Genomic DNA, 256243 nt, shown 5'->3' with positions numbered 1-256243 from the left:
GCTGGTGCAGGAGTACCCACCACCTGCTCATCACACTGCAGCAAGGGGGTCGCCGGGTCACCTTTCCTGTAGTGATGAAGAGCCATAGCCCATTGAGGGGCAGAGACCCCACTCCCCGGAGGGATCCCACTTGCAGGTCCTGTAGCCACAGCGGAGAGGCTGGCAGCTGTGTCTGTTGGCAAACCTGGTCTCCTTCCTCCAGGTGGGTGGGCAAGGGGCTGCAAGCGATCAACTCATAGGTTTCTGTACAAACTCGATCTGCCCTGACCACGTAGGGATGGTGTGTGACTGTGTGTGTGAGCATGTGTGTGCACGTGTGAGTGCATGCGTGTGTGGCTGTCCTGGCCTCCTCGTGCAGGTGCTCGCACGCTCCAGGGCATGTCCTGTGTGGGGGGGCAGGAGCGGGGGTCATTGCTCTCTCTGGGGAAGACCCTCTCACGCTGCTGCCTCTTTAAAAGGAAGTCCCAGTCTCAGGTCTGTGTCCCCAGGAGGCCAAGCAGGGCACAGGTCCCGTCATGATTTTGGAAGGGCACCTCTCTAGGAATAAGCGTGGAACTGGCCTCAGGTACTAGAAGCCATTGCGGCCAGGAGAGGGGGTGGCCTGGGTCGCAGCCTGTCCCCCCACCCCTGTGGTGTCCTCAGTCACTCTCTGACAATAACTGCTTGTGGCCTGAAGGCTGTAGAGCAGCAGCTCCTTCGTGGTGACTCAGGCCATCTCAGACTCTGGGCAGAGCCTTTCCCAGAGCACGGAGCCCTCTGGGGCCCCCAGGGCTGCCCGGTGGATCAGCAAGCCAGCCCCTGCCTTCTTCCCCTGGGCCTCCCCTGGAGGGCCCTGCCCCTGCACTCTTGGAAGGAAGCTCCTCCCTTCCCTGGGCATGGCAGGCAGCACCAGACAGCAAAAATAGAATGAGCCGCAAATGCCACTTGAATTTCCTAGTGGCCACACAAAATAAAGAGATGAAATTAATTTTAATCACATATTTTATTTAACTTGATATATCCAAAGTATTACTCAGTGCAGGAAGTATTACTCTGGGCGGGGTGGGGGGAGAGGAGAGGGTCAGGATGGCCCCTTGTCAGGAGTAGAGCTGAGGAAGAAAACATGACTCATGGCACATGGCAGGGGGTGAGTCCCTGCCCTGTCTGAGGGGGCAGCCATGGCCCTACCCTGGGAGCCCGGTCTGGGGGGCCCCAGGGCTCTGCTATGGGATGAATCCGTCTACTTTCTGGCTCTTCAGAGCCTACCCAGTCCCAGTGGGCTGCTTCCAGGCCAGGCTGAGAGAAGTGTGGTGGCTTCAGGAAGGCCCAGCCCCCCTGAGGCTCTCCTCCCACCCACACAGCTCATTGGGACTCCGGGCACGGAGCTCCCAGGTGGGCGGGAGGCCGGAAGACAGGCAGGATTTCTGTCAGCGCTGCCGGCACAGAGCCTGGAGCTGCCACTGCAGAGCCGCTCTGCCCTCCCCTCTCTACCCGCTCCGCTCCACCGTGGGAGCCCCTCTCCCCGGGGCTCCCCCCAAGTCCAGCACCAATTTGACAAAGGCCCAGGTGCTGCCATTGCAGAGATGGGGAAACCAAGGTGGGAGGAGGGGTGCCAAGGGGACAGCAAGGACTTGTCCTCAGGGAGTCTGCCCTGAGTGTGATCATGCCCGAGGCCTGCAGCTGCCGTCACCCTGTGTTAGTTCTGGGGAGCCTGGGGCCCAGCATGGTGACATGAGCTCCTGAAGCTGCATGAGGAACAAGGCTGAATTCACTCGGCAGTGCCCAGCCCTGCCCAGAAGTCAAGGGGAGACAAAAGGGGAGTGACAGCAGCAAGGGCAGTGGGGACAGGGTTGAGGGCCGCTGCAATGGCCTTCCTGGACAGTGATGACCAGGCTGATGTCAACCAGGGTCAGAATGGCGACAGCCCAGGTTGGGGTTCCCATGAGGAAAGGGAAGATGGCAGGGACAGTGTTCTACCACGGCGGGGATGCTGCAATGCCTTAAGGGTGTGGTTTCTAATCATCGCCTCCCCTCTCTGGACCTCCTGACCTCGATCATGAAACCCCAGGGCCACACACACACATTCGAATGCACAGAGACGCACAGACACACACACACAGGTGCCTCTGAGACCTGTCCATCAAGGATGCTGTAGGTACCACAGCCTAAAGCCTGGTTCCCATAGCAACACCTAGATGGTGGGGAAGGGAGAGGAGTGGAAATGCAAGGAGGCAGTAAATAAAGACCAACAACATCAGAAATGAGCATCGGGGAGAGATAACCACGCAGGGAAGGCCCAGCCCTGCACTGAGGGAGCCCCTGTCCGTTGCTCACTGAAACACACACTGGTCTTCGCTGCTACAGAACGGCACTGCAGGCAGAGGACAGACCCATGCAGGGTGACTGAGTCTGTCATGGGGGTGACCAGGCCTGTGTGTGGGAGATATTAGCTGTTTGTTCCTGGGGCCCAAGTGCCAGCCTGGGGGGCCTTCTCTTGTCCTTGGGGTGGGGAGACTTGCAGGGATGGGAGCAGGGCTGTGATGCGGGCCATTTGTCGGCTGACTCTTTCGCTAAGGCTCACCTGAAGGAGAGCAAGCCCATGGGTGGGCCTCCTGGGGGAGCAGCCCGTGTGCCACCCGCAGACAACGGAACAGGCTGGCCAGGGGAAGGTGTGGCCAGGCTAAGCCACTGGGGAGTGTGTGGGAGTCCCATGTGTGGCCTGCCACGGGGGCAGGGGACGGGAGCGCAGGTGAAGGGCCTTGAAAGCCGGGCTGAGGGGAGCCAAAGGAGGCTTGGGAACAGAGGAACCAACCTCAGGAGGCGGATTTGAGGGGAGGCACTTTGATCTGGGGCCGGGAAACTGGAGTCCTGGGTGGATTCCGGCCTCAGATTCTCAGGCGTGCCACCTGCCCCACCCTGGCTGAAGGGCTTCATTCCACGCCCCCCTCCCCCTTCCATAGGCGCCTGTCTCCAGCAAAGGAAGGACTGAGAAGTCCGGCCTGCAGCGTGGACGCCCACACCCCATCTGTGCTTAATGAGGAAGCCCCGCACAGCCACGGGCTATCCGCACTTGCTAAACAGAGCAAGCCACAGTTAGGGTCTCCTCACAGGCTTCCACAGGCGATGGAGGGGTCTGAGTGGACCACAAGCTCTTGCTTTGTCCAGGGACCAGAGGAGAGCAGCGTTTCTGCTCCCAAGGCCAGGTCTGAGTTCTCACTGACGAGAATTCATTGCGTGGCTGGTTTCAATGCACCTCTTCCTCCAGCCAGGCACTGTTTCGAGGGCTGTGGGAGCACAAGGGGCGCTCAGTCTGGAGCCCCCAGCCACCGTCCCGTGCCCAGTCCCCTCTGGCTGGGAGGTGTCAGAACTTCCTGTAAGGCTCCCTGGTCTTCATTAAGTGGACGGACAGAGACCCCCGGGTGTGAGCAGAGGAAGGTCTTGGGTACCCCTCGTCCCCACTTCCCCTGAGTGTGGAGAGACAGACTGACATTTACTGGCAGAACCAAGCACCAGGGCAAAACAGAGACAAGATAATTACGGGGATAACAGAGGCTAAAAATAACCTCCTTCACACCCAGACTCCTGGCAGGGAAGACGCCAGACAAGCTGGCAGCAGGAGCCGGGAGCCCAGGGCCCTCTGAGGAGGGGAGGCCCCGGGCACACAGGGTGAGGCGGGGTGCAGGGCTGTCATGGGGGTCTCCGTCCTCAGGGAGCAGCAGACAGGTGCAAGACAGGGAGGGGTGGGGAGGGTGCACAGAGGTGACACCAAGCGTGGGGGTGCAGAACGATGTCTGTGGAGGAGAGAGAGACAAGAGCGGGGCTTTGGAGCATGAACAGGAGTTTGGCAGACAGCGACTCTTCCCTGTGGAAGGGGTGGAGGAGGGAGTAGCATGGGCGCCTCAGAGGCAGGCAAGGGTGGTGGCAGAGAGGGCCTCAGGGGCCCCTGGTCTGACCATCTCTCCAGAGCCGTTTGATTACTCCTCGGGCGAGGAGCTCACCCCCTCTTTTGTCTTTGGGAGCAGCCCCTAAGCCAGGCTTCCCTCCCTGGAGCTCCCCGAGCCATGGCTTGGTGTTCTCTGTTTGGGGCTGTGGCCGGAGACAGGACAGCGGCTGAGACCTGATCCTGCCCTTTCCAGCTGAGCCCCCAGCAGCCTCCAGGTTTCCTCCTTCTGGACAGAGTCCCGCTTGGGGCCCAGCCATGGGCATGGGAGGGGATTCAGGGAGGGACACCTGGCGGCCCTGGCCCTTTCTGGGGCTGCGTAGAGGAGGCTGTGCTCAGAGGTCACTACGGTGCAGTCTGTGCCAGAGGTCTAGGACTCCTCCAAGGAGGGCAGTCAGAGGGAGGAGGCGTTCTGGAACAGAGCGAGGTGGACAGAGGTGGGCGGCAGGAAAGCGCTGGTGACAGCCAAGCAGCTGCAGGGGTGTCTGGGAGAGAATGACTGAGGGGGTTTGCTGCTGAGGGATTCTGGAAAGACCGCGCTGGCAGGATGGGGAGGGGCCCAAGGGGGCTGCAGAGAGAGGCAGAGGTAGAGACAGTGGTGGGCGGGCATAGGAGGAGCGGGCCAAGGGGGTGGGGAGAGAGACCTGCAAAAGGGGTGGGCTTTCTCCCCCGCTGCTGCAGTGGGATGGGGGCATGTGGGGGAGCTGGGTGGGTCCCCAGAAAGCTGGCTTGGAACTGGGGCTTTATCCAGTGGCAGTAGAGACACAGAGAGCTGGACCCAGGAGCTGCCTGATCAGCAATTTTATTTTCTCAAGATCTTTTATTTCAGGAAGAGGGCCTTGGGGAAACAAATCAACAAACACAAACCAAACAGGGAAGCAGACCCCGTGGGATGGCCTGCGCGATGGCACCGCAGAGGGGGAAAGAGTGTGGGGTGATGATACGGGAAATGAGCAATTTGAAATTCCAGGGAGAAACAAACATCATATAAGAAAGGAAATACAATGGCAGGCTGCTGCCCTGGAGGGAATTCAGGGCTGTGATAACTAAACACTGAATATTAAATTGACGAAAATGGTGATCTGGCCTCCGGGGAGAGGCAGGGAGAAAGGAGAAAATCCCGCTCCCTAGATGAGGTCGCTGGCACTGCATGAGGCTGGGGAGAGGCCACACAGCAGTGTTTAGGGGGTTATCTCTGGCAGCTGCATAAGAAACAGGGACCCTTGAGCCAGCCTGCCCTGAGGAGAAGGGGTGGGTAGGGAGGGTGGGAGGCCAGGCCTTTCCCAGGCTTCCAGCTGGGACTGCCAGCCATTATGAGACAGGGGTGAGGCTGCAGCTCTGGGAGGACAGTGGGTGCAGAGCGAAGAGCGGGACTGGCCAGCAGGAGTCGGGGGACTTGGTGAGAGCAAACCCTGCCCTGCCATGTGGGTCATGCCTCTGGCAAGGCCGCCCCACTTGGCCACACTGCAGCCCTGCGGTCTGGCTTCAGCCCCAGCCCTCAGGCTATGCCCCTCCTGAGGGGGTGTCCCCAGGTGGCCTGGGCCCAGTGTGAGTTATCCGGTTGTCTGGGTAGGGCTCTGTTTAGGGTGGCTAAGAAAGGGGAGCTTGTTTGGACGGATAGAGCAATGCCCACTTGGGCAGGAGAGGCCAGAGATGACAGGTGGGCCCCAGAGGACGGGGCTAAGGAGCACCAGCTGCCTGATCTGTGCCCACAGGTTCAGCCTGAGGCTTCCAGAAATGCAAAGGAGGCCGTTTGGTTCAGCTGGTGGCTCCCTGCCCGTCTCGGACCTCAGGTTCCCCATCCATAGGAGCTGCCGTTAGCGCTGAGGCGCCCTTAGAGAGCAGTGGTGGCTGAGGGTCAGAGAAGCCTGCACCTGCTGCCTGACCTCCAGGTCCCCCAGAACCAAGGGCTGGGCTGAGCAGCCTGGCCGCCCTCCTGGAGGAAGCAGGCTAATAATCTATGCCACCCCAGCTGCTGCAAGTAGGTTGCAAGCTGGGAACTCCTGCAGCGTGGGAGAGGCCCTCCCTCGGGGGTGCTGGGGGGAGGGGACCAGAAGAGAGAAAGAAGCACAGTGGGGACCGTTCTAATTCAGCTGGGTCAGGGATCAGGGGTCTTTGGGCAGCCAAGGCCAGGGATCAGTGGGGACCGGATCCTGGTATCACACTGGGGGTTAGGATTCAACGTACGAGTTTGGGGGGACACATTCAGGCCATAGTAGCCTCTCCCTCTTGGCTATGTCTCCCCACACACTCCCCACCCTCAGGTCACTTGGCCCTCCCTCTCCCTCTCCCACTCTTTCCCTCCCTCCCCTCTCGCTCGCTCCTCCTCCCTCCTCCACCCTGTAAGGGTGAAATTCGGTAAATCACGACGCAACTAGACTTAGCTCGTTTGCAGTGTGACCCACAGCGTAGCTGGCTATCTAGCCACCTGTGATCAGACTTAGTCTGCAGTTTGATCCATCCTGATATTCAGCTGTTTTCTCTTTGTTTCTCCCCTCACTGATCAACTGAAGAACTCTGTTCTGTTCCCTTTCTCAAGGCTACCCCTGCCCCGTGAATCCATTTAATTAACAAAATCCTAACCTGAAAAGAGCAATTTCTTAATCCTCAGGCACCTGGATCTCGGAATCCAATGTACAAATCCCCGGCAGTTTTCACTGCTGACACATCAAGTCCCAGGCCTCGGTGACCAAGTCCAAGTCCAGAGATAACATTGTCTTCAAACAGACCAGACCCCAGGAAGGGTGTCAGCCTTCAGACCTGCCTGACCAACGCCCCCTTTCCTACATAAGAAAAAGCTAACCCAAAGTTAGGGGCAGCTGTCTCCTCTGAGACTCTGCCCCGGGCCACCCCACCCCCACCCCCCACCCCGCTGGTGTTTCTCTCTTTACTACCCAGCTGCCACTGGCTTCCTAACTTTAATAAAACCTTTTCTTGCTCTCCTGCTTTTCTGAGTTTTGTGAATGCTTTCACCTTCTGTGAACGACCAGGGGTTAATTCTACTCCAGAACACACCTCACTATGAGGGGCTGCCCACTGTCCCTGTGGACTAGTCTGCACATTCCTTGCCCCCCAAAGCCTCTCCTTGGCCACCCCTCCACTGAAAATGTGCACCCCAAGACTCAGCATGCCCTTGGGAGACGGGGTCGGTGGGAGCAGATTCTGGAGTGTGTGCTGTACGCTGGAGGGAGGGGCCGATCTCCAGACCCAAGGACTCACTTGGTGGGGAAGGTCTGGGGGTGGGGAGGGGCAGCCCGGAGCCAAGTCAAGCCCTCCAAGCCCCTCCCGGCCTCCAGAAGCACCAGAGCCCAGGGTAGAAAGGCAGGGGCTCTGCTAGTGCCCAGCACTTCTTGTCCTCCGCTCTCTAAAACGCGCCCTCACTGCCCCTTGTTGGCCCTCTCTACTCCCTCATCCCCGTGCCTGCAGGATTCCCACCCACTCTGACTCCCCCTTCCACTGCTTGGCTCTGGAGGTAGGAGAGAGAGAGACAGAGGTGAAGAGAGAGAGACTGAGAGGCAGAGAAATGGTCATACAGGGTGTCATGCGGGGTCTCAGCTCCCGCTCCCCACATAAGAACGCAGGACATGGTGAGGCCAAAAGGAACACCCATGGAGCCATAGATGGGGGAGTCACACCACTATAGTCTCGCTGGCGGCTGGGTTGGAGACACAGGAAGCAGGAGCCACACGATGCACAACCCGCCGTCTGCTTCTCTGCCTGCCAACCAACCAACCAACCAACCAACCCCTTGCTAACTGCAATCCAAATATCCTGGACACAGCCAGGCTCTCTGGGCACAGCCAGGGTTTCTCAGGGCACCAACAGTCCTTCTGGGCACAGCCAGACTTCCTGGGCTTCAATCTGCCGTGCTAACTGCCACAGCAGTTATATTAGTGGCCAATGGCTCACTGGTTATAGGTGACGGCCAACTAGCCACAGCTGATGGCCATCCAATCACAGTTGATGGCCATTTACTACCCTAGCCAACACCGTCCCACATGAGGCCGAGAGCCTGGAAACTGCTTTCTGGGGCTCTGTCCCCACATTCCACCCCTACAGGCTCTCGCCTCACAATCTACGCGACAAGTATCTTCCGCGAGGGGCCCTGTGCGAGGAGCCTGGAGGTGAATGCAATATCGTGGACACAGCCAGGCTCTCTGGGCACATCCAGGGTTTCTCAAGGCACCACCAGTCTTTCTGGGCACAGCCAGACTTCCTGGGATTCTTAGGGTACCACCAGTCTTCCCAGGCACAGCCAGGGGCTCTCAGGGCACTGCCACTTTCTCTGGGCACAGCCAGACCTCCTGGACACAGCAAGGACTCTCAGGGCCCCACAACTCTTTCTGGGCACAGTCAGTCTTCCTGGGCACAGCCAGGGTATCTCAGGGTACTGCCAGTCTTTCTGGGTACAGCCAGTCTTTCTGGGCACAGCCAGAGTTCCTGGGCACAGCCAGGGTTCTCAGGGCACCGTGCTGGAACAATAGTGGCTCACAGCCAAGTGCTTACATAGTCTCGATACGGCCAGGCAAGACACAGGAAGCAAACATACACCGGTTCCATTGCAAGGTGGTACGTTCCCAAGCAAACAGTCAAGCGGTCCATCAACTCAGGGATGGAAGGCAATTCCCATAGTCCACAGTCATTCGCCAGGACTGTGCACTGGCCACATAATGTGTGCCCTCTCCACAGGGCGAGGGCTCCAAGCCCTCCCCTACCTGGGGGTGAGAGACGACCTTGACCTCACCCGCATCTCCCAAGGAGGACTCAGCAAGCGTTTCTTCCTGGGACTACAAGTCCTGCATCTGGGCTGCCTCAGCAAGCACTTCCCAGCCCACAGGGCCATAACGACCTTCGCTTTCTCCAGCCTATGCTGGTTGGAGAACCGTCCATGTCTTCCCACACCTCCACGGGGGTCCAGCTCTCCGGCAGCTGCTCCTCCTGGTCTTCCTGAGACTGAGTGTTCATGTCCACAAATTGCTCCACCACCCTTCGGGGAGCTTTGTCCGGCACCATACCCTGCTCGCTGCACCATGAGTCATGTGAGGCGACCTGCGGGGTCTCAGCTCCCGCTCCCCACATAAGAACGCAGGACATGGTGAGGCCAAAAAGGAGCACCCACAGAGCCATAGATGGGGGAGTCATACCACTATAGTCTCGCTGGCGGCTGGGTTGGAGACACAGGAAGCAGGAGCCACACGATGCACAACCCGCCGTCTGCTTCTCTGCCAACCAGCCAACCGACCAACCCCTTGCTAACTGCAATCCGAATATCCTGGACACAGCCAGGCTCTCTGGGCACAGCCAGGGTTTCTCACGGCACCACCAGTCCTTCTGAGCACAGCCAGACTTCCTGGGCTTCAATCTGCCGTGCTAACTGCCACGGTAGTTATATTAGTGGTCAATGGCTCACTGGTTACAGCTGACGGCCAACTAGCCACAGCTGCTGGCCATGCAATCACAGTTGATGGCCATTTACTACCCGAGCCAGCACCTTTCCACGTGAGGCCGAGAGCCTGGAAACTGCACTCCTGGCTGTGACCCCACAGAAGCTGACACACAGCTCAGCCCTCCCGCCTCTTTTCTTGGGACACAAAGAGTCAGTCTGCCTCTCGAAGTACTTGAAGTTTTCCAATAGCCTGTTTCACAATCATGCAATTACAGGAGTGACTTCTTCGCAGGAGGAGAAAGCATCTACTGCCGGCAGCTTTTGAAGTAAACGCTAGTACTCTGGGAGCAATTACTGCCTCAGGCATCACCATGGTGTCCCAGCCTCTTGTGCCTTCCATTTCCTCTCCCCATTTGTCATCACTCTCATTACTTAAATGAAATAAAAGGGAAGAACACAGAAGAGGTGTCCCTTTCATCACAGAGGGCTGCACCCAGGGCCTCTCTGAGGAAGATGACAACACTTCCTGTGGCAGGTGGTTCTCTGGGCTCCAGCTCATTTCCTGCCGCCTCTGGTCTCCCCACAGGCTCTCAGGCTGGGCTGCCCTCACACACCCTCACCGCCTGGCCAGGACTCTAGGTAGGTGACGACAGGTGACCATGGTGATTGTGACGGTCCCCTGGCTTGTCAGCCTCGTTAGGGTCCCTCCCCAGACACTCAATCAAACCCTGTCCGGGTGATGCTAAGCTCTTTGGCAGGTGTGATGGAAGCTCACGCTCAGCTGACTCTAATAAGGACGGTAACAGACCCGCGGGGTGGGCCCAGCTCAGTCACCTGAAAGGCCTTCAGAGCAGAGCGAGCCTTTGTCTAGTGGGAGTGGCCTAAGCAGCCCATCCAGGGAGCCGGCTCCTCGTGACCAATTCCTCGCTGTCCGACTGCCACCCATCCCGCTTGTTTAACACTGGCGGGTGCGCGTCCGCTCCAGGCCACCGCTCCCTCCCACGAGGGCGCAGGTGAGGCCAACTACCCACAGGGCATCAGGCAGCCCTCATTTCTGAGTTCTTGAGCACACTCATGGATTGTATTAGTGACGGTTCCCCACTTTGCAGACGAGGAAACTGAGGCTCAGAGAGACCAAGATTCACCAGGGCCCCCTCCCAGCAGGGAACTTGCTTTACCCGGGTCCCCGGGGCTCTAGGGCCTGAGAAGTTCCCCTGGGCCTGCAGTCAGGCTCCTGTGTGGGCTGCGCCCTGGTAGCAGAAGAGTTTCCAGGACCCCCCATCACCCACATCCCCAGCAGTCAGTGGGTGGGAGGCCTTAGGGGGCAGGGCAGGCTCAGAGCCCTCCTAGACCCTCCCATCTCTGCCTGCTCAGACCTAGAAGCTATGAGGGGCTGGCTTCTGTGAGGGGAGCCCCTAAGGTTCTTCTAGCCTGAGGAGCCAGAGCCCTGGCCAGCTGCCCTGTGGGACAGTGGGGCTGTGTCTCCTGGGTGCCCCCCACCCTGAGCTGCCTCCTCCGACAGCTCCACTCCCCCACCCACGCCAGCAGAGAGACAGCAACACACACACTCCAACAAGTTTCAGTGTTTTATTAACAAAATCTTACAAAAGAGTCTGTCTTCAAGGCAGGTGGCAGGGCTGCCCACAGGCTGGCCTGACATTTGAGGCTTGGTCCATGGGGGGCAGGGGACCCAGGACCCCCCTGCAGCCTGTGCCAGCCTGTGAGTATGGGTTATGGCTTATGTGCAAAAATAAAATTTGGGGGGCTGGCAAGGTGTGGGGTGGAGGGACTGGTAGAGTCACCTGCAGACATCAGTCCCCAAGTCTGGGAACCCCCAGTGAACAGGCAGAAAGGGGAATCCCCAAACAGGACCTGCTCTGGCTGCAGATACAAGTGTCAGGCCAGCGCCAGGGGGTTGGTGTTGGAGGACGTGGGGGTCTGGGCCTGGGCAACAGCGGGGCCGGGCAGAGAGCCAGCTTGAGCCCCAGGAGAACAGACTTTGGGATCTCCTGGGGCTGGGCTTGGGGCCACCGGGCAGGGGTGGGAGCCCTTTCCCAGGGCGCTCCAAAAGCTCTGGCAGGAGAGGACGGCCGCACAGTGGGCAGGGGTTCCTGGGCTGGAGCAAGACAGGGCCCAGGGTAGTGGACCCCGATTGCAGCCACAGTGGCCCTGGGGGCGGGCAGGCTGGTGGCCAGCAGGGTGGGCATAGAGGCAGGCCCTGGCCCTCATGCAGGCCTGTCTTCAGCACCAGCTCTCCGCCTGGCCCCTTCTCTCGCTGGCCTCAGACTTCTCCTCCTATGCAGGCAGCTTGGGGAGGAGGGGGGGCCAGCAGTGCCCAGCACAGCAGCAAGGGCTCTCTGGGAGCCTCGAGACCTAAAAGAAAGGATGACACAAGATGGTCAGGGTCAGGGCAGCTGACGGGGGGTGTCTATAGGAAGGACATTGTGGGGGGGACACGGGGCTGCTCTCCCAGGGCTGAGGCTCAGGACCCTGGGGGGCTGCCTCTCAGCTTGCCAGAGGACCAGGGCAGGGACCTGGGACCTGGGGTCCTGGGGAGGCACTCACAGGCCCACAGTGAGGACAGCTGAGGGTCAGGGTCTCGGGTGGGAGGGATGGGGCTCCATTACCTGTTGTCAATCTCCTGGCTCCGTGGACAACGGCTGCTGCCTCAGCCGGTTTGAGGACTCAGGCCCTGTGGGACCTCCGCCTGCCATGGGTGAGTCAGCGAGCTGAGCTCGAGCCTTCTCCAGGCTGGCATGAATCACGGATGCTACCGAGGAAGAGAACACATGGGGTCCGTGTGAAAGCTGGCTCAGCAAACTCCCCCAGCCCTGCCTCCCACCCAGCCCCCTCTCCCTGCCCCTGGGGTCTCTGCTCCTCCCACACCTCTCCAGGACGCTGCCCCCACCCCAGCCCTGCCACCAACTTGCTGGGGTGCCTCTGAGCCCTGGTGGGCTAGCCTGGAACACGGACTTGGCCCTGGGTCCTCCCAGCTCTACGGTGACCCCTAGCGGTAGTGCCATGATGCAGGAATTCACCTGAGAGGCCAGGAGACGGGAATCCAGGTCTGCGGCTGCCACTGCTGCGTTTCAGCTTCAGTTCTCCTCCAGGACAGGGAGACACGCTGTCCGAGGCTGGCCAGCTACCCTGCGTGGCGACTGCCAGGAGAGGGCTGTGGCCCTGAAGCTGAGCTTTTCATGGCACTGGTTCTGCCTTAGCTTCTGCTCTGGGTGTCCTTTGAGCTTAGTGCCCGCTGGTCTGTGCCATCTGGACACTTGGTGTCTGAGTACCCAGAGGGCCCAAGCGCTGAGCAGGATGAGGAAGCCGGGACTCCTGTCATGGCCTGAGAGAGAGTGTGTGTGAGTGTGTGAGTGTGTGCGTGTGTGTGTGTGTGTGTGTGTGTGTGGTTGGGGGTGATGAGTGGCCCAGGCCAGCCCAGGGCCCCAGAAGACAGACGGAGGGAGGGTGACAGGACAGGGTCCTGCAGGGGAGAGGGGCCCCTTTGCTGTTTGGGGGACACTGCCCACAACTGGAGGACGTGTGTCTGTGTGGATCAGGCTGGGAGACTGAGGGGGTGTCCAGCTGCACGAAGAGGACGAGGTTCTCCACCACAGGACTCAGCCCCGCTCGAAAGTCCTGGCTGGCAAAGGCCACGGGGGGGGTGGCAGGAAGGCTGGGGCCCAGATGCCCTCTATTCAGGCTGGGTCAGGTCGCTGGCCACGGAATCGTTGGTGAGGACCGGCGTGAGGGACTCGGCTTCGGCCTCGGCCTCGGCCTCGGCGGAGAGGTGGGAGCTGACCGGCTCGGCCGCCCGCTCCAGGTCGTCCTGGACCTCCATGCCTCTCTGGATGAGCTGCTCCAGGGTCTTGGGCAGCGGGTGGCGCAGGAAGCGCTTGAGCTTGGGCTGCAGGGTGCCCACCACGTACTGGATGACCTCCTCCTCCTCTGCGTCCACGTGCAGTGTCTGGTACAGGTCCCGCTTGCGCCACAGGAACTGGTCCAGCGGCTCGCCCTGCTTCTGCGGCAGGTCCAGCTCGCGCTGGATGGCCTCCCGGGACAGCGTGCCCTCGCTGTACTGCAGGAACTCCTTCTTGAACTCCACCCAGTTCTTCACCGAGCCCTGCTTGTACTCCCACCACTTCTTGGCCGGCCCATTCATGTGGTTCTGGATTTGTGACAGCCAGTACTCCTCAGAACCGCCCACCTGCCGCAGGTACTCCTCCAGGTGGCTAAGGAACTCACGTGGGTCCTCGAAGATCTGCGTGTCCACGCCAGGGCTCGGCTGCCCGTCCTCGCCGGGTGCCCAGGGTGGGTACTGCTGGGACTCCTCCGGCTCCTCTCCGGGCACTTCTCCGGCAGCCGGTGGTGGGGTGATGGCATAGGGGCTGACCGTGTAGTCGTAGCCATCAGCCTCGTTGCGGTAGCCCTCGGGACCCCCAACACCCACGGAGACAGTGTGGCGGGCAGACTCGTTGCCCACCGGGTACTTGCTGCCCATGGCCTCCAGGCGGTCAGCCCACCTCTCCAGCCGGTAGAAGACTTCCCTCCACACATGCATCTCGCGCTTGACCCAGCGCTCCAGGTTGGCAATGGTCTCCTGGCAGCGGCACAAGCAGGCCTTGATGGACTTCTTCCAGCGCTGCGAGTCGCCCGTGGGCACGTAGCCGTCCAGGTTGTTCTCCAGCTTGCCCACCGACCTGTGCAGCCCCTTCAGCTCGCGCTCCACCTGCTTGGACACTTCGGTCAGCAGGTGCCGGTGGGTCCTCCGCACGTGCTCCAGCATCTCGGTCCGGCACTTACCGATCTGCAGGATCACGTTGGGCTTGGCCACCGGGGCGCCCCGTGGTCCCGGGTAGGCGTGGAGGCCGCCGCTCGTCATGTGGTCCAGCTCCATCTGCGCGCAGGTGGCCGCGGGGCTCAGGCGGGAGGCGGCGAGCTGCAAAGTCCTCTTGGGACCGGCTGGCGAGGGCTGCGGGATCTGGCCGTGCGGCGGTGTCGGCGCGAGGGTGGTGGTGGGTCCGGTGGAGCGGCGGAGGCTCGGTCCCACTGGGTCCCGCGCAGCGCAGAGAGAACCGTGCAGGAGCAGCGGCACCAAGCTCTGCAACCAGCAGCCGCGGCGCCGGCTCTTTATGCTGCCAGCGCGCCCGTGGGCGGACCCCTCGCCGAGCCCCGATTCCCATTGGTCTGCGCGCCCACTCTGCGGGCCCGCCTCCGCGCCCACTCGCGCTAGAGCGCAGAGGGAGGACCCACCCCCTGTACACAACGCTGGCCTGGGGTGACTAATCCAGTCGCTCCAACACCCCCCTCCCAGGGCTCATTCAGCCTGCGGGACCGGAGGGACTGCTGGGACCAGCCACCACCCCCCACGACTGCGCAGCGCAGAGGTACAGGTGTGCGCCTGGAAAGGCTGGGGCTGATTTTTATGCTGCCCAGCCCCCCAGGGTAAGGAGGAAGCCCCTCCCTCAGGGACTCAGGGAGGGGCTTCCTCCTTTCATCTCTCTTTCCTTATTGGGGGCGGTGGGGGAGGGGTGCTGGACTCTGCTCTCCTGGGGGCGACCCCATTGTCCTCCGCCCTGACCCTCCCGGTCGAGCTGCAGGATGTTCAGCCTTAGATTAACCCTGATAACCACGCTCGTATCAGCCCCTCCTTCCCTTGAGCTGAAGGTTTGAAGGAGTCTTCACGTGCACGGGCCCAAGCACAGGCTCACGCCCAAGTGTCAACTGTGAGTCCCAGACGTGACCTTGAGCTCCTGCCCACCCCTGTCTGAGGGCCCTGAGTCCTGGACTGGTCCTCCCTTGCTGTGTGTGAAGGACAGACACCCGAGCCTCGGCTCTGCCCGGGCCCTGGCGTTGGTGTGGATGTGTGAGGGCTGTGTGGCAGTGGCTGCACAGAACTGCCCGGTGCCCCACCCCCGGCTTCTACGGTTAGCGCCTCCTGGGAAATCTGGGCGCTGTTCCCTGGGGTGAGGGTGGGGACGAGGAGATGGAGGGGCCCTGTACACCCCGGGCCACTGCGGGAACCTGGTCAGAAGCTTCAAGACTTCTAAGAGGATGGCAGAGGGAGAGAGGAGGAGGGAGGGGGGAGGAAGGAGGCGAAGGAAAGATGGGGGGGAGGGCGGAGGAGAAGGGGTGCTGGCAGCCCTCTGCAGTCAGCAGAAGCAGAGGAAAGCAGAGCACCATATAAGGAGTGGGGCTCCGGAAGCTGAGATTTCCCTCTGCCTCCCTGGCAACAGCAGCGGAGGAGGGACAGCCTTCCCGGGTTACCCCATGACAGACGGGTCCCAGGTCCTCTGATGTTACCTGGGCACAGGTAACACATACCACTGCCCACAGCCAGAGGCCCACAGACACAGGCAATGCCAGCAAAGACACCTCAGGCCCTGCTGTCCATTTCCCTCTCTCTCTCTCTCTCTCTCTCTCTCTCTCTCTCTCTCTCTCACACACACACACACACACTGCACACTCATCCCCCCACCCCTCATACACACTCATGCCCCCCACACTCATCCCCCACATATACACTCATCCCCCCTACACTCATCCCCCCACATGCACACTCATCCCCCACCCCCTCACACACAGCCCCACTGTCTTGTTCACATACTCGAAGGGCACACAGGGTACACAGCTCCGGTGCCCTCAGAAGACCCTTCCCCCTGCTTTCCTGGAGCCCTCCCCCCACCCAGAGCCAGTCTGTCTCCTTTCCTCTCTGAGCCCCTGCTGTAGAGGGGAAAGTCTTTCTGGCAAAAACTCCCCAAAAATCGCTCTCCTGGCATTTCTAATTAAAGGCATGTGGGAGGACACAGAAGGGAGGGTGGAGGGGCCTCACGAAACAGGGAGAGGGAGGCAGGCAGGGAGGTTTCTAGAACAGGAATCCCGGAGCCGCCCAGCCCAGGAGTCCAGAGCTGGAGAGGCTGCAGGCCTGTGCGGGATGTCTGCGGGCGGTGAGTGTGGCCAGGCCAGCGAGTGCAGCTGGTCACCGTGGGCCTGCGTGCAGTCGAGAGCCTGTGTCCATGTCTGAGGTGAGCTCCAGCCTGTGTTTAAGGGTCCTGGTCAGGAAGGGCGCCCGCTAAGCCAGCTGGACAGGGACTGCACTCCCCCGTGTGTGTGCAGTAGGAGTGCCAGAGCCAGCAGCAGAGTGACCAGGAGCCACCCGTCCACCTCCCACAGTTTGCAAAGTCTATGTGGCCGCTGAGGGTAGCACTCGGGCCCAGGTCCCCTGACCAGCTGGTAGCCCAGCCAGGGCATGGCTCTATGGGCCTTGGGCCCACAGTGGCCTCCAGCCCCAACCCCACCCCACCCACGGCATCAGCGGTCTGGCAGGGCTTCCTGGAGGAGGGGGAGCCCAGCCAGGGCCTGGAGAACTGGGGAGAAGTTGACCAGGCCAAGAGCAGCAGGGGGTGGTGGCGCAAGAGGGGCTGGGGGTTAGTGAGCAAAGGCAGGAGGTTGGATGGTGGGGATAACACGTCAACCTTGTGGCGGAGGCTGGCAGAAGCGGGAATCTCAGGGTGGCCCAGCAGGCAGTGCTGAGCTTGACCCAGGCCCCTGGGGTCCCCTTCCACCGTCAGTCCAGCCTGAATCCAGCAGAGGGGGAGATGCTGGGAGCAGGTCCTGCGCAGCCAGACAGGACCTGCACAGAGGCTGTGCTCACAGGACCCGCAGTGACAGGTGACAGGCGGGCAGCCGCCGCTTGCTCAGGGAACACTTAATCGCTGCCCAATTATCGCCCCAGAAGCCCTCAGCAAACCTCCGCACTGGCTCCTGGGGCTCCATTCTTCCACCTCCAGAAAAAGGCCGGCTGCTCCCCCGCCTGGATGGGGGGGGGGGTCTGTCCATCCCCTGCCCGTCTGTGCCCACCCCCCTTCCACAAGCAGGGGTGAAGGCCCGAATGCTGACCTTCACCCCCCAGCCTCACACACAGCAAGACACTGCAGGTGGGGGGGGCAGGTGGGAGGGGAAGGGCCTGGGGGAACCCCCCCATCAGAGCCCAGCCAGTCTGTGGTCTCTAAGGCCTTGTCTGCCTTAGGAGGAGGGGGCTCTCCATGGGGAGGAGGGCAGGCCAGGCACTAGGGTCCAGACAGAACCGCCATTCCAGCCTGTCTGGGTTTCTGACCTTCTGCCCCTCCAGCTCCAAGCTCCCAGACCTCAGGTGCTAACCAGATGATGCTAAAATGCCTCTCTCAAGCTAATCTCCCTCCCAAACCCACAGCCTCAGGGAGCCCCACCCCACCCCAAACTGAGCCTTGCTCCTCTCAGACCTCTGACAGCCCACAGACAGCACCCACCTCCCATGGCTGCTCCGTGACCAAGTGCTTTCTGCACAAGGCTCACACCTACCTCTGGGGACCCCTTAGTGCCGGCTCCTAGCCCCCACAGCCTGGGCCCCAGAGGTACTGGGGGTACTGCTCAGCAAGGCAGGACAGGCCACCTATGCCCAAGCCTCCCTCGTGCTCACCTTCTGGGGCCCAGAGTGTGGACTGGAGGCGGAGAGGGGGGCACGCGCCTCCCCAGCAGGGCCGTGGCCCCAGCCCTGAGGACTCCCACCAGCCTCCTCGGTGCTACCCCCCCCAGTGTCAGCAGGTAGCCCCTCTTAGTGCCTGGCTGTGGGCACCAGCTCCTCCGGGGCAGGGCTCACAGGCCACCTCACGCACACGCACCTGCCTGCCCCAGGGTCTGTTGGGCCTGCTTCTTGGCCCGTCTTTGTGGAGGAAAAGCCAGGGCGCTGGGGTGGGGGTCTGTCTCTCTTGCGCTCACCTGCCCTCTCCTGTAGTCTCGGTGCCCACCCTCCACACGTGCCACTGCCTGTCCTGGCACCCTTAGGGCCATCTCAGGTCACATGGCCTCATCCCATTGCTGCCACCCCTGAGGGAGCTGGGAGAGCGGGACCAGGCCAGCCCTCTGCCCGCAGGGGGCCCACCGCAGGCCCAGCTCCTCGACCAGCTCTTCCTGGTGGAGCCGCTGGTCCCTCCCAGCCTACGGCCTGGAACCCCCGAGGCTGGGGGCTGGTTCTCCTGCCCCCCTCCGGTCCTAGGCCGAGGAGCGCCCCCAACTGGTCCAGCCTCGAGCCTCCTATCAGTGTCACTTCTGGGCCCTGGGAGGCGCACGTGGTGGGGACCCCCGCCTGTGGCTCCGTGCTGCTGCTTCCTTGCTCTGTTCGCCCCCTCTGCCTCCTGAGGCAGCTCCGGGGCTGCGATGTCTGCCCAGGCGGCTGCACAAGCCCCAGACACGTGTCTGAGCAGTCTGAGCCCAGGCGGCCGACAGGACACCTGGGCTTCCCACTGCCTGCCCGGCTGCTGCCTATATCCACCCCAGCCACCATCCCTCCCCACAGTGGAGCTGGGCCAGGTGCACAGGGACACAGGCGAGGCCTGGCGAGGCAGAGGCAGGGATGGGGCGAGGGCATGGGACACAGCGGGTCAGAGCTGAGAAGGGGGCGGGGAAGACCAAGGAGGAAAGAAGGACTGAGGTGGGGAAAGCAGAGGAGCAGAGAGAGACGCCAAGAAAGGGAGCCAAGGGTACAGACTGCCTCCTCGTTTCATTTCTCAAGATGTTCTCACCCCGTTTACACAGAGGTTCTGAGAGGTGGGGGGACCGCTCCAGGCTGCTGAGCTGGCAGGTGTCAGGCGGGGTTCCTCCACGCCTGCCTAATGTGCCTGCTATAGCAGAACAGCCTGGAACAGACCCCCGGGAGGGCGAGCAGGACAGGCAAGGGTCTCAGGAGACCCGTCGTTGCAGGAGGACACACGCCGAGGGTGGGTTGGGAGACCCGAGACAGGAGGTGACAAGAGCAGGGGCTGAGCCCTGGCCTGGGGACCCAGGAGAGGCAGTACCTGAGCTTCAGGAACATTTTATTTCAGATCCTGTGCCCTCCTCCCTCTTCCTCTGCTTCCTTTTCTCTCCGGTTTGGCAGGGTGTATGTGCTGTGTCCTGTCCCCGGAACAGGCAGCCTGTTCTTTCTGGGCCCCAACAGAACAGACCCTCCCCCCTCCTCCCTCCTTCCTGCCTCCTGCCTCAGCACCTCCCGTGCAGCCTCCAAGGAAAGTTTGTATTTTTCCGGTGATCTAGGCACGGCTGTGCCTGAGCCGGCTGCTCCTGTACCCTGCAGGCATGCCCCCCTCACCCCCCAGCTAGGAGGCTGAGCCCAGGAGCCATAGGCCTGAGTAGTGGAGAGTCCATCCTCAAAAGACCTCACCACCCTCAGCCATTACAGAAAGGAAAACTGAGGCCCAGAGAGGCCAGGGGCTTGTCAAAGCCCAAAGCAAAGAAGCCAGAACCAGGGCTGGCGGGGGAGAGAGTGTGGGGACAGCCCTACTGGCTCCTGGAGCAGCACCGCCCCTTCCTGGCCTCAGTTTCCTCAACTGTAAAGTATGCACACCTATCTCTGCCCTGTTCAGCTGTGAGGTGGGTCAGTCATTCACAGTCATTCAACCAACAAACAGTTCCCGAGCCCCACTTGGCGGGCACTGAACAAGGTGGGGTGCAGGGAGGTGCAGATTGCCCCATAAAACGGGCATCACCACGGCCCCAGGTAGGCTCTGGAGAACGCTACACTGCATGTGGCCCTCCCTTCATGTGCAGGCAGCAGCAAATTGGCCTCTCCTCCTCAAGGGCCCCCCCCCCCCACAGCTGACCCAGACCCAAGCTGGGACTCGGAGAAGAGAGGCCACTGCAGCCTCGCAGTGGGGGAGGCTGGTGTGGGGGCGGGAACCCTGGACAGGAGTTGGGGCCAAGAACAGCTCTATACACTGCTGGCCGGGTGATCACCCACTCAGCTTCTTGTTCTAAAATGTGCCCTCGGCTCCGTGGTGCCTCTGGCCAGGTCTGAGTGTCCACAGACCGCCCGACAGGAGTCAGGCACGTGCCTTCTCACCCACTCGAGGTGCCGTGTGACCTCCTGCAAATCACTGAACCCCTCCGGTCCTGCTGTTGTCCTCATGCAAGGCGCAGACTGGACTCAATGGTGGCTAAGGGTCTTCTCAGCTCAGGTGGCTGGGGGCCTCCGGCATGAGAGCATGGTGAGGAATTGGCTGTCGTTCCCTCCACGGGAAATGCCCCATCCACTCGACCACCCACCACCCCGTGTTCAACCGACAAAGGCCTACCCGGTTTTAAAACTTAAGCATGAAACCTTAGCATGGCTTTATGTGCTGTCTAAATCTGACACCAGTGTCACCACCTCCAGGAAGGCTTCCCAGCCTGCCAGCACAGTGTTAACTGAGTCTTCTGTGAGCCTCATCCTCTCGTATGTGCCCCCCTCAGAGCCCCTGAGCAAGGCGTCTTGTGTGCACGTATGTGTGTGCGTGTGTGTATGTGGGTCTCTTCCTGAACTCTGTCCTGCCGAGATGTGCCCTTCCTCACCAACTGTGCCAGGCCCTGAGCTTGCTCTGGGCACACCGAGTGGACAGGAACCACCTGGATCCTGACCCGAGGAGACTCCTTCTGGTCAGAGATGCCCCGACACTCCGAGTGTGCTGGGGCCAGCAACCCAGGGGGACCCTGATGGGCGGGGACAGCTGGAGGGTGAGCAGGGGGAAGCTGGGGGCAGGGGGTCTGGCAGGGGAGAGGGCGGGGCAAGTGTGGGCAGCTGGGTTCCCTCTGTCTCCAGGGGCAGAGCCTGGAGGAGGTGGGGACCGGAAGGAGTTCTGCACACCCAACACTGGGTCTGTGGCCTGGAGCGAGGACAGTGGGGCCATAGGGGCAGGCAGGTGGGGAGCTGCTTCAGACCAGCGTCCCAGCTGGAGAGCCGGGCACCATGGATGGGAGAAGGACAGGTTTGAAGGCTGTTTAGAGGTGAAGAATGAGGGGGCAGCCAGGGTCCCCGTCCGCTCGGCTCAGACGCCCTGGCAATCAGGTGTGGGAGGCGAGTCCCCCTCAGGAGCAGCTGGGAGCACCCTGGGGGTTTGGAGCCAGGTGGCCGCCCCCTCCTCTCTGCTCCACTGGGCCCCCAGCCAGGCCGTGTGCCAGCCCCCGCCACCTCCCTGGATGCCCAGGAACCCCAGATCATGCTGCTGGAACCCCAAGCGTGGCCAGCCCCTCAGCAAGGATGGGGCGTTCGCTGCCAGCTGGTCCTGGCCAGACACCCCCAAAACTGGGGATTCAGGACACCCGTGCCAGGGAGGGGGTGGCATTCATCCGCCCCCAGCACTGGGAATTCAGGACAGCCTGTGCCAGAGAAGGGGTGGCATCCACCCTCCCTTTCCTGCTATTCTCTGTACCTCCGGTTAAATCTCCCCAGCGCAGCAGCGGCTTCCGGAGCCATAAAAGGAGAAAGGCTGAGAATAACTCAGTGTGACGCGCTAGGAGCTTCCCCACGTAGACAGGCTCTGCGCCTATGAGGAACTGCTCTAGAGAGACCCCTGCCCAGCACCCCTGCCGCTGGAATGGTGGCGGCCAGCTTGGCCAGAGGCCCAGGTCCCCCTACCCTGCTGCTGGCCTGCTGTGTGACCTTGGCACAGTGCCACACTCCCTGGGCCTCAGTATCCCTGTCCTCTGCTCCCCTTAGGGCTGGACTTAGAGTGTCTGCCCCTGCATCCTGGCCCCCGGCCCATGACTGCCCTGTGGGCTTGTGTCCTCCCTGGAGGGTCGTCCTTGCCCCTCACCCAGAGGTAAGGGTGCTCTGGGACCCCTCAGGTCCTGGGTGGAGGCTCCAGGGCTCCCTCCACTGCAGCCCCGTCTCCCAGAACCATGGCCACTCCTGCCCTCTGCTGTCCCTCCGGCCTCAGTCCCTGACCAACTGAACAGGAGCCTTGGAGCCCTGGGCGTCACCTGTCGGCCATGTGCCTGCCTCCCTGGTGTGTGTATGTGTGTGCATGTGTGTGGTGTGTGCGTGCGCACGCTCTCTCTCTGTCTCTGGGCCTGATGCCCACTGGCCTAGCCCCTCTGCCCTCCTCCCTACAGACAGTGGTCATTGTTGCCACTGTCCTCTCTGCGCGCCAGGAAACCAATCTGAGCCTAGGGGACAGACCATGGGGCCAAGAGGAGAGGAGGGGGGTCCCGGATATGGCCTCTGGGGCAGTGGTCGAACCCCCAAACCTGGAGGTCAGGGTGAAGGCAGAGGGCCCTGGGAGCTGCCCCTACCCACTCCAGCTCAACCCCACCACACCTACTCCCACAAACATGCCCCCTCTGAGCTAAAAGCAGGACACCCAGCAGGCCCCCAGATCCATCCTGTTGGGGCTGGCTCCCTGTCCTAATGTGCCCTCCCCCTTCATTCTCAGAACCTCCTGGACTAAAGCCTTAGCTGGCTCTCATATCCTGCTCCCTCCACCTCCTCCTGGGGGGACAGCAGAGGACACTGAGCCCCCCTCACCCTCCACGGGGGGCTGTTCCCAGAGACCTCAGGCTGTGCCCAGAGCCCCCTGCATCCCCCTCAGGTGGGGCTTCAGGTCTTGGCTCCCTCAAACCTGGGATACCCCATGACAGAGTCTGGGCAGGGCTTGGGATCCGGGGAGCCCAGGGGAGGTCAGACACCCCTAGACATTGACTGCGGCCCTGGGAAGTCAGGTTCCCACACGTGAGGCAGACGGACTGAGACTGGTGCTGGAAGCAGGCAGATGAGGGGGTCCTGTGTCCCTAGGCCTCCCCCCCAGGCTCCCCTCCCCCGCCCCGGCCAGCCCGGGACCTGTGGGAGCCCACCCAGGCCAGAGACAGATGGCCAAGGTGGGCCCACCGCTAGAGCACAGTCATCAGCTGGGCCACCTGCGGCCCACCACCCCATTCCCATACGCAGGAGTGGCTCAGGGGGGCAGTCCACCCCTGGATGCAGCCTCAGCTGGAGAGCGAGTGCAAGTGGGCCCTCGGTTTACAGACCAGCCACCACGCAATGAGCCACATTCCCTGGACCGAGTGGCTGCTGCACTGTCCTAAATACATATAAAACACCATGTCAGGAGCCCACAAGGATCTCAGTGTCTCCACTGGGGGAGGCAGATCCTGGAGAGCCATTCCAGGCAGGCCTGCGGCTCCCATGTCGCCTGTGGGGGGAGCAGTGGGTCCCTAACCTGTTGCCATCCCCAGCAGGGGGCACTGACAGGAGACCTCCTGCCCACAGTTCAGGCTCCAACCTGAAATCCAAGTGTCCCGCGTGCAAGTTGCCATAATCATTGTCACAACCACTTCCCCACCCCCGTTGTCATAGTTACCACGTCGGTCATCCCCAGCAGCACCACCGCCCTCACCATCCCCACTGTCCCAGGTAGCGTGGGTGCCATAACAGGACACCACAGGCTGGGTGGCTTAAACAGCACACAGTTCTGGAGGCTGGAAGTCTAAGATCGGGGTGCCAGCATGGCTGGGTTCCAGTGAACCCTCTCCTGGTTGCAGACTGCAGACTTCTGGCTATGTCCTCAATGGCAGAGGGGATGAGGGACTCTCTGGGCTCTCTTTTATAAAGACGCTAATCCCATTCATGAGAGCTCCACCCTGTGATCTAAGCACCTCCCAAAGGTCCCACCTCCTAGTACCGTCGCCTTAGAGGTTAGGATTTCAGCCTATGAATATGGGGGAAGGGCTGATACAAACATTCAGACCACAGAAAACCCCATCACCAGCAGCTCTATCTGCTACCACCATTACTGCCACCACCACCACCACCATCATAACCATGACCTCCTCCATTGTCATCATCACTCACACCCTCCCCACCCCCTCCACCCCCATTACTTCTGTCACCACCATCAAAGCCACCACCTCCACTGCCCATGTAAGATCATACCATCACCACTGTTACTATCTACTACCATCTCCACTCCCACCCCCACCATAACCGTACCCTCTCCACCGGCGTCACCAACATCACCTTTACACGCCGCCACGATTCCCGGCATCAACACCTTTGTCATGACCACCGTATCAGCGCCACCACCTTTGTTGTCCACATGACCACCTGACCTGGCCTGCTCTCTGGGAGGCAATGCACTTCACTGATAAAGAGTGAGGGCGGCAGACCTGGGTTCAAGTCCATCGTGTCATTACTGTGACAGGGAGAAGGTTCTGAATCCACTTTCCTAATCAGAGAAAAGGAGTTAATAGTCCACCCCTAGGCCTTTGTTTCCTATAACATGACAACTTTGAATGTGTCTTATTGGCCATCTGACCCTCTGGGGGCAGTGTCTCTCCAGGTGGCCCTGTCTCCTTGCTCAACCCTGTAGAAAGCCTCCAACGTGTATGACAGCCTGGCCTCACGTCTCTGGAAGGTTCCACTTCATTGACATGGTCAGATGCAGCTGGTGAGCAGCTCCTGGACCCCAGGGCTGGGAGTGGGGAAACACCACGTCACCTGGTAGGAGCATGGCTTTTAGCCCTGTCCCTGCAGACAAGCTGGGAAGATATTCCTGTCAGTAAGAGGACAGTTTCTCTTCTTCTGAGAACCAGAGTGGAGGGGTCTGATGAATTTCAAAGTACTTGCTGAAATACCCGCTTTGTGTTCTGACGTCCGACCTTCAGTCTGAACAACGAGAACGCGCCGACAACCGTGGCGCTGGCCGAGAGGAGGTGGCAGGGCAGAGCCGGCAGGCCCTGTGCAGAGAGCTCACTGCATGTTCACTGCCCTCAGCTACGACAGCAATTGCCGTGGGAGGTGGGTTAGACTCGCCCTGGACTGGGGCTCCTATGGAGAAAAGCTTATGGCCCAAGGCTGGCTCGTGACAGCGGCAGGCTAGACAGAAGGCGTGGAGGCACTGGGGGACAATTAGGGGGTACTATGGACCAGCCCTCTCCCTGAGCCACCCCTCCTTCTATCTGCCAAGGGTCAGCTCCAAGTCCCCTGGTAGAGGATACACTCCGACTCCAACAGATGTCCCCCTAGGCACCCCTGGACACCTGTCATGCCAGGAGGTCATTGTCCCTAAGGGCAGAGACCCGGGGCTGAGCCACCTGGAGAACATGGTGAGTCTGCTCCTGGGCAGTGTAGGGCCATGTGCCCCCCACCTTTGTCAGGGTTTAGCAGCAGCTGCCCCCCAGGCTTCTCTGGGGAGCCCAGGACACCTGGCCTGAGCCTCAGTGGTAAGGTCACCCACACCTCCTGGTTGGGCCCACCTTCCAGGATGGGGGAAGGCCAAAGCACACCAGTGGCAAGTGGACAGTGGCCACTCAATGCGACACACTTTGCCTGTGAGCTTCCTAAGGGCACAGAAGTTTTCTCCGCGTCCCTAATCAGAGAATCGGCTCTGCTGGTGAGGCCTGTGCCCCCCACACCATCAGCTGACCACCTGCAGAAGCCCCCATCCCACTGCAGCTGGGGGCCTGCCGTTGGGCCTGAGCGCCTGGGCTCCCGGCCTGACACCAGGCAACTGGGTCCGGCTTCTCCCCTCTGTCCTGGGTCCCATCCCGCCCCCTGCAGCACCAATTACTCAGCTAGTCCTCACCGCAGCTGCAGCGCTGACTCACCTCTCAGGTATTTATCAGGCCTCCTCTTCAGCGGAAAGAGCCTTTGTGTCTCAGAGCAAAGCGCGTCATGGATCTGGCATATCAGAGCCCCTGACGCACCTGCCAACAGCAGGAGGATGCCGGGGTGTGTAGTGGGGAGCGGAAGAGATCGCCCCACGAGCTGCAGGGCCGGGATGGACAGTGCCCAGCACAGGTGGACAGTGGGAGCAGCCTGCAGGTCCGGGATGGACGGCCGGCCTCTCCTCAAGCCTTTTGACAAGATTTTACTGTGGAAACTTGGAACACACACAAGTGGGGAGACTGGGGAAAGGGTCCCCAAAGTTCCCAGCACCTCTCCTTTCCTCCTAGAGCATCTTAGAGCAAGCCCCGCCCCACACATCCTTTTACCTGTAAATACTTTGCTGTTTATCTGTGAAACAAAGCCTTTGGGGGACGGGGGGGGGGGGGGGGGGGGGGGGGGGGGAGCCAGCCCGGTGGCTCAGGCGGTTAGAGCTCCATGCTCCTAACTCCGAAGGCTGCCGGTTCGATTCCCACATGGGCCAGTGGGCTTTGAACCACGAGGTTGCCAGTTCAATTCCTCGAGTCCCACAAGGGATGGTGGGCAGCGCCCCCTGCAACTAAGATTGAACACAGCACCTTGAGCTGAGCTGCGCTGAGCTCCCAGATGGCTCAGTTGGTTGTAGTGCATCCTCTCAACCACAAGGTTGATGGTTCGACTCCCGCAAGGGGTGGTGGGCTGCACCCCCTGCAACTAGCAACGGCAACTGGACCTGGAGCTGAGCTGCACCCTCCACAACTAAGACTGAAAGGACAACTTGACTTGGAAAAAAGTTCTGGAAGTACACACTGTTCCCCAATAAAGTCTTGTTGAAGAAAAAAAAAAAGGCTTTGGGGACACAAACAAACACCGTTGTCACTTCAGTACAGTTTGCACAAAGGTCCTGATGGGACCTAAGGTCCAACCATGTTCAGTTTTTCTCAAGTGACTAAAAATTATCCTTTCACAACTGTTTTTTTCAAGTTAAACGTGAACAATGTCCCACACAGCCTGGGTTGATTCCGGCAGCCCTCTCTTGGTCCCAGGGCCTTGAGGGTAGGCCAAGAAGTCACCAGCAAGTTGCTGTGAGCACACCGGAGTAAACAAGCAGCTGGACTGGGGTGGACACAGCCCGGGACCCCCATGGTAGGGTGGCCAGTGAGGCCTCTGAGGGGACCTCAATAAGTGTGGTGAAAATGACCAGGAGGGACAGTGGGCCCAGAGGAAGGCCCGGCCCGGATGGCTTCCCGAAGCCTGGGGCTACACTCGTATTCCCCCACTGAGCACACAGGTCCCTGGGCCCCCGTCCTTCAAAAGACCAGCAGGGGTCTGACCGCCTGGCCCCTCCCCACTTTTCCAGCCTGATCCCCCCTGTGCACTGGACAAGGGAATCTGGCAAAGCCAGGCCCACAGTAGGTGCTCAGTAAACACTGGCTGATGGGCGGGCTGGGCAAAACCCCCATCCCGACCCTGCCCAGTGCTACCCGCCCTACTGGCCGTCCTCCCGAATTTCTCAGGCAGGGTCAGCCGGGTTCTGGCTGGGCTTCTGAAGGGGAATGAGGAAATGGGACAGCGGGACAGGCCGGGATATTCGCCCCCTTCCAGACCTTCGCCATGAGCTCCAGTGACATCACCCCCTTGGGCTTCCTGCTGGAGCCAGTCTCTTGGGGGCCTCTCCTCTCCTCTGAGGCTCTGCAGTCCTCAGTCCAGAGTCACCAGGTACCAATCATCCAGCTCTTGGGTTTCACGATTTTTTTTTATTGTGGTAAAACACAGAGAACATAAATTTACCACTTTCATCGTTTTGCATGGACAGTTCAGTGGCACTGATTACATTCCCCGTGTCATGCAACCATCACTGAATTCCAGAACTTTTCTTCAAACAGAAGCTCTGTGCCAGGAAGTGGCAACTCCCCAGCCCCTCACCCCCGCCCTCAGGGGCTGGCCCTGGTACCCCAGCGAGGCCCCCAGCATAGCCTTGGGCAGGGCCACAGCCTCCAGGTCACACACCTGTCCCCAAACCTGCAGCACAAAACCCTCAATTCCACACTTGCAGGAGGTCCCCACCTCCTCAGCTCGAACTGGGAATCACCCCAGGCTGCACGATGGCCCACAGACACTAACCGTGACATTCATGAGATGGTCCACCTCGCAGTTATTACCCAGACGGCAAGCTGGAGAAGACAGTTCCAAGCACTGAACATTTTCATTGAGTTTGATACACTGAAAGCCTGTTTTATTGACTTCATTATTTTAGCTGCAGTAAAGTGGGTGGGTTTTTTCCTGAACTTCTGTCCTTTTGTTAATGAACTCAGGTTCAGCTGCTTGCCGCGGATCAAGAGACAAGGGTTGGCAGAAAGAAAAGTAGGATTATTCAAAATGTCGGCATTCCGGGAAGACGATGGACTGCCGTCACAAAGGCCACCTTTCCCGTTCCTAGAATGGTCAGGGGGTTTATAGGTATACAAGAAGAGGCAGAACAAAGGAAAGAGGGAGTTAGTCAAGCGACTCCTTAGAGCTGACGTCCAGGAGAAACGTCCCCTGGGTCCAGTGTGTTCCGCGATGGTTACCTTGAACCTGGTCCTAGGGATGATTCACGTGCCATCTGACGGAAAATTGCAGTCTGGTTGCCGGCGTCCAGATGTCTGAGGGCTGAACCAGTTTCTTTCAAGTCAGGTTCTGCCAGTTGATCAGATTAATGAGGTATGCATGTAGCCTCGAGAAAACAGTTATTAAATCAGGTAGGAGGGAAAAGAGAAAGAAAGAAAAATAAACCAAATTTTTTAAATCTTGAAAAGTACACCATAACCCTTACACTTTGAAAGCAGGGGATGCAACTTCTTTGCACGGCCAGCATCCTGAGTGGCCTGCAGCCCAGCAAGACCCTCTGTGAGTGAGCGGGGCTTTGTGGCAGTGCCCCCACACAGTGAGCATGCTGTGGGGGGGGGGGGGGTCTGGGGATGTGGGAGGAATGTAGGGGTCCCTTTTTAGGGATGAAGTGAGATGAGGCTGACGCCTGGTGATGGGCTGAGTAGTGAGGCCCCCGCCACGGGTCCAGCAGAGTGAGAGCTGGGTCACCAGGGCGAGGCCAGAGGACAGCCCTCAGGAAGGAACCCCAGGAATGTACCCCCATTGCAGGGGACTGGCCATGGCCTCCCAACCCCTGCTCCTCCCTCCAGGAAGTTGCCACCTCCCCTCAACTGGTGCTCTGGCTCCGTTTTGATAACGTGTTTCATTAAATAATGAGGTGCAAACTGAGCTGCGCCCTCCACAACTAGATTGAAGGATAATGTCTTGGAGCTGATGGGCCCTGGAGAAACACACTGGTCCCCAATATTCCCCAATAAAATAAAATAAAATAATAATAATGAGGTGCAAAGAGAGCCAGTGGCCTCATTTTTCAGAACCACAAAAAAGAGATTGATTTACGGGCGTCCTTATTAAAGCAGCTGGCAACAGGCATGGTCCTGAGCTAAGAGAAGCCCCATGCTCTGGGCTTACAAGGGGAAAGGCCCTTTATTAAAATGTATTGCCCCATAAAACAAGAAAGACATTCAAAAGGGAAAGATGGCGTGTGCGTGGTGGTCTGACAGAGAACAGGCAGTGAAGTGGGCAGTGTGGGGGGCTGAGGGCAGCCCCAGGGAACCCCCTCCTCCTACACCTGTCCCGTCTGCTACTTCCCTGGGCCAGGGCCTGCCTCACAAATGACCTGGGCCCCGCTCTAGTGCCGCCTCTCACCAGCCAGGCTTGGGGCAGCAGGCTCACCCCGCACCCCCACCCCCACCCCCGCCCAGGCGCAGAGTCCTGCTGAGACCAGAGCTCCCCAAGGCTACGTGTCTGACAGCTTTGTCACCCCCAGTGTCCTGCCTGAGCCTGGCATCCCCAAAGCCCAGGACCCCTGCTTTGCCCTCTATGGCAGCAGGACCTCTGGCCTCTGGGAGAAGTGCAAGGGCAGCAAGGAAAGTGGCAGCCAGCGATGACCCAGTGGAGAGTGGGGCAGGTCCAGGGTGGAGAAAGGGGTGTGTTCCACCGCAGGGTTCAGGCTGAGACATGGGAGAGTGAGCAGAGCAGGGGAAGGGAAGAGACCGGGCCCAGTGGGAACAGACAGGAGGGGCCTGCTGCCCTGGGAGAAGCCCCCTGGGGAGGCACACACTGGCCAAGCTAGACTCCAGGTCTACCCTCTGCCCGGCACGGCTGGCTGGCTCCATGGTCCATTTCTGCTGACCTCAAGCCCAGGCTCACACAGCAACCATCTGGACAACTGTAAGGCTGTGTGAGGGTTGGGGTGCCCCTCTGTGCTGGCTGATCCTGACCTGGGGGGGCCTGGCGGAGCTCCCCTCTGTGTGTAGGCTGGCCCCTGCTCACAGACCATCATGGGCTCCAGCCCCTCCCCTCCAGTGTCCAGCTGCCCATCCAGGACCTCAGGCCTGGCTCGGGACACATTTGTAAATAACAGACATGAAGGCAAGCAGGGTGATCAACAGGCCACTAAGCCTGTCCCTTCAGAGTCCTATTGATAGAGTAGTAAGTCGATAAACCCGAGGGTGGGGAGCAGTGAGCAAGGTTTGCAGGCCAGCCTGGGGGCCCTGGGGCCATCTGCCGGCTTCTGTGGGCCCCTGGCTCCCACGGTCACAGGTCCCAATGCACTCATTTCACACACTTAGTCCAATACCACAGCACAGGTGCCACACGCCACCCTGGGGTGACAGCCTCCCTTTCGGGTGGGTTGAACCTGGGGGAGTCACCACCCTGTGAGCCACCAAGGTCCTGTCCCTGCCAACCCCACGGCCAGTGTGGGCTGGGGTTGGAGTTGGGGACCTGGGGAGAGGTGGGGAGAGGGAGGAACAGGGAGCCCAGGTTCCCTGAGGGGCCTCAGCAGCCCCTGGTGAGGAAAAGGGTGGTGTGGTCCCTCCAGCTCCATTTCACATCCAGTCCAGGGGGCTCCACCTAAGACTGTTTGGGCAAAAACAATTCTGAGACTCAAGACCCTGACCACTTGAACCTCTCAGAAACTGGACAGTAAGTGGAGCAAAGCACCTAGGGATGGGCGTGAAGAGGACGCAGCAGTCTCTGCGAGGGGCCCGGGGCAGAGGCATTCACCAGGGCCAGACACACAGCTCACAAGACAGCCTCACTGCGCTGCAGGTCTCTGCCAGCACTTGCTCTGAGAATCCTCAGTCCTCCTGAGAGCTCCAGAGGAGAGCCCCCATGGGGAGGAAGGGGAGAGGGAGGCATGCAAGGCGAGTCCTGCTCCCTGAAGCACCCCTTGATCAGCAGCAGGAGTGGCTGGTTCTGGAAGGAGACCCTGAGGATAAACACTGCTCAGTTTGTCCGCTGACGTGCGTTTATTGATCTGCCACAACACGGCAGGACAGGAGCAGGTAGTGAGGGCACGACAAGAGCCCACGGCCTGGGGTCTAGTCTGCCGGGGACCTAGGAGCACCAGCCAGGAACCCCAGTGCCAGGCCCCTCCCTGGCTCCACCCACCTGTCGTCCTGCAGCTCAAGAACAGCTGGGCGGGGGCCCGCAGGCTGACTGTGGGGGCACCTCGACGGGCGGGCATGGCCGTCCATCTCCATGTGGCCACAGCCAATGGCGAGGGCAGCCTTGCTGATTCCACATCTAACTTCCTATTAAACCTCAAGCAGCTGCAACTCAATGGCATGGGGATGCGTGAGTCTGGAAGTGACACAAAATGACACAGAAGTACACGGGTGCACAGGTGTTACCCAGACATGTGAAGGAAACAATGTCACAGCAGCACAGAATCGGCAAGGAAGCTTAAAACGGTCTGTGCTCATTTCCCAATCTTCACACATGCATCCAAAGCAGGACACACGCTCCACGGTGTAGCGCCATGTCAGCAATGGCTGCCACCCTGGTGTTTGAAAGCGGTAAAAATACAAGAGAAACCCAGGGCAAACCGAACACTTGAGTTTCTCGGCTCTCAAGGGAACAGAGGTCCCCCCGGTGGAATAAAGAGCAAACAGATGAAAACTACGCATCCACTCAGCTGCTGTGACATTCATTGACTTCAAGAACAGGATGGAATTCAAAGGCAAAGCAGTGAAAGAAACACAGAAAAATAGCCCGTGTTGTGTACAAAGAGGGTAAGTACTGCCGACCCGGGGCTTTCTGTGACTACAGGTCTGGCCGCAAGTGAGGCAGCGCCACCGGGAAGCTGTGAACCGCCTAAGAGAAGGAAGACTCACCAAGGCTTCACACCCCGCCTTTACCAAACCAACCAGAACAGCCAACTTTCCCCAGCAAGTCGCAACAAGGTGTGAACAGCTGCAGCTGGATATTCAACTATTGCTAGGAATCTAAACAGCTTGTTTTCCTGTTTATGTATGTGCAAACCTAAGACTAATTTCTGAAGGTCTGGTCAAGATTTATCCATGGAAAGGCCGTGAATGTGAAATTCTGAGCAACATGGGATGGTACACGTCTACTGGACTCTGGGCCAAGACGCCAGAAACACCCCCGGGCCCTACGGTCCTCTAGCGGGCGAGGGCAGGCCTGGCCCAACCCTCCTGCTTGCTTTATGGGAAGCAATTCCACACGTCAAGTCAGCATGCAGCCCACATGCTGGGGTCCAAGCCCAAGGCACGGGGTCTGCAGGCAACATGGAGGAACTTTCACAGGCTCGTGCTGCTGAGCAAGGTCACGCCTGAAGTGGGGACAGGCGAGCAGGGTGATGACAGATTGCCTGTAAAGCCACAGCAGGGGGCTTAGCTGACTCAAGGTCATAAACTGAGTCTTGGCCCTTGGTGAACTGCCCTTGGGGACCAGCCCAGCAGACCGAGCCCCGAGGGGCAGGATAGGTGGACCTTGGGACATGCCAGCCTGTCAAATGGTGGCAGGTACTGCCATTTGCCGGCCTAAGGGCCGACTTTTCTCCTCTCGACGGACATCTCTACCCTCGGACACAGCGAGGCTGAGCCAGCCACCAGACCAGAAACTGCCCACGCAGTCCTGGAGTGTAGCCACGGGACACTCAGTTATGTTTTAGGTTTGGTGGGCCCTGCCAGAATATGTCCTCATGTTCGTGCAACACGACCGGTGAGTTACTTGGTTAGCCGGAAGGGGAGGGGCTGGGCGCGCTTCTCAGCACCCACCCTCCTGGAACAGCTCCCCACTGGTGGGTGTAGCCACGCAGCCACGCGGCTCGAGACGCAGTCAGTTCTCACCCGCCAGGGACGAGCAGGGCAGCGGGGAGCCGGCAGAGGCGGCGCACTCCACCGCGAGCTCCTGGGGGGCTTCGAGCTTGACCCCGGCCCTTAGTGCCGGGCACCGCCGCCGCCCCTGCCGCTGCCGCACGAACACCGAGCGCAGCGCGCGCAGCTGCCCCACCTCCGGTGCCGAGAAGCAAGGCTGCGCCTCCGCAAAGCGGACCACGGCGTCAAAGGCCACGGCCGCCTGCTCCCAGGCCACCTCCTCGCCCTCCCCGGCCCCACCACCCTTTTCAGCCTGCTCTGGGTGGCCCGCAGCGGGTCGCCCCCCTCCAGCCTCCTGCCCAGGCCCAGCCCGCTCGGCCGCTGCGCTCCCATTGAGTCTGCTGCTCGGGCGGGACGCTGCCTCTCTCCCGAGCTCCAGGACGTGCGCGAAGGTCTGGTCGTGAGGCTTGGTTCTGAGACGCTCGGGCTCCTCCTCGGAAGAGGAGCCTTCAGCCAGCGCAGCCGCGGGCCACAGCTTCCTCCAGGCCCTGCTGAAGACGTCACCGGGCACCGCGTTCCAGGCACAGGCCACGCTGCAGATGGCGTCGTTCACATTGTAGCGCGGGTGGAAGCCCTGTGGCGTGACAGGGGGGTTGATGAAATTCCTCATGAAGTCTCGCCGGATGCCCTGGTCCATGGGCTGGATTAAGGAGGTGACGCTGGCGGGCAAGAAGATGGTGAAGATGTTCGCGGAAACCAGCTCGGACTCCTGCGGGTGGGCCCGGGAGCTGTCCAGCAGGAGCATAGCTTTGCTGTCCTCCGGCAAGCCCCGGGCTCGGAAGTGCTCTCTCACCGATGGAGCAAAGATATGATGGAACCAGTCAGAGAAAACCGCCCTGTCCGCCCACGCGTTACCTTGGGCTCGGTAGGCCGCCGGCAAGTGCTGGATGCCTCTGGAAGCCCGGGGGCCGCTGCATTTCCCGATCACCAGGGGCTTGATTTTGTGGGAGCCCGTGGCATTGGCACACATGAGGACGGTCAGCCTGTCCCTGTTCTGCCTGCCGCCGCCGGGCACAGCCCCACCCTCGGGGGTGGGACTCGGCAAGCACCGCCAGAAGAGGCCAGTCTCATCGGCGTTGTAAACCTGCTCCGGCGTCAGGCCGTGCTCTGAGGTCAAGCTCCGGAAAAACGCACGGAACTGCTCAGCCGCCTGGTGGTCGGCCATCTGCTTCTCGCTGGACGCGTCCAGCTTCTTAATGCCGTGTCTGGCCTTAAAACGCCACAGCCACCCGCCAGAAAACACGCAGGGCTCGGTGAGCCGCATTTGTTCGTAGAAGTCCTTGGCCTTCTCGATGAGCATGGGGCCCGAGACAGGCACGCCTTCGGCGCGCTTGCCCAGGAACCACTCGTACAGGACGCGGTCCAGGTGCTCGAGCTTGGGCGTGTGCAGCGTGCGCCGGCGTTCCAAGGCCTTGTTGCAGTCGGAGCTGGCGAAGAAGCGCAGCAGCTGGGCCTTGTGGGCTTTGATGTCGTACAGCGTGGACATGCCCACGTTGTACTCCTGCATCAGCGCCTTCCGGCTCTCGCCCCTCTCCAGGCGGGCACAGATGTCCATCTTCTCCTTCAGCGTCAGCACCACCCTCTTGCGCTTCTCCCCTGGGCCCCTCCCGGCAGCCTGCTTGGAGGCCATGTGGGGGGAGGCTTGTCCCTCAGACGGAGGACACACAGCCTTCCTGCCTCCTCTCCCCTTTCCTCCCGTTCCCCTGGCTTGCCCGTTTCTCTCTCCACTCTGCCCACCCCGTTCTGCTGATCCTGCGCCACCACAAGCCACGGTTCCTCCTCTGTTCCTCCCTCCAATTTCAGCCAACTCTTGCCTCAGCTGTCCCTCGTCTTCCAGGCTCCTAGCGCCCTGGCCAGGAGAGAGCTCCTGGACCTCTCCCGAGTCACACCGTCCCCTAGACTTCGCCACACTGTTGAAACCTCTGGCCTTCTCTGCAGGGATGGTGGCAGCTTCTCCCTTCAACCACAGACCAGAGAGCAGAGGCGCCCCGGAGCTGGCTTCCGGTTACCCGAGGTTGTGCTGTCTGAGCCAGGGGTGCCTCTCTCCAGGACTCACAGCGCTGTCTCACACGCATAGTGCTTTAGGAACTGGAAAGCAGAAGGGGAAAGAAAGAAAAATGTCATGGAGCGCGGGCCTAGGCTGCGTGTAGGCTTGTCCTCACCAGTGTACACATTGGGAAGCTGCAGCTGAAACAAGTGGTGTAGAAACTTCCAACACAAGCTGGCCGGTGACTGACCCAGTGTCCAGGGCTGCCTAGCTCTCTGCCCAGCCGCCAGTGTGCTGACACACTGGTTCTGAATTCCAACTTCTACCAAATGACTTCTGAGTCACTGGTGACTTCCAGATGGACAATTCTATCCTTTTATAACAATTTCCCAGAACACCCCACTTCTCCCTGTGCCATCGAGCATACTTGCAGGGTATGGTGGATACACCCTTGCTGGCCCAGGGCAGTCTGTGAGAATCATGGGTCCCACCATACTTCGCCTGGTGACACCACCATCCTCCAACTTCCAAGGATTTAGGAGCTGTGGTCCTGAAAGTGACCACCCCACTGGTCTGCTCAGCCCTGAGATGGCTCTGACAGTCCTGTCTTCTCCCTCGTAGCCAGCTGTCCCCTGCCCTCCATGACTCAGCCTAGAGCCCTCTCACCTCTCACCTGGGAAGGACCGCAGACCACCCAGGTAGCGGCCACAGTGAGCTTACTGTCACCCCTCACCACGTCCCGCAGTGAAAGGCATGTGGTACTCACAAGTGCACTTCTGGCTGTGACTCCCTACCCCACCCCAAACCCTCATCTTGGCTGCTTCTTCCAACTTTGGGCAGTTGGTGAGGCCACAGGACGAGTCATACATAGAGCATAAAAATGTGGCTCTTTGAGACTACAACTCAAGAAAAATGAAGTTTCCTCAAATGTAGCAACAGCCCCAAAGACAAATCCGGGCCTGTCACCAGTCATCTCTGGGCACATCCTTGCACCCTTCCGAGTCAGTCCTGGTCTGCAAAGTGAAGGAAGGTGCTGGTCCTACAGGGATACTATTTACATCCTATTTACTGGGTGTGACAGTGCGATGCCGTAATGTTTGGCCCTACGGGGAGCAGAGGGAAGTAAAGGCCACAATCCACCTTTAGGGAGATGTTTAATATGAAACCAGGAGAAAATGGGAGCCCAGTCACTTGAGAGAGCCTGACTCGAAGCACCACAGGAAGAAGGAAGGGCCGGGACCGCTGGAAAAGGTGTCCTGCAGGCTCAGTGCCAGGAATTCACTCATGACGGATGCTTCCTCACGCGTGACATGCAGGTATGTGCAGGGCGGTACAAGACAGCTGATAACACGGTCATCTGGCTAGCGAGACAAAACCTCCTTTAAAAATGAAAGTTAGATATTACTTCGGAAACAAGTTCTTAAACCACAAGTTACCATGACCCGGCAAGAGAAATCACAGGGTTTCCAGCCTTGCCACTTCAAAGGAAGCAGTGACACGGAGGCCCCTTGGATTCCGATAGATGTAAACATATTATCCTCTTGTGCCCAAGGGACAAAAGAAACGGAGGAGGGCAGAGTTGGGGCCGAAGAGGGCAGAGGGAGGCACTGGTTTCTGCCTATACCCCTCCCTGTCCTCAAAAGAGAGCCGCGGGCTTTAGGGGAGGAGAGGTAGTGCGTAGGGTAAGCAGAGTGTCAGGGAGAAACACGCAAGAAACAAAGCATTCTGGAGACGGAGGAAAAGATGAGGTCTTGAGAGCAGGAAGAACTGAGGGACCCTTTAGCAAGGGACGCAAACATCGGGGAGCGCAACCGGCAGGGAGAGCTCCTGGGAGCTGAGAGCGTTCTGGGGAGTGGGGGGGGGGGCGAGGGGTTGTAGCTACAAACACAAAGCCCCTTCTCCGTGGGGCACAGGGCGAGGAAACCCGGGGGCAGGGAGACGCCAGAGGCTGTTTTGGAAAACGTTTCTATGCCGGGGCCACGTCTGGGGCAGAAGCTCAGCCTGGGGCAAGGGCAAACCAAAACAGAAAAGCAAAAAGCCAAGTCGGGAGACTTCTTCCGGGGGAAGGGAGGGCACCTCGGTGCCTAGCGCCTTCCGCAGGTGGAGCCCGGGGGGTCGAGACCGGGCGCCGCGGCCAGGCTGGGAGCGAGCACTGGGGACGAGGGCGGGGGCTGCAGAGAAGGCTCAGGGCTGGCAGCTCGATCCCCGGTCCCTGAGAAGCGGGGGGCGCGGGGCCCGAGCCGGGGTGGAGGGGTGCGGCTCCCGGGGACGATGCCCGGGCGAGAAGACCAGACCGCACGCAGCCCACCCGCCTCCCAGGCCCGGCCCCCACTCACCTGCGGACGCCGAGCAGCCGCCACCGCCGGAAGTGCAGCCGATCCGCGCCCCTTTACCGTCACCGCCACTTCCGGGACGCTCTAGGCAGCCTGGAGGACTCTCGTCTCGGTGGCTTCGCAGAAGGCGGTAGAGATGCAGGGGAGACAGAAGGGCAGCCGAGGGTGGGCGTCGGTGGCCTCCTGAGCCTCGACTTGTCCGTCTGTAGCAAGGGTGCGGGGGTGACTGGAGTCTCGGGTTTTGTGATGATTGGAACCTGTGCAGAACGAGTTGGGGGCCCTCACAGTCCTGGGCAAGGGGGGGCGTGAGGGCAGACAGGGCTCTGTGACCCCCAGTCCAGGATGGCCTTTGATGTGGAAGTTTCTAATGGGGGTGGGGAAGGCAGCAAATTAGGCCCCTGCCCTTAGCGACAGGAGTAGCTAATGCTAGTTTCTTCCTACCCATCCTCTTACTTAGCTAGAACCTCAACTGTACGTAATTTTGGTGATTTCCATGATGATATCTGGGACTTTTGAGCTGGTGAGACTTGGGTGAGATTTGGACTTGAGTTGATGGTGTAATGAGTTGAGACTTTTGGGGACCTTGGGGTGGGGTGAATATTTTACATGATGGAGCAATGTGTATCTGGGGACCAGAGGCAGACTGGGGGGTTGAATAATGCCCCGCACACCGGCTTTCCTTGTCCTAATCGCTAGGATGGGATTGTAATGGTGGCATTAAATCTATTTTGAGATTTGGACCTCTGGTATAATTCGATTTAACAAGCATAATTTAGTTTGGGACTTTTTGAAATCTTTGTTTTCTTTCCCTCCTCTCCACCACACCTTAAGGACTGTTTACTATACATTTAGTATGCATACCAGTTTCAGTGGTTCTATTTACTTTGGCTTTGCATGCCTGGCAGTGACCTGGAGGGGTTTTGCATCTGTGTGGGATCCATTCTCCTGCCTCCAACTTAGATCTACATAACATATGCAAACGTTGCCATAACCAGCTTTACCGCACCTTCCTCCACCCCCAACTACAGGAAAACATAAAATTTGAGAGCAGACTGGACACAGTAGTTTGTAGTAGTTTCCCTGCAGACTCTACGCAGCCGACCTTTCTTACTTTAATAAATTTCCTTCTGTATTTCTACCTGACTCATGAATTCTTTCACGGCCCGCAAGGAAGCAGACACATTACCCACATCTCCACGTGGCTTCTAACAGTCACCTTAGACAGCATTTCTAAATCTGAACTCTCAATCCTCCTGCCCAGCCTCACTCCATCCGCAACTCCCTATCTCAGGGAGTGACAACTTTCCATTCACTCAGGCCAAAAACTCAGAGTCACCCTTGATGTGCTGTGTCCCTTACACCCCACAGCCAGGCGAGCAGGAGCCCTCCGCAGCCATGCTAATCTCACTCCCAACAACTGCTTTCCCCAGTCCAAGCCACCCTGGCCTCAGTTGCCCCCTCCCTGGTCCTCCTCTGCCCTTATGCCCCTGTATCAGCCATCTGCTGCTGCATGACGATGCACCCCAATACTTTGTGGCTTGGAACCAGCACCACTTGGTTGCACATGGTTCCCTGTATTGAAAATATGGGTGAATTAGACGTGCTTGACTGAGAGGAAAGGGGCAGGAGCATAACGCGCACGTGAAGAGGGCTGCACGGAGCCCAGAAGCCTCCCTTGGTGGGCTCTCCTGGGACAGAGAGGTTGCCCCAGGAAGCCCAGCTCCACCCCTATGACAGTCTGCTGCCACCTGCTGGACACGGGATGACATGCACCCACCGCCAAGATGCATGGGTCTTCCCCCGTGTGGATGGAAAAGAGGCCACATGTTAAACCTGACAAGCTCAGGAGACAAAATAACCACATAGGATGGCGTGAATATAAAAATTCCTAACTAAGGTGGGCCATGGTGGGAAGTCACATCTTTAGTCTGTAGCTTCCTTGACAAAGGTCAATCTCTATCTTAAGTGGGCCTGTCTATTGTCTTTTTGCATCCAAGATAACATGCCCTTGGGATGTCAGTAATCCTTTTTTCTGGGCCAGAACAGGAAAGTATAGGACCCCTCATTATTTTTGTCCCCTGATTACCATCTCTATGTGCTGTAAAAAGTGAACTGTTAACTATCCTGTACCCACCTATGTGAAAGAAGCACCTGTCTCTCCAATTTACTTTCATCCAATCCCAGAGATTTCCTCGCCTTGCTTTCCCCCACCCCCTTAATCTACCACCAGTGGATTTCATGTAACCCTCCTCCTTTGATTCTACATATAAAATAAGCTGCAAACCGCCGTCTTGCGGAGCATTTTCTCAGTCCATTGAGATTCTGCTTCCCGGCAATTGCCATCAGTTTGACTCAAAGAAACTCTTACAAGCTTTCTCTTAGGCTGGAGGTTTTTTCGTCGATGCTGAGATACTCCTGCCGTCACTCTGGGACCCTTGAACATTGCCTCAAGGACTGAGTCCACTCTGGCACAGAGGGAGGGGTCAGAAAGAGGACAAAGAAGAGCGTCCACTAGTGTCCTCTGGGGCCTAGCACTCTTGTCCCTCTGCCTGCAGACCTTCGCCTGGAAGTGGTGCTGGACCCAGAAGAGCCCCTCCCCCAGGCTTTGGAGGCCGCAGACGGGCACACTTCACCAGCCAGCCCCTCGGGGGAGGGTCTTGGAGTGACGAGTCTCAGTAAGGAGGGGTCTCCCAGCTGAGGGAGCTTGTAAAGCCCATGTCCTGCTGGCAGAGAGGGGACCCAGTTCAAGTGTGGGACTGTGTGGCAGCCCCAGGAGTAGTAGTGGTCTATTGTCAAGGACCCCTGTGGGGTGGAATCTGCTCCCAGCAGAGCATGACCCCCCGAGGCCTGGTCCCGCTGCTGGTCCTACCCGGTCCACTTCACATCCTGGTAGGAGCTGGAAGCCAGGGTTATGGAAACAGGCAGGTCTCCAGGGAACCTGACGGTTTGGGCCCATGGGGGTTGGGAAGTAAGTGGAGGGCCAAGAGAAAACGAAAATCTGGAGGCCTGGGAGGGAACCACAGAGCAGAATGAAGGAGGGTTGCTAAGGGTGAGTCTCCTTGAAGCCTCATCTAGTGCCACCTACATCAGATGTGGGTGAGACTCGAGGGCCAGGTCCAATTCTCCCTGAGGCTGGTTCCCTTCCAGCTGTGAGTGAATGTGTGTGCTTCCAGATACAGCAGTGGAACTAGTGTAGGGTGGCGGGTCCCAGCAAGTCCCAAGCCCTGCAGACAGTGTTCCCTAGTTCCTCATGCGTTTGGGTTTCACACGCTCCCCTCCACACCCACTGGGACAGCTAGGGCAAGGCTCCTGCTCTGTGACTGTGCCTGGCCCTGGAGCTGGATGGTCCTGTGGGGGGTCCTATAGCAACATTCTGGGCCTGGGGCTCCTGGGAGCCAGTTGCACCCTCAGTGGGAACAACCCCTCAGTGGGGAAATGTCTCCTGGCTTGTTAAATGACCCCTGGGGTACAAAAGCACCCCCATTTGAGAACTACTGCCTTCGTGTAATCACTTCATATCAAATCAGATCAACAAACATTTACACCTGTCAATATTTGAGGGAGGAATGTTCCAGGCCGGTGCTAGGAACTGGACAGATAAAAAAGGCTCCAGGCAAGAGCACCCATAGTCCCATGGGTGGGAACTAGGTGTGTGTGGCGGGGGCAGACAGGCAGGCAGCCGCACACAGAAACACTGAAGTCACATTTTACTTACTGTGTGAGTCACCTGAGCTTATGGGACTGGCCTGGAGTGGGGTGTTTAGAGAAAGTTCTGGTGAGCAGAGTGGGTGAGAAAGGTGCCCTGGGGGAAGGGCCACACTTCAGCAAGTTTCTGGTCCTCTCTGAGCCCCAGGGTCCCCACCTGCCAAAGGGGAGCCAATCGCCACTGGAAATAGCGCAGCCTGGTAGGTGGCAGGCAGCTGGGCAGGGGAGACCGCAGGTGTTACGAGTCCCAGGGTCTGGGTCTCGGGTCCCCCTGGCCCACACCACCATGGCTTCTTGATCCAGGACTCCAGGTGAGAAGACGGGAGCTGCCCCACACTGAGAGGGATCCATCAGCCCCTTGGCCTCCCGCCCCTGCCCAGGCAGATTGAGCTGGAGCTGATTTCCCCAGCGTTCACCCATCAACATCCTCATCCCTCCAACAGGCCCCAGGGTCCTTTTCCAGGGTTAAATCAAGGAGAAGATGAAGGTCAGAGCAGCTGACCTTCAGGTGGGAGGGGCCTGTTGCCCCCCAGACAAGCACTTGGCTGGCAGGCAGTGGGCGTGGCCTGTACCCACCAGCACAGGCCCAGATGCTCTAAGGAGTCATGGGGAGACTGTTTACAAAAGGGGGACAGGTTGAGAGGACAACGGGGACCACTAAGGCCACCAGGTCAACAGCAGCAGGAAGCCGCTGGCCTCCTGGGCTTAGAGGGACAGAAGAGAGGAAGTAACAGTTTATCACCAGAGGCTGGCCAGAGCCTGTGTGACGCAGCCACTTCACCGCACCCCAGGAGTCAGGGATGACCTGACCACTGGACCTCAGCCTTGTACTCACCAGCCAGTGGGAGCCCTGTGGACCCCAGGACACAAAGCAGGGTGGAGAGTGAGTCTGGGGTCCAGGCAGAGACTGTCCAGCCCAGAGCCAAGCCCCTTCCACCTCCTGCTGCCGAGGCCCCTGGCACTGCACTTCCTCACGCCTTTGTAGCTGAAGTTCCATGTCGTGTGGGTCGTGTAGGGATTGGAAGGTCACGAGGGTTAAGGCCCAGGCCTGGCCTGTGCACACCCGACACTTCACACCTGTGTGCCGTGGCTGTGCCCACGCCCCATCAGCTTCCAGGACACTTCCCAGAACAATCCCAGCCTGTGGCACCCTCTCTGCAGCTCACACCTCGATACACACTGATACATCTGTGACATCTGATGAAGGCCTGTCACCCACCTCGGGGCAGTGAGCCCCAGTGCTGCTCTTGCACAAAGCGCAGCGGGGCTGAGTGAGGGAGGCACCTTTCAACCTTTACTGGAAGACTAAAGGAGTGAATGCATCTCAAGGAACTGGTCTCCCTTCTCCGGCCACACTGCCCGCTCTGACATGGGTGGAGGTCGAGTCTGGGGCCTCATCCTGAGGACAGCTGAGAAATGGCTGAGTGTGCGGAGAGTGGTCCCTGCCCCGAGCAGGCCCTGCCTTCAGGAAGCAGAAAGAAAGGCACAGGGAGTGGGAGGGGACAGCCTGGTGGGGCAGTGGGACTTTGGGATCCGCCCTGCCCAGGCCCTGCTGGCCCCAGGAAACCTAACCATGTTGACAGTGGGCAGTGGAGCCTCCCCCTTTCCAGCTGAAGTGATATAAAGCCGCTCTGAGGTCCCCTCCACCATTGCCTGCCTGTGACCATGAAAGCTGTCCTGTTCATCCTGCTGGCTGCTGGCTTGGCCCTGCAGCCAGGTGAGACCCCAGCCAGCCACAGGGCAGGGCCAGGGGAGCAGGGCTGGGGTGGGAGCACTGGAGGGAGGCCAGAGGGGCAGAAAGAAGAGGAGGGTGGGGGGATAGGGAGAAGGGAGGTCATGTGGAAGGAAGGGAGGCGGCAGCGGAAGGAGGGGCTTTCATCCGGACCATGTGCCCTCCGGGGCAGCTCTTAGTACAGCCCAGATGCAGAAACCACTCACCCGGCCGTTGCCCCGAGCTGTCTCCTGAGACAGGCTGGCCTGGCAGCCTGTTTTCTCCCCTTCACCACTGTGGGGCAGGGCTAAGCTCCTAGAGGGGCAGACAGACAGACGGAAGCACACAGAGACTTCAGGGTAGGTGGGAGGCACAAGGACACAAAGCCTCAAGTGAAGAAACACCACAGAGGGAAGGTGGGAAGACTGAAATAAGGGAGGGAGCTGTCCTGAGAGCACTCGATCCTGCTCCCCAGCCCGTCTGGGCTGCTGCAGACAGCTGGGTCCCATAGGGAGGGTGGGGGCCTAAGCTGCTGCAGGCTGGACTCCAGGCCTGGCTCGTTCTCTCCTGGCCCAGCGTCCCTGGGTGGTAACGGAACCACTCAGAGCCTTAGCTTCTCTACTGGAAAGTGGGGATCATGACAGTGGCCCCGAGGCCGCTGGAGTTTGGCCTGTGTAGTGACGAGCAGCATGGGGCCTGTCTGCACTTGGGGTGCCTTACATCCCAGCTGCATCATCGTTTTGACCAGAGGAGACAACCATCATGACAGCTGGAGACACTACCTCGAGGGATGGAACAGGACCCAGGGGGCCCACCCATGATCTCACAGCACCGGTGGGGGGGAGGGCTGGAAGGGGCTGGGAGGCCGGGCTGGGCTTGCACAGGCTGTTGGGGACAAGGCCGGGAGGGCGTTGATGCCTGGAGGCATGTGCCGTTCTGGGAAGGGCCCGGAGTCCAGCAGGCCACTGCCAGGTGGGGTCAGCCAGGACCCACATGGGGTTTGCTGGCCCCTTCCCTCTAAGGAGCATGGGCATTTTGTCAGAGCTTTAAAATCCTACAGGATGGGCTGGGCACTAAAGGTGGATTCCAGGTGCTGTGACAGGAGGTGGGCAGAGAGGCCATGTGGGTGGATTTGGATTCATGGCCATTCCCTCCTGGTGAGGGGCACCCAGGTGAGGGGCACCCAGGTGAGGGGCATCCAGGTGAGGGGCACCCAGGTGAGGGGCACCCAGGTGAGGGGTGGGACGGGCTCTTGTGCTCCTCCATGTTCCCAGCTCCTGGAGGGCACCTGACAGCACTCTGTCGCTGTCCCTGTCCTGTGGCAGGTGAGAAAATGAGGCTGCTCCTCCCACCACTGGGAGCATAAACCAGGCAGCCTCTGAGCCCCTCCTCCCCGCAGGCACCGGCCTGCAGTGCTACTCCTGCAAGTCCCAGGTGAGCAACGCGGACTGCCAGCATGTGCAGAACTGCACCCTCTCGGAGACCGAGTGCTGGATTGAGCGCATCAGTGAGTGACCCTGCTGTCCCCTCGTCTTCCTGGTCACCCTGCCCAGAGTCCCCTGGGCTGGATGTGGGCCTGCCCTACCCTGTGTGCCATCCCCTTAGACGCCCTGCGGCTTGTGTCCACCAGCAGGAATTCAAAGAACCTGGGCTTGGGTCTCTGCCACTGAACTGCACTGTGCATCCTTCTGTCCACCTGTTCATCTGCCCACCTGTTCATCTGTCCACACATAGACATAGAGCTAGGTGCTCAGCTTCCCATCCACCCATCCCCCCATTCCCCCTCCATTACTCATCCATTCACACACTCCCTTATCCATTGCTTACTCACTAATCCATTTAGCTATTCTTCCCCCCACCCATCCATCCATCCATCCATCCATCCACCCATCCATCCATCACTCATCCATCCATTCCCGCATTTACTCAATCATTCCACAGGTCTGGCTGCCCTGGGCATGGGGACGTGGATGAGACCAGGTCCCTGCCCTCACACTGCTTGCCACCTTGAGGCTGAGCCAGGGTGATGTAGAGTTTTAGTTAGAGGGGGGGATGCGGGCTGGGGCGAGGCCAGGTGGGTGAGTGCCCAGGACCAGCCCCAGCCCGGTGGTCCCCCGTTGCCAGGTGCTATTGGCGTCCTGACCATCATCAGCAAGGGCTGTAGCTCACACTGCAAGGAGGACTCGCAGAACTACTACGTGAGCAGCAAGAACATCACGTGCTGCTCCACTGACCTGTGCAATGCCAACGGGGCCCATGCCCCGCAGCCGGCTGTCGTCACCCTGGGGCTGCTTGCCACTGTCCTCAGCCTGCTGCTCTGGGGACCCAGCCAGCTGTAGGCTCCAGGAGGACCCCGCTGTGGCTCACGCTGGGGCACTCCTCACACACACCGGCCCAGTCAAGGCCCTTCCTGAACCCTGACCATGCCCTCGGTCCTTTCCAGCCCTCCCAGGCTCCCTCCGACTCCTGCCTGCGCCCACTGCCCTGCAGCCTGGGCTCCAGTGATACGGAACTTTCTGAATATGGCTTGTCTGGCTCCTGGGCCTCTGGCTGCTGTTTCCACTGCCCTATATTCCAACCCACCCTTTAACCCTCACTCAGGCACCTCTTCCTCCAGGAAGCCTTGCCTGTCTGTCCCCTCCACAAGCTGAGCCAGGTCCTACCTGTGTTGTCCCCTGTACCCAGCATGAAGGAAGCACTCAGGAGGGTCCCTGCAAAGACTGAGATGAAATGGACCAAGTACAATTGGGGGCAGGGGTGTGAGGTCCCAGGTGCCCCAAGAGATACATACAGCCTAGAGCAGGGCCATCTCCCCACCACCACGTGCAGCCACCCCAGCGCACAGGACACCCGTAATAAAGACTTCTTGGTTTAGTTGCAGAGAGCCTCTGTCCTTGCACGCCCTCAGGTCCGAGCGAGGGTTGGGCTCCAGGGCTGTGTTGGGTTGTCACCTGGGTCCACCTTGGTGGCTGTAGCCACATGGGGTGGAACTCTGGCCTGGGCAGGAGTAAATGTCTGACACCTGGAAGGGAAGACATTGTGGTGGAAGTCAGGACAGCATCCCTGGGGACTCCCAGCTCTCACTGTGTGGCCTTGACCAAGTTGCTCAACCTCTCTGAGCCTCAGGTACTCACCTGTGAGCCCTCATTGCCATGAGGATTGGCCCAGAGACTACACCTAGTAAAGAAGTGCTGGTGGGAGGGGCTGCTACTGTGAGAGAGCCAGCCGCCCTCTCTCCTTGCCCTCCCTTCAGCTTGAGGACATTCCCTCTGTTACTTATATATTTTATTTTGTTGGTTTTAAGTGTTCCACACCTACAGTGAGAAATTCAAACAATACAAAAGGGTCCCCAGTGACCGGCTGGCCTCCCCCAACACCTCACCAAGGTCCATCACACCTCCTGGGGCTCCTTCCGGGGTAACTGTGGGCCCGGGGCCAGCAGGCCATGCACGTGGAATCCGGGGGAATCTCCAGGCGGACACCTTTTCATGCTTCAGAAGCCCCTCTGAAAACAGCCTGTCTCCCTGCGCCCAGGGCGCCAGGGCTGAGGGAGGGCAGCCTGTGCCAGTGTGGGGACCTGCACAGGAGTGCACTTCTGGCCCCTGTCACGTACTGAGTGGTGGGTAAGGCAGGGTGAGAACCCAAGTCCTGGAGCTCCGGGCTGGAGGTGAGGTGGGGTCTGGATGCTGACCAACACATCCAGGCCAGAGGCCCAGGGAGCCCCTCGCAGCCCAGCATCCTCCTTTAGGTGGGTCCGCAGGCGGTTTGCCACCTTCCTCTTGGACACGGGTCCGTGGGTGGCAACACCAGGAAATCAGGAAGCTAGAAAGTTAGACTTCCCCATGCTAGGACCCGACTGACTCCGAGTGTTGACACTCCCCGCCCACGCACCACCCTCTGCATACTCTGGGGCTCACCCAGCCTGCCCGGCTCCCATAGCGAGACTCTGGGTTCCCGCCTCTCCAAGGCTAGCCCCTCTGGGGCCCAGGGCACGTTCAGCATACAGACCTGGCTTGGCCTTTGCTTTCTGGGGGCCCCCAGGCAGAGCTTCAGGCCTATCAGCCAGGATCTGGCACAGGACCTGGGGCCCAAGGCTAGAGCTTGGTTCCTGGAGCTCAGATACTCTAAGCCAGGAAGGTCCCCTGGCAGAGGGAACAGTGTGTGCATGGTGTGTGTGTGTGTGTGTGTGTGTGTGTGTGTGTGTGTGTGTGTGTTGGGGGCAGCCTGGACAGCAGAAGCTGAGAAGGAAGCAGGGGGGTGGAGCACAGGCTGCGAGGCAGGCCCAGGGCCTTGTAAGCTCCCTTCTGGATCCTCATTACCCCCCCTTCGCTGGCCTCTCCAGAACCAGGCCTCCAGCTGCAGGCCCCTCCCCGGGAAGGTGGGACAAGGTGGGTGACTGAGAGGCTGCATTCTCAGAGCAGAGGCCAAGGTGGACAGAGACGGACATGTCCTTCCAGTTCCCATTCCAGATGGCCAAGTCAGAGCCAAGCCGTGACCGCAGAGCATTACAGACAAGTGTGAGCAGTGTGGGAAAGGCCTATCTTAGCGCAGCTGAACCTGCCTGGCCAGGAACTGAGCTCCCTGTCCCTGGAGGTGGGCAAGCAGATCTGGGGACTCAGGAAAACCTAAATCCCACTCTGCCCAGCTGCTGGCCCCAGAACCAAATTCAGAAAAGCAAAGAACTCAGTGTCTGCCTGAGTTCCATGCAGCTGCCCAGCCCCAGCCTGGGACTGTGGAACGGGGCTGCCTGGGAGACTGAGCTCGCCCTTTAAGAAGGTCAAGAACCCTGCTGCCTGAGCCCAGGCCCGGTGTGCACTGGACTAAAGCCCAGATGCCACTGGATGCGTCTCAGAGATGCCCGGACCTCACAGCAAGCACCCAGGAGCTCCTTCACCACCACGGCACCCACTCCCGGACTCCAGCCGGACTAAAGGAGGCCGCCTCCCGGGTCCCTGCAAACGCTGTTGTTTGAGAGCCCTGGGGGCCAGCCGGAAGAGCTGGCCTGGCCTTCTCTGGGCTTTCCCTCCCCAGTCTCGTCGAGAAGAGGGACAGGACATCCGAGTATGTGCGACTGTCCGCTGGGCCGGGCCGAGTCCCAAGTTCAAGGCACCTTTGATCTCCTGCTGAGTCATTGACATTCGCCGCCTACCTCCTCCACCCCACACGTTATTTGCTCCGGTTTCTAAAGGGGCAAAGGCTGGGAATGTTTGGGGGTGAGCTTGAGGTGATCGGGATCTTTGCGGGGTAGGGGTGGGTGTGGGTGGGGAGGAGTAATGAGGCTACAGGCTGGGACTGAAAAGGCGTATTGGGGTCAGCCTGTGACGCGTCCCAGATCTGCCGCATATGCTTTAGGGCTATGGCCCTGCGGAAGTGGAGAGCTCTGCAGGTTCAGGAGCAGAGGAGGGTCGGTTTCCAGTAGAGTCTCCAAGCAGCGCCCCAGGGGACCCGCTGTGTCCATTTCTCTTACAAAGTCCCGCCTGGGACTCCGCTCAGATCAGGGCCTGAATCTCCAGGGCCAGTCCGAGTCTTCAAAGGCCAGGGGAGACGCCAGGGGCTTACGCTCCTAGCGAGGGTGGAGACTGTGGACGACCCCGGGCGCTCCTGCGCCTGCAACGCGGAGTGAGACCGCCAGATGCCGCTGTGGCGCTCCGAGCGCGGTCCTCTGCCCAGCCCGCCAGGGGAAAGCCAAAGCCGCGCCGGCGGCGGGGCGGGACGGACCACTGAGGGAGGAGGGGAACCCGAGGCTGAGAAACGCCTACAGCTCCCGCGGCCGCAGACGCATTACCCCCTCTGCCGGCTTCGGGAGGTGGTTCGCTCCGGCCGTGCTGCGCTCGCGGGTTCCGGGGCTGACCGGCAGCAGCGCAGCGTGCACCGGCTGGTACAGGCGTCACGGGTCTGTCGCAATGCCGGGACTGCTCGTGGCTTTGCTGACCCTGGCGCTCGCCTACTTTGCGCTGCTGGACGGATGGTACCTGGTGCGTGTGCCGTGCGCCATGCTGCGCGCGCGCCTGCTGCAGCCGCGCCTTCTAGACCTGTTAGCCGAGTCGCGCTATGCCGGACGCGTGCTGCCTTCGGATTTGGACCTGCTGCTGCACATGAACAACGCGCGCTACCTGCGCGAGGCTGATGTGGCGCGCGCCGCGCACCTGGCCCGCTGCGGCGTGCTCGGGGCGCTACGCGCACTCGGGGCGCGCGCTGTGCTGGCCGCCTCGTGCGCGCGCTACCGCCGCTCGCTACGCCTGCTCGAGGCCTTCGAAGTGCGCACCCGCCTACTGGGCTGGGACGACCGCGCCTTCTACTTGGAGGCGCGCTTTATCAGCCTGCGCGACGGCTTCGTGTGCGCTCTGCTGCGCTCCAGCCAGCACGTGCTGGGCACCTCACCGGAGCGAGTCGTGCAGCATCTGTGCAAGCGCAGGGTGAGCGCCCTCCCCCCGCCATGGATGCACCCCCGCCGCGGGGTCCCGAGGACTCCTGGTCTTTGCCCCCTCCCCTGGAAAAGGCCCACTCCCTTGCAGTGCTACCGAGTACCGCGTACCATTCCAGACCTTTCCTTTGGGCCCGGGGCCTCCTAAACTGATGACTTCTTGGGAGCTCCTAGGGTCCCCGAATCAACTCTCCATAACTGGACTTTGCATGCTCCCCTCCTGCCGCTTCTTAACCTGGCCCGTCAAGGGTCCATGCCCCACAGGCCACCTTTTCCAGAATAAGGAACCCCAGACCAGGTCTCTCCCAGTAGTCTAAGTCCTGGCACTGCTGTGTGGCCTGGAGTGTGGAGCCACCCTCTCTGGTCCTTGGTTCTGAACATAGTGTATGTGTGTGGGAGGGTGCCAGTAAAAGGAGATTGCTGGGAGTTCTTAAGAACCTGAGACCCCTGTTAACACAGCTTACAGCTGAGAGGCTGGGTCACCATCACCTGGGTTTGCTTTTCTTTTTCCAGTTGAAGAGAGGCCACAGTGCCACCTGGGGCTCAAGGCCCCTCCCAGCATAGCACAGCTGGCTACTGCAGCATGGCAACCAGGCCCTGGGGATGGCCACGGCATTGCTGCCGCAGTGGTTGCCAGGGCGGGTTCCTGAAAACATGCCGGGAGCTTCCATGCCCAAGCCAGGGCCTGTCCCGACCCCTCAATGCCCACAGGCAGGCACTGTCCTCTGTCCATGGACAGGCACCTCCTGAGCAGAGGAGGAACACAGCCTCACTTTAATTGGGAGGAGCCAGCCTTTCCCCGTATCAGAGTTGGGGAAACTGAGGTTCAGAGGTGATGGGAACTGCTTGACGCTGCACGGCAGGCCATAGGCACAGCTCCCTGGTTAAAGGGCCTGGACCTTCCCCCCACCCCTTTAGGGACAGAGATGCTCTGAGTGTCCTTTCATGTGTCAGGAGGCCAAGACTGGGGCAGTGACTGCCATCGAAGTTTAAATCGATGGGCTGAGAGCTGGGAACAGAGGAAGAACAGAGGGGAACCAAGGCAGCTTTGCTGCGAGGGAGGGTCTCTTGGACTGATAGGTCAGGTCCTCGTGAGGGATAAGGGGGTTGACCACACAGCAGGGGAGGGACAGCCCAAGAACACCCAGCCAGACACTGGAGGGCCAGGGGATAGCCGGGAGTTGCCTGGGTTTCTAGCCTGAGCCTCTGGGAGGGAGTCCCAGATGGAGTCTCGGGTTTTGTTTGGGGCGGGCTGAGTCCCACGTGCTGAAAGGCTGGTGTGGGGCAGGGTGGCCTTAGGGGAACAGCTGGGCTGGGAGGAGAGTGCTCCTGGCCTGGACATGCCCTGTGATGGGGGCAGCTCCCTTGTCTTCAGGGAAGGCTGGGGCTCCAGCTCCGATCACCTCTGCCTGGTCTCCTCAATGCCTGGGTGGGTGGGCGTTCACCTGGGGCTTTCCCCTCAACCCTGGGAACTCCCAAAGCCCGTCTGCAAGGCCTCTGACCCCTCAGGCAGAGCCCAGCGTCTCACCTGCCACTTCATCACAAATGGTGGCCCAGCATGCAGGCAGGCGGCTGGTGTGGCTGAGCGGGCAGGGGCGGGAATACCATGGTCAGGCCCAGAGCTGACCTGGGGGCAAGTCCAGAAAGAGAGGGGCTCACCAAGCCTCTGTCCAGTGCTCTCCCAGCAAAGCAGCTCTGATGGCCGCCTCGCTACCCCTGTACCCCCTACTAAGTCTTGACTCCACAGGCCCCTAGCTCCTCTGGGTCCCCCATCACCTGTCACCGCTCTCCAACCAGCTGGCCTCAGAGGGTTTTTACCTGGGTTCTGGGGCTACACGGAGGGCTCAGGGTGGCTCTGTAGGGGAGATAGGCCAGATAAAGGAGGGTGACATCTTGAGAGCTAGGGTGGGGAAGTGTAAACACTGGGCCCAGGAGGGTGGGGGCGCCTGGGGCTGGGGATTGGCCTTCGGACAAGGGAGCAGCAGCCTTGCTGGGTCCCCATGGCAGTGGGGGGCCCGTGGGAGCCTCACCCTCCTCTCCCCACTGCAGGTGGAGCCCCCTGACCTGCCTGAAGACCTGCTGCTCTGGATTGCCTACAACAAGGCCAGCAGCCGGCTGCTCCGGGCTGAGAGTGGGGTCGACGCTGCCAAGAACCAGTGACCACCACTCCCTGCCTGCCAGCCTTGACCTGGGGGCAGTTGCCCACCCAGCCCCTCCTGCCAGGGGGCAGAGAGTGCAGAATGGGCTGACCAGGCGGGGCTCTTTCCCAGCTGGAGTGGCCCTGTGACAACTCAGCCCCCTTCCCCTGCTCGGCCTCCCTCCCCCTTCCCCATTAGTGGTGCCCCTCTGGCCCTCCCTGCCCTGAGCATGGGATGGGCACCCTGATCTATCTGTCCTCAGGGTGGAGATGATGGGAAAAGTGGGGGGCCCACGTGTAGAGTGCTTGGAGAACAGGGACCATCTAGAGCCACCCTGAGCACCAGAGCCTGCAGCTGGAGCTGTGTTGGAAGTGCCAGTGGTGACGCCAGAGCCATCTTTGGGGCAGGGCGGGGGCTTGATTTAGCAAGGAACTGCCAGCATCTCAAGGCAGATTCCTCTGTGCTGGCGAGGGAGGGGCAGACCCTGGGTGGAGTCTGGAAGGTCAGAGGCCAGGCCAACAGAAGGGTGCCTAGGAGGGAGGCCTGGCTGCCTTCGGCCTCCCTGGGGTTGGGACGGCCTGCAGCCAAAACTCATGGCTGGAGCGTGTGTGTAGATCAGATGGCACAGGGTTTCTATGGAGGTGGTGAGCTTCCCGTGGCTAGGGGTGTCCTAGGCAGGACTTGATGCCAAGGAGGGAGTGGGATTCTGCCGGGGTGCTCTCTGCACCCCACCATCGCCTCTGCATCCCTCAGTGCCCATAGGGCTATGCTGTGTGACCGTGGGTGGGATCCTGCCCCCTCTGACCCTCCCGCTGGGCTGTCTGCCTGACATCCTGTCTTGCTGCAGAGTTTTTGCTTCCTGCTCTGAGGGGCTTCCTCTCTAGATGGGTTGGGGCTGGGCAGAGGTCTTCTTGGCTTTGCTCCAGTGGCCTGTCCTGGCAGCTGCTCTCAGGGCTGCCTGATGGAGTCACTGGCCGCATTCGCCCGCTCCAGCCTAATCCCTCTCCTTCGAGCTGGGGAAAGGGAGGCCTGCAGAGCCAGGCTCTGGCCCAGAGCCACTGAGCAAGGAGGCCCCAGCCTGGGCTCTGCACAATGGCTTCAGCTCCCTGGCTAGCAGGGGACACTGGGGTCAGAGCCTTGATTATGTGACTGCTGCCACGCATGTGTGTGGCCACTTGCTTGTGCCCCTGTACCTGCCCCACCGGCCCACAGGGCAGGCCAGAGCAGCTGGAGCCCGGAACTGCCTCCTTGCCGCCCTTCCAGGAAGCCAGCCACCAGCTGGCCAGGAGCACAGCAACGCCCGACTCCACGCTGCCGTCTGCCTTAAGCCACAATGGGAAAGCTGTAGTGTTGCTGTTTTATTTAAAGAAAGCCCAAGATTAAAGGGTCTTAAATGTGAGTGTGCGTGGGGAAGACCTCATTTTGAAGCCCTGGCCCCCAGGGAAGCAGCAGACACTCACGGGAGTGTGTTCTGGCATGGGGGGCAGTCCAGACTTGAGCTCCTGTGAACTTAGGGACCAGGATGGCAGGGCAGGACTTGTCCCCATTCCACAGAACGTGGGTTGCCCCAACCCCCTTCCAGCTCCTGGCCCGTTCCTCATCCCCAGCTCTTGAGCCTTGCCGTCCTGTCCATAGATGCCTGGCCCAGGTTTCCAGTTCATTCCCAGGGTCGAGTCCGTGATCCTCAGGAGTGCTTGGGAGGTCACCCCCAGTCTGGGCTTCCAGACTCCTGGTGGGGTTGGGGGAGTTGGGATCAAGGATAGGGGCTGTTCTGCAGGCCCCTTGAAGAAGGCAGGGAGGTGGGACCCCCCGGACATAAAGCAAGTGAGTGATGGGGTGTGGGCCATGCTGTGACCACCTGCCCCGGAGGGCCCAGCTCTGCAGGCTTGGGAAAGAGCAGGCGGTTGGAAACAGTTGGGTTTGCAACAGGTATTCAGCAATGGAGAAGTGGGGCTGGAGGGGCGGCGTGGCCTGGCCAAGGTTGAGTGGCACGTCCGTGGTTTGCAGCCTGAGGGCAGAAGTGACCTGGCCTTGTGGGCTGAGGCAACTTGTATGGGACTGCGGGAAGGTTGCAAGGAAACAAAAGGAGCTTTTTGTGTGCAAAGGGCGAGAGTGGTGACTGCAGATCAGTTGGGCCCCATGTGGCGGTGTGGCCATGGCAGCAGGGGAGGCCCTTCAGAGGCTTGGTCCACGAAGGTGCCCAGGACCCGCGGGAGCCAGGGAACATCGGGCGGGAGCTTGATCAAAGGAGCGGGTCCTGGCTTCCCCAACCTCCTGCATCCTGTGTGGCTGGCAGTGCTCACGAGCCACTCTGACCACTTCCTTTCATGTCTAAACCAGGCAGAGGATCGTGTACCCAAGGGCAGCTGTGGAACCTAGCAAGGGGGTCACAGTGGAGGTAGACATGGAGCGGTGGTGACGTGGGTGGGCGTGCCAAGACAGGCTGGTCTGGGTGCAAGGATGGGAAACATGGTACTGTGAGGGGGCGCTGCCCAGTAGGGCCGCTGCCCATGTCAGGAGCGGAAGACCTCAGAGGCCATGGTTGGCAGGCAGGGTGCCCCATGTGGGAGCAGTGGCCGGGAGGGGGCACAGCCTTCCCTGTGTGTGTCTGTGGAGGCTCGAAGGCCTAGTGACCCCACATTGCCAGGTGAGGAGTGTGATGGGTGACTGGGGACAGCGTCCACCCCCTTGCCCAAAGCTCAGTCACAGCCTCAGACAGGATAATCAAAGGCGGCACTTGAATTCTCAGTCACCTGCCCTTGATCTGTCCTCTCCAGGCGGATGGTGGCCGTGCTATGCTGTCAGTGTGCTGGACACATGGGTGTACTCGGGCTGGTGGTGGAGGTCACTGGGCTGTGAAGGTTCGGCCCTGCTTGGGAGTTGGCTCAGGGCCACAGAACCCTTCAGACTGCAGGTCTTGCCCATAGGTTGCTGGGGCCTCCTAGGCCACCAGTCTCCTCCCACTGGGGGGGGTGTCAGTGGTGCCCGGCCATGAGTCCCTCGCCCCAGGAGAGACCTGCTTCAGGTCCTGGTGGCTGCCCCTCGTCAAGGAGCAGGAAATCCATGGAGGGGGTGATAACTGACAGGAAGGGGGCTCTCTGGACTCAGGGGCTGTGGGCTGCGGGTCCCTGCTCTGTAGAAGGCTACCCAGCCCTGGTTCACCATGGCTGGAAATGTGGGGTGCCCCTCCCAGGATCCAGAAAGCAAACTCTCCCAGGGGCCCAGCGAAGTTGCCAGAACAGGGCGTGGCAGAGGGCTGGTCTCAGAGTGGACAAAGGCCCTTGCCAAGGAATCTGGTCAAGCTGGGGCCTGTCTCCTGCCCTCCCGGAGGGCTGGTTCTCCTGCTGTGTTTCTAGTTCCGTATAGGACCATGTACATATGTGCACATGTGTGCCTAGTCAACCCAGACACAGGCCCAGGCAGCCCCCTGGGGACAAGGGGCGGGTTGGACAGGTGACTGGGGAAACGGTCTGGAGGGTTTGGTGCTGGCCCAAGTCCAAGGTGGAGTGAAGGTCCCCTCTGCACTGGAGCTTGGGTTTCCCTGGGCACTTGGAGCAGGGCCCACGTGGACTTCAGCCTGGAGAAGGCAGGTAGTGGACGCTCACGGACGTCCCGTCAGCCTCTCAGCACCTTCTGCCACATGACACAAGGGGACTATATCACCACAAGCATGACCACAGGGTAAGGCCTAGGGGCCAGGTGACAGCGGGGGTACTTCATGGTGCCAGCCCAGATCCTGGGTCACCCCTGGCCTGTCCGGACTGCCCTTCTGCCTGGCCTGGCACGTCCCCCTCTACCTAACGAGTCTCTGCCATTCAAGGCCCTGTCCTAATGTCCCCTCCCCTGAGAAGCCACCCATGACCTGGCCCTGGTAGGGGGGTGCTCCCTCTGCACATGGGGTCCCACTTCTTGCCCCGCCCGTCAGGTCTCCAGCCTCTGAGGGCCGGAATGCAGAGTGTTTCCTGGTCTGTGTGGGTGTCCCAGGCCCAGTGACCTCACCACAGGGAGACGGTGGGAGACAGATGGGGACAGTGATAGGCGTGAGGAGAGACAGCTGCACAGGGCCCAGGAGACTGGACAGAAGGGGAGGGGGAGGGGGTGACAGGGGACACAGGCCTATGGTGACAGCACCAGAGACGCAAGTAGAGGCCCCTTCCACCCCGGTGGACAGGTGCGAGCCCAGAAAGGAGACCAGGAGGCCTGGTGCAAGTGGGCCAGCTTCTTCAAGGGCATTCGGGGCTGGAGGGGGCTGCATGGGGTGGGGTGGGGGGTTCTAGAGTTGGAGGCTCAGGAGGGAGGTGAGGGCGAGGGTGAGGGCCAGGCCGTGGAGGCTGCCCAGGGTGGGTGCCCCATCCACATTGCATAGATCAGTGTCACAGCAGAACACGGGCCACGTCTGGCCAAAGCTGTCCACATCCCAGGGCACGCACTCGCTGGTACAGGACATGGTCACTGTGGCGTCCCCTAGGAAGGAATACACTGTGGTCATGGGGCACCAGCGTCAGGCTGGCCAGGTGGTCCTGGCCTCACGCATGGCGCAGGACCCACTGTGGGGTCCCATGCCAGTCTCAGTCCCCCCACAATTCAGCCCCTCCTTTCCTTCCACCAACATTGGTTGAGTGCCTACTGTGCACCAGGGCCAGTGGTGACCTGTACAGGGATTCCTCACCGGGGCCCGAGCTGACCAGTGGAGACGGGGCCGGAGGCAGCGCTAGTGCTGGCCCTGGGCCTCAGCCCACCCAGCGCCCACTGACCTGTCTCCAGGGTGTGGACTGTGGCCTTGCACATGGTTTCAGTGGCATTGCAGGTGGTGATGGTGACACAGCTGGACAGGCTGCTGGTCTCATGACAGGTAAAGCACTGCAGGGCCACCACTGGGTGAGAAGAGTGGTAAGGGGCGAGTCAGGCAGGCCCTGCCACTTCCGAGCCCTCTGTCCTGGAGGCCCAGGTTTCAGTGGGACACTGCCACCCAGGGCACAGCTGCCCACTGGCCGAAAGCGTGAAAGTCCTGAAGCAGAGTGTGCCCGCGGGAGACGGGCTCCTGAGCCAGGGACAAAGCAGCTTTGGAAGTGCTGGGGAGGCACTTGATGTGGCAGGTTACCCCCTCGGTGTTCTCATTAACAAAGTGCAGGACAGAAGGGCTGGCTGTGCTGGGGCTTCCAGTTTAGGCAAGTGGGGTGAGGTGGGTGCAGGGCCAGGCTGGGCCTGGTGTGCCTGCAGGGGCCTGCCTAACAAAGGCAGGGAGAAGACAGTGTCCAGTGGAACCCAGGCAGGTCAGGGTGCAGGCCAGCAGGGGTGGGCCCCACCCCACATGGAGCCCAGGTGTGTCCAACTGGCCCAGGCACCCCACTCACACAGTGAGGCCTCAGGCTCCTCTGTCCCAACTGGGTGTCTGTCTCTCAGGCTATCCTCAGTTTCCCTTTCTGGGAAATGGGCAGAACCATCTGGCTGAGACCACTCCACCCAGCTCCTTCTCTGGTTGGGTGTGGGGCCTCTGAGAGGCTGGGAGGTCTCCCCCGGTTTCCTCAGACCTTTGTTCCCTTCCATATGTCTTGGTTTGTTTCCCTCTTGTCCACCCACGGTCACCCCAGCCCCTGGCACTTCCCTGGTCCGCCCAAAGCACCTCCTGAGACCTGCCCCACACCCTGCCCTGCACCATGGCCCCAACCAAGAAGCAGGATTCTTGCCCTGAGCTGAAAACACTCCCCACAACCCCCAGGGAAGGGCAGTTCCCCAGCTGGCACCCAGGGTTCTTTGCTGGTGACCCCTTTCCACCCAGACAGTCTCAGGCCTGGGGGTCAGCCCCCTCACACCACACCCCTTCCCTCACCATCTCAGGCGAGGGCGCCTCTGTTCTTGTGCCCCTTCCGTCCTGTCCCACCCACTCTCCTCCCTCTCCCCACACCAGGGAGACCACCATCGCCTCCTCCACTCCCTGTCCCCCCATCCCTTGCTGCTCACCGAGCTCACTGCAGGAAGCCAGCAGCAGTGCCAGCAGTGCCAGCCCTGTCCTCTGCATGGTCCAGTCCCCACACTTGCACCGCCACTCCACTCTGCACTTGTCCTTGGCCTGGCAAGCAGGGGCAGCAAACATCCAGCTCAGCCACCCAACTGACAGGTCAGCCAGCAGATTAGCGGGGTTGGGTTTTCACAGGACGGTGCACCCCCCCACCCCTGCCCCTCCCTCCTCCACCTGGACAACGCATTCCTTTGTGGGTACTTCTCCACCGGGCCCTGCTCCCTTCCTCAGTCTTCCACAACCGCAGGCTGGGGGCCCTCCCCTCCCCTTGTGACTTCTCTCTGAGGATTTGGGATTCCTCATTCCGTCTGTAAGTTCCCCTGGGACCCTTCACCTTCTCCCTTCTCCCCTCCATCTGGAACTGCCCGTGCCTGGCAGGCCCCCCAGGCATCCTGGGAGAGAGTGGCAGTGGGTGGGGTGCCTCCCGCCTCCTGCCTCCCTCAGGCACTCTCCTGCCTTGGGTCTCCACTTCTGTCTCCAGGACCGACTCTTGGTCTAGTGGCTCTGGTTTCAAGTTCTCCCAGGGTGCCAGGGCCCTACCTCCCAGCTCCTTTGAGGTGGTCACAGGGGTGGGGGCATGGTTTGTAGTTATGGAGACAGATTGCTGCCTGGACATCTAGCCACAGGACGCTCAGAGGCTTAAGAAAACAAAGAGGGGAAAAGTGCTGGGTCAACAGAAAGGTCTTGGATAGAGAGCTGGGTCAACAGAAGGGTGGGGAGGGAGCGGGGTCGCCTTGGGGACGTTAATCCCGGTGTTCACCTCCATCTCTAATGGGGCCAATGGGGCTGCCCCTCAGGCAGGGCTCACCTGGTCTCCCTGCAGGTCTGGAAATGGACGGGAAGGCCCTTGGCCAAAGCTCAGACAGGAGAGAGGTGAATGTGAGTCTGATGATTGAAGCCTGGCTCCAGCCACTGCCTCCGTACCCCCCCCCCAGCTCCCCTCCCCCCCCCCCCCACACACACACACGCTGTGCAGGTGCTTCAGCCTCCCAGGATGTACCTGCCAGTCACCCTGTCACCCCTCCTCCAAGCCCCACAGCAGCTGCCAGAGCAAACCCTAGGTGGGGCTGTAGATGGAGCCCTGGGGCCTCTCACGGGCGAGCAAAGCCTTGGTCTTGCTTGGCTGTGCCCAGACTCACTCGGGACCCCACTGCACCCACCCGACTCCAAATCCTCCCAGATTCTGCTGCTGTTCTTCCTGCTGCCACAGACGCCCCTCCCTCCATGGCTGAAGTTCTGTCTGCAAACCCCCTTCCCCAGGCTTTCCTGGGGGACCAGGGATCAACTCATTTGAGACCTGGTCTTCGCTCAAGACTGAGGGCCTGTGTCTGCTGAGCACTGGGTGGGGCTCAGGGTGGCTCTGGGCACCTAGTGTCCCCTCAGGCCCCAGCCTGTCAGTATCGAGGGCTCTTCCTTTCCTCGCTGCAGCCCTGGAGGTGCCAGCAGGGACAGCACGGTGGATGTGGGCCCAGCAGCTCCCAGCTGCTGGCTCACTGAGAGAGGTCGCCTGGAGGGCTGGGGGAGCCAAGGCAACGGCGGCCTGTCGTCTGGTTTCACACTTCGCCACACCGCCAGGCTGCAATCGGGCATTGAAGCAAGTGAGCTAACTGGCTCAGACACCCACCACACACACCTTACATTCCTCCACAGGTCTAGCCAATAACTTTGCCTTGGGCCAGCACAACCCAATCCATCCTGTCCTCAGACGCAGAGGCCCTGCCCATACTTTCTGTCTGGAGCACACACCTGGAGCCCAGGCATTCGCTCCTCTTAGAATTTCTGCCTGAGCCCCCGAGAGACCCAGGCTGAACTTTTCTGCTAGTTGCAGCTGTCTGCTAAGGGTGGGAGAAATGAGGCCCAGCCTGGGTCTGGGTTGGCTCTGTCGAGGGTGCCTCAGTGATGACAGGCCTCCACCCTCCCCTCGGTTCCTCCAGGAACCTCCAGGGTCAGGGCTCAGCGTGTGACCAGGGTCAGGGCTCAGCGTGTGACCAGGGTCAGGGCTCAGTGTGTGACCAGGGTCAGGGCTCAGTGTGTGACCAGGATCAGGGCTCAGCCAATGTTCACCTGCTCAGCATGGCCTCCACTGCCTGCCTGTGCGTGGTGTCCGGGCAGTCTCTACAGAGCCCCAAGAAGCTTAGGCTCCTGTTCACTCCCTCTGGGGGTATCTGGCAGAGCAGACCAATGGATCTTAAGCCAATGTTTCTAGCTGTGAAGAAGGTGCACAGTGTGAAGGCCTCCCAAGGCAGCCGCTGAACCCATTTCTTCCATATCCTTCCAAAAGGCTCCCAGTTCGGCTGTGCCCTAACGGATCAGCACCTGTGTACTAGATACTGATGCTAGCAGGTACTTGGGCTGCGCACAGTCAGTGCAGAAATCATGCTGCAGTGAGCGTCTTCTGTACACAGTCTGCACACCCTTCACCACAACCACTGGGAATCATGCTGGGAGGGACGGCGCTCGGTCGATGTAGACCCGTGCCATCTCCTCCACATGTCACAGGTCTTCTAGTCCCCTATCTCCATCACAGCCGCTCCACTCTTTCAGATTTCCAGTTGTTTGGAATAAAAGTTCCTTAGAGGAACATGAGTTTGAAGTGGTGGCAGCTTCTCATTGGCTGCAGGGGGTGGGGAGGCTGAGAGGAAATCTTCCCTCTTCCTGCTGGACCATGCAAGCTGCAATGAGGGCATATGCATGAGAGCTCTGCCTTCATGGCTCCCCGACTCCATTTTGAATAAGTTTTCCTTTATTCATTTTCACATTTTCCCCTTTTGATCAAGGTGTTTCCTCAAAAGCACGAGGCTTTCCCGTATTTAGTGGCTTTGTCCCGTGGTGCCCTGAAGGACCTTCTTGGCAGTCATGTCCCATATCAGAGGGAGCGTGCATAGTGACGAAACCACTGAAGGCCGTATGTGAGTAACCAGGAAGGTACAAAAGGGAACTCGCAGGCATTTCCCAAAGTTCCTGTCGTGTTGCGGTTACAAGCATTGGAGAACATCTCGAAGTCTTGGGTCAGCATCATGCTATTGGGTGCGTCGTTTCTAGAGAGGTTTGACAGACAACAGGTAGAGACTTGAAAAACAATTATACAAAACAAAATGAGCAGCAGAACAAATCCAGTTTGTGTAATGGTCCGAACCCAGGAGCCCAAACCTGAAGGTAACCAGCTAAATAGATTAAACGACCAGGGGTCAGTTACATTCTCTGAACATTCTAGGAGGGTCTACTGTGCAAAGGTCGTGCATATGGGATTTGTGCTGTTTCTATGAGACACATATTATATAGTTAAGGGTGAGAATGAGGTGCTGCAGCACAGTCTTGTATTGAAAAGCATCTGGGAGATAATTGTCACTGCCGGATGTGGGGACATTTAAGAAAAACCTGGGTATGGGGGACTTGGTGTGCAGGAGCCGTAGTCTGTAAGTAACATCCAGGGGAGACCAGGTGAAATTAGCAGTAGCATTAGGAACGAGTGAAAACTCGGTTACGGTGAGGATGAGGGGGTTACTGCTGTCACGGACAGGTTGAGGTGTCTGATGACAAATCCAACAGTCAGAGAGGGGTTGGGAAATGTGGACAAGGGCATTGTACTTCCAGGAAGAGAGGGAGAAGAGAAAGAACAAGCAAGGGAAAGAGGGTGTCCAGGCCTGTTCCTGCCCGCTTGGGAAAGCTGTGTGCCTCAGGTGTCATCTGCTTCAAGCCCTGAAACCTTGAATTCTAGGTCATCGCTTGGTGTGCAAGCTCTTTGGGTTTTGGAGCTTTGTTAGGTGTGAACGTGAATCCAAGAATGGATTTCTTGGAACCTGGCAGCACAGGGGCTGTGAATAGCACTTGATAAGACCTTTCCAACGAGGCTGAAGAGTCTTTTGGGAGGTGTCTTTTTCCAATAAACAAAATCCCCTGGTGGCAGCGTGTGATGTTTGCAGTTTTAGTCACCGGTGCACTGTGAAAAGGTTGCTCTACTAAAGTGTGGTTATTTTTAAGGGATGCAGTTAGACCTTTAAAATACTGTCAAAAAAGGTGAAAAGCTAGATTCATGGGGCTCCTAGTAATTATCTCAAAGGGCGAGAGTTTATGAATTCAAAAGGGGTGTAACGGAGACTGAGAAGGACCTACAGCAATACTCTGACCACGGTATTTGGAGGGTTTCCGCAAATTTTGCCAATTGGGTTTTGATGATGCCATTTGGCACTGCAAGGCCGGCAGCTAGGGGTGTTTCTGAAGTTGGGGATGGTGAGCAGAAAGGCCTTTGGTATTGAAAGGGGCCCCATGACGGGTGAGAGCCCTGAAGGGCACACCTGAGAGCCGATATAAATACGGTGGCAGCGACCCACCAGCCATGCCATCCTGCCCCAGGGGGGAGAGCACGTGGCTATTCACAGGGAGTCCGCCCACCAGCCCAGGGACCCCTCTCTCTGCTCGGGCTGCTCCAGTGGCCTTTGTCCACCCCTCTGTCTGGTGAGCTCCTTAAGGCTGGGGGCACAGCCCCTACTCCCAGGTGGAGAGATGGAGCGGGCTCAGGAGCCGGAAAGCTGGAGTGGAGGGGTGGGTTCTTGGGGTCCCATCTCTCTCATCCAGCCCCACCAGCCTTCCCCAGGGACTCCCCTCAAAGGGAGCCACTGGGTGAGGTGGTGGGTCTGCCTGTCTCCCATGGAACCAACCGTTCCCAGTGCACCTCAGGAATCCCCATTCACTCCCCTCCCACGGGTTGTCCCCTTGCCCTGTGCAGGGGTTGGCTCTGAGGTCAAGACTGGATGAGCCAGGGTGGAAAGGCGTCTAGGACCAACAGAGCCACCAGGACCAGCCAAACCAGACCGGAAAGGTGGGGCTGAGATCAGGCCAGGCTGGCTGGTGGGCAGACACAGAGAGAAGGGCAGACACACTAGTTCAATGAGATACTGAGGGGACCGCTCTGAGGTGACAGTGTGAGCAATGGTGGGAGCTATGGCCTTGGGTGGGGTCCCCTGCTGGTCAGGGTCAAGGTTAGGGCTTCCGGTCAGCCTTAACTCCTGGCAGGGCCATGGCCCTAGGAAGTATCCAGACCTCGGGAAGTGAGATAAAAGGGAAGGGGCACTGTCCACCTATCTGTCCATCCATCCATCCATCCATCTGGGGCCCCCTGTGTGCCAGGCCCCAGACTGGGCACTTGCACCCACAGCCTTGTTAATTCTCACAAGTCCCCGGCTTGGTGCGAACTGTCATTCCCTTCTATCGTCAAGACAACTGAGGCTCAGAGATGTGAGTGGTGAGCTGCAGGCCACCCCGAGTTGTAGGATCCAACAAAACCCGCTCAAGGGGGAGCGTGAAAAAGGAAGGGGCCTTTGCATTTCTTTTCACCTTTCTCAGAGTTTTAGAATTATGAATAAAATACGTGTTCGTCACGACAAATCAGAGGAGATGAAACAGCAGTTGCTTGGACGTGCTTTGCGTCTGGCTGCAGACGCCAGCCTGAGGGGCTCCAGGTCAATGCCGGCAGTGCCGGCTTCTTCCCAGTTGCATCCCAAGGTGAATATCTAGTACACCTGTGCACGGGAGGTGCCGTGGCATGGTCAGCCAGCCACCCCGGGACATTCAGGCTGCTTCCTGACTTGAGATGCCACAGAGAGCTGCAGGGAAGAGAGCCCAAGCACCTGTGTCTATGGGGGAATCTCATTTCTGTTGGAGAGATCCCGAAAGTGGGAACGCCCACTGCCTGGCCAGCAGCCCTGGACCCACGGTCCTGACACAGGTGGGGTACACCCAGGCTGCCTGGCGCCCTCTGCCCTCCTCTCTCTGCCACTCCACCCCACGGCCCGGCACCCAGACACAGGTGGGACACCCTGACTCTGGTCCTTGTGGCTTCTCAAACCTCTGGTTCCAATTATTTCCTTCTAAGCTTTCCTGACCCTAAGCTCTTATAATGATTTAACACACCAAGATTCTCTTAAGTTTATAAATCCACCTCCCTGGCTTCCCCCTCCCAGGCTTGGGGTGCAGAGCCTCCTGGCTGGTGGGAGAAGAGACTGTACAGTAAGGCAGGAGTGTGGGGGGCGGGCGAGGAGGCCAGCCAGCCTGAGAGCAACTACGTCACCTCTCTGTGCCTCAGTTTCCTCACCGGCATGATAATGGTGCCTACCTTGCTTTTATCGTGGAGTTTAGAGCCACAACCACACAGAAACAGGACAGACATGAGTGACCATCTTCATCGAGGCAGTGGGTACAAGTTGGCTTGTTTGTTTTCCGCGGGTTCCCCTTATTGTGCAGTACCACACACTTCCACTAGAGGGCCTGGCCCAGCATCCGTTGACCGCCTTTTGTGCTTCCTGCTGGGTTCCAAGGGCAGCCCAGTCAGGCAGAATCCTGTCTGTGGGGATGGGGTGAGCAGCATGGTCCCCAGGGCTGGGGGCAGTGTTGACAGTAGTAGGATGGGACTAGGTCAGGGTGGAAGACAGATGCAGGAGACAGGTGTAAGAAGCTCCCACACACTGTAGCATGCTCAGCTCCCAGTGCTCTGTGACCCCAGTTCCAACAGCAGCCAGACAGGGTTCTACTCCATCACCCATTGGGATGAGAGGGAGGGAGGACCTGGTCCTGGGGCTCCTCCCAGCCCTGGCCAAGGATGCCACCTGACCCAGGACAAAAAACTCACACAAGCAGGGTAACAATGGTTTCCCAGGCCTCTCCCACTGGGTCAGGAGGTCAGGGACTGCTGGGGACGGAGGCCCACATCTGCTCCCGCTGCTCTCCCTCGTAGCCGGCATCCTGAGGCCTGTGCTGGCCTGGCAGCCAGCTTGGGGGTGGGGGTGATTGGCCACTTACCTGAGGCTGACTGCTTCTGACGTGGGGTCTGGCTTCCTCTCAGCCTCCCTAGGGTGGAGCTCACACCTGATTGGGCCCCAAGGGGAGGAGACAGCCAGGTTCTGGCCAGCAGTCTGGGCTGGGCACTCCACCTGCCACTCTTTGGGGCTCCCAGGTTCCTGCCTCCGGGCCCAGGGTGAGGCCAGTCCCTGCAGAGCCTCTGGGGGATCCAACCCAGGCCTGCCTGAGGACCCCTAGCACGGGCTCCCCCAGGACGTCCTGCTTCTTGAGCTCCTCTGGTCTCTGAAGTGAAGCTCTTAAGATGGAATTTCCAGCACAGGCTCCCAATGAGAGCCACAATTTGGGGCCAAGGGATACCCCGCCCCTCGCCAAGGGCGTTGCCACTGAAGCTGAGGGCACTGGTCAGATGAGGAGGCCTGAGGTCTTGTGTGACCAGGGCACAATGTTGCACGACCTGTCTGGCCTCCCTGGAAGGATGGCCTGGGCTCCCTGGGCCACCAGGATGACCAGTGATGAGCAGACCTATGCTTCCCAAACCTGGCCACGGATGGGGCTCACCTGGGGTGGGGGCCCTTTCAATAATGCAGATTTTTGGGTCCCTGGGGGTCCCAACACCTAGCTAGGTTGGGGTACCTGGCGGCCACTCCCCAAGATGTGGTGGAGCACTTCAGCCTGGGACAGAGCTCTCGCCTTCCCCTCCCGCAGAGTCAGAAGCCCGTGGGCCCCTCGGGCTGGCCAATGACCTTCTGGGCAAAGGCTGGCTCACCATGAGATTCTTCCACCGGAATCCTGCCGCCAGCGGCCTGGACAGTGGTCATCCCTCTTGAGAGGGCAGAGGGAATCCGGGCAGCAGCTGGCAGGAGCGCGAGCCTCCCGCCCTCCTCCCCTCCTTTCCAGCCCCGCCCCCTCAGCCCAGTTCCGCCCCCAAGAGCGCAGCTCCGCCCCGGGACTAGCCTCCCCTCCCCCAGGCTGTATGACGGGTGGGTGCATCCTCTCCAGCGCCTCAACACCAGGCCTCAGGTGGCTCACCGCCCTGCCCAAAATAGCCCTGGGGTTAGCTCTCAGGCCTGACCAAATATAGCTCAGCCGGCCTGACTGCCTGCCTGCCTGGCCCCACTGGCAGCACCAGCCAAGTGCCTGCCGGGGGAGTGGGGAAAGTCAAGAGTTTGGCTGAACAAGAAGGGGCAGACCCCTCCCTGGATGTGGACACTGCTTCTGAGGCTGGAGAGGCCTCAGGGGCCTCCTCAGGCGGAGCCACCTAACACTCCCCTGCCAGTGTTAGGGAACTCAAGGGGGGATCACACTTGGGGTGTTCTATTCAAGAACTAGCTGAGCCGTGGTAGTCCTTAGGTAGTTTTATTTCCTTGACAAACAATGGAGACGGGATTCCCAAAGCTCCCATCTCCCTGAAGGGAGGCTTAGCCATTGCTTATATACACTATTTGGTTAATTACATGTTATTTTTTTCTTTTGCAGTTGGCTAAACTTATCTGGTTATGGCTTAGATCAAGTTCATCCAGTTACAACTGTGTCTGCAAAGTACTGCATTTCAGCATTTAGCAACAGCATTTAGTAGAAACCACTCAGACCTGAGACCCCTGTCCTGTCTAACACCAAGGCCGCCTGGCACTGCTCCCTAGGACAGCTGGGACAAAGGCCTTCCTCACATGGCCCTCATCCCACACCCTCTCCAGGGCTGGCAGGAAGGCGGGGCATGTCTCCCTGCAAATCAGTGTTCCGTGGCTGACTTAGGACCCCCTAAGTGTCACACTTTGCTGGATGTCCCATCCTGGGACAGGAGGACCAAACTCTTCCACCAAGGCCAGACCTCTTGGGGAGGCCCAGTCCCACAGGGGCCTTTTGAAATGCGAAGGTCCTGTCCTGGGGGAAAAGGTGGTTGGGGGAGGTCAAGCATCCTCTCACAGATAGTTCTGGGTGTGGCTGAGAGTCCCAGGGAGGGCACAGGAGTGGGGAGTGCAGGGTGAAAGGGTAGGGCTGTGCCTCTCAGAGCTGTGTCCTCCAGTGGGGCTGGGGAGGAAGTCCAGGGTTTCAGAGCAGACCCCAGAGGGTGGCCAGGAGTATGAGGGCCAGGGTCAGGGTCCCTGGGGCGGCGAGGCCAGCACCATTACAGAGGTCGTACTGGCAGCAGACGGTGGTGGACGCGTGCTTGGAGTAGCCATCGTACACGGTCTCGAAGCAGCTGGGCACACAGGATTTGCTCACCTTCATCTTGACTGGGGTGTAGTCTGCAGAGGATGGGAGGCTGGCTGGGACCCTGAGAGGGGCCGGGACCCCAGGTTGGCCCAACCCCAGCATGCAAGGCCATTAGGGCAAGTTCCCCCTCAGCTGGGAGGACTCCCAAAAAGGATCCTGGAGCCCTCACCCCTCAGTCTCCCCAGGAAGGGCTGTGGGGACATCCCACTGACTCACAAGTGCGTGTGGTCATGCAGTAGGTGACCATGGCTGGGCAGCGCATGGGGTTGAAGCAGTTCTCGCCATTGTAGGAGCACACGTGGCAGTCCAGAGCCTGGGCTGGGGTTCAGGGGTGGGGTGGAAGGGGCCTGGGGGTCACCGGACAGGGAGAGGCCCCTCCACCAGCCTGCCAGGCCCCGTCCCATCACCTTCCCCGGGGGCAGAACAGCTAGGAGAGGTGGTCAGCAGGATGCTGGCCTCCCTGCCCACTTGCAGCCTGCCTGCCCCCAAACATCGGTCTTTTCATCCGCCATCCTCCGCCCATCTTACCCAGAGGTAGGCCCACCAGAGCCACCAGGAGCAGGGCGAGCAGGGGCGCCATGGCTGGAGGCGAGGAAAGAGTGGAAGTGGGGAGGTGGGCAGCAGCTGGTCCTTGACTCAGCTCAGGCTGGGGCTGGAGCAGGGCACAGAGGGGGTCAGACAACCCCTGGCTCTCCCGGAGCTCCTGGTCTACTGGTGGCACTGCAGCCCTGCACAGAGGGGCACAAGAAGGGGCAGTCCTGAAGGGCCCACAGGGGGCCTGGGCTGGAGTGCCAGGGAGCAGAGGAGCCACCCCACTCAGCCTGGGCATCAGGGAAGATTTCCTGGAGGAGGGGGTCATGAGATGAGATGAGAAAGGGGCAGGGGTGGGCCACTGCAACTAAAGAGACCAGTACCTGCAAAAACAGACGACCTGTGCAGACTGAAGCAGGCAGTGCAAAAGGGGTGGACATGGTCAAGAGGTGGCTGGGGAGGGGGGAGGGGCCGTGAATGCTAGGCCCAAACCCACACTACCCAGGGGCTGATTCATGCAGGGGCCCTATGGGAGCTTGGCACACAGCCCCCTCCTCACCCAGGTCCCTGGCTATGGGGTGACTGGCCCGGGCAGAACGTGCCCCATGAGTGGGTTTCTCCTCACTGCTCCCTATTCTCCTTTACTCCTGGAGTGTCCTTGCATATGTCCCCCACTTCCTGCTACTTTCAAGGCCCAGCCAGGGACCCTTCTTCCAGAAAGACCTCCAGAGCCCTCCCTGGGCTCTCAGGTCTAAGTCAGGGCCACTGCCGGACCTCCTAGCAGTGGTGAGATACCTCCAGTCTGTGGGGAATGCGCTTAGAATGCATTCCAGGGGGCACTTGGCAAGATGAACCGGATGGAAATACCCACCTCCGGGAAGGGGCTGGGGGGATCTGGACTACGACTCCCCTCTCCCCCACGGGGATATTCGGGCTCCAGGTCCCGGGCCCAGAGGACTAAATCAGACTCCCCCTTCCTGAAAACAACTCCATTTTCAAGACCCATTTCCTGGGCGTCAGCTCTGGGATGCCGAAGGCCTGAATAAGGCCAGGCTAGCGTTACAGCGCTTCCCCCCACTCCCGGAGACCCCCGCCTCAAAGACTGAGGGTCCTAGCTGAGTGGGTGTCCAGTGACCTTTACCACACTGAGCCCCCGCTGGGCCCGTAACTCACCCGCAGCCATTCTCTGGCCCCTGTCTGGGGCTGGACAACGCGCCGCTCCCTGTGTCCCGCAAAGATCGCACCGCAGCGCTGCGGCGGAGAAGCTCCCGGGGCCAGTGAGCTCACTGCAGTCCCCGCCCGATCCCGCCCCCGCTTCGGCATTCGCCCCAGTCCCGTCTTCGGCCACGCCCCACCATCCGCAGCCCCGCCTCCAGCTCCACCGGCTCCACCGCCCTGGCCAGCCTGCGGGCTCCTCTGTCTCGAGGGGGCGAGGACCCCATCCCTGGCGTCAGGACGCTGCGACAGTGCGGACAGCCAGCTACGCCCAGACACATAAATGGTCCCACAGTGACACTCGATCGTCAGATGCACGTGCACTGCCCCAACATCACTGGCCATCTCCATGGGGTCTGGCAGTGGTCAGTGTGGCTAACTCTTCGGTACGCCCACTCCTTTCCCGTGTTCTATCAGCCGTACTCCGCCCAGTCTCCCACGCCGCGTTCCTTAGTCGGCCCATATTCAGCCTGGTCCCTACCTGGTGCTGCCGTACCTGTTCTCTGACCTCTGCAAATTACTTAGCATCTCTAGGCCTTAGTGGCCACACCTGGTGCCAGCTGACAGCGTAAAAGCAAGCTTTGAAAGGATCCATTGTTTCATGGACCTCTCGCACCGTAATAATATCAATATTAAATAGTTGTTTTTTATATAACTTTCCTAACATTTAGCTTTTGTTACGTTTAAGATTTCTCATGGGCCCTAAAATTTTCATTTTTTTAAATGCCAGAAATAACATTTCTTTTACTGTAAGGTTTTTTTTTTCTTTAAAAGAGATGAGCCATTTGGGAGGCCCTTAGGCACTAAGCCCCCAGAGCACAGTGAGCAACGTCCCAGCACAGACTAGGATGGTTGGTCACCCTCTTTGTCAAATAGTCACCGAGCTAGACGCCCCATGTGCCAGTGTTGACACAGTAGGGAATGAAACTGACACGTTCCCAATTATTGTTGCCCTCATTTAAGCTCACACTGTTGGGCATAAAAGAAACACATAAGCCAAAAACAGAGCATGTCGTGGGCTTCAGCATCAAGCCATGTTGAATCAGCGGAAGCTGGATTTACCACTCTGCCTTAAACAACTACAAAATGGGGCCCAAGCCCCCAAAACAATGTTTTTCAGACATGGTGCACCAGGCAGCATGGGGCAGTGATCCTGGAGGAAAGGGAAGCAAATAAAGGAGCTGCAGGCCACAGAGGAGCAGGACAGGGGAACCCAAACGCAGGCTCTCTGATTGCGGAGCCGGTGTAGAGCTATATTTCACAGGGCAGAACAGAGAGAAGAGAGCTGCCTGGAATGAGAACTGGGGAGGTCAGCCAGGGGGTTCCCAAGTCTTCAGCTGAGTGCCCATCGGGCACGCAGTGGAGGAACCTTCCCAGAGATATGCAAGGAGAAGGCAGAACAGTTCCCAGAACTCACACAGGGTTGGCAGGAGTTCACCTGTGTGAGGGGGGAGGAGAAACTTTGAAATGCTGGGCCTTTGGGCAGGGTGCTCAGAAGGAAATTGCCTCAGTCATGTGGCCAACTCAGCCCTGGATTAAAGGCCACACCTGGTCCCTCTAACACAGCTTAAAATCAAGCCTTGAAAGGGGCCAGTCATCTCCAAGTAACTTAATTGCATCCTACGACCACCTAGGGTCACCTATAAAGAACACTGCACCCAACAGAAGAACACATTCTTTTCACGTACACACAGAACGTTTGCCGAGATAGACTATATTCTGGGCCTTAAAACAAATCTCAGTACATTTACAAGGATTGAAAGCATACAAATTATTTTCTTGAACTACACTGAAATTAAATTAGAAACCAAGAACAGAAAAATATCCATAAGATCCCCAAATATTTAGAAAGCTGAACAACACACTTCTAAATAACTTCTGGGTCAAAGGAGAAATTTAAAAGGAAATTAGGAAGTACTTCATCACGCGGGGCGGCCTGCGGGGTCTCAGCTCCCGCTCCCCACCTAAGAACGCAGGATAAGGTGAGGCCAAAAAGGAACACCCACGGAGCCATAAGTAGGGGAGTCATATCACTATATTCTCGCTGGTGACATCAGCCTCTCTGCAATCCACTCTTGCTAGGTCAGCCACTGTGGGGGCGGAGCCCCAGAGAGTAGTTTCCAGGCTCTCGGCCTCACATAGACAGGTGCTGGCTCAGGTAGTAAATGGCCAACTGTGATTGCATGGCCATCAGCTGTGGCTAGTTGGCCGTCAGCTGTAACCAGTGAGCCATTGGCCACAATATAACTGCTGTGGCTACAGAGGGAAGAGAAGGAGAGAAGAAGGATGGGGCTAGCAAGAAGATGGCGGCTGGGCTGGCAAGCGTGGATGGCGGTTTGCGGACAGTGTGTATCCAGCCTCCAGTGAGAGTATAGTGCCGCCAGAGAGAATAAAGTGGTATGACTCCCCTACCTATGGCTCCGTGGGTGTTCCTTTTTGGCCTCACCATATCCTGCGTTCTTGTATGGGGAGCGGGAGCAGAGACCCCGCAGGCCTCCCCGCACGACAAATGGCGCAGCGAGCAGGGTCTCCCGCACGACACATGGCGTAGTCGGCAGGATATGGTGCCGGTCAAAGCTCTCCGAAGGACGGTGGAGCAGTTTGTGTGTGTGAACACCCAGTCTGAGGAAGACCAGGAGGAGCAGCTGCCGGAGAGCTGGACCCCCGTGGAGGGGTGGGAGGACGTGGACGGTTCTCCCACCAGCACAGGAAAAGCCATGCAGCTGCTGCAGAGATGGAGCCCCGTGGAGAGGTGGAAAGATGTGGACGGTTCCCCAACCAGCACAGGCCGGAGAAAGCAAAGGTCGTCGCAGCCCTGTGGGCCGGGGAAGTTCCTGCTCAGGCAGCCCGGATGCAGGACTTACAGTCCCAGGAGGTAACGCTTGCTGAGTCCTCCGTGGGAGATGAGGGTGAGGTCACGGTCGTCCCTCACTCCCAGGACAGCCCTGGCGAATGACTATGGACTATGGGGAATTGCCTTCCATCCCTAATTTAATGGACCGCTTGACTGTTTGTTTGGGAACTGTTGTTAGTGGAACTGGGGGATATTTGCTTTTGTCTTGACTGGCCGCCATTGAGAATATGTAAGCACCTTGATTGTGAGTCGCTGTTGTTCCAGCAGGGTACCCTGAGAGGCACAGAGAGAGTGGCAGTGCGCTGAGAGGTCTGGCTGAGCCCTGAAGATACCCTGGCTGTGCCCAGGAAGTCGGGCTGTTCCCAGAGAGAGTAGTAGAGCCCTGAAGGTACCCTGGCTGTGCCCAGGAAGTCGGGCTGTTCCCAGAGAGAGTGGCAGTGCGCTGAGAGGTCTGGCTGAGCCCTGAAGGTACCCTGGCTGTGCCCAGGAAGTCGGGCTGTTCCCAGAGAGAGTAGTAGTGCCCTGAGAGCCCTGGCTGTGTCCAGGAAGTGTGGCTGTGCCCAGAGAAAGTGGCAGTGCCCTGAGAAATCCTAGCTGTGCCCGGGGAAACTAGTGGTACCCTAAGAAGTCCAGGAAGTCTGGCTGTGCCCAGGAGTACTGGTGGTGCCCTGAGAAACCCTGGCTGTGTCCGGGAAGACAGGTGGTACCCTAAGAAGTCCAGGAAGTCTGGCTGTGCCCAGGAGTACTGGTGGTGCCCTGAGAAACCCTGGCTGTGTCCGGGAAGACAGGTGGTACCCTAAGAAGTCCAGGAAGTCTGGCAGTGCCCAGGAGTACTGGTGGTGCCCTGAGAAACCCTGGCTGTGTCCGGGAAGACAGGTGGTACCCTAAGAAGTCCAGGAAGTCTGGCTGTGCCCAGGAGTACTGGTGGTGCCCTGAGAAACCCTGGCTGTGTCCGGGAAGACAGGTGGTACCCTAAGAAGTCCAGGAAGTCTGGCCGTGCCCAGGAGTACTGGTGGTGCCCTGAGAAACCCTGGCTGTGCCCAGAGAGCCTGGCTGTGTCCAGGATATTGCATTCACCCCCAGGCTCCTCGCACAGGTCCCCTCGCGGAAGACGCTTGTCGCGTAGATTGTGAGGCGAGAGCCTGTAGGGGTGGAGTGTGGGGGCGGAGCCCCAGAGAGTAGTTTCCAGGCTCTCGGCCTCACATAGACAGGTGCTGGCTCAGGTAGTAAATGGCCAACTGTGATTGCATGGCCATCAGCTGTGGCTAGTTGGCCGTCAGCTGTAACCAGTGAGCCATTGGCCACAATATAACTGCTGTGGCTACAGAGGGAAGAGAAGGAGAGAAGAAGGATGGGGCTAGCAAGAAGATGGCGGCTGGGCTGGCAAGCGTGGATGGCGGTTTGCGGACAGTGTGTATCCAGCCTCCAGTGAGAGTATAGTGCCGCCAGAGAGAATAAAGTGGTATGACTCCCCTACCTATGGCTCCGTGGGTGTTCCTTTTTGGCCTCACCATATCCTGCGTTCTTGTATGGGGAGCGGGAGCAGAGACCCCGCAGGCCTCCCCGCACGACAAATGGCGCAGCGAGCAGGGTCTCCCGCATGTCAGCCACCATCTTCTTGCTAGCCCCCTTTTTTTCTGCTAGCGTAGCCATGACAGTTATATTAGTGGCCAATGGCTCACTGGTTACAGCTGACCGCCAACTAGCCACAGCTGATGGCCATCCAGTCACAGTTGATGGCCATTTACTACCTGAGCCAGCACCTTTCCACGTGAGGCCGAGAGCCTGGAAACTGCACTCCTGGCTCTGTCCCCACACACTTCCAATTGAATGAAAAGGAAAATACAACGTATCAGTGAGTGGATGCAGCAAAAGCCTATTTTAAAAGGTAAGTTTTAGCACTAATGCTTGTATTAGGGGGAAAAAGTTCTTGTTGACCTTAAAAATAAAACGGTCAATTATATTACCAGCAGAAATGGGTTTATTCGGGAAAAACAAAGAACTGCAGCTGGGGACAAGTAAGCTATAGCAAAAGCCATCAGCAAGCTCAACCAATGACGGAGAGGAACGGTGTTATATGGAGAAAAAGGAGGAAGTCGAGAAGGGTTGTTTTTAACAAGTCCATTGGGGAAACACAAGAATTCATGGTTTGTCATTGGCTGAGCTGCTGGGGTGTTCACTTCCTTGTAGGGGATGCAATCTACATGCTTTCCTGTTGCACCTGTAACTGATGATGCTTCCCAGCTGCCATTTCCTGCATTTGTATAATTGCCAATTCTTCCTGTAACTGACAGGCGTGTACTGTGTGCGAGTTCCCTGTTCTGGTGCCCGGACTACATTCTAGCGAGGTTTCCTTTTATTAATTTTCAGTCTCAAAACAATCACCTAAGCTTCCACCTTCGGAAACTGGAACCAAATAACAGCAACAACAACAAAGCAAATCAAACCCAAAGTGAAAATAATAAAAATAAGAGCAAAATATCAATGAAATAAAAAAGAAAAACAATTGAGAAGATCAATCAAGCCGAAAGCTGATTCTTTGAGAATATAAGAGTTTTCAACCCCTCGCCAGACGGACCAGAAAGGAAAGAGAAGAGACAAATCGCCAGCATCAGGAAGGAGAAAGATGACACTACGACAGGTCATAATGACGTTAAAAGGATAATAAGGAAACATTATGAACAACATTATGCCAATAAATACTATAACAGATGAAATGGGCAAATTCCTTCAAAGACACAAGCTAGCAATGTTCACTCAAGAAAAAAATATATAACCTGATTATCCCTCTGTCTTTTGAAGAATTTGAGTTGTAGTAAAAATCTCCCCACAAAGAAAGCTCCAGTGAATTCTACAAAGCACTTAAAGAAAGAATATCACCAGTTTTATACAACAACCGCATCCAGAAAATAAGGAATGGGCCCACTGAGCTAGGAGGCCAGCATCACCCTGATGCCTAAACCAGACACGGACACTACAAGCAAAACAGACTACACGGTGTCCCTCAAGAACACAGGTGTAAACGTTATAAACAAAATGACCCTGTTGGCCAGCCTCTCCATCCAGTCACAGGGCCAGGGTAGCCCATCCCTGTCCCCAGCCTGTTGCCTGAGGTGGCACCCGGTTAGGGTCAGCGTTGGTGTCAGGTTGGGTCTAGGATAGTTGAAGGCGTGGGCTCTGGGTAAGGAAAGCGATTCCCCCTCGGCAGGCTCCTCCCAACGCCTCACTCTCTAGTGGCCACCAGGGGGCGGGCGGGCCCCAAGACCCGCCCCTTGGACTGTTCCCGTTGCAGAGGGAAAACCAGGTAGGATCTTGAAGCCCCTGGGAGCGTCAAGGGGAAAGCCCTGAAGCCCTGAAGAGAGTGCCAGGGCCACCAACCTCAGCCACAGGTGACACTGAGGGGTGCTGGCTTCCAGGTGGGTGTCAAAGGCACACGAGGCTCTGGGAGAGTAGTAGTGTGCTCAAGGTCACTGGGAAAGAAAGACAAGGCGGGACCCAGGGGACTCTGGGCAGGTGGGCTTGGATGTAGAGGGGTGGGGGACGCCCTGGCAGGGAGCAGGGTTCCGTGGTGGCCCCATCCAGGAGAGGCAGATGTATTGGTGATGGCCTCGCCATCAGGGCTCGACCACAAACACCCAGAGCCCCAGGTTCCCCCACCAGGAACTGGGGTGAGTGACTCATCTCATCAAATATGGGAATTAAGAAGTGTGTGCCTAGCCCAGGGTCAGGAAATGATACTGACTCCTCCTCACCAGCTGATACCTCTCCACTGTCTGCTGGGGTGGGGGGCAGCACAGGGGTTTCTGAGGGCAGGCCTGCAAGGGTGCCAGCCCCGCTGGGAGTCAGGGCTCTGTGCTGCCCATGTGAGGCCTGAGAGTGTGGTGGCTGCCCAGGAAGTGGGGCCAGCCCCTCTGAACCCTCTGGCCCTCTGAGGGGGAAAGTCCTCTTACGGCCCATCTGCTGGATGCTCGGTACAATGACTCAAATTGCTCAGATCCAGGGAGCGGGCCCAGAACCAGACCCTCGGAGGCTGTGCTCTTTCTTGGCACTCAGCCCAAATGGACACACACACACACACACACACACACACACACACACACACTCCCCTCTCTCCACCTGGGGGAGGGTGGCCAAGGGGGCTGCTGGGCTCACCTGCAGTGGTTGACTCAAGGTAGCTGGACTTACGTTGGCCAGGACTGGGCAGTCAGTTCTGCACAGCTCCGAGGCTCAGCTGAGCCTGGAGGGTCCCAAGCCGGCCTTTCTGGAGGCTTCTGGACAGAGGCATGGAGGGTGTGCTAGGGAAGAGGGGCAGCCTTTCCTCCCTGACTGCTCCTTGGGGGAGGGGCCTGGTCTTCCCAGGTCAGGAGGCCTCTGCCCTATGCTCCTACAGGAGCGTCAGAGGAGGTACCTGTGGAGGGTCCTGTCCCCTCCGAAGGTAAGGCGTGATGGTGGCATTTCAGGCATCACACATCCTGCCATGACTGGCCCCAGGTGACAAGCCCTATGTGACCGGATGACCTCTGCCCTGCCCCCTCCACTCCTGGAAGAACAGACACAACCACACTGGTTTTCAATCATTTATTCCTATGTGGAGTTTCGAGTAGAAAAATAAACAGAAACCAAACAAAATGAATACAAAGTCAGGAGTCAGAATGTCTTCTGTCCCCTGCCCTTGGGTTGCTCAGGGAGCTGCGTCCTCTCGTCTTCAGGGAGGGATGGCTCTTTATGCCCACAAGACCTGGCCCCAGTTCTTCTGAGGAAGTTGCCAGCCCAGGGCCTCTGAACCCCCACTGTGGCTAGGGAGGGGATGTGGAATTCCCCAGGGCAGGGAGAGGAAGGGCTGGGGGCATGGGAGTCCCTGGGAAAGGAATGGGGGCCTTGCTCTGGGAGGGGGGTCACAGGCTGGGAGCCAAGAAGAAGGTGAGGAGTCCCAGGGCCAGCGCCAGGCTCAGGGCAGTGCTAGTGAGGAGGGGCCGGGCAGGCGCACTGCTGCTCAGCCTGTCATTGCACAGGTCACCCTGGCAGCACAGGGTGACCTCTGTGCCACTGCTGACCTGGCCAGGCTGGCTGTACGTGGGCTTGCACGATTCCACACACTCCTTCTTCACCAGGTTCCCTGACAGGGTCTCCACTGGGGAGATGGGCATGGTCAGGCTGGGCGGCCACCTCTGAACCCCACACCCCATCCAGCTAGCATCCACAGCACCCCAAGTCCCAGCTCCCAGCTGCTATTGCCACCATGTCCCAACTGTCTCCAACATGAGTCCGCCCAACCTCCCTGGGCGTGGTCTCGCAACCCTTGGGGCGCCTGGGCAGAGCACTCACCCGTCAGCATGGTCCTGCAGAAGCGCGAGCTGGCAGAACACCTCTGAGGCTCCTTACAATTGCTGGTGCTGGTGCACACGTGACACTGGAGAGCCTGGGCTGCGGGTGAGGGTGTCAGAGGCCTCAGCCAGCCCTGGGGAGGCCTCTCAGGGACACGGGGAGACAGCTCAAAAAGACCCCTCCTGGCAGACTGGACTGGCCATCTGCCACCCCTGCCTTAGGCCATTCCCCTCTGAGGTCCTCCAGGTTTGCCAGGGCTCCTGTCCTACACACAGCTTCAGCAAATGGGAGGTGACAGTCCCTGTCTTCTGGGGCCCTGGACCCCGCCTAGAGGAGGTATCCTGTGCTAAGCGCGTCTAGAGGAACAGTGACAGGCATCCGAGAGCTCTGAGACTCGCTAGGTCCCCCATCCCAGGGACTGTCCCCAGATGGGCAGATGTGGGTTCTGAGGGCTTCAGGGCCCTGGAGACTATCGCTTGGCCAAGCTGAGCCTGTGGGAGGAAGGGCTGTCCTGGCGGGGCCTGGGGACCGGGAAGGGCAGGGGTCGGATGACCCAGGCATTTGTTTCCCGGGGCAGGCATCTCAGGACAGCTGCCAACATCATTCCCTCTCAGAACGCCCATTCCATGGGCCGATCTAGGATTCTCTGATTCTCAAACATTGTAAGTCTGATTCCGCTACGTTAAGATGTGGGGTTCACTTTGTTTGAAATTCTGAGTCTAGCACCCCACAATTTCAGGATTCTCTGAGTCTCAGGGTCCACAACTCTAGGCTTCCAGTGTCTGGCCCACAGGCCAAAGCTGCCCACCCCCGCCCCAGTCCTCACCTGGCCCAGCAGCCACTGCCAGGACGACGAGGAGCAGCAGAACAGTCTTCATCTCGGGCGTCTCTGGGAGCAGTGGGGGCCCCTCCTCTCCAGAGGCCTTATAGCTGGGACACATGCTGATGGGAGGGGCGGAGTGGGCAGCCAGCCAGGCAGAGGCATTGCAGAAGGACCAGCCCCACCCTGGCTGGCCCACACCCACCCGCCCCTGCCAGCTGGAGAGCCTCTGCCCCTGGCCGCCTCCCCCAGGGCAGGGGTCTGCCCTCCCTCTCTCAGAGCTGGCCCTGCAGCTCACTGCGGGGGCTCCCTCTCTCCAGCCCTCTCTCCACCCCTGCATCACCCACTCCCTTCCTTGTATTCCCCACCTTCAGGTATAGGGTCTATGTGGGTGCCTGTAGGTACCCAGGGCTGTGCCCAGGGGCTGGAGGCAGGAGCAGGTACTGGCCCTGCCTTCTTGGGCTCTGGGCTTGTGATCACTGTGTCAGCAGAGGCCTGGAAAAGGACCCCCGGGAGGACAAGTGTCCTGCTGAGATGTCAGGACATAGGTTCTGAGGGGCAGGGTGGGCAGCAGGAGCAAGACACAGCTGCTGGATATGCCTGCAGAGAGCTGAGCCTGGACCAGGCGTAGGATGTGGGCCAGTGGGACCCTGGCACACGGGGACGAGGCAGGGGCGGGCAGGGCGGGGGGAGAGGGGGGAGGTGTGGAGGCAAAGACTCAACCCCTCGTTGCAGGGGACACTGTGGGACCCTCCTGTCTCCACAACCTTGCCTCCCACCCTTCAGGACCCCTCCCACCCAGTGCTCCCCACACTGTGCTCCTGCCCAGCCCTGGCCTGGAGGGGCAGCTGCCTCCCTCTGCTTTGGCACCATGCAGACCTGTGCAGGGCCCAGCCTCCCAGTGCGCTGGCTCCAGCGCTCACAGGAGAAACTCGGGCTCCCCCTCCCTCACCCCCCTCCCTGCCTCTCCTTGGGTTTCTCCTGTCTTGTGTGGCAGGAGCTGGGGTGGGGGGGCCTCCCAGAGGCCTCATTTTGTCTCTGCCTTGGTGGCCATGCTGATGGAGAGTGGGGCTGGGGCACAGACAGAGGGCAGCCCTGGGCCTGCCCCAGCGCCATCCCTGTTGATGGACACCCGTCAACAAGGACAAGGGGCAGGCCTGCTGCAGGGAGGGGGTGTCGGTGGCCTAAGGCTCTTGCGAACACTATGGGCTCAGGCCTGCGGGGCGGGGCTCCAGGTGCCTGGCCCTTCCTGGCTCATGGCCCTGGGTGAGCCAGCTACTGGGCCACATTGTGTGAAGTCACGGCCACCTGACATGTGGGGGTCCGTGGCTGGTGCTCTGACGCTCTGTGCTGTCATCCCTGAAGCGGCTACTGGAGGCGGGACCTGCGGAAGGTGCAGGGGTGGTGCCTTCCGGGACCTCAGGGGAGTGGGCTGTGCAGGCAAGAGCCCTGGGCAGGCCGCCTGTATGCTGCTGGCCCAGGCTCCCACGGGCTTGTTAGGGGCAGCTGGGGTCTCGTTGACAAGGCAGGTAATGTGGAGGTCCCCATGTCCTCACCCAGACAGAGAAAGTCACCCCAGGTTCTGAGGCCTCTCTGCATGCATCACATAGCCCTTCTCAGGCAGGAGGGAGGAGGGTGCCCAGAGGTTTTGGGAAGCAGGGCAAGAGCTCAGTGACTGGGTGGTGAGTGGCCTGGGTGGGTGACGCACCTGGGGAGGAGTGACTCACTCGGGCCAGGGGCATGGAAGCTGCTGGAAAAACAGGTTTGGGGATTGGAGCTCCTGCGGATCCTGGTGGAGCTGCAAGGTCCAGGGATGTCAGGCAGGGGCAGGGGTCTGGGAGTGCGGTCACAGGGCAGCAGCCAGACGCCAGAGCAGAGGTGGCAGCTGGGTTCTGGTTCCATGGGAGAAAGCATTTGTCCCTGGCAGGGCTGCCCACGAGGACACCATCCTAGGAAGCCATCCTGGGGGTCTCCTGGCAGAAACATCAAGAACAGCCCCAGACACAGTTTCCCTGTGGGAGGGAGTGGGTGATTATAATGGCAGGAGCTCTCGGAGAACTGGGAGACTTGGGACCGTGCCACCAGAGAGGGCTTCCTGCAGGCGGTGAGCTGGCTGTGGTCTTGGAGGCAGGATTCAGGATTCAGGGGAGAAAGGAGCTGTCACGGCCCCTTAAGTTGGCCTCTTTCCAACACCCTTTTACTGCTGGCATCCGTCTGGTCATGTGGGAGTAGACCACAACTTGGCGGTTCTTTCCCTCACCACTGGCCTCTCTTCCCTCCCCCGATTGAGAAAGTTACTGCTCCCCAGAACCCAAGCCCTCTCACCTGGCCCCTGGAGCCAGCCCTGTGCCTCGACCTGACTATTCCAGCAGAATGCTGACTCCGGGAATGACACCCAGCAGAGGCCTTGGAGGGGCCCGGGGCCCAGAGTACTCCCATCCCCACCCCTCAGCGCTGATGCCCCCTGGACTCAGCTGGCTAGGAATCCCAGGGGCAGGGGGCAAGCCCAGACCTCTGCCAGCAGAAGCTGTCCTGTCGGTCCTGTCCTGCCCGCTGCCGTCCTGCTAGCTCCCCTGGCCTTGGTCTTGGCGTGCCTCCAGATTGTTGGGGCCTGAGGTCCCACAAAGCCAGTGTGGCCCAGAGAGGAAAGCTCCCGGCTCAGCGTAGCACAACAGCCACCTTGGCCTCTGAAAGTGCAGCCCCAGCCTTCCAGGAGCACCCCCAAGCCTCAGACCTGGGGACAAGGCTTCCTCAGTCAGCTTCAGGTTGCTGCCTGGTCCAGCGCTGCCCGGCCGCACCCAGGGGCACCCAATGCCTCCCTCTGCCTTGCAGCACCCCTTTCACTCCCTCATTCATTCATTCATTCATTCATTCATCCGACAGGGTTTTAGAAGGACCCACCATCAGCCAGGCACTGAGGGTGTAACAGAGACAGAGCGAAGGGACAGGGTCCCCAGACGATCTGAGGAGACGGGGAACCAAGAAGGGAAGCTCCGTAGTGTACGCCTGGGTGGCCAAGGCACCAGGGGAGCTCTTGAAGCGCGGCGCACAGAAGGGCGTCAGAGCCTGGGCCCCAGGCCCAGCGTGTCCTGGGACATGTGGCCCTCCTTCACTGGCTCCCTCCCTTCTTTCCCAGAGTAGGCAAAGTGACTGCCCCGTGAGTCAGGCAGCAGAGTGATGCGGTGTCTCCCTGGGGCCTGCTCTGTCCCTTTCAGTCACACACTTACACACACAGATGACGCAGAGAGGGCAGGGCCTTGCCCAGGGTCACCCAGCCATCGGTGGGAGCCAGAGCTGGGCCTGCCCCACGGCTGGGGCTCTTCCCCCACACCCAGGCTTCCCTCCTGGTTGGGGAGTCACCTTTACACACAGGGCCATGCGCCTAGACAGGGTCTCTCTCACCTGCTTCCCAAGGCTTCACATATCCCCCCCCCCCCCCCCCCCCCCGTCCTAGATCGACCTCTGGCACCCTGGCCACCAGCAGTTCTTCTCCAGAGACACCCTCCCCCCATTGCCGGCTGTGTTTCTGGGTGCAGTTAATGGGCTGAGTCGGGCTGGGGATCAAGGCCAGCTCTGCCCGTCTGGGCTCGCCCCTCATCCAGGCAGGGCCTCTCTCCTGCTCTGCTAGAGTACAAATCCACGCAGCCCTTCTCTGCCTCGGGCACAGCCTGTCTGAGGAATGGCTGGGCTGGAGCCCTAGGTTCCTGGGGGCCAAGAGAGACGAACCAGTTTTCGGGCCTGGCAGGCGACGCCCTGAGAAAGGCCCCACGGGATCCCTGCCCACAGCAGCAATGGGACACTCTCCACGGAGCCCAGCATGGGCCCTGGTTGTCAGCTTCTCTGGCTGTGTCCCCGACAAGAGCTGGGGGCTGGAGGATGAGGAAGAAACATTCAGGGGTGCGCTGCGTCCTTCTGTCTTTCTGTGAAGTGGGGGACAGAGCCTACAGAAGGGCTTGCACACAGCCACAGGGACAGTGAGGAGCTCGGGGGCCCCAGCCTGCATGCTCTCAGCAGTATGGGCCACGGAACGTGGCACCTAGGATTGCAGAACCCAAAGGACCTGAGGAGCAAGCAGCCTGGAGGGGTTTCTGCTCCCCGTGTTAGGCCAAGCTCCCAAGGTGTTGGCGAAAGACAGGATGTTGTGAGCATGCCCTGACTCCCCCTGCTGTCCCACACCTCACCGCACCTCCTGTTGCAGCCTGGCGCTGAGGCTGTGAATATTTGAGCTCCACGACGGTGTGGGTGTAGGTTCCAGGACAGTGAACACGGGCCCTCCTCACTCCTCTGCCCTCATTTGCTCCAACACATATCCCTCATCCACCCATCTAGCCATCAACCATCCATCATCCGTCTACCCATCTATCCATTATTCATTCACCCACCCACTCATGTATTCACCCATCCATTTATCCATGCATTCATCCATTTTCCTCCCATCCACCCATCCAATCTTCCCTGTACCCGTCAATTTACCCATCTGTCTGTCCATCCAGCCTACTACTTATCCACTCACACCACTTGTGTGTCCTCAGGAGTTATGATGATGTGTCTGTCTTGTCTTGCCTCTTCCCTTTCTCATTTACACCTGCTTCTGCCAGAGAACGCAGTCATTCTCAGACACCATGGAGTGAAACCCGGTAGGAGCTCTGACGGCCTTACGTCTGCAGATGGTTGGCAGGCAGCTCTGGGACTTACAACACCCAATGTACAGACCTGCTCCTTTTACTTAAAATGATAAGATTACTGGGGGTGGAACCTGAGAGGACACCATGGGTGCTGACCTGTAAGAGGGAAGTCAATATCTTATGTATACCAGGTGCTCTGGCGGTCTGTCTGTCCCTCTTTGGCACTGGTACCTCTTACACAGAGAAGTGTAAATCCTTTCCTTGACAACTCCCCTCCCCATCACTTTGTGCCCCATCCTTTGGGAACAGGAAATGGCCCTTTGTTGGGTGCTGTCACTCTTTAAGCCCCATCCAAACACTGCCAGGATAACCTGGGATTTTTCAAAAGAAGTTTTGGAAACAGCTGATGAAATTCTAGCATGGGGACCATTGTCCTCCCAAGTATGTGTGAGACCCAGATTTCAGATGTGGACATCTACCCAAACCCTGCCTTTTACAGATGTGGGAACAGAGCCCCAGGAAGCAGTTTCCAGGCTCTCGGCCTCACATAGAAAGGTGCTGGCTCAGGTAGTAAATGGCCATCAACTGTGATTGGATGGCATCAGCTGTGGCTAGTTGGCCGTCAGCTGTAACCAGTGAGCCATTGGCCACTAATATAACTGCTGTGGCTACGCTAGCAGAAAATGGGGGCTAGCAAGATGGTGGCTGAGCGAGCAAGCGGCGCAGTGAGGGTTGCGAACAGTGTGGCTCCTGCTTCCTGTGTCTCCAACCCGGCCGCCAGCGAGAATATAGAGGTATGACTCCCCTACCTATGGCTCCGTGGGTGTTCCTTTTCGGCCTCACCATGTCCTGCATTCTTATGTGGGGAGCGGGAGCAGAGACCCCGCAGGCCACCCCACGTGACAACAGATGAGTTTTCTGATGTTTATCCAGTCGCAGACGTGGGAGCCAGCAGGGTTGTGTCACGTTGCCTGGGAGCTGAGCGGGCTCCGTTTTTGCATGTCGTTGCAGGCTGCCCTGGGTGTAAGGACAGGCTCCCAGGGCAGGGAGTTACTTCATCACTATAATCCCGGGACTTAGGGCATCACGGGTTTTTGTCATGTCAACCCTGGAGTGTTATGCAAGAAAAACGGCGGCTCCTCGAGGAGCCCAGAGCTGTGTCCAGGACAGAGGAGCCAGCCCTGGCTTCCAACCCCAGGCACACAAAGCTGGGTTGTTGTGAAGAGAAGGGAGAAGACCTCCCAATGGGCTGTCACAGCATCTCAGCCCAAGCTCTCTGAGCTCCAGCCCACCCAGGCCTCCCTCAGGCACGTCAGGAGTAACAGGTCGCAGCTTGAGCCCTTGGTGCAGCTCCACACCACGCCCCTCCCAAATCGCCCTAAACTGGCAGCAGTAGCCCTGGGCCTGTTCGGGCGAAGCCAGCCTCCCTGTCCTGCCTCTGGGAGCCCTGCTCGGCTGACTGGCTGGCTACCTGCTCCCACTGCAGTCCCTCCAGCCCCTGCAAGCCCCGACCTTTGGGCTTGCTCTCCGGCTGCCTTCCTATGGCCGGAAGGCGCCACAGACTCCCGTCTGAGGCCGGCGTCCCCTCCATCATCCCACCCGTCTCTATAGCCCTGTCAGGAGCTGCAGGCCCACATTTCTCTGTGGGTTTGCTGACTTTGTCCCCCAGTCTGTTCTGTCACTGGTGTCCCAGCGCCCATACGATCCTGGTATACAGTAGGCGCCCTCTGAGTGTCTGCTGATCTAATGAGTTTGGAGAAGCCGTGGGGGTGGGTGAGAGTAGAGAGAACTCAGACGTTGGAGCAGACCACTCTGCCGACCCAGGAGGAAATCCAGAAAGCTCTTCATGCTTCACTTTCCTCGTCTGTTGTGAGGGAAACTTACTGTCTTCATATGGAAACAGTCTCTCGTCCCACCCACCCTGACTTCTGAGCACATTAATTTACCCTGAGGAGGAGGCTATGGGATGTCATGTGGCATCCCAGGTGTTTTCCGCTGGGACTTATAGAGGTGGGGTCTGCCCCAGAGCGAAGGAGGCAACAGAGGAAATTTCCACCCTCCTTGAGAAAAGAAACCCCAAACTTCCAAGGCTGGGTGGGGAGGCCCAACACCGAGCCCCGGCTTTTCTCCTGGGATGGCTGCCCCACACAGCCCACGCCAGTCTCCTCACAGCTCCCCAGAGCCCGCACGCCTGGCCATGCAGGGAGATCGCCAGATGCTGGGAGGGGCCCCGAGGGAGCCCTGACATCTTGTTTTATGGCAGGGTCCCCCCCTTGTCCATCAGAAGGCCCAAGTGAACACATGGTGGGCAGAACCCTCCCCTGGCCTGAGACCTCTGCTTCCCTTGGGCTCAGGAGTGCTTTGCTCCCAACAGGGTGGCCTGTCACAGGCACAGGGGACCAACAGAGGCTGGCCATGCAGGCACTGGGCAGACAGCGGCCCTTTGAGGCCAAAGAGGTGGCTGCTGGGAATAGGAAGGGCCTGAATCCCTTAAGGGCATGGGTGGGAACACCTGGGGACACTGCTGCCAGGAGACGGGGCTTTGGGAGGGATGGAGCCTGGGGGGAGGGGGGAGGAGAGGCTGGGCATTCTGTGCCCAGAACTGAGGTGCAGGCCTGACTGGGAAGGCTCCCAGCCACCATGACGCTTCTCTCCTGGTTCCTGAGCTGTGGCAGCCAGGCTTTGCTAGCCAGGCGAGAGGCACACCTCACTCTCCTGTCCTGGAAAAATTCCAGGAGAGTCGGGGCCTCTGGCCCTGGAGGAAGCTCAGAGCCCTCAGCGCCTGGCTGTGCCCTGACTGCAGGTGTAGGACAGCAGGAGCATGGGGTGCACTGGGGGACTGAACACCTATGCTGGGGGGCACCAAAGCTGAGAGGGCTCCCCAGAGAACCCACACGAGCCGCCGCCCAACTTGGGATTTCCTGAAAGTGTGTTTCTGCCGCCCTGGCCATGGGGTTGGCATACAGGCTGGCTTCTTACATGATAAGGAAATGAGCCTCTTCCCCCCGAGCCTGTGCATCAAGGATTCTACCACCCGTCTCTAAAGTGGCCCCTGGCTGCCTCTGAGGCGCAGGGGCTCCGCCCAGGACCAGTGACAAGAATCCCCCCACAAATTCAACATCTCAGAGAATGAGGACAGAGCAGGACTTGCAGCTTTATTTTCCTCTCCTGAGACCCAGAGGTGCCTCTGAGGGTGTAGGGCGGCCCCCCTTGCCTAGTGAGAATGGGTCCCAATGCCCGACACCGATCCCCTCGTGACCTGACCCAGCCCCCAGCGGGCAGCCAGGGGACCACTGGAAAGGCCTGCCTTCACATGGCAGGGCTGGTGAGGTTGGTGGCGCCCACTGGTTAGCACACGGAGCCCCTGAGGGAGACCCTGGGAGGCGGGTCCTCAGCTGGCTCTCCTCAGGGCACCTGGCCCCAGGACTCCCCAATGGGCTTGTGAAGAAAGAATGCACCAGATGAAATGTGAGTGAATGAGAGAGTAAGTAGGTGGATGGGTGGATGATGGATGGATGGATGGATGGATGGATGGATGGATGGATGGTTGAGCACAGGAGTGGAGAAGAAGGTCGAGAAATCCAACACCAAACCTCTGATCTGCCTCCCCCTGCACGAGCAGCTCTGGACACAGGAGCTGAGGGACCTGGTGTCATGGAACACACAGGCTCCTTTGGGTCAGAGAGGGAGAAACCCCCAGCAGAGGCCCCTGAAATGGGGCGAGGGATGCTGTGGAGAACCGAGGTGCTCTTCCCACTCCTGGATGGCCAGGGGACCCCAAGACCCCCGCAGAGAGCTGAGGGCCCCTCAGAAGTGTGAGCCTGGGGGAGGTGTGCCCCAGGGCTCCCCATGTGGACAGGTTCCCTGGGGTGGGGAGAGCATCCCTCCCTGGCATAGGAGCCTGAGGGGGTTGCTGGGTGTGGCCTGGGGGAAGCAGGGAAGAGTGACAGGAGAGATGGGGGCTCTTCCTGCCAGGGTGGGGTAGGCCGGAAGCCGCACAGGCTAGAGACAGACCCCGTGCAGCGGAGTCCAGGCTGAGAGGAGCCGGGGAGCCCTGGGCTGGCCAGTGGTGGGCGGGCTCACCAGGCTGCCCAGAGCAGCACCCACAGCAGGCTGGCCAAGGTGCTGACCCACAGGGCCCCACGGCCACCCACCAGGCCCACGGCTGCACTGCGGTTGCACTGGCTGCCCTGGCAACAGGAGACGGAGAGGGCGCGGCCGTCAGAGGACACGGTGCTGTTGGGGCAGGTCGGGGCGCAGGACTTCATCACCAGGATGCCGCCAGGGTTGGCTGCGGAGAGAGGGGTGAGGGCCCATGGGGGTGTGCTCTGCGCAGCACCCACCCCGCCAGGCCCGGGCGTGGAGACTGCAGCCCGCAGCCCGTTGGCACAGCACACACCACCGCTTCCAGGGCCCCTGGGAGTTGGACGTGGGTGTCCCAAAGAGCCTTGAACTGTGCGAGTGTGTGTGTGTGTGTGTGTGTGTGTGTGTGTGTGCGCGCGCGCGCGCGCGCAGAAGGGGGTCCTTCCTTGGTGCCTGTAGGCCTGGGGAGTGCTGTGTCCATCCTCAGACCAGCTCCTCTGTGACTTGTATGGCCAGGGTGTGACTCAGGGGACGTCTTTGGCAGCTGGCTCAGAAGCCAGATGTGGGGCTGGAGGGGCCTATGCCCAGGTAAACACGGATAATGAGAGAGCCAAGCTCTGCGGCTGTTTGGGGTTAAATGAGAGCGGTGTGGCATGAATGTAAGTTTTCAGTCGTGGCCAGTCAGTCAGTCAGTAGCAGTGCCAAGGGTTGCGTGACATTGTCTTTCCCGTGGCGGCAAAGCAGAAAGACAGAGACACCAGCTCCCGACAAATGGGAGCTGCATGTGGACGGCAGAGGCCAGGGGCCCCATGTGAGGGTCCTCGAGCAAAGGCTGATGGGCTGGCCGGGGTTGGCAGCAGTCCCCACCCCCTCAGGAAGCCAACCCACCGACAGACCATCCTCCCCAAGCCTGGGGCGGCGCCAGGCAAGACACCACAATGTGGTATTTCTTTTCCTCTCCCCACAGTCCTGAATTTTCCAACGGTCCCTGTGTTTCTGCAAATAGAATGTAACAGGCAGCCTTGACTAAGTTTCTCGGTGTTTCTGAGTTACTGTTGACGAGGCATGGGCAGGCATTGCCACACGTCACCACCAGCACCTGGTGACATTTAGCCAGCCTGGCCACCTCCCTGCTGGGTGGGCTCTGAGCTCTAGGTCCCTGGCCTGAGAAATGCAGGACTGGATGGGAAGGTAGACTAGGGGCTGGGCCTGGGGCTCCGTGGTGTGTAGCAGTGGCCCCTGCTGTTTATCTCACCTGCGTCACAGGTGAGAGCTGGTTGGCTCTGCTGGGAGGCCTGCAGCAGGGGATATTCCCAGACCCCTTCTCACTGGAGCCACAGAAGCCCAGGCCCAGGGTGGCTGTGAGCCTGAGACCAGAGGCAGCACAGCCCTGTCCCCACCCATCGCCCTGGATTGGCTGTGGAAAGTCAGTAGGCACTTACACCTCCGAGCTCAGGGAGGAACAGAAGCTCAGAGAGGCCTCGCCAACTGCCAGAGGCACTTCGGGTGGTGCAGGGAGTGACCGCCCTGCCACCGCCCAGGCCCGACTCACTGTCCAGAGGGCTCTGGTCCCCACACTTGCTGCTCTAGGACCTCTCCTGCCTCCCCCTAGGCCCGCCAGCTCCCTCTCCACTTGGGCAGGGCCTCTGCTCACTGCTCCTTCCAGGTAGCACCCCCTCCCCCCTGGCTGTCAGCCTGGATGCCCCATTACCACAGGGTCGGGCTTGTCTGACTGTCAGCACGTCCACCGGACCAGGAGGGTGGGATGGCCCCACACCCCAGAATGCACTCAGGGTGTGCTGCCTGGCTGAACAGGTAGATGGACAGACAGATGCAGCAGATGGTCGGAGAGGGGCAGGGGAGGTGGGATGAGGCCTGAGGAGTCTGAGGGATGGGTGTCTGTCCTGCCCAGGCTGTAAGAACTGAGGCGTCAGGGGCCTGTGGGGGTCCCCGGCATGCTGGGGACCACCAGAGAGAAGCAGTGCCCTCCCATCTGCCCTCCGTTGCCTTCTGGCCACCTCTCCCAGTACAGCCTCAAGGCCAAGAACCCTGAAGTCCCCTCTGGTACCAGCGTCAGAGTTGGCACGCTCAGTAGGTGCTTGGGCCATCAAGCAGGTGACTGAAAGGGAAGAGCCATTCCTGGCTGTGGCTTCTGCATCCAGGGCCCGGCCAGAAGTGGGGGCTACCACTAGCCCCTAAGAAAGTGACAAGCTTGTGTCTCTGAGCAGGTCTTTCTCCACCCAACAGGGAGGGACCTGGAGGCGTTTGAGGGGTGCACACTGCTCCCTCACAGAGTCCCTGGGCTGAGAAGAGGGTGAGGGCCAGCGGGGTCGTGGGGAGACAGACCCCAGCATAGTTCCTGGCTTTGCCATGCACCCGTGGGGGTCCTGGGCTGGACACTGTGCTACGCGTCATGGGGTGGGGGACTCGGGGAGGGGGCCTCTGAGTCCCAGCTGGAACAACCTTGATCATCATTAGGGTTGGATTTATGGGGCACGTTGGCCCAGAGGATGGCCTGGGCCCCCCGTGGGACTGCCCTCTGCAGAGCCCCTGCTTTGTGCTAGGAGCCTGGGGATGCCGCCGGGCTCCTCAGACATGACCCAACAGTGGCAGCAACCTGCCAGGGGAGAGGTCTCATTTCCTCACAGAAATGGACACTGCTGCCTGCCCAGGTGCCTGTCCCTCACCCTGTCACGCCTCCTTCTCCGTCACCCTATAGCAGCTCGTAGCCCCCCCGCCTTCATTTCAGGGTCCCAGCCTCCCCTTCCTGCTTCCAGCTCCCCAGGGTTACATCCTGGCCCAGTTCACACCTCCACGCCATGACTCCTAGGGCCCCACCTGCACCCAGACCCTGCCTGTCCCTGTCACCCGCGGGCCGTATTCCACATGGATTCGCTCTAAGTTAAGCTGGAAAGTCCATTTTGTAGCCTTGAGTTGCTGGCAGGGCTCTGACCCTCACATCAACCCATGACTATTAGAAGTGGGACGGGTTCATTCCTGCCACCTACAGCCCTGCGGCTAGGCTGCACTACAGGAATCCGGCTGGAGGGTGGTGATGTCCCCAAGGGTCTGGCCTGCGGTGCTGTGGGGGCACAGGCGGGCTTCTGGGGCAGCTAGGGGGGCGTGGGGTACTCACTGGCCCGCGTGATCACACAGTACTTGTCCGTCAGGGCGCACTCCACCAGAGACTCACAGTTCTCGTGGCCGCAGCACACATGGCAGTGCAGGGCCCAGGCTGGGGGGAAGGAAGCACAGGCCCATCAGTCTGGGCTGGGGTCCAGGCCTGGCCTGGGGCTGGGCTGAGCGCTGCCCGCCTGCCGCATGGCCACAGCCGTCCTGGCCCCTCTGAGCCTTCTCTTCCTCCTGCCCTAACCTCCTGAGGTGTTCCTGGTCCCCTCGGATGGGCCGAGAGACTTGGTGTGGTGACTGTGCCAATCTGTCAGAGGAGTGAGGGTGTAGGTGGGGCATGGGTGTCTGCAGACTGCCCCCAGGGCAGAGGACATGGGCAGCATGGTGCCCTACAAGGAGAGTCTGCCTCAGAGGTGATCTGTGTCCTACTTCTCACTGTCCCTGTCCCTCTCCGAGGGCAGTGTCCTCACCTATGAGATGGGATGTGCTGCAGCCCAAGGCAGTTCGGTCTTGCCAGAGAAAGAGATGATGTAATGCCCAAAGCCACCGGCTCCTGCCCCACCCCCTTCACTAGGGCCCGCAGGCCTGGGACTCCTGCCTGGGACCAGAATGGCCGTGGATCTGAGGATTTTGCACATAGTAGGTGCTAGGGGCTGTTTAGTTAACAGTTTAGTTAACAGGAAGGAATGGCCCTGCCCTTCACTGCCTGGGGCTGCTGGTGACCCCGCCCCAGACCCATCAGGGCAAAAGGCCCCGGCCCTGACCAGTCCCTGCGCCTGTGTGAGCAGCCCCAATGACAAGGTCATGAGAACAAGCCTCCTGGCCTGGAGACCCCAAAGGCCGCCCAGGGGTGGCAAACCGAGGCACAGTGTGTAACCCCGATTAAGATGGAGGGGGAGTGTATAACACTTTGTGGAACACTTGACTGAGAGGGCAGGGGCCATCTGGGAAGGCTTCCTGGAGTGGGTGGCCCTGGAGCTGGACCTGGACAGATGGATAGATTTCTGTTTGTCACCTGGGAAAGGACCCTCCGGCAGAAGGGGCAGCATGGCGGTGGCCTAGCCAGCTGGGACCAGGCTATGACAACCCAGGAGCTGTGGGGTCTGGGGGGGTACCTGGAGGGGGTTTCTTGCAAGGGATACCCTTAGGACAAGGCACACCTACTTTGACCTTGGAGCCCGCCCGTGCCTGTGCAATGGGGTGATGGCACTTTCTCCACATGGGCCCACGGATGTCAGAGCCCTCTTCCCTGCGTGGAGAGTGGGGGACGCTGTGGCTGAAACACGAGCAAGCAGGAGGTTAAGCTCAGCCTCACCCCCTGAGCTCAGAGGCCATGCTTCCCAGGTCAGGGTTCTGGATTCCCCAAGAAGAATAGGCCTCTTTGTCAGGGGGTGCAATTCATCCTGGGTGCTGGTGGGGGCAGGAGACGCTCCTACGTTCCTCTGAACAACAACCGGACACTGCCTCAGTTTCCCTCACGGGGGTCGGGAGAGTCCCTATGTCCTTGGGCTGTGCTGAGAATTAATGGGTTAATCTCGTTAGGTTGCTGGAGCAGTGACCCTTCCAGCAAGTGCTGTCCAGGTATCAGCCTCCCAGGAAAGCTAAGCCTGCCCCCACCTCTCCTACACCTTCGACTGGGACACAGGGGCGGGACCTCCAGGGGCCTCCCCAGCACCTTCTGCCTCTCCAGCCCCTCATCTCTGCAGGGCTTTCTTCGGATACATGACCTTGTCCTCTGCCCCGCCCAAGGCCAGCCTTCTGCCCTTGTCCAAACATCCCCTCCATCTGTATTTCCGGCCTCCCCAAGCTGAGACTGATCGCCAAAGTGTCTCCTTCCACCTACAGGTCCCCTCCCAGTCCCCACTCCACCCCTAGAGGCTTCCCCACACAGCTGGAGGCTTACCTCACGCACCCCACTCTCAGGGGGGGCCATGGGGCTAATTAACCCTGGGTGGTTATTACAGCCTGATAATCACAGGCTGTGTCACTCCCTCCCCGGGCCCCATTTCCGGTGGCCTCAAAAGCCACAGGTGCTTTTCTTGTTCCAAGTCATCAGGTAGGGGCAGAGCTGGGGCTGGAAGGGGGCAAACAATTTCTTTCTCTGGTTTTACCACCTTCCAGGACAACAGGACCACTGGGACCCTCGTAGGAACCCAGGTCCACTGCCCAGCCCAGAGCTCTGCAGCCTCGTCCTCTCACTGGGTCTTTCACCCCTACAAGAGCCAGATGTACCAGAAACTGGGCCCAAAGGGACACCGCGGTCTCTAGTTCTGGTTAGACAGGGAACAGCCACAAGGGCCTCCCCTCACTCCCCTCACAGCCCCCAATCCAGGCGGATGCCGCAGACCCCTCAGACCCCATCCAGCCCCGCCTGGCACCTGTCTGCCCCATCTCTTCCACCCAGGTCAGCGACCCTTACCCAGGTCAGTGCAGAAAGTGGCCAGAAGCAGAAACACCAGAAGTGGCCTCATCGTGGGGCGTCCGCTACAGGGACTGGGGCGCTGCTGTGCTGGTGCATTTATACAGCAGGCTGGCCAGGTCAAACCTAGTAATTTAGCTGGAGACGAGCTTGGGAAAGGGGCCTGCCTGACTCAGGGCCCAGGCTTCCCTTTGTCCTGCCCCCGGGGCACCCAGGGGACTCTCCAAAGGCCACTGCCTTTCTCTCCATCCTAGACCTTGGCCTCCTTTTCCCTTGTCCCATGAGGCCCCAGGTGGGGCTGGGAGAAAAAGAGACATAGGTACAGTAGGCTGTGGGGGACAGCCCACTCTAGAGGCTTGGGGGACACAGCCCTGACCTAGGGTCTAGTTTGGAGGACCCAGCCTGCCCACAGCTCTTTCAAGCAGGCACAGCCGTCTCCTCTGGGCCATGGCAAGCAGGGAGGCCCCGAAGCCAATTAATGGGGAAGCTGAAGCCCTATAGACTGAAAACGTCTGCATCCCCGCTGTGTACACAGGTCACCTAGGGCTCAGGTAAATGCTGGTTGTGACTCAGAGGCCTGGGTGGGACCTGAGACTCTTGGTCTAACAAGCTCCTGGGGGTGCTGGTCTGCAGGGCCAAGCGAGAATCACGGTGCCCAGCACCCAGTGGGCACTCTATCACTGCCATCCGGCCTCCAGGCCAGGCTCTGGGAACTGCAGGTGACAAGGGTGCCCTGGGGGGGACACAAGAAGTGGGCTGCTGCTGGTTTCTGTTTTGGGGTCTGGCTGGGGTTCCAGAGGCTGAGAGGTTGGAGCTCACACCTGATGTCTCTGCTCCAACCCCTCCCAGGCCACAGGCCTCTCTCTACTGGTGGCCCTAGTCCCCTCCCCAGTGACCACAGCTACCTTTCTAGAAGTACCTCTGATGTGTCACAATCTCCTGAGAGCCCCAAAGGAGCCCACTCTGTTAACTCCGCCCCCCTGGCCTCCTGTTCCCTCCAGCCTCCCCACCACCCTCAGTCTCCATGGCAGACTCCGCACACCCAGGCCCTGCCCAGGCCTGGCCTTGTGCCCGGGATACTCTTCCCTCCTTTCCCTCCCTGGCGGCATCATCTTTGACTGGAACACTCTTAGACCCCTGCCCAGGCCTGCGCCCTTCGCAAGGTCCCTAAGACCGTCTCCTCCTCCCACCCGAGGAGGTGGGCTGAGATACTGGGTACCAATCGGTACGGCTAAGGGTGGCCTCACTGAGGCCAGACCAGCTTCTCGCTCTCCCCACACCCCGAGCACCCAGGTGACCGTCCCAGGCCTCTGAGGGAGTGTGCAGCAAACAGGCTGGGAGGGGAAGAGAGAGCCCTGGGCTCTGAGTGTCCCCTGCCCCAAGTGACGAGCAATCTGTCTGTGTTCAGGCCTTGCTGATCCCTACTCAGTGCCAGGCTTGGGCCGTCGGTGCTGGGGCTCAGGGATGAAAGGCTGTGTGTGGGGTATGGGGACCCACATTTACAGAGAGTAGTCAGGTGACAGCCATGGGTCCTGTGCACAGCCACCAGCCTCTGCCTGCAAACTGCATGGGTGAGCTGCATTTTGAAGTAGGGGTGGTGGAGGGGACTGTTGAAAGCAGCGGAGGAGCTGTTGGAAAGGAGTAGCTGGGTGATGTGGTCCTCAAACTCTCTCATTGGCTGGATCTTTCCTGGCAGGTCCGGCTTTCGCAAATTGGGGTCTGTGTTCTTGAGGGTCTGTGAGAGCTTTTTTTCCTCTAACAGGACAATCTGAGAAATGACCCTCAGGAATCTCAAAGAGCCTTTTAGGAGCAAAGATTCCGCAACCCCAGGGGGCAAGGGCCCTGGGGAGGGGCCTACCAATTTGGGAGCTCCCTCAGGAGGGGAGGAGCAGGAGAGCAGGGGCTGCCCCGGGTGGGTGGTGATGGCAGAGGAATGCGACCCAAGCGCCAGCTGCCCAGGGGCTGGGGGAGGGGTAGAACTGCCCCTCGTAATAAGGCATCTGCTACTCACTGTTTTACAAGCTGAGTGCTTTCCAATTAAGGCCCAGACTCACCCCAGGCCACAGTTAACTGTGGCCCCCGCAGCCTGGCTCTGGATTCCACATCCCAGAGTGGCTGAGAGGGAGACACGGGAGCTCCCCGTCCCGCAGGGGTGCTGGCAGGTGAGGGAACTGGGGCAGCAGTGAAGCCCAGTGCAGGATACACAGCATGGACCCTGTCGGCCTAGAGGGGCGCAATCCTGCCCTCCAGTAAGAGACCTTGACCGTAGTTAGGAACCCCAAGACTGCCACATGATCCAGAGCCCAAGTTCTGCTTTTACCTTCCCCTCCCTTGACCCCCCTTTCCCTGACTGCTCCTTTCCCTCCTTCCCTCCTGAACTCATGCCTCTTGCTGTCATGCTGGGGCTGGAAAAGGGGTGCTCCTGTACCTACATATACCACAGAGGACTCTGTGCCCTGACCCTGATTACCCTGACCCTGGTCACAGGCTGAGCCCTGATCCTGGTCACAGGCTGAGCCCTGACCCTGGTCACAGGCTGAGCCCTGATCCTGGTCACAGGCTGAGCCCTGACCCTGGTCACAGGCTGAGCCCTGATCCTGGTCACAGGCTGAGCCCTGATCCTGGTCACAGGCTGAGCCCTGACCCTGGTCACAGGCTGAGCCCTGCCCCTGGTCACAGGCTGAGCCCTGACCCTGGTCACAGGCTGAGCCCAAGCCCTGGCCATAGGAGACTGTTCTAGTCTTCAGTCCTATGAGAAGACTGTGGGGGAGGCGAAGAAAGCTGTTTGCTCAGGGGGTCTGTCAGAACTTTTTTTCCTCTAATAGGACAATCTGAGACACCTCACGGGGCTTAGCCAGCAGCTGGAGAGATCAGGCTGGTGGGACTCTTCAGGTGTCATGAGCAGAAAGTTTGGCGTTCTGAGAGGTTCTGGCCCGTTGCCCTAGGCCGCGCTTGCTCCCCTTTCTCACTCAGAGCCTGGCCCCTGCCCCCGGCATGCTCCCTTCCATTTCCTGTAGCAAGGAGAACACCAGCTTCTCTACACCCATCCAAGTCTCAGGGCACAAGGAGCTGCCGCTGGGCATGTCCACTGGCCCCTCCTGGGGCCTCCGTGACTCCTTCAAGAGGAGGAGCTGGGGCGGAGGAGGAGGAGGAGGAGCATTGGGATAATTTTCTGAGTCCTGGGTGGCTGGTTGCTCTAACTCCGACCTGTCTAGGCAGTAAGGAGCCAGGAAGCATGGACGCCCGTGTTCCTGAGCGTGGGCAGCTGGTATTTCCCGGGACCTAGGAGGTGGCAAACTGGATAAACCAGAGTGTCCCAGCTGTCAGCATCTTGTAAGGTGCACCTGGGACAGCTCAGCCTGCTCTCTCCTGCAGGTCGGGGCTGAGCGTGGACAGGGCCCAGCAGCCAGCTCCGCAGAGCGGCGGTACAGGAGGTGGGCCGGGACAGGCGAACAGGAGCTCACCAGCCAGAGCAGCGGCCCAGGTGAACAGGGCAGCCATCTTAAGGAACGTCTGCATAGGAGCGGCTCCCTCTCTGACAATGGCACCCCTGAGTTCTGTTTCAGCAACATGTCATGGAAATTGTGGCACACACTGGGCAGATCCTAGCCATGGAAATTTCATACTCCATTGTCTTAACACAATGCCAAGGAACTGCCAGTCACCTGCACAGCAGCTGCCCTCCAGGGCCTGCTCCCTCTAGCACCCCCTGCTGGCAAAGCAGACATGCTGGAAGCTGGGCAGAGGGAGGGCGAGCCCTGAGCCCGTAACTCCACCAGCAGCACCTTCTCTGGCAGCAGAGGGATGCACCCCTCAGGGCTCCTTCAAGCTGTGGGGAGCAGTGTGCCCTGATACCCGGCCAGCATCTCACAAAGGCCCTGCAGCCTGGGAGTGTCTCCCTCCCCTCCCTGCACTGTGCAGAGGCTCGGGGGCCCTGCTCCCTCCTGGTACCCTTCCTGGCATCTCCCCAATACCTCTTGCACGTGGAATCCTATCTGGGCACTGGTGTGAATTCACTCAAAGCCCTTCACACTTTGAGAGCCGCCCCCACCTTCAGCCCCCACCCATTCTGCCCTTTGCTGCTTCTCCTGCCACATTCCCACATCACACACACGTGCACACACACACGTTCCCACTCACATCCACTAATTCATGCTGACACACTCACATAGGCACATGTCTCACACTCACACACCCAGTGCACAATCCTGAATGCACCAGGCTTGATCCAGCCCTCTGGCTTCTGTCAAGACGTCACTCAGCAGGGCCGCTGTCTCCTGGCCTCTTGTCTGAGTATTTCTCCTTCATAAGGCCCAAGAGTGAAGGATCCGGGGAGCATTTGGTGTTTCCCACAAGACTGACAGCAGCACGGGAAGGTGGGAAGGAGGACAGCCCATGTGGGGTGCAGGTATCCTGTGGACGGGGGGTGGGGGCAGTGGCAGCGCTGTGCCAGGAAGGCTCCAGCTCTGTGGCCCACAGACCAGTTGACCCAGCTTGGTTGTATGGCCTTGTCCTTCCACAGCCTTAATCTCTGTCAGTAAGATGGGGTAACTGACAAAGATGGGGTAACCCCTCCCCAGGGCTGTCCTGAGAGTGAAAGGGGAGAATGTCTGGCAGAGCCCACGACCAAGGCACGCCTTAGAAACATGAAGATGTTGATGGTGAGTTTGGGGGCTCCCACGGCGTGGGGCTTGCTTCAAGTCATCTGACAAGACAAAAGGGTGACTGGGGACACGATACAGAGGGTCTGGGGGCCCTGTGCAGTGGGAAAAGGGACCCCAGAATGCGTCTAGGCCTCCAGGGAGCACGGCCCTGGTGGAGTAGAGTGGCTCCAGGGCCCCTGGACGCTTCCCACCAGGGCCGAGGAGAGTGGGAGGGGGATAGTGGAGGACACGGAGGGAAGGAGCTTGGCCGGGGACCAAAATGGCCTAGTGGGCACAGGCTCCTGGCCGGTCTTCCCAGCTTGGAGGGGACACAGGGGAAGGCTTTGAAGGGGAGCATCGTGTCCCCAGTGCTCCTGAGGTTCTCTACTCCCAAAGCTCTGAGCGGGAGAGCAGGTGTCCTCTCAGCCAAGGAGGGTGGCTCATGTGTGGGCACGCACCCACAGCCTCAGGGGCCCATCTCTCCACCTCTTCCTCCACCCCGTGTTGTCCTGTTTGCTCCTCCACCGGGTCCACTCTGCAGAAAGGAAGCATTTCCTGTGCCTGTGCTGCCCAGCTGGAGTCTGCGACCTGGAGGGCCAGGTGTCACTGTGGTGTAGGTGGCAGGTGGCTCTCTGTGCCTGGAGATGCCAGCTGGCCTCCTGGAGGGTGGAACACCCCACGGGCAGCACCATTTTGCCGATCTTGCTTCAGAGGTCTGGCCAGGGGGCAGGCTGGATCTTGGCCCCTCTGTCACCTGGACCCTGCAAACAGGAGCCAGGTAAGGGAGGACTGGTCAAACTAGGGACAGGGAGGTCCCCATGTACTGAAGTCATTCATTTGTTCATTCATTCCACAGACGTTTATTGCACCTCCCGCATGCTGGGGACCTAGGGTGACAAATGTGCGGGCCTGTGGCAGTGAGGGATTGGCATGTGCTTCCCACAGTCCCAGGGAGTGGAGAAGGCCTATGCAGGAAATCCCTCAGGCTCAGGACACAGGGTGCTTGGCTCCCACCCGGGCTGTGCCCTCCCGGCAGTGGGGCCTTGGGCAAGCTTCCCGCCTCACTCTCGTCATCTCTACCTCAGGGGCTCCTTGTGGCCAACCTTGGAAGGCACTTATGCAGGTCTAATAGGTGATGCCAACAGACGCCGTCAGTGCCCACCTGTACCTCAGCCTTGCCTCCTGGTGCCTGTGCCTACCTCCCAGCATGTCTTGGCCTGAATCCCATCTCCCCACCCCAGCAAGGTAGCCAGGAAAGCCAAGAAATGAATGCCCCCCTGTCCCTGAGGCCCCAATGGCAGCTGGGGTCAGGGAGTCCATAACCCCAACCCCTCGCCCAGATGGGACCAATCTTGTGAGGGGTCCACACAGGCTCTGGGAAACTCCCACAGGATGGAGCCCAGGGCCCACAGGGTAGCTGCCTGGACAAGGCCTCACCTTCCTGTCTACCGTGGAGATGCCCCTTTACCAGCAAGATGGGTTTATTTGGGAACAGCGGAGAATTGTAATTTGAGACAAGCATGCGATAGCAAAAACTACAGGGAAGTCCAGAAAACAAAGGAGAGGAACTTTATAGAGAAAAGGGAAGAAGTTGGGAGGGGTGCTTTGAACAAAAGTCCCTTGGAGGACAGCGAGAGTTCAGGGTGGTGACCCTTCTCACTGGCTGAGTTGCTGAGCAAGGAAGGAAATCTTTGCTTCTCCTGTTGGACTAGTAGTATGGCCGTGCAAGGTGCCTTTCTTCCTGCTGGTGTCTGGGACTGACCCCGGGGGGTTGTGTGTAAGGGCTCCCGATTCGGGCCTCTGGACTCCATTGTGAAAGCGGTTTCCTTTATTCATTTTCACATCTGACATTAGAAAACTCTACCAGACTTTTTGTGCCTACTGTTTGCACGGTGTGCCAATTACTAAGTAATAGACTCACCTCCACCCGCCTTCCCAAGCCAGCCAGGGGTCCCTGCCGCGGACTCTGCACCGCATTTCGGAAGAGCGGGTGCCGCCTTGCGAGGTTCTGCCGCTAGAGGCGCCAGCGCGGCTGCTGGGCTGTCCCCGCGCGCTTCCAGTTTGCTCCTCGACTTCCGCTCCGCCAGCGCCGCTGCTTCAGCTCGTGGGGCGGTCCTCTCCGCAGCTGCCGAATGGCTGTGGTTTTTCCGGTGTCGCAGACCACCTCTGTTGCCCCCAACCCCCACCTCCGAGACCCCGGCCAGAGACACCTCCTCCTCGGGGTCTGGAACCAGCCCGGGCTCTGCTCCGGCTCAGAGCCACCAGCCCGGTGGGGACACCCAGTCCTCGGAGCTTCTCAGGGTCAGAAATTCCAGCCTGTCACCTGGTAACTTCAGCTCTAGGGTGGCAGCAGCCTCATGGAGCTGTTACAGCCCCACGGCCACTCCAGTGCTTGTGGTTATAGGACCTGGGAGCCAAGAATGGTCTTTTATATATTTAAATGTTAGAGGAGGGAAAGGACCTTTCCTGAAAGTTCTATGAAAGGCGTTTTATTGTCCATTGGTAAAGTTTTCTGGAACGTACAATGCCTGTTCACTTTCCTATTTCCCTCCTGCAGAAGAACACTTGCACCTGACACCTGAACTCGTTTACCTTTCTGCCGCCACCTGCCATCGTCATGGCATCTGCCATCGTCACGGTCATTCTTCCCGCTGGTACATGACTGTCTTCAAGGCGCAATGTCATTCTTCAGTTCTCGGTAGTAAAACCCCGAGAACTCATTCTTTTCCACAGCTGATGTTCACATATATGGACTCATTTATATCCCCTTGCTTTTCCTTTCTCTGCACTTCCTGCTTATGCTTCAGATCACTTTTCTTCTACCTCCTGTATTTCTTTTAGAGTTGTCCACTAGCGATAGCTCCTCGAGATTTCGTTTCCCTGAATCTGTCTTGACCTTTTTGACTTTTGAAGCATAGTTTGTTTTGCATAAAGCCCTAGATTAGTGGTTATTTTCTTCCAGTGGTTTGACAGTGTCATTCCATTGTCATCTGTCTCTCATGCCTTATTTTTTCCTTTTGGATCTTGGTTATTAGACTTCCTGTTGCTCCTGTGACCGTTTGGCTGCTGTGAAGATTTTCTCTTTAACCTTGGTATTTGGCAGGATGACTAAGACGTACCTAGGTATGACTTTTTTCATCCTGCTTCAGTCTCTCAAGACTTTCTTAGATCAGTGGGTTGATATTATGAATCGGAATCGGATTTGGAAAATTGTTAGCTCCTAGATCTTGAAATGTTGCCCCCTCTCTTTCTCTTTCTCTTGGTGGATCCACGTTATCAGCTACTGCTGCCCACCCATCCGCCCAAAGCCGCCCAACAGAAAGCATCGTCATCATCCACATGCCCGTGGGAAGGCGAGGTTTGGCTGGGTAGCTCTGCTTCTCATGACAGGTCAGCTGGGATGGTTCCACTACATAGGGCCTCCTCCTCCTCCTCCCAGTGGGTGAGCACATCCTTCTTAGGATGACGGTAGAGGCATATGAAGGCAATCCCGACTACTCAAGCTCATGTCAAGGCTTTGTTTCTCACCTCTGCCAACGTCTCATTGCCCACAGCTAGACACATGATGGAGCCCAAAGTCAAGTTTGGGAAATAAACCCAGCCTTTGATTGGAGGGCCTGCAAAGTTATATGGCAAAAGGTGTTGATAGGGTTGGTAAAGAACCAATGTCAATGATTACCGTGTGTCCCCGAAAATAAGACCTCGCCGGACAATCAGCTCTAATGCGTCTTTTGGAGCAAAAATTAATGTAAGACCTGGTATATTATATTAATATATTAATAATACCGGGTCTTATATTAATTTTTGCTCCAAAAGACCCATTAGAGCTGATTGTCCGGTTAGGTCTTATTTTCAGGGACACACGGTAGATCTGCATACAAGTATGTTAGGCCTTGCCCCAATCCTCAGTATCCAGCTCCATTCTGTATTTTCCATTCTTTTAAAAATGGTACTATCTCCAGTCTGATGATTTCTACCTTCTGCTCTGTTTACTAAAATCCCTCTCATAGGTTGTGTCTCATCTGCTGCTAATCCAGCTTTTGGTCCTTTCATGTCCTTGAGTTTCATTTCATTAATTTCTGCTTCTTTATAATTTTCTCTTTACTGATTCCTATTTTTTTTTTTTTTTTAAGATTTTATTGGGGAAGGGGAACAGGACTTTTATTGGGGAACAGTGTGTACTTCCAGGACTTTTCCAACTCAAGTTGTTGTCCTGTCAGTCTTAGTTGTGGAGGGCGCAGCTCAGCTCCAGGTCCAGTTCCTGTTGCTAGTTGCAAGGGGCACAGCCCACCATTCGAACCCGCAACCTTGTGGTTTGAGAGCACTCGCTCCAACCAAGTGAGCCATCTGGGAGCTCAGCAGTACCTCAGCTCAGGGTGCCGTGTTCAATCTTAGTTGCAGGGGGCATAGCCCACCTCCCTTGTGGGAGTCGAAGAGTTGAACTGGCAACCTTGTAGTTGAGAGGATGCGCTCCAACCAACCGAGCCATCTGGCCACCCGGGAGCTGAGCGGCAGCTCATTGACTTCATTCTAGTTGCGGAGGGCACAGCTCGCTGGCCCATGTGGGAATCGAACCGGCAGCCCCATTGCCCAGAGTTCGCGCTCTAACCAACTGAGCCACCCGTCCGCCCCTGATTCCTATTATTCTTATTACTAATTCTATTATAAGCATTTAAATTTGGAAATGCTCATCAGTTTCCCCCTGGGTGCTGCTCTAGCTTTATCCCAAAGTTGTTTTTCATTTTTTTGTTGTTGTTGGTGGTGGTTTTCTGACTTTCGTTAACTGTTCAATTAAAAATACTTTAAAATTTCCATTATGCTGCCTTGTTTTGAGAGGAATGCCTATTCTGTGATTGTTGGGTACGGGGTACAATATACATGTATTAAATCAGTTTGTTAGTTGTGTTCAGTGTTCTTCCTATTAAACTTTCGCCTTTGGGTCTGTCCATTACTGAGAGGTTGTGTCAATACTCTACTGTTTCTGGTTTGGTCAGTCTCCCCTTGCACGTGTAACACTTTTCACTTTACGCATTTTGAAGCACTTCTATTAAATACATGTAAGTTTTCAACTGTTGAAAGTTTTTTTCCTGGTGAATTGAGCATTTAGTCATTTATGCTTTTAGGGACTTTTGCCTTAAAGTCAATTTGTCTAAAATTAGTAATGTAAGTCCACTATATTTCCTTCCATCTTTTATGATTTTTAGTGGTCTGATGTTTTGAGTGTGTCTTTTTCTGGATCGACACCAAAAAATTCCATCTGATAATCTGTCTTTGAGCTGCCAATATTTCTTCTGTGGTTGCTAAGGCATGCAGATGAATTTCTATCACCAGTTATATGTCACTTTTACTTCTATCCATTTTCACTCAATTATTGACTTTTTTTCTATACATATGTAGAAGATAAAAACTTCATTTCCATCCTGTCTAAATTCTGTATCTCCAACCTCCTTGTGAACTATACAAAAAACAGAGAACCCTTCCACTTGAATCGCCTGCCTTCTCATGCCATTTGTATTCTATTTCTGTATCTTTTCTTTAACCTCCCAAAAGAGGAATTATTATTATTGTGCTGGCTAGTCCGTGTTTCTTTTGATTGATCACGTCTTAGTTGGCTCTGGATGTTACAACGAAACCTCATAGACCGAGGGGCAGAAACACCAGAACAAGGTTTCAAGCCTCTGCTCCCTAGCACCTCCATGAGCCCTTATGTGACCCGTGGCGTCCAGCTGTCACAAGGACGGGAAACTCATGTGGTTCCTGACAGATGCTGTAAGTCCCTTCCAGTCCCAGAGTGCTGGCCAACCCTCATGGGCCCTCCCTACCCACTGTCCCCCAGGATGGACTTACGCCTCTAGTTTGAAAGGTTCCGATGTGACAGAGATGGCCTTCCTCCATGCCTCAGGGATGGCACAGAAATCACCCTCTGCCTGCCCTACCTGCCTCCTTCTGAAGCCACTGACACTCTTTCTGGAAGGTTCCCAGGCTGCCCTACACAGCAGTCACCCTGTGTCAGACCAGGTGGGGGCTGGCCAAGGGGTAAGGGCCCAAAGGAGCAGGTGAGCAGTGGGAGGGCTGCCCCCCACCAAATCCACACCAAAGGGGAGAAAGCATTTGTCTTGTGAACTTGGGTCGGCCTTTTTGGCTCTTTGCACAGCTGCATCTCAACTCACGCAGGAAAAAAAGTTGACCCCACTGCTGTCCACCAGGCCCAAGGTTCAGATGAGGACAAACGCACTGAGTCCACACACCTGCACCACTGGTGGGCGAAGTCCAAATGCTTTCAATAAATTCCTTGTCTTCTGGAATCTGGTAGGAAGAGCCATGAAGACTCCCCCATCAGTACAGGGGTGTCCTAGGCTCATGTCCCACTACCCCATTCAGTCTGTCTCCTCCACTGACCCTTGGTCCCCCAAAGGTCTGGAGCCTCTGAACATTACTACTCCCCATGGGTGGTGCACAGCTCTCCCCACCCCACATACTGCAGCCCTGGCAGATGAAGACGACTAGAAAAAAAGACCAGCTGTCAGCCATACTCAGTTACAAGGCTTGACTTCAAAGAGACACTTGTAAACAAAATTGCTCTCAGGAGCTCAGGGACTCACTCTGAATGCAAGCTGTGGGCCACAGCCACTGGGATGTGGTCCTCCCTCCAATTCCAAGGCCCCGAAAGGTCAGACCACAAGTCAATGAATGGAAAACAACTTTAATGGTGCAGCTCCCCGCCCGCCGTGGCAAGTCTGCTTCACTTGTGCGATGACCCCAGAAGGGCCAGCCTGCAGCCTGCCTGTGGCTCAGGGCAGTCTGAGGACCAGTGACGCCGAGGTGAGTGTCAGGAGCAGCATCAGCCCAGCACTGCTGCTTTGCATGTCCGCTGCTCTTCCGACCTGCCTGTACCTTCTTTCTGTGTCATTGATCTGTGGTGCATGGGTGTTGCACAGCGAGTTTCTACAGCAGCTCGCAAACAGGAAGGGCGTCGGCTTTACAAGTACGAATGACTTGAAGACATATTCACTTGGATGAATTATTGGACAATACCTTGAGCACTGCCTTGAAACATAGATGTAACGTACAAGAATTCCTAACAGGAAATACAGACAAGGAGAAAGGAATCAACGTGCACTGAATGCAGCGACACCAGCATTGTTTCTGTCTGTATCTGTCCAACCCTGACCCTTCTGGTGCCCCCTCCCCCACCCAAAGGCCCACACTGAAGAGGGGGACCTAGGGGGCAGCCATCCCCGAGGAGGAACAGCTGCTTCTGGGGGCTACATGATGTCAGCTGCCCCAGTCCTGACTGTCCAGGTGCACCCGTTTGGGAATGTGCAGGATGCTTGGGCCTCAACTTCTCCAACACAGGGCTGCTCACGGACAGACACACAGGAGCCAGGGACTTCCAGCCAGGGCCCAGGGCTGGGAGCTGGCTCGCTCAGCGAGCTGCTGCCCGGGCCCGGGTGTCAGTGCTGTGACAGTGAGCCCGCTGCACGGGCACAGCTCAGTGCCGGGGACAGGGACAGTCTTACGACTTCACCTCATCTTGTCTTCACCGTGCCAATCGTTTTCCCTTATTAAGTTATAACGTCCACGTGAGGCTACAGAAGCTTAACCCTGCACGCGGCACCCCACACATTTCCTGGAACACAGAAGGCCCCCAGAAGCAGCTGAAGAACTGAATCGGAATTCTACAGCCCTGACAATGCAAGGGGACGGGCGGGGAGCAATGCCAGGCCTTCCAGAAGCTCTCAGGTGAATGACGGATGACAGACAGGGTCCACACATATTAAAGCGTGCACATCCTTTCAGAATGCAGTTTACGCCTGTACCCCGAGTTATGTACACCACCTACAAGCTGTTCTCAGGGCAACTCCGGAAATCATGAAAACTTAATGTTTCTTGTAAAACTGAATGAAAAGAACTGTACTATTTTCTTCCTACACCCCCATATTTCATTTTGACGGACGGGTGACGTGCGCTCCCTGTATTGGCACTGTCCTTCCATGAGCTGGCTTGCCCTCAGCACCTGCTCCCACTCCTGGTCTCTCAGGAATTGGGTATTCAAATTAAAACTAAATGTCATTTACATGTTTGTTATTCTCTATGGAATAAAATGAGACATCTGAATTTCCAAAAGTTTTCTATGGACCTGCCTCTGGAACCCAGTGTCACCTTGAGATACAGTTGACCCTTAAACAACTCGGGGATCGGGGGCGCAGCACTCCCTTGCAGTGAAAACTCCACGTATAACTACAGCTAGCACCCCGCAAACACGGATCCCAGTAGTGTAGTCCCCGCTGTAAACACAGTTGGAACTGCACAGGTCAGCTGGAAAAAGTCCCCACAGAAGTGGTCCTGCACAGCTCAAACCCGTGTTGTGTGAGGGTCACCTCCACTTACTCACGATAACAGTAGCACAATATTCAGCTTCGTTGGGACAGTTGGTTGGCTCGGTGCACTTGACAGTATTGTATTCCTCGCAAACATGACACCTCAGTGGAGCTGAAAGGAGGAATAAAAGACAGTGGAGTGTTCTAGTTCTCCAGTCCTACGAAAAGGACGCCCGCCAGACTCGCCCTTCTCCAATGAGCACCGACCGGTGAGTCCCACCTTTCCCAGGCCCCAGAACCACCCCATCTAGAGCCTCGTGCAAGCATCCACAGGGCACAGGGTGTATCTCCCTCACACACCTACACCCAGACACCCGGTATGGACACACACACACGCAGATGTGCACCACTGCACCTGATAGAAACCCCATAACCTCGGGCACGCGCACGCACACCCTGGTATCTCACATTCTATTGCTTTAAGGACAGCCCCAGGGTTTCAGCGTCTGCTGCCACCCATCGCACCTGCGCCAGCTCCCTGCAGCCCCTTCGGGACCCCCCAGGCCCTGCATCCTGACTCCCACACACTAGTCTACTGTCTCCTAGGGCGGGACTCACTCCCTGAGAAGGAGCCGGTCACCCTCTACCAGGTTTCCTGTTCTCAGAGACAGACCCAGAAGGCCCCACCAGGACCCGGCCAGGCTTGCCTTTCAGCCTGACATCGCCAGGAAGGCAGGGTCATTGAGGGGACAGCAGGCTGCTGGGGAATACACCACAGTTCCAGCCACCACTACCTGCCCTTGGGGTAGGGAGCCCCAAATCAAGAGGCTGCCCCACTAGGTGTCCAGGTCAGCTGCCACGCTCCTGACACTCTCATGCTCACTGATTCCTGTGCCATGCGACTGCCCAAACCCACCTGGGGCCACGGCAGTGTCCAAACACAAAAAACCACGCCAGGCTCTGCACTGGCATTCCAGCCTGCCGCCTTCTCCCAGCCCAGGAGCCCAAGGGGCTTGGACTCACCTTGTCTTCCAGTCACGGTGACGTTTGTCTCCACCCATGGCAGGCCCATGACCAGGAGCAAAGCAAGGAGCACTGTCATTTCCAGGGGTGCCTGGCCCTGTACGTGAGAAGCAGCGCCACTCGGTCAGCTCTGGGGCTCCAGGGTTAGCCCTGGCGCTGGTGTGCCCACCACCATTCAAAGTCCTCTGCCCCCAGACACTGGGGCAGCACACCTGCTCCTCACCCACTGGCCTGAGCCGGGTGTGCCCTATTGTGTTGGGTGGCCTGTCACCACCACCAAGTCCCTCTATCCCCAAGGACCCCACCAGCCCCTAGAACTCTGTGCATTCACTCATCCATCCCCCAGCACATCTCCTTGGAAGGGTTTCCTGCCGCCCCTCCCTGAAGGCTGCACCAGCTTCCCCCCACCCCTGCCTTGCACTGCTGCTCTCCAAGGAGCCCCCACAGGACCCCCTGCCGTCCGGCACCCCCTCCCTCCCGCCCCCATCTCACTCTCCCTTTCTGCCCATCAGCCAGGTCATCTCCACAGGTCTCCTGACCTTCGTGGGCAGGACGGCAAGGGTGTGCCCGCGGCGCCTGGGGGCTGAGGCTGGCGCTCTGCTCTGGGGGCCTGCTGGCCTCACACCCCACACTCCCCAGCCCGCCCCCTTCTGGGAGGTCCGTGGGCGCCATCTGGGATGCTCCCCATTCTGAACCCCCTTCTCTACGCTGTCGGGCAGGTGGGAGGCGGGGTGGGGGCTACAGGGAGAGGCAGAGGGCCCTGGACTTGGCGGAGGCAGGGTCCTCTCGCGGAGGGCACGGACCGTCCCCAGATCCTTGCCCTAGCCTGGCAGCTGAGCCCCCACCCAGGATCCGCAGGCACCCGGCCACGCAGCCCCGTCCACGGCGCGGGCTCTTAGCGCTGAGCCTGTTCCAGGTCCCAGGCGGAGGACAGAACGGCCACCGTCCTCCTGGGTGTCCTCTCAGAGGCCCGCAGGACCGTGCGTTCCGGGTTCTTCCCGCCAGGGCCCAGCTGAGAACCAGACCCACTTCCCATCAGGCTTCGCGCACCTTCTGGAAAGTTCAGCTTCCCTCCCAGGGCGGGGCCGGCGCCACTGGCAGGAAAGTAGTTGGAGAACAGACCACGCCCGCTCCTTGGTGCCCCCCCCTTCAGGACGCCGCCTGCTGTGGGACTTCAGCTCCCAGCCCGAAAGTACCTCGAAGTCACCTGCGACGGCTGCTGTCCCGTGAACACCCTCCAGGCCCCACCAAGGCGGAAGGTTCCAGGTCTGGGCGAATCACCGGCAGGAAGTGCGGAAGGTTCCAGGTCTGGGCGAATCACCGGCAGGAAGTGTGGAAGGTTCCAGGTCTGGGCGAATCACCGGCAGGAAGTGCGGAAGGTTCCAGGTCTGGGCGAATCACCGGCAGGAAGTGCGGAAGGTTCCAGGTCTGGGCGAATCACCGGCAGGAAGTGCGGAAGGTTCCAGGTCTGGGCGAATCACCGGCAGGAAAGGCGGAAGGTTCCAGGTCTGGGCGAATCACCGGCAGGAAGTGTGGAAGGTTCCAGGTCTGGGCGAATCACCGGCAGGAAGTGCGGAAGGTTCCAGGTCTGGGCGAATCACGGTATTGCGGCGCTGAACGTTCTGTGACTGGGTGTCTCACGACGTGGGTGGAGTCGAAGGTTCCAGAAGATCTGGGAAGGTCACAGGTGGGCGGCACGGAAGGTTCCAGGGCTGTGCGCATTACCGGCAGGCGGCGTGGAAGGTTCCAGAAGGCCAGGGTGCCACGTGAGATAGGTGGGGCTGAAGGTTCCAGAAGGTCTGGGCGCTTCCCAGGCCTAGGCCCGGACCTCGGCCTCTGGTCACTGCCCGCGGGTCGCCCCCCATCAGGGGGCCCTGAGTCCCGCGGGCGCCGCCAGTGGTGCAGACGCAGCCCTGCCTGGGACCCAGCTACTCTGGGGTCCCGGGCCTGACAGACCCCACGTAGCTTCCCTGCCACTTACAGCATCTGCCATTTTGTTGGTTGTGTGTTTTTCAGGCCCCTTGAATTTGCTGTCACTTTCATAGTTTTTATGATGGAAAATTAGAGCCGTGGTGGGGGAGGGGGCTTTGTTATTCGGAAGCGTGGTCTTCGTTCCCAAACGTGAGGATTTTCTACTTTTCCTTCTGTGGCAGGTTTCTTGCCGAATTCCGCCGCAGTCCGCGAAGGGCAGCCGACTGAGTGTCACAGGTTCTTCTGGACACGAACCCTGCGTCGCTGTGTGTGTCCTGCACTCCTTTCGTCTTGACGTCCACCTTGGCTGGTGCTAACGCAGTTCTTCCCACCTGTCAGTTCTGGCACCTCTGCTTTGGGCTCTTGTGGCCCCACCTGACTTGTAAATGCATCGCACAGTGTTTCTTGTGGGGTCCGTGGTCTGTGCTGCCGAGACGGCCCGACCACGTTTCTGTCAAGCCTTGTTCCTTTCGCCTTCGTTTTGGAAGTGGACTTTCACTGCAGCACCATAGAAGTCTTGGAGACACGTTTCCTGTTACTACGGCATCGGAAGTTATTGTCCCCGTGGCTCTTGTTTCTCCCAGGGCGATGCCAAGACCGGCCATCCCTGCACTGCTGCTGCCGGAAGGGACTGCCTTTTTCCCCTCTGGCCGCTGTTGAGGTTGTCAGACATTAAAAGCTTTTCTGCAGGTCACCTGTGGTGCATCTAAAGGCTCTTCCTTGTGTGCTTTCCACTTGGGACCCGCTGCACTGGACTTCTTAGGTTGTTGGCCGATGCCCCTTGTTCATCTTGGACAAGCTCTCTGTGTCCCCTTCTCTCTTCAGAGACTTGCCCTGTCCGTTTCTGTATCCTGTCCTCAGAGGACTCTGGGTACGTGGGTGCTAAATGACTGACTCCGTCGGAGAGTCCCCGCTTTCCAGTACTGTGCATTCCCTTCCTGAGCTCTCCCTGGCTGTCAGTCTAGATATTTCTATGGTCCTGTCCTCACCTTTTCTATCGTTTCTTTTTGCTCAGTGTGGTTGGCTGTGAATCTCATCTAACGAGCTCTTACTTTCAGACATTGTGTTTTTCAGGTCCAGAATATCTATTTGGTTCTGTTTGTGGCTGTCATTTCTCTGTTGAGCATTTTCATCCTTTTGAAAGTCAGTTTTGTAATCTTTCTTTTTGATAGTCTCATTCTAATGAGTTTAAAGCACTTGGTATGCCGACGTCAACCTTTGGGTGAGTTGGAGATTGACTTCCGCGTCAGCTTTCTTGATTAGCAGTTCCCTAGTGCTGCCTCTTATGTGTCCTGGGGTTTTTATGGAGAATCTGGCATTGTGTATCAACGCAATGTGTTGTTGGTGGATGGTCGCATGTTCCCATGTAAGTCACACGAGGAGACATCTCAGCGGACGTCAGTAAAGGCATTTGATGGGAATTGGGCAGCATCTTCTCTGGGTATTTGCAGTACAAAGTGTTCAGGGTGGCTTGTGTGGCCTACAGGAGGAAGGGGGCCTCAGTGCATTTGATCAGGTCACTGGATCCCTGGGAGACTGGCCATGGAGCAAGTGTGAAATGAGAGAAGGAACGAGAGACAATGATTTGGGCAAGACGAAGGCATGGGAATGGCGAAGACTTTGAGTGGGGGAAGGCCTACCACCCCAGTCCCTGCCCGGAGAGGGAGGGATGGGCAGGTGGGGAAGGTAGCCGAAGGACACTGCTGGTGGATGCTGGGAGGCCAGAAGGCCAGTGCGAAGAGCCATCGTGCTGACATGCGCCCTGCATCTCCTCACCCACAGGGTCAAGCTCCGGCACAAAATGATGCTCCTCCATGCCTTGCTCCTAGCCATGGGGTTGACACTGGTGGAAACCATGCAATCTGGGCGAGTCTGTAAGTATCATTGCTCTCACTGTCTGGACTGGATGGGAATTCCCTGAGCCATCAGGAGTGGTTGGGACAGTCGGAGTGGAATTTCCACCATCTTAGCCAGCTGAGAGCTCTATGGGCAGTTAAATTGTTGGGCAGAGGGTGGGTGTGGAGAGTGTCCCTGAGGAAGGGGAGTGTCAGGAGGGAGGAGGATTGTCTCCAAAGCAGCAGATCTGGAGACCTGCTGGGGAGTCTAGCTGTGGTGCTTCTCCAGCTGGGACAGACAGGAGTGGCTGAGGACAGACATCTGGAAGGGTGCCAGCCTCTTATGACTATCAGGCCATCTTGGACAGGGGGCCCAGTCTGCAGAGCACAGGGCTCCCACCCATGGCCGCCTTAGGGGCGCTCCCCAGGGCCTGTCTCTGGAACAGACAAAGCTCCTGCTGTGCTTGGTTTAGCCCCAACTTCTCAGAGCCCAGCGAGGGCTGAGCTATGGGGGTGTAAGGAACTCCTTGGAGGCTGGGCGGAGGGTGGAAAGTGCATGTGTTTTAGGAGCCTCACACTGCTGTCTTTTCTCTCAGGGACCTACAATCTGAAATGCTATGATTGCTCGACCATAAACGACTACAATTGTAAAAATGTTCGGGAATGTGACTATGAAGTTAGGCGCTGTCTGACGGTTTCCATTCGTAAGTACCTGCTTGTCTTTCTCGCAACTTGTGAATTAGTCACCCACCTGGGCGGTTTCAGGGGGTGGGGCCAATCTGTTTTGTTCTCTGCTCCCATCCATGGCCTTTGGCTTGCGCTGTCCCCATCCTGACAGCATGTTGTCAGGCTCTGGACTTAGCCCAGGAAGAGCAGTGTCACCGCACTGTAGAACCAAAAGCTCTGAGGTGGGCTCTCAGCTTTCGCCTCTCCTGCGGTGTGTCCCGGGGGTGGGAGCATTGCCACGCCTCAAGGCCTCCACCCCTTGTCAGGCCCTGGTCATGTGTGCAGACGCCCCAGTGTAGCCTGGGTGATTCCTTGCTGCCCATTGACGCTGGTTGTCTGGGGACAGCTTCCAGCGAATCAGACCCAAAATGTGGATGCAATTGCCTCTTCAGGACAGTGCCAATCACACACAGATGCCAAGACCAAGTGTGGGATCAGGGCAGAGCCTGACGTTCCAAGATGCTTCTGGCTCTTGCTCAGAGGCACTCACACTCTGAGATAGGTGTCCCTCTCCCCAGGACCGTATCCTGAAGCACATGTACTGCCAGAGGCCAGTGAGTCCTAATTAATCAAGGACGGTCTGGCAGGGAGCCTGGTCTGGGGCTTGCTCAGGGTCTGTCTGCGCAGTGTCTGTGAGTTCTTTGCCCTTCCACATGCCATTCGTTCCGTGTGCAAAGCCCCTGCAGAACAACCTTTTGATGGTCCCCTCTCCCTTGTACGAACTGCCGTTTTTCTGTAGGTATCTGCTGATGTGGGACCCCGGCAGAAGCTGAGGATGTGTGCTTTGTTCCTGCAATACACACCTGTTTTTGTGCATGTGTCAGACTTGTCAACATCCAGTGTTGGGACTAGACCAGCACTTCTGGTTCTTAGAATGATTGTAAGACAGCCCTCAGCAGTAACCATCAGGAGGCTTGAACAATGAGGCTTATGACTTACAAGTCCTGGAACTTCCCAGGCAGGCCTGAGGCACAGTGAGGTCCCCGTGCTAGAGAGAGAGCTTGCAAGCATGGGCTTGGGGTTCTGCTCTTATTGGGGTTGAGGGAGTGTGGGGAATCTCTGGTTTTGAGGGCTCATTCTTGGGAAATTTAAAATGTAAGAATAGAAATTCTGCCATTTGGAACAACATGGATGGATCTTGAGATTATCATGCTAAGCAAAATTGGTCAGATGCAAAAAGTCAAGACCCATATGATTTCACTCGTGTGAGATATAAAACCGAAAGCAACAAATGAACAAATAAACAAAAACTCATAGACACAGACAACAGTATAGTGGTTACCAGAGGGAAAGGGGGGTGGGGGCAGGTAGAAAAGCACAAAGGGAGTCAAATATATGGTGATGGAAGCAGATTTGACTTTGGGTGGTGGGAACACACAATGCAATGTACAGGTGATGTATTACAGAATTGTACATGTGAAACTTACATAATTTTATTAACCAGTGTCATCCCAATGAATTTAATAAAATGAAAACAACCTGGAATTTAAAGGGAGTGGAGAGATAAAACAAGAGACCCAAATCTCAGCATGGAAACCAAGCAAGATCTCTGAAAGAAGGAGCCTGGGACCGAGGAAAGGGGTGACTTTATCTAGTTTGTCACTGACCTTCTGTTTATTGGAGATCACTCCCTTTGAAGTGGATCCTTGCCAAACAAAGCTAAGTCAGCAACTTGCATTACAAAAAGGAACAACACTTGTCAGGGCTGCACTGCAGTGCCTTTGGGAGACCACAGTTGGGATTATGGCTCCTGAAGGGAGCTGGGAATTGTGTTCCCCAGAATCTCATCCCTGTAGAGCTCTGGGTTCTACTTGACCCAGAGAGAACATGTGTGAGATTTACAAGGAGGACGTGAAGCAGAGACCATTACTCTTGAAGGTTGCGTGTGGTGTTTTGACACAGTCATAGTGGCTTTACACAGTGATGGACACCAGGGGACCCCCACCTGTCCTCATTCTTAGCCTGCCTTAGTCCATGCCATCATCTCCGTTGCTGGGCCTTTCAACCCAAAGCAGATCTTAAAACCCCAGCAGCTGCTTGGCTGCTGGTCTGCATAGGTGACGTGCTCCAGGACACACATCAGACCTGTGTGCAGGAGTCTCCTCTGCATGGGCCAGAACAAAGGACAGCGGTGCATGGCTTTGATATTTTCCTGCAAAGTTTGGCTCTTCCACCCTGCCTCTGCTTCAGTGGCCCTGGTTGTAGAGTACCCCTCTCATCCTCAGCCCCCTGACAACTTCCATTTCTCCACTCCTACAGCCATGGAAGCTGAGTACTTGGATTTAATAAGTATCCCCCTAGAGCTTCAGGGTTCGGTTTCCTGAATGACCCTGATGGATATGGAAATGGACACCAAATTAGTTTTGTGGGGTCAGGGTCAGGGGATTTGGATGGAAAAGAGGCTAGTGTGTCCATATGAGGGATAATGTGGTGATAACATTTGTTTGTTCTCACCATTTGGAATGGCAGTCCCCTAGTTAGTTGTGATGTCACACAAAAGTTTTGACGCTGTTACCATTAGGAGTAACTGAGTAAAGGAGACACAGGATCTTCCTATGTTTCCTGCAACTACATTTGAATATGCAGTTATCTCTAAGTTAAATGTTTAACGGAAAGAAAATTTAAAACTAACATATCATTAATTATATAAATTATTGCTACACTTAGGAACCCAAAACTTTGGGGGAAAACAAAAAATAATAGTATCTGTTTACCAGAGACATGCTTGAAAATAAAATACAGACAATGGTATACAATTTAAACACTGACCCAAAGAAGCTCTTCTATGTACACTGGGGCAAAGTAAATAGTAAGACAAGACCATTACTCATGAAGAGTAACATTTTTTGGAGATGAAAGGATAAAACTACCAGGAAGATACCACTATCTCAATCCATAGCTTGTAGATAAGAGATCAAGGAGAGAAAACTTATTACAGCTACAGATCAGAGGTCGACAAACTTTTCCTGTGAAGAACCAGATACTATAGTAAATGTTTTCAGCTTTGTAAGCCATCTAGTCTCTGTCGCAAGTGCCCAACGCTGCCTGTATGGAGATGGAAGCAGCTGCAGAGAAGAAGGAAACATGCTCATCCCTGTGTTCCAACAAAGCTTTATTTGTAGACACAGATAGTGGACTGGGTTTGTCCCATGGGCTGTTGTTTGCCCACCTCTGCTATAGAAGGTCGGAGCAACGCCACTAACAAGCTACGAATAATCACCATATATCAGAGCAGAGCCTGAAATAACCAAATCCACATTTTCTGCAAGGTTGCATATGACATTTACAGTCGTGAACTCATGCCATGACAACACACATCCACAAATTTCAGGTGATTGAAATTATGTAGAATTCCTTCTCTATCGCAGTAAAATTGAGAAATCATACTCGGACGTGAACTAGGAAATCTCTAACCATTTAGTATTATGCAGAGAATTTCTAAATAACCAGTTTCACAAAACAGAAGACACAACAGACATTAGGAAACATTACATCTGAATGATGAAGATACAACATGTCAAAAATGAATGGAAACCAGCTGACGGAGTACTTACAGCAAAATGTAGAACATTACAAGCACTGAGTATAAGAGAAAAGGGTGAAAAAGATCTAACTTTCCATTCAAGAAGATAGAAGAAGAATCGAAAATCCACCCAAAGACAAAGAAGCAGCTATAAAGAGGATCGCAGAAATCCTTGAAATAGAAAACAAATGAACAACAGATAAAACCCACAAAATGACTAGTTGGTTCTTTGGAAGGATTCATAGCATTGGTAAAACAGAATAAGAGAAATTAAAAACAGAAATCTAAAATTCACATTTCCAATATCAGAGATGGAAAGGGAGGCATCAATCCGATCTTATCAAGAAAATAAGAGGCTATTTATTATGAATAGTCTTCCTGTGAGAAATTTGAGATTGCTGATGAAATGAAGAATAACTTGAAAAACAGAACTTAACCACACCTGGCTCACAAAGAGACTGGAAACCGAAGTGTCCTGAATTCTTTCTGAAAATCCTACACCCAGAGGTTGCTTCCCGAGCACATTCCTCATAGCGTTAGGGGGGGAATCCCCCCCATCTCACATATGGTCCTGCAGATAATAAACAAGGAGGAGTCACACCCCAGTATCGCGTGATGACAGCTGACCCAGCACAGACGCAGGGAGAATGGAAGCTCACACACGGTCCTTTCTAGTGACTGGAGATGCAGAAACACTAAGCAAACCTTAAACAATAAAATCCTAATGTGTATAAGCTATACCACATCCAACGCAATGCAGTGTCCTGGATGAGATCCTGGAACAGGAAAAGAACGTGAAGGGAAAAAAATGAGTGAAATCTGAATAAAATGTGGAGTTGAGTTAAGAAGAATTTGTCAGTGTTCATTCATTCCTTGGGACAAATGCACTTCGTAATGTAAGTAGTGAGAGCCAAGAGGGACGGGCTGTGAAGGCTGTGCGAGCTGTTTCATTCATTGTTTTTGCAACTTTTCTCAAAACCTGAAACTTGTAAAATGAAAAGTTCATCTTCACACACACGCGTGCACACACACACATCCACAGATCATAAGCACTACCTCACGGATCTCAACAAAGAATTGCAGTGTAGTTTACAGTTTGAACCCCCACTGATTCAATTCCCCATGTTCACGAAGAAAATGGGGCGCATCATCTAATCATGATCAAAGATGCTGAAATGTTTAAATGGTGTAGTTTTTACAGATTTTATTTTCAATTTCTTTGTTGTTGGTGCATAAAAATGCAACTGATTTCTGAATACTGATCTTGTATCCAGGGCCTTTGCTAAGTTCACTTATTATTTCCAAAGTGTGCTGTCTTGGTGAATAACAGCAGTTTAATTCCTGTCTTTCCAGTCACCATGTATTTCAGTGCTTCCTCCGGCCTCACTGAAGCAGCCAGGAACTCTACTTCTATAGAGGTGGTGATGGCAGCGTCTCACCCCATTTTCTCCTCAAGGGAAAACCTTTCCAACATTAAACTATCATAGGCTCCATGAGATCAAATTTCCTTTCTGATTCTATTTCCGGACAGTTTTCCTTTAACTTAGGAAAGGGTGTAGGATTTCATTTTCATAAAGTTCAAAAATAGGCAAAACTAACGTATAGGGTTAGAGTGCAGACACGTCTTATCCTTGGCCTCGATGCTTGTTGTACCTGAATGGAGGACCAGAACAGAGACTTCGGAGCGTTCGTCCAGTTCTGTTACTTGAGCTGGATACTGGTACATAGCTAGGCACACCTCATGAAAATCCATTCAAGCTGTCAACTTACAGTCTGCTTCTGTGTAGAGCGTGGGACTTCCTAAACTCTTTCCTTGGAAAATAAGAAAGAAGCAAGTGACTGGAATTTAGTCATGAGTTCCTTCTGGGGTTGGGAAGCAGCCCCAGAGCCATGAGTGGTTAACTGTCCTGGGAAGGTCCAGGGGGAAGTCATTGTGTGGGCACTGTGAGGCCATGAGGGGAACACAATTTGGGAATGGAGCCCAGGACTTCCTAAGGAGGCTTCAGAGGGAACCATGGTCAGGTAGCATTGGTGGACAGAGGCCACCAGGCTAGCTGGCCTGGGAAGGTCACCACAGTAGTTGTGGGATCCTGCTTGGGGTGGTGCATCAAGTCTGAACTGGGGAGTAGGTTAGCATTAAGGTGCGTCAGCATTTATGTGTTAGGCCAGGAGCTGCGGACTCCGGGCTGAGCGGCAGAAAACCTGAAATCAATCATTTTCATCTCTACTTCCTTTTCAGGTTTGAACCCCCGCGAACTACTCATTTACAAGAACTGTACAAACAACTGTACGTTTCTGTATCCGTCCGAAGTGCCTCCTGAAGCCCCTAAAATCGTGAAAACTAATAATTTCTATTGGGTTCTTTGTTGTAATAACATGATTTGCAATGATGGAGGGCCTAGTCTGGAGAGGGACATTTTGTCCGATACAGTAATTGAGGAGGAGCTAGAAGGAACTGTGCACTTGGGGGAGTCAACGTTTCTGCTGAGCTTCGCCTCCGTCCTTGTCAGCAATACACTGACATGAGAAGCCCTCTTATCATTGCCCCCCACCCCCCACTTCCTCAGAGCAAGTTCACACTCCTTTGCTCTCTTGTGAGCCAGAGACACTGACCCCCAGGGCTCCCGTTGGTGAGTTACCCATTGGCGTCTTATTTCAAGTGAGAAATAAAGAGCATTATTGTTTGGCTGCTGCACACTCAGAGATTTCTTTGTGGTGTCAGATCCGATCTGGTTCTTCCCCTTTAGCCTTCCTCTCACACGTAGATGAAAAACATCTTGCCACTTTAGCATCAGAGATTGAGGATTTTAATCAAATGCAAATCAGTTACAGGGACAGTCTACGTACGTACATACGTGTCAGCTGAAAGAGAGGTCCCAGCTATGCTCAGACCACAGGTACCTGGGGCCACCTCAGACTCCATCCTTCCAGATCTCGGGTTGGGACGACGGTGGCAGTGACTCTTATTGGCAGTGAGGAGGCACGGGCATACTCTGGGCCAGACACTGTCCAGCGCCCTGTGTGGTCACTCCGACAGGCTCGGCCAGAGCAGGAGTCGTCTAGAAATGTTGCCTGGCTTCATAGAAGCAATGGAATGTTTCCCCAGAACTGGCCCCTGTGAGGGAGGCCCCAAAGCAGCTGTAAGGCCTTGACATTGCAGGGAGGGTCCGTGCTGCTTCTGTGCTTCTCATTGTATCTGTGTCCGGAATCGGGAAATGCTTGAAGAGGACAGAAAACCAAGACTCCCTTTTGCCCTCTTCCTCCTCCATTTTCTTTAAATCAAGACCTCATTTTAAATCACTGAGCTAAAACTCACATAAAATTCATCATTTAAAAGGGTGTAGTTCAGTGTTTCTAGTACACGCGCAACATGCAACCATCACCACTAATTCCAGAACACTTTACACCCCAAAAGGAAACCCCACATCACAGAAGCAGTTACTCCCCTTTCATGCTGTCCACGGGCCTGGCCGATCACTAGTCTGCTTTTGGTCTCTGTGGCGTTTCCTCTGCTGGGTCTCTTGGGCAGAGTTCTTCAGACGAACAACCATAGGAGCTCTGAGAGTATGTAGTGAGAAGGCAGGGAAGAAGAGAGGGTTGAGCGGAGAGACATAATCCCAAGCAGCACAAATGGAAAGGTCTCCTATGGAGACTCGACAGAGTAAAACTGAAGGACACAGAAAACCAAGAAACGATCCAAAAGCAGCCTAAAATTCAATAGGCTCACATACCGGGGATGGCAGTTCGACTCAGAGGCAAGCTTGCAGGGTGTACAACACAAGCCAGATGACAGTGGACTATGTGTGAGTTCACGCTTAGTGCTGTGACAAAGACCCAAAGGTGTATGTGGCTCCACCATGAAAGAAGCTCATTCCTCACATGACACGTAAAGTGAGAATATTCTTTCCTATTTTTACTGCTATAGGAAACTACTTGCCCAGCTTTATTGAGATACAATTGTCATGTAACCCTGCAAGTTCAAGTCTACACATGTTGACTTGATACACTTCCATAATGCAAAATGAATTCCACCACAGCATTCGCCAACAGCTTGAATGAACCCTTTACGTAATTTCTTGTTCGTGGTGAGAACATTTACTATCTACTGTCTTAGTGACTTTCAAGTATGCAACTAGAGTCCCAATGCTGTGATTCCCAAAATGTGCTCTTCTTCTCACTCGAAGTTGTGCCCTCTGACCAGCATCTCCCATTTCCCACCCCTTAGCCCCGGCGATCGCCAACCGCTCCCTGTCTCTCTGAGTTTAGCTTTCCTTGGGTTCCACATGTAAGTGACAGAACACAGTATTTGTCTTTCTTGGCTGAGTCATTTCAGTTTGCATAATGCCCTCAAGGTCTTGTGTGTGTGTGTGTGTGTGTGTGTGTGTGTGTGTGTGTGTGTACAATTAAGTTCATGAACTCATCCTAGAAAAAGTGCTACATACCTCATTGCTGAATATCACTCTGGTCACCTTCAAAACACTCCCCTTGGGAAGCTATGCACTGATGCCAGCACCGAGTCCACACTTCAAAGCAATTTTGGAACTCTTTCTGGAATGGCCATCAGAGCTGTCATCGTATTACCCTTGGTGTCCTGAATGTCATCAAAATGTCTTCCTTTCAATATTTCCTTTATCTTTGGGTAAAGAAAGAAGTCATTGGGGGCCAGATCAGGTGAGCAGGGAGGATGTTCCAATACAGTTATTTGTTTATTGGCTCAAAATTCCCTCACGGACAGTGTCCTGTGAGCTGGTGCATTGTCGTGGTGCAAGAGCCATGAATTGTTGGTGAAAAGTTCAGGTCATCTAACTTTTTTATGCGGCTTTTCCAGCACTTCCAAATAGTAAACTTGGTGAACTGTTTGTCCCGTTGGTAGAAATTCATAATGAATAATCCCTCTGATATCAAAAAATGTTTGCAACGTCGTTGCCACAAGTTCGCAAACTTCATTGTCCAACCTCGTATATACCGGGGGTGCTAAAATAGGTACACACATTTTAAGAAAAGAAAAAAAACTGTATTAAAATTACACTGATGGTAACCCTTCTAAGCACCTCTTGTAATTGCAGAAGTCAAACATGACTTGTATTCAGCTTTTATTATTGGTATATGTTGAGTATTACAATTTTAACACAGTTTTCCTTTCTTAAAATCTGTATACCTTTTTTTGGCACCATATATCTGTCTATATCTAAATGCATATGTATAGATACCACATCTTTATCTTCTTTATCCATTCATCTGTATAGGGACAATTAGGTGGTTTCCATATCTTGCCTATTGCGAATAATGCTGCAATGCTGGGGTGCAGGCATTGTTTCAGCATTCTTTACATTTCCTTGGATAAATACCCAGATGTGGGATTTCTAGATCATGTAGTAGCTGTATTTGAACTTTTTTGAGGACATCCCATACTGCTTTATGTAGTGGTTGCACCATTTTCCATTCCCAGCAATGGTGCACGGGGTTCCCTTTTCTCCCATCCTAGCCAGCACTTGCTATCTCTTGTCTCTTTGATGACGGTCATTCTAACAGACTTGAGGTGATATCTCAATGTGATTTTGGTTTACATTTCCCTAATGAGTAGACATTGAACACCTTTTCATGTAACTGTTGGCCATTGTCTATCTTCTTTGAAAAAATGTCTCCTCAAGTCCTTTGCCCATTTTTTTTTTTTTTTGGCTATTGAGTTGTATGAGTTATTTATATAATTTTGATATTAACCCCTTATTAGACATGTGGTTTGAAAATATTTTCTTCCATTTCATAGATTGCCTTTTCATTTTGTTGACTATTTCTTTTGCTGTGCAGAAGCCTTTTCATTTTATTTAATCCCACCTATTTATTTTGATTTTTGTTGCTTTTGCTAAAGTGAGAATTTCTAATGTGCAAGTAGCTCTCCTCCCCCTAGAAAATTCAATGCATGGTGTCCACGCTCTCCAGGTCAAGCTGGTGGAAGGGGAAAGGATGTACGGGACCACACATGGGATGTTTTCCTGGACCAGGACCAGAAAAGACATATGACATTTGCCCTCCTCCCATTGTCTAATAAAACTCGGACATATGATTCTGCAGACTGCGAAGCAGGCTGAGAAGTGTAGTCTATTTATGTGTCCAGGAAACAGAGGCCAGGTGATTGATGGGCAGCTAACATTGTCTGCCACATCTAACATCTTCAAAGGTAAAATAAAAGTGCTGCCTAACTGGAAACAAACACTCTGAGGTTAAAAGAAAGAAATCTCCAGACCGTAATTCTGAGAGTGATGTCTACCAACAGAACCTTATCCACAGGTATTTATAAGAATGACCTCTAGGAAGCATAGAGTTTATCTACTAGGAGACTTTTCAATATAGAAAAGAATAGTGAGCAAAGAAAATGGTAAACATGCAAGTAAATGGAAGCAAATGTTAATTGTATCTACTTATTGGTGTTAAACAAAATAGAATTTGAATTAAAAAGAGCACTAAAGTTTCTGCCTTTTTTTGTGGAGAAGTTATTGAATAACTTTATATTTAAGTTACAAAGCTCCCTTTACATTGTCTAAGATGATGACTAAATTGGTAAAAATGGAGTATATATCTTCTAAAATGGGAAAGAAAGGAAAATGGTATTTAAAAATGGAGAACTTGGGAAACAATTAAAACAGAATATAAAGTATAAATAATCATTATACATCAGTTGTACAATAAATGTAGATACTAAATTTAAGAGTTAAAAGACAAAGATGGTCAGACTGGATAAAGCACAACACAATATGGATAAAACACAACACAATACAACAACACAATATGGCCATACGATATTTAAGGGAATAACGTCTACAAACAGTAGTATAAATGGAGCCACTTTAAAATGGAGCAGGAGCTGCCGTGCCAGGGGAGCTGCTTTGCCCCTCTTAGTCCTTAAACCTTTGGAATGTTGAAATGGCAAAATAACCTTTGCACCAGATCTTAGCAAACGTGTGTCCCCAAGAGCTGTTTGCAAAGATATCAAGAAAGAAGATATGACTCCCGGACAGATGACTAACGGGCTAAAAATTAAAAACATTGGTTAGACTTAGCAACTGCATTAACTTATCTGCAGCAATAGCAACACCTTCCTTCTAGGATGTCATTGCCTGCCTTTGTCTCCGCATCGGAACACTATTTGGGTTTCTTTCTGAATCCGTGCTTCCCAAATAGCTATTCTTATTGATCTCAAGTAACTGCTTGTGCCTCTCATTTTGACTTTTATTTGTAGGTTAACATATGTAAAGTACAAGTTGTGGAAAGGTTGACAGTCACATGATTGAAAACTAGATGCCAGGCAAATATTGACCCAAAGGAAACATCGACACCCATGATGTTTCGACAAGAGACACAGTGTGTTTTAGCAACAAGGTGAGGGCCCCCAGGGGCAGCCAGCCAGTGTGGGTTCCTCCTGCCACCTGCCCACTAGGCCACCTAGAGGAATGGAGGGGCCAGGGCAGCCACAGGAGACGAATGTGTCTCACAAGTCCTCGGGCTTGCAGAGGTTTCTCAAGTGACCACCTGGAATAGAGATACATCAAGCGTAGTCGAGGGCATTAGGAGAGATCTCCACAGAAGAATCACCCACTAGAGAAAGTGTCACTTCTAAACACCTGCCTGGTTTAGAGAGTGTGAATTCAGCTCACGATGGCAACATTGAACAAAACCTTTCTTACCCCTCTACGCTCCACCTCATCTCAAACTGACCAGCAAGCTGGGTGGCAGAAGGAGAGAAACAGGAAGAGGCAAAGGCTCACGTGCGTGCGCACACACACAGACACACAACTACTGCTCGCTCCGGCCTGACAGAGACCCAAGCTCAACCAATGAGCTTTGCATTTTTAAACGTGGAGGACAATAGGGAGAATATGACCAAAACCTAGAATCACAGAGGTTGGAGATGATCGGGGAAGCAACAGGAAGTGCAAAGGCACAGAGGTGTGGACCTGCCTTCAGTTCCCAGAAAGCACCTGGGGTCCACGGTGTCACCGAGCCGAGTAAGAAGGGGGCACAGGCAGCCGGGCAGCAGCAGGTGTCTGTGCAGAAAGGCTGTGGTCAGGATGAAATGCATACATTTGTTCAAGAAGATTGGCTGACCCTTAGCCCAGGTCAGCCCTGTGATCCGTGAGGCCAGGCCAAGATCTTGGTCCAGCAGGGCAGAGAGCTGTAGACGGCCTGCCCGCAGGCTGCACTTGGAATCCCTTTCTTTCCCGAGCTGCCCACAGGAGCCGCACAGACCACCCTGATTCAATGCAGGAGCTGCAGGCCATTTTCTGATCCACTCTCTTTGGTGTATGTTTTGCTGGTTGGTTTCCTGAGGTTTATTACACTGGAGCGTGAGCTCCACGTGGGCAAAAGCTGTGTGTCTACTTGGAGTCCTACTGCATTTCCCCTGCCTCAACAGTAGTGTGAACCTTCCTGGTGACCGTGACCTTGGGGACATCCACCATACGCAGGTCGCCTTGCCCTGTGACGCCTCTGACCTGTGTTCTCGTCCATACAACACCAGCACACCCTCACCAGAGTGGAGAGCATCAGGGCTGGGCACTCTGCATGCTTGGGGGGATGTGCTGGGCCCTTGCCCTGCAGCCGACACAGATTTCCTCCCCAGGAGGCCCTGCCAGACCTATCGGGCCGCAGCGCGGCACAGTGGTGCACAGAGAACCCCTCACCTGTCTTCTCTGGTGATGAGGTACTGTGAGAAAGCCCTTCTGGCACCTGCCTGTTGGCTTCAAGGCTGGGGTTCTGGGAAACACCGGGAGTCCAGCACAAGCACAGCAGCGTTTGGTGCTGGCACCTCCATGTCACAGCTGTCTCCGCAGTTCCTCTGGGCAGGAGAGGGAGGCTTCGGGCCGACCTGTATCTCCATCTTCCTTGGGGCAGGCACATTGTGTGGGGACATGGAAAGCTGCCGCATGTCTATAGCCCCAAGAGCCCCAGGAACAGACCGGGAGAGGCCAAGAGGGTGTGGGTGGAGGGCACACAGCCAGGGTGGCAGCGTGAGGAGTCCAGAAGGCTCGGGCGGATGCACCTGCACGTCAGGGCAGGCTGCGCTCCAGCCGCGTGCCTGCCCAAGGACGGCTGTGACAGCATTTGGGGCTGAGGTACATCATACATCTCAACTGGCTGAAGAGGCCTTGGCGGAGTCTGACTCATCACCCTGGCTGAATAGTCCCCAGGGAAAGGTCAGGAGCGGGCGACGGATTAAAGTAAAATAAGAAACAACACTCAGATCTTGGGTCTCCCTGCTAAACCCACTCACACCCTCCTTCCTGCCTCCAGAGCCTGAGCCGCGGCCCCCATCGCCCCATCCCCAAATCAAGGCATGTAGGCGCAACTGTGGAGCACTGAGGAGCCAGGCACTAGGGCCCCCCGACACGCCAGGGGCCTTGGGAGTTCATAGAACCCCTGGGCCTCAGTCTCCTCATCTGAAAATGGGAACAATGACAGCGATACCCACCTTGTGGAGGAATACTGCCAGGCGTCGGTGAGAAGACAGGGGACCTCACACATGGGCCCTCCCTCCCAGGCCGGCTGTGCTGTGTGCCTGCTGGAGAGTCCCGGCAGAGTGGGGTGCCCCAACCACAGGCCCCAGTAATACACTTCATCTTCCTGCCCTTGGCTGCAGCTCTGAGTCTGCACCCCTGACAGCTGGCTGTAGGGTGAGCAAGGAGGGTGTGGGCCCTTGGTGGACACTTAGCACAGGGCCTGTGTGGGGCAGGCCTGGGCCAAGGCAAGCTGTACCACTAGTCTTTCGGCCTGAAGAGTGGCTTGCAGGCCACCCCACCAGTGAACCACATCTCCTGTGTCTTCACTGCTCCTTAGCGGAACCAGACAGACAGACAGGGCCCTGGCCGCCTCAGTGCCATCCCCAATTGTGTCTCTGGATTCCCCTAACTGCCCCAAGGGAACCGAAAGTCCTCGCTGGGAGGAGCCCTTGCTGGCCTCTGGCTCCACTCCCCACAACCAGCATGAGGCCTGGGGAAGCGTCGATAGAACGTGCATGTTAATGGAAGGGGCGCACAGCACCCCACTCCTTCCTGTTCTGGTCCTTGTGGAAAGGAGATAAAAATATCCAAGGCTCCCTCTCATCTCTGGATAAGATAAGGGGCCCATCCATCTTGCTCCCTTCATCCACGGAGAGGACAGAGAGGCCTCCTGTCCACCCCAGCCCTATTCAGCCCCCACTCCAGACCCGCACCTGCTCTGGACTCCCACCCGCCAGCAGGCCTTGCGTAACTGGGCGCCATCTATCTCTTTCCTCCTCCTTTGCCTGGAGGCCTCCGGCCCTGACCCCTGCCCCGGGCCTCCTGGCCTCGTCCAGGGACACTTTGTCCCATGACGTGATTGGTCAGCCTTCCGGGCCCCCAGGGGAGATAAAAGGATTAGGCTGAGAGGGAGTGGAGGGGCACTGGCATGGCGCTGTGGGCCAAAGCAGAAGTGTGGACGGCAGGGCCCCGGCTGGCCCTGCGCTGGGCGCGCAGCCTGGCCACCGGAGCGGCTGCGGCCCACAAGGCCGTGCTGCCCTTCGAGGCCATCCCCAGGTGTCCAGGCAATAGGTGGCTGAGGCTGCTGCACATCTGGAAGGAGCAGGGCTTTGAGGACCTCCACCTGCAGATGCAGCAGATGTTCCAGGAGCTGGGGCCCATTTTCAGGTAAGGCTCCCCAGGGGCCACGTCGGCGAGAACACTCTGCATCCTCTGTCCCCACCACCTGCTCAGTCCTCCCAGGGGGCCTGCTCCCTTCAGCAGGCGGGTATGGCTCTCCCTGAAGACGGAGCAGTCCAGGGCTTGCGGCTGACGGACGGGCCCCACACACGAGTGGGAGAGGCTCCAGGTGGACAGCTGGAGGGTCTGCCTGCTCAGGGCCACAGTCGGGAGATGGTCCGGATTGGGGAGGACAGCCCCCGGCAGGGCTTGGACTTTGTCCCTCAGGTACGACGTGGGAGGGAAACACATAGTCCTCGTGATGCTGCCTGAGGACGTGGAGAGGCTGAAGCAGGCGGACGGCTATCTACCCCATCGGACGGTCCTGGACCCCTGGCTGGCCCACCGACAGCATTATGGGCATAAATGTGGCGTGTTCTTGCTGTGAGGGCGAGTCTGGATGAGGAGGGTGGGGAACGGGCAGCCTAGGAGCAGAGACAGGCAAGACAGGGATGAGCTGAAGCAGGCCTGCCCTACCCGGGCAGGTGGAGAGAGGGTGAGCACAGCTCCCAAGGAGTGCCCACCCCAGAGGGTCACGTGTGCCCTGGGCTTGGAGGGGAGCAGGGCTAAGCCAGGGACCTGAGCACTGGCCGTCCTTTAGCGTGAGAGGAAGAGGCAGCGGCCATTTGGGAGCACCCAGTCTGCGCGGACCTCGTGGGGTTCTCTTGCAGGCTGCTGGGTTTCTGCCCTCCTACAGGTCAGGAAGCCAAGGCCTGGAGAAGCGGCGTCACAGGCCAGGGACACACAGTAACGTGTGCTGGAGCCCGAGGTTCCAGGCCGCAGTCTCCGCGAGGGGTCCCGTGGATCCTAGAGTTGAGGCAAACTTCCCTTAGGTGGGGAGAGTCCTGGGGCCGGGGACATGGCGGACTGGTTGCTGATGGTACCTTTGATCAGAAGCTAAGCTTTAAGTGGGTGCCCATGTGGGCATGTGTGTCTGTCTGGTGTGCACCTGTCTGTGCCTGCCTGAGTACATTTGTTGTGTGTGAATACGTGTGTGTGGTTGTTATATGTGTGTGATGGATGTCTTTTGCCCATGTTGATGTGCTAGTATGTGCTCGTGCGTGTTGTATGTGTGTTTGTGCATGTGTCCCCACGTGTTCGCATGTGTGCATTTCTTGCTTACTTTGTGTGCATGCATGTGCTTTGTGTGTCTGCATGTGCATGCATGTTTTTGAGTGCGCTGTTTCTGTCGGTGTGTGTTTTCACATGTTCTCTGTGTTCATGCACAGGCGTGTGTGTTTGCACTTGTGTGTGCTCTGTGCATGTGTGTGCCCGTGCCTGCCGGCGGCTAGCCTTGGGAAAGCCGCTAGTCATGCTGGAATGTGGCCGAGAATGCAAATCCCCCTTGTCCCCTGGGGGACATCCGAAGAGTCCCCAGGTGCCTGGGCTCCGTTTTGAGTATGTCATGAGCGCTATGATTTGGTTCATGCCATCGAGGAGCTGGAGACCCCGTAGGTAGAGGGGTAGGTGCCACTGGCACAGAGACAGCATTCTCAGGACCTGGGAGGGTGGAGAGATGAGGGTCACTCAGGGCCACGGTGTGAGCAGGGTGGGCATAGCTCGACAGGAGGGCCAGCCTCCTTCCTCACAGAAAAGGTCTCCACACCAAGGGAGGGCCTGGATGGGCGATGTGTGTACCCGGCACACAGCCTGCAAGTTGGCATGAGCACACTCAGTGAACCCATGTGGCACGTTCAGGCAGAAGCCCAGGTCTCAGCCCCATAGCAGACTTGAGCGCCCTTGGCCCGGGGCAGTAAGGCCTCCCCAAAAGAAAGTGGAGCAGCCGGGGCTGAAGCGCAGGCTGCCTGCCCTTCAGAAGCAGCAGGCAGCTCCCTGCCTCGCTGTGTCCCTTTGGGGATGAGGAAGATGCGTGCAGAGCTGGGGGCCAGATACCGACTCGGGCTGCCCTGCAGCTCACTATCTGTGCTACAGAAATGGGCCCGAATGGCGCTCGGACCGACTGCGGCTGAACCCGGACGTGCTGTCGCTGCAGGCCGTCCAGAAGTACCTCCCCATGGTGGACAGCGTGGCGAGGGACTTCGCCAAGATCCTGCTGTCCAAGGTGCTGCAGAACGCGCGAGGGAGCCTCACCCTGGATATCCAGCCCAGCATCTTCTGCTACACCATAGAAGGTACAGGGTCCCCGAGGGCAGCTGCCGGGTGGGGAGCTGGGCAGCCCAGGACCAGGGCCAGTGCTGGGCTGCCGTTCACTAAGCAGCGCCCCCTCCCTGCAGCCAGCAACCTGGCCCTTTTCGGGGAGCGGCTGGGCCTCCTGGGCCACAGCCCGAGTCCAGCCAGCCTGAACTTCATCCATGCTCTGGAGGTCATGTTGAGGACGACCGTGCAGCTCATGTTCATGCCCAGGAGCCTGTCCCGCTGGACAAGCCCCAAGGCGTGGAAAGCGCATTTTGAGGCCTGGGACTACATCTTCCAGTATGGTGAGGGCAGGGACCGGCAGTGCTGTGTGGCAGGGACACGGGGGCCACTCGGGAGAGGACGGAGGCAGTACACAGGGCCATGGCTTCTTCTCAGTCCTCAAGAGAGTTGGCAGTGAGGCAGCGCTGGGCGGGGCTCATCCCAGGCCTTGGGCAGGAGATGGAGACGGGGTGCTGAGGGCTGCCGGGTAGGAGGACGACGGGAGGCAGTGCCTCCCAACACCAGGCCCAGGGCTCTGTCTCTGTGTCCACAGCCAACAATTCCATCCAGAAAATCTACCAGGAGCTGGCCCTTGGCCGCCCACGGAACTACAGCGGCATCGTGGCCGAGCTGCTCCTGCATGCAGACATGACCCTGGATTCCATCAGGGCCAGCTCCATCGACCTCACTGCTGGGAGCGTGGACACGGTCAGGCCAGCCACCAGCCCTGCCCTTAGAGCATGGAGCCTCCTGAGTGCAGGAAGCCCTCCCGTGCCAAGTGTCTCCTGCATGGCCCTCCCCAGTCTGTGCCTCCAAGACTTCTAGTCTTAGCCCTCAGCTTCTGAGCTGACGGAAGGCTCTGAGTGGAGTGCACGTGGGAGCAATTTTCGAAGGGGAGGGTTTGTAGTTACTCGCGTGGGAAGCCATGCTCCAGGCAGACTGCACAGTGACGAGGCCCGGGGACATGCTGCAGCACAGGCCACATTCAGACCATCAGGGTTTGGGAAAGAGGGGAACGGCCGACACACAGCTGGGCTGCAGCACAGGGGACCCTGCCCGGTGACAGAGTTCATTTGGCTTTCATTCAAGATCCTGTGTCGGTGACAGGCTGATGACAGGAAGGGCAGCATAGTGCTCCAGCTAGAGGGAAGAGGAGATGGCAACACAGCACTATGGGCAGGATGGGCCCTGGGGTGTGGCGTGCAGCCAAAGCTTCCTCCCTCTAGACCCAACCTTCACCTGCCAGCGTCTCTGAGGGCTGCTCTGGGCCTGGCACCGGGATGCTGTGAGAGTCACAGACCCCTGGGAGAGAAGTTCCCTGAGCAGAGGCTGTCATGTGGCGAGACAGCCCAGGGGAGGACATGGGCCTCAGTGGGCAGCTCTGGGCAGGCTTCCTAGAGGCAGAGGACTCACAGCTGAACATGGAAGAACCACACAGAAGTTATGCATGCCATGAAGAGGAGTCAGGGAGGGCAGCAGCCCAGGGTGCAACAGCAGACAGCAAGGGAAGGCAGTGAGGCTGAGCAGAGGGCAGATAAGGGCAGAGAGGTCAGGGCCCCTGAAGGGAAGGGACTCGGGCACCAGGCCTGCAGCCAAGGTCAGAGGACGCCAGTGAGGGGGCATGTGGGGCAAACTTTTGCTCCCTAAGCATCCCTCATGTGCCACAGGGCATAGCATGGACTGAAGCAAAGGAGCAGCAGGGAGCCGCTGTCACACATCAGGGGATGCCAGGGCACGTTGCCATGGGAATGGGGTTTAGGAGCTAATGTCTCCCAGATCTCAGACCGAGCTCGGCTGCCTCGCCCTGCACATGGAAATGCCCGAGGAGGAGGGACTGGCTGGGTCTGACCTGGCTGCAGATGCCCAGGGGAGATAACCCTCTGGGAGTAGATGGACTTGGGGCCCCAGATGCCCACCCCAGGTAGAGAGCAAGGTTGAGCCCCTCCTGGAGCCCAGAGGAGGGTGAGAACCAGGCCTGAAGTGACAGGAGGAGGCCTGGGTGTTCCCTGAGACTAGGGATGCCTTCTCTGAGGGACGCAAGGAGAGTAGAAGAGGTGGGTCTTGAGGTCTCAGCATATCCTGCTCTAGGTATGCACATCACCGTGGGTCTGAGACAACCTGCCCCCAGGGGAAGACCACCTTCCTGGGAGGGGTGCCCCGGGGGCTGAGGTGCATGGCCTGTGCCCAGGTCTGAGCCCTGCACCATGGCCCCTGCAGACGGCATACCCCTTGTTGATGACCCTCTTTGAGCTGGCTCGAAACCCTGATGTGCAGCAGGCCCTACGGCAGGAGACCCTGCTGGCTGAGGCCAAGATCTCTGAAAACCCCCAGAGGGCAAGCACAGAACTGCCACTCCTGCGGGCTGCCCTCAAGGAGACCCTGAGGTAGGTGTGGCTCCCTGAGCTGGCCTGCGGCCTGGGAAGCAGCACTCACAGGCAGATCCTGGGCTACCAGCAGCATTGCCCAAGGATGCATCGCCCCCCCAGCACCTCCTCTTCCTCTCTGTAGAGGGATGGGCACTTTGTCCTCTGGCATCCCACTTCTACCTCCTGGGTGCCGTCCTGGGCCATGCCCTCCTTGGCCCAGGGCTGCTCAGGCTGGAGGAGCTTTGGCTGAGCTCATGAGGGGCAAGGACGCACCCAGTGCCCAAGGGACCTGTGAGGGCGCAGGAGCTCCCTTTGGCTGGTGTGTCCTGAACTAGGAAGGCTGCAGAAGGTCCTCCACCTGAGGACCCTGTCGGATGCCCCCATCCACAGGCTGTACCCCGTGGGTATCTTTGTGGAGCGGCAGGTGAGCTCGAACGTGGTCATGCAGAACTACCATATCCCGGCTGGGGTGAGTGAGGCCCCACAGCCCCTCCAGCAGACCCCAAGCCTGCTTTACTTCTCCCACGGGGCAGCTGACCCTGCCTTTTCCCCCACCCCACCCCACCCCTTCTGCAGACACTCGTCCAAGTGCAACTCTACTGCCTGGGTCGAAACCCCGCCGTGTTCACTAGGCCGGAGCGTTATCATCCCCAGCGCTGGTTGGACAACAGGGGCTCGGGCACCAGGATCCCCTCCCTGGCCTTTGGCTTTGGCCCGCGGCAGTGCCTGGGGCGGCGCCTGGCGGAGACCGAGATGCTGCTTCTGCTGCACCACGTGAGCGGTCTGGGCGGGGCTGTTGGGGTGACGCGGTTGCATTGGACCGGGATTGTGGGTGGGGACGGGGCGGGGCGTGCTGGGAGGCCGGGCTGGGGACCACAGGCCTCTCCTTTTGCTGCGCCCGCCCGCGTAGTAGGACCCTGGCAGGAGGGGGAGGCTGGGCCAGGACTATGGAGCTGACCAGCTGGCCAGGCGCAACCCTCGCCTCTGTCCTAGGTGCTGAAAAACTTCCAAGTGGAGACGCTAACGCAAGAGGATATAAAGATGGTCTATCGGTTCATACTGATGCCCTCCACCCTCCCACTCCTTACTTTCCGGGCCATCAGTTAGTCACATCACCAGAGCTGCACTGCTGCGCCAGCCACACCACCATCTCCCACCCCCTTCTGCCTGACCCCAGGTCACCCGTTTTCTCCAATGGGTCCTGCTTCCTGAGCCACGTCACTGTCCAGCCAGCAACTTGCACAGATGGAACAGCCCAGGAGCTCGGAGGCCAGGCCTTGCCAGGATATGCAGCAAAACTAGGGCAGAGCTGGGGACGATGTGGGCCCTGGTTATGTGCCCAGTCCCTTCTCAAGCAAGGAACACAATCTGAGGGCCTGTGACCCCCTTGTCACCCCAGCACTAGCTCTAGGCCCATCATACCTCCATCTAAGGGGCTTCTGACCCTGTCCTTTGACTCTCTGGACAGTCTCATATGCTCTCTGTAGTCAATTCTTCCCCCAAGCGCGAGAGATGACACTTTAGGTCCCCTGTCCTGCTCGTTGCTGTTTCAAATGCTGTGCTCCTTGTCTGCAGTGCTCGTGCCTAGGGTGGACCTTCAAGCTGTGGTGTTATTTATCCACCTGCCTTTTCTACTCAGTCCACGTGGGCTCCTCCTGGCAGTGCCAGTCGTCTGTGATTGTGGCTGAACCTCCCAGCCAAGGGCCTGGATAGGCCGGTCAGCAGCGGTGTTTATGAGAAGAATGGCCACAAGGGAGCCAACTTAGACATCTGGGCCAATGGTCCCCATCTGAAAGCAGAAAGGATGGTGAACACCATTGGCTAGCATCAGGGTGACTACAGAGAAGCCTCTAGAAGAAGAGGATGAGAACACCTTAGCCACGTGCAGGCTCATGCTCCCTTTAATAAAGCCCTTTGTCTGAAGTGCCAGCTGCCCCTTCACACTGACCCACAGGAGAAGCGCCACGCTGACCTCGGGGGTAGAAGAGGCTTTGAACAGCTGAGAGCTGACTGGGGTCTCCTAGCTGGCAGGAGCCAGCAGTGTCCCACACCATTAAGGGCCAGGTGACACCCACACACACATGTAGAAAGGTATCGTGGAGGCAAGACTAAGTGGAGAGGTTGCTCCATTCTCCCTCCCCACAGCCTTCTCATCTAATGAGAACCAGGCGCTCAGTTCACACCAAGGCAGTAAGACAGGAGGGGCTGTATTCCGGCTGCACCAGCCCTGCCAGCCCCAAGCCGTCGATGGCATCCTCTTTGGTCCCCAGATCCCTTCATGAAGAAAAGAGTTTGCACACTCCTCACCATTCCTCTCCATCACAGCAAAGGAGACCTGCTGAAATGTTTTCTCCCTGACACCCCCGCCCCCGTCCAATCTGGTCTAGGGCGTAATTCTGCTGCCCTTCTCCGCGCCCTCCAGGTCCGCCTCCTACACACTGGGTTCCGCTCCCCCACGAGAACCCCAAACCACGCAGCTCCACCAAGCCTACTCCCTGCTGCTTTTAAAACATTTTTAACTTTTCAGTTTGAAATCAGTTCATACTTACAAAGAAGTTTCAAAAATAGTACAGTTCCTGTACTTCCTTTGCCCAGCTTCTCCAAATGTTAACTTCTTACATAACCACATCTCCAAGGTCAAACACGAGAAATTAGCCCTGTGGCCAGACTCGCACAGAACCCCATACAGACCGTGTTCACATCTCCCCCGCTGCCCACCAGTGTCCTTTCCTTGGGTCCAGAGCCCAGGCCCAGAGTTGGCACGGTTTCTTGCATCCTGCCCACTGGTCCCCTCGCGGGGGGCCGTCCCCGACCCCATCTCGCCACTGTATACTCACTCAGCTCACTCGCAAAGGTTTATGGCCCACCCATAACTCTGCCCATCTCTGCCCCTGGTTGCCTCACCCCATCCTCAGCACTTCTCCCTCTCCCCCACCTCTACCTGAGACCTTGACAACTCGTTGTCTGAGCAGCCCTCATGGCTCACGGGGAGGCTGGCATTAACACAAGTCTGTCCATCTCTGAATGGACACCAGGGCCCTGAGTTCCTTCAGGACGGGAGCTAGCTGGTTCACTGCTGGATGTGGGAGCTCCTTGAGGGCGGGCGAGGGACCAAGGGGAATGCCCAGAGATTGCCTGGCTCCATGCTGTACCCCAACTCACACGCACGCACACACAAGCCTCCTGAGCCCATGGGCACAGTGGACAACACAGTAGAGTCCCCGGGTGTGGGCATCTGTGGGGGCTCCCACGTCAGGCTGTGGAGATCCATGAGACTTCCCCCTCTGCACAGGCTCGACCTGGTGGGTGGCCCGGGCCCATCTCCTATGGCCCAGGTCAGTTCATTTCCATTAAACATTCACTTCCTTTCTCAAACTTAATGCTTTAATTACATTAAAAGTGCCTGCTCCCTTTAAAAAGTCCTAAGAAGTCATCCGAAAAATAAACATCCGGGACTAGGGGTGTTTTCGGTGCTTTCCGAACTGTGGGTGGTGAAATTGGTATAGTGGCTTTTGATTTGGTGTTTAATGAAAAATAGAGTGAAATGAGGTAACCCTAGGTAGAACGGAAAATATCGAGTGCCCCCCATAACCAGGATTTATATGCATTGGTCAGAATGACAAATACATTTCTTACCATGGGATTTTGGCCAAATGCATAAAAGTGTGCTTGCTATGGCATGAGTCTACTGGAGGGGTGGGAGGGATCCCGGCCTCCCCAGGAAGAGGACAACTGTGGCTGGACCGGGTGGGGTGGTGGCCTGTCCTTGACCATGGTCATTGGATCACCGACCAAGGTTGGGCCTCACCCACAGCCTGAGTCCCACCCATGGCCCAGAGAGAATTCTCCGTGGGGACCCAGGCTGAGGCCTGGCCCAGGGGTGTCAAGGACCTAGGGAATCTCCCTCCTCTTGCCAGATCCTTAAGTCATGAGTGAGATGCTCAAAGTGCCATGACACATACAGTAGGTTAAATATCATTATGGCAAAGCCATTTCTAAAAGATTTCCATCTTCCCTTCTCTTGCATGGAATCCAAAGGAGTCCCTTGGAGTGACACCCTGTGTGAGGAGTATTTATAGCAGCCCAGTCCTTCGTGCCAACGCCCCTGCCACTCCCTCCACTGCTGATCAGGGACAGGCGCCAGGCCTGGGCCAATAACGCCAGCACCTTCCTGCTCTTCAGTGGCCCCCAAGTCCTGGCCACTCTCCAGCTGCTCTCCATCCCCCACTTCCTCCCCCCAGAACTCCCTCCTGCCCTCCCCGCTTCCAAGGGCTCTGCAGGTATCCCATTGGGGCCAGAAGGCTCTGCCATCTCACCCTTTCCTCCTCCCTTATCCTCCATAGGCACCCCTGCCAATGGGCTCCTGCATTTCTCTGTCTCCCTTGCTGTCTGCTTCCCAGAGAACCCAAACTGACATCCTCCCTGCCCCTCCCTTCCGAGTCCTTCCTCTCTCCTCCCTGCCCTTCCCGAATGAAGTCAGCTGGGGCATGGGATGGTATAGGGAGCCACCCAGCGGGCCCTGTGACCAAGGACAAAGAGTATGCAGGGAGGAGCATAGAGGTGGCGGAACACCTGGCAGTTCCCCTCTCAGAGGACAAGCTTTCTACTCCAGCCAAATGGCCAAGGGGCAGGGCGTGAGGACAGCCTAGTGACTTGCTTCTTTCCCATTTGGGAAGCTGAGGAGTGAGTTTTCTGCACTTCCTGGTAGAATTTTACAACCAAGCTAGTCTGCAAAGGTCTGATGCTAGCAGGAAATGACAACTGAGTCTCCTGCACGAATGATCCTGACTTCTCACTCCTGGGGCTCACAGCTGTTGCCCCCTGCTGACCGAGTCAGGCAGCCGCAGAGCACACCATTCCATCCCCCCTCAAGAGAGCCAGGTCCGACGTGGACAGGGCTCTCGGAAAGGTGCTGGAGCGCAGCCAGCTCTGCCCAAAGGGAGTCTCCTCTGATGGCACCCCGCTGGCCGGGCTGAGGGTTTTTAGAACTGTGTTGATGTCAGAGTCCAGGGTGAGTCTGCTGAAAGCAATGGTCTATGTAAGCGGCACCTCCAGCCTCTGGCCATTTAGAGTCCCGGTGGCCACAGATAACTGATTTCAGACCCTCAGGTGGCACAGGGTCAGTTCTGGCCTTTGCTGGCTGCTTTCTGTTGGAGGAGCTCAGAGCCACACACGGCTCTCTAGCCTAGCTGGGCCCCCGGAAAAGCTGCCGCGTCCCGGTGCCAGTGCTTGACTGGGCATCCACTCCCCAGTGCAACAGCACTGTCCCCACGGAGGGGCTCTTCCCCACGCTCAGGACACCTTGTGAAACTTGAAGCAAGTTTGCTTGTGAGAGGGGAGGAACCCTAAGACTCAAGTTGGGAAGGTCATCTATGCCTGGCGGGAGTCACTGACCCGGGCCCAGGGCAGGGACCGCCTGGAGACTTCTGAGATAAAAGCAGCTACATGAAAAGAATGAAGCTGGCCTGTCCCCGGGACCGTGTGAGTGAACCCACTTACTGTCCAGGAGAATGGAGAACCGGTCGGCAGGACTGCCCACAGCCTCCCGCTGGACTGGCGGCGGCCTCTAGGTCTGCAGCAGGGTGTGTTTCCAGCTCCGGCCACCAGAGCGCGCTCGAGGGCCGCAGGAAGGGAGCTAGCACCAGGGACAGGGACGCGGACACAGGCCCCGCCCTCAGGCTGGCCTGGAGAGCGTGCTCACCGAGGCCTCCAGGGCCCTCCCAAGGCCACTGCCGGTGTGCAGGAAGCCCCGGGGCTGCCGAACCCCTAGGAAGGCGGAGAACTTGGTGGAAAGTGGGGTCGGGACGGCCCCTGCCTATCTGAGGCGGGAATGCCGGACTTCAGCCTCATAGGACGCGGTGTCTTTCCCATGCACTGGGGTGGACGGTTGGAGGGGCACTGCTGTGAGGGAGGCCTCTGGCCCTCTGTGTCTCCATCAACCACCCACAAATGTCGGCCTCCAGGTCACCAGCCCCAGCCGGCCTCTCTGGACCACCATCTCCAGACAGGTAAGCCTGCTCTGCGACCTGCCACTTTCCTACCTCCCTAACCAGGAGACACTGACAAGGTAGGTCTCCGCTCTCAAGATCCTTCACGTCCTACTAGGACAACCTATCATGAGGAAAGGTGTCTTCGTTGCCTTCTGGAAAAAGTACTCTGACGGACTGGAACATGTTCTCGGCTCCCATTGCAGGGAGCCTGACGTTGCTAACTTACAAAGGCCAGCTCACCCCTTGCGGAATGTCACAGGGGCTGCTCCACCGGCTGCCCACGAGGCAATTCAAGGAGGGTCTCCGGTTGTGCATGCAGAGAGCCTGTGGCCTTGGTATAGAAAGGACCTAGGAGACCGTAGTCCCCCGCCCCTCCTTCCTGCAGTGCCATCTACAAACATGGTGCTTCTAAATTCTCAGTTTGTGGCTTCTTGTCCCCACAACATCATCTCTGAAGCTGCATTCCCATTCAGATGTACTCATCCAGTTATTTATTCAGCACCACTACACGCTAGGCAGTGTTCAAAGTGGGGGAGAAGTGCCAGGTGCTTCCCTGACAGGAGGGGGCGGGGCCTCACGTGGGAAGTTGGGGAAGATCTCTCTGACATGCGCACCTGAGCAGACAAGTGAGGGCACAGGCCAGGGATGTCTGGAGTGCACTTCCTGCTCCAGGATTGGGAACAGCTGTGCAAAGGCCCTGAGGTGGGAGTGTGGGTTAGAGGAAGGGCCTGAGGCTCCAGTGGTTGGAGCAGAGGCTCTGAAGTCATGGCAGCGCTTGGGCCTGTTTTCTGAGAGAAGCGGGGAGCCAGCCTGAGAGGAGTGTACTGAGGCTCCACTTTGAGACTGGGAGCTGGGCCCGGAGAAGTCAGGTGGGGAGCTCAAGGTCACACAGTCAGCACACCCTCACAGGCTCCTCAGGCTGCTGCCCCTGCACCCTGGGCCGCCAGACGGGCCTCCCTCCCAGCTAGGGACGAGAGCAGCGGGGGCCCTGCCCAAGGCCTATGTGGCCCAACCAAGAGACATGGGGGGTGAGGGAACAGAAATTCAGGGGCCAAAGGGGGTCGTTCCAGGGCCTCCTAGACCAACCTGGCTAGGAGCAAGCAGCCTGGGGAGGGGCAGTGGGTGCTGCAGGTGGTGTCTGGGCCCTTTGCAGGAGGGCAGCACCAATTCCTAGGAAGTGTTCGTGTGGGGAGACACTTGGCCAAGGCCGCACCTACCCCTCCCACTGGGTCCTGCTCAGGACAGGGGCTGTGGGGCAAATTAGGAGAAGCCAAAAGCATTGTGCTGGGGGGTGGGGGAGGGGAGCATCAGCAGTTAGAACGCGAAGCCCAAAGAACATGAGGACCCAGGAGCTTTCCAAATGGGTGGCTAAAGGAGAGGGGGCTGGCAATGTGGAGGGACCAGACCCGCAGGGGCCTTGTGTGCCCCACACGGAGCCTCACTCTGAGAGTGGGAATGGAGCCTGCGGCCTTTCCAGCAGCCAGCCCTGCCCAACGTGTGCCCGGTGTAACAGAAAACCAGATGAGGTGTCAAATTCCTCCTGGATACAACCCTGAAATCCCGGAGGGATGGCAGGCCCTGACCACCTTCTGGACATCCCGAGAAATCATGTTCTGCCTGGGAAAGGCGTTCTTGGGACAAGCAGTGCTTAGAAAGCACATCCTTAGGCAGGGACTGGCCCAGGTGAGGACAGACTAAAAGCACAGGATGCTGACAGGGGACATGGGACCACAGCCGGACCTCAAAGACAGAGAAAATCAGTACAACAGGGGGCACGGTGGTTGGGTGTGACACTGCACCCCCAGCCTGGACTGGAATGTGCTGCGAGTCCTCCTGTCCACCCCGGATGAAGCCTGGGTGCCTAGGCTGCTCCAGGTCAGAGCTTGTCAGGTCACCTGAGACCCTGTGAGGTGGAGAGAGGAAGAGAAAGTTCCAGCTGTGAGCCAACCTCACCCTGAAATTCCCCACCCACATCAGATGTCTGAGATGCCTCAGAGGGGAGATCACCTCGCAGTGACCCCAGGTGCCCACTTGGTGGCCACAGCACTCTGGTTCATCACAAGACTGCTGGCTCCTGTCCAAGGAACAGCCGATGGCCACTGTCACCAGGCAGCTTCCAGCAGAGACCCAGGTAACCAAATCTCCTACATGCATTCCTAACAATGTGTGTGCCAGGCCCAGGTGGCCAGACGACACACCTGGCGAGTTCAGACCTGCCTCCCAAACATCTGAGACCTAGTTACAGGAGTCTTATTCCCCACAGCAGAAGCAGTGGTGGGCAAGCAGATACCTGGGGTGTGGGGAGCAGGTGCACAGAGAGTTCTAACTGCCCCATCACAAGACACAAGAGCCCTGCAGGTGATGGCCTGCAGAATAAAGCCTGCGTCCTTGGGACTCCTAGGGTTTGTGACACATGGGACTGGAGCACAAGGTCCTGCTGGATGCTCTTCCTGCCCAATAGAACAGCCTACTGCACGGCTGTGTCCCTGGTGTAGCAGAGCCATCACCCCGAGAGCTGCGGAACCCCCACGGATGTCACCACACCTCAGCTGAAGACATCTCATGATACAGTCTGCTCCCTGCCTTCAGCATCCAAGGAAGAGGCCCCTACAAGCTTTCTCAAGCTGATCTTTCCATGCTCCCGTCATCCCACATCACAGATCATACAAGGAGCTGATCCAGACCCTGGAACTCTGCAGACACAAGGGTTCACTTATACACACACTCACACCCATTCACATTACACACTCACGTACACACTCCACACCCATGCACACCCCTCACATGATACCTAATGGACTCCTAGCCCTTGCCCACAGGACTAGTCACTATCCCAGGGTCCCTTTTCTCACCCAGCTCCATCCTGGCCATCCTGCCTCAGCCCCCCCCCCCCGCCCCTTGCATCACCCCCACCTACCCCGTGAGTATAGTTAAGAAGCCCCTTCTCCTGGGGCCCTCTGTCACTGTTCAGAAGGGCGGAGTGAAAAGGTCACATGTGACAGCTCCCTGTGACAGCTCCCGATAGGACATGTGCTGTAAGAGTGTGAAGTGTGAATTTCCCAGAACACACAGGTGGCAGAAACACGCAAACCCACAGAGGGGGCTCTGCAGCAAGAGGAGGAAACTACCAGGGGTCAAGTGGACGGCCCACAGGCACACATGAAACATGGCCAGAAACAGGAGTGGGCTTGGGGTATTGCTGGTGCCAGGATGTTGCATAGGGCAGGACTGGCTGCTGGAAAGGTGGGGCTGCAGGTCCAGACCAAGGCCATACACAGCAGGTGCTCTGTGAATATTCCCTGAAGGACAAGGCACTGAATGGGCACCTGGAGACAGAACACATGGAAGGGAAGCCGTTGATGTCAGGCCAAGGACCCCGGCTTTATTCTAACATCTGGAACAGCACATGAACTTCATTTCTGAAGTGTGACTTTTCCTTAATTCAAGCTAGCTTTGTTCAGTCTAACAGAACTACGACGCACTTGCTTGCTTTCAACCAGGTCCTTCCACCTTTGCACATACTGCACGTCTGCTCCCTTAATCATTAAGGCCTCAGGAAAAGGTCCTGGTCTGTGTCAAATTCCCTTAAGAATGAAGCTTCAGGTCTATCGACCGTCACAAAGATACAATAACCAGACTCCAAACTAGAGCAAAGTTTCAAACAAAGCTGGACCTCAGTTATGTTTCAGCCCCCGACCCATGAAAGCGGAATGACCCCACCGACCACATCCTCACAAAACCAGACAGGACTCCGCCACGGCTGACATCAGGAACTGATACAATGATCAACTGCCTCCTGCCCAAGCCCCCACCAATCAGTAGAGACCATGACCCCAACTCCCTTCACTGCCATGCCTGATGATTCCCCCTATATAATCTATCCTCTAGTGGCCATCTGGGACCCAGGTCTTTGAGTACTAGCTCACCTGTGTCTCCAGGCTTGATGCCAATTCCCTAAATAAACCTTTACTTTCTTTGCTGTAAACTCCTGTTCTTGTCTCTTGGCTTTGATGCGTGCAGGCCCCACCCACCAAGTCCTTTAGCTGGTTACACAGGTGCCTCTAGGTTCTGAGCCCAGGGTCAGGTCAGGCAAGCTTTGTGAGTGGGCCCCCTGGCTGTAGACTGGGAGGGAGGGCCCCAGGAGCACACAGTAGGCTCTTGAGTCTATCCTGGGCTGAGGGTCTTGGCCCAGCTGTGGGAGCTACATAGGAGGCGGCCCTGCGCCCAGGGAGAAGAGGGGCCCGGAGCCTGCAAAGATGGATGGACGCTCATAGGGCCAGATCTCCCGCTGGGGATCCCTGCTGCCCACACCACTGCCCGGAAGCCACAGAAACCAGAAGCCCCCTCCTCCAACCTCGCGCTGTTTGTCCCGTCACCACCCCTCCCCCAGACATGGGAGGGCTAACAGCTCAGCGCCGGGGCGAGGACTGGAGCCCGAGACCTCAGGGAGCCCAGGCCGAAGACCTCCTACCCACCCCCTCACCTTGCCCACCCTGCTCTGCAGAAGGGACTCCCACTACTGCCCCATCGGCTTCCTCGGACGCATTCCCTCCCCGGTGCTCAGCCCCTAAGGTGTCCGGCCACCTGTGGGCTTTCGGGCCTCGCAGGAACGCCCCTCCCCACACACCCGCCTGGCCCGCTGGGAACTAGCGCAGCCCAGCCGGGGACCGGGCCTGCGAACCCGGGCCGGGAGGAGGGTCCCCTTGTTCCCCGACTCCGCCCCCCGCTCGCCCCCGCGGAAACGCCCCGACCCCGCCCCCTCCCGCCTTCGCGGGAAAGTCCGACCCCGCTTGCGCCCGCCCGCGGCTCCGCCTCCCGCCCGCCCCTCCAGATGCCCTCGCCTCGGCCTGCGTGCTAGTCCGGCTGGAGCGGCTCGCCGAGGCAGTGGAGCTGCGTCCCCTGCGGTGAGTCGGCTGGCCCGGGCAGGGTGGGCTGGGGGCGCGGGCACGGCAGGTCTGGCGCCCCGGAAAACACCCTGCAGGGCGCGGAGGGGAGCGAGCGAGCGGGCCGCCAAGGAAAGCACAGAAGAGGTCGAGGAAGGCTTGGAAGTCGGAGGTGCGGGTGGGCCCGGACGCAGGGGCCTGAGCCTTCACTCCCAGTCCCCCAGCCCTCCCGAATATTTCCAGAGATCTGGGGCGGGAGCGCGCGGAGACCGCCGCCATGCGCCCTCCCTAGCTGGCGGCCCAGGGCTGCGCAGGCACTGGGGGCCTATCACCCAACTCTGGGTTCCCCGTGGCTCCTCCCGTGGAGACTAGGGAGGGGCAGCCCTTCTTACTTGAGAAGGGGCCGGGATCTTGGAGGCCGGCAGGGAGAATTGACTGCCCTAGTGAATCACGCTGGGACACGAGCCTGCCCAGGCAAGCGGTGAGCACTCTGTTTGGCATAGATTACGCAAGCATATGAAGTACCCAGGAGCCCAGGCCCCCTGCGCTGGGCCACCCGGTCCCTTCTCACCCCTGGAGACCAGGATAGACTCCTACCTCTCCTGCTAGCCGAGTCACTGGATGCCCAGCTTTCCCAGAAATCAGCCCCTGAGCCTGGGGGAGGAGTTCGCAGTCTGGGTCCTGGATGGCACCGCCCCGGAAGCGCACTGGTTGCCCTCGGGGGCTCCCTTCGTCCGACCCTACTAATGCCCGACTCTACTAATGCCGGTCCAGTCCACTCCAGCCGACTCAGCCTAGCTGGGCCTGCTTGGTTGGGTTCCTGGCAGGGGATGGTGGGGACGCTGGCTGTGACAGTGGCTATTCACACCAGAGCTTCTGTGAGGACAGCTCAGGGCTCTTCCATGCCCAAACCTAACTTTAGGGAAGAGGCAGAAACAGGCATCTTCCTCCCGGAATTGCCTGGATCTAGGGAGAGGCCCCAGCTGGCTGGGCACTGTTCTTGAATATCGGTAGCTCTTGCCCTCCGATGCCAACCTGTCAGCCCAGGCCCAGGGCTGGGCAGGAAAGGCCTGGGGCCCATTCATTCTCATGGTCTCCCCCAGCCCCCTCCCCAGATCTGTTCTCTCTTTGGTGTTCTTCCCAGTGCCTGGGAGCGAGATCTCCCGGCCCAGAATGCTCCTCCCCCGCCCAGGAGTCTGCATTAGGCCTCAGACTCTAACTCCCACACTATACCTCCTGCTGAACACAACCAGGACCCAGCTGGTCACATTCAAAGTGCTTTCTCCACCCACTGCCACGGGTGGCTGGCCAAGGTGTCCTGGTGCAGAGCACAGGGCAGCACCCATGGACTCACACCCACCTGGCAGAGTCTCCCACCTGGTGGAGACTTGCCAGTAGCCTGTTTCCCAGCCACAAAACGGGGCAATAGATACTTACGAGGACTTCAGCACTGAATAACATACAGAATGTTTGGGCCTCCCCAGCACCAGAGCTGCCCTAGGCAGGTGCTCTGCTAGAGAAGCCAGCATGCGCCCAGCCCAGCCCAGCCCAGCCCCTGGGACCCCACATGGAGCTGGTCCATGGAAAGTTTGGGAAGCCGGTTTGCATTCTTGGTCACCATCCCCCATCCCTAGGACCACAGACAGCCACTCTGGCCTTCCTTTCTGTGTGCTTCTAAGAACGTTAATGAGTTCCCTTATCTGGTCTCCTGTACTCCCCTCCCCCAGCAACAGCCACAGGCTTGGGCAGGGGTCTCAGCTAGGAGTCTGCACTGAGTAAGGGGAGGTTAGGATGGAACAGAAAGACCCCTTGTTCCCCCCCTACTGCTAGAAGTTGCAGGTCCCGCTCCTGTCTACAAAGTGGGGACAGCAGGCTCCCAGAGCCACTGGTACTGCTGGGTGCCAGGGCCCTTCCCGCTATGAGCTATGTCTCTCTAGAATACGGTTTTCTTGGCGTTGTGACACCCAGACGGGAGCCTGTCCCCTCCAGAATGAAGGTCTTCCTGCCGGTACTGCTGGCCGCCCTTCTGGGTGTGGAGCAAGGTGAGATGCCCTCGGGGCCCTGGGTGTGGAGCAAAGTGAGAGGCCCTCCTCCCGGACTTCCTGTCCCCCTTCTCTCAATGGGCCCAGGGGTCCTTTGAGCCCATTTCCACTGCTCTGTGCAACCTAAGAGGCCCCTCTCCCAGCGGTCACTCCTCCATCCTGTTCCCACTGGAGGCCTCACCCCTGCTCCCGAAACCCTGCATTTGGATGTCACCTACAGCATGTCCCCTCCTTCCACAGCCCACTCCCTGGTGTGCTTCTCTTGCACGAATCAGAATAGCAATTTCTACTGCCTGAAACCCACCATCTGCTCCGACTCTGACAACTACTGTGTGACCATATCTGCCGCTGCTGGCATCGGTGAGTGCTGGCCCGGGCAGCCAGGCCTCCAGCCGCGACCCCAGCCCCGTCCCCTCTGCCTCTCTGCTCACAGCCTCGTTTTCCGGTGCAGGGAACATGGTGGACTTTGGCCACAGTCTGAACAAGGGCTGCTCCCCAATCTGCCCTGCCCCCCCGAACGTCAACCTCGGCGTGGCCTCCATGGGCACCCACTGCTGCCAGAGCTTCCTGTGCAACATCAGCGCGGCCGACGGTGGGCTGCGGGCCAGCGCCGCCCTGCTTGGCCTCGGGCTGCTGCTCAGCCTGCTGTCAGCTTCGCTGCGGCTTGGCCCCTGACCACCTGGACCCTGTGCCTGGCCCTGCCTCCAGCAGCTCAGGAAGGAAAGCCCAGCCCTACCCAGACCCTTCAGCTCCTCATCCTGCCCAATCCCACCTCCTTGGCCCAGCCCCCACCATCGGGCCTGCCCCCTGCACCTACACTTGCCCCCAGAAGCGCCAGCTACCCTCACTCCCTCACTTCTGGGATCAATGATACGACCTTCCTCGGGGAACATGGGAAGGGATAGGGGTGCACCTGGAGCCTGTGGGTCCCAGAGTCAGAACTGAGTCACACTGGGACGGGTACCTAAGCCCCGGGCCCTGTCCGTCCCCAGACAGTGGTGTGTGTGTAAGATGTGCTTTGTGCACTGTCTTAGAAGTGGCAGCGTGCTGTGGTTGTGGATACCCCCAGCTGTGTGGGCAGGTGTGCCATTGTGTGGCCTTGTTGGCCGTGCTTGGGGAAGGAGTGGGGGTAAGCAGCCCTGAGAGCCCCGAGCTCCGACAACAGAGCCGTTCTTGGGCATTCTGAACCGTACATTCCACTCACTCAATGGCAGGGATTCCATTGCTTCCAGGTCTAGGCTTCTGGACCCAGAAATCATCTCTGACCCCCAAATCCAGCTGCAGCCCCTGCCCCTGCCCCCCACACATACACTTGAGCCCTCCTGCTGCTTTGGTGCTTCAAGTAAACTCAGATGTTCCCACCCTTCCTGCTCTGCTGTGACTGCTTGTGGCGCCCATGTCTGGTAGCCCTCCTCCCAGCTGTGTCCTAATACGGGGGGCCTGGGGAACCCCTGTGGCACATACAGCCCCTCACTGAGGCCCACTTGGGGACCGTGGGGGAGAGGTGTCCCCAGTCCACAGCCAGCTGCTTGCGAGGCCTGGAAGGGAACCTCTACCCCATGTCTCCCACGTTCTCCTTCCCCAGGCTAAGCAGGGCAGGCGGGGCCCATGTCTTCCACGTTCTCCTTCCCCAGGCTAAGCAGGGCAGGCGGGGCAGGAAGCAGGGAGGGACGTCAGCTTGCTTCTGGGGCAGGAGAGAAAGTGGGGGACCTGCAGGCGCATGCCCTGGGGACAGGCTGTGGCACCTGGGGTTCTGGGACTTCGGGTCAGGATGCCAGGGCTGGTCAGGCCAAGGAGGACACAGGAAAACCTAGCTGGGCAAGCAGGAGCTCAGTGAGTGCATGAGCAAGACCTCTGCCCCGAGGTCCTGTGGGAGGGGCAGCTGGGGGCTTCCCTGGAGAAGGCCTTGGACCCTGGCTGGAGTGCCCATTTCCCCTTGGCAAGCCTACCGTGGTCTGCAGGGACCCAGGAAGCGTGGGCCCACCAGGCTAGTCGTCTACGGGCCTGCTGTGGGGGAAGGGTGTTCCAGCCAAGGGGGTCCTTTGAGCTGGTGGGTGGAAAAGAAGCAATGAGGGACTGAAGCCAGGTGCTCGCGAGGGGGTCAACCTGTTTATTCCTCAGGCTGCTCCGGATTGTGGGCAGGTCCAGGGCCACTCAGCTCCCCACCCGTGTTGTCTCAGGCTGGCCAGAAGCTCAGATGTGCCTGTGTCCAGCGCCCAAAGAACACTGTCCAGTGGGGTGGGACCATGGCCACCACGGGGGCTCAGGATTCTGGCCCATCTGGGGTCCCTGAGATCAGGGACAGGTGAGGAGCTTTGAACAGGGAGGTCACTGAGGTGCGTGAATGCAGTGTCATCGTCCACACTTCCAGGGGATAATCTGTGATTACTCTTCCTGCAACTCCAGCAGTGAGGGAGCCAGAGGGAGGAACAGCCCCCAACAAGCAGACAGAACGGGGTCTGCCCTGGGAAGACAAGGGGAAGTCGAGACGCAGGCCCAGCCAACGTCTTGGGGAAGGATCCAGAAGCACATCAGAGCAGCCTGGTTGAGACTCAGTGGGTAGTGAAAATGTGATTCACTTGAATGGGTCAGACAAGCATTGAATGAAAGAAAAGAATTCAAAGGGCTAGAAATCAGAACGTCCCCAGAAACACATTCTGGGGTCATCCGTGTTCACAGTCTTCACGTAAAAGGCATTCACTCAAAATAAACCACATACGACTTTGCTGAAGGGACCAAGACCAGTGAACCCAGAGAGGCTGGCAGTGTCTGGGTTGGGTGACAGGAAGCTACATGGGAGTCGTGGTCAGGAATTGGGAAGGGAGCCGCGGGCCGGGGCAGTGGCAGGACACCTGTGAGAGCTATTCCTGCTGATACCTAAGCTCCCACGCTCGCACCTACGACTCCACGGGACACTCCTGTTATTACTCTTCCTATAACTACACTGAGAGGTGGCTGTGGTTTTTATCTTGTTTACAGAAGTGGAAACAGGCTCAGAGGGTTGTAGCCACTTGCCCTGCTGCTCTGGGTTGGAGGACAAAGTCCCTCTAGGGCTGGGGTCTGAAGCAGCCTTGACCTGGGGGTGGCTCCAGGTTCCTGCCGTCCCTCTGGGGAGGCAGGAGGCTGTGCTGAGCCACAGGGAGTCTAGGTGGGGCTGAGGCGAGGGGAGGAGGAGGAGCCCAGGGCTCCAAGTTTCGATTTCTTGCAGCCTGGGGGCGGAGAGGAGAGGGGCGTGGGGACACGAAGCTGGAGGGGAGTGGAAAGGAAAGCTGGTCTAGGGCTGTGCCCCACTCGCCTCTCCCCCCAGGTGTTGGGGTGACGCCCCTCATTTCCCTGCATCTGCCCTTAGGTGTGTGTCCGGTGGGGGAGGGGGAGGCTCACAGCAGCCCCAGCAGCCCCGTCCCTCCCAGGCTGCTCCAGTCTGTCTGAACCCTGGCCTCTGGGACGGGGAGCCATCTTGCTGAGGGCACCGCACCTCCTCCTACTCCTTAGCATCTGCCCGTGTCTCCTGCCCCTGTGTTCCCCGCCCGTTTCCCCTGCCTTGCTCCCCGTGGGAGGAGGCGGTGCCGAGACCATCCGGGGGCTCGTGGCTCAGGCATAGCACAAGCACGGCAGAGGGAAACTGCGGGCAGGCCCTCTCAGCCCCATCCCAGGGAGTTTTCTGGGACCCCTTATGCAGAGGGGTAATAACCTCACTAGGCATGGTTCCCAGAGGGCAGCCGCCTGGAGAAATATGAAATACGTGCAGTCTTTGGGTGGAAAGCATTTAGCATGTGGGCAGCAGGCAGGAAGTGCAAGGCGAGAGATGTGAGAGTGAAGAGGGCACCCACAGTTCTAGGCTTGGGGAGCTGGGGCAGCTGAGACAGGGAGATTCAGCCAGTGTGGCCGCTGTCTTCTGGGCATCCACGTGTGGCATGAGGAGGACCAGACCCCTGAGAGCTGTGTGCAGTAGCATCTACCCTTATACCTCTAACATAAGAACCAGGGGCAGATTGGGCAGGGACACACAGCAGGGCCCAGAGAGGGTGGCCCCAGGCTGAGCAGAGCCCTCCCCACCCCACCCCTCTCAGGTCCTTTTCACAGCAGTCATTCAGCTTTTAGTCTCCCAGTCAGCCTGTCTGTCCTGCTGTTGTACAGGGAGGGTCTCCTGGAACCTTCTTTAATGTTCGACAGGAACAGCCCTCCCCTTCTGACATACCTGGCCTCCTTCCTGAGCGCTCTGAAGACACCAGTGCTGAGGGCCCCCTCAGACCCTCTCATCCCCACCCCAGGACCACTCCCCTTCTGCCCCTCTGCCCTCACCTATGCTGCCCACCCCCAGCCTCAGGACGCCTCCGCCAGGTAGCCCGTAAGCTGGGGGGAAACTGAGGCAGCCAGAGAAGAGCAGCCACCTACCCCAGAGCCCATCTGAGTCTGGGATCAGAGGGGTCCCTGAGCTCTGCTCCCAGGCCCAGCTTTCACTAGGTTGGGGGGCTCAAGGCAGAACCCCTGGGAATCTGCCCATGGGAGTGCCCCATCTACCACTCATGTACCCACACACACTCTGGGTTCCACGTTGACAGTCCCAGTGACAACAGGAGAGAACATGGATCACAGGCCAGTGTCCAGGACTTGTGACACTGATAGCGCTCCAGGCCAGAGCTGGGGGTCGGGGACGGGACAGGAGAGGGGCTCAGAGGCTGGATGGGAGGGTTCCAGTCACTCTCATCTAACAAGGCATAGGGGTGGTCTGGCTCCCTCCCCACATTAAGGCTTTGGGTGGAGACTCTTGGCCACTCATTGGAGCCTCTGGCTGTGCTGCTAAAGGAATGAGCAGGATCCCACTGGAACCAGAGCCCCCACTATCCTGAGGTCTCACAGGAACTCATTCACACACCCATGCTTGTCCACCCTCCCTTGTCTCACCAGGCTCCGTTTGCTGCCAACACTTGGCCCAAGACCTTTATGGCCTGGGGTCTGGAGCCACTGAGAGTGGAACTTTTTAGAGGCTCTGGGCCTGGGGAAATGTGGAGGTCAGACTCCCCCAAGTGACCCTCTGCCCTTCCCTGGAGACCTGGGAAGGGGGCTAGGGGCTGCAGGCCTGCATTTCTCCTGTTAATATACAGCCTGTTGACCTAAAAAAAAACAAAACAGCTAGTGATGTTACCGGCAAAATGGATTTACTCAGGAATACAGAGGAATTGATTGCAATTTGGGACATGTAAGCTGTGGTGAACCCATAGGCAAGTCTGGAGAACAAAGGAGGCGAACGTTACTTTACAGAGAAAAAAGGGGAGTTAGGAGGAACTGTTATGAATAAAATGTCCATTGGAGGAAACTGGGAGTTCCAAGTGTAGTGGCTACTGTCCACTGAGCATGAATCAAAGAGTCTTTGGCTAGAAATAAATGATAAAGATTTATTCAAGGGTTTTAGGATTTGCATTTTGGAACTACAACTCGGCAATACCTGTGGTGTTCCAAAGAAAGAAAGAAAAGCTAAGAGTTCTTATAGTAAAAAATATGTTCTTTGAGAAGAATTAGTCGTGCATTCTCAGCTTGGGTGGGTCCGAGGTGATGCAAGGCATGCCTCTTCCTGTGAGGTCTGTAGTTGATCTCGAATGACACTATGTGAGAGCTCCCTTCAGGCCTCCTGGCTCCATTCTGGTGAGGCTCCCTTCAGTCAGTCTCACAAGCCCCCCTCCCAGGACTGCAAATATTGGAGAGGGAGGGACTTCAACCCAACCTCCCCCATGCTCCTGTTGGGACAGTGGGTGGGACCCTGTCCAGGAGTCTCCTCCCTGTGCTTGTAAGGGTGGAGATCCAGCATGTCCTGTCCTGGCACTCCCCAGGGCTCTACAGGGCTAAGCATTGTCCACTTTCCATGCTGCCTTCCATGCAGATCTCCCCACTCCCTTGCTAGTGGGATGGTGATCTCAAGATTTGGGTTCCCAGTAGTCCTCTGGGCCCTAGCCCTCCTCACCCCAGGGCCTGGTGAGAGCTGTGGTCCTTGTGTGGCCACCGAGGGGGGGCCACTCAGCAGAAGGGGAGACTGAGGCCAGGGGAGGACAGGATGACCCAGGCCACACTGAGGGTGAGCCCCCAGCCAGTCCTCCACACCTGCCCTCCTGAGGACCTCCAGAACCACCAAGGTCAGGGACAGGACAAAGACCCCTGTGGGGGAGGAAAATAATTGTCCCTCTGCCCTTCTAGGTTCTTGGCTGACACCACCCCTTTTCCCCCGTGATAAAAGACAGAGTAACAGGAGAAAAACCAACAGATGTTTAATAACATGGATACCTCCCTATATACATGTGTTGCTGAAAAAACATCCAGCCTAAGAGAAAGCTTATAAGACCTTTTTTGAGCCAAACTGATGAAAATTGCTGGGAAGCAAAATCTCAACAGAGTGAGAAAATGCTCTGCAAAATGGCAGTTTTAAGCTTATTTTATACATAGAATCTAAGGAGGAGGGTTACCTAAAATCCACTGGTAGTCGATTAAGGGGGTGGGAGAAAGCAAAGGGCGGGGGTGGGGGGGAATCTCTGAGATTGGACAAAAGTAAATTAGAGAGACAGGTACTTATTGTACATAGGTGAGTACAGGACACTAGTTAGTTGGCTTTTTTACTAGATGCAAAGACAATAGACAGGCCCGCTTGAGATAGAGATTGACCTTTGTCAAGGAAGCTACAGACTATAAAGATGTGACTTCCAGCCATGGCCCGCCTTAGTTAGGAATTTTTATGTTCACACCATCCTATATGGTTACTTTCAGTCTTCTAAGTTTGTAGGTTTAACCTGTGGCCCCTGTTCCGTCCACACGTGGGAGAGACCCAGAAGAACTGAGTTACTCCCCAAAATGGCCCAACCACCACCTTTACCAGCATCTCCAGCTAAAGAGAAAAGATGTGTGTGGGGGTGGGGGGTTCAGTTATGGGAGGTTTTCAGGAAAAGCACAGCAAGATCCTGTGGTTGTTATGCAGGTTTAAGTCTAGAGCTTTTCCATCGATCAGAGTTTTTAGAGATCAGAGAGGGAGGCACCGTTACAAATGGAGATTTCCCTTAAAAATGTAAATATCTGTTACAAATGTGTAACCTCCACTCAGAGCTTCTCCTGTCTGCTGTTTCTTAAAATTAATCAGGCTAAAATAAGAGGCATATTTGGGGTGACAAATTCTGCTCCCCTCACCGCCTAGAAAGCCCTGGACGAATTAGCTCCATTCCCTTTCGGCCCCTCCCCCTCTCCTGAGCTGGCACCTCCTACGCTGACTTGGCTCCTGCCGCTCCACGGACTATCCATCCCAATCTGTTCATCCGTCCAGTTACCCTTTTTTTTTTTTTAAAGGAAACTTGCTACATGTGTAATACGTGGATGAAGACCCTCTCCTTCATCCTCACATTGGGCTGGAGCTGAGAGGCTGACGCCCCTGGGATTTGCCCCGCCTACAGGAGCTGGGCTCCCCGTCTCTCCTAGTGTATCTGAGAGGCTCAGGTTCTTGCAGGGAAGAGGGAGGGGAGGGGTGCGGGGAGGAAATGGTGTTCTCTGGGGGATGACATTTTTCATACTGACTCATGGGGGAGGAGTGTGGACTCAGGGAACCTGAGTTTCAGTTTCCTGTGTACTCCGTATCCGAGAAAAGCAGGGCCCACAGCCAGCAGGACGCTGTGCAGAGCCTGCCCGGGAGGGCAGCGCAGAGGCGTCTGGTCACTGAGGCTCTGGGCCAGACTCCTCCTGCTCAGGGATGGACAAGCTGGGGGCCGGGAGTGGGGCCCCATGTACAGGGTGTGTGTGGGGAAAGGGGAGCTCCCTTGACGAGGCCCAGCCTGTTCTGTTCTGTCTACTCCATATCCCATCACTGTCCTTTCAAGGACCCCCATCTATGTGCACCCCACTCTCAAACTCTGCTTCTCAGAAAGAGCAGAACACCCAGGAGGTAGGCCAGGATGGGCCACACAGGGTGGGCTGGGATGACTATGAACCCTCTCCGAGGTGCTGACAGAAGGGGAGAGCACTATCTGGGAAGAGGGAACAAAGCCCTGGATGCCCCCACTTGAGAAAATGGCTTTGTCCCTGGAGAGGAGCTCCCCGTGTGAGAGACTCAGAATTGGACCTTTGGCGGCGGGTGGGCGGGGTGGGGGTGGGGTGCCAGGGCTGGGAGTGGAGTAGGAGAAGAAAGCCCTCCAAACAGCTCTTCCCACCCAAGCAAGAGCCTCGTGGCTTTGAGAGTGACAAGGAGAAAATTCTGAGATGCCCTAAATTAAGTTACAGGGGCCAGAGGGTGGAAGGAAGAGGCAAGAAGGGATTAATCAGTTAACAGGCAAAATCAACAAAAGACAGCTCACATTCTTTAGTGTGGTTCTCATTCCTAAGCTAGGGCTTTGAATCCACTTCCGCCGGATGTCTGTGCTTACCTAAGGGAAGCGCCTAAGGGAAGCGCCTGCAGCCTCCCCCTCTTGTTCACACTGGAACTTCCCAGACCTTGTCCACAGTCCATCTTCAGGGACTCTGGCCAGTCCCAGAGCTGGCCCCGCTCCACCTCCCACCCCTTCATCCGTACCCCTTGTAGTACATTCCTTCTAGACGACTTCGTCTTGCTCCCCTCCTTGAGGTACCAAAAAGCCCGTGGACTCTACGAGGGCAGACATGCTGCCGTTCCCCTGGCGTGCGGCTGGGTTTAGACTCATTGCCCCAACCTGGTGCTGTCTTTCTCGCTGGCCCAGTAAACCCTGTCTTTCGAAAAGGCTTTCAGCCATGGAAGTTATGTTTTTGTTTTACAAGAGGATGGAGAGTCTGCTAAGTGGCCGTGGGTCCAGGTGGGATGGATGCCACCTGATAAGTGGGGAGGAGGAGGGCAGAGCTGGAGACCCAGGAAAGATGTGGCAGCTCTGGCCAGGGCCCAAGCCTGCAAACAACACCTAAGTGCCCTGCAAGTCACCCCACAGTGGACATTCAGACATGAGGGGGCAATGCCAGCGGGCCAGCTGTGAATGGGGCTTCTCAGCTGTGCTCAGGGCCGCACTGGTCAGATGTTTCATGTCTGTGCAATGTCCTAATGATGGCTCTTTGTAACATGAAGACGCTTTACTCCTCTCTCACATCTCCCTAAACTGTCACCTTATTAGTTTCTTCCTGAGCCCCCCTAGTTGCACTCAGTGTCAAGTGAAGTGGAGAGATAGGCGCCTCTAGTGAGGAGGCATAAGAAACCCACTGTCGGGTGGTGGGGCGCAGAGAGCGGGGCTGGTGGATGCTGGTAACCATGGCGAGGGACATAGATGTGGAGAAGGCTGCTGCCACCATCTGACTACAGCCATTGGGAGACCCCAAGGGAGAGCCACCCAGCTGAGCTGGCTTATCCCCCACAGCTGTGAGCAGTCATCACATTCAGGGTGACCAAAGCGATGGGGAAGCAGATGGGAGGTTGAGTATTTACCCCGCTGGCTCCCCCCGCAGGGTCCTAGGACATGTTACTGACCTGAACCAGAGTTCGTCTGACCACAAGCACAGCTCAAAAGCAGTGTACGAGCGAAGTTTACAGTGAAGAGAATACATTTATTAGGATTGGCACCAATCCAGAGAAGGGGTGAGCTCGTGCTCCGAAATACCCGCCTCCCCAATGGCTCACGACAGAAGGTTTAGGGGGCTGAATCCTGCATAATCAGAAGAATGGCTCTCGGGTCGGGGGTCTTGTCGATTGGTCAAGAGTGAGGCAAGGGCAGTAACTCCTGATTTCAGACCTTGAGGTCTGCTTCAGATCGGTTCCTCTGCCCCATTGGTTTCAGGAGGATGTGGCTAGGGGTCGTTCTGCTTTAGCGCTCAGGAGCTGAAACACAACTCAAGGCATGATGTCGTCTTTAGAAGCCACACCCTGTGACAATTAGGCAGAGCCTGGCTGTCTCAGGGAGTGGATGAATGTAAGGGAGAGGACAGAGGCTCACCTGAGGGCACACCTGAGGATACAGCAGTGAGCACTGGGGCCCTGGTGTTAAAAGCATCCACTCGGTCAGGACTCTCGGTTTCAGATAGTCTGTCCCTCCACCTTCATCCACTTCTCAAGCAGCTCCCCCAGGTGTCCCTCTCACCCCCCTGCACTTGGTCTGCGCTTTCCCCAGTCTTGCCTGCTCCTCTCCAAATAAGACGCTCAGGGCTCTCACTTCCAATTTCCCCGATTGGGATCTGCCATCAGTTTTCTGCTGGGAGCTTGACTCTCAAGGTCGGAGAGGGACTCAGTCCCTCTCAGCCCCTCCTGAGGCAGAGGATAAACTGACAACACTCTGGGAGTTCTCTGGAGGAGGGAGCTGAGCTGGACCCTGCGAAGAGAAGAGAACGACAGCAGAGAAGGGTGCCCGGCCTTCCCCAGCGGGCCTGGGTCAGGGAGGCCTGGCTTCCAGTAGCTGCCCCAGGGTGTGACCCTCTGGGGTGCTGGAAACAGAGAGGTCAGAGGTTGGCCCACAGAGGTCAAGTTGACCAGGACTCCAGGCCACCCTCCATCCCTAGGAATGAGATGAGGTCTTTCAGGGTGGAGTTAGATCATTTTTGTTCTTTGGGTTGTTTTTTGAATTACTTCAAAACCTCCTATTGCAATTTCAAATGTATGCTCCTTTGGAACGTTCTAAGTCAGTCTTTATTTCTACTGTGTTTCCCCGAAAGTAAGCCCTAGCATGATTTTTCAGGATGACATCCCCTGAACATAAGCCCTAATGCATCTATTGGAGCAAAAATTAATATAAGACCCGGTCTTATTTTCGGGAAACACGGTAAGCTGGTCTTTCCATTTATCTTCCATTTCTTCCCTTAATTTACTCAGTTCTTATTTCCTATCTTCCTTTTTATTGCCTGTTTTTGTTTTGAGGTTCTGCATTTCTGATTAAGGTGTTTTTTCAGATCTTCAACTGTTTTAATTCAGGTATTACAGATTTATTCTGCCTCATAATTGGTTTTCTGGGACTTGGTTCTTGTTTTTATTTTTCTCCTTACAGCGTCTCCTCCCCGGCAGTCGTGTGCGGACCGTGGGTGTGCGGGCTCGCAGGATCCCCGCTGCCAAGGTCGCCCTCTTTTGGCTGCACAGTGAAGTGCAGCGTCAGTAAGCTTGTGTCGCCTGTGGTCTGGTGGTGGTGGGAGGGGTGGGTGGTGCCTTCTGAAACGATGATTCTTTTGTTCTGCAGCACTTAATTTCCCCTTCCTGTTTCCTTCTTTCCTTTTACCCCCAAGTCTCAAAGGGTATACCCCTCCTATGGGTCAACTCCCCAAGAAGGGATGCAGTTCCAGCTGCCCTCTGCGTCCCTACACACTCTCAAGTGTCGCCGGTAGCCAGTCCTCTGACCACCAGCTGTCAGTCCAGGTGCCCGCGTCCCACACCAGGCGCCAGACCTTCTCTTTCTGAGGGTGGCTTTTGCCCATGTCCATCACTCTCGGGCTGTCATTTCCCCACTTTCCTGTCTCTCCAGGGACAGCCACTCTGCACAGCAGGTGGCTCAGGTCCAGAGACAGCTTTGCCAGAGGTTTGCCGTTTTGTTTCTCTCCGGAAAGGTAACAACACGTGGTGTCTTCATCTCCTATGTGTACTGAGGTCACGAGAAAGGTGGGGTTCCAGTGCCTTTCCCTGGTGATCTGCATTCCTTTTCTTGCTAGAAAGAGTAAATGGGTTTGGATATAGACAGCTGAAATTAACCTGGGACAGCCCAGAATTCAGCGGGGTTCTTTTCAGATTTTTAAGATTCTAAATTTATTGTTGCGTGTATATAGAAATACAGTTGGGTTTTCTATACTGATCTTATAACATGTGACCTTTCTAAATTCATGCATTCATTTCAGTATTTGCTCTGCGAATCATATTAGACTGTCTAAACTAAAAATCAAGCACGTTCAGTGACCAGAGGTTGACTTCATATTTTACTGAAAGGCCCACTTGTTTCTTTTTCCAGCACAGAGTGAATAGAAGTGGTGATAATGGGGACGTGTTCAATAGTTCACCTTAAAGAAGATGCACGTTATAGCCTGTTTTATAGGTACTCCTTATCACCTTAGAAAGGTCTCTCTTCTATTCCTAGTTTGCTGCAAGAGTTATCATAAACTGTGTTGAACTTATCAAGTGATTTTCTGCATATATGGAAATATATACAGTATGTTTTCCTTTTTGTTGGCCACTGGTGATTTTTTGATATTATTTTTAGGGTACATTTTCATGGGAGATTGCCCTGGAATTTTCACTTCCTATAATACCTTATCCATTTTTAAATTTTTAAAAAACTTATTGGGGTGACAATTGTTAGTAAAATTACGTAGGTTTCAGGTGTACAATTCTGTATTACATCATCTATAAATCCCATTGTGTGTTCACCACCCAGTGTCAGTTCTCCTTCCATCACCATATATTTTATCCCCCTTACCCTCATCTCCCACCCCACCCCCATTTTTTAATTTTAAAAAGATTTTTATTAAAATATAGCTAACATACAACACTATATTAGTTCCCGGTGCACACTACAGTTATTCAACATTTATACACCTAAAGAAGTGATCACCATGATAAGTCCAGCAACCATCTGACACCGTACCATGTTATCACAATACTATTGATTATTCCCCGTGCTGTACATTACATCCCCATGACTTATTTGTTTCATACCTGGAAATTTGAACCTCTTATTCTTACCTTCCCCCCATTTTTTAAAATTTTCAATTACAGTTGACGTTCATTTTATATTAATTTCAGGTGTACAGCACAGTGGCTAGACATTTGTATACTTTAAGAAATGATCCCCCTGGGCCGGCCCGGTGGCTCAGGCGGTTAGAGCTCCATGCTCCTAACTCCGAAGGCTGCCGGTTCGATTCCCACATGGGCCAGTGGGCTCTCAAACACAAGGTTGCTGGTTCAACTCCTCAACCAAGAGATGGTGGGCAGCGCCCCCTGCAACTAAGAACATTGAACACGGCACCTTGAGCTGAGCTGCTTCCCGGATGGCTCAGTGGGTTGGAGCGCGTCCTCTCAACCACAAGGTTGCCAGTTCAATTCCTCGAGTACCGCAAGGGATGGTGGGCTGCGCCCCGTGCAACTAATAATGGCAACTGGACCTGGAGCTGAGCTGCACCCTCCACAACTAAGACTGAAAGGACAACTTGAAGCTGAACGGCACCCTCCACAACTAAGATTGAAAGGACAACAACTTGACTTGGAAAAAAGTCCTAGAAGTACATACTGTTCCCCAATAAAGTCCTGTTCCCCTTCCCCAATAAAATCTTAAAAAATAATAATAATAAAATAAAATAAAACTATTCTAAAAAAAAAAAAAAAAAAAAAGAAATGATCCCCCTGACTAGTCTAGTACCCACCTGGCATTATACAGTTATCACCATATTATTAACTATATTCCCTATGCTTTACTTTACATCCCCATGACTATTTTGTAACTACCAGCTTGTTCTTCTTAATCCCTTCATCTTTTACACCTAACCCCTTCCTATCTATCACCCCAATAAATCTAGTACCCATCTGACACCATACATGGTTACAATATTACTGACAATATTCTTTATGCTGTACCCTACATCCCCATGAATATTTTGTAACTACCAGGTTGTTCTTCTTAATCCCCTCACCTTTTTCACCCTGCCCCCAACCCCCGCCCATCTATCACCCCAATAAATCTAGTACCCATCTGACACCATACATAGTAGTTACAATATTATTGACAATATTCCTTATGCTGTACCCTACATCCCCATGACTACTTTGTAACAACCAATTTGTACTTCTTAATCCCTTCCCCTTTTCACTCATCCCCCAACCCCCCTCCCATCTGGCAACCATCAAAATGTTCTCTGTATCTATGAGTTTGTTTTGTTTATTTATTTAGTTCTTTAGATTCCACATATAAGTGAAATCACATTGCATCTGTCTTTCTCTGACATACTTCACTCAGCACAATTCCCTCCAGGTCCATCCGTGCCCGTGCAGATGGCAAGAACCCATTGCCTTCCCTGGCCAAGCAATATTCCGTTGTATATATGTACCACCTCCTCTTTATCCATTCTTCCATTGACCGACACCCAGGCTGCCTCCACATCTTGGCCATTGTAAACAGTGCTGTAAAAACATATGGATGCACACATCCCCTTGAAGTAGCATTTTGGGTTTCTTCAGATAAATACCCTGAAGTGGGATTGCTAGGTCCTTTGTCTCTTGTTATAGCCTTTGTTTTAAAGTCTATTTTGTATGGTATAAGTATTGCTACCCCAGCTGTTTATTTTTTTTTTCCATTTTAATGAAATGGAAAAATCCCTTTACACTCCATCTGTGTGTGTCTTTCAATCTGAAGTGAGTCCCTTGTAGACAGCATATGTAAGGGTCTTGTTTTCTTATCTATTCAGCCCTCCTATGTCTTTTGATTGGAGCATTTAATCCATTTACATTAAAAGTAGCTCTTGATAGATATGTAGCTATTGCCATTTTGTTATTCATAATTTTTGTCTCCCCCCCTTAAAGAGGTCTCTCTAATATTCCTTGTCATACGGGTTTGGTGATGATGAACTCCTTGGGCTTTTTCTTGTCTGGGAAGCTCTTCATCTGTCCTTCGATTTTTAAATGATAGCCTTGCTGGGTAGAGTAATCTTGGTTGTAGGTACTTGCTTTTCGTCATGTTTAATATTTTGTACCAATCCCTTCTGGCCTGCAAAGTTTCTGTTGAGAAATCAGCCGACAATCTTATGGGAGCTCCTTTATAAGTTACTAGTTGCCTTTCTCTTGCTGCTTTTAGGATCCTCTGTCTTTAACCTTTCACATTTTAATTATAATGTGTCTAGGTGTGAGCCTGTTTGGGTTCATCTTGTTGGGTGGGATGGGGTCTCAGTGAGTCAACAAGGTGAAACTGAGGAGCTCACCAAGCCAATCAGATTCAGATTTGGACGTAAGCGTAGGGGGAGGGCTCAAAACAAGAAAGATGGCAGCTATCTGCTGGCTGCTGGGAGGACACTCCTCACAGGGAAAATGCTGACTGTCCTCCAGACATCGCTCTGACACCGCCCCCCCATTTCCGAGTTACTGTCCCTCCGCTGGAATCCAAGGTGAGTGCCTGGGAATGAGGGAGTCTGTGTGAGGGCCCTTTAAGAGGACACCTGGGATTCCCGCAGCCTCTGTCCCACCTGGATGGTTGGAATTGCCACTGTTTTTCACAGCCATTTGTTGTGGGGGTTCCTCTTCCTGGCACCAGTACTCTGGGCTGGGGAGGCTGGTGTGGGGCTGGGGTCCCTTGCTCCTCTGGGGGGAACCTCTGTGGCCAAGATATCCCTTCTGGTTCTCACCCACCACATGGAGGTTTGGGGTTCTGTGTCTCCACTCTTTCTATCAGTCTCAATGTGGCTTCTTTAAATCCTTAGTTATAAAACTTCTGTTCAACCAGATTTCAGATGGTTCTCCAGGTTGATTGTTCTATAATTTAGTTGTAATTTTAATTTGTTCATGGAAGGAAGCAGGCACAGTGTTTATCTACTCCACCATCTTGAATCTCCCCTATTCCCTTATCCATTTTTTTTTAAATCAAGATTATGCTACCTTCTTAAAAAGAATTAGGAAGTCTTCATTTTTTCCTGTCCTCTGAAGGAGGTTCTGGAAGATTGATATTATCTTGTCCTTGAACGTTTGGGAAAATTAACCCGTGACAGCATCTCAATCTGGAGTTTTTCTTTGTGGAAAGTGTCTTTTAAATGAGCTTTTTAAGGTATTATTTGTAACATAAAATTCATGAGTTTTAAGTATACAGTTTTCTGAGTTTGGACAAACATGTGCAGTCATGTAACCACCGCTACAATCAACACAGAGACCCTCCCCAAAGAGGTCCCTGTCACCGTCCTGCAGTAAGAGCCCTCCGTCTGCCCCCCCCCAACCTGGGCAATCACCAATTTGATTTCTGCTACACATACTGCATTTTCCAGAATGTCATATAAATGGAATCATGCAGTGTGTATGAAGTTTCTTCCTCATCTTCCCTCTTTAACTTAGTTGAATGCTTTGCCATCTATCCATTTGCTGTGTGTCCCTGTACATTACTGAGCACTGTTCTGTTGTGTGGATGCACAGATTTGTGAGTAAAGCTGCTGTGAACATGTGCTTACCAGTCTGTTTTCATTTCTCGAGTAAAACCCTAGGAGTGGGATTGCTGGGTCACGTGGTGAGAGTGTGTTTAACTCGATAAGAAGCTGCCCAATTCTTCTCAGTGGCCGTGCCATTTGCACCTGCACCAACAGCATGTGGGCTTCCGGCTCCACGTCCTCACTGGGACTGAGAACTATCCGTCTTTGCTTACAGTCATTTTCTTAGTAGGTGTGCACTGGTGTTTCATTGCAGTTTTAATTTACACTTTCTTAATAACTAAAGATGCTGAATATCTTTTCATGGGCTCATAGCCACCTGAATTTGGTGACGTGTTTATTCCAATCTCTAGCTCATTTATTACAGGCTGTTTGTCTTCTTTTTATGAAATTATATGCACTATTTACATAGTCCAGACACAAGTGCTTATTTAAATATATGCAAATATTTTCTCCTGACCTTGGAATGCAATTTATTTTTTTAAAGTATCTTTCTAAGAGCAGAAGGTTTTAATTCTGATAAAGTCTAATTTGTATTTTTTCCTCTTAGAGTTAATGTTTTTTGAGTCCTAAGGAATCTCTTCCCCTCGCCCAAAGTCATAAATATTGTCTCCTACATTTGTTTCTAGAAGTTTTGTTGTGTTGGCTCTTGTGTTTAGGTATTAGCTCCATTTCATAAATGATAAATAGAATCAATGCATGAATATGGTTGGAAATATGGGTTGAAGTTTGTTTTTTCTATGTGGATGTCAGGTTGTTCCAGCAGCATTTAGACAATGCTCTCTTCCTACATGCCCCCTTGGGGAGACAATCCTCTCCCCATGAAATTACCTTGACGACTTTGTAAAACTCAATAGACTGCATGTGTGGGTTTATTTCTGAACCCTCTATTTATTTCTTTTACATTGATCTATATGTCCACCCTGACGACCCGTGTGTCCACCCTGATGACTGGTATGTCTGTCCTGATGACGCGTGTGTCCACCCTGACGACCCGTGTGTCCACCCTGATGACTGGTATGTCCGCCCTGATGACCCGGGTGTCCGCCCTGATGACTGGTATGTCTGTCCTGATGATGCGTGTGTCCACCCTGATGACCCATATGTCCGCCCTGATGACCCGGGTGTCCGCCCTGATGACCCATATGCCCATCCTTATGCCCAACACTCTAGCTTCAATGCTGTAGTCTTGCAGTCGGACGTCAGAGCAGATAGCACTGTGTCTGCAGATTTGTTCCTCTTTTTCAAAATCATTTTGGCTGTTTTAGGTGCTTTGCATTTTCATATAAGTTTCTGAGTGACCTTATTAATCCCTTCACAAAAGCCATTTGGGAGTTGACTGAGATTGCATGGAATACAGACCAGTTTGGGGAGAATTTAAACCCCAACAACACTGAGTCTTCCCTTCCAGTCTCCATACATTTGTCTTAACTTCTTTTGCACACACCCTGCCTCACTCAGCACAGCGCTCAGAAGGATGTGAGCTAGGAAATGAAGCAGGCAGGAAAACAGAAAGACCTTCCCGATGATGGAAACACAGTGTGAAAAGCTGTGTGGTGCTCGCGTCGGCGGCACAAAATCAGAATGATACAGGGAAGATTAGCATGGCCCCTGCACAAAGATGACACACAAATTCATGAAGGCTTCCGTGTTTTTCTTCAGGTGGTGAGCACACAACAGAGTATAAAGATGTCGTAGTGAAAAGATGTACTCCTGAAGCTTGTATGTTATTATCAACCAGTGTCACCCCAATAGTGCAAAATAAAATAAAAGAACGAGAATGTGGGATTCTAGGATGAAGAAAATGACTGCTGAGGTGCCAAAGGAAACTTTGATGGCACAAAAATAGGATAGGACCAAGACAGAGGCTTGGAAATCATGTGTAAGCGGACTTGCTGGAGCCACTGGCATAAAAGGCAGCAACGGAAATGGGGCACGTAGGAAGAGAGGCTGGGGGTATCGGCAGCAAACGGAGCGAAACGATTTCCAGAACAAAAGGAGAAAACAGGGCCTTGTTGGGGGTAGGGAAGGCTGGGCCATAGCTACATCTTGCTTTAAAATGTCTGTTTTAAACCCTTTTTGTTGCAAATAAAAAGAAAAAAAAAGAAAGGAAGGAAAGAAGGAAGGAAGGTAGGAAGGAAGGAAAGAAGAAAGAAAGAAAGAAAGAAAGAAAGAAAGAAAGAAAGAAAGAAAGAAAGAAAGAAAGAAAGAGAAAGAAAGGGAAAAGCTGTGCGGCCATGGGACTGATACCCTGCTGAGGGCACATGGGCCTGGGGATCTGCCCCTTAGGGGAACAGCTTGGGGGACCAGGGTCCTGGGAAGGGGGTCAGAGGAGAGATCAGCATTTCCTGCCCACACCTGGATCTGGGCAGGTCCCTTAGAGCTGGCCAGGTCCCCAAGTGAGGTCGTGGGGGTGTGACAGCACCTCCAGAGGGGAGAAGGCTCCACCCAGACCACAGCCCCAGCCCTCAGTGTGGGGATTCCAAGCTGTTTTGTCAACTCCTTGTCATCTGGTGACAAAGATTCTTTGATTAACAAAACTCTAGCCAGACTCCTAAAGCTTCTCCTGGGCCCATCTGTACCCTTCCTTGTAAAATCGAGTTTTAGCACGAATCCCCCAGGCTAGGTAGATATCGATCTAATGGTGTTCCTCATCCCACCTTTCAGTCCCCAAGTGAGGTGAGATCACCTGGCCTGCCTTCAGCAAGAATCCTGGGAGGTCGGTTTAGCTAGAACCCAGGCCTCTGATGTCTCCTCGTAGTGACATCCACTGACCCCACTGCTCCTTGGCTGTACTCGGATCCTAGCCCAGTCTCCCTCCCACTGCAAAATAACATCGGCAGTGGGCCCTGCACCTATGGCAATAGCCCTCTTTGAATAAGTCTCACTGCATTAACAAGTGTCATTGAATCTTTTTGACATCCGTTCCCTTGAAGACAGGCTCCTGGGTACCCGGCCGGCCAGCGAGAACTGAGAGGAATAAACGGCAGAACGAAGGGAGGAATTTGCAGGGACTGCAAAGGTGAGGTGGGCGGGGAGAGGGTGCGGGCCTGATGCCAGGCAGGGGGAGATTTTGGACAAGAAATGCCACAGGGACAAGCACACCTGCACACCACGATAGACCAGGTGGGCCCATCACAGGGACAGTCAGTGGACCTAGAGACTCGGCTGTGGGAGGACGGCCTGGCCGGAGCTGAGGGCCTCACTGGCGATGTGCATGTCCCAAGCAGCAGCCGGGCATGCAGGAGAGGAACTGTGTGCCTGTGTGACACAGGGGGAGGCCCTGCTGCCCGTCTGCCCGGTCCTGGAGGCAGCACAGCCCCTGTGCCCTGCGGAGGTGGGACTGAGCTGCACCCGTAGAAACAGCAGGTGTGAGCGGTGTTTTTGGAGCAGGTTATAGGTGCTCACTGAAGCTCTGAGCCCTCTTCCCTTCCCTTGGGCCTCCCTGACTGCCCCGCTCAGGAAAGTCACCGCAAGCACGCAGAAAGCACGAGGCGATTCAAGTACCGGCGCCTGTGATGCATCACCTCCTCCCCGTGCCCTTTCCCTCCCCTCCCCACCTTGAACATCCTGTTTTCCTGGGTTCCTGCTCCGTGTAGGGCTCGTGACGGTTCCCCCACTGGGCTGCCCATAGTTGCATCCCTGATTGTCCACGTGTCACCTGATCTCAGCTCCATTGCTCCCTCCTCTTACCCCTCCCGCTTGAAGCTCTTCATCTTTCTCCAGCACCAGACCTTTCGGGCCACATGTAACCGCTGTCTCAGCCATCCAGGGGCCCCTGAGGCAGGAACCCAGTCTTCTCCCATGTTCCCACGGTGAGAACCAGGGCCCTGTGCCAGGTGGGGCTGTCACAGGGAGAGGATGCATCAGAGCCCGCGCTGGGGCTGAGGCTGGCCCCGGGGGTGGCCCGTAGGGGAGATGCAGACCCTGCCTCACCTTCTCCTCCAGCAGGAGGCGGCTGGAGGTTGGGGTTGCCATCCTCAGGGACCCCAGGAGACGCTCCCCAAAGCAGGAGCTGCTGAGGAGGGGCTAACAGGCCCCCTCCCTCCCGGGGGCGGGGGGGGGGGGCGGACCACAGGGAGGGGAGATGCGGCTGGGCGAGTTAGGGGCGTTCCAGATGAAGCCTCTTCCTCTACTCCACCCCTCTCCCTCAGGCTGAGCCCTAGGGAGTCATGGAGGCGCTGGTTCTAGTCCTGTGGGCTCTGCTGGTGTCTGCGGAGTTTGCTGGCGGCACAACACAGCCAAGTAAGGGGCGGGCTGGGCGGGCCAGCGGCCGTGGCGGGCACAGGGGCTCCGGGCTGGTGTCGAGGGGCATCTCCGGGGCTCTTTGCGCGTGGTCTGTTATGTGCGCCTTGCGAGCGCACCGGACGCTGGGGCCAGAGTCAGTCCTGCTCCATCGGGCTCCCGGGCTGCCCCACAGGTGTGAACCTGAGCTGCTACCAGTGCTTCAAAGTCACCAAGGAGGCGATGTGCAAGCCCGCCGAGTGCTCGCCCACGGACCGGGTCTGCGTCTCGAATGCGTTGTTCGTGTATTCAAGTGAGTCCGTGGGGGTGCGGGGAAGGACCCGCCGTAGCCTCTCCCGGACTCGCGCTGGATCCTTGGGCTCTTTGAAGGGCTGGGGGGCTGTGGGGCAGCGGGGGCGCCCTGAGACTCGTTGGTCCGCACTTCGCTCCCTCCTCCCACTAGACTCAAGGGGGAGTGTCCATAGATTCTGAATTTGGGCCCCTCTTTTCCTCCTCCTTTTCAAGCATCAGTTCTTAAATGTCACTCTCCCAGGAACTGTCAGCAGCACAGGCTCTGGTGTAACGGAAGTTACAGGGAGAGCAGGACCCTGCGCCAGGCCTGGCCGTGGGAGCAGGGCCAGCCAGGCGGGAGGGACCCTGCAGCCAGCACCTGTCGCCCCTGTCTGCACCCCCGCCGGCCGACTGCCAGGCTTACCTTATAACACTGCCACTTTCAAAACAAGCCTCACAGGATATTATAAAGTCAGACGTGAACACGTTCCCGAGCCCACTGAAATGTCACTAGCAAACCTAGAAACATTCGTATATAAAAGCGTAGAATGGCCAAAGAGAGCCGAGGTGGAGAACCATCTGTTCGCTCCAGAAACCGTGATCATGGTTTGCTGGTTCTGGCTGCGTGGTTCCAGGTCCCTGGGGACCTGCCAAAGCCAAGAGAGCTGCCGCCTCTCTGGCCTCAAATCCTGGGGACTTGGCTGGGGCGTCCTTCATTTAATCAGTTCCCCATAATGAACCTCAGGTCTCCCGTTGCCTGCTTGTTTCCGGCTTTTCCTGTAATGACGCAAGCAGATGCATATTGTGCTATTACTGGGCTTTCTGGAGGTAAGTCCGTAGTGGAAGTGCCTGTGAAAAACGCAGGCACATTTGAGGTTGTAGGTACAGGCAGGGAGGGCTGTGCCACTCTTGCGGCCAGCGCCCTGCACACGATGTGACTCCTCCGACCTCCATCTCTGAAGGGCTAAATTCAAGGTGCACTTGTACATGGAAGGAGGCCTGGCCCCTCCTCCGGCCTCACTGCCCAGGGTCTCCACAGCCACTGCCTTTCCGTGTGCACCTCCTCCCTGCGATGGCCCGTTTCCTTACCAAGAGAGAAAGAATTTGCAGATGGTGGGAGCACGACTTGACTGAATACTTGCACTTCTCCCATGATTTTGTTTTTCTTTTAGCACTGTATCCTTTGTCCGTGGCCCCACCAGAGTTTCATGTTACAGCCTCCTGGCCTGGAAGTCAGTGGCTGGAGGTCATGTCATGGTGCCTCCGTGCTGGGGGCTGGGAGTCCAGAGCGGGTGAGGGCTCTCTTCAGGCCCCTTGCTTGCCACCCCCACCTCTGCCTGGAGCTCTCCACCCTGAGCTCTGGGGAGGAGGGCAGCTGCTCAAGGTCAGGCTCTGGGAGCTTCCTGAGGAGGCATCCTGCCTTCTCCCTTCCTTCAGGTGAGCCCAACAAACGATCCCCTGAGAAGCATTCTATGTAGCCTGAAATGAGATCATATAATACAATTATCATATGACAACATACATAGGATTCAACATAACAAATATCATGCAACACAGCAAATACAATAGACACTACAACATAACACAACATAATACAGCGTAATAATGGTGGATTCCACCCAAGATGGTCTTTTCTCCTACAGTTTGGGTAGTTTCCAGTGTTTGCTCCTCCCTGATGATTCCTTCACAGTTTCTGCCACATCCTTAAATGACCCAGGGTGGCCAGGGCCACGTGTGGCTTCAGGCAAGAGCCCCCAGCAGGTTCTGGACCCCTCTTTGCTGTGACCTGAAGGTGACCTTGGGCAGCCATGCTGCTGATGCTCTGCAGTGTGGCCTGTGAAAGGGTCAGGAGGAGGTGTCGGGTAGCACTTGATGGGGCCAGCCATTCTGTGATTCTGAGTTAGTTCTGGCCACGTGGACAGGACCATGCTTCCTCCTTCCTCCTCTCTGCAGAATCAAAGGTGAAGATGTTGCTCAGCAAACGTTGCGCCCCCAGGTGCCCCAACACCAACATGAAGTATGAGTGGTCGTCGGGATCCGAGGCGTTCAACAGAATCATCAGGCAGTGCTGTGTCCCAAGTCTCTGCAACAGGGCGCCTGCCACATGGGAGGGTCCCTGGGCCCAGCGACGACAGCTCCTGCTCCCACTGGCCATAGGCCTCCTCTGGACCCTGCTGTGAGTACATTCCTTCGGCCCTGCAGGCCCACCCTGTCCTCCCGCCCTCAGCCTCTGTCCTGCTTCCCTCTCTTTGGAGACACTGAGTGGGACATTCCGCCCCTGAGGTGGTAGGAAAGGTGCCATGCCTCCACCCTGGACCTGGCCACCCCTCCTGTCCCTGGCAGGGGCCCTTTGCTCACATGGCTCAGAGAGTTGAGTCCTGGTTCCACTTGGAGGAGAATGAACCTTTCCCAGTTTGGGGTCACAGCTCCCGTTTAAGGTTCCTTGCCCTGAACGGACTGTCATGGACCCAGCAAGCGGCAGAAAGAGCCTGGGCAAGGCCACAGGGTGGCTCCAGCCCTGACTCTGGCTCTGACTTGCTCTGTGGCCTTGGCCAGCCCCTGCTCCATCCCTGCCACCTCTGTCCATGGGGGCCTAAGTAGATTCATTTCGTGGGTGCCACCTGTGCCTTGGGACCATGACCTTCACTCCTTCCAGAGACAATAAACTCACTGTTCAACCACACCCCTCCAGTTCCTTCCATCATTTCCACCTGCCGTGCCCAGACCACAGCCCTCTGGTCCAGCTCTCAGCAGACCTCTGTGGTCATGTGCCATTCATGACGGGAGTGGTCAGATCTGGGAAAACAGGAGTGTCAGGCTCAGGCTTAGGCTCAGGTCCAGGTCCTCAGAAGGGCCAGCTGGCCACTGTGTGAAGGTGGGGAAGGGGCACTGGCGGGTAGGGGTCTGGGGCACTGGAGAGGTCGGTGGGGCCCATCTAGGGCAGTGGGATTTGGAGACGCTGGGAGGGGATGGGGGCACCCACAGGACTCATGTTTTGTAGGCAGCTGGGTTGGAGAGAGTGAGGGCTGATGGAATGGCTGGAGGTGCCCAGGACGGCCCCATGCTGGCCTGGGAGAGGACCACCCACGTGAGGGGCACAGGTGAGGACCAGGTTGGGACAGGTGGAGCCAATGACCAGCTCAGGGCTGTTGGGCTGAGCTGAGGCACCCACGGGACATCCTGGAGGATGGGGAGATAGAGGACAGGGGCTGAGAGGAGGACCATTGGCACCAGGCGGAGGTCTGGGGGTGGGGCAGCATCATATCACCTGCCTGTGGGCTTGGCCAGTGGCTCTCCTGGCTGAAGTTTCAGAGTTCCCAAGTACAGCCAAGCCTCCTACCCTCCCCACCCCCACCCTGTGCTCAAGTTCCTGTGATTTCCCATGGCTTTTTCCCTCAGCACTGACTGGTCAGAGTTCCGTAGAGTGAATGATCCAATGGGCTCCCTCAGGCTCTCTCTGTATGAAAGTAATTAAACAACCATGCCCCTGGCTCTGAGATGTTAACTGAAACATGAACAAGATCTTCTGGTCTTTGATTTTGTTCAAAGTGTCCAGATTTTATCATTTCTCACAAGTCCTCTTTATCTCATATCTCAGGACCATATTTGCTGACTTAAATACAATTAAGTTAGAAACCAATAAAAAAATAACAAAAGAGATAAATACAATTTTATCACATGTATAAATCAAACAACACATTTTAAGTTAACTCCATCTTTAAAAAGAGAGCATCTTAAGTATTTTTTAAATACCTAGAACAGATGAATGAGGAAAATACTACTTGGAATGTTTGGAATGCAGTGAAGGGTGGCAGGTTAAGCAAAATTTACATCCTTCTGAATTTATACAAAAGAAGAAGAAAGAAAAATTCTGCTGAGAGACTCATAGTTTAAACTTTTCATTTCTTGTAGTGCATGTATGATGGCAATGAATTCTAATAGTTTTATTGTGGAAAAAAAGTATTTCTTTTACATCCTTGAAGAATATTTTCACTGGCTATAGAATTCTGGGCAGATCTTTTTTTTTTCTTTTGGCACTTTAAAGATATTATTCTACTGTCTTCCAGTCTCCACGCTTTTCTGATGGGAAATCAGCTGATATTTGTGTTGTTGTTCTACTGCATAGTAATGTGTGTTTTCTCTGGCTGATTTCAAAATTTTCTTATCTTCGGTTGTCAACAATTTGATTCTGTTGTGCCTAAATGTAGTTTTCTTCATATTTATACCACTTGGGATTTGATGAGCTTCTTAAATCTGTAATTTTATGCCTGTCGTCAAATATGGAAAATTTTTGGCCATTGTTTATCCACACAATTCTCTCTGTCCTCTTATTCTTCAAGAAGTCCTATTGCATTAATGTTAGATCTTTAAATATTGGTCCATAGTTCCCTGAGGCTCTGTACAATTTTTTCTATCTTTTCCTGTGTATTCTTCATATTGGTTAACTTCTATTCGTTTTATCTGTAACTTACTAACTCTTCTATCACTTCCAATGTTCTGTTAAGCCAAGCTGGTAAAATTTGAGTTCAAATATTGTCCTTTTTTGGTTCTAGAATTTTCATTTGATTTATCTTATAGCTTCTATGTCTCTGTTGAGATTTCCTATCTGTTCATTTATCACAAGCATATTTTTCTTTACGTCCTCAAACATAGTTATGATGGCTACTAATGTCTTTATGTGGTAATTACAAAATCTGGATTATCTCAGCATTGATCTCCAGTTTTTATCTTTTCTTTAGAGTGTGGCTCATATTTTCCTGTTTCTTCCTGTGTCAATTTTAGATTGCTTCCTGGACATTGAAAATGATATTATAGAAACTGAATATCTTATGTTTTTCTGAAGGGTATTAATATATTTTTTAATCAGGCTATTAACTTGGCTGAACTAGGCCTGCAATTCTGTTTCTTCTGCAGTGGATGGCAACTAAAACTTCAGTTCAGATCTATTAACTTTAGGTGGGCTACTTGGAGTCTGCTCTGCACATGCCTTGTTCAGAGGTGAGCCAGAGACTTGAGGTTTTATACATGGAATTTTGGGTTCCCCCTCTCTGCTCTATCTTTCTTGGATTTGTTCCCTCATTTTCCAGCTGGTATAGTGGTCCTGAACTCTGCCCCCTGGTTCTTCAAGTCAGTAAGACTGTGCGCTTTCTACCTGATTTTTAGCCTCCCCATATGGCACAGACTGGAAGCTGTCCTCAGGCTGAAATTCATAGCAATAGGAAACAATAAAAATTCATAACAAGAGGAAACACTTGTCCCAAGTGTTGACTACCCTTCAGTATCTACCTGCTATTGGTCACTCGCCAGTGCCCTCAAATAGTGGTGCTGTTAACATTTTCTGGGATTTATAGTTATCTAAGGGAGGGTGGATCCAGTGGGAGCAATTCAGCCACTATCAGATGTAAAACCCAGTAAATACAACTCAAAGGTTCTAAGATTCTAGAAGTATCAGAAATATGGGGGGGATGATTGTTTATATTTTCCTCCAATGAGTCAAATTTCATGTTATAATTTATAGGGCAACTATTAACAATATTTAAAGGCTATATGGACTAAGTTAGTAGAAGGAAAAGTGGAATAATACAAATATTTGATTAATCTGAAAAAAAGGAGAGAAAAGAAAAATGAAACAGATAAGCTATAAAAAATACAAATAATAAGATGGTAGATACTATCCTAACTATATCAATAATTTCATTAAATGTAAATGGGTTAAGTACTGGAAGTAAAGGAATGAGATTTTCAGATTGGCTTTAAAAGACAGCTATAAGCTTCTTACAATAAAAATATAAGAATACAGAAAGAATGAGAGTAAAATCATATGGAAAAGTAAACCATGTAAACACCAACCAAAAGAAAATAAGGCGGCTACACAAAGGTTTTTAAGGCAAGAGGTATTGTGCAAATCTTTATCCTATTTTTTCCTAGCTAATAGATACTCTTTTTTCTTTTTAATTAATGTTTATAGGGGTGACAATTCTTAGTAAAGTTACATAGATTTCAGGTGTACAATTCTGTAATACATCATCTATATATCGCATTGTGTTCACCACCCAGAATCAGTTCTCTTTCCATCATCATATATTTGATGCTAATAGATATTCTTTAAAGTTATTATAAAGGGGGGGTCTTTGAATTGGACAGTCCATCTCCTTGTGCTCTCTTAGATTGGTGCTATGAGGATTGTCTTTGTTATGATGATTAAGGCAAGAAAAAGGAATGGAAAAACCTGACGACTAGGTGCCAGGATGCCTGTCCTGAAATAAAACAGTGAAAGTCTAGAGGCAGCTACTGTGGACAAGTCTAACAATGGATTATGGAGGAAACAGAACTGGATCACTTGGAACTGGCCGATGGACAGAGGGGCAGTAAGAAAAAGAGTTCTTCTGTGGCTGCTGTTAACTAGGCCCAGGGACAAGCTAAACCTTTATAAGAAGCTGAGATCATGAGAAAGAAGTCAGGCTGGTTTTTCTAGTCAATGGAAAGTCTTTCTCCTGTGAACAATTAAACAGATGTTACACTCACTTGAAAAGTAACTCAATCAAGAGCATTGATTATCCGAAAACCTATGCTGCCGGTTGAAGGCCATGCTAGGTAACCTTGGAATCCCACAGGTATTCTGTGAAAGAGCTGGGACACTGGGAGAAGTAACAGCAGAAGTCTGATGACTCATCATCTGCAGGAATTCTGAAACGAACAATGTGAGGGGGCGGGCACACCACTAATTCTAGACACTGCTGAATTGAAGTGATTATTCGGAAGTAGTCATATGGACACCAGTTCCCAGGCTGTCCCCAAATGGCTACACACTTGTGTGAGCAAACACTTCCAGATGGTTTAATAACTAACTTCCTGCAGTGGGTGAAGGGGGGGCTGTTATGGGGAGAAGTAACCACCTCATCCTCTCACCAACCTGCAGTTGACATTCCTTCCAAGGCACTAGGAAAGTCACAAGTGCAGGTGACCATCACTGGCTTTGTGATGCACAGGGACACACCTACTGAATGCCATTGATAGGCTGTGGCAGATGCTGTAATTCAGGGGGTTTCCTTTTCTTGGTGAGGAAGAGAGTCATGCTCACCAAAGAGAGGTGACATGAAGGATAGGAGGAGGGGACTTGGGACTGGGGATAATAACTGGACCGGGCGCCCTGTTCTGGGCCTTGTTTGTCTGTGGCAGAGGCGACCTTGAAGACACACTTCTCTGTCCAGGCAGCCTACCTGGGCATGTTTCTTCTGATGTGGGTACACACTCTTATGGCATCCAGCGTACTGAAGTGGCCCAGGGGACACACTGGCATGTGGGCATGCCACCTTTCTGTCACCCTCTGCAGCAGTTGCATGGAAAGTTACAATGGGCAAATGGGACATCAGTTATTCAAAACAAGTGTGAAGAAATGGGAGCAGTTGGCCAAGTCATTTAAATGGTGTGTCTTTGGGTGAGTATGGGGAGATGGCAGACGGGGAGCCCCCTGGCCAGGTTTCTGGGATTGGAGGAGGGAGTGAGGATGCAATTACACTTTATATCTTTTCCATCTCTCAAACATGTTTTTCATTTCGCCTGAGCTGGTGGTCCCAGGACCCAGTGTCCAGTTGGCAACATATGCTCCTAAATGAACTTCAGTCTGGGTCATCACTTGGCCCATGTCGCAAAATGGACAGACAGCTGTGAATATGGCCCCATCACCAAGCAAGAGCGTTATCCTGTGATCCTTTACTGGCAAATGCTGTGACACTAGTGGGACTGAAGAGCTGTTGTCAGCAAGGCTGTGGGTGCCTGCTCCAGGGTGGCATGGCTGAACCGGAGGAAAAGTAGTGATCAAAATAGGAGTGAGTGGAAGTGGGGAGATCATGTAAACAGGAGGGGCACCCAGGGGCCACGATCCCCCAAGGAAAGAGCCCAGATTCCACGAGAGTCCTCAGAGCAAGAAAATAATACTCTTGGTGTTTCACCCAGCACCTCCCAGGTGGGGAGTGGGTTCCCGCTGATGTGAGAGCTCTGCCTCGGGGCGTCACCTGGGCAACCTGGGAGCATAAGTGAGACGCACCCCTCGGCCTCTGTCACTGGCAGCCAGCTGGAGCTTTCCATTTACATGTGCCTGTATTTGCTACCTGGTTGTTTGTCAGACAACCAGTGAGAAATAATGCCAGTGAAATGCTGACCCGCACAACCTCTGCCCTCTGTGCAGCCACGAATCTGCTAAGGCAGCTGCCTGCAGAAGGTGGGGCAGGTGGCTGCTCCCCCGAGGGGTAGGGCTGGACTTGCTCCAAAAAATACACACCAGGTGTGGATGTGGACGGGATGCAAAGAATGAATGTGTGACTTAGCAGCCTGCATGTACACCCCGGAGGTTACAGGAGTGTCTGTCACAGCCAGGTGGAGTGCAGGTCAGGGCGGAGTACCCCCAGCAGAGCCCGTGCTCAGGGACACATTAATGGAAGCATACCCCCTCCAAAACTGAACAAGCTTGTGCGCTGGCCTGGATAGGAAGTTCCAGGGGGATCTTAGGGTCTGGCTTTGGGGCCGAGGCAGGAGGAAATAACGTTCTTAGAAGCTCATGATGATGATAAGGGCTTGCTATCCCGAGTAGGGACACTAGAGGGAGTTCTCGTCCAGGAGACCAGCCTCGCGGGAAATTAGCGAGAGGCGGATAAAGCTAAAGGCTAATCAAAAGATGCCACTGTCACCAGCACCGGGAGAGGGCGCCTCTCTCATTACCCAGGAAGAGCTCCTGCATATTCCAATCACTATGGCACCTGATTTCTCTGAGGTCCGAGGCCAGGCTGGGAGTGTGGTGAGGGGCAATTTATTGGGCATTACAGGGACTCTGCGTCACGGAAGGACATCATTGGTCCGTGTGGCTTCTGTTGTGGTTCTCTAATAACCCGAGAACTGCAGTATAAAGGGACACTGGCCTTTGCTTTTGTTCAGCTGGCTGGGCTGAGTACGCCGTCCCTCGTCCCCAAGGGAAGGTGGGCGTCGGTGTCCAGTGCTACATCACGAACACCTGGCAGTCTGAATCTGGGAATACCCGTGCTACGCCTCCTGGGAAACGGTTGTCCACAAACCCGAAGGAATGCAGCACTTGACTGAACAACCTCTCCCACCGCCCCAGTTCCTGGAACATGGGAACATGTGTAAAGGTCATTTCTGTTGTGAAGGAGCAGGAAATGATGCTGCGGTTTTAAGTAGCACAGGGCACACGTCTTAATCTCTGCCGCAGCTGTATGGTGTGGAGACGGGGTTAGAAGCTTATTGATAGAATTCAATGAAAAAATGTGGGCCGATGCTGACGATATTTGGGGAGGCTGATGTGAAATCCTGGGTGGATGTATTGTATTTGACAGCTGGTTGGACAGGGAAAGTAGTGCACGTGGCCTTTGAAAAATCACACACACCAATGCTTCCACTAGCACGTAAAAAAAAGCCTCAGACAATCGCGGAGGCTGAGGACAAACCGGAGTGGGTCTGGAGAACAGAGCTGGCCGGAAGCCGGCTGGAAGGGAACAGCACACAAACAGGAAGCAGCCTTGCTGACAGCTGGGACTCCTCCCACTAAATATTCCACTTCTCACTGGGAGTTTTAATCGTCTTTGGGCAACTGTCACTAAACCCGAGACAGCTGATGACATGTCTCCCTCCTGGCCGAGGAAGAAACTGACATTTAGCTGCTTGATGTCCAAACCAAGGGCCAGGCGATGGAGGCCCCGAAAACAAATCCCAAATTCTCCAGCAGTTCTCCAGCCCAGATGATTGAAGCAGGTGTCTCAAAGGGCTGTCCTTGTCCTTGGCTGCAACTACCGCCAACTCTCATTTTTCATGGTAGGTCTGTTCTACGACGTCATACACACTGAGTTATGGAATACTGAGCCATTGCCTGTAGAGAAAATGCAGGGTTAAATTCCTGCAAAGCTGTGGACATGTTTTCATCAACCAGTCAACACATATTTACAAATCACACATCTGATAAAGGTTAATGTCCAAAATATATAAAGAACTCATACAATTCAATAGCGGAAAAATATAATCCATTTAAAAATGGGCAAAAGATCTGAATAAAAGATATTCAAATGCGTGTCCAACAGATGGGTAAGAACCTGCTCAACTCACTAGTCATCAGGAAAATGTGAATCAGAACCACAATGAAACGTTACCTCACACCTGTCAGAATCGCCATCGTCAAGAAGACGAGACGTGTTGGTAAGGATGTGGAGAAGAGGGAACCATGTGCACAGCTGGTGGGATTGTAAGTTGGTGCAGACACCATGGAAAACAGTACGGAGGGTCCTCACAAATTTAAAACTAGAGCTGCCATATGACCCAGCAATTTCATCTGGGTGTTTGTCCAAAGGAAACAAAAGTACTATGTGAAGGAGATCTCTGCATCCCCATGATCCTGGCAGCATTCTTTACAACAGCCAACACACACACACACACACACACACACACACACACACACACACACACACACAGCACCTGGCCAGCCCAGAGGGGCTTCCCACACCCTCACTTCAGAGTTCTCTCTGTCCCCATCTATCTTTCTTCCCATGTGCTCCTAGAGGATGTTTTGGGGACTCCAAATCTGGCCTCTTTCTCACTTGTTTGCTGCCCCAGTTCTTTAACTTGCTGCTTATAGGAATTGCCAGCAGATCAAAGGTGTGAGTGACCTCGTGAGGCTCAGTGTAAGTGAAGTTGCAGGCAGGGTTTTCTCCAATCAGCGGAGAGATTCTGGAATGGTGGGGGACCGGCCAGGGTAGGGAGGAGATTTGGAGAGAGAATCAGGGAATCAGAAGGACAGTACCCTGCTGGTCCCCAAGGCACACAGCACACCAGGGGCCACAGCTTGTTACTAGGACAGCACAAAACATACTGAGAATAAAGGGGAGAAAGTGTGGTTCAAGGTTTCTAACCAGCAAAATGGACAAGCTGTTTTCAACCTTGATGAACTCAGGGCATTTTGTTCCCATGAGCTGTTCCTGAGGGCTCTACCAGAGAAACAGCTATAGACAATAAGGTCAATAACAGAGGTTTTGTGGTGAAGACTGGTGTGGATGCTTAAACAAACACATGTAGAATGCGGATCGAGTGTCAGAGGGGAGCCAATATAATATGTAATGACTACATGCTCAGACAATGTAGATGCAACACAGCCACAAAAAATGTAAAAGGAATGCAAAACCGAATTCTGGGTGCTCAGTAATTAGATAGTGGGTGACGGCTGTAGTGCTGCTGTTCTGAGACAAGTGTGTGTGACATGGGATAAAATAAATGAGGAATTAGGAGATTTCTACATTCTGAAAATGTCTATTTCTTCCTGTGTCCCAGGATTTTTGGTGTGGATGACGAAATATAAAAACAGCATGGGACCTTATTTGGAAATAGGGTCTCTGCAGGTGCCATTCAGGTAAGGATTGAGGTAAAACCATTCTGGATTAGAGTGGATCCTGGATTAGAGAGTGAGACAAAAAAGGACCCACAGAGACTCAGGGAGGAGGCCACGTGAAGACAGAGCTGAGATTGGAGTGACGCAGCCACAGCCAGGGAACACCGGGAGCCCCCAAATGCTGGGAGAGATGAGGAAGGGTCTTCCCTGAGAGTCCTCAGCGGGAACTCGGCCCTGCCCATGCCTTGATTTTAAGTTCTGGCCTCCAGGACTGTGGGAGAATAAGTTTTGTTGTTTCAAGCTGCCCCGTTTGTGGTGATTTGTTACAGCAGCCCCCGAAACTCCCACAAAAAGCTGGAGCGCAGACATGGATGCCCTGAGTCCATCACAGGGCGACTTGTCCTCAAAGCCATGGCCCCTGCTCCTCCCTCAGTGCTCCTTCCCCCCACACACACACCTCAAAACTCTGTTCTCCTCCTCCCTGGGGAGGGAGGGAGCGAGGGGGGGGGGAGAGAGAGAATAGAGAGTAGATGACAGTTGATAGATACATGATAGATAATAGATAGACAGAAGACAGTAGGCAGATGACAGAGAGGTGACGGGCAATATAGCTTTCCTGCCTCGAAAGCTGTACTTTTTCTATCACAGTTCCATAGAACGGCACAAAGTGCTTTATGTAGAGTAGCATCTGCGTGTAATGTGCTGGGACTTTCCTCTGCTCCATGTTGTGAGCGTCCTTCCACACTCCTGTGTGACACCGTGGCTCATTCATTGCAACTGCTGCTGGAAATAGAATGCTTGGCTTGAGCGGAGGGCTCTCTGAGAAAACTCGGGATTTGAAGGCGTGGTAACCATGGTGATTCCTGCAGGGAGCGCTGGGGACACTCCCCAAGAACCACTGATTTTGATTTGCTAATCTTAAGTTGGCTTCCCAGCCACGTTCCCTCAGGTAAACCAGCTCTTCCCTTCAAGGCTTGCCCTGGATCAAACCCCCAAAGTGGGTTGTCTCAGGAAGATGAATGATTGTCTTTTTGTCCATCTTGGAGTCTGTTTGTCTCATTGCCCAGCTGGGACAAGCATGTTCCTCAGCTCCCCTTTAGGGGAGGGGGACTCAGTGCTCAGGATGGATGGAGCGGGGTCCCCGGATTTCCCTTCAGAACCGGGTGATCTGGGGAGGCAGGCAGCTGGCAGAGTGGGCTTGATAGGAAGTGTTGACCTTGGGGGTGCCAGCCGGCCATCCCGGCCCCTCCCCAGGCACCCGCCCTCCTTGCTTAGTCACCCTTGTTTTGTGAAGCCCTCTTCTCACCAACTGGTCCTTCATGACTTGGGCTGAGGGAAAAAGCCATGGGAAATCACAGGAACTTGGGCACAGGGTGGGGGTGGGGAGGGTAGGAGGCTTGGCTGTACTTGGGAACTCTGAAACTTCAGCCAGGAGAGCCACTGGCCAAGCCCACAGGCAGGTGATATGATGATGCCCCACCCCCAGACCTCCTCCTGGTGCCAATGGCCCTGCTCTCAGCCCCTGTCCTCTATCTCCCCGTCCTCCAGGATGTCCCGTGGGTCCCTCAGCTCAGCCCGACAGCCCTGAGCTGGTCATTGGTTCCACCTGTCCCAACCTGGTCCTCACCTGTGCCCCTCACGTGGGTGGTCCTCTCCCAGGCCAGCATGGGGCCGTCCTGGGCACCTCCAGCCATTCCATCAGCCCTCACTCTCTTCAACCCAGCTGCCCACAAAACACGAATCCTGTGGGTCCCCCCACCCCTTCCCAGCATCTCCAAATCCCACTGCCCTAGACGGGCCCCACCGACCCTTCCAGTGCCCCTTCCCCACCTTCACTCAGTGGCCAGCTGGCCCTTCTGAGGGTCTGGACCTGAGCCCATGACCCCAATCAATACTTAGTTAGATTCATGCCGCTCACAGGAGGAGTTCTCGGACAGAACAGGGGAGGGGTCAGGTACCAGCCCCAGGGAGGGAACTGAGGGAGGAGTTCGTCCTCCCAGATGCCCACACTCCTCACCATTCCTCATCCACCCGCCTGGCTAGCGTTCTGCCAGGCTGGGACAGAAGGGGCCAGAGGCCTGAGTTCTAGGCTCTGCCCTTCTTCCACATATGACCCTTCCTGTGAATCTGCCAGAATCAAAACATCACGACACGGACCGTGTGCCAAAGTGCCCACTGGGATCCCGCTAGGTAGCAGGACAGAAGCATGCAGACACTTGTGGGAATGCATTCTATTCTCATGGGGTCAATGGGAGAACGTCTTATATAATAAGTGGCATTGAGGAAAATTAGCTATTTCTTTAGAAGATGTCCCTGCCTCCTGCCACATCATAAACTCCAGGCGGACTGGCTATCTGAATGTGGTTGCCAAGTTTGTAACAATATTAGAATAGAGATGACTTTCATAAGGTAAGGGCAGAGCGGGTTCTCCTAAGGTCAGACGCCCAGAAACCATAAAAAAAAATGAGGTTCACCCACAGAACTTGAGAACATGCATGTATGTACAGTGAAGACACCAACACAGACCCAAGGAAATATTTGCAAAACATACACCATGGGAAAACTGTGTCCCTAATACACAAAATGCTCTACAAATCAGTAAGACAAACACCACAATGGAAGGATGGGCTGAGGGTGTGGTCAGTTACAGGAGAAACACGATGGCTGACAAAGTCCTAACCGGTTCAGCCTCACTGGAAATGACAATCCGGTAAGATTCTAGTTTTTATCTACCAGACAGACTGACAAACATTCCTAGAGTTGGATAACATCCACTGTAAGTGAGGGCGGAAGGAACGGGCAGGACCAGTGTGACACAGCCTTTCTATGTGTCGGTTTTGTATCTAGGCAGCTATCCTTCGTGGTTCAGCTGTCCACTTCTCAAAACTGACCCGCAAGAATAATCACGAGTCCCCGAGGATGTGAGGACGAGGATGGTCGCATCAGTGTTGCTAAGAGCAGACCCTGGACCACAGGTAAGGGTGGTTAAATAAATCTCAGTTTGTTCGTTCAGGGGAATACTCAGCAGACACTGAAAACAAAAGGTACATCTAGTCGTGCTGACCTGAAAAGATGCCCTTGGATAACTGTTCAGAGAAAGAATCAAATGGCTGGTGTGTCGGCATATCCGTGTGCCCACTGGGCTGAGCTCCTGACCTGGGCTGTGGAGGTCAACCCTCCAACACCTTGTCAGGGTGGGGACTACACCGAAATGCTGTGAGAGGTGGGGCCACGGAATGAGGCCCAGCAGCTTGGAAGTGGGCACTGAGGTGTCGTGTCCAGACTGTCTGTGCCGTGCTACCCTCCCTGGAAGCCCGCATTGACTTCTAGTTGTGAATCATTCTTAAAAGAGCTAGGAGAATTCCCCTCCCTTTTCCGTCTTAAATGCATCCCACAAATAATAAATTCAGTGCACAAAGACTCGCGGTGGGTGCGGGGGCCAAGACCTCACCCGCCACGACCTCTGGGCTCCACTGCTCCCCACTGCCCTCCAGCTTCCGGCCTCCTCGAACCCTGAACTTTCTCATTACACGGAGCGAGCTGCTGTTTTCCAGATCACCCCCAGCAGCACCCAGTCCCTGCACTCCCCAAAGCACACCAGACACAAATGTGGGTAGCACACTTTACTGAGGTTCGGGCAGGGGCAGGATGGGGTACATTGCAGAGCATCAGAGCAAACTAAAACAGCGGAGACGACCCTCGGACACGTCCCTCGGCCATTTCCACCAGCAGGAAGTTGACACCAGTCTCCAGTGACCCCACTCAACTCTCTGGTTCACTCACCCTGGACCCCAGATTCCTATCCATGGCTCATCAGAGGAGCCTGGAATGGAGGTCAAGGCCAGCTCTTAGTGGAACCACTGTACTTTCCAAGGAACCCAGGACCTAGAAGTGACCATGGCCTGGGTCAGCCACACAGGGATGAGGAAGAACTAGCCAAAGACCTGACCCCAGAGGAAGGCTGGCGTGGCCGCCAAGTATCACATGTCCAGTGGGTGCAGGAAGCTGGCCGGGATGTGGGTGCAAGGATGAAACCAGAGCCATGGCTGGAGCGGGAAGGGCCAGAAGCAGCACCCTCAGACCTGCCTCCTCCCACCCAAGTGCCCCAGTCCATCCGAGCCCTCCCACACAGGGGTGGGCTTCCTTAGCCAGATTGGGGGCTGGCCTTCAGCACCCTGCCCACAGTGCTGCCCAGCTCAGGGTGAGGGCGGGGGTTGTCTGGTTAAGAGGCAGAAGGCGAGCCCATGAGGGCGGCGGGGGTAGCCCAACCCAGCCCCAGCAGGCCTCAGGGGAGCTGCCCTTGGGTCTCATCATCTGTGGGGCCGAGACAGAGCAGGGACAGGAGTCCCACACACATGGGCCTGTGTGTCTGTGTACGTGTGTGTGACATGGGCATGTGTGGGTGTGTCTGCGCTGAGGCACACGGATCCACGTGCTAGGGGGGTGTCCATGGTTTAATGTACTGTGTGTGCACATCTGTGGGAGTAAGCATGTGGACATGTGAGCGTGGGTGTGGACACAAGTGTCCCACTCTGCAGGCAGCGGGGGGACACCGCTGTATCTGTGTGGCCAGTGCGAGCCTGTGCATCTGGTGTCTGCAGTGCAGGCGCCGTTGGAAGGGCTCCCCCTCGGGCGACCCTGTGATCTGGTTCATCTCAACTCTAACCTTCCCCCATCCTATTGCTCCCAAACCTCATGGGGCCCAAGGTCCCCCAGGCAGCCCAGTCCTCACAGCCCCCACAGCCTACCTGCTCTTACTCAGTGCCTCATTCCCTGCTTTCTGCCAGGAAGCCTCTGCCCCCCACACGTAGGTTTGGACCTAGGTCTCCAGACTCAGAAGTGACTTTATTTCTCTGTAGGTGATGCCCTCATAGCTAGGCTGTTGGGCTGGGCCTGGCTCAGTCTGACTTCCCTCAGAGACCTGGAGGTCCCGGGTCCCCCCCCGCCCTCACCCCCGTCCTTCTGCCCACCCGACACCTGGTGTTCTGGAGATGTCCTGCTGGCTAGGACTCGGAGCTGGTGGAGAGACGGGGAGGGGTGAGGGCCACAGATGGTGGAGCCAGGCCAAGGCTGCCTCCAGCCTCAGCCAGGCCAGGCTGAGGAGGGGGCAGCCAGAGGTTCCAGGGGACAAGCTCAGAAGCCCTGCAGGAGGGAGGGGAACTCAGGGCCCAGCCCGGAGGAGGGTGGGCCCCAGGCTGAGCAGGAGCCCTCCGACCAGGGCCCAGGGGCTGCCCCTGGCCCCAGACACACCGTTGCACAAATCTTTCTCGCAGCAGTCCACATCTACTTTTAAGATCCCAGAGTTAATGAAGCCCATCAGATAATCTGAGAAAAAATGCCGCTTAACAAAGTCGCAGGACGAGGCACACATCCTGTTCACGGAATGGTCCTTCCTGCCTGAGGAAGAAGGGGAGCCTGGGATTGGAGCCCCAGCTGGGCCCTCTGCCTCGTGCCCAGGACCCAGCTTGGGACCCAGAACAGCAAAGCTGAGGCTCTCAACCCACCCATGCTACCCAACAACGTGGAAAGGGCCATGGAGGGGCCAGGGCAGGACAGGCACCTGTGCGCTGTCACACAGCAGGCCAGAGGGGCTCAGAGGACCCCCAACCTCTCCCCACCCCGGGCCACGTCCTGACTTACTGCTGCTAGGATCCGTGATCCGGACGCTGGCACACACCGTGTCCGATGGCTGGCACTGCTTCGGGGTGCAATGGCTGGAGTTGGTGGTCAGTGTGCAGTCCTGGCACCATAGGCCATGAGCTGGTTGAGGCCCGAGGTGGAGGATGAGCAGCGGAACTGAAGGCCAGGCCGGCCAACCCCACATCCTCCCCACCTGCCTGCTGCAGGCACTTCTCAGACAACCGTGCTGCTGTGGGGGGTGGGCACCCTCTGGCCAGCAGTGACCAGGCCAGACTGGAACCTGGAGGGCAGGCCTTGGGAGAACCTGTGTCCCTTCCCAGGAGTCTGCAGAGAGGGTTCTACCACTGGGACTCTGGAAATTCTTGTGCCCCCTCCCTGCCCCCTCCACACACAGCCACAAGTACCTCACACCTATGGTGCCCTCCCGCACACTCCGACCCCCTCATGCACTCACCCTCCCCATCCCAGAGTCCAGTTGGTTCTAAGCTTCAAAGGACCAAACAGGACTTGATGGGCAGACAGGTGGGGCTCTGAGAGTGATGGAGCACAGAACCTCTGCACTGAGCGAGGGACAAGCGTGCAGGACCAGTCCGGGTGCAAGGCCCCGGAGGAACAGTGCTCCGAAGCCCGCAGGGACCCGCGTGGCTGGAGCTGGAGCAGTGCAAGGGAGGGAGACAGGAGCTGGAGTCCCAGGGGCTGGGGAGGGGGTGTGGGTTTGATGGGCGCCATCAGAGGATGACGGCCCCACGGCCCCATCCTCCAGGAGACTTGGCCCACCCCAGGGCGGGCTGCCCCCAGACTCACCGGGCGCAGAGCACAGCAGAGCGGCCAGCAGCACCAAGCCAAGGCCCTTCATGGCTGCAGGCAGCATGCTCCAGACGGGCCTTGGGAAGACGCAGGGGCTGCGGGCGGGGGTCCTCTGGGGCGCAGGCCTGGCAAGGAGAAGCCTCGGTCAGCAGACCCAGCCCTCGGCCGAGCCCGAAGGACCCTCTCTTTTTCTAGCCTCCAAATGCAACCTCCTCGCAGGAATACACAGCGGGGTCGTCTGGGAGATTGCAAAGCCCCACCCCCAGCCCATCCCCCAGAGTGTCCATCATCACAGCATCTCCTCCAGCGAGAATAGGTACAACCCGAGATGTGCCCACCCCGCGCCCAGCACCTGTGGGATGGGGGGGGGCGAGATCGGGGGTGCGTCCTCTCTTCCCTGGGGAGCCGTAGGTGCGTCCGGAGAGAAAAGGGCAGGGCAAGGTGCGAGCGAACTGTACCTGCCGATGGGGGGAGGGGTGAGCGCCACGTCCCCACCCCCACCCCTGGGCTGGGGGGCCTGGAACCCCGCGATGAGCCCCCTCCCATCGCCTGCCCTGCGCGCGTCTCTGCGCTCACCGCTGATCAGAGCGTGGAGCGCAGGTCACGAGTCGGGGGCACACTCACATCCCTGGGGTGTCGGCACTCCGAGGCTCCGGGAGGCGCGGGGATCGGTGCCCTTCGGTCTCCCTGCGGACCGGAACCCGGGCGCAGCTTCGTCTTTCGGGGAACGCAGCCGCAGACGCGGACCCCGCGCGAGGGGCGGGGCGGAACTGGGGCGGGGGTTCGCGGGGGCGGGGGCGGGGGCGGGGGCGGTGGGAGTCGTGCGGGGAGCACCCGCGGCCCTGAGGTCCGAGCCAGGTCGCTGTTCCGGACCGTCCTGTGCCCCTCGCCAGCAGGCGCCCGCTTGACCGCTCGCGCCCGCCCTCTCCGGTTCCCACTCCCTCCACCGCTGCCACCTCCCCCTACCCAGGCGTGGGCAGGATCCCTTCCCCCTCTGCTTGGCTGAGGTCCCCTTGATATTTCTCGGAAGAACGTTTACTGCGAATTGAAGCAAAACGCACAAAGATGCAGAGAGGCAGAGGGAGGGAGTTAACGAGGGGAGGTACCCGTGCCTGTTCACAGACTCGCGGCCCTGGGGCCCCTCCCCTCCTCAACCCCATCCGAGGTTCCGATTGTGAGTGCTCGAGGCTGTTCTCCCTTGAACATCCATGACGATCCCCGCCAGCCGCCGCAGCCCCGGGGACTTCCGTCTCCAACAACACTCACACCTGAGGGCAAGTCCCAGAGCCAGGGCTGGGTATCAAGGCCATCTGGCCCCGCTCCGGCTGGGTTCTCAGCTTTGTCTCTCGCCTTCCCTGCTCACAAAGCTGTGGGCGTGCTCCGCCTTTGCACCTGCGTCCCTTGTGCCTGGAATCCGTCTCTGGGGCAAGTGTGAGGGTCCTTCCTTTCGTCCTGTCCTCATTTGTCCCGCAAATATTGATGGAGCGCCCACTATTGGCCTAGGGCAGCTCTGGGACCCCCTACAAGAAGATGAGAAGAGGGTATCTGCGGCAGCCCCAAGCTTACATTACACGGATGCTGCTCACGGCTGTGTCCCAATCACAGCGTTCACTGAGCTCGTGCATGTGCTCTGACCCCTGTGTATGTTATCTCATCACGGTCTCACAACAACCCTACCATCAGGTATTGTCATCATTCCCATTTTACAGATGAGGAAACCACAGCACCCAGAGATTGAGCTCCCTGCCATGGTCACACAGTGTGTGTGACAGTGACCAAGAGGTACAGCCACGTTGAAACCTAAGCACTTGGCTCCAGAGCCTGTACACTTCACTGCTCTCCTGCTGCTCAGCAGGAGTGAAGGCAAAGGAAGAGATGGACAAGGAACCCTGACTTGGGAACCGGGGTGTCCACAGATTCAGCAGAACTCAAATATGAGCTGGAAGTCAAAAATCAGCAAACGTCCAAGTGAAATAGCCTCCAAAGTGAGACACAGCAGAAACCGTGGTGAGTGACAGGTTTCAATTCCCACAAACTTTCTAAATCGATGGTATCATATATAGAATATAAAATCAAACTGTTTCATAGGTTTAAGATATATTAAAGAAAGGAACACTATTAAAACTGACCATGCTTAGCTGGGGGGAAAAAAGAACCTCTAGGAATGGAAAATCTTTCATCGAAATTAAAAGGTCAGCAGGAATCTTGAAAAAATTATGCTAAGTGAAAATAAAAATAATAAAGAAGCATATACTGTGTGGTTTCCTTTGTACGAAATGTCCAGATTAGAAAAATCCAAGAGACAGAAAGTATATTAGTGGTTGCCTGGAGCTGCGAGGAGGAAAGAATGGGTAGTTTCTGCTAATGATCAAGGGATGTCTTTTCAGGTAGTGGAAATGTTCCAAAAATAGATAGTGAAGACGATTGCACAAGTCTGTGAATATACTAAGAACCACTGAGTTGTATACTTTAAAAAGGTGAATTTTCCAGTATGTGAATTATATTTCAATAAAGTGGTTGTAAAAAAAAAAAAACCTCAGCAAATGTGTTAGGCAGCAAATTAGACACAACCGAAGAGGGAATCTGTGAACTGGAATAGAAATCTGAAGACATTATCAAAAATGTAACACAGGGATAAGGAGATGAAAAACAGGAAAGAGAAGTTAAGACACACAAAAGATGGTGTGTCAAGAGCTCATATAAGCCTGGTTGAAGTCCCAAAAGGAAAGAGTCAATATTTGAAGAGATTTTGCCCCCAAATATTTCAGAATTGGTGAAAAATAAGTATTTACAGAGAAGCATGACTAAATAGAATAAACATACTAAGCATACTAAATAGAATAAACAAAAAGAAAACCCACACTTAGGTACAACATAGTGAAATTGCAAACCACCAAAGACAAAAGATGATATTTAAAACAGCCAAAATAAAGGGAGATCAACTCTAAAAAAAAAATAGTGGCTACACTGACAGCACAATTTCAACAGCAACAATAAAGACCAAAAGACAGTGTAATGATATCTTTAAAGTGTTTGGAGGAAAATAACTGGGATTAACACATCAGTGGCTGTGAGTGAAGCAGATTGCCCTCCATAGTGCTGGTGAGCCTCATCCAATCAGTTGAAGGACTGAATAGAACAAAAGACTTTCCTTGAGCAAGAGGGAATTCTGCCAGCAGATGGCCTTTGAACTGGAACTGAAACATTGGCTTTTTCTGACTTCTGTCTGCTGGCCCACCCTACAGCTTTTGGACTTGCCAGCCTCCATAATCGCATGAACTAATTCATTAATTCCTTAAAATAAGCCTCCCTCTCTCTTTCTCTCTCTCTACATATATATATGCCACAGGGATCTTTTGACAAGTCAGTGAATGATGTCTGTCCCTTGCCTCAACCCTTTCTGTTCCCATTTCTGCACACATCACTGACCACTAACCTTGAAGCCATTCCCAAAGCTCTTTTTCCTTTGGCCAAGATGTTGAGAGACCATAAATGATGTTGTTTTAAGCCCTTAAGTTCTGGGGTAATTTGTTATGCAGCAAAAGATAAGACAGGTGGGTGGGGCCTGGCTTGGGTATATTGGGGGCAGGGGGCAGATGCCCAGTGTCCAAAGAGTAATGTCCAAGGAGTTGGGGCCAGTCCCTGGGGAATGCAGCTTTGGGCCTGCTCTCTAGAGAGCAGAGACCAGTGCTCTCCCACGCTAGGCTTGGTTGCCAGGGAAACGGAGATTCCTATCCTGGTTTCCAAGCTACTCTGCCTTCCTCCCTATGCACGTGGGACAGTTTCACCCTATTAGAATTTTTGCAAACAAGAATACCAGTTAGCCTGGTTAGCAAATGAAAGGGTTTTCTTTAACAGAATGAGAGCAGAACATGTCACTGTGTGGCTTTGGCCCTTTCTGTTTGAACAGTCCCTGCAGGGAGCTGGTGACAGCTGGCCTTGACCTCCCTTTTCCCAGCCTGAGCTGCCCAGATGCCCAGATCCTGGGGAGGAGACACTGGGATCTCACCCTATTCTGTGTCGTTCTGACTAGTACCCACAGCCTGGGGCGACTCTATGGCCATGGCCCAAGTTTCACATTGTCCTCAGGATCCAGGACCATCGGCAAGCCCGACCCATAGCAGAGCCAGGTGGTCAGAACCAAGGACAGCATTAGAGGCTGCTGCTCTCCAGCCATTGGCTGCTGAGCTTCCTGTGCTCAGGGGCAGAGGGGACAGGTCTCTGGGTCAGGCCCTGACCAGGAGAGGGGTGAGGTTGGCGTCACGCAGAGATGTGTAGCAGAGCTTTCTACCCGTATTTTTGGCTGTCTTGGAGGATGTGGCTGCAGGCCTTGTTACAAAGAAGGGCCATTTCTCAAAAGACCACCTGGCCTCACCAAGAGGGCCATGCAAGGGTCAACAGGGACCTCTGTGTCATCCACACAGCGATTGTTTCCTGAAAGGTTGTCAAACTCTGAGATGGAGAACATCCCTGACTTCCAGAATAGTGGGGGGATAGGATGTGGGCTGGGCTGAATGCGGCCCCCCAAAAGATATCCAAATCCTAACTCCCAGACCCTGTGAATGTGAACTTATTTGGAAAAAAGGTCTTTGTGGATGGAATTAAGGATCTGGATTTGGGGTCATCCTGGTTTTAGGGTGGTCCCTAGATCCAATGTCTGGTGTCCTAAGAGACAAAGGACAGGGAGCCCTGTGGCAGAGACACACAGGAAGTGGCCATGTGAAAACAGGCCAAGAGTGGAGTTTTCAGTCAGATTGGCTTCATTGCAAGCCTAGCTCCTTCTGGGGTTGCCAACTGGCTCCTGGCGGCCAAGAGCTCAAGGTGGCAGATCCGCTTCCCTGTCCACAGTGTGTGTGGGGCATTCCCTAAGGTCCTGGAAGCCCCCATTGTAGGGTGCTGCACTCCTTTGGGCCTGGTGTCAGGAGCCCACTGAGCCTGTACTGGGGTAGGGGAGGTGTCAGCAATGATCTCAGACTTGAGCCCCCTCCCCGGAGCTGAGGCCCCCGGGGGTGGTGGGTCACCAAGAGGAGAGGGATGGATGTTTGGGGGACAACCTCAGTGTTGGCATTTACCCAAAGGCGCTGAAAACTTGTCCACACAAATCCTGCACATGGACGCTGAAGCAGCTTTACTCATAACTGAGAAAACTTGAAGCCGTCAAGATGTCCTTCAGGAGGTGAGTGGATAAACTGGTCCATCCGTCCACACACTGGAATAGTATTCAGCACTAAAAAGAAATGCGCTGTCAGACCATGAAACGACAGGCTTGGCGGAACCTGAAATGCACCTGACTGAGTGCAAGAAGCCCACGTGAAAAGGCCACACAGTATATGATTCCAACGGGACCCATTCCGGAAGAGGCAACACTACGGACACAGTAACGAGATCGGTCATTGCCAGGAGGGTCTGCGGGGAGAGAGATAAACAGCTGGAGCCCAGAGGGTTTCCAGGGCAGTGAAAATCCTCTGGCATGAAATTATAATGGTGGGTACACGTCATCATACACATGTCCAAACCCACAGAATGTCCAACACCAAGAGTGAACCCTAATGTAGACCATGGACTTGAGGTGGTTACGCTGTGTCGGTGCAGATCATCGATTGTAGCTCATGTATCACTCCGGTGGGGCATGTTGCTAATGGGGTAGGCACTTTGGGGGTGGGGGCGCATATGGGAACTCTCTGTAGCTTCTCAATTTTGCTGGGAACCTAAAATTGCTTTGAAAAAAATGTCTGATTTAAAAAAGAGAAAGTTTAAGAACTGAAAAACACATCAATGCTAGCCTGGACATCTGGGACTGAGTCAAGGGCACCTCTGAGCCAAGCACTCCTCTCCCAGGCACCAAATCTTCCTCCATAAAATGAGGGGCCAGGACTAGCTCACACTCAAGGTCCACCAGCTCTAACATCCTAGAACTTCGGACACGCTCCCACCATCGCGTGGCCTTCCTCCACCCCTCTGTGAGCTCCCTGCACTGCCCTTCCAGCACTGGCATGTCTGTGTTTTCCCCATTGCTCACCTGCTGGCCTGGGTGTGGCCATCCCCAGGCACCGGCAAATTCCACTGGGGCCAGTGGGGACGCAGGAACGCCAAGGTCAGACTGCCCTCCGGGAGCTCCAGCCTGGTTGGAGAGACAGGGCATCAGCCATCCTCCCCAGCTCTGTGTGGGGCTCGGCAAGATGAGTGTCAGGGCTCAAGGCACCTGGGCTGAGCTGCAGAAAGGGGAGAACAGGGCCCAAGGTGTCAGCGGAAGGGTCTGCCCAGCTCAGAGGCCAGGTCTTGTGGGGGCCAGAGGTGGAGTCTGGTCCTTAGCCTCACCAGCCCCGGGTACTGGGGCCAGGAAGCCAGGTCAGGGCAGAGCAGCACAGATGGACAGGACACCCAAGGCCAACACTGACTTCCCTTCCCCTGGGTCCCTGAAGTCCAGGAGGGAAACTGTCCCATTGTTTGAGGCTGGAGCTGGGGGGGCCAGGCCCGGGGGCTTCCAGGAAGCCCCCAGCAGTACTCTTTGTCCCATTTCCCACAGATGCAGAGCCCCAGCAGGACAAAGTGAGCAGATCCAGAGCTCCTCGCAGGATGAAGGCACTCCCGGCTGTCCTGCTTGCCCTGCTGTTGTGCAGGCAGCCAGGTACTTGTGGCAAGGGGACGACCCTGCAACGACAGGGGACCTCACAGTCTGGGCCCCCAGGGAACCCCACCCTGGGACAAGACATGGCTTGGGAGAAAGAGGGGATGAGGCTGGAGTCTGAGGCCAGAGGGAGGTGGATGGGGGCTGTCTGGACTCCCATAGGTCCCCAAACCTCCCCGCTTCCAGCCCCAGCCCACTCCTGGGGGACACAGTCTCCCCTCCCCACGAGCCCCAGGCTTGGCCTCTCTGAAATGCAGGCTTTGGGGTGCCCTCTCCTCTCTCAGCCTCAGTTTCCTTTTCTGTAGAATGGGCAGGCCACCCTGAGGGTTCAGGGGCGGGGTGGGGGGCAGGTGCTGTAAAGGGCTGGCCACAGCCGCTGGTGGTAAAGACAGTGCCTGGTCATAGTCAGGTACGGGGCCAGGGTGTGTGGAGACCCAGACAGTGACCTCGCCTGTGTGGGAGGCTGCAGGCAGAGGAGGACAGAGGGGTGGGAACAGGCCGGATCTAGGGCTGGGGCTCGGCACTGGGCCCCGAGCGTGTGTCCTCTGTACCTGGACAGCGGAGGTTTACAGGCATCCCTGTGTGGCCAGGGCGAGGGCGGGCACAGGATGATAGTGACGACGACTTTGGCTATGACGAGGACGACGAGGGCGATGAGGACGAGAAGGACGACGAGGACAACGAGGAGGACGATGATAAAGGCAGCGGGGGCCCAGGTACCTGTCCACCCCGAGCCCCCACCGTGGGCACCCGTGCCCCTCTTTCAGTACTTCTTAAGGGTGCCCCTGAGTGCCAGGCTGGGTGTCGGGCTGGAGTGATGCAGACGCACAGGCGAGGGCCGCCTGTGAGCTTGCCTTCCAGCGGGGCGGGGAAGGGGGTGAGGAGGGGACCCCGACACTCAGCACACCCCTCACCTCACTCACCCTGACTGTGCCCTTCAAGTGCCATCCAGGGTAGGGAGCCTAGAAGGAGCTCCTACTGGGACGGGCAATGGTGCCTGGGCAGAGAGTTGAATAGGGGTTCACCAAGCAGAGAGGGGCTCAGTGGAGCCCCAGGATGGAGAGAACAGTGAATACAAAACCCTGGATGTTGAGTCATGAGCAGAATGGCCCTCTGGAGCAGGGCAGGGCAGGGGAAGGTGGGCTGGCCCTGGGTCAAGGGGGTGGATAGGCTCCTGCAGGTGACAGGGAGTGGGGACAATGGTTTAGAACACAGCAGAGTGAGAGATGAGACCCACCCCCACCCCTCACCCTGACATGGAGGCCACGCTTCCTTTGTCCCATACCCAAGTATAAAGCCAAGGGCATCACCAGCATCCAACTTGCATGGCCTAGGGCTGCCCGCCCAGCCCTGCCCCTTACACCCCCAGCATGCCCCCCGCCTCCACCCATATCCCATGGGCTCTCTCACCCCAGGCCTTGGCCAGCGTGGCTCTGCAGGCCAGAGGAGGTGTGGAGGGAGGCTCTGGCAGGGCTGGTTTTGTGGGGATCAGCTGAGAACAGCAAGGGGAACAGGGAGTGGAAGGAGGCCTTGGCGGTGAAGAGGCCGGACTTGGACCCCCGGGGGAGCTGGCGGCTCCGTGGACTGTGGCGCTTGGCCTGAGCCCACCTTGCCACACAGGATGGCTGCAGTGCTACACCTGCCAGGCCTTGCACGAGGGACAGGACTGCAAGGAGACGCGAAGCTGCCCTCTCAGCCAGCCCTTCTGCAAAACCTTGAACTCCCAGTGGAATACTGGTGAGCAGCCACCTGGCACCCGGCAGGCACACAGCCCTTGGGGGGCCTCATCCCTGCCTGGGCCTTTCCGTGTGACACACCCTTTCTCCACTGCCCCCACCAGAGTCGGGTCCTTGGGCGACCTACTCCGGGTGGTGTGCAGACACATGTGAACCTTCCACCAGAAAGGTAGCCGAGACCCTGATGACCACGATCTGCTGCCAGACCACCCTGTGCAACATCCCACCTTGGCAAGGCCTCCAGGTCAGGGGGGCAGGAGACCCCCAGGGCAGCCCTGAAACTGTGGCCGCCGCCTTCCTTTTCAGTCTCCTCACTGGCCTTTGGGCAATGGCGTCCTGACTGTGGCGGCCCTGTGTCCTGCCCACCTGTCTTGTACCCTGGTGGGCCAGCACCCTGTCCAATCCTATCCCCTCCTGCCCCTCTCATCACCAGCAGCTCTGGAGAATAAACTTGGCGTGACTTTAATGACTCAGCCCATCTGCATTTCCTCAGTTTCCCCATCTGGCATCCTTGCCCTCTTCCCACTGCCCAGGTGGCGGGATGGGCAGCACATGGGCCTCAGGTCCAGGCCTCAGCCTCTCACAGGGCAGGTCCACAGACCTGGGCAGAGAAAACACGCACTATATTGCTATTCACTCCCCAGCTTCCCACCTCCATCCACTCGTCTGCCTCCAAGCCCACCTGCAGGAGGCTGTGGGTGGGGACGAGGTGGCATGAATGAAGGGTGGCTGGAAGAGTGGGAGAAAGGGGTGAGGCAGGAGGGTCAGTTGAGGTGGGACTCTCCAGCCAGCCCCTCAGCCTGGTGGGCATAGGTTGAGGGGAATGGAGGGGGCAGTGTGCTGAGGGGGGTGAAACAGGCCTGTGGGTTCCTGAGAAAAGGAGCGGGATAGTGGGAAGGTTCTGGGTAGGCGAGCCCAGCCCTGCCTGGGCCAGGGGGTGGCCCAGGCCTTGTGGGTCCCCCAGGATCTGCTCTGCCTGGGTTGTGCAGTTGGCAGCTGGGCACTTGGCCTTCTTGACTGCACCAAACTCTGCTTTCTCACCAGTTGGTGCCAGGACAGAGCTCTGTGCCTCAGTCTCCCCATCAGAGCAGTTATGGAACAAGGGCCCATAGAGGACCCGTAGATCCCCACCAGCTCAACATCCCTGGGTTGGGCAGTCCAGAGTGCTCTCCTGCCTGTCGCCTCCCCAGCAGGAAGCGTAGCCTTCCACTCTCCATTCTCCCCTTCCCTTAATGGAAACCTCAAGATCTAGCAGGTAAAGGTGGCAGGCTTCTTCCCCTTCCTCCTTCCTGCTGGCTGGAATGATGGCTGGAGCTCAGCATCCACATTGTATCATGAGGCAGCATAATGAGAACCGCAGGGCCGCATGGAGGAAAGGGCCTGGATAGCTGATGACCTGGGTTCAAATGTTTGACCCACGCCCTCCAGCTCACATTCCAAGTGAACGCCATACCCTCCAGCTCAATCTGCAGGTGAACCCCTGCACCTCCCCAACTGGTTTCCTTGTCTGCTAAGTGGGAGGGTAGGTGAGCCCCTCAGGAGAGCTGCAGGGAGAATAATGAAGTGCCACATGTAAAGGGCTTAGAGCCCACGTCTGGCAGAGTACGCTTAGCAAACATGAGCTATTGCTGTCAACACGACCACGATGGCCCTGGGTGCCACCTGTGTGCATGTTGGTGGGCTCTCCCACCAGAGTCCCTTATGATCAAAAGAAACCTCATTAGCCTCACCTGCCTGCATTAGGAGCACTGGGTGCTGTCACCTGTGTTCGCAGAATTCTTCCTTCACCCCTTGCCTTAGAACCCGGCAGAGGTCTGAGTGCACAGACCCCACCCACCACACTCCCCAAAGATGATTCCCCTTTAAGGCCCTTGCATCAGATGGGAGAGGGGCTGCGGGCTCGGTCTGAAGCCATAGGGGCTGCCCTGGCCACTGGCTCGTGCTTTGGGGACATCCTCTTCTCCAGGGTCCTGGGGCCAGGCCGGCAGCTGGGGAAGCAGAAAGTAAACCCCCCACTCATCACTGGGCTCTCAGGGGGACCTGTGGGCACAGAGGAGGCAGGGCTCAGGCCCTGGTGACCTTCCGGAACACACCCCTCAGCCCAGGCACGTGCAGGTGCGTGGCTTTCAAGAGCCTGATGCTGGAAACTTCCAGAGCCTGGTGGCCTTGGGTAAGAGCTCTGTCCTGCAGCTCAGATGCTGCCAAGGCCTCCTGCCCTTTCTCAGTGTGACTTGTGGGACCCCAAGACGATAGAGGGGCCCGGAAGTCCCCAGGGCTGAGACACATGCAAGTCCTCCAGTCTGAATCAGCCACTTCCCACTGTGTGACCTCCACAAGCCGTTTAGTCTGTGCTCAGGTCCCTGCTCTGAGCCCTGGAGCTGGCTCTAGGTGGGGGCTCGGCTCCTGTGGAGGCGTCCTTTCTGTCCCTCTTACTGGCACTGGGCCTGCTCTCTGGTCCTGCTCCCTTCAGTGACCCCCCCACTCATACCCACTCGTTCCTAATGGGGAGGAAACGAATGAGCCCATGGGGCTGAGGGACCCCTTCCCAAGCTGCCTAACCACCCCTACCCTGGAACCAGCGCCTGGCGCCCCCTCAGGGCCCTGTGTCCCCCACCCAGCCCTGGCTCAGGGAGGACACTGTCTCCTTCCCTGCTCTTCTTGGCCCACAGAACCTGCCAGCTGGGACCAGTGGCTTCGGGGGGTCCCATCCTGGCACAGACCCTCCCTGTGCACCCCTCCCCTGCAGCCTCCGTCCTCCCCCCAGACCCTGGGTCACCTCCCCTACCATCCACCACACCTGTTTTTGTCCTGTGTGCCCATGTCCCCCCCTCCTTGGGTCATTTGCCATTCTCCGCTGACTGCACCCCACCCAGGCTTGGCTCCTTGGGACTTCCTTCTGCCGGCACAGGAAGCCGGTGGCCGCGGGGCGCATTTCCAGTCCTTGTTCTCCACCATGAGAACGGGGTGAAGATGAGGCGATGACCCCAAAGCAGGGCATCCCTGAGGATGGACATTCCGAGAGGCGCCCTCCTCCCTCGTGACCATTGGGGTCTGCAGGGGCCTTTGGACCAGGGACAGGTCAGCACACTCAGGTCCTCCCAGGGACTTTCCGGAGCAGAGGGGAGACCTCGGGCTCGTGTGTATATCACAGGGCTCCTGCTTGCAGAGAGGGTCACATCTGGTCCAGCCCGCACTTGAGGCGCTGTCCAGCACGCAGGCTTTCTGCATCAGGAAAGGCACCCTAGGGAGAAGTGTTGGGACCCTGAAAAGCTTGCGGGTTGTGTTCAGGGGCACTGAGCGGGAGCTGCCCGTGGGACCGGGGCTGGCGTCTACCGACCTCCGAGAATGGAGCCGGGGGTAGGGATGGGGGAGCTGTGGAGGAAGTAACGTGGAAAAAGCCTCCACTCGTGGTTCCCCCTTATTCACGGTCATCATTCTTCCCAGAGAGAAACCTGAGATAAGGGATGGAGTGCAGGAGGCAGTGAGGGGGGCATAAGAGTGAATGAGGAGGTGCAGAGGTGAGCGAGGGGGCGAAGGGGTGGGTGAGAGGGAAGCAAGACTGAGCGAGGTGCCTGTGGGACCAGAGTGTGGTGGGAGGAGCTTGCTCGGGGGCGGAGCCCACCACGGCCGACCACCGAGAGGCCCGGGGACCTCGCCTCCTAGAGCGGCACCGGAAAGGGGCGGGCCCGGCAGCACGACCTTCCGGCGGGTGCCGAGGCCGGGCTCTCCGCTGGGTAGCCCCCCAGGGCCGGCGCGGGAGGGCTGCGGTGTGGCGGGGCTTGGCAAGGGCCCCTGCGAGGGACGCCCCCGCCCCGCCTCCAGCCAGGGACGACCTGAGTCCCTCCGGCGTGGCGTGGGCCCCCGGCCGAAAGCATCGTCTTTCCCCTCTCGAGTCCAGGCGCGGCGGGCAGGTTGAGGTTGCGCGAGGACTCGGTAAAGGCGTCGCCCCGGGCCCTGCACGCGCAGCTGGCGAGGCTCTGTCGTCGTCGACGGGGCGCATCGCGCCCTGCCCGGCTGGGGCCCCTGTCCCTGGCCTCAGCACAGCTGCTGGCCGCTGCAGGCCGGGGCCCAACAGACTGTTTGCGTCATGTTGGCCCCAACAATCCCCTGGCATGGGTGCATGGATCTCAAACCCACTGGTAATCCGGTCTCTCCTTGAGACCCAGGCTCCTGGAGGGAGCTTGGGTGAGTGAATTTTCCGGGATCCCGGCTGCTGCTGGATACCCAAAGCTGCCTGTTCCGAGAGGTCCGGTCCAGAGAGCAGAGGAGCGACACTGAAGTTGCACAACAGGTACCAGCACCCAGCCTTGGGCCGGAGCCCTCTTCCGCTCCCGCATGTGGACGGAGTTGTCTGTGTGGCCATAGCAGTCACCGGTGTCTACGGGCCAGTGACACGAGGGGACCAAGACGATGACCTCTAGTCTACTCCGTTTTGAACAACTGTTTAATTCCTTGGTGTGCACGGCATGTAGGGAAGGGAGTAAATCCAATCCCTGCCATTAAGCACCTGCCACCTTGAGCTGGGCGGACAAAATTATTGGAAGGTTCCTGAGCACCGATAAGTACAGACTCTAGACAAGCAACTAGAGATGCAGGGACAAAAAACATGCTCCTTGCTCTCAAGAACTCGTGCCTCATAGGGAGACTGCCACATCAGTGACAAGCCACATGTGGAGTGACAAGAGTCCTGGTAGGGGGCACAGTGCTTGGAGCACAGAGGAACCCCACACAGGCCTCAGGTCGCAGGTTCAGGGGCCGAGTGGGGTGGACATAGGGCCCAGGTGAGTTTGCACCTGCCTTGGAGAGCGGCGACCACCAGGGCACCAGGATTGATTGCGCTTACGTATTGGTTCATGGTTTTCACCTCATTTTCCTCCCAAAGCTAGACCCCAACTCAAACTCCTGCCTGGTAGACTGGTGCTGTGTTCCTCGGCCCTCGTTGCACCCACCCTCCCTAGGACACATGCCCCCTTCTTTCTGCAGCCTCCCCTCAGCACAGGTGACCTTCCTTCATCTTCAGTCTGGCTCCCACCTGATGCTGAGAATGGCCTCCTCCCAGAAGCCACATCCAGTAGAACCCTCTGAGTGACACTGGCCGGAATCCACATCAGGTGTAGCTAAACATTTCATTTAGAAGAAACCAGACCCTCAAACTCCTTGCTGGGAGATTTGTGCAGCCATTTTATGTGTTGCTTCTATGTGTGGGAGAGAAGGGAGAAGCCCGGGTATCTCCTTTGACCTAACAGAAAGAATTCAAAGTACTTACATCGCAACACATGTGTCACTTGGGATGTTATCACCCGGAGCACCACACTTTGGGTAAGACGGGCTCCCTGAGTTATGGACCCCTTGTATGTAGGGTAACCAGCACAGCCCTGAGATGCTTCTGCTGGAACGCCTCTGTAGTGGGGCTCGAGGATCAGAAGATGCTGTGCTTTCTGGGGAGCACAGAGGAAAGGGCTATTTCCTGATTTCGTGTAGATTTCTTTCGCTAGCGTCTACGGGAGCCTGAAGTTTGTCCAAGCCTAACGCTGGAATTCCATTAGCTGGCCCCGAACAAAGACGCAGATCAGAAAAGAAATAGATGAGGGCTCTTAAATGAAACATGAGCCGTGCAAGTCATGCTTCTTACATGCACCTTGGGGCCACCTGATGCCTGTTTGAACTTGCAGTGAGATTGGGATGCTTTTAGATGGAATCCGGGAGAGCAAATGTCAGACTTTTCAGACAATGCAAACAAGTACCTCGCTGATGGTTACCTGCGGTTCTGGCCCTCAGTAGGTGAGTTAGCTCCGGTTCGGTGCTACAAGGAAAGCTTGAGTCACGCAAGGAAGCAGGGACTGGGGGCTGTGTTTGGTTGGTTAGGGAGGCCTCTCTGGGAAGGGCCCTTGGAGCAGAGCCCTGAATGAGTGAGGGGCCAACCCCACAAACGCCTACTCTCAGGGCCTGTTTTCGGAAGCAGCCAGGTGCTAAGCCAGAAGAATTGGGTACATTTGTGGGACCTAAAGATGGCTGGAGGGCAGTGAGGGGGTCGGCCATGCAGTGGGTCAGGAGTCTATAGGCTTGTAAGTGAGGGAAGCCCCTGGGGATTTGAGCAGGGATGTGATGGATTTCACTGGCTGCTGTGTGAAGATGAGGTCATGAGGGGAGGGCAGGGGCATCCCCCAGGGAGCCAGCCCCAGGTTTCATCCAGCTCAGAACCCATGCTGTAGTTGATGGGAGGTCCCTTCCACGACAGGCACCAGTGGCTCGAGCAGCCCAGCTCCCGAATACAAGAGGTGGAGAAGAAGCGAGAAAAGGGTGGGAAAAACTCCAGTTTGGGGACCACAAGGTACGTGTCAAATCCCACTGGACACAGGTGTGAAGCCCCCATCCCCTGGCAGAGGAGGAAGAATTCCTTGCTTAGCAGCTGAGTAATCAGTGCCATTTATGGAGATGAGGGACCTGGCAAGAGTGCGTGGGGCGGGGTCCTGGCAAATCAAGTGTTCTGTTTGGTCAGGTCCAGCTTGAGACACTCATTCGATGTCCAAGCGGAAGTACACGAGCTGGGGAGGGAAAGGGGCCTTGCCCGTGGGGCCCAGCTCCCCTCCCTGATCTCCCTCCATCCTGTCCCTGAGCAGAGAAAGAGCTCACTGCTTTTTGCAGACACTTGCTTAATGCTCAGTCTTGCTTCTGTCCAACAGCTAGAGAATTGGTGGCACTCTTCTTTCTGTTGCAGAAAGAAGCTCTGTCCCACAGCTTTAATTACAGGTTCAGAAAAGTGAAGAGCTATGTGTAAAGCAAGACCTTTCTGAAGAAGTGGAGTTAAAAAAAAGGACTTGATAGGCTGGACACTTGTGCCCCGACATTTCTCCTTAGCCCTTACTGGCTTCCCGTGGTCCTTCCTCTCCTGGGAACAGAGAAAGATGGAAAAGCCCACGGGCCACAGAAAGAAGACTCAGAGCCCAGAGGAAGACAGAGGCGCGCAGGAGGACACTGCCAAGGAAGAAAAGGTGTGCGGTGCAAAACGGCCCAACAAAAGAGGCGCTTTGGCTAAAAAGCACAGTAAGGCACCCAGCCTGAGTCCTGAAGATGAAGAACACATCTTTGATGCTTTCGATGCGTCCTTTAAAGATGACTTTGAGGGGGTTCCCGTATTCATTCCTTTTCAGAGAAAGAAACCCTATGAGTGCAGCGAATGTGGCCGCATCTTTAAGCACAAGACAGACCACATTCGCCATCAGCGAGTTCACACTGGAGAGAAGCCCTTCCAGTGCGGTCAGTGCGGGAAGACGTTTCGGCACAGCTCCGATGTCACGAAGCACCAGAGAATTCACACGGGAGAAAAGCCCTTCAAATGCGGTGACTGCGGGAAAGCCTTTAACTGCGGCTCGAATCTCCTGAAGCATCAGAAGACACACACTGGAGAGAAACCGTACGAATGTAAGGAATGTGGGAAGACCTTTGCCTACAGCTCGTGTCTCATCCGCCATCGGAAGCAGCACCCGTGGAAGAAGCACTGAGCACAGGGAGGCGGTCCGCTCGGCCTCCCGCGGCCGCCCATGCCTGTGGTGTCCACTGGGCTTTGGCCCTGTCACCTGCTCCTTGAAGACGCTGGTCTGCAGGCTCCTGGCCCACTGGGTCCCGAGCCCGTCCCCATGCAGCCTGGCAGGACGCCTGTGGCTCCAAGCTGCATGGCAGAGCTTCTGTGGTGAGCACTGGGGACCCGCTAGACTGGACCAGACCCTGCTGTCCCTGCTTGGCTGGCTGCGGTGACAGTCCTTCTCGGGCTGTAGCACCAGTCCTTGAACTCAGCCCCCATCCCCAGGAGCTGGACCCCCTGTGTGTCCTCCCAGCCCAGCCATCACCCCACATAAGTGGCTTCGCTTACCCATGTGGACCACTTGGGACACAGCTCCTGGGGCCTAAATGCTGCCACCATGGGAGCTTTGTGCCCTGGCCACGTGATGGGGGTCCCGGATGCTGACCTGGCATGCAGCTTCGATCCAGCCTGCATCTGCCACAGAGGAGACCTTCAGACACAATGCGGTGTGCCCTGCCTCCCAGGGGCCAACTCTCCATTCAGGTTAGTTCCACTTCTCTGTGCCTGGTCCCCAAGTTCCATCATCCCCCCCGGTCAAGTCCACATGCTGTACCCGCCTTTGGTTTCCCTCCAGGAGTGGTCTGCATGGGGCTCTGTGCTGTCCAGGGCAGTGCGGTTTGTCCCCGAATCTAGACAGTTTCAGGGGGGCCCTCTCACCTGCTCCTTGAAGACACTCGCCTGCAGACTCTTGGCCCAGTGAGTCCCGAGCCCGTCCCCATGCAGCCTGGCTGTCAACCAGGAGGTAATACGGCTTTTTATTAGGAAAATGTTGATACCTACATTTTCACTGTTGGGAACCAAAAAAACTAATAATGGCCTTAGTCTTTGGGGATTCCGTCCTGCAAGAAGGCCCGAGTTAGGGTACAGACGGGCTCTTCCGTCAGGCAGCCACGGACGACAGGGAGCGTGCCACAGGTGGAACTGTAACAGTCCTACTCTTGTTCTTTCTAAAAGCTGTGACGATACACCTCTGCCTGAGCCGGGCCCCTCCTCCCACACCCGACCTGCCTAGACCCCAGGTGATGGGAGTAACCTGTGGCCTAGCACGTCTTCCCTCTTCCTTCACCCCCCCCCCCAACCTGTGATGTGCTCTCACAGTCCAGGAAGTGAGAACTGATGAGGCAAAATTGTTCAAAAGCATGTGCCAGAAGCTGGCTTAGGGGGGATACACGCTGTGTGATCCTGCATTGAAAAGGTTGCCGGAAAGGACATTACCAGGACAGGGATATTGGGGTCTAGACTGTGCACTGGGTGGCAGGGCCGTGTCAGCTTTGAAGCTCCCCGGTGGGATCATGGCCCGTGGCCAACCCGGACAAGTCCGTGTTATGAAAGGTGCTCACTTAGGTTTTCGAGGACACAGGGTCTGCAGTTCACTCTCAAATGTTTAGCAAAGAAACGGTAGTAACAATACAATATGGGCACCAGGAGAGTGACAAAGCAAGCTGGCTAAATGCCAGCCACCCTGTAAATGGCCAGATCATCACTGTTCTTGGCTTTGTAGCCAGAACATCTCCGTCACTACTCAGCTCAGCTGTGACATGCGACAGCAGTCACCCACACACAGTTCACAAGTGATTGAGCCCAGCTATGTGCCACTAAAGCTCTATTTACAAAAGCAGCAGCATTTGGCCTGTTCTAGGTGCAGTGTGGAGAGCTCACCCCCAGCCTGTAAACCTGGAAGTCCTTCTGAACTATGTAGGCGGGGAAGCAGGTGCGGGAAGTGGAAAGAGACCATGGGGAGGTGCTGGGAGGTGCTCAGAGCAGGCGCGCCCTGCTGCTCCCCTGGTGTGCCAGGGGGGCTGTGGCGTGGGCAGCAGGTGTCAGCCTCAGCCATGGTGCTCACGCGTGTCCTGCATCCGCTTGGTTTGCTCTGGGTTTTGTCTGTTAAAGTATTATAATATACCCTGAGACATATGTTAAATATATTGTTACAGGCTATATATCATTCTAAATAATGCCGCGACAAACATCTTTTCCGCATTTAGGGCCAACAGGACGGGTCCCAGAAGGGGAATGACAGGCGGAGATCATTCTGGCAAACAGCTTCCTCCAGGCTTTGCCGCATGGGCACCCAGCAGCGCCCAGAGGGCAGCTTCCCCCTGGCCTCACTGGCAGCAGGCAGGTGGGTCTTGATCCTTCCCAGTTTGTTAGGAGAGAAGAAACATGCTAATCTCATGTCTTTGATCTCCGGAGAGGAAGCAGGTGGTCAAGAGCATAGGCTCTTGGGCCAAGGGCTACTGCCCTGACCCCGAACTTTTGAGATGTGGGGCCTTGGGCACCCTGCTGAAGCTCCTGTGCCTCAGTTTCCTCAGACGTGAAATGGGGCGCTGGCGGTGCTTAGCGTCGTCCAGGGGCTTGAGACGTGAAGTCCTAAGTGCAGTGCTGGCTCACCCTGATGGTCTGACGCATGTCAGCTCTTGTCACATGCTCGTGCTCGGGGAGGCGCACACTTGCCCATGTGCGTGAGGTGCAGCTGTGCAAGCTGACACCTTCAGGGCCTCTGCCGGGAAGGGACAGCAGCCACCGGGGAATGACAGCTGAGACTGAACCCACCCGGGAACGACAACAGAAAAATGCTCTTAAAACCCAGCAAACTGTAAAAATACAGTTTACAGTCATGAGAAAAACCACACATTTCAAACTAAAACAGTTAGCGGTCTTTTTTCCCTCTTGTCATTTTGGTGCAGACAGATGGGCTCATCTGTCATTTCTTCTGAGTTACCCATCACAACATCACACCACCACCGAGCTCCGAAGCCAAATCTTTCAGATTAATCTCTTTGGTGTTTTTTGTTGATGTTCAAATGATAGTTATATTCCAGGAAAAAAACCTTCTGAATAAACCAAGTCAAAGAAACACAACATAACGAAAGTTACAAAGTACTTCAGCCTCAAGGACAGTGAGAACCTCTGGGTCAAATGGAAATTTGTAGCCCTCAGTGCTTTTATTTCGATTAGCAGCAGAGCTGGGAATCAAGCTAAGCACCCAGCTTTAACCGTTATTAAAAGAACAACAGGATACACTCAGAGGAGGAGGAAATAATGAAGAACAGAAATTAGTAATGGGAATGGATACTGTTGAGGGAATTAAAAGTGTACAGATTGGTTCTTTGAAAGGACTATTAAAATTAACGTTCCCTGGCAATAGGGCCAAGAAAAAGAGAAGGAGCAAGTAAACCATTAGGACTGAGAAGGGGAGGAGGACAGCAGATACATCAGAGGTTAAAAGGTAAAACACTGAGCCAGTAAACGTGAGAACTCGGCTGAAGTGGGGGATTAGAAGCCGATGCGAGAGTAGCCTGCAGACCCCTATTCCCGTTCAACAGCTTGCACTCCTGGCTTGTAGTCTTCCCACAAGAGTGCAAGTTCAGATGGTATGTTACTGAGTTCAGGACACTAAGTCCAGTCTTACACGGACTCAGAAAAGGGGACACACGTCCCACCTTATTTTATGAGGCTAGTGTGACGGTGGTATCAGATTATAGCGCAGTGTCACATGCTTGTGGAGCAGAAGCCCTTCACAGAATCCCAGCAAGCCAAACAGTGGGTACAGGCTACCGCGGCCCGGCCAGCTTACGTCTAGGTCAGAATGGCAAATGTGGCTCGAAACTGATGTCATTTTTCACGTTAACAGATTTAAGGGGAGAAGGGCACCATATCATCATCTCAATAGCTGTAAAAATCTGTGTAAAATTCCACAGTCATGATTAGTATCTTTTCATAAGTAAGGCATGTAATACAATTTTCTGAACCTGATACAGAATATCTTCCAAAACCTATAGCAACATTATATGTTAGGGTTAAACATTAACAGCAACGCCTTCCAAATCAAGACCAACAGGAAAATGCCTGCCGTCACTACTTCTGTTCAGCTTTGTCCTGGAGATTCCAGTCAGTGCAGTAAGAAAGGGGACGAAGTAATACGCCTAAGGTTAGAGTGGAAAATCCTAAGTGTCATGATTAGTGGATGATACTACTGTCTACATAGAAATGCAAAAGTAATCACGGACTATTGAAATTATTAAAGGTTCGGCAAGGGTGTCACATAGGAGGTCAGTGTACTCTTAAGTCCTCGTTAACATCATCTAGGTTCTGGGACTTTAAGTGAGTCGACGTGTAACGAAGCCAGTGTTACCACAGGCTAATTGGTATAAACAGGAGTTAGGTTCCTACACGATCTCGTCAATGTTAGAACGAAACAACGTTATACCAGAGCTGCTGTATATCCAGAAGAATCGAGAGCAGGGACTCAAACAGGTCTCTACATGAAAGTTCACAGCAGCCATTGGTAGAAACAGTCCACGTGTCTGTCCACAAATGAAAAGATAAGCTGTGGTCTCCCTGGACCATGAAATACTGTTCAGCCATAAAAAGAATGCAGTCCTGCCACGTGACACGATGTGATTGCACTTAGGATACCTGATGCTGGGGGAGAAGCCAGACGCACAGGACAAATACCGCGCAGTTCCATTTCTCTGAGCTCCCTACAGCAGGCAAATGCATGGAGACTGAAAGCAGAATAGGGGTTAGCGAGCTGGGGCAGGGACATGGCAGCGTCATGGGTGCAGAGTTTCTGTTGGGGAGCTGACAAGGTTATGGGTATAAATGGTGGTGACAGGTGCTCAGCACTGCGGATATTTAATGCCACTGAGTTGTACTCTTAACAAGTGGTTAAAATCGTAAACAGGTGTATTTTATCGCAATGAAAAAGGTCTATTGAATTTGACACGCTGTTAACAAACTGTAACTTGAAAAACCTACCATCCACATTAGCAACAAAACTGGCATTTTCTGGCAAGTTGAGGTTGTGTATACGCTGCTGTGAGAAGTGAGAAGTCTCACTCATTAACGTACATTAGAGAAGCTTCTGTGCATGCGTGCGCCCAAAGAGACATAGTAATATTCACAGTGTACGTGAATGTCAGAAAAACTGGAAATGACCCAAATGTGCATGGACAGTGAAGTAGGTAAACACACACCGACGTCTGTGGATCCAGAGAAAACTCTGAGCAGACACACAGTGTGGTTTCAATTTTATAAAGTGCAAAGCCAGGCAGAAGGAAGCAGTGTGCTGTTTGGGTTACTTGTGTCGTAAAACCAGAGAGAAAAGCCCACGAATGGCTCACACGCAACTTGAGAGAATGTTTCCTCGGGTGGGCAGGGCCCCCATGAGGCTCAGGTGTTGGTGTCTGCTTCCTAAACTGGGTGGAGGGTAAAATGGGTGTTTGACCCACTGCTGTATATTTCTTCATATACACCCTAAGTGAATGTGTGTTTGATAGATTTCCAACTTTCTTAAGTTTTTAAAAAAGAAGCGCTTTCCTCATGACCTTGTTGCCTTCCAGGTCTGAGGTCAAAGGTTAAGCCATGCGCTCCAGCCCCTCCCCACCCTTACGCTGTCACCTTTGGTAAGGACCAGTTTCCATGTGATCAAAGCCATTTTCTTCCTTTCACAGTTGGCTTTTTCCAACAGAGGAACCAGGTACTAGTTGTGCTTCTTTATTTATTCAAGAGATATTTCTCATCCTTTTCAGGCTGGGAGAGCAGATCACTGCAAAGGAAGAAGTTACCAATGAGCTATGCATAAAAAGGAACCTCAAAACCGGAAAGTTCCCACATTCCTGAGCTCCAAGGTGAACAGAGGTCAAGAGGGAGGAGAAGAAAGGAAACCTCGTCATCTGGCCTCAAGGGACAGGTGGGGACACAGGTGTGGGGAGGGCTGTCCCTGCAGGAAAGCCACACTTAAGGGACATGCCTGGAGACAGGGTGAGCGGAGGGCAGTGTTTCACCTGAGTGAGGCTCTGTGAAATGGGGAAACTGGAAGTGACAGTGAGGAGCCTTCACGCGGCTCTCAGACCTTTTCAAAGGTTAAGAAATGCACCGTGGGCAGACCTTCATGAGTGTCCATTCTCGCCCCTTCCAGGAGGCCCCGTCAGCTCTCCTTCAACCGGTGTTCTAGGAATGGGCTCCAGGTGGAAACACCCGTAGGCTGAGGAAGCCCCTGGCGACATGCAGAGACCTCAGGGCGCCCTCCCGCTGTTGCAGGGAGACCTAGAGCACTGAGCCCAGACCCGTGGGGTATCTTGTGCCCACACGGCAGGCCCTGCCACGGCCCAGCACGGATTGTGCAGGGATGGCTCCAGCATCACCTGACGCCAGGGCAGAGGCCACAGAGGACCTTGAATGACACGGAGACACCTGCGATGTCCTGGGGACTTGACGTCGATCATCCTTCATGCCGGCGTTCTGTGAGCTATGCCAGTATCTGCCCTGCAGGCCTCACCCACCTGATCTGAGGAACAGTGGGAGCCAGCGCTGTGGACAGTGGGCAGTGAGGGGCTGACCAGTAACTTTGGCCTCTGGTTGCTGTTACACCGGGGTCCAGTGCATTCCTGGGGAGGCTGTGGGCAGCAAGGTGTCACCTGGGCTCTACTTCTAGTGACCTCATCTCATCTCCGTCCCCAGTTTGGGCACAAGATCATTCATGACCTCTGCAAGTGAGCTAGACTCCCAAGACACGCTGCAGAGTAGATGCCACTGGGGGGTGGGGCTGGAGGTGGGAAAACCATGACACTGGACTTGGACATTTGCTCTGGAGCAGGACAGAGAGGTCATGATGAGGTCAAGGTTCTCAGCGAGCCAGGATGGAGGGGTAAACAGTGTCTCTGAGGCCCAAGGAAGCAGCATTGGGACCAGAGAAGCAGTGGGCTGGGGGCCAGACTAGGAGCAGCCACGAAGAGGACAGCGAGGTCTCCGGGTCCACTGCCCGAGGACAGTGCTCTGCTCCGGGCGCAGCCTGTGCCTTCGAGAACCTCCGTGTGCCGAGCTCGGAGCTCACAGCCGCCTGGTTTCTTCCTCACAAACTGCAGCTGCCTGTTAGGGACCCACTGCGTGCTCCTCTCCTTGACCAGAGCCCCCCCAGCAGCCAGGCTTGGCCCCAGGGGCGAGGGTGACGCTGCTTCCACCGCCACCTGCAGACATGGGTCCTTGAGGCCCGAATTGCTGTCCGTGGGGTGAGCACCAGGGGCCTCAGCCTCTGCACACGCTGGTGACAGTACTGGGGGTGCCCAGTGTCCGCTACACACAGCGCCCCGCAGGGACTCCCCATCACACCGCGCGCCCGTGTCACTGCAGCCTTACCCGTGTGGCATTCTGATCTCGTTTGCGTTTAGTGTCCATGCCTCTTGGTTTTAGTATGTTTCCTGGTGAGCTTGAACACCTGGTGTCTCGGCATTCTCCTTACATCTCCCGGTGAAAAGTGCGTCTGCACCCACGTACCTGGTGGCTCGAGGTGGCCATTGGGCCATAAACGCTGTCACACAACGGGCGGTCTTAGGCCTGTGGCCGTGCAGATACTCCCTAGTCTATTGTTTCCCACTGTTATTTTTATTGTCCAGAAATTTAACTTTCTAACTAGTCAAGTTTGTTGAACTTTTACTTTATAATCTCTTCGCTCCTTCAGTCTTTATTGAGCAAGTGTGCTCTGCACCTGGGATGGATGCTCTGTTTGCTTCCTACTGGTTTCCTGTGGTTTGCTGGCCATGTGAGTCCTAGTCCAGACGCCGCCTCACTGGCTCCCGTGTTACTCCAGCTGCCTCCTGTCCTGCTGCCTGTTGACACCTGTTTGCTCCTGTAATAAACACCTGTCCTGATCCGTTCACTGCATTCTGTTCACCTCCCTGCAGCTTGGGGTACAGTCAGGATTCCCCAGGGAGATGCTGCTGGCTCCCTGGGAGAGAACGCTGGCGCTATGGCCCAGCCCAGGGTCTGGTCTCCGCCCAGAGCCAGAGACCCAGTCACTTCCTCCAGTGCATCTCTTGGGGGCAGCCTCACATAAATCAGAAAAGCAGTTTGCTATAACTTAGGATGAAAGTGACCCCCTGCAGTGACAAGATACTGTGTCCCTCTGCAGACAACCACCTTGGTGGCCCTCCATACCTGGGAAATTAAGTTAGACTTCGCCAGTTGCTTGGTGCCTGCAGCCCTAACCCCTGGAGGGGTTTGAGAGGCACCAGGCCAGCTTCCTGGGACCCTGTAATTGCCCCGCCCCCAGCCCTTGCTCATTCTGTCTGCCTCTAAGCAGCCGTTCTCCCGACGGGCGAGGGGCGAGTCTGCCTCCCAGAAGGGCTGGTTTACAATGTCTCAGGACATTTTGGATTGTCACAAATGAGGGGAGATGCTACTGGCATCTGGTGGGCGGGGGCAGAGAAGCGGCTCAGCATCCTACGGAGGGCAGCCTCCCCCCTCCCCGCCCCAGCGCAGGGCCCTCCGAAACCTAAGCGAGATGCTTGTTCAGGCTGAGTCTGGCAGGGCTCCTGTAGGAGGGGGAAGAGGCGGGCGGAAAACATGGTGATTGGCTCAAAGTCTGGGTAACTAGAACCCCCCAGGTTCCCCCTTCACAGGAAACAGGAAGGTGCCCCCACCCCGCCAAAATGAATCCAGCGGGGCGACACTGGGTGGCCGGTCACGGAGACGATGTCCAGACAGAAAAGGGCAACTGGTGAAGGCCAGGGCCCCCGCGCCTCCGTCCATTCTCGTGGACGACACGTCCAAAGCGGAATTCGGCTGTGTGTACTTCCATCACACGCGTTGCGGCCACCGAGGTGGCGGTCCTCCGGGCGCCCAGAGCGGCCCGGAAGTGCGCACGGCCTGGGCGGAGCGGGGCATGCGCTCACTTCCGGCCGGCGCGGGCGCGGATGGCCGCCTCCGGCCCGGTAGGTGAGTGGACGCCGGGCGGGGCGGTGACTTCAGGGCCTGGCCTGCACTCGCGCGTGGTCCCTGCGGGTCTGGCCCCGCAGCTGCCACCGCGTGACCTTGATCCCGGGCCTTGCCTGGGACCACGGGTGGTCGATCCGCGGAGTGGCGGGCGCAGTGGCCCCAGGCGATCGCCTTGTCCATTTGCGGGGCACCTCCCCACGCGCCCGGAACCCCGGGAGCCGTCATGCCCGCCTTGCACATGGGAAGCTGAGGCTCAGAGAAGTCTCTAGTCCGAGGCCCGCGGCCAGCGAGTGTGAGCGCCGGACCTCTGACCGGGCAGGCTGCTGTCTGCTGCCAGGCTCCCCGGGGTCGGGCCTTTTCCCACGGGGCACAGGCTCCAAGCTTGGGAGAGAGGGGGGCAGAGAAAGGTTTGCTCCTGGGCCGGTGGCGTTTGCGTCCCTTCCGCCTCAGCCGGTTGCAGCAGCGGGAGCGTGGGACGTGCGCTGAGTTTGTGCTCGCGTCCCTGTGGGCGCCCTGTGTCCCCGCCACCTCTGCTCAGACAGCCAGGGTGGGGCAGAGCGTGCCCTTTCCCAGGTAAGTCCTAGGAAGTTAACCGAGAAACAAGTTGTGACGGGGGGTTGAGGACCGGCACCCAGTCCCAGCTGCCTGTGACCCCTTCATTAGGGGATGAGGCCTGCTGGGGGCTGACCTAGAAGGCCCGGGCACTGGCCAGAGCCCCTCTGGGGCTGCCTCCCCTCTTCCTAGGAGCAGGTGCTGTCTGCCGGGTCTGCGGAGCCCGCCCTGACTTGTCCTCCTTCTTTACCCCAAGGAAGGAGTCCTGCTTCATCACAGCGTGAAAAGATAATCCTCTGACATTGCATAAGCCATTCTTGCAAACCAAATTAAAGTATCTTTGACCTCAAAGGAGGCCCCGGGCGCTGTGGGGGTGCCGGCAGCTTACCGTTACCGCCTGCAGCCTCTGAGGGCTCTGCAGGGTCTGAGGAAGACGGTTTTACTTTCTGGGAATGTCTCATTAAGATTTAATCTAGAATGCTGATGCTCCGGCAGACGAGGTTCAGTTTTTCACCATCCCCCAGGGCCAGGAGCCGCCAGCGGTGGTGCAGGTTTTTCGGGGAGAACCACTGTGCTTTTCTCTGTGGGTGAGGCTGTGGGCTGGGAGGACACTCCAGGCCATTTTTTGGGACACAGCTTTTTGGTGTGGTCCCTGCAGGTGTTGGTGCTGTTCCACATGGACTCATGTACCAGGGACCCGATCGCCTCATACCCCAGACCCCACATGAGGGGTTCTTCCCACGAGCTCACCTGTGGCTGACGGGCTGCTGGCCTTGCCCCACGCACATCCCTGTGAGCCGCTCATTGTGCCATGGTTTTCATTTCCCCAGGTCCCAGGTGTGGAGAACTTCATCAGGCCTTGGGGAAGATGGCAGCCCTGGGGGATGGTCAGGAGCCCCCTTGTGTGCCATCCCCTGTCAGCCTCGAGTCACCGGGGACACCTGGAGCCCACCACCACAAGGCTCGGCTACATCTCCGTGGTCATCAACACGGTACTTGCCCAGCACACCCACCCTGCAGGCGGGAACCAAAGCAGCTCCCTGGGTTCCGGGACTCCTGCACCCTCAGATTTGGGTGGGGCTCAGGCATCATTGGTTGAGTCTAGGGGCCGAGTGTCATAAACAGTGGTTCCCTAGGGGACAGTCCTCTGGGACTGCATTTCTTTGGCGAGAGGGTGGTCAGGGCAAAAAGAAAAGCAGCCTCCACACCTGGGTCCCGTGTGACAGGAGCAAGTCCTCACATCTCCTTCTCCAAGCCTTTGGAAATCGTGTCCAGAGTTCTGGGCAAGCTGGTTTGAGTGGGGTCCCAGGAACCTTGCTCCACTCCCCTGGAAGGGTCTGGGGACGTCAAGGTGTGGAAGTAACCCGTGACTGGCCGGGGGAGGATGTCCAGGGCCCTGCTTGTGCTCAGATGTCAGGGTGTCCTGGGGTCCTCCGTGCCCCACGTCCCACAGGAGGCCTAGCCTGCCCCTCTCATAGCTGAGGACACAAGTGACCTGGTGACAGTCAGGACGAGGGCCCAGGGTGCTCCATCTCATGTTCTCGCTCTTGGTGTTCTCAGTTGCGGTGAGGGATGTAATGACAGCTGAAATTTGTGGAGTAGCAGCTGTGCTGAGTCCCAGGCTCTGGGCAGACCATGTTAGGTGGGCACTAACAATGAGAGGTCGCGGGGGTGCCTGAGATCAGGAATTGGGTCACCCTCAGGTCAATCCAGGACCGGAACCTGAGCTCCTAGCCATTCCTGGTGTTGCGCCTGGCTCTAGCAGCCTGCCTGGCCCCCGCGCGGCCCTGTGGTGGGCCAGGCGGGGCGGGTGTGGGCTGGGTGCTGCCTGGAAAGAGCTTGGACGCCACCCAGCACATAAACTGCACAGGCCTTTGCTGGACTAGCTCCCTCTCCCTCCATGATGGTTTTGGGGCCCTGTCCAAAGCTCAGCCCCACAGCCCTGGGGGCCGTGCTCCCCACCCTTTATGCAGTCGGAACTTGGAGACCCACACTTCACCTCCAGTTTTTCATGTCACCTTCACAACAGCCTGGTAAAGTAGGACCTCATGTCCCCATGTTTCTGATGGGGACATGGAGGCGCAGGTGTGAGCCAGGGGAGGCCAGCAGGATTCTGACCACATCAGTCTGACTCAGGCCCACGCCCTTGACCCCCATCTGGGCCCAGAAAACAGTGGCTCCTCTTGAGGCTGTGGAGTGGCAGGGCATAGGGCTGGGAGGGGCTGTCCCGGAGGACATGCCGACCAAGCCCGGCCTGCGGGATAAGAAGGCTGGTGCCCATGCACAGTACGGCTGCCCCTGGCGGGCTCCACCGGCAGAGGCCGGCCACGAGCAGCCAGAGCCCGGAAGGCCAGGCTTGGGGCCTTTGACCTTGTCCAGGTGCCCTAAAGTGCCAGGGGCTTTGCCCAGTGGGAAGGAGTGTGGGTTGCACAGCCAGCAGTTTCAGCTCTCCCTGTGCTATGCCAGAAACAGAAGTGGGGGGACCCTGCCCACAAGGGAAACAAGCAGGGTTGACCCTAAAGAAGAGAGATGTAAGCCACCAGGCAGGCCCTCCTGCCTGGCACTGGGCAGGCTCTGGAGGGAGTGCCATGGGGGGAAGGAGGTGTGTTGGAGGGTGTGACCTAGGAGCAGGTGGCATCCTGCAGGTTGGCTGGATTTGAGAGGAGGGGGAGTTGAGCCCCAGCTCCCGTGTGCCCCCAGGCTCCGCCAGCTGCAGCCCTGAGGTGCTGTCCCAGCCACTGAGGGAGGAGGGACTGTCCGAGCTGGATCTCCAGGAGGAGGAGGAGGTCCCGCTCGGCAGCGACACCTGCTGGCCAGGTGAGTGATCAGACCCTGCTTGGGGTGAGCCCAGGAGCACATTTACCTGTGGCTGCACGTGGCAGACCCCGCGTCCTCGACTGCTTTGGGCACCAGCACTGCCAGGGCCGTGGGCCCCACTTGTCCCTGTCTCGGAGCTCCCTTCTGCCCCCCCACACTCCCCACTCGCATCACTGACATTTCCCGAGGCTGTGAGTGCCACCCAGACCCCTCCCCTGAGCCCCAGACCCCTGTAGTCACCTGCCTGTGTGCCTGGGGTCTCTGATCAGCACACTGCCCCCCTCACACAGACCCGCAAGCAGGGAGTTGTCCTGGGGCCCCCTCCTGCTGTGGAGTGCCCTTGGCCTCCACTTGTCCCCCAAATCAAGTTCTGGTCCCCACCCCTTCTCCCCACAGCCTGGCTGGGGCTGCACTAATCCAGGTCCTCAGCCCCTTGCTGCTCTCCAACCCTCCCCACGTCCCCATCTGGAGACCCTGAATGTATCAGGCAGTTCCCCAGGGGCAGGGGGAGCTGGGCCAAGAGGCAGTTGCCACCTGACCTTGACCAACCCTTGGAGGAGCTGTGGGCCTGTGGGCCTCGGGAAGGGCGCCCCCTTGCAGAGTGTGAAGCAGCAGCCTCGCCCCTGCAGGGATCTGGGTGGCACCCCTTTGAGCAGAGGGCATTGTGCTTCCCGGAGTCTGACTGCTGTCAGGCTTTCCGGGGGGGGGGGGGGCTCTGCTCTCAGCCTGGTCTCGAAACTGTGGCGCCCCCTGCTGGTCCTGTCACCTGGAAGGGCAGACATAGTGCCCCCCCCCCCCCAGGTGGACTGGCGGGTGGGCGGGTGCCATCGGCCTCTCCCGTGTCTCATTTCAGATTCTGAGTTGGAGCCCGAGCAGGTTCTGTCACCTCCCCACCTGCAGGGTCCTGGGGAGGAGCTGGATCAGGACGGCGAGGCACTGAGGACCCTTCTGAGGTCTCTTCCTCGTAGGCCCATGTGTGGGGACAGCTTTGGGCAGGAGTCCAGCTTGGAGCAACCAGCAGGCCAGCTGCCAGGGGCCGTGTCCTGTTCTCAGAACAGGGGTGCCTGGTGCATGACGCTCGTGCCACAGGGAGCCTCTGGGACCGACGGTGGCCCTGAGCTGGGGGACAGCTTCGGCCGGGGCTCTGGCCTTGGGGCCCGGCAGGGCAGCCCACGGGGCGGGAAGCCGCACAGGTGTGAGGCCTGCGGCAAGAGCTTCAAGTACAACTCGCTGCTGCTGAAGCACCAGCGCATCCACACGGGCGAGAAGCCCTACGCCTGCCACGAGTGCGGCAAGCGCTTCCGTGGCTGGTCGGGCTTCATCCAGCACCACCGCATCCACACGGGCGAGAAGCCCTACGAGTGCGGCCAGTGCGGCCGCGCCTTTAGCCACAGCTCGCACTTCACCCAGCACGTGCGCATCCACAACGGCGAGAAGCCGTACAAGTGCGGCGAGTGCGGCCAGGCCTTCAGCCAGAGCTCCAACCTGGTGCGGCACCAGCGGCTGCACACGGGCGAGAAGCCGTACGCCTGCAGCCAGTGCGGCAAGGCCTTCATCTGGAGCTCCGTGCTCATCGAGCACCAGCGCATCCACACCGGCGAGAAGCCCTACGAGTGCGCCGACTGCGGCAAAGCCTTCCGCGGCCGCTCCCACTTCTTCCGGCACCTGCGGACGCACACGGGCGAGAAGCCCTTCGCCTGTGGCGCCTGTGGCAAGGCCTTTGGCCAGAGTTCGCAGCTCATCCAGCACCAGCGCGTCCACTACCGGGAGTAACAGGTGCGGAGGCTGCGGTAGAGCCAGCAGGGGCACCGGCCGCAGCCAGGCCTGGACGGGCCGCTTGCAGAGGGAAGGCTCTGGCCCGCTCACCCTTCCGGGCTGGCGCAGCCGGCACCGCGTGCCAAGTGTCCCGAATAAATTCTTTTTAGTTGATGGAAACCCGAGCTATTGCTGCCTGGGCGAGACCATGGGGCTGCTTCTGGTTCCTGAGAGCCCGTCTCCGAGAGGAGTGGGGTGGGGGTGCGGGAAACAGGGCTCCCTTTAGTCTCCGATCTCATGGGACTGAGGCCTGGAAGCATCGTGACTTACCTGGAGCCACAGCCAGGGCGCAGTGCGGCGCCCCAAGGTGGCTGTTTCCAGATGCAGAGACCCAGAGTGGGGCTGGGAGGACCGGCTGGCCCAGACCGAGGTAATGCGGTCCCCTCGCGGATCTGGGAGAATGCGCGTGGCCTGTTCTTCACACAGCAAGTCGCAGACTACTGTTTGCCTTCTCGGGTGGGCACTTGGCGGTGGCTAAAGCCAGCGGGCTTCAGTTGAAGGCTGCGCCTGTCCATTACTCCTGCGCATGTGCGAAGCGGCCCCGGAAGGTGGGGGCCCAGGGCATTCTCCTCTTGACAGTGTAGGCGGTCTTCAGATCTGCCATGTCTGCCTTGTAGCTATTGGACTTCCAGCTCTGGAAAGAGCTCAGCTGGGTGGGGATGGCCCAAGTGTCAACAGCATGTGCCCACTCCCTGTCCCACCTGCCCCCCTTGGACAGTGTGGCACCACCCTACCCCCACCCCAGTTGAGGTGTGCCGGGCCCCTCCCCAGTTCCTCTTTCCACTGGGACCCAGTTCACAGAGCCCTGTGGCTGGGCTGCCTCACCTCTCCAGGCCACACTCCCAGGGCCCCGTGGCCACCAAGTGTTTTGGGCTCCCCTGCCCTGCACCCCCACTCAGTGAGAGGGCGGGCAGCCAGGCTGTCTCTGGACATAAGCTTCACAGGTTAGGGCACCTCCTCGAGTCGTCCTTGCTGATGTGCAGTGGCAGTGGCGCCCGAAAACTCAAGTGCCTTTGGCCTGAAAGATGAGCAAATGTACCTGTCCCCGCTCTCCCTAATACCGCGAGGCAATGTGGGACTTCAGTCTTTGAGCAGCCGGGCCACAGAGCAGCAAGCAGGGCCTCCCCAGCTTCGTGGGGAGTGGCAGGGTTGGCCTGTGCTCTGGGAGGGTCGTCCTGCTGCGTCAGCGCCCAGGCTGGGCTTGTATGTCTGCACTGACCGGACCATCAGGCCCCTTTTCTCGTGCCATACCAACGTCACTGCCAAGGGATTCATCCCCAAGTGAGGGAGAGGAGACTGGGGGCCAGAATTTTCTTAGGATTGTGGTCTGCAAAGGGGGCACATTCTTTGGGGACTTGGTCCGTTTTTCCTCGAGTAACTTCTGCAACATCACCTGCAAACAGTGCCACCAGCTGACACCCGTTACGGGGCTATCAGCACAGCCTGTGCAGTGAAAGATGGCCCTGAAACCCACTCTGGCGACTCGGGTGAGAACGGAGCCCGTTCCACCCTCAGGTCCTATGAGGGTTGTGTGCCTTACCTGCAGGCTGAGCCCAGTGCAACCCAGTTGGGCGGGAGGCTGAGGACTGACTGTCCTGTAGCTGCTACAGAGTCCACAGGAGGGCTTCCCTGCAGGGTCTCGGGGCTGCGTACGTTTCCATCCACTTGTCACAGCCCGCCTTCCCCTTGGTCCAAGCTGCAGCCCTTCTTGGATCGGCTCCGAGCATCCCCCTGCGGTGCTGTTTGCAAGTCTCATGCTGGTCTCAGTCAGTCCTGTGAAGCGGACCTTGTTTCATGTGGTGTGAGAACCCATGACAAGACCACCCAATTATGTCACCTGGGGAGCCTGCTGAAAAACAGATTCCGCCCAAACCCTGGGGGGACAGGTTGAGTCGGCCTGGGGTTGAGCCAGGAGATCTGGACTTAGTTCCAACACCCCCAGTGATGATGGTGCGCCAGGTTTGGGGAGTTCTGGTCTCATCCAGCCCCTCCCTTAAAGCAAGTGCTCCAAGCCCTGTCGAGGCACCACCTGGACGGGCACCTCAACCCACTGGACAGGTCTGGCTTGGGCTGCGATCTGCCCTTTCACCTCCAGTTACTCCCAGCTCTGTCCTCTGGGCCTGTCATAACCTGGCCACACTCGTCCATAGGAAGGGTCCTCAGGATTTGAAGGTAGCTGTCGTGCCCAGGGTCAGAGCTGGTCGCAGGCCGCGTGGACTGGCCGTAGCAGTGCACGGTAATGATCTCACCCCAGTCCACGCCAGCGTCCGCCATCCATCCCCCAGACCACTCCAGCAACCCAAATCTCCCTCCTCTCCCCCACGCATAGACCAGAGGTCTTCTAGAGTCACAAACTGAGTGCCCCTCGTTTGCCTCCCAAAGCCCTTCCTGCGGCCTCAGGACCCTACACACCGAGTCCCCTTGCTCCATCCCTCCGTCCGGAGTCGGCCTCAGGGACCCCGGGGCCCCGTCCAGCCCAGCACCTCGGACAGCTCCAGGCACGCGCGCGGCTCCCAGGTCCTCCCGCCCCGAGTCCGTCCCCCGGGCCGCTCCCCCGCGCCGGTCCCCTCAGCCAGCTCCCCCCAGTATCCCGAGCCGCTCCCTCCCCCACGCCCCCAGCCCCCGCCGCCGCCGGTTCCCCAGAGGGTCTTCCGAGCTTCCTAGAGCGGCCGGAAGTGCTGGCGGCGCTTCCTGTGGGTGCAGCGCGCGCTTCCCGCTGTGGCTCAGCCCGGTCCCGCCGCGCCGCGGTTGAGTGGCTCCGCTGCGTGGGTCGCGGGGCCCTGGGGCCGGGAGTGGACACGGCCTTCCGCTGTCCCCTAGCCACCACGCCACGGCCTTCGTCCGTCCTCACGCCCCCCAGCACCTAACCCAGGGGGTCCCCGATCGCAAACCCGCGGGTGAGGACTGAGGGCGCAGCCAGGCCACGCCCCAGGGTCTCCGCGCAGCCACTGCGTGGGACGCGTGGGCCATGGGCCAGGTTCCCAAGTTACGCTTTACCCACTTTCTGTAGTTTAAAGAGGCCTGCTGACAGATTTCTGTGAGATTTGAAAATAATGCGGAAGACCGCGTTTCCCTTTGTGAGAAACTCGTCCTAGAATGTCGGGACAGGCCTTGTTAAGTCCAGGCCGCCCTGTCCCTGGAAGAGCATGTGGGCTCAGGGCGCGGCCCCATCCCCACCCAGCTGGCATTTGTTGTGCTCAGGACCTGTCAGCACGAGTCTTCTGTCCCGCGATAGCAGCTGTGTCACCCGCTGTGACTTTACCTCCTACATCGCCAGCCAAGGGGACACGCCAGGCTCTCCTCTTCCAGAGGCCAGGATCCAGGGAAACGGTACTCCCCTTTTGAGCCCCTGTCTTTTTCCCTTGGGCCACAGGCTCTGACCTGACATCTCTGGTCACTCAGTGTGCTGCCACCTGGGGCTCTGCCCAGCCTCCGCCCCCCTCCACCCCCGCCCCAGGAAAACTGGTCTAGTCTTCAAGGAGCACAGGTTGTAACAGATTCTTTTTCTTAAATAGCGTTTGAGAGTTTGTTTTCATTGTAAGAGCCATTCATGGTCTTTAAAGAAAATTTGAGAAGTTTAGAAAAAATAGAACACCCCCCCCCCCCCAAAAAAAAAGACATCACTCACCAACAAGTGCAGGGAGTGTTCGCACACATTTCCGCCAGTCTTGTAGGCTTGGGAGTGGTTTACAATTGTTGCTGTTTAAACAGATTGACTTAACCTCAGCTCTAAAATAACGTCGGTGTACTGAAGGTCTCAGATTTGCCAGGAGCAGCACTAGAAGCCCTGTGCACTGCATCTCCAGTCCCCCAAGCGTGAGAGGTGCCTGCATCCCTGACCTACAGGTGGAAACCGAGGCTCAGGCAGGACTGAACTGCAGCTGTGCTGTGAACCCAGAGCTGGACTCAGACCGCCTGGGTCCTTCCGTCCTGGCCCCGCTGTTGACCACCAGCCAAAGGGTAGGTCCACTGCGGTCTGGACCCTGCGTCTCGTCCCCCAAGTGGTGGCAGAACTGCATGTCCCAGTCCTCGAACCCCGCCGTGCCCAAGGTGCTCTGGGCAATAAAGGAAGCAAAAAGGGCCCCCTCCCCCGCAGCACCAGCAACCCACTGGCGGCCCACTGACCCTCGGTGAGCACGGAGCTCTGTGGTCTCTGGCCACGGAGATGTGTGCTTGTCTGTCATCGCAGCCTGGCCAAGTGAGGGGTGTCGCTTCCCTTTTCCGTGCACCAGCTCCTTCCTCTGGAAACCCAAATGTCCTCCTGTGCAAAGCAGCATCTGTCTCAGGGGTGCTGATGTTGGAGGAAGTGATTCACACGTGCGGGACCAGCGGTGAGTGTGCGGGTAGTGGACACCCCAGGGCTGAGCAGCAGGGCGGCAGGCCGCCTGCACGGTGGGGCCAGTGGGCATGAGTTTGGTGCCAGCCTCACAGTGCCTGGCACCACTGAGCTTCTCAGCCCCGCCCCCCGGGCACTCGCCAGCAAAAAGGGATTTCTGTGCTGCTTGGGGGCTTATGAAGGGCCCCGCGTGCTAAGGAGCAGCGAGGGTGAGGCTGCTGCCCACCCCGTGACTCCCTCCCCTTTGACCCTTTTCTCCTGCTCTTTCAACATGGGGAAGTTTCCTGAGATTCTGTCGCCTCTTTTCCCCCATGGCACTCCCGTTTCTCCACTAGCACTGACTTCGTTCATTCGTTCGTTCGCTCACTCCGCAGTCAGCTCGGTCACCAAACCCAGACTTACTTCTCTGATCTCATCCTTGGACCTGGCTGGAGGGGATGGAGCCCAGTTGGGAGAAGGGAGAGCTGCCCCCAGACAGGTGCGTGGGAAATGGGGACTGGCAGAAGGTGGGATTCTGGAAAGCCCGTGGGGCGGAAAGACGGGGGAGGGAGGCTTGCTCTGAAGGTGGCTGGGACAATAGTCAGGGAGGCTCTTGCACTCGAGCTAGAGAACCTTCCTTTAAGAATTGCAGAGAGAGGCCAGCCAGCGCGCAGTGACAGTCGACCCCGTAGCCTCCCAGGGCAGACGAGCCCGCAGTCCTCCCACGGCCTACAGCGTCGCCGGAAGTCCCCGAACCGCCGAATCCAGGGAGGATGAGCTCAGTCCTCCGGGGCCCTAGAGCGTCTCCGGAAGTGCCCAAGTCGCGGCCTCCAAGGCAGCCAAGCGCACAGTCCTCCGGAGGCCTAGAGCGTCGCCGGAAGTGCCCAAGCCGTGGCCTCCAGGGCAGCCGAGCGCACAGTCCTCCGGAGGCCTAGCGTCGCCGGAAGTCCAAGCCACGGTCTCGAGGGCAGCCGAGCGCACAGCCCTCCGGAGGCCTAGAGCGTCGCCGGAAGTACTCGAGCTGCGACCTCCAGGGCAGCTGAGTGCTCTGTGCTTTGGCGGCCTAGAGCGTCACCGGAAGTGCCTAAACCGCGACCTCCAGGGCACTAGAGTGCGCAGTCCTCCTGAGGCCTAGAGCGTCTCCGGAAGTACTCGAGCAGCGGCCTCCAGGGCAGCCGAGTGCTCAGTCCTTCGGCGGCCTAGAGCGTCGCCGGGAGCGCTCGCAGGCGGGTGAAGGAGACGGCGGCGCTTTGGGTGGACAACTTGTCTGCGGGTTAGTGGCTGGTCAGTTTGGGGGCGGTAGACGCCGGGGACGGGCGAAGCGCGATTCCTAGGCCGGGTGCAGGGCCTCCTGTCCTTCCTGGGCTCTCGCTGAGGAAGAGCCGCAGGTCCGCTGTGGAAAGTGGGAGCGGGGGACGGCACTATGGCCAGAGGACAGCTCCCCGACTAGTGAGGCAGCCGTCAGGGGTCACTGCATTCCCACTGTGTTAACCTTGTTTTGTTATTTTTTTAAAAAAGATTTTTATTAAAAAATATAGTTCACATACATTATATGAGTTTCAGATGTACACCACAGTCACGCAGCATTTATATACCTAAGGAAGTGATCACTATACAAGTCCAGCAACCATCTGACGCCAGCCCACACGAGGTCTCATATGATTATTGACTGTGGTCCCCATGCTGTACATTGCATCCCCGTGACTTCCTTGTTTTATACCTGGAAATGTGGACCTTCACATTCTGCCCCCGTTTTGTAATTTTTCAGTTACAGCTGACGTTCAGTATTATGTTAATTTCAGGTGTACAGCATAGTGGTTAGACATTTGTATAATTTACGAACTGGTGCCCTTGACTAACCCCACCTGGACTATACATAGTTATCACCATATTATTGACTATATTCACTGTGCTTTACTTTACATCCCTGTGACTACTTTGTAACAACCAATTTGTGCTTCTTAATCCCTTCCCCTTTTTCATCCATCCCCCACCCCCCTCCCATCTGGCAACCATCAAAATGTTCTCTGTATCTATGAGTTTGTTTTGTTTATTTATTTAGTTCTTTAGATTCCACATATAAGTGAAATCACATTGCATCTGTCTTTCTCTGACATACTTCACTCAGCACAATTCCCTCCAGGTCCATCCATGCCCGTGCAGATGGCAAGAACCCATTGCCTTCCCTGGCCAAGCAATATTCCGTTGTATATATGTACCACCTCCTCTTTATCCATTCTTCCATTGACCGACACCCAGGCTGCCTCCACATCTTGGCCATTGTAAACAGTGCTGTAAAAACATATGGATGCACACATCCCCTTGAAGTAGCATTTTGGGTTTCTTCAGATAAATACCCTGAAGTGGGATTGCTGGGTCCTTTGTCTCTTGTTAAAGACTGTTTTAAAGTCTATTTTGTCTGGTATAGGTATTGCTATCTCAGCTTTGTTTGTTTCCATTTTCGTGAAATATGTTTTTCCATCCTTTTACTTTCAGTCTCTGGGTCTTTCAATCCAAAGTGAGTCTCTTGTAGGCAGTATGTGTAAGGGTCTTGTTTTCTAAGCCATTCAGCCCTCCTATGTCTTTTGATTGGAACATTTAATCTATTTCATTGAAGATGATTGTTGATAGATATGTAGTTATTGCTATTTTATTATTTTGATGTGTGTGTGTGTGTGTGAAGTCCCTGTAACATTCCTTGTAATACTGGTTTGGTGGTGATGAACTCCTTTAGCTTTTTCTTGTCTGGGAAGCTGTTTATCTGTCCTCCGATTTTAAATGATAGCTTTGCTGGGTAGAGTAATCGTGATTGTAGGTCCTTATTTTTCATCACTTTGAACATTTCATGCGAATCCCTTCTGGCCTGCAAAGTTTCTGTTGGGAAGTCAGCTGATAGTCATGGGAGCTCCCTTGTAGGTAACTAACTGCTTTTCTCTTGCTGCTTTTAAGAGTCTCTCTTTGTGTTTAACCTTTGGCATTTTAATTATGATGTGTCTTGGTGTGGGCCTGTTTGGGTTCATCTTGTTTGGAATTCTCTACACTTTCTGGACTTGTATGTCTATTTCCTTTGCCAGGTTAGGGAAGTTTTCCATCAGTTTTTTCAAATAGGTTCTGAACTCCTTGCTTTCTTCTCCTTCTGGTGCCCCTATAATACGAATGTTGTTGCACTTGATGTTGTCCCAGAGGTCTTTTAAACTATCCTCATTTTTTTGGATTCTTTTTTCTTTTTGCTTCTCTGATTGGGTGTTTTCTGCTACTTTGTCTCCAAATCACTGGTTTGATCCTCTGCTTCATCTAGGCTGCTGGCGATTCCTTGTCGTGCAGTCTTCATTTCAGTTACTGTGTTCTTCAGTCCTGACTGGTTCTCAGGGTTTCTGTGTCCTTTGTCATGCTTCATATTTCTTTGTTGAAGTTCTTACTAAGTTCCTTGAACATCCTTATAACCAGTGTTTTGAACTCTGTCTCTAGTAGGTTGCAGCCTTCATTTTGTTTAGTTCTTTTTCTGGAGTTTTCTACTGTTCTTTCATTTGGGATGCATTTTTTTTTTTTTTTTTTTTTTTTGGTTTCCTCATTGTGGCTGCCTCCCAGTTTTGGTCGGGGCGCCTTATGTAGGTGCTCTGGGGGCCACTGGCACAGTGTCCCTGGTCACCTGCTCCAGGTGCTCCAGGAGTGTCCCTTGTGTGGGTTGTGTGTGCCCTCCTGTTATAGTGGAGCCTTCATTGTTATTGGCACATCAGTGGGTGGGATCGACCCTCAGGCTGATTGGCTGTGGGGTTTGGCCATGTCCACAGCTTACAGGACTCTGTGTGGGGTTTACCCCACTGAGTGTGATTTGCCCCAGTGGGCTCTGGTGTCTGTTGAGACCACCCTTTGGGTGAGCGACTTGGGGGGCTAATTGGGTGGTGCTCTGCTATCCTCCAAGTATGTTGGTTCTGGGGCCTCTTGGGAGGGGCTCTGGTGCAGGCCCAGGTCACCCACTGCCTGTAGGAGCTACAAAGCAATCTACAGTTGTTTGTTGCCTGTGCTAAAGTTGGAGGAGCATGAGAGAGGCCACGCTGTGAACCAAGGACATCTACCACCAATACTGGTCCTGGGGTAGGTCCATAAAAGCCAGGACATCCTGAGGCTTGTTGCCACCTGCTGGCTCCCTTAAGGTTCAGCCTCTGATAAAACCTTGTGTGGTATGTGAGTTAAGTGAGGCAGGGTCTCAGGGAGTCTCTAGAGTGGGAAGAATTGTGGTCACCAGGTTAATGTAGATTCTGGTTTGGTGACAGTGCTGAGCCTAGAGCTACTCAGCAGACGTCACCAAAGCCAGACACTGCCCACCTGGGGCCCACTGGACTTGGCTAGTTTTCCAAGAAAAAGTGCAGTGCGCGTGGGGCCGGCTGCTCAGGTGTAAATGTGGGGTCCCAATGAGTCAGCAGGGCAGAGAAGCAGAACTCACCAGACGGATCAGATTCAGATTTAGCCAGAGGGGGAGGGCTAAACACAGGAAAGATGGTGCCGACCTGCTGGCTGCATGGGAGAAGGGCCCCACACAGGGAAAATGGGACTGCTCTCCAACCCTCGCTATGAAGCCACACACCTCAGTCTTTCCCCCGTATGCCTCTGATGCCCCCCGAGTCACTGTCCCTTCGCTGGAGCCCAAGGTGAGCGCTTGCGAGCGAGTCTGTGCGTGGCCATTTAAGAGGACGCCTGGGTATCCCGCAGCCTCTGTCCCATCTGGATGGTCGGAATTCCCACTGTTTTTCACAGCCATTTGTTGTGGGGACTCCGCTAATGTCCCTCCAGATTCTCAACTGCCATAGGGAGGTTTAGGGTCAGCCAGTTTCGTGTCTCTGCCCCTCCTACCAGTCTCGACGTGGCTTTTTTTAATTCTTAGTTGTAAAACTTCTGTTTAGTCAGACTTCAGATGGTTCTCCAGGTTGACTGCTCTGTAATTTAGTTGTAATTTAATGTGTTCACAGAAGGACATAGGCACAGTGTTTATCTACCCCGGTATCTTGGATTTTCTTGAGCCAACCTTTCTTGTTCTTTGCTTGAAATTTCCAAGGTTTCTTCTGCAAACAAACTGGAGATGAAATTTCTATGTAGGTAAATCTCCAAAATTTCAGTGTCAGGAGAGGTTTGTGGAGATGGAATTGCGGTGTGACTCTAGGGCATTTGTAAGTTGTCCAATGACCACCCTCTGAGTAGCGGTGTGCGAGGTGCCCGTTTACCCTACTCTTCCTGCTCGTAAGGAGCTACCGTTTTTAAGTCTTTGCCATTTTCAGAGGAAACAATGGTATTTTGAATGACGTTTCTGAATTGCAATGAGGTGGGAACAAATGTGGGACTTGTATTTTAAAATACATTAGCCACTTGATATTTGTGTGTGTGTGTGTGTGTGTGTGTGTGTGTGTGTTATCTGTTCGTGGCTTTTAGCAGTTTTCCATGCTTTCTCAATATATGGCCGTCTTTATATGTTAAGGATATGAACCCCTATCTATGTTGCAAGCCCCACCCATTTTTTAAAAATTTTTTTCATTTGTTTTTTAAATTTTTATTGGGTAACAGTATGTTTTTTCCAGGGCCCATCAGCTCCAAATCAAGTCATTGTCCTTCAATCTAGTTGTGGAGGGTGCAGCTCAGCTCCAAGTCCAGTCGCTGTGCTTGAACCGGCAACCTTGTTGTTAAGAGCTCATGCTCTAACCACCTGAGTCATCTGGCTGCCCCTTTGTCTGTTTGTTTTTAAACTAAGTTTTCTTCTGTAGTTAAATGTGAGACTTTACCTTTGGTGTTAAGCTTAGCAAAATCATTCCTTAATCCAAAATTGCACTGTTCAAATAATTTTTTCTTGTTTTCATATTTAAGTCTTCATAATTATGAACAAAATTTAAAAACCCATGATTATTTCTTTAGACATTTGCAAACTGCTTGAAGGTGGTAAAGGCAGACGACAGTGGTGCTGACGCCCCCCTTTCCTGAGTCTGAGGTGGAGGGAGCCAGCACCCCATAGAACGGTACTTCCTGGGGTGTCTGTTCAGTCAGGACCTTGATTTCTAGTGACAGAAACAGGCCCAGTGGGTGGGTGGCGCCTTCATGATCCCTGGAGGCAGCTCTGACCTCACCTCCCTCTGTCACTTTTTGTCCTCTCCTTCCTTTTACCCAAGCAGGTGTCCCCACTCCTGGTGTTTCTGAAGGGAGGGGAGCCCAGGCCTGGGTCTCCACACGCCATGGAGAGGGCCACCCTGATGGACACATGCACAGGTGAGGGGTGGGCAGCCAGGCCCAGAGCAGTTGGAGGACCATCCTGGAGCTAGGGAGGTGGGGCTGGCTTAGGAATCAGGGCTCCCCGAGTGCCATCCTGGCAGCATCACCCCACCCCACTCTCCTTTTCCCGTCACAGCCCCCCACCTCCCTCTGCCTGCGGTCCTCACCTCACCTGGCTCCATGCCTGTGCTCTCCTGGCCACTCTCTACATGCCTCTGTTTCTCTGGTCGCTCCACCTGGAGACTTCTGAGAATGAGAATATTAATTCTTGGCTTTGTTTCCCCGGGGCCCAGCAGTGTCGGCTGGCCTGGGCTCAGAGGAGGTGACCAGGAAGAATTTGAAGATCTGGCTAGCCTCCTGCCATTGGCCACCTCCCTCTCAGGCTCCAGGACCCTCTATTTTGAAGGTCCAGGCCACATTGGAGCGCTGTTGAAGTGGAGGACTCATGTTTAGTTTCCTGTTGTTGCGGATACACTACCACGTGACCGTTGCTGACAGTAGTGCCACCTTCCTTAGCAAAGAGACAAGCGGTGTTTGAAGCTTGTTCACGGTCACACTCATGATTTTTGTTCTGTGGGGAGCCTAGGTGGGACACAGACATGGCTGCCCAGGTCACATGTGTACACACTCCCTCCCCACCTGGTGCTCATACTAATGCTCTTGTTAGGGAACCGATGGAAGGCCAGACGCCAGCCTGCTCTCACTGCCTGGGAGGCCCTCAGTCAGCCACTGAGCTGAGGGTGCAGCTTGGGGCGTCACTGCTTCTGTTCAGCTGACGAGGTTTCTGCCTATGGGCAGGAAGGTCTTCTCTCAACTTGGTTGACGTGCTTGCCCTGGTGTCCCTGCCCTCCGAGCCACCTCCCCACTTGCCCCTGTAGTGCCTGTGGCAGGAAATTCTAGGAAGGCTGCAGGCACTACCCAGCCTTCTGATGTCCCATGATTTTGCAGCTACATCCCTGAAGTTGTTGTCTAAACAGGCACCTGGTCTGTGGCCATGAGCCAACAGGCCCTAATTTAACCAGCTTCACTGCCACCAGCCAGGACCCAAGGGCCCGGTGTCCCTTCCACAGGCCATTGCCCACTCTGGGTACTGATGTTGGGATAAGAACCCCCCTTACTTGCACAGAGCAGAGCCCTTCGAGTTTGGTGGGTTGTAGAGAGTTGTCAGGGATAGTGTTGTCTTGGGGGATCAGGGGTCAGAGTGGTCAGTGGGAACCAGGACACGTTTGCTTTCAGAGCCTTCTGGTTTCTTCTGCTTTGCTTCCCAGGCTGTGAGGCAGACCAAGGGTGCACGGCCCATCCCTCCATTCCTGAGACCAGGCTAATGCAGGCAGAGGCTCAGGCCTTGCCTGGAGTCACCGGAAAGGATCCTAACCCACCCTCCGGTCCCTCGTCCATTTCTGTGCCCACAGAAGTTAGGAACTGAGGGAGAATTGGGCGGGAACTGGACAAGCAAACTAATGGGTACCTACTATACACCGGCTTTATTAGTGTCCTGCCATTACCGTGGGTCACCAACGCTATCTCAAGTTCATGCATAACTGTGTATTGTTTCGTAGAGTTTCTTATGTCTAAAATCATACATCGCTGACCTTCATTTTCCAGATTTCCCAGCACAGGCATCAAGTGTTGGCCAGGCTCCTGAGCAAGGGGCTGAGAGCACAGGGTTGATGCCACGGCAGGAGGCTCCAGAAGAGAGGGAACACCACGGAGAGCGAACGCCAGGACTGTGCCAGAGGCCTCCCCAGCCACTGGGGTTTCTGGACCTTTGTGGGAATGAAGCTGGAGAGACGCCCAGAGAGGTCGCTCAGGGCCCAGCTGGTTATGAGGAAACTGGGGACCAGAATGGCCAGGAGAACAGTGTATCCGGGTCAAACACTACCCTGAATGCAGGCTCTGGGACAGATGGCAGAGGCCCCTGGAAAGGGCGGCCTCACCAGTGCAGCATCTGTGACAGGAGCTTCAAATGCTATTCGGATGTGGTGAAACACCAGAGCATTCATTCTGGGGAGAAACCCTATGAATGCAGTGACTGTGGGAAGGCTTTCATCCACAGCTCACACGTCGTCAGGCACCAGCGAATTCACAATGGGGAGAAGCCATACGTGTGCAAGGAGTGTGGGAAAGCCTTCAGCCAGAGCTTCAACCTTATTAGACACCAGAGAGTGCACACCGGGGAAAAGCCTTATGACTGCGCCGAGTGTGGCAAGACCTTCAGTCAGCGGTCAGACGCTGCTAAGCACCAGAGGACCCATAGCGGAGAGCGGCTGTACGAGTGCCGGGAGTGTGGGAAATCCTTCATCCATAGTTCCAACGTCGTCCGGCACCAGAGGACCCACCACGGCGAGAACCCGTACGCGTGCGGCGAGTGCGGCAAGGCCTTCAGCCAGAGCTCCAACCTCATCCAGCACCAGCGCGTGCACACGGGCGAGAAGCCCTTCGCCTGCCAGGAGTGCGGGCGCGCCTTCAGCCGCAGCTCCTTCCTCAGCGAGCACCGGCGCATCCACACCGGGGAGAAGCCGTACGCTTGTTCCGAGTGCGGCCGCGCCTTCCGGGCGCTGTCGGGCTTCTTCCGGCACCAGAGGATCCACACCGGCGAAAAGCCCTTCCGCTGCACCGAGTGCGGCCGGGCCTTCCGCCTGAGCTTCCACCTCATCCAGCACCAGCGGGTCCACAGCCAGGAGTGAGGGGTGGGGCCGGGAGTGCGAACCCCAACAGCACCACCCGCCCGTGCGTGGGGGGCTCGCTCCCGTGCTCTGACGGGATAATAAAGCTGCCGGGTGCTTGCAGCTGCCTGCGTGAGCCCTGCCGTGCGTGTCCACGGCCCCTCGCCCAGGAGCAGCTGGAGGAGAAGGGAGTCTCAGGAGGCAGGCTTCCTACATGGAACATGTCGGCTTTCCCAAAGGCGTGAGGCGACTTGATGGTGACACCGAAATTGTTTCATTTTTAGAGCACTTTTTTTCTGAGTTATAATTTACATAAGGTGAAATGTACAGATCTTAAGTGTTTGGTTTTATGAGATTTGACAAATGTACCCGGTTTTGACCTTTATAACCAGGACACTATCAAGGTACAAACTGTCCCCTTCAGGTCAACACCCCCATCCTCAGAGGCAACCCGTGACCTCATTTCTGTTACCATAGTTTTGCTTGTCCTAGAATTTTGTATTAACAGAATGGTGATACAAACTCATATATATGTGACTTCCTTTTCTCTGCTTGTGTTGAGATTTATTCACGTGGCAGTAATTCTTTTAGTTCCACAGCACTTTTCCAAAGGCGAGTCACTTTCTACCCCATATCAAGCTGGGTGTTTGTGTCTCCCCATCAACACAGGAGCTTGTAGCCAGAATTCTCCAGCACAGGCCTGGTGCCAAACATGCAGCCCATAACAGTAAGTAAATGACACGCGTGGGGAGTGTAGAAGGTGAGCAGAGGAGGGACAGCACAGTTCACTTGTGCACACGCCGTTTCAGAGCCTGCCGTGTACACAGGCAGCGCAGGAGAGGGCGTCGAGGGTCTGCATCGTCACCAGGGTTTCCTAGCACAGGGGTTTCCTGTCGAGGTTCGACGCCAGTTCAGGGAAAGCAGCCAGCTTGATGTCTGCACTCAAGGACTTTGCAGGTTAGAGGGGGCGGCCGAGCAGTCACTGGGACACCCAATCCAAGTGCAGTAACAAATGACACGGGAGTGACAAGCCGGACAGCGGGGGCAAGGGAAGACAATGGGGGGGGGGGTGCCCCCAGGGAGGTGATTCCTGAACTGGCTCTTCAAAAGATTGAGTCGGCAGCATACGGATGAGGCGGGGCACTGGGGGTGCAAGGTAAGAAACGTGCTCGTCACGGGAGCACGCAGCTTGTAGCTGGAGAGGGAAGAGGGCAGGTGCAAGGGGCAGCGTGGTCTGAGTGAGCTCACTGCTCGTGATTAGACGTCACATCAGGTGGCAGGGATGGGTCGGTATAAATGGCATCTGCCAGACAGGGAGGTGTCTGCTGGGGAAACGTCCTGGCGCAGATCATAACACTGTGCTACAACGCACAGAGTTTCTCAATGACTACGCCAGACCTGAGTGGTCACCTGCCCATGAGTCCTGGGTCCAGCCACGTGCTCCAGAGCTGCCCTGGCCAGGCTGTAGCTTGGCGCCACTTCATGACAACTGTTTGCTCTAGCTGAGCTGCTGAATTATTTGGGGTCCTCTGGCTGCCTGGGGCTTCCAAAGCAGCAGCACAGTCTAGGGCTCTGGTTGGCCTGGTTAAGATGGGCGGCCACACAGTTGCCCAGCGTGGAGGGCACACCCCTCACAGTGGACTCAGTGGCACCACTGCTATTGGGCTGCTGACTTGTGGGCCAGTGGTGATGTGGGAAGCAGCCTGGGGCCTCCATGCCAAGCCAAGCCCCTCAGACAGGCCGGAGGGTGCCAGGTCCACGATGCTTCCCACGTACCAGGAGAAGCCACAGCAGTCACTCTCAGAGCCTGTAGTGTTCCTGTTTGTGAGGTCAAGCAGTGAGCTCACAGAGGTCACTGTGCACACAGGACGTGAGGCTCCTGGAATGAGGGTCGACAAGCACAGTAGACAGGTACAAACCATAAAGAACCACAGATACTGAAACAGCCAGGTAATGCAGGCAGGAGAACGGTTCTGGATGGCGTGTGTAAGGACGAATCGTGGTGACGGGAAAGCAGTGGGCTGTCAGGCGTGGATAGGCAGGGTTTTTGAAGGAAAATGTTTAGAAACGAATATAATTCTGAAATAGAACTCAATGGGCTAGGTTAAGCAGATGACACAGCTGAAGAAATCCAGACTACCATGCAGACGAGATGGAAATACCAAGGGTTGACTTGTAAACTAGGATAAGGTTTGGCCTGGGCCTGACAGGAGTTCCCAGGAGGAAGGAGAGCAAGTGTAGTGAGACCCTGCAGGGACTGCCACCCATGACTCTGCAGAGTCCGATTTGATTGGCAACTGGCTCCCACGGCCCACAGGTCCCTCTGCTCCACGGGGTGAGGGCTCTATTTCCTGTAGGGCTGAGGACAGGTGCAGGGCAGGACAAGCAGGGAGACACAGTCAGCCCCATCGGGGAAGGTGGGTGTCCACACCCCGTGTTAGCCTGGCTCAGCCTCCCCCTAGTCGGGCCAGTAAGAACCAGTCCAAAGAGAGGACCCTTAAGGTACAGCCGTCCTCAGGACCCAGGTCGTCACCTTCAACTTGTAAGCTGGGTGGACAGCTGCAAACGTTGGATGCCCAGCTGACTGCTGTGCAGGTCTTCTCAGGTGGAGCAGCTCACACAGGGCTTGCTGCGCCTGCGGCCTCGGTCCATTTCTCCGACTAGAGCAGGCTCTGCACTCACAAGGCCGCAGTGGCCCAGCCAGGCTCTTCTCTAACTAGAAACGTAACTTTGCAGGCCCAGGAGGTAGGACGTATATGAGTACCTGTCAACGGAACTGGGTGCCCGGCAAAATGGCTTTTCTAGAGAAGGCAGAAAACAGACATTTATGGATAAATGTAAAGAGATAGTTTTTCATTAAGGGACTTTCAATAAAAGAACACTTGATGTTTTTACTGCAGAAAGGAGAGTGCTCTCACAATGACAGGCTCAGATACCAGATGGGAGAGTAGTGTTAATATGAGTCTGAACATGGTGCAGTGGAGCCGACAGACAGACACCAATAGTGGTGAGTGCGGAGGACTTAACTCGGAACCACGCAGAGGCCCGAGCCCCCGGGGGGAAGAGTCATCTCAGGCCCTGCCACGGTGACAAGCCAGTGTGCTGTCAAACACTCAACCTCAGGACAGAGCAGGTCGGTGGAGGGCCCTCACGGGAGAGGTGAGGCACCTCAGAGCACAGGCAAAGGCTGACACACCGACCTTGCCTGCCCGGTCACGAGCCTCGGCTGTGCAGCTCGTTACCATCCACTGCTGTGCAGGTGGAGAGCCAGACAGAAGCAGGCATCTGAGGACGTTTCTCATATGCAAGTGAGAAATCAAACCACAGAATAAAAGAGTTTTCTTACAAACTCGAACCAGAGACTGCGGGTCATGTAGAAAGGTGAACGGAATGATAATCAATCACCGCCAAGATTAAAAAGGAACCGTATCCATGAACGAGAGTGTTTTCATAGGAACAATTCAAAAGAAAAAAAATCTTAGAAATGAAACATGGCAGCCAAATGAAACAGTAAGAGGGTTGAGAGGTAAAGTGGAGAAAATATTTTTCAAGGAATGAAAAGATGGGGAAGTGGATGGTAAGACAGAAAGATTAAGGCCAACAGCGGTTCTGGGGCCGGGGGCTGGTAGGAATGCACTTGTCAGAATCATTTTATTTTCCCTAGAACTGAGATGAATCGCAGAACAAAAGCGCCTACCCAGACCCTCCCTCCGTGAGTAATGGAGGAAGAACCTGCATGGAGGCTGTGGCAACATGCAGGTCATCAGCGGCCAGAGGTGCTCAGATAACTGTCACCCTGGGTTTAGGGACGCATGTCCCTGGGCATTCTCGACAGAATCACAGGTTAGAAGACAATGCAACAATGCTTTGAAAATTGCAAGTGAAAATAATTTGCAACCTAAACGTTTACACAGATGTAAATTGTCAGTCAAGTGTGGCGACAGTCAGTGCAGAACTGAAACACAAGTTCATGTGTAAATGTGTAAATCTGCTCACTTAGGCAGCCTGCCATCCTAAAAATGGGGAAAGATTCAAAACAACCTTGTAAACATCTCCAAGCTTTTTAACAAACTTCTTTCTCTTTTGAAAATGCTTGAGAAATATGATGGCAAGCCTAAGAGTAGATTGTGGACGCGCGCAGCTCAGTGTAAGCTCAGACGAGCTAGTGGGAGCTGCAGAGGTGCCTGTGTGTGGCACGTCTCCTGCCCACAGGAGGCCTGGGAGCACAGGCAGAGGGACTGCCATATGGCTGCCCAGGATTCAGCAATTTAGAAACACGATCTTCAAAAGTAACATTTACAGTAATCAGAGTGAAAACCACATCCAGAAATAAGACCCAGCTGACGGAAGACCAGCCGTGATCAGCCAGAGCAGGAGCAAACGGGCCACCTCGCTGACACCCAAACACGCATGGAAACCAGGGGACAGGACGTGAAGTACTCAGATGGGCTGCAGGCCAGACCGGTCGCTTCCGTCAACAATGGAAATCACTACTCACAACAGCACAGCTCAAACAGCTGACTCTGAAACCTTGATCCCGTTCACAGTGAATGAGACGCAAATCCTGGATTCATTTACAGCACCAAATTTTTCAAAAGCAAAAGCTGCTGCGGTTTTTCCCCATCAGGTTTTCTCTTTGTTCTGCTGGACAAAGGAGCTGTTTACACTATCATCTGATACACAAAGCAGGAGAAAACAGATAGGAGGGGTAAAGAAAGGTCAGCAACAACTGTATGCCTGATGCCTTCTGCACTATTTTTTATTCTTTGAAAAAATTGTGGTTATGTTGATTGTGACCCAAGTTTACAATGATTTCTGACAAGATCATTCAAAATAAAATCAGACCACAAAAAGGCAGCTGAGGGAAGGCCAGTCCTCAGGAATCAGCCTCACATCTCAGGCTGAGCACAATGTGCGAGATTGACCTGCCCGTCAGACAGCAGCTCACATTACCACTCATTCTATAGTTTGGATTCGTAACATCCGCTGCAGGAAAGCCAAGACCGGATCAAAACAGGGAGGGCAGGTCCCAATTCCACTGCAAAGGCCTGACTCTGAGGACAAAGGTGGTGTCACTCGCCCTTCCACAGGGCTCACCCACTTCTCACCATTCCACTTCACCTCCTCCACAGAGGAAAGGGAGGGAACAACCCTTACCTGGTAACGAGGTTATCCCGACCGGAGTTTCTATGTGGAGAGCGTACTTAAGTCTCATTTCAAGAGCTGCTCCAAGTCAGGAGATACCAGAGTTCACATGCTGAGTGCGTTCCCGGGTCACAGTAAATGGCCAGACACTAAGAAAAACACACCTCCGCGTCCTGCATGTGGACCCTGGGGACACCAAACGTGACACTCAGCATGTGAGCGGATCAGGTCCAGGCCACCGTCACATCCCCAGCCCGTGGCTGCCCGTTCCACTAGAGCTCAGCAAGGGGGTGGCAGGGCTGCGTCAAGCACTCTGAGTAGCGAATGGCCAAACCCACCCCTGTCCCCACGCAGATCGCGGAAGGCAGCACACCTTCGGAAATTTGAAGTAAGCGTACTTTACATAAACACAAAGTATATGTTTTAAAGTTTATCAAAATGACGTGGAAACTAAGAAAGGCTTACGGGTGGAAAAAAGGAAGAATGGAACATACTGAAGACTGAGTCTAAAAATGAAACAACAGCACGTAAAAGATTCAAACCTGGTCTTCCTCACATCTTCCCTGAGTTTTTTGGTTTGGCTCCTCCACTTTCTGTTTCTTCGAGTTTTCCAGCTTCATCTGCTCAGTATTCTCTCTCTTCCTTTAATCAAAAAGATATTTTAATGTGACTCCGAAGGGAGGAAATGCAAAGCCAACCCCAAAATGATGTCTTTGACAGGAAGAAACACAAACTGCACAGAAGTGATAAGATCACCTCCTCCGTCTCCTCCCCCAACCTGAAACCAGACTCCTTCCTCACCACCTGTGCCGTGTCCACACACGGGCAGCTCCCATCCACTTCCCACTAGTGTAGGGATGGGGTCAGTTAGACTGGACTGTTACAGGAGCTGAACGGGCCTGTTGACAAACATCAGAATCCACCCAGCAAAGGCCACTTCTTCCCCAAAGTGGTCTGTTATCTCATGAGGGTAACCTTTTCCTTCACCGAGAACTGCTGCAAACCGGACTCTTGACCATCTCCTATCAGCTCGTCTTTATCCGTAACTGTGTAGCCCCAAATGCAAGAAAACACACAGGGTGTATATAAATGTGTAAACACTATGCTGTACATCTGAAACTATTATAAAATAATACTGAACATCAACTAACTGAAAAACATCAATAATTAAAAAACACACAAGCACAGTGCTATGATGCATTAGAGAGGACAGATCAGTTCTCAAGGTGAGCCTGGGTCCACGTGGCAGGGATAGTCTATGGCCGGTCGTGGCCGAGTCCACCTCTAAAACACAGCAACAGCTAAGCAACAAGAGAACAGTTTGAGAGGTCGCTATTGGTTCTGACAGCCAATAGACGACATTCATTCCTGACCACGTACTATGTAAAATTAGTTTCCCTAGGAAAAGTTTCAGTTAACAAGTCCTGAGCATTTATTTTCCCGGGTTTTTTATGTCATCATTAAATATCACAATTAAGTCTTCTGACTGCAGGCATAGCCTGCACTGAACAGCCGGTTTGCCAGGTGTGAGTACCGTGGCTTTAGATGCGTCAGACCAAACGAAGAAAGAACAGAAAAGCTGTACACTGGAGGTCTCACACGATGAACACCACGTGCAAGGCGACAGGAGGAGGAAGGCAGATGAGAACTCAGGAAATGAGACGGCAGCGCCACGACGGGAAACCGTCCCTTGGGTTCGTGGGGAGCTGGAGATTCGGGGTCCAGGGCAGGAATACTTTGGGGGGGGGGACGCGTCCAAAGCATGGCTGTGCGCGGGAGAGGCGCCCCCAGGGGGCCACGGGAAATCATGCGGACAATGGGGGGACAAGGGAGGACGGGCACGAAGGGGAATGGGACACGGGGGGGGGGGGGGGCAGCGGAGTCACCAAGAGTGCGACTGGGGACGCTGAGAGGAAGGGGGTCGCCGAGGGTACGGCCGTGGCCACCGAAGGGAAGGCCAGAGCCCCATTCGGGCCTCACCCGCCCCCGCACTGGCCCTGCGCGCTCAGGCGGCGTCCCACCTCCTCTGAAGCCCTTCGAGTGACCCTGGGACCCATTAAGCCACCGCACCAACGCGGAGACTGTGCCCCGCCGCCGCCACGTGCAGCACCTGGATTCTGCCGCGTGGGCAGCAGGCAAGGCGGCGGGACGGCGCATGTGCGGCGGTGAGCACACCTGAGACGAGAGGTGGGGAGGGCGGGTTACAGGAGGCGGGGGACTGGGGTGCGGACACTCCCTCCGGCCGTTTCCGCAGGCCTGACCACAGGCTCCCTGCCAGGTGACGGGTGATGAGGCAAGTGGTTGGCAGCTGGGGGGGGCCGAGCGCCTCTGCAGGGCCGCCCGGTCGCTGGTCCGTCGGGGGGGGGGGAGGCGCAGGGGGCCTTCCGGGGAGGGGCCAAGCCCGAGCCCCGCCTCCTGGTCTCGGGCCCTCCGGCGCCCTTGCTGGAGCTCACTAGGCCTCTGGGTCCTGAAGAAATGGGGACAGCGACATGCTTTTTGCTGTTTTGAACACTAAACGGGTAATGTTTGAGAAAAGCTCACGTAGTTGTTCCATGTGGGCTGTTGCGGGTCCCACCAGCCGCCTGGCAAGTACCCATACATTGGTACGTTGCGTATGCGACTGTTTTCATGCAAACTGAAGGCTGGGCGCTGGTTCGGGTGCTGGGGTGCGAGGCAAACATGGCGTGTTCTTCAGTGGGAGCAGGAGGGGAACAGCCTACACACTTACGGGTGTGCTGGCCGCACATCGGTGTCGCCTGGGTCTGGGGAGACAGTGGGGAGAGGTGACACTCAAGCTGAGTCTGGAAAGTTGGGTAGATGTTAGCCAGGGTGCAGACTGGAGGACTCCAGGCTCACAGGGCACAGCGAATGGCTGCAAATGGCCGGGACAGAGTTGTGGGTGGGTCCATGTGTGCAAGTGTCTGAGGCTGTTTGCCTCAGAAGCGGACCCTTCATACAAATACTTTATGTGGGTGGTGGGCCCAGGAAGCACAGGTAGGGGAGTAGGGAAGTGACACAGGAAAGCGAAAGAGGCCAGTCCCAGGTGTGTTGAAGAGCTGGTTTGAGGGGTGGGCTCACCCCCTCTTGAAGCCTCTGGGAACAGAGAACACACCTCCTGAGTGAGTGCGATCTGGGCTCCTGTCAGTCATTGCCTGGGGCTGCTTTGGGACCATCAATTCCCTGGGACTCTTCCCAGCAAACCCTAGGCACTGAGAGAAGCCACCTGGGGAGGTTGGAGGCAGGTGCCTGTAGGAGGAATTGGGCTGTATGGGAGCAGCCAGTGCCAAGAAGATGTGGGCAGAGCGCTGAGAGCATTGGGCTGAGTGTGTGCGTGCGTACGTGGTGGAGGTGGGGAAGGGCCGGCGGGGCATGGATGTGATCATTGCAGACACTGGGGAGGCACCATCAGTCACGTAAGATGACAGCATGCTTCCACTGCACTTGAAAGAAACAACTGGGCCTCAGTGGGCAGGATGGCTTGAGGGGCAGGGAGGCCTGTGGGGAACTTGGTACCTCTGTCCAGTAGGAGATGGCCGTGAGGATGGCCAGCTGAGGATGGGGGGGCGGGAAACAAGATGGCCGTATTTGCATGGCCGCTTCAGTGGGCTGTCTTGTGACCCTAGTGCCCCATTACAGGACAGGAAATCCACCTAAACACATACACTCAGGGAAAACAGAGGAAGCAAGTACACACATGCTCCCTCACTTTACAATTTGGTTGTGTTATAAGTTTAGTGCCTTTGTTTGAGGTTATTAAAGATGCTATTTCCCTGCCTTCTTAACAAATGGACGTTAGGTAAATAGCTGTTTCCTGGCTTTGGTAAATAATGGCCAGACAGAGCTTTCTCTCGTGTAATGGCCTCAGAGTGTGTGCTGCGGAAGCTTTGCATAGAGATGGCACCTAATCTACAATTGCGCCTGGATTTGCTAGAGCCTCGCGGAGACTGAACTCATTTTATTCAGAACGCTACAGGAAAAATAACCAAAAAAGGACACCATGAAGGCAACATCTATCATATGCTTCTTAAAAAACCCCATTGTCAGCACCAGTGACAATGGCATTACCGCTCAGTCACTGAGATTAAAAATTAGTCATACGTGGAAAATAGAAACGGGTTTTCAGGGAGAAGGAAGCTTTGGTTCCACTGAATAATACCCCCTTTTTTGCTTGGTAAATAAATGATGCATATTTTCTGATGATATATATTTTCGAGGGTAGCTATGTGTAGGTGGCCCCAGAGTTGGAGTAAGAGCCTTGGCAGTTGACTGGCTGGGCAAGTGTCAAAACTACTTTATAAATTACATCCCAAACTGTCTGACAACAAGGTATTCAGTAGTGACAGCAGAGGTGCCTCCATCCAGAATCGGAATCTTTCTGGATTAGGTCACAAATGAAGAAGGGTCCCTGGAATTAAGTTTTTTCCTTGTACATGTCACAAGCTCTCAGGGAGGCACAATCCTTACCCGAGGAGTCCTCTCGCCCTCCACCCTGTGAGCAGCCACACACCAGCCGGGACCCGCCCACCAGAAAGCCCTACCCCAGCCCTTAGCCCATCTTTTTCCACCCCTCCTGCGGTCTCCAGCACCCCCTCCAAGGCCCACGCTCAGTGGGGGCCTTGCTTCCTACGTCACCAACACAGAAACAGTCCACAGGGAGTGTCTGCACCCTCCCAATTCCACACGTGCCTGCCAGTGTCCCCACCCCTCTGCCTCTGTGACTGTTCCTACCTCTGTTGAAGGCCGGCCAGCCCTCCCAGGCCTCCCCTGACCCCACGACCAGGCGTCCTACCAGTTCTTGGCTCCCCCTAGAATAGAACTCCCCAGACACGGGTCCACTTCCTTTCCTCCGGTTCACTTTTGATCCCCGTCAAAGCAGCCTTTTGTCCACACCCCCCCTGAGACAGCCCCGGCTGCAGCAGGTACAGAGCTCACACATGGGTGAGACTTGCCTGGATTTCCCCTCAGCAGGCTGCCCCTCCACAGCGCCCTGGACTGCCCCCCATCCCAGGGTGGTCCCTTCAGCAGTAGGATCCTTGCAGAGGGTTGTGGGGAGGCCCGTGTCTGCCCGTGACCAGCCCAGCCCATGGAGCCACTGATACCAAGGCTGGCATCCTTGCCTCATGCTCTAAGAACAAATGAAACCAGGTCCCCAAAGTGGCCAGGAAAATGCCCATGCAGCCAGGCCACTTTGTCAATTTACAAGGGCAATAATTGGTCGTCCCCGCCCCCCCATCCTTGGACTTCATCCCCAAAAATGCCATTTCCCCAGAAGCCAGCTGGCAGGCACCTTCCTTGCTCGGAGAGGGGCTTCTCCCTCCCCATGTGCACACTCAGGGCCTTCCTGTTTGCGAGGGTGAGAGCACAGCCTGGGAAGCTGTCAGAGTGTGAGGGGCACTCAAGGTCCTCCCAGGCCCTCCCACCAGGGCCCCTGGGCAAGGTGCCCAGACAGAGGGGGCTTTAAGGAGTTCTCTCCATTCTCAAGTGGCTTTTTCTATTGTGCCCACTGCCAGCCCATGCTTTCAGTGGCTCTCCCCCCGCCCCGACTGTCGACTTGCCTTCAAATAAGAATAAATGTGTGTGTCTGTTCTCTGGGGTCTTCGACAGCCCTGAGCCGCCTGGTGACTTAGGGGGGATTGATGGCCCCGTCTCACCAGGAAGCCAGGTGCGTCTTTTACCAAAGGTGGTTTCCAAATGATGAATGGCTTTCTCACGAACACAGAATTGTTGATTGTATTTACAAACAATTCATTTCTCACGTTGTTCTGTTGATTCCTCTCCAGCATCCCTCGGTGACAGTCCCACGGCTGATGCATCACCAGCTATTACCACCATTGATTAAGGCTTCCTGTAGTCCTGGGCTGCCTGTTACTCCATCCGTCACAGACACGCGGCTTACACGCAGTGGTATATCATGTTCCCCTCGTGCCTTACAGTTATTTACTTTTCCATTTATATCGTGTACCCTCTAAGTAGAGGTGCCTGCCAGAACTCCAGATGCTTAGCATGCCATAGCAGTGAGCAAACCCAGGCATGATGACATTCTCTGGCTTACCCATCCCGGGCCTAGGAAGCCTGCCTCTTTGGCCCTTGTTCTGAAAAACTGCGAATGTAAACAATCGGCCCTGCACCTAATTGAGACTTGGAGCCAGAAGGAAAGCGCCACCACTTTCCATCCACTCATCTGACATTTCGGATTGAACCCAAAGACCCCAAACCCAAATTCTTCAGCTCCTGCTTCATCAAAGTGGCAGAATGCAGACCTGCTGGGAAATTTCTAGAGTCAGCTGCTTTCTCCATATTTCTCTATCTAGACCCCCTCCTCCTGGTGGCATTTTGGGTTCACTGGTGGCACTTCCCATGGGTGGTCCCTGCCAGGAGAGAGCTAGTGTGTGTACAGGCGCTCTTACTGCACAGCCACTGGGTCTTGGGCAAGTCAGTGAGTCTGGGGACAGCCAGTCTTCCTCTGAGACTCAGAAAGCAGCCCGAGTTTCCTCCCAACTTGAGAATCTGGACGTGCACGCTCCCATTGAGGGACTATCTGGCCATCGCAAAACACCAATCAGTGAGGTGTCAGGCGGAGCCGCAGCACTTCCACCTCCTGTCTGTGGAAAGTCCCTCTGCTGACCTCCGTCCTCCTCCAGCTACTGTCCCTTTTGTCCGCCTTTTCCCACCAAAATTTGCCTGCATTGACTCACTTCCCATCCTCTCACTTTCCCTCTATGTTTTTTTTTAACTTCAAAGCGCAGGAGTGCACTTTTGCTGAGACGAGTCCAGTAGTACAGCAGTGTGTAAAGAAAAAGGCAGCCACCCCCTAACCCCCACCCATGGGCCAGAGGAAGCCAGACGTGACCGCCGGTGTAGCGAGCCAGCCGACTTGCACTTCTGGGAATCACACAAACAGGTACATTTGGGGTTTTCTTCCTTGCCTTTCTTTTTTAAAGACCAACATGGGACTTTTTTTATGTACATGTTATTCTGCAGTTTGTTTCATTCACTTCACAATATCACATGGACTTCATTTTAGACCATTGCATGAAGCTCTAGTTCTAAAATAACCTCATTATAACCCAAAGCACGGAAAGGCCATTATAGAATTGTCTAGACCTCTGTAGGGGATATTGAAGTTGTATCCCAGTTTTTATTTTGTTTTGTTTTGTGTTATTCTGAATGTTTACTTCAGAAGGCTTGATTTCTAAAAGCAGGTTCCCTGAAGCTGAGGGCATGTATATTTTAGATTTGAATGGTTTCTTCCAGATGACTTTCCTAAAAGGCTTATGTCTTCACACCGTGGACGGCCTGCTTTCCTGTGTCCTCGTCCGCACTGCATGCCATCACCCTTTCAAAGGTCTGACTACCTGACACTTACACAACGTGTCCCACTGTGGTCAGGTCGGCCTTCCCCCGATTCTGGCGAGGAGACATCTTCACGTGGGACACGTGGGCTTCAAATATCACAAAGCCCAACTCCAAGTGGCTGAGATAGAAAGATTTGTTATTTCACCAAACAGAAGTCAGGGAGCAGAGCCAGCATTCCCTGCCACCCTCAGTTTGTCTTTTGCTTCCCCCACAGTCACAGGCGAAATGGCTGTGCAGTCCGTGGGGCCTCGCCCAGTCATGACAACGTCCGAGCAGGGGGGACATGGTCTCCTCCTGCACTACTTGCCCGGGAGCCCCCTGAAGACTGCCCTCTTGCCCAGTTGGCTGAAGCTGCATCCTAACCCCATGGGTATAGATTGGTTGTTGGCAAAGGGACCGGGACCAACAAGACTCTATGGGTGGCTGTGACCTTCTGGCATTCGGGGCCGGTCCGTGACTGTGCAGGTGGCCCTGGCACCGCAGGCCATTTTGCGTCCCAGCCTGTGACACACAGGGCCCCCCACATGGTTCCATCTCACTCTGGTTATGCACCATTGGCCTACACTTTCTGGGGCTGAGACCGGCTGTCCCTCCCTGGAGTGGTGACTTCACAGGGGCGGGGCAAGTGGACAGGCCCTGACACCAACAGGGTCTGCCACCTGTGCGTGGGTGAAGTCCATCCACAGTGAAGGGAGTGTGGCCTCTCCTCATTACATTGGCATTTTAGGTCAGGAACACTGCTGTCCCTTTCGCCCCCGTTCTCGGCAGAAAGGATTTGCGGCCTGACTGCAAGTCCATTGCCCTTTCGGCAGTTTATTCTGTGGTTATTGGTCTGGTCTTGTTTTCTCTCCCTTTCCTTGGGCCAACTTTGATCATTTATGTTTCAGTACAGAATCCTCCGTTTTCTCTAGGCCTTCCAGTTAACTTTCATAATGTTCTCTCCCAGTTCACAAAACTCCCGGGGGCTTAGTTCTTGCTCTTTCCTGTTGCAATGTGGTGTACTGTGTTTTCGCTCTGAGGCAGCCACTGCTCGTGGCCGACCCAAACCCATTCTCCTTCTGATGGGCACACCCCAGACTGTTGGAGAAAGCAATGTGCCAGCTGGAGCAACATTCCTGCCTCCCCTGCAGCGACACATGGCCCCAGGACAAAGTTCTGCGGGCATCTGGGAGCGTTTTTTTGCTTTCCACCTCAATGCATCTTTCCTCTTTTCCTCCCTGGAACACAACACACCCAGAGGAGGAATAACCCCAGCTCCATTGTGAGGCTGAAGTCACATGGCCAGCTGGGTGTGGATATCCCTGTGGCCACACCCCAGCCTCCACCGTCCACTTCTGAATGGAGGTCGGGGGGGAACAATAAACATGTCACTAACCTGGCTAAGCTACTGCACCCCAATCTCATGCAGGCAGAGGAGGATCCTAGCTGATACAATCTCTTTTTTCTCTACTGGGCCTCTCAACGGATTTATCAACCTTTTTTCCGCCCAAACACTCAGCTTTTTTTGCTAAGTGACTGATGTTAGCTTTTAATCTTTAGTAATTTCCTCCTACTACTTTCTTTTGATTTAGTTAATTATTTTATATCTATTTAGCAACAAACTCACCTGAGTTTACAGAATTTCCTTTGGTTTATTCCACATATTTTATATAATGTTATCTACTTTCTAGATTTTTAGGTAATGTGCTATTTGTCTTTTTAACTTTCTTGTAATTTGAACCTTATTGAGAAACCTTTTCACTTCCAAAGGGTTATGTTTTCTTTTTGGATGTTTTGTGATCAATTTCTATACATCCCCTCTTTAAAAAACAAGCTTTGGGGGGGAAATAATTTTAAAAAGCAAGTATTGGGATCGCATTGCTGTTAAAGGTGCATGGTCTCACCAGACCTGTTTAGCAGAACAACTGCCTCCCCCCAGGGCCCCCGCTGTCCTCCTGGGGGGGGGCCCTGTCCTCCCAGGGCCCCCCCCCTCCCTCCCAGGGCCCTCCTGTCCCCCTGGGGCAGCCCCTTTAATTACTCTGACTTGATGACTTGGTATTGAATTCCACAATTCTGAATAACATGCTTCTGCTTATGGAATTTTATTTTCTAATTTAGGCCTCATCTGTTGACTTAGCTTTAGGAGGATGAAGGTTCAGCATCTTTCACCCTCCACTCCTGTCTTCCTCCCCCTCACCTCTCCCCTCCTCCTAATAGAATCATGTTCTGATTGTCCTGGATTCAAGATGCCAGAACCTCTTGATCGCATTATTATGGCAATACAAAAGAAATACACAGTTAAGTCAGGAACTATTCTGTGATTACTTTTTATTTCCTGTACAGCTTTTTATTTTTCCTGAGCTAACAACTGTACTACTTTATTGTTGTTGCAGATGGTCAGGGCAGGCCAAGGAGCTTAGCTTACAGGATTTAGCTCTGGGGAAAGGCAGATCAGGTGTGCGGGTGGGGGGAGAACCGGACCCGGCTCAGCACCAAAACACGGCAGTGACCGGCGGATGGACAGTGGGGGGATGGTTAGGATGGGCTGGAACTTTAGGGGAATTTGATCAAAGATGAGCTTCGATTACTGCTTATGCTCTGGTGTGCCTGCCCCTACAAAAGGTGTGTTCTAGGTGAGGTGAGACCCACATGAAATCTGAGTGGGTTCCAGAGTCACCAGAAACAGAAGTTAGGAAAGGTCCAGGATGGAGGCAACCGTGCAGGGAGCTCCGCAGGTTCTGGAAACAGGCCAGTTCTGCAGGCAGACTGGTCCTGGAGGCAGGTCGGTTCTAGAAGTAGGTTGTGGAAGTAAGATGATTCTGGAAACAGGTTCTGGAGGCGGGTTCTGGGGGCAGGACGACGAACCGTGCAGACAGCACCGGGAGTGGGGCCAGGCAGGAGCCTGGTTCTCCGAGCCGAGAGAAAACAGCGGGCATTGTTCAACAACTCGCACCAATGATCGCTCTAACAAAACCGTTAAAAACCCCACTGTGAACATTTTTGGACGAGCCCCTTGGAGGGTCCCTGTTGCGGGGGGATGGAACAGAACTTCACGGCAGCAAACGTGGAGTCTGCACTGCGCGAGGAGGCGCGCCAAGGCGCTCTGGACTTGGCACTGTTTGGGAGTTTCGCGTTTCGCGTTGTTTTTTCGCTTTTCCCTGGCTTTAGCGAACACAGAGCGGCCTCCGGCGCACGCGCAATACACTCCCCGCGCCTGCCGCTCCGCGTCGGGCCAGGCGGTTGCCAGGGGTGACCGCATTCCCCCAGGACTCCGCGGGCGGGTGGGCGCGGCCTGGACACTCAGAGCCGCCTCCCTCGCTCTCTGGTTAGCTGAGGCTGCTGTCCGTCGGAGTCACCGCTGCCGCCGACTGGGCAGCGGCGAGTTTCGCACGCTCAGCGCGGGGCGCAACGCCCCTCCGGCCAACCTGGCGCGCCACCGGGAGCAGAGGACAGTGCGGGACCCTGCTCGGCGCCTGGGAGGGACCTGCGCGGGCCTCGGCTTCCAGGCGGGCGCGGCCCGAGAGGCGGGCGGCGATGATCCCCGAGGACAGGCGGGACGGGCCGGGCGCTGATGAGGACAGCACACAGCTGCAGGCGGCCGGCAGCGTCCGCAAGGTGGGCGCGCCTGCGGGGCCCGGGCTCCCGGAGCCTGCGGGCACGGGGCTGCGGAGCCAGCGTTGCTTCTCCCGTCCGAACGCAATGCCAGACTCCCGGGGGTCCCCTCCCACACCTCGCAGGTTTCAAGAGGCAACTGGGCGTACCACTGGGGAAACTGAGGCCCGGTCGAGGGCCAGAGCCCGCGTTGCCTGCGTGCGCTAGCTCCTCTCTTGACGGTTCAGGGTCACTTGCCTTCAAGAGGCTGCAGGCCCCTCCTGTGCGGCCCAGGAATGGGGGGAGCGCAAGTCCAGCTCACAGTTTTCTCGACGCTCTGGGGTCCCTTCTAAGCACGTGTTGGGCTCTGGTCTGTGACAGCCGGGGCCCTCGAGTATGTTCCTGCGCCTGGCCTTCCTCCTTTTCTAGCTTTTCCCTCCCTCTCCCCAGGGCTCTGCAACTTTGCCCTGGGCACTCAGCTCTGTATTTGGTGAAACTTTGAGCTGCAGGCGATTGAAGTCTCTGAGGTACAGGAAATGGCTGGAGGATTTCACAACAGGAGAGTTTGTCGCTTCTCACTTACCCACACCTTTACCCCCTTGTAAAGTCCCTAACCCTGGGCGCTGACTATGGACCAAGGACCATTTCCAGGAGTACTGGGGAAGCTCTGGAAGGGTGTTGGGGGTCGAGACCTTAAGAGTCTGTTGTCTGGGAAAGGGGGTGCTCTGCCTGCCTCCCTCTGCAGCCCAGAAGCCCTGTGTCCCCTGGGGGATCACCTCGAGGTGCCTCAGTGTTCATGCCAGGCTTTGGGCATCCATGCCCCCAAAGGTATTCAGTCTGATGCCACCAAGCAGAGGTAGCACCTGCACTGCAATGGTGCTTTGTCCCCCTTCTCTCTCCTGTGTCAGACTGCACAGTGGACCCAGCTGCTCTGTTCAGCTTTTGTGTCTGGGGCCTAGGCCTCCAAGGAGGAGTAGGGGGGTGTCAGCTGGGACATGGGCTCCAGGTTACTGGCCACGTGATCCTGACCAGACCCCTGGAAGGGAAGGCTTCTCCATGCTCACCCCCAGGAGATGCCAGGTGCTGCAGGCAGTATGTGGGGGACACTGTGGTCAGTGGTCGCACTGGAGAGAGAGGAGGCCTGTTGCCTGCCCTCTGTGAACTTGCTTCCTTGCAGGGCGGCCAGGCCTGCAGGCAGCCTTTGGAGAGAGCACGTGTTGGTTTGGGCAGAATGTTTGGGAGACTGCTCACACAAGATGTTGCAGTGGGCACTTTCAGGCTCTCTGCCCAGCTACCACCCTGGGAAGGGGGAAGACACTGTTTCCAGCCGTGGTCCTGATTTGTGTGATGACAAAGTGACCCTGGGCTGGGAGCTGGGGGGTGGGGCATGGACCCCAGCCCTGCCCATCCCTGAGTGACACTGCACACCCTCACACGTTTCTCTGTTCTGTTGCCCAGGTGGTTTCTGCCACCTGGAAAGTCTAATCTGACCCCTGCCACTGGGCTGGAGTGAGGCTGGCCCCTATCCTGGCTATAATGCTGAGAGTCAGGGCAGGACCAGTTGGTTAGCCATTCCCATGAAAGCCACGCCTGGTCCAAGGCCCCTGTGGACCAGTGTGGGTGATGTGTCTCTGCCCCAACAGTAATGAGAGTGGGTGTCCAGTGGGCGCCCACCTGACCCTGGTGTCCAATGAGGGCTTACTAGCACCAGGTGAGTGCCCACTGAAGAGCAGCCCGGCCCACTTGGAAGAGGCTCTGGGAGTGGGATCTGCCTGAAAGTGGCCGGGAACCAGCAGTGCCCAAGTGACTATCAGAGAGGGCAGGGTGGTGTCACTTGGATGAGTGGCCCGATCTGTGGTCCATCTAGCACGGGTGTGGTTGTAGCCCTTGTATCCTGGCAGCAGTGTTTGGCAGAGTGGTAAAGGTGGGGTGGGGGGGTGCACCTTCCAGGGCCATCTAGTTCCTCTGTGTTCAGGTGAGATTGTGGGAGGGAAGAGGAGGGGTCCCTCAGGCTGGTGGGCGTTGGCAGGCAGAGCCGAGGGCTCTGAGAGGAGGAAGCTGGCCGGCCAAGCATGGGGGCCTCTCCCTGGGAGCCAACAGAAGCCAGGGGAGCCTGGGGAGGGTGTGGGGCCCTTGTTTGTTCCTGGCCCGTGCTAGCATAACCATCTCCCCACTTTCCCAGTCTGGCCGCCGCCCATGCCGTTTCCTCCTGGGCTGCTGGGGGCCGTTGGCCTCGGGCTTCCAGGCATCCAGAGCCGCAGCAGTGAGGGTGTGGGGGGTTGCCTTTCTGTTCTCCACCCCTTCCCACCCAGGCTGGGTTTCCGGATGGGGGAAGTTGTGCCACCAGCAAATGTGATTACCTGGCCTCTGTGCCCCTCCCTGCTGGGAGATGCCCTCACCACGGGCCCAGCCTCACCCAGTGGGGACAGCAGGTGTGAGCAGGGCTTTCACCCAGCCCTGAAGATCAGGCTCGCGTTGCTCGCTCCCACACCTCCCCACCCAGGTCACTCCAGCTGGCCTGGCCTCCTAAATGGAGCGTTGGGGTCAAGAGGCCATGAGGACTGCTGCCGAGCAGAGTGGACCCAGCTGGGAGGCTGCTGCTCTCCCCACTCCTGACACATCTCCAGGAGTACTCACACCGGAAACCGAATGAACCATGTTGGCGAGGACAGTGCTGTGGAGCCGGTGGCCTCTGCCCAGCACAGGACCCTCCCACCCAGGCAGACGGCCATGGCTGCTCACCCAGAACCTGGGAACCTGCTGCAGGTTTACAGTCAGACCTTTGGAAAGAGAGGGATGTGACTTTGGCTGTGGCCTGCCCCTCCCTCCTCAGATTCTCAGGCCTGGAGGGGAGACTGCCCAAGTCCTCGGCTCATCCCCTCCTGCACAGAGTGACCATGGGGGGGCGCCTCCGAGAAGAGGCCCAGGCCAGCAGGAAGACAGACCCTGAGCCAGCAGAGTGGAGGGAGGAGAGTTGTGTTTTGTCTCATTCCCTCCTGGTGCCACCCTGCGACCAGCCCCCTACTACCTACAGGTGAGGGCCTGCCAGGGTCCCACAGCAGGGAGTCCCATTGTTCAGTGGGGACAAGTCCCCTCTCCCCAGTTACCTAAGGACCACTTGGCGGCCTCCTGTCCTCACGTCCCAGAAGAGGGCCTCCCTCCATAAGAAGTCTTCCCTGCTCGACCTCTCCTGAGAACTCTGGAGTCTGGAGGAGAAGTGGGGCTGTAATCTAAGGTTGCCGTGTGCCAGCAGCCAGGGCTCTGAAGCCTTTTAGGGAGTCCCCTGCAAGGGCTGGGACAAGCTAGAGCCCCCAGAGGGTCTGAAACTGCCCTGTGTGACCGGGGCGGGGGGGGGGGGGCATACCAAGGCAAAGCAGCCGGCTCCTCATGTGTGGAAGACGGGAAGCACTGCAAGGAGCCCAAGGTCGGTTCTGCGTGAATAAAACCTTCCTCCCATCCGTGCCATTGGGGCAGCGTCCCGTGAGGCACTGTGTCCCCATCCCCACTCTGTGCAGGGCCAGGTGACCGCACGTGGGGACATTGATGAGGAGAGGTGCATTCTGAGAACTTCCTGACTTGTGGGCTGGTGACTGACTCAGACAGGAAGTCCCTAAATGGCTAAGAGGGGATGTACCGGCCGGTCCCACTGAGGCCCTGAAAGCCTTTCCCACTCCCACTCCCTCACTGGCCACTGCAGAAGCCTCTCACCCTCCCTGGCCAGAGCCTCTGGTCAGTCACGCCATCTGCAGCGTCACCACAGCCAGGAGCACACATATTGCTGCTTTAACCTGGGGCTCCAAACTGTGGGCAGGCTGGAGTGATTGCCCGTGTGCGGTGAGGAGCCACTGCTGAGGTGGTCAGTGGGCAGCCAGGAGGCCTGGCCTGCTGCCTGTGAGCTGAGGGACCCCAGGCCTGTGGTTTGGGCCTTTGCCAAAGGGTCCCCACGAGTCAGCAGCCAGCTGGGACAGAGCCCAGTCCAGGGTCAGTGTGGGCCAAGTGCTGCAGGGAGGGGTGGGCCGGAGAGCCAGCCTCCAGCACCTTGCAGGCCCCTGGTCGCACCCTCTCCCCCACCCCCATCCAGGGATAACTGTGCTAGAAGAATTGTGTGGGTGAATCAGTCCTGGGGGCTCCAGAGCAAAATTCCAAAGTGCAGAAGGATGTGTGGCAAGCAGTTGGCTGCCACCTGCCCAGGCACCCATCACACTGCCTCTGGGCCCCACAAAACCCGTCCAGCTTCCTCCTGGCGCCCCAGTCCCAGCATGTCCCTCACCTGCCATGTACCTCCTGGCCGGACGATGCACCACTGCACTCCTTCCTGGTATCACCCACTGTGCCCAGGCTCTGTGCTCATGCACCCCAGCCAGGTGGTCCCCATGGGCAAGAGTACCCTGGGCCAGCTTCAGAGCTGCTGCTGCCAGGGGTGGCCCGGCTTGTGACCTGCGGCCTCTCCACAGGGCTGTGACACCCTGGCGGCGCAAACACCGTGCGGCCGCCTTCAGAGCCGCAGGGCGCGGATCCATCAGCAGATCAACAAGGAGCTACGGATGCGGACGGGGGCTGAGAACCTCTATAGGTGAGCGCTGGCTGCCTGGGACCCTCTGAGAGCCAGGCCCACCCTGGGTAATGGGGCAGGGCAGTGACCCACGTGGGGCCTGCTCTCGTGGTCCAGTCTGGAGAGGGACACATGAGCAGGTAACCGTGGCCAGTGCAGGCTCCCACTGGGGTGTGGGGCTCTCAGCCAAGGCCTTCACAGACAACCCAGGCCCCCAGCTGGTGGACCTTACTGGCTGTGGTCCACTCACGGCCAGCTGGACTGGAGCAGTGCTGGGGGGGGGTTGTTCATGACAGCGTGCAATGCGGGGGCCTCTGCTCTGCCTGTGGTGACCAGCGGGGGCTGCTTAGCGGCAGCACTGCTTAGGTTGAGCTGAAGCAGGTGACCGGTGTCTGTCCTCCAGACCAAGGGCACGTGAGCTGTGCGTGTGCTCCGACCTTCACACGTGCCTCCCTGAGCCCGCTGTATGGGCGATGGCTGGAGCCACAGCCAGTGAGCACAGCCAGCCGAGGCTCCAGGATGAGGCTCTGCTGGACCCAAGGGCCCCTCGTTTTCCTTAGCAGCCCGGCTTCCCTGTCCACCTCATCCCTGTCCCCAGCCTGGCCTTCCTAGGGACCCATGGCCCCTCTGCCCTGCACTCAGATGCAGGCCACGAGGGTCTGGCCCCACCCATCCAGGGAAGTTGGTGTGGAGTGTCTGCGGAGGCCACAGCCTGAGTCCTGTGGAGGGAGAGGTGGCAGAGGGCACAGCCTGCGCCCTGGAAGTCCTGGGTCTGATGGATGTGCCCTGGGCGAGGATCAGGATATGCACACATGGGTGGGAATCTACATGAACTTCAGGGACTCAGGAGAAGGGCTAGGTCCCCTCTGGTGGGCCCTGGACCCCACTGCTGGCCCCTGGGGCTGGGCATGGCTGGGGTGTGCCCAGGGGCATGTGGCCCACCTGCAGGGCTAGAGCTTCACCTCAGCCTGGCCTCCCCAGAGCCACCAGCAATGCCAGGGTCAGGGAGACGGTGGCCCTGGAGTTGAGCTACGTCAACTCCAGCCTGCAGCTGCTGAAGGAGGAATTGGAGGAACTCAACTGCAGCGTGGACACGGACACGCCTGATAGGTGTGTGTGCAGGAGACACACGTGGGTGTGCGAGGGTGTCTCAGAACTGTGTCCTGTGTAGCAGGCACAGTAGGGGGTGGACTCCATGCCGTTGGGGACAGCAGGGGCCAGCCTTAGAGCCTGGACTCAATGCTTCTGGTTCTAGGGAAGGTACCACTGTCCCCATGATTCCCCTGGGGCTGAAGGAGACCAAGGAGCTGGATTGGTCCACAGCCCTGAAGGTAAGTGCTGGCCTGTGAGCCCCGGGGCCTCAAGGACCTGGCCTTGCCCTGGGGTCTGGGGGGATCTTGGAGGCCTCCTGGTCTAGCCATCTTATTGAACAGATGAGAAAACTGAGGCCCAGAGGGAGAAAGGGTCTGACGTGGGGACCTCAGCCTCCCCAGCCTGTGGGAGATTCTGACTGGGTGGGCTTTAGAGAAGAGCCCACCCTGGGATGGGTGTGGCAGAGCTAGGCACCCTGCTAAAGCCCCGAGATGGCCACAGGGTCCCCTCACTCTCACTCTGAGGGTCCCGTTAGCTGGAGGCTGCCCCCTCAAGTCACAGCCTATGTTGTGAAAACCTGCTGGCTCCCAGGGTCTCTGTGGGTGCTCAGGAGCCAAGCTGTGGTGGGGGAGTGGTGGCTTGCTACTGCCCAGCAGGCCCGGTGGAGAGGTGCCTCAGTGTCCTCGCCTGGCAAGTGGCACACCGCACCTGCCACGTGGGGCTAATGCGTAAGGGAATTCGATTAGAAACAGCTCGGAGTCTCTGGGCCCACATCTGGGGTGGTGGGCATGGGTTCCCAGGGCCAGAGGTGGGACCCGCATCAGTCCCTCTGCAGGGCCAGGACCTGCCCTCTCCTGTTCCCCCATCAGGAACTGATCTCTGGACACTTTGGAGAGGACGGCGCCTCCTATGAGACGGAAATCAGGGAGCTGACAAACCTGCGGCAGGTGGGTGGACCCCACCCTGCCCCGCCCTGGAGGCCGCCCGGCCCCAACCAGGAGTCTGGCCACACCCATTTCACAGATGAGGCTCAGTCGGTAGCAGAAAAATGGAGCTCAGTGTAGACGGTCACACTGCAGGAGTCCCACCTTAAGGCAGCACAGCCAGGCACAGGTGGCTCTGCATGCGAGGTGCTGCTGGCCCTTTGGGAATGGCTGCTCCATGCCTGTCCCCTCCCCAGAGACCCTGCCTGGACCTCTCACCTCAGTGCTGTCCCTCCCTTGTACCCTTCACAGTGCCCTGGGGTGGCACGCATGGCTCATGACAGCCCAGAGAGGGCAAACGTGCCCCAGTGTGACCCTGTCCACTCTAGACCTTGGGGTGCTCCCATGGGGCTGTGATGTCTGAGAGGTTCCCAGGGTGGTGCGTGTGCTGTGGAGTGGGCCCAGCTGCTGCTGTCCTACAGGCCGTGCGGACCCCCAGCCGGAGTGAGTCGGGTCTGGAGCTGCTCACGGCATACTACAACCAGCTCTGCCTCCTGGACGCACGCTTCGTCACCCCTGCCCGGAGCCTGGGGCTGCTTTTCCAGTGGTAGGGGTCTGGGCGAACAGGGTTTCCTGGGCCCCGCCATCCTCCCGGGGGCAGTGGCCTCCCCTGCCCACACCCCATGTCTGAGACTCTGGCTTGTTGCCATGGAACCCCACCCAGCCCAACCCAACCCTGCAGGTATGACTCGCTCACAGGGGTCCCAGCCCAGCAGCGGGCGCTAGCCTTCGAGAAGGGCAGTGTGCTCTTCAACATCGGAGCCCTCCACACCCAGATCGGGGCACGCCAGGACCGTGGCTGCCCCACAGGCACCAGCCGCGCTGCGGAGTCCTTCCAGAGGGCTGCTGGTAAGGGCAGCCCAGACCCCAGACCCATGGCCACAGGCAGGGTGCATGTCTGCCTGTTCAGGTCCTAGCTGTTCTCTGGGGCCAGAGCTGGGGGGCGGGTAGGACAGCCTCCCCGCGTGACGCGTTAAGCCTGCAGGCCCTTGGGGCACAGGGGTGCTGGGGGTGTGGGGCCAGCCCTGCCGCGCCCACCCTGAGCACACCTTTTGTAGGGGCCTTCAACCTCCTGAGGCAGAAGTTCTCCCGAGCACCCAGCCCGGACATGAGCCCCGCCTCACTGTCCATGCTGGAGCAGCTCATGGCCGCCCAGGCTCAGGAGTGTGTCTTCGAGGGCCTCTCGCTTCCAGTCCCCACAGCGCCCCGTGACTGCCTGGCCCAGCTGCACCTGGCTCAGGAGGCCGCCCAGGTGAGGACAGGGAGGCCCTATCCTGGAAGGAGTGGGGCCCCTAATCTGGGCCTGGCCAAGCTGCAGTGGCTCAGTGGGCAGGAAGGCCTGGGCCAGGGGCCCAGGCTGGAGGCGAGGGGCAGAGCTGGGGGCAAAGGAGGCTAGTGTCCGGGCTGTCTCCATTGTTCCACAACCAGCTGTTGTCCTGGTCCCTGTGGGCCCGCCTCAAGGACAGCGGCAATCAGAGCAGGAACTGTGGGCACAGACCATGAGCTGGGCTCAGCTTGGGGTGTGGGGCAGGGCCCCGGGGAATGGAGGGGAGGGACAGAGGCTGCTGGGCAGTGCCTGGCTGGGCTTGTCTTGGAGTCCCTCAGGAGGCCCCAGGGTCCTGCCCCTTGTGCCGGCAGGTGGCGGCCCAGTACGAGCTGGTACACCAGGCCATGATCCAGCCTCCGGTGTGCAGCTATGTTCCCTTTCCCTGGACCACCTTGGTGCACGTCAAGGCCAAGCACTTCCGCTCCCTGGCCCACTACCACGCGGCCGTGGCCCTGTGCGACAGCCCCCGTGAGTGCCCTGCCCCTCGCGCCTGTGTGCCTGCAGAGGCCCTGGTATGGAGGGGCTCACAGCCCTCTCTGACCCCCAGCAGCTGAGGCAGAACTCCTGGCACTGGAGCAGGTCTTCCTCGGGCCCCTGCCCCCATCGGAGCCCCGGGGCCTCATGCTGCCGCAGGAGCTTGAGGAGCGCAGGAAGCTAGGTGAGCGGCTGGAGGAGGGTGCTGAGTAGCCCACCCCACCGTGTCCTGGGCGTACTTGGTGTCCCAAGGCTGACAGGTCGGGTAGTCATCCCTCCTCCCGGATGCCCTCTACCTGGTGGGTGATGCCGAGCAGGGGCCTCAGCAGCTCGGGCAGCCTTCTGGGCAGGTGGGAGTACATGTGGGAGGCTTTTCCCTGGCCCAGCTGCCCACACCTGGCAGCCCTCCTGGACCAGCCAGTGGACCCTCAGGATGAACCCAGAAGCCCTCACCTGCCCTTTTCTTGTTGCATCTGGGGGTGGGGGGAGCTGGGGCCCAGCCCAGAAGTGCCAGGAGGGCTGTGTGTGACACAGCATGTGCTGACTGTGCCCATGCAGGCAAGGCCCACCTGAAGCGTGCCATCCTGGGGCAAGAGGAGGCTCTGCGGCTGCATGCCCTGGGCCGTGCCCTGCGCAGGGTGGACCTCCTGCAGGCTGTGCTGGGCCAGGCGCTGCGGTGCTCGCTGACCAGGTACTCGGAGCTGGATCTCGAGGACGACTTCTTCGAGGCTACCGAGGCCCCCGACATCCAGCGTGAGCAGCCAGGACCCTTGGGACAGAGGGAGGGCGGTGGACGGAGGCTCCTGCAGCTGCTGTTACAGATGAATCACCTTCCACAGCCCTGGAGACCTCAGAGGAGGAGGAGGGCGCCCGGGAAAGCCCACGCTGCACGCCCCTCGCTCCTGTGTCCCGTCCACACACCTGACTCCTGCCCTGGCGTGGGGGTGGGGGTGGGGGGCTGCAGCCTTGGGCGACAGACACCTGCAGGCCAGCCCCTCAGCACTGGTGCTCCTCCCTCTGGTGGGGGGTGCAACCAGGCTCCGGATGTCCAAGAGGGGCAGGTATCACTAGACTGCTGTGGCTGAGAGGCTTGGGGGCCCATGAACTTGGGGTTTAGCCCTGCCCTCCCTTCACCTTTACTCTTTCAGCTAAGACACACCGGACTCTGGAGGTCAGGGCACCCAGCTTCTCCCGGGTGAAGGTGGCTGATATCTTCCACCGGCTGGTGAGCACCCCTTCCTGGGCACTTAGAGCCAGAGTGGCTCTGCTCTTCATTTTCACTGCCCGGGCTGAGACCCCAGACAGGCCCAGCATGGTGACCCCACCCTGCCTCGTACCTCATTGGTTTCTGTCCCAGAATGCAGACATTGGGGTGGGGGTGTTACAGGCAGGGGCTCCTCCAAGAGAACTGCCCAGCCACGCCTCTGACCTCCAACGGCCCCCAGGGGCCCCTGTCTGTGTTCTCAGCCAAGAACCGCTGGCGGCTGGTAGGGCCCGTCCACGTGACCCGAGGGGAGGGTGGCTTTGGCTTCACACTGCGGGGAGACTCACCGGTCCTCATCGCGGCTGTCATTCCGGGGGGCCACGCTGCGGTAAGGACCCCTGTCCTGCCCCCAGAGCCAAATCTCTGGCTCAATGCAGGCGGCTTAGCATGCAGGGGTTTGATGGTACTACGGGCAGAGGCGGGGTGGGGGTGTCTGCGAGGAGCTGCAGACTGTCCCCATCTTCCTGCAGGCAGCTGGCCTGCAGGAGGGCGACTATATCGTGTCTGTGAATGGGCAGCCATGTAAGTGGTGGAAGCACGCCGAGGTGGTGGCCCAGCTGAAGGGCGTGGGTGACGAGGGCGTGAGCCTGCAGGTGGTGACGCTGCTGCCCAGCGCTGAGCCACCCAGCACAGTGAGCCCTGGGGACCTGGGAGGGTGGTCCCCAGCTCCCTTGTCCCAGCCTGGCCCTGGTCCTCCAAGCCCCAACCTCCCCATATGCTGCAGGGCTTTGGAAAGGATGCTGTGGCCCTCCGTGGGGCCGCCTCACCTGGTGACCCCTCCCTGCCCTAGACGAGGCCCCAGCCCACCCCTCAGTGGGCCTCTGTGTGCCCACACCCCTGAAGGCCCCGGGCAGAGGTGCCACCTCAGGAGCTTTGTCCCACGGCCTTCACCCACCCCAGCGTGGCACCCCTGACATGCCTCCCACACACTACCCACCTCTTCCTGTTGCACTCACCAGGCTGGCCACAGGTGGGCCAGGCCAGGGGTGCTGACCCTATGTGTCTCTGTCCTGACTGCAGGGGGACCGCCGGCCAGCCCTGCGGGGGCTTCTGAGGAACCAGAAGGAGTGTGGCTGGGGGACCTCAGTGCCTGTGCGAGCCAGCCCCAGGCCCCTCCTTGGCTGGGGCCGTAAGGCCAAGAGGGACAAGACTGCAGGGGGGCTGTCCCCAGCCTCCCAGCCCTGAGCTGCGCCACCCTCACCCTCTGGGTGCCCAGGGAGCCAGTGAGGGGCAGGCTCCCCACACACCTGGGCCCCAGTGCAGGCTCCAGCTGGTTGGGAGCCGGGGCACTCTGGTGTCCTCCCCCAGCCCAGAGGACTTGCAGGTCAGTTTGCTGCTCAGCCCAGTGACTGAGCTGCCCATTAAAGACAGTGTCAGATGCAGTGTGTCTGAGGCCAGTAGGGGGGGCAGCACTATACCCACACATGGGAAGTGTCACTGTCACCCTGGACACTGAATCCCAGGGGCTCTGGGCCGCCCTGTGGAGGGTCAGGGGTTGTCCATCCGCTTGCCTTGGAGCCTGAAGTAGCCATCTTGGAGAGCTTGGGCAGGGCGGAGTGATGTCTGCAGGGGGTCCCTGCAACCTGGATCCTCACTCCCCCTTCGGGAAGCTCCCAGTGTCCCCCCAGCTGGCCTGTCTCCCGCCTCCGGCCACCCAGCCTGCCATACACCTTCATATCCTCCCTCAGAGAGGGTCTGCCCCAAGCCAAGCTTCTGTTGGCGCACAGTGGCACCTGCCAGGCACTTCTCCACCGGCCCACCGGGCACCCCTGCACTGGCCCGCCAGGCACCCCGCAGTCTGGACAAGGCTCAGCTCCCCGCCTGGCCTCCAGGCCTCCTTGCCCTGTCCATCCCTTCACTCAGCAACCCCAGGTGCCCACCTGACCTTTCCTCTGGATAGGGTCCCAGCCAAGGCCCACTCCTGCAACACCTGTGCCTGTCCCCCTCAGTGCACAGAACAGGGACCCCGCATCCTGACACGGCCCTCCTTTTGCATCAAGGGCTTAGATCTCATACTAGCCGTGCACCTGCTGCTCAGTTTTTATCTGATGCTGCTCCCCCTAAACCAGCCGGCCAGACCCAGCGGCACGGCCCCGTTAGCGTCCCGCCAAGCTCCGCCCCTCATTTAGCCTGGCTCCACCCCACCCTGTCTTGTCCCTGCCTCTCCCTCTCCCTGGCCGGGTCCTACTACCTGGGCCCTGAGTTCTCTGCTCCAGCTCTAGGGCAGATGGCCATAAGGCTGTGTCATTCCCCTGCGACCGGGACTAGCACCGAGGGGCACCCCCAGCCCGCCTCGGGCCCTCCTAGGGCTCCACACTCACGCTGCCCCTGCGGCACCTGCTGGGCTCCTCGGTCTATGAACCCTCAGTGTCCCTGAGCTGCATGCACGGCGGAACGGCCCCAGAGGTCATCGGCAGGCACACTGACCAGGTCGCGTAGAACGTGGCTCAGGACCTGGGCCCAAAGGGAGGAGTGGGAAGGGCCGCGGGAGTGGCAGGCCCAGGAGAAGCCACGTGGAGGGGGCTCTAGTCGGCAGGCTTGGGCAAACGGCTGGGATCCCGGCTGGCCGGGGTCTGTGTGGCCACCGGGGGGCAGCCGCGGCCCACTCAAGCAGCCGCAGGAGGCGGGATTTGGGGCGGGGCAGACAGCAGATCAGGTCGGCAAAGATGCACCCCTGCAGGCCGAGTCCGCCCTCCCTGTCCTCCCTCCAGATGTCGTCTCTGTCTCCGCTGTGGGTCCCTAGACAGGAGCAGCCCATAGAACCTGGTCCCTGAGTTCACCACTTCTCTCCTTTAATGCTCTTGTCGGGGTCTCGAATGGGGCTTGGGGTGAGCATTGGGGAGTGGGGGAGAGTGTGTGAGTCAGGGCGTTAATGCTGGGGAGGAGTGAAGGATGAGTGGGTGTGATGAGTGTGTGTTGGGAAGACAGCGCAAGAGAGGGCAGCCTTCCGAGGTGGAAAGGCAGGGTCCCCAGGCCTGCCTGAGCCTGGGGCCGGGTATACAGGTGTGTTCCTCAACGGCCCTCGTGCCCCTCCTGGGAGAATGCCCCTCTCAGCAGAACCCACCAAGGTCACCTCAGCACTTATTAATTTGATTAATACAACTGTGCATCAAGGAGGCCATTACCTGCTAATCGGGGACGACAGCCCTGGCAGGTCCTGTCCAGGAGGACACAGTGACTCCCCTACCTCCTGCGGCTCTTCTGGACCCAAGAGGAGCACTCGGGCTGGCAGGGGAGCTGGGGGCAGGGCAGGAGCTGCTGCCTGCCCCTTGCACCAGGTTGGTGGGGGGGACCCTTCCCAAAGTCCATACCGCTCTCCACTGCAGACAGCCTGTGGTGCACACCCTGGCAGGCCCCTCCCAGCCCCTTCCCTGCCCCTTACACCCTGCTTCTTGGGGGTGAATTGGCAGCAGGCCCACACTGATCCAGCGCACTGCTCTGGGCCTGGCAGAACCAGCAGCTTTGCCCACACCCCCTGGGGGCCAGGACTCAGCGGAGAGGGCAGTGGCCTTGCGGTGGCACCATGGGTAAGCCCCACCGCAAACCTGCTTCAGCAAGTGTGGCTCAGGGTGGAGTCATGTGCTGGGAGGGTCTGTCCAGCCTGGGTAATGGGGCTGTGCCCATGAGAGCTCACCTGGGCAGAGGTCTTTCCCAAGTGGCAGTGGTTGCCCTGCACAGGGTGGGCTCATGGTGTGCACACAACTGTGGCTGTGCGTGTGTGACGAGGGGTGTGCCTGCCAGGCTTGTCCACTGCGCCCTGACCCGTCAGGGAATCTGGTCTCTTCCCCCACACCCGAAGCTCCAGTCTGACTCCTGCCCTCCACCTGTACTGTCTCCCCCCTCGCCCACCCCACCCCTTTTCCTGAGGGCACCTCCTCAACCTTCCCCAGACGTGCTCCCCTTCCCCCATTTTCTGGCCCAGCCACATCCCCGTTTGATTCTGTGTCACAGATGGGCCATGGGCTGAGGGCAGGGACTGCATCAGCTCATCCATGAACTCCATGAATGCTGGGCAGATTCTGTGAGCTGGTGCGAGTGTCCTACACGTGTGCTGTCCGGAGAGGGGTGGGCACCAGGAGCTGCTGAGGGGACAGCGGGACACTGCCGCGACCCCTGGTGCCCAGCGCGCAGCAGGGCCTGTGGAGGACATGCAAGTGTGCCGGGCTGAGCTCACGGACGCGAGCGTGTGCACCGGCAGGAGCTGGGGCCCGCAGGCCAGTGTCCCCAGTGTGCTTGCACGGCGCCCGTCGCCCGCGCACCGGAGAGCCTGCGCCCCGGCGGCGCGAAGCGAGCAGCGGCCCACGCAGGGCCGACTCATTTTCCAGAGTGGTCCCCCCTGGGCCGGGAGGTCGGGGGTGAGCACGCGCTGCGATCTTTTTTGCTTTGCCAACAGAAAACTGTGGAGAGGGGAAAAGGCAAACTCCGTTTCGCTTGGGTCAGCAGTGAGCCGGGCGCAGAGATTAATGCGAGGAGAGGCGCGAGGCGGAAGGGAGCCCTGAGGAGGCGGAGGGGCGGGCGGGGCGGGGCCAGGTGCGAGGGCCACCGGATGGGGGGGTTCCTTTCCCAGCCTCTCTTTGCGTCCTGACCCTTCCAAAGTCACTCTACTCCAGGCTTGCATCCTACACACCCCACCCCAGCTCCCCATCCCCTTCCCGGCTGCCCAACACAGGCCCTTCCACCTCAGTAGCCTCAGTCTACCCTCCATACCCCTAGATGCCAGCCCCTGGTCCGAACTCACAGGAGACAGCGCCGGGGACCCACGGGCAGTCTGAGAGGGGGTGGGTACCCCAATACTGCACAGCCACCTAGGGGCCAGGGAGGGTTGTCCCCCAGGGCCCTGGAGATCCAGAAGTGGGGTGCGTGGGAGCTGGTAAGTGGGAGAAGCCTCAATCCCAACCCAGAGCGCTTGGGAGGGTGAGTTCTGCCGGCCTTGGTGAAGGGGTCTGGGTGAGAGGTGGAGGTCAGGTGGTGGCTGGAGAGTTGGGGTGTCCTTCTGCAGGGCCTGAGCCCGGGGTGCCCAAGGCAGGGACTTTGATGGAGAAGCTGCTGTCAGCTGCGCTATAGTGGGCCCAGTGGTGGTCCCTAAAGACTCCACTGCCTGGAACCTGTAAATGTACCCTTGTTTGGAAAAAGGGTCTTTGCGAAGGATCTCAGAGTGAGGTCATCCTGGATATGCCAGTGGACCCTAAATCCACTGACACGTGTCACTATAAGAGACAGGAGAGGAGACGGCCATGTGAAGACGGAGGCAGAGGTTTGAGCCAAGGTACCCTGAGCCCCTGCATTCTGGAAGGGACAGAAAGGGTTCCCACTCCCCCCTGCCCCCCCCCCAGCAGCCTTGGTTTCAGACTTCCCACCTCCAGAACTGGCCGAGGATACGTTCCTATTGTTTTAAGGCTCCAAGTTCATGGCAATTTGTTAGAACAGCCACAGAAACCAATACAGCAACCTCACACAAGTCCCTGTGTGTCTGGGCCTCCATTTGTCCTTCTGCAGGATGGACATAATCAGATAGGTCCTCAGGTTGGATCAGAGTGGTAGGCTCAGCCCACGCTGCCTGAGAGAAACCCCCGTACTGGGAAGGCTGCCCCACCCGTGGGTTCTGAGGCACGTGGCTGGGCCACTCTGAGTCACAGTGGCCTGAACACCTGCATTTCAGGGCTGTCCAACTGGAAGCTGAGCCCCCACCCTGCCTTACGGCCCGGCCTCCCTTGGCCCCTGAACCTCCGTGCCTGGCCCCCAGGAGGCTGTGTGGCTTTGGGGCATCTTACCCTCTCTGAGACTGGCCGTGGGTCCCCAGTGCCGCCTCCTGTGGGCTCAGCCCAGGGGCTGGCAGGCACCATGGGGCATCACTCAGGGAGATGCTGGTGTGGTCTGGGGCTGCAGGGGGGTACAGTCTGGAGACCCCAAGGAAAGACTGGGAGGAGACTCTCCAACAGGAATACGGGGGGGATAGGGGGAGCAGGACCATGTCCCACAGAGCAGAAGCCAGAAGCGCTGGAGGAGGAGAGGAAGAGGTGGGGGAAGGCAGAGCAGGAGGAGCAAATGGTCAGTTCTGTGCCCCCCAGCAGGCCAGCCAGGCCAGTGCTTCTGAGGGTTGGGTGCTCGAGCCGCAGGCTGGGATGGACCCTGAGGTCTCTGAAGGATGGAGGTGGGTGTGGGGCCCAGGCAGCTGGAGCCATGCTGGGGGTAGGACCTCCCTGGCCCAAGGGGCCCCTGAGCTGGTGGGAGAACGCTGGACCAGAGATCTGCGCAGCTGGCACCCTCTGGGGTTGAGGGCCCTCACCCTGCCTGGACCAGGAGGAAGGCCTAGGCAGGCCACCCTTCTGGCAGTGGGGGCTCCCTGCCTCAGTTTCCCCCTTGTCTCCAGCTGTCTCTGCCCTGGAAGCTATGCTATCTTCTCAGGAGCCTGTGGCTGGTAGGTGTCCTGGCGGTCAGGCCCACCCTGGGAAAGGGCCCAGGCATAGTGCAGTGTTTACCTGGGGATGACTGGCAGCTACGCCCCAGGCTCGCGTCTCCCCGCCCCTCCCCCGGCCCCCGGATGGGTGAGCCAGACATGCATTAAGGCAAGAGTGACTTATCGAGCTGTCAGGGGGAGCGTTTTAAGACAGAATTATAGGGGAGAGGAAAAAGATTTTTACCAAATTAATGAAAAATCAATCTGGCCTCAAAAATCCATTAGCCTTCATAATGCGCTGGTTACAGGCTGAGCCGCACAATCCAATAGAGGCTGTTAAATGCCCCGCCCCCTCCCACCGGTCATTCATTACCCTGCGGTGTTTACTTCTGAGAGTGACACCTGCCGCCCCCGCCCCAGGCATCCAGCCTCCTGACCCCAGACCGCCTCAGAGGTCCCAGCCTGGACCACTGTCCTGTGAGTCAGCCATTGGCTCCCCCAACACACAGACGCAGGGGTCCCCATAGACTAGGTGAGGAAAGTTGTGGTGATGCTGGTGTAATTAGTGACAGCTGTGTAGACAGTGGGGCATCTGCCCAGTGGTGTTCGGTGATGGCAGTGTCTACAGCTGCGTGGACAGAGGGGCTGGGTGGTGTTGGCTAAAGTGGTCAGTGGTGGCAGAGCATGGCTCGGGGGTTTCTGGCCAGGGGTCAATGCTGCTGGGACCGCTGTCTGTGGGGGCAGAGTAGGTGCTGTGTGGGTGACACGGGAGGCCGCAGTCGTGGGGAGAGCAGCTGTAGTGACAGCCTGTTGTAGGCACGCCTGTCCCTCCGTCTCAGCAAACGGGGGGTGGGGGGACAACAGGGCTGCAGGCCCCTGGGACGGTCTGAGAGAAGCCCCTTTGCTCTGCCACATGACACAGCTTATGCCAGGGAGGCAGGAGGCTGGGGGTTGTCAGGTGCTGGCCCAGGGAGGCAGAGGCCAGGCCTGAGAGCAGCTATCCGGGACTCTTTGTGCCGACAAGGGGCCTCACCAGGTGGGGGTGCGGGTCGCTTTGTTATCAAATCGGCAAATCCCTCTCCCTGGAATCCTGCCTGGGAACTCTGCTGCTCTGACAGCTGTGTCGTCAGCAGCCCCTCTCCTTCTGGCTGC

General features: G+C 56.6%; 19 protein-coding genes, 5 long non-coding RNA genes and 1 pseudogene across 78 annotated transcripts; 14 read left to right on the top strand and 11 right to left on the bottom strand.

Annotated features, from left to right (window-relative positions):
• Nucleotides 1-10878: 10878 nt before the first annotated feature.
• Nucleotides 10879-19151, bottom strand: ARC (activity regulated cytoskeleton associated protein). The gene is made up of 4 exons (XM_019712276.3): nt 19136-19151; nt 12344-14403; nt 11933-12075; nt 10879-11678 (listed from the first exon to the last, which is right to left on the bottom strand). Exon 2 carries the CDS (start codon nt 14197-14199, stop codon nt 12997-12999), a length of 1203 nt encoding a protein of 400 aa, XP_019567835.1. The 5' UTR covers nt 14200-14403; nt 19136-19151; the 3' UTR covers nt 10879-11678; nt 11933-12075; nt 12344-12996.
• An 8312-nt stretch (nt 19152-27463) lies between these two features.
• Nucleotides 27464-37405, bottom strand: JRK (Jrk helix-turn-helix protein). Of its 7 annotated transcripts, none has more exons than XM_019712273.3 (3): nt 37269-37368; nt 36073-36311; nt 27464-35033 (listed from the first exon to the last, which is right to left on the bottom strand). In XM_019712273.3, the coding sequence occupies exon 3, from the start codon at nt 34573-34575 to the stop codon at nt 32908-32910; it is 1668 nt and encodes a 555-aa protein (XP_019567832.3). In that variant the 5' UTR covers nt 34576-35033; nt 36073-36311; nt 37269-37368; the 3' UTR covers nt 27464-32907. The 7 variants fall into 7 exon arrangements, 6 of the variants coding, with proteins under 6 accessions (XP_019567832.3, XP_074172898.2, XP_019567834.3 ...); XM_074316797.2 differs by having other exon boundaries at nt 36073-36293; nt 37269-37325; XR_002135887.3 differs by lacking the exon at nt 37269-37368 and having other exon boundaries at nt 27464-28164; nt 28299-37262.
• Nucleotides 37406-42559: 5154 nt separating this feature from the next.
• Nucleotides 42560-45548, top strand: PSCA (prostate stem cell antigen). Its single transcript, XM_019712209.3, has 3 exons — nt 42560-42687; nt 44081-44188; nt 44806-45548. The coding sequence occupies exons 1-3, from the start codon at nt 42636-42638 to the stop codon at nt 45018-45020; spliced, it is 375 nt and encodes a 124-aa protein (XP_019567768.2). The 5' UTR covers nt 42560-42635; the 3' UTR covers nt 45021-45548.
• Nucleotides 45549-47058: 1510 nt separating this feature from the next.
• Nucleotides 47059-52642, top strand: THEM6 (thioesterase superfamily member 6). Its single transcript, XM_019712278.3, has 2 exons — nt 47059-49097; nt 51155-52642. The coding sequence occupies exons 1-2, from the start codon at nt 48585-48587 to the stop codon at nt 51263-51265; spliced, it is 624 nt and encodes a 207-aa protein (XP_019567837.3). The 5' UTR covers nt 47059-48584; the 3' UTR covers nt 51266-52642.
• Nucleotides 52643-55447: 2805 nt separating this feature from the next.
• Nucleotides 55448-58196, bottom strand: LOC109434880 (ly6/PLAUR domain-containing protein 2-like). Of its 3 annotated transcripts, none has more exons than XM_019712281.3 (4): nt 58071-58196; nt 57205-57313; nt 55998-56117; nt 55448-55707 (listed from the first exon to the last, which is right to left on the bottom strand). In XM_019712281.3, the coding sequence occupies exons 2-4, from the start codon at nt 57260-57262 to the stop codon at nt 55517-55519; spliced, it is 369 nt and encodes a 122-aa protein (XP_019567840.1). In that variant the 5' UTR covers nt 57263-57313; nt 58071-58196; the 3' UTR covers nt 55448-55516. The 3 variants fall into 3 exon arrangements, with proteins under 3 accessions (XP_019567840.1, XP_019567839.2, XP_074173264.1); XM_019712280.3 differs by lacking the exon at nt 58071-58196 and adding an exon at nt 57597-57750; XM_074317163.2 differs by lacking the exon at nt 58071-58196 and adding an exon at nt 57437-57564.
• Nucleotides 57448-59320, top strand: LOC141567954 (uncharacterized). The gene is made up of 3 exons (XR_012490999.2): nt 57448-57572; nt 58086-58141; nt 58691-59320. It is a non-coding gene; the product is annotated as an uncharacterized LOC141567954 (long non-coding RNA).
• A 663-nt stretch (nt 59321-59983) lies between these two features.
• LOC141567953 (uncharacterized) lies at nt 59984-64967 on the bottom strand. Of its 2 annotated transcripts, none has more exons than XR_016021459.1 (4): nt 64824-64967; nt 64058-64123; nt 63375-63564; nt 59984-60300 (listed from the first exon to the last, which is right to left on the bottom strand). It is a non-coding gene; the product is annotated as an uncharacterized LOC141567953 (long non-coding RNA). The 2 variants fall into 2 exon arrangements; XR_012490998.2 differs by having other exon boundaries at nt 63375-63561; nt 64824-64966.
• A 430-nt stretch (nt 64968-65397) lies between these two features.
• LOC109434888 (ly-6/neurotoxin-like protein 1) lies at nt 65398-68111 on the bottom strand. 5 transcript variants are annotated; one of them, XM_074317162.2, is made up of 5 exons: nt 67976-68065; nt 67186-67255; nt 66800-66999; nt 66488-66589; nt 65398-66303 (listed from the first exon to the last, which is right to left on the bottom strand). In XM_074317162.2, the coding sequence occupies exons 3-5, from the start codon at nt 66849-66851 to the stop codon at nt 66107-66109; spliced, it is 351 nt and encodes a 116-aa protein (XP_074173263.1). In that variant the 5' UTR covers nt 66852-66999; nt 67186-67255; nt 67976-68065; the 3' UTR covers nt 65398-66106. The 5 variants fall into 5 exon arrangements, with proteins under 5 accessions (XP_074173263.1, XP_019567864.2, XP_019567861.2 ...); XM_019712305.3 differs by lacking the exon at nt 67186-67255 and having other exon boundaries at nt 67976-68111; XM_019712302.3 differs by lacking the exon at nt 67186-67255 and having other exon boundaries at nt 66800-66923; nt 67976-68107.
• Nucleotides 68112-75435: 7324 nt separating this feature from the next.
• On the bottom strand, nt 75436-77137 carry LY6D (lymphocyte antigen 6 family member D). Its single transcript, XM_019712178.3, has 3 exons — nt 77023-77137; nt 76197-76295; nt 75436-76002 (listed from the first exon to the last, which is right to left on the bottom strand). The coding sequence occupies exons 1-3, from the start codon at nt 77135-77137 to the stop codon at nt 75767-75769; spliced, it is 450 nt and encodes a 149-aa protein (XP_019567737.3). The 3' UTR covers nt 75436-75766.
• A 7644-nt stretch (nt 77138-84781) lies between these two features.
• LOC148757823 (secreted Ly-6/uPAR domain-containing protein 2-like) lies at nt 84782-91324 on the bottom strand. The gene is made up of 3 exons (XM_088799303.1): nt 91273-91324; nt 88861-88959; nt 84782-85932 (listed from the first exon to the last, which is right to left on the bottom strand). The coding sequence occupies exons 1-3, from the start codon at nt 91322-91324 to the stop codon at nt 85721-85723; spliced, it is 363 nt and encodes a 120-aa protein (XP_088655429.1). The 3' UTR covers nt 84782-85720.
• Nucleotides 91325-102024: 10700 nt separating this feature from the next.
• LY6K (lymphocyte antigen 6 family member K) lies at nt 102025-105356 on the bottom strand. Its single transcript, XM_088799302.1, has 3 exons — nt 105260-105356; nt 104307-104408; nt 102025-102993 (listed from the first exon to the last, which is right to left on the bottom strand). Exons 1-3 carry the CDS (start codon nt 105336-105338, stop codon nt 102707-102709), a joined length of 468 nt encoding a protein of 155 aa, XP_088655428.1. The 5' UTR covers nt 105339-105356; the 3' UTR covers nt 102025-102706.
• Nucleotides 105357-109489: 4133 nt separating this feature from the next.
• On the top strand, nt 109490-119300 carry GML (glycosylphosphatidylinositol anchored molecule like). Its single transcript, XM_088798919.1, has 2 exons — nt 109490-109769; nt 115554-119300. The coding sequence occupies exons 1-2, from the start codon at nt 109622-109624 to the stop codon at nt 115838-115840; spliced, it is 435 nt and encodes a 144-aa protein (XP_088655045.1). The 5' UTR covers nt 109490-109621; the 3' UTR covers nt 115841-119300.
• A 4241-nt stretch (nt 119301-123541) lies between these two features.
• On the top strand, nt 123542-130451 carry LOC109434846 (cytochrome P450 11B1, mitochondrial). Its single transcript, XM_019712174.3, has 9 exons — nt 123542-123975; nt 124255-124410; nt 125959-126158; nt 126261-126464; nt 126716-126870; nt 128380-128546; nt 128919-128997; nt 129105-129302; nt 129522-130451. Exons 1-9 carry the CDS (start codon nt 123737-123739, stop codon nt 129633-129635), a joined length of 1512 nt encoding a protein of 503 aa, XP_019567733.2. The 5' UTR covers nt 123542-123736; the 3' UTR covers nt 129636-130451.
• An 8813-nt stretch (nt 130452-139264) lies between these two features.
• On the top strand, nt 139265-142809 carry LY6E (lymphocyte antigen 6 family member E). Its single transcript, XM_019712294.3, has 4 exons — nt 139265-139422; nt 141339-141443; nt 141684-141803; nt 141895-142809. Exons 2-4 carry the CDS (start codon nt 141392-141394, stop codon nt 142116-142118), a joined length of 396 nt encoding a protein of 131 aa, XP_019567853.1. The 5' UTR covers nt 139265-139422; nt 141339-141391; the 3' UTR covers nt 142119-142809.
• Nucleotides 142810-149547: 6738 nt separating this feature from the next.
• LOC141567936 (uncharacterized) lies at nt 149548-157524 on the top strand. Its single transcript, XR_012490923.2, has 2 exons — nt 149548-153427; nt 154135-157524. It is a non-coding gene; the product is annotated as an uncharacterized LOC141567936 (long non-coding RNA).
• Nucleotides 157525-159061: 1537 nt separating this feature from the next.
• Nucleotides 159062-159161, top strand: LOC141568007 (U6 spliceosomal RNA; annotated as a pseudogene).
• A 551-nt stretch (nt 159162-159712) lies between these two features.
• On the top strand, nt 159713-182676 carry LY6L (lymphocyte antigen 6 family member L). 4 transcript variants are annotated; one of them, XR_016021457.1, is made up of 6 exons: nt 159717-161320; nt 161660-161750; nt 161926-162042; nt 163974-164196; nt 176251-176378; nt 181560-182676. XR_016021457.1 is itself a non-coding variant. In XM_088798917.1 (5 exons), the coding sequence occupies exons 2-5, from the start codon at nt 161678-161680 to the stop codon at nt 165041-165043; spliced, it is 435 nt and encodes a 144-aa protein (XP_088655043.1). In that variant the 5' UTR covers nt 159718-161320; nt 161660-161677; the 3' UTR covers nt 165044-166727. The 4 variants fall into 4 exon arrangements, 2 of the variants coding, with proteins under 2 accessions (XP_088655043.1, XP_088655044.1); XR_016021458.1 differs by lacking the exon at nt 161660-161750 and having other exon boundaries at nt 159713-161320; XM_088798917.1 differs by lacking the exons at nt 176251-176378; nt 181560-182676 and adding an exon at nt 165022-166727 and having other exon boundaries at nt 159718-161320.
• LY6H (lymphocyte antigen 6 family member H) lies at nt 177012-180902 on the bottom strand. 6 transcript variants are annotated; one of them, XM_019712282.3, is made up of 6 exons: nt 180817-180880; nt 180475-180537; nt 180203-180308; nt 179848-179975; nt 179044-179163; nt 177012-178800 (listed from the first exon to the last, which is right to left on the bottom strand). In XM_019712282.3, exons 4-6 carry the CDS (start codon nt 179912-179914, stop codon nt 178565-178567), a joined length of 423 nt encoding a protein of 140 aa, XP_019567841.3. In that variant the 5' UTR covers nt 179915-179975; nt 180203-180308; nt 180475-180537; nt 180817-180880; the 3' UTR covers nt 177012-178564. The 6 variants fall into 6 exon arrangements, with proteins under 6 accessions (XP_019567841.3, XP_019567844.1, XP_019567842.2 ...); XM_019712285.3 differs by lacking the exon at nt 180203-180308 and having other exon boundaries at nt 180427-180537; nt 180817-180902; XM_019712283.3 differs by lacking the exon at nt 180203-180308 and having other exon boundaries at nt 180817-180882.
• A 3643-nt stretch (nt 182677-186319) lies between the features above and the next one.
• GPIHBP1 (glycosylphosphatidylinositol anchored high density lipoprotein binding protein 1) lies at nt 186320-188687 on the top strand. 2 transcript variants are annotated; one of them, XM_019712288.3, is made up of 4 exons: nt 186320-186478; nt 187069-187179; nt 188099-188215; nt 188319-188687. In XM_019712288.3, the coding sequence occupies exons 1-4, from the start codon at nt 186427-186429 to the stop codon at nt 188552-188554; spliced, it is 516 nt and encodes a 171-aa protein (XP_019567847.2). In that variant the 5' UTR covers nt 186320-186426; the 3' UTR covers nt 188555-188687. The 2 variants fall into 2 exon arrangements, with proteins under 2 accessions (XP_019567847.2, XP_019567845.2); XM_019712286.3 differs by having other exon boundaries at nt 187069-187194.
• A 3227-nt stretch (nt 188688-191914) lies between these two features.
• On the top strand, nt 191915-203454 carry ZFP41 (ZFP41 zinc finger protein). Of its 18 annotated transcripts, XM_074316695.2 has the most exons (7): nt 193789-193995; nt 194453-194545; nt 194933-196279; nt 196371-196538; nt 197782-197918; nt 201331-201491; nt 201720-203454. In XM_074316695.2, the coding sequence occupies exon 3, from the start codon at nt 195120-195122 to the stop codon at nt 195714-195716; it is 597 nt and encodes a 198-aa protein (XP_074172796.1). In that variant the 5' UTR covers nt 193789-193995; nt 194453-194545; nt 194933-195119; the 3' UTR covers nt 195717-196279; nt 196371-196538; nt 197782-197918; nt 201331-201491; nt 201720-203454. The 18 variants fall into 18 exon arrangements, with proteins under 18 accessions (XP_074172810.1, XP_074172809.1, XP_019567818.1 ...); XM_074316709.2 differs by lacking the exons at nt 193789-193995; nt 196371-196538 and adding an exon at nt 191915-192505 and having other exon boundaries at nt 194965-196279; XM_074316708.2 differs by lacking the exons at nt 193789-193995; nt 196371-196538 and adding an exon at nt 191915-192505 and having other exon boundaries at nt 194953-196279.
• Nucleotides 203455-204225: 771 nt separating this feature from the next.
• Nucleotides 204226-209823, top strand: GLI4 (GLI family zinc finger 4). Of its 4 annotated transcripts, none has more exons than XM_019712243.3 (4): nt 204229-204510; nt 205897-206058; nt 207767-207883; nt 208737-209823. In XM_019712243.3, exons 1-4 carry the CDS (start codon nt 204462-204464, stop codon nt 209654-209656), a joined length of 1248 nt encoding a protein of 415 aa, XP_019567802.2. In that variant the 5' UTR covers nt 204229-204461; the 3' UTR covers nt 209657-209823. The 4 variants fall into 4 exon arrangements, with proteins under 4 accessions (XP_019567804.2, XP_019567802.2, XP_019567803.2 ...); XM_019712244.3 differs by having other exon boundaries at nt 204230-204514; XM_019712246.2 differs by lacking the exon at nt 204229-204510 and adding an exon at nt 204521-205087.
• Nucleotides 209824-209846: 23 nt separating this feature from the next.
• Nucleotides 209847-214574, bottom strand: LOC141567862 (uncharacterized). Its single transcript, XR_012490783.2, has 5 exons — nt 214437-214574; nt 213327-213959; nt 211239-211471; nt 210524-210716; nt 209847-210347 (listed from the first exon to the last, which is right to left on the bottom strand). It is a non-coding gene; the product is annotated as an uncharacterized LOC141567862 (long non-coding RNA).
• On the top strand, nt 212394-223478 carry ZNF696 (zinc finger protein 696). 7 transcript variants are annotated; one of them, XM_088799268.1, is made up of 7 exons: nt 212451-212595; nt 212900-213028; nt 213545-213658; nt 213931-214029; nt 214370-214512; nt 220169-220262; nt 221871-223478. In XM_088799268.1, the coding sequence occupies exons 4-7, from the start codon at nt 213993-213995 to the stop codon at nt 222950-222952; spliced, it is 1356 nt and encodes a 451-aa protein (XP_088655394.1). In that variant the 5' UTR covers nt 212451-212595; nt 212900-213028; nt 213545-213658; nt 213931-213992; the 3' UTR covers nt 222953-223478. The 7 variants fall into 7 exon arrangements, with proteins under 7 accessions (XP_088655393.1, XP_088655392.1, XP_088655394.1 ...); XM_088799267.1 differs by having other exon boundaries at nt 212394-213028; XM_088799266.1 differs by having other exon boundaries at nt 212394-213028; nt 213888-214029; nt 214409-214512.
• Nucleotides 223479-223553: 75 nt separating this feature from the next.
• On the bottom strand, nt 223554-233950 carry LOC141567863 (uncharacterized). 3 transcript variants are annotated; one of them, XR_016021626.1, is made up of 4 exons: nt 233833-233950; nt 228619-228718; nt 228089-228262; nt 223554-227604 (listed from the first exon to the last, which is right to left on the bottom strand). It is a non-coding gene; the product is annotated as an uncharacterized LOC141567863 (long non-coding RNA). The 3 variants fall into 3 exon arrangements; XR_016021625.1 differs by lacking the exon at nt 233833-233950 and having other exon boundaries at nt 223554-225732; nt 227430-227604; nt 228619-229795; XR_012490787.2 differs by lacking the exon at nt 233833-233950 and having other exon boundaries at nt 228619-229795.
• RHPN1 (rhophilin Rho GTPase binding protein 1) lies at nt 233857-250076 on the top strand. 5 transcript variants are annotated; one of them, XM_074316686.2, is made up of 16 exons: nt 233857-233980; nt 234818-234977; nt 243457-243575; nt 244536-244664; nt 244810-244885; nt 245516-245593; nt 246052-246176; nt 246312-246478; nt 246688-246881; nt 247268-247424; nt 247504-247614; nt 247989-248183; nt 248579-248655; nt 248876-249022; nt 249165-249326; nt 249715-250076. In XM_074316686.2, exons 3-16 carry the CDS (start codon nt 243547-243549, stop codon nt 249877-249879), a joined length of 1812 nt encoding a protein of 603 aa, XP_074172787.1. In that variant the 5' UTR covers nt 233857-233980; nt 234818-234977; nt 243457-243546; the 3' UTR covers nt 249880-250076. The 5 variants fall into 5 exon arrangements, with proteins under 5 accessions (XP_074172787.1, XP_074172786.1, XP_019567854.2 ...); XM_019712295.3 differs by lacking the exons at nt 233857-233980; nt 234818-234977 and adding an exon at nt 238727-239026; XM_019712297.3 differs by lacking the exons at nt 233857-233980; nt 234818-234977 and adding an exon at nt 238734-239026 and having other exon boundaries at nt 247507-247614.
• The last annotated feature ends 6167 nt before the right edge of the window (nt 250077-256243 follow it).

This window comes from Rhinolophus sinicus, chromosome 6 (assembly GCF_057876585.1).
Source record: "Rhinolophus sinicus isolate RSI-liver-muscle chromosome 6, RSI-T2T, whole genome shotgun sequence".
Lineage (NCBI taxonomy): Eukaryota > Metazoa > Chordata > Mammalia > Chiroptera > Rhinolophidae > Rhinolophus > Rhinolophus sinicus.
This window is presented reverse-complemented; position numbering and strand designations above follow the sequence as displayed.

Bases quoted from the DNA above. Each gene is read 5' to 3' on its own strand.
- PSCA (XM_019712209.3), top strand. From the start codon at position 42,636: ATGAAAGCTGTCCTGTTCATCCTGCTGGCTGCTGGCTTGGCCCTGCAG. The intron at 42,688-44,080 runs GTGAGACCCCAG...TCCTCCCCGCAG, and splicing joins TGGCTTGGCCCTGCAGCCAG to GCACCGGCCTGCAGTGCTAC. The intron at 44,189-44,805 runs GTGAGTGACCCT...CCCCGTTGCCAG, and splicing joins GTGCTGGATTGAGCGCATCA to GTGCTATTGGCGTCCTGACC.
- GLI4 (XM_019712243.3), top strand. From the start codon at position 204,462: ATGCGCTCACTTCCGGCCGGCGCGGGCGCGGATGGCCGCCTCCGGCCC. The intron at 204,511-205,896 runs GTAGGTGAGTGG...TCATTTCCCCAG, and splicing joins GGATGGCCGCCTCCGGCCCG to GTCCCAGGTGTGGAGAACTT. The intron at 207,884-208,736 runs GTGAGTGATCAG...GTCTCATTTCAG, and splicing joins CAGCGACACCTGCTGGCCAG to ATTCTGAGTTGGAGCCCGAG.
- ZNF696 (XM_088799266.1), top strand. From the start codon at position 212,795: ATGTCGGGACAGGCCTTGTTAAGTCCAGGCCGCCCTGTCCCTGGAAGA. The intron at 214,030-214,408 runs GTGAGTGTGCGG...CTCACTCCGCAG, and splicing joins TCACACGTGCGGGACCAGCG to TCAGCTCGGTCACCAAACCC. The intron at 214,513-220,168 runs GTGCGTGGGAAA...TTACCCAAGCAG, and splicing joins GGAGAGCTGCCCCCAGACAG to GTGTCCCCACTCCTGGTGTT.
- LY6L (XM_088798917.1), top strand. From the start codon at position 161,678: ATGGAGGCGCTGGTTCTAGTCCTGTGGGCTCTGCTGGTGTCTGCGGAG. The intron at 162,043-163,973 runs GTGAGTCCGTGG...TCCTCTCTGCAG, and splicing joins TGCGTTGTTCGTGTATTCAA to AATCAAAGGTGAAGATGTTG. The intron at 164,197-165,021 runs GTGAGTACATTC...CATGTTTTGTAG, and splicing joins GGCCTCCTCTGGACCCTGCT to GCAGCTGGGTTGGAGAGAGT.
- LY6H (XM_019712283.3), bottom strand. The intron at 179,164-179,847 runs GTGAGTCTGGGG...GGCCTCAACCAG, and splicing joins TCTGCTGTGCTCTGCGCCCG to CTCATGGCCTATGGTGCCAG. The intron at 178,801-179,043 runs GTAAGTCAGGAC...CTTCTTCCTCAG, and splicing joins GATCACGGATCCTAGCAGCA to GCAGGAAGGACCATTCCGTG.
- JRK (XM_019712275.3), bottom strand. From the start codon at position 34,575: ATGGCCTCCAAGCAGGCTGCCGGGAGGGGCCCAGGGGAGAAGCGCAAG.
- ZFP41 (XM_074316709.2), top strand. From the start codon at position 195,120: ATGGAAAAGCCCACGGGCCACAGAAAGAAGACTCAGAGCCCAGAGGAA.
- LOC109434846 (XM_019712174.3), top strand. From the start codon at position 123,737: ATGGCGCTGTGGGCCAAAGCAGAAGTGTGGACGGCAGGGCCCCGGCTG. The intron at 124,411-125,958 runs GTGAGGGCGAGT...TCTGTGCTACAG, and splicing joins AAATGTGGCGTGTTCTTGCT to AAATGGGCCCGAATGGCGCT. The intron at 128,998-129,104 runs GTGAGTGAGGCC...CCCCTTCTGCAG, and splicing joins ACTACCATATCCCGGCTGGG to ACACTCGTCCAAGTGCAACT.
- LY6D (XM_019712178.3), bottom strand. From the start codon at position 77,137: ATGTGTCCCAGCTATAAGGCCTCTGGAGAGGAGGGGCCCCCACTGCTC. The intron at 76,296-77,022 runs GTGAGGACTGGG...CCTCACCCGCAG, and splicing joins GGCAGTGGCTGCTGGGCCAG to CCCAGGCTCTCCAGTGTCAC. The intron at 76,003-76,196 runs GTGAGTGCTCTG...CCATCTCCCCAG, and splicing joins CTGCAGGACCATGCTGACGG to TGGAGACCCTGTCAGGGAAC.
- ARC (XM_019712276.3), bottom strand. From the start codon at position 14,199: ATGGAGCTGGACCACATGACGAGCGGCGGCCTCCACGCCTACCCGGGA.
- GML (XM_088798919.1), top strand. From the start codon at position 109,622: ATGTGTTTTAGGAGCCTCACACTGCTGTCTTTTCTCTCAGGGACCTAC. The intron at 109,770-115,553 runs GTAAGTACCTGC...CTTCCTTTTCAG, and splicing joins CTGTCTGACGGTTTCCATTC to GTTTGAACCCCCGCGAACTA.
- GPIHBP1 (XM_019712286.3), top strand. From the start codon at position 186,427: ATGAAGGCACTCCCGGCTGTCCTGCTTGCCCTGCTGTTGTGCAGGCAG. The intron at 186,479-187,068 runs GTACTTGTGGCA...CTGTGTGGCCAG, and splicing joins GCTGTTGTGCAGGCAGCCAG to GGCGAGGGCGGGCACAGGAT. The intron at 187,195-188,098 runs GTACCTGTCCAC...CTTGCCACACAG, and splicing joins TAAAGGCAGCGGGGGCCCAG to GATGGCTGCAGTGCTACACC.
- LY6E (XM_019712294.3), top strand. From the start codon at position 141,392: ATGAAGGTCTTCCTGCCGGTACTGCTGGCCGCCCTTCTGGGTGTGGAG. The intron at 141,444-141,683 runs GTGAGATGCCCT...CTCCTTCCACAG, and splicing joins CCTTCTGGGTGTGGAGCAAG to CCCACTCCCTGGTGTGCTTC. The intron at 141,804-141,894 runs GTGAGTGCTGGC...TTTCCGGTGCAG, and splicing joins ATCTGCCGCTGCTGGCATCG to GGAACATGGTGGACTTTGGC.
- LOC109434880 (XM_019712280.3), bottom strand. From the start codon at position 57,653: ATGCCTGGGGGGCCTGCCAGGCACGGGCAGTTCCAGATGGAGGGGAGA. The intron at 56,118-57,204 runs GTGAGCAGCAAG...CTTCTCACCCAG, and splicing joins GGCTTCCTGCAGTGAGCTCG to TGGTGGCCCTGCAGTGCTTT. The intron at 55,708-55,997 runs GTCAGTGGGCGC...ATTCCTTCCTAG, and splicing joins AGTCCACACCCTGGAGACAG to GGGACGCCACAGTGACCATG.
- THEM6 (XM_019712278.3), top strand. From the start codon at position 48,585: ATGCCGGGACTGCTCGTGGCTTTGCTGACCCTGGCGCTCGCCTACTTT. The intron at 49,098-51,154 runs GTGAGCGCCCTC...TCCCCACTGCAG, and splicing joins AGCATCTGTGCAAGCGCAGG to GTGGAGCCCCCTGACCTGCC.
- RHPN1 (XM_019712295.3), top strand. From the start codon at position 238,946: ATGATCCCCGAGGACAGGCGGGACGGGCCGGGCGCTGATGAGGACAGC. The intron at 246,177-246,311 runs GTAGGGGTCTGG...CCAACCCTGCAG, and splicing joins CTGGGGCTGCTTTTCCAGTG to GTATGACTCGCTCACAGGGG. The intron at 246,882-247,267 runs GTGAGGACAGGG...TTGTGCCGGCAG, and splicing joins TGGCTCAGGAGGCCGCCCAG to GTGGCGGCCCAGTACGAGCT.
- LOC109434888 (XM_074317161.2), bottom strand. From the start codon at position 67,100: ATGCCCAGGCTGAGTGGGGTGGCTCCTCTGCTCCCTGGCACTCCAGCC. The intron at 66,590-66,799 runs GTAAGATGGGCG...CCTGAACCCCAG, and splicing joins TCTGGTGGGCCTACCTCTGG to CCCAGGCTCTGGACTGCCAC. The intron at 66,304-66,487 runs GTGAGTCAGTGG...CATCCTCTGCAG, and splicing joins CTGCATGACCACACGCACTT to ACTACACCCCAGTCAAGATG.
- LOC148757823 (XM_088799303.1), bottom strand. From the start codon at position 91,324: ATGAGGCCACTTCTGGTGTTTCTGCTTCTGGCCACTTTCTGCACTGAC. The intron at 88,960-91,272 runs GTAAGGGTCGCT...CCTTCCCCCCAG, and splicing joins CACTTTCTGCACTGACCTGG to CCTGGGCCCTGCACTGCCAT. The intron at 85,933-88,860 runs GTGAGTACCCCA...CTCTCTCCGCAG, and splicing joins CTGTGTGATCACGCGGGCCA to CCAACCCTGGCGGCATCCTG.
- LY6K (XM_088799302.1), bottom strand. From the start codon at position 105,338: ATGACAGTGCTCCTTGCTTTGCTCCTGGTCATGGGCCTGCCATGGGTG. The intron at 104,409-105,259 runs GTGAGTCCAAGC...TCCTCCTTTCAG, and splicing joins CACCGTGACTGGAAGACAAG to CTCCACTGAGGTGTCATGTT. The intron at 102,994-104,306 runs GTAAGTGGAGGT...ATTTCCTGTTAG, and splicing joins TTGTGCTACTGTTATCGTGA to GAATTCTTGTACGTTACATC.